At 40.5% G+C, this 258955-nt stretch overlaps 2 protein-coding genes across 7 annotated transcripts; one reads left to right on the forward strand and one right to left on the reverse strand.

Moving 5' to 3' along the window:
- The first annotated feature begins 19778 nt into the window (after positions 1-19778).
- On the forward strand, positions 19779-55131 carry acd (ACD shelterin complex subunit and telomerase recruitment factor). Of its 5 annotated transcripts, XR_012101885.1 has the most exons (14): positions 19779-19959; positions 20710-20834; positions 22008-22098; positions 25951-26030; positions 26116-26160; positions 27211-27254; positions 31886-32067; positions 34098-34176; positions 37589-37669; positions 41928-42008; positions 43122-44128; positions 47563-47642; positions 50169-50365; positions 54491-55131. XR_012101885.1 is itself a non-coding variant. In XM_073069919.1 (13 exons), the coding sequence occupies exons 1-13, from the start codon at positions 19852-19854 to the stop codon at positions 54555-54557; spliced, it is 2070 nt and encodes a 689-aa protein (XP_072926020.1). In that variant the 5' UTR covers positions 19779-19851; the 3' UTR covers positions 54558-55131. The 5 variants fall into 5 exon arrangements, 4 of the variants coding, with proteins under 4 accessions (XP_072926020.1, XP_072926022.1, XP_072926021.1 ...); XM_073069919.1 differs by lacking the exon at positions 50169-50365; XM_073069921.1 differs by lacking the exon at positions 50169-50365 and having other exon boundaries at positions 43146-44128.
- A 9196-nt stretch (positions 55132-64327) lies between these two features.
- carmil2 (capping protein regulator and myosin 1 linker 2) lies at positions 64328-215532 on the reverse strand. Of its 2 annotated transcripts, XM_073069923.1 has the most exons (39): positions 215465-215532; positions 206089-206180; positions 195587-195637; positions 190060-190119; positions 169382-169503; positions 166110-166207; positions 162229-162299; positions 160833-160906; positions 154029-154104; positions 151716-151804; positions 149671-149765; positions 147381-147467; positions 143687-143796; positions 141108-141185; positions 128714-128790; positions 126613-126717; positions 123952-124021; positions 122416-122497; positions 122238-122334; positions 122075-122129; positions 120514-120686; positions 116321-116389; positions 114992-115085; positions 114774-114872; positions 114031-114159; positions 110028-110141; positions 106532-106707; positions 105389-105476; positions 104687-104818; positions 101761-101827; positions 96712-96971; positions 92884-92981; positions 85845-85919; positions 84636-85002; positions 74973-75089; positions 71941-71977; positions 70803-70898; positions 67727-67993; positions 64328-65966 (listed from the first exon to the last, which is right to left on the reverse strand). In XM_073069923.1, the coding sequence occupies exons 1-39, from the start codon at positions 215502-215504 to the stop codon at positions 65890-65892; spliced, it is 4164 nt and encodes a 1387-aa protein (XP_072926024.1). In that variant the 5' UTR covers positions 215505-215532; the 3' UTR covers positions 64328-65889. The 2 variants fall into 2 exon arrangements, with proteins under 2 accessions (XP_072926024.1, XP_072926025.1); XM_073069924.1 differs by lacking the exons at positions 190060-190119; positions 195587-195637; positions 206089-206180; positions 215465-215532 and adding an exon at positions 188603-188784.
- Between the last annotated feature and the right edge of the window lie 43423 nt (positions 215533-258955).

Here is a 258955-nt window from a genome sequence, read left to right on the forward strand (position 1 = left end):
AGGGGGGGAGAGAGGGGGAGGGGGGGAGAGAGAGGGGGGAGAGTGGGGGAGAGAGAGGGGGAGAGAGGGGGAGAGAGGGGAGAGAGAGAGAGGGGGAGAGAGGGGGAGAGAGGTGAGAGGAAGGGAGGAGAGAGAGTGGGAGAGAGAGAGGGTGGGAGAGAGAGGGGGGAAGGAGAGAGGGTGGGAGAGGGGTGGGGGAGAGAGGGGGAGAGGAGGGGGAGAGGGGGTGAGAGAGGGGGGAGAGAGGGGGAGAGAGAGGGGGAGAGAGGGGAGAGAGATGAGGGGGTGAGAGGGGGGAGAGAGAGAAGGGAGAGAGAGAGGGGGAGAGAGAGAGGAAAGAGAGGGGGAGAGAGAGGGGGAGAGGAGAGGGGGAGAGAGGGGGAGAGAGAGGGGGAGAGAGGGGGGAGAGAGAGGGGGGGAGAGAGAGGGGGAGAGGGGGAGAGAGAGAGGGGGAGAGGAGAGAGAGGGGGAGAGAGGGGGGAGAGAGGGGGAGAGAGAGGGGAGGGAGAGAGAGGGTGGGGGAGAGACAGAGGAGAGAGAGGGGGGGAGAGGGGGGAGAGAGAGGGGGGAGAGAGGGGGAGAGGGGGGAGAGAGAGGGGGAGAGGGGAGAGAGAGGGGGAGACAGGGGGGAGAGAGAGAGAGAGGGGGAGGAGAGAGAGGGTGGGAGAGAGAGGGGGGAGAGAGAGAGGGTGGGAGAGAGGGTGGGGGAGAGAGGGGGAGAGAGAGGGAGAGTGAGAGGGGGGAGAGAGAGGGGGAGAGAGAGGGGGAGAGAGAGAGGGGAGAGAGAGGGGGAGAGAGGGGGAGAGAGAGAGGGGGAGAGAGAGGGGGAAGAGAGGAGGAGAGAGAGGGGAGAGAGAGGGGAGAGAGAGGGGGGAGAGGGGAGGGGGAGAGAGAGAAAGGGAGAGAGGGAAAGAGGGGGGTGAGGGAGAGAGAGAGTGGGAGGGGGGAGAGAGAGAAAGGGAGAGAGGGAAAGAGGGGGGTGAGGAGAGAGAGAGTGGGAGGGGGAGAGAGGGAAAGAGGAGAGGGGCAGAGAGGGGGGAGAGAGAGGGGGAGGAGAGGGGGGGAGAGAGAGGGGGGAGAGGGGGGAGAGAGGGGGAGAGAGGGGGAGAGAGGGGGGAGAGAGAGAGGGGGGAGAGAGAGGGGGGAGAGAGGGGGGAGAGGGGGGGAGAGAGGGGGGAGAGAGGGGAGAGAGAGGGAGAGAGAGAGGGGGAGAGAGGGGGGAGAGAGGGGGAGAGAGAGGGGAGAGAGAGGGGGAGAGAGAGAGGGGAGAGAGGGGGAGAGAAAGGGAAGAGAGAGGGGGGAGAGAGAGGGGGGAGAGAGAGGGGGAGAGAGGGGGGGAGAGGGGGAGGAGAGGGGAGAGAGAGGGGAGAGAGAGGGGAGAGAGAGGGGAGAGAGAGGGGAGAGAGAGGGGAGAGAGAGGGGGGAGAGAGGGGGGAGAGAGAGGGGGAGAGAGAGAGGGGGGAGAGGAGGGGAGAGAGAGGGGAGAGAGAGAGGGTGGGAGAGAGGAGGGGAGAGAGTGAGGGGGAGAGAGGGGGGAGAGGGAGAGAGATGGGATAGAGAGGTTGGGAGAGACAGAGGGTGGGAGAGAGTGGGGGAGAGAGAGGGGGGAGAGGGGGGAGAGAGAGAGGGGGAGAGAGAGAGAGGGTGGGAGAGAGAGAGGGTGGGAGAGAGAGAGAGGGTGGGAGAGAGGGTGGGGGAGAGAGGGGGAGAGAGAGGGGTAGAGAGGGGGAGAGAGAGAGGGGGAGAGAGAGGGGAGAGAGAGGGTGAGAGAGAGGGGAGAGAGAGGGGAGAGAGAGGGGAGAGAGAGGGGGGGAGAGAGAGAGAGTGGGAGAGAGAGAGGGTGAGAGAGGGGGGAGAGAGGGGGAGAGAGAGAGGGGGAGAGAGAGAGGGGGAGAGAGGGGAGAGAGAGGGGGAGGTGGTCCGTGAACCGGAATGCGGATTTCACTGACTGGACCATGACACGGACCTTTTGCCATCTCTAGTTCAGCAGTCTGGTCCATCTTGTGTATCAAGAAGCCCTCAGGCCTTACCGACATATCAAGATGTCTAGAGTGAACCATAGTTCTGTGAAATACAGAACGCAGCAAATTCTCAACTATTTTCAATGCAGTAATCTTCTCCTGAAATCCTCAGTCTTGTTCTCCAGTGTCTGTACATTTGCTAACAAGATGCTGGGTGGAGGAAGTTTCATTCCCCTGCATTTCCGTCTAGCTTGGACTCCTCCCTCTCTTATGGCAATGGTGATGTATCTTCATCTGCTTAAAGCTGAAGGTACATTGCCATTGCCTGCATGCCTGAAAGTGAAGACTGCCAAGCCCTTCAGAAGTTTGTTAAGTCGGTTCATAAGTACATTACTTAAAGGGAAATTACAGGCTGCAGATTGCAGTAAGAGTAGTTCAGAAGTGGTACATTTACAAGTTTTGTAAGCTGTCCACAACACATCGCCATGGTTCATCAATGCCATCTTTCCTCATTGAAACCCATCATATCGTGGTCAACATGGTTTTCTGTAGGGAAAATCCTGTCTCATAAATCTGACTGAATTTTTTTGGGAAGGTAAAAATGATCATATCTGTGGTTTACATGCAAGGCTTTAGACAACTCTTGAATGGTTGGTCCATAAGGATGGGGGCATGTGGGATACCAAGGACCATAATCAAACTGGATCCAAAAAAGGTTTGGTGATAGGAGGCAGAAAGTAGTGTCAAGGGTGTTTTCCTGGATGGAAATCTCTAACCAGCGACATGGTGCTGGGACCGTGACTGTTTGTCACATTTATAAATGACTTGGATGAGGATGTAGCTGAACTGATTAGTAACTTTGCTGATGACGTAAAATTTGGTGGGGTGAAAATTAGCATAGAAAGATGTGAAAGGATACAGAGCAACCTAGACCAGATGCGAAGTTAGGTGGAGCAGTTAGAATTTAATACAGACAGGTGTGAGATAATGCATTCTGGGATATACTAACGGGACACAGACAGTAAAAGGCAGGGACCTCAGTAGCATTGACGTCAACGTGGTTGGCAATTTACAGCTGGACTAACCAGGGAGTTGCGTGGGAAATGCTTCTGTGGGGCAAATACTTATTTATTGAGGTCTCTCTCCTGCAGAGCTCAATAAAAGCATGCTTGTTTCCCAAGTGACCAATAACAGTAATTCCCATGAGCATGGAGAGTGAAAACATTTGCTGTACGGTATATCTGACCCAGAAAACATGTTAGATACAAAGCATGACTCAGAAAGAACCCAGTGGAATTTCCAGAGCGATGTGAAATAATCTGGCAGGGCTGCTATTGCATTTTGCTCCAGCAAACATTTATATTTAATTGTTTAATTCCTTAATTAAGCAATGTTTCATGATAGAATTTCTATGCCACAGTAATTTTAGAATAATTAACATTAAAATAGTCTTTAAATATTCAGGTATGTTTGCAAGGATCATAAACATATACTTCAAATAAATTAGGATCCAAAGTATTCAGCTTGCAAATATTCTGCTGAAATGTGTATAAATACTCACAATCAAAGGTGGGAGTTTCCAGAGAAATGCTTGAAATGCTTTGATTCATTGTGAAGGGAATTCAGGAACAGGCTTCACGTGGAATGTGGGTGTAACATCAGTTCAAGCCCATCAGGCTTCCCGCAAAGCCTCAGGTCAGGACGAACAATAATTTTACTCACCATACAGGTTAGTTTCAATGAAAGCTCAAATAAGTCATTTATGAAAAATACCCCAAAATCTGCAGCTCACAAGTCCTGGAAAATTAAAGTGAGTTTAGAAAAGCTTTCCCTTACTGTAAGAAACTTTGCCATCACTACTTCCAAGCAGTATTGGATTTTTGCCCAGGTGTCTTGCAGCTAACTACAAGATTGGCTTTGATAATAACCCTCCCACAATGGGCAGGAGGGGATAGCCATGAATGTAGTTATAAATTAAAAATGTGACGTGCATGTTCCTATCAGTGGGAACAACGTTAGCACACTTAACAGTAGAATAGGGAGTCTGCTTTATATCTAATTGTTGCCATGTGGAAAAGGGAGGTATGAGTTGATGTTTCTAGAAGGGGCTCTGTATGCACCCCCCAAGCCCCTAATGGAATCCTTCACCTCCTACTTTACTAGCTACTGCCAGTTTCCCCTTCTTCACCCCACCTGCCTGAACTGGTGATCTTGACCCAATCCAAACAAACTGTTGAAACTTCCCTCCTGAGAGGGCATATGTTGATACCCAACCTGAGTGCAACTATAGTAGTTTACCTCAACTACCATGCCATCCTCTTCTCCCCATAACCCTTAACGCCCTTACCAATCAAGAACCTATCATCTCAGCGTCTATAGCTCTCTATGCCAAAAAAAATTCCATAGATTAATTACCTTCTGGTTGAAGAAATTCCACCCCAGCTCAGTTTTAAAGGACTGTTCCTTTATTCTGAGGCAAGGGACCCATCATTAATCCCTGTGGAACATCACCAGTCACAGGCATCTAATTGAAAAAGCAGTCCTCTACTATCACCTCTGTCTCTCTAATGCCAAGCCACTTTTGGATCCAATTTTCCAAGTTTCTCTGAATCCCGTGAGCCTTAAATTTTTGGACCAGTATCCCATGTGTGACCTTGTTGATGGCCTACTACATCTACTGTCTGGCCATTATTAATATGCCTTGATATCTCCTCAAAAACTTCAATCAGATCAATTGGACAGGATCTTCCCTTGACCACGTTGGCTATCTCTGATCAGTCTGTGTCTTTCTAGGTTTTCATTAATCCTGTGTCTCATAATTTTTTACATTCCCCACGACCGATGTTAGGCTCACAGCTCTGTAATTGTCAGATTCTCATAACTGCCTTATTGAAAGTGGCTTCCTCCAGTCACTTGGTGACCAATGAAGATTTTAAAAATGTCAGCTGGAGCAATCTCCTCTCTTGTGTCCCATTATAGTCCCGGATAAATCCCACCCAGTCCTTGGGATTTATTCACCTTTGAACTCACCAAAGCACTGAGTATCTCCTCTTTGCTTATGGATTACTTTATTTCTGTTCTTAACCAACAAGTCCACAACAGTCGAATCCCAATGCACTCTAGTGTCAACCAAGCATGTGTCAGTTTTACTTGCTGCAATGCTGTAGCTCACCGCCAATAAATTTTGGGTGAATGTAACCTACAAGATATATGGAAAATTGTTCACTCTGCGCCGCCTTTAGTTGAGAGCCAAGATCATCCCATCTTTAGTCATTGAACTGAATTAACTACACAGATGAGAGCAAACTACAAATGATCATTAATTCATTCCCTGGAACATACACAAAAAAGAGCCTTCATTCAAAATCTTCAAAAGGAAGTGCCTCTATCAATCTGCCCAACATTGAACAGCACAGCAACGCTGGTAGTAAACATTCGCAATGAAACTCTGGAACATTTGAATGGCCTCCCCACCCTACCAGATTGGACACTGGTTGCATATTCTGTCTAAACCAAACCTATTGCTACAGATTCCCCAGATTTATAGACAAGGTAAATGAACATCTTCTCACAGGGCATCCATAGGCCAGGTTGATTGCATACCTGATATCTGGCTCTTGAAACAGGACTGCTAGTCTGAGCTTCTTCCTGGCAGGGGATTCTACTAGGTGGGGAGAAGAAGAGGTTGATGGATGTTATTAAAGATTTGATGAAAAGGTACAACATTCCCTAATGCCTGGCAATTCCTGGCATATGACTGTTCAAAATGAAAAAGGAACATATTGGAATGCACTGAGAAACCTGAGTCCTTGCATTGGGAGCACAGGGAACTTCATGCCGAGGAGCCGAGGAGCCGTTTAAGCAGCCGAGGAGATGCACCACCTCTCTAATCAACCCACCTGCTGCCTCATTGTGCAGCGTCTCACCAGCCATGACAGAACCTATAGAATGGACGAGGAAGCAAATCATCCTTGCTCCTGAAAGACAATCAGAGAAGTTGCTGTTTTCCAAATTTGAATGGAAGGTTACAAGATCATTCAGCTTCCTAGTTCTATGATTGCCACCTGGTGGCATATTGCTGCTATAAAGGCTATTTAAAATGCACCTACCCGCAACAACATTGCATCTTTTTAACATCAAATTATTTATCACGTTCATGAGATTTAAATATTGTTGGCAAAAACAATACTTACTGCACATCCCATACCTGGTGACATGCTACTTTTTCTTTAACTTCAGCGGGACTCCGCAGTGCTGATAGCGAGAGTTCAAGAGGTGATGAAGGTGATTATTTCTAGCACAACGTGTGAACTGGAGGAGGATCTATAGGTACTGCTGTTCCCAAATACTTGACACCTTTGTCTTTCCAGCTTGTCAAGGCTGCAGATATGAGAGTTGCTGTTAATGAAACCTTGACAAGTTACTGCAGTACATCTTGTAGATACAAAACCAATTTGTGACAACAAGCTGCTACAGCATTTGGCAAACACTCGGTTATTTCAGTAACGCTAGGTGAGAGTTTGCTGGGCCACTGGAAATAAATTCCTCCTTCTTTGAAATAGTGTTGTGAGATTGTACATTCACTGAGAGAGCAGATGGGCCCTCAGTACATGCTGCAATCTCTGAATAAATGTTTAAAGTAATGCACAGAAATAATCACCTGTTTAATATTTAAGATGGTGTTGGGGGGCCCATCAATTAACTACTTTGACTAAGATGGTTTGAATTTCCTGTGATTGGGCCAATCATTGCAAAATTTTCAAGGCTAATGTAGTCTTACATTTGCATAATGTCCGGGAGAGTTACATTGAGCAAAGAAATGTGATAGTTTAAAAAAACTAATGTAATGAGGTGTGAAGTTATATTAGCACTGTTTAAATAAAATGTGATACGAAATGAAAAAGAATTGCTTCTAGCAGTAAAACTCGCTGACGCTGCTTTATAACCAGCAGAAGCAGAGAGCTGACTTAACTCTGTATGACATTAATTTCAGAAGGGAACAAGAAGGGAAATTACTGGAAACAGTGGATCAGACTGCATCTATGGTAAGAGAAACAGAGTCAACATTTAAAAGTTCAAAGTAAATTTATTATCAAAGTACATAAATGTCACCATATACAACCCTGAGATCCATTTCCTTGTGGGCATTCTCTATAAATCCAGTAACAATTATAAAATTAATGAACAACAGCAACAACAGGGTGGACAACCAGAGGGCAAAATACAACAAACTGTGCAAATACTAAAAGAAAGAAAATCAATAAATAAAATAAGTAAGCAATAAGTATCGAGAACATGAAATGAAGAGTCCTTGAAAGTGAGTCCATAGGTTGTGGGAACAGTTCTGTGATGGGGCGGGTGAAGTTGAGTAAAGTTATCCCCTCTGGTTCAGGAACCTGATGGGTGAGGGGTAAAAACTGTTCCTGGACTTAGTGGTGAGTTCTGAGGCTCCTGTACCTGTGGGTCCCTGATGATGGGTGCTGCTTTCTTGTAACAACATTCAGTGCAGATGTGCTCAATGGTGGGGAAGACTTGATCTGTAATGGACTGGGTCTATTCACTATTTACTGCAGTATTTTCCATTCAAGGGCATTGGCGTTTCCATACCAGACCGTGATGCAGCCAGTCAATACACTCTCCACCACCCATCTATAGAAGTTTGTTGAAGTTTTAGATGTCATACTGAATCTTCACAAACTCCTCAGGAAGTAGAGGCGCTGCTGTGCTTTTTGCGTATTTGCACTTAAGTGGTGGGCACAGGACCGCTACTCCAAAGTAATAACACCGAGGAATTAGAAGTTGCCGACCCTCTCCACCTCTGATTCCCCTGATGAGGACTGGCTCTTGGACCTCCTGAAGTCAATCATCAGCTCCTTGGTCTTATTGACATTGACTAAAAGGCTGTTGTTGTGGCACCACTCAGCCAAATTTTCAATCTAAATGCTGAAATGTTTAACTATGACAGTGGTGTCATGAACATGCCATTGGAGCTGTGCTTAGCCACACAATCTAAAGTGAGTCTACAGTGTAAACTGAATAGAGCACGGGGCTAAGCACACAGTCTTGTGGTACACCTGTGCTGATGGAGACTGTGCAGGAGATGTTGCCATTCCAAACTAATGGAGTCTACCAGCGAGGAAATCAAGGAACTAATTTCACAAGGAGGTATTGAAGCCAAGGTCTTAAAGCTCATTGATTAGTTTTGAGGGGATGATAGCGTTGAATGTCAAGATGTAATTAATAAAGAGTATCCTTGCTGTCCAGATGTTTCAGGGTTGAGTGAAGAGCCAATGAACTGGCATCTGCTATGGACCTGTTGTGCCAGCAGGCAAATTGGAGCGATCCAATCACTTCTCAAGCAGGTGTTGGTAGGTTTCATCATCAACCTCTCAAACCACTTCATCTAATTGTTACTGGACTATAGTCATTGAGGCAGGTTACCACGTTCTTCTTAGGCACCGGTCTACTTGAAGCCTGCTTTCAGACTGCCAAAGTAGATCTCTGTGAGCACTCCAGTTAATGGATCAGAACGGGCCAGAGATTCTTGTACAATACTTCTATCAGAGATATTGCTGAGGATTCCTAAAGAGTTTGCCTGCACCCTTTATTGATTGCAAGGTGCCCCAGACTAGATCCCAAATTACGTACCCTGAATAAATCTTGCAAACCTTCTCATCTGAAATAGCATGTAAGTGAATGAAAGCTTGTAAAGCTGAATTGAACGGTGGGGGTGGGGATGATTCTATCAGATAAAACTAGGGATAAGCTGCAAAAAAGGTTATCTGGTCATTGAGTGAATGGGAGCAATTAAAGGATGAGATTCAGGCAAAAGAATATGAACAAAAGAATGTGGGAGTTGTGAAATTTGCCAGGTTTGTTCTGTTCACATATGATAAATATATTTTTATACATAGACTTGGCTTTATATCACTTCTTTATATTGAAGAACAGTATTCCCTACATTTTATGCTCTACTCATATAATATGCAATGCTGATGACTTTTAAAGATACAATATAATTTGCTTTGAGTTTATATTTTTTTGTATCCATGTCAATATATTTAACTTGTACCCCATTTATAGCACACCATGTCAGTTGCCAAGAACAATGAAATTAGGGCAATTATAATTTTCTGTTTGTCTCTCAAAACATTTTATAGAAGAACATGTATTGCAAGAAGAATGGCAGTTATCTCTCAACAGCTGGTAACAATTTAAGGCCCTATTAAAAACACAAACTAAAAGAAATACAAATCATGAAAAATCCTCAAAATGCCGAATATTGACACTCATTTGTGCTTCATTAATTCCACGCTAAAATGTACATCTGATGTAATTAATGAAGGGATTTTTTTTTGCAAGAGTATTGCAGGTTTCCAATTACACTGCAGAAGGTAAAAAAAATTCTATAGCACTGTCCTCCACACAATTACTTTTTTACATTTACTAAGATGTCATAAATATCTAATTTGTTTTGTGATGAATATCAATGTTTAACACTAAAAATAAGTGGCTGGTATCTAAGTTAACGTTAATGAGTGACTATAATCTTTTTAAAATTAAGCTTCTAATTTTTCCTCTACCCTTCAATTTCTAACTATTTTCTCCTTTACACATTCAAGCTACATAAATTGCTGGTCTACTGGCTGACCTTTGTTGACACTGTACTCTAATCTGCCTCTTTGATATCTGAAAGCATATTTATTTTCTCTCCCTCCTTGTATAAGCTAACCTCTTATCTTCTTGGCACTCCAGAAAAATCAAAGCCTGAAAACACAATAAGACACAAACCAGACCTTACATATGGCTAATAAAAAAATAATTTTAGCTGGAACTCAAGATTGTGGAAGAAAAGGCATATTATTGACATGGTTAGATAAGTTAGGCAGAGAAGACAAAGAAGTGTCTACTGTCAAACAAGAGAAATTCTGCAGATGCTGGAAATCCAAGCAACACACACAAAATGCTGGTGGAACGCAGCAGGCCAGGCAGCATCTATGGAAAAGAGTACAGTCGGCATTTCGGGCCGAGACCCTTCAGCAGGACCGTGTCTAATGGTATGTTCTTGTGCCAGAAGGAATCAACCATTGTTCTATAGGAATGTGTGCTACCCTCATTTCTATATCAAACATTGTACTTTACTTCTTCCCAATTGCCCTTCAAAAGATGATGGGACAACGCCTTCTTAGACTGTCCACAAGGTGCTGAAGCAGAGCATTCGAGAATTTAAATCCAGTAATGATAAAATATAGTGAGATAATTGCAAATGATAATGTAAAATTTAGAAGAAATGTTGGAGGTGGTATAGTTTCCATATACAGCTTGATATTACAGAATCAGATTATTATCAATGAGATATGATGTAAAATTTGCTGCTTTGTGGCAGCAGTACAGGACAGAAACATAAAATTACTATAAATTATAACTGAAAACAGGAAATAATGAAGTAGTATTCATCGATTCATGGACCGTTCAGAAATCTGATGGTGGAGGCGAAGAAGCTGTTTCTGAGTTACTGAATGCGGGTCTTCAGGCTCCCATATCTCCACTCTGATGGTAGTAATGAGAAGAGCTGGCAGATTTGAGATGTTTTCAAAAGAAGCCTTCACGATTCTCTAGATTGCATCTTGTAAAAGGTATAACGTGCTTTTGATGGAAGGAATGAATTCATAAAATAAGATTGCACTCTTGCTGGGGCCTTAAACTTAGATAATGTCAAGCTTTTTTGGTGTTGTTGACCCACATGCATCCAGGCATTACAACACTCTCTAATCTTTTGCTCTGCAAATGGTGATGGAAAATATTTTGAAGAACAGGAAAGAAATCAATTGCCATGGAATACCATCACTGACCTACTCTTGTAGGTACAGCGTTCCTCTGGCTGAAATAAAATTAAGAAAGTGCTTTTAGATAGCATCAATGGAGCGAGAAATAGAGTTAACAATAACCTCTCCACTGAATATCTTCCTGAATATATCCAGCATTTTCTGCTTTGAATTCAGATATTCAGAAAACCAGGATTTATGATTTTCAGATTTCAACTTATCTGTTTATATAGTTAAAATTCTAGCCAGTGGTGGCTCCAAGGATATGACAGCAGCAGATTCAATGATTGTAATGCCAGCATGTACTGAGGGCTCCATTGGTTATATTATGAAGTAATTACATTTCTATGCTCTGGTATGCAGGAATTAAGCTGAAATTTGCTTGACAACATTTAGGATTTGGAAGTTTTTTTCTGTTTTTTTAGAAAAACTTGGGTTAAAGTGAAATTAACGAAGTAGTAACTGAATGTTCAGAAAACATGGAAAGAAATCATCTGATTATGAAAAGAATGGTTAGAATTACACAAAAGACACCAGATGTTTGCTTTAAGTCTCATAAATATTTGAGGTTATGAGCCAAGAATGCTAAAGACATGGAGGTAAATTGGATAGAATCAAGATGCAAATGCACATGGTCCCATTGAACAATAAACTAGGGTGATAGGCTATAGAGTCTATTACTGTTCCTATGTCCCAACTGAGAAAATACTTCCAAAAATTCCCATATACCAAAAAGGGTTGATTATCTCCTCACTCCAGAGCTGATGGTCACTTCAGGTGAGAAAAGAGCAAATGGAAAATTGGTGGAAACACAAAAGATTCTGCAGATTTTGGAAATCCAGAGCAACACACACAAAATGTTGGAGGAACTCAGCAGGTCAGGCGGCATCCATGGAGATGAATAAGTAGTCGACGTTTCGGGCTGAGACCTTCATCAAGTCCGGAAAGGAAGGGGGAAGACACCTGTATAAAAAGGTGAGAGGATGGGGAAGGAGGACAAGCTGGAAAGTGATGGGCAAAGCAAGGCGGGTGAGAAAGGTAAAGGGCTGGAGAAGAAGGAATCTGATCGGAGAAGAGAGTGGACCATGGGAGAAAGGGAAGAAGGAGGTGTATGCTGCCTGTCTGTTGGCCTCTTTACCAATTCATGATCTTGTACTGCACAAAACTCATCAATCAGAACTGAACACGATGTGGTGAAATTAATGACTGTTGTTAATTGAGTGTAGGAGGCAGCTTGTAAAATAGTTTACTGTATAAACACAAGAGATTCTGCAGATGCTGGAAAACTTGAACAACATGCTCAAAATACTGGAGGAATTCAGCAAGTCAGGCAGCATCAATTGAGGAGCTGATAAAAAGTTTCAGCCCAAAATGTTGACTGTTTACTCCTATCCATAGATGCTGCCTGACCCACTGAGTTCCTCAAGTACTTTGAGCGAGTTGTAAAATAGGTTGATATTTTTGTTTTGCTTTTTGTGAATAGGGAGGGTTATAAATGCAGGATGAGGAATCTTAATCTCTGCTGTATAACCTTCAGTCATTTGGAAAGAGAGAGAACTAGCTATATAGAAGTATAAAGAAAGATTAAATAAGCAGAATGATAAAAAAGTACAGAGGAATGATATACTGGACAAAGTAGAGAAAGTAATCAGAATCAGGTTTAGTATCACCAGCATATGTCATGAAATTTGTTAACTTTGTGGCAGCAGTACAATGTAATACATGATAAATATAGAAAAAACTGTGAATTACAGTAAGCGAGGACCTCCTTCGGTCAGAGTTGACCATGGTTATTGCATCCTAGCTGTCTAGGTATGCAGGCCTGGACAGTACAAAATGGAGAGCAAGTTGTTGCCCATGTAGCAAGCTCCCCCTCTCCATGCATCTGATGAACTTAAAGTAACGGCAGAGAGCGATACAGTTTGGTACCAGCAGCATTGCAGGAGTTGCCAGTCAGCATTGAACTCAATGTATGTCTGCTTTAGGGACTCCAGCTCTGGACTTTTCCCTCCGGGTTTACTCTCGAAGCCTTCCCCATGAGTGGGTATAGCCGCAAGGCAGCAGAGGTTTGAGATCAGAGTTTTCCTTCTCCTGGATAAGCTGCCAACCACAGCTGACGAGCCCCATCTGCCCAAAGCGACTGGTTTTAAGGTGCCAGTAGCCCACCTTTGCTCCTTCTCCTGTCAGTAGAAACAGTTCCACCAGGTTTAGTAGTTAAGCCACACATGAAGGCCAGGAGCTGGACCTGGTTGACAGAGGCTATTTGAGGTGAACACCATTGGGAGCATTAAATAGGTAATGGGGACTTGTCCCCATTACCTCCCCTGGCTATAAACTTAAGGATCCTTCTATTATTACTGTAAGCATTCATATGTAAAGTAAATAGTTAAGTGAAACAAGTAGTGCAAGAACAGAAGTAGAAAGTAGTGAGTTAGTGTCCATGGGTTCAATGTCTATTTAGAAATTGGATGGCAGAGGGGGGGAAGCTGTTTCTGAATTGCTGAGTGTGCACCTTCGGGCTTCTGTACCTCCTTCCTGACAGTAATAATGTGAAAAGGGCATGTCCTGAGTGGTGGGGGTCCTTAATGACGGACACAACCTTCCTGAGCCACTGCTCCTTGAAGATGTCTTGGATATGCCCTCTCGTTGCCATCTGAAATAAAGTAAATGACTGGCAATAAGGACAGTGCAAGTGTGTAGAGAGGTTTGGAAAGAATGAGTGTAAGGCAATAAGTATATGACAAACACAGTCTGATTATCAGATTTGTGCAACAGTATTTTTATACAATTTAACTCTTTAACATTGGGATACACTGGCTACCCTGCACTGGTGAGGACATGGAGTTAGAAGTCATGGAATATAAAGCATAATGTATGAGAAAATGTCACTTAAGATTAACATGTGGAATTCACAAAGACAGGAGTACAAGAGGGAATGCATAAACATGTACAGCGCATATGTTAGATCCTCTAGAGATGTCCTGAACACTAAATTTTGCTTATTTATGCCTCAGACCATATCATTCTTGCTTCTGAATTTGAGGCAGTGAGTTCAAGTCCTAGTTTACAGATTTGAACACAGCAATTGAACACTGCAATCAGGCCCTGCAGTGTGGACCTGAAATATATTCACTATGGGAAGAGCTATCATTTAGACAAGGTATTAAGATGAAATTCAGTCTGCTCTCTCAGATTTAGATAAGAGATGACCTGGTTTTATTATGAAGATGAGAGGTGTTTACTGACCTTGAGAAATATTTACTCTTTAATATATTTCAGAATAACATCATTTGGACATCATCGTAGTGCTAATCTCAGGAGAGTGCTGACAGTGGATTGTGGAACTGTCATACACGTTGCGGAACTGCCTGCATTGATGTGAGATGCTATGGACATCCAGACATTTTGAAAGATACCATATAAAAACAAGATTGTTTTATTTAAATCTTGAAGTCCGTTCCAATAATGCTGGAGTAACACTTCCTGACATCAGTCATGAACCTGCGTTTTAGGGAAAGGTATCTTGCGTCGTTTCAGGTGAATTAGTTGTTAGGATTTATATTCCAATTAATCATAATATATCTTAATAAGATCCTTTCTTGGTTAAACTTTGGCTAGGCTGACAAATCTAAGTCTTTTGAGCCTTTCCTCACAATTCACTTCTACGATAGGATTGATTTCCTGACTCTTGGCACTGCTTCCTAGCCACACATTAGATAGAAGAGTGATAAACAACAAGTTTCTACTTACTGTTTATTTACTTACAGTACCATTTGTCCACTCAGAAGCACACAATTGACAGAATGAAAACAGTAATAAAAGGAAAATACAAAACATTAGAGCAATGATATTTAATTAGAGAAGCTGCAAAATGAGATCATAAAGACTACCAGTGCAACACTGATCCATTGTCACGACTTTAAGGATTGTTCACCATATTCATTTACATGTGTTAAGAATTTGCTATGGTGTGTTGGTGTGACATTCAATAAAAAACAATATTCAACAATTATAAGAATAAAGAATAATATAAAAATAAACTGGGGGGGTTAATGAACGGATATGGAGTAAAATATGCCATAAATACATAAATAACAGCATGTATTTACAATGTAAACAGCGTTATAAAAGGGATGAGGCTTTGAGTTTAAAGAGGTCAAAGATATAAACTGTTGCATGTACTGAGAGCTAACGAGTAAATATTAAGACCTAAAAATTGGGGTGCTGGTTATTACATTACTATCAGTTAAGCTGACTGAAAATTGCTAATTTCCAGAATGGAATACGATTTTAACCACTTCCAAATTACCACACTCTGGAAATCAAATTAAACATTTCTGGTTACGATTTCCCCCTCCACATGTGTTTTAGCATACTATACAGAGTCTGCTGAAAGAAGGAATGGACTTTAGTGAAAAGAAGATTTGGTGAAGAAGAGTCAGATACGATTCAGTTAAGAAAGGGGTTGCAAGGCAAGTTTAGAAAGTGGAAGCTAATGGAAACCATTATGATCGTATTTGCAGTAAGTGTCTCGTGGCTGGAGGAACTTTAGCACAGATTGCTGCATTCAAAAATTCAGTGGCGGTGTGAGTCAGGGGAGGAGAAAGTTACCTGGATATTTTATTCTTGGAAGCAGTTATACCCATCAGATTTATTAACTGATCAATCAAATAGGATAAGAGGGCATAATTGGAGTCGAAAGATCCAAAAGCAGTGGTCCAAAGGGTTGGATATGAGTTGGATATGACTAAGAAAGGAGATCTGATAAAGGACTATGTGTAGATCGGATCCAAACTAAAAAGCAGCACTATTACCGTAGTTATGTGGAAATTGGCATGAAATCAATTAGATGAGCCGAATGCATGATTCAAAGAGTGATGTTGGAAAATCAGTTTCAATTTGCAAAGCCCTAGTACGCTGCTTGACAACATAACTTTTTTTTCTTTGAAAGAGGGAACTGTTCTGTTGGGTTGGGATACACCTTAATGAGGCTGGGACTATTGAATAAATAGGAAGTAGATAGGACTTTAAACCATATAGTTCAGGGGATAATTAAAAAATAAAAAAGTTAAAAAGAAGAGCGAGGCAATAGTCCAGGATAGCAAACGGGCAGTGATAATGATAGGTGAAAAGAGAAAACGCTGGAACCATTCAGCATGTCTGGAACCACCTGTGAAAAGAGAAACAGAGTTGACGATCCTTTGTCAGAAAAGCAGGTAAAAAGATAAAAAAAATTGAAGGCTATTTAAATGCACCCAGAAAAAAGAATGACGAATTCATGGCAAGGCAAATAAATAGCTATGATAGTAGTAGCCTTTACAGAAACATAGCTGCAAAGAGACAAAGAACTGAGAGTTTAATGCCCACAATTTAACTTTTAAAAGAAACAGGCTAAATTGAAGAGAAGAAAAGGTAGGCCTAATAATAAAGGACAATGGAGATGAAGGATATTAGCTTGGGAAATCAAGAAGTCTGGAGCCAAGTTAAACCAAGACTCAGAAAATATTGGTGGGTGATGTCTGAAGGTTCCTAAACAATAGGGGCAATATAGCATAAATTAGGAAATTAGAGATGAACGTAACAAGGGTACTAATTAATTAATCATGTGAATTTATCTTATGCATAGATTGGAAAGGCCAAATTAATAACAACAGTGTGGATAATGTGTCAAAGCAGTTACTTTCTAAATCAGTATGATTAGAAGCCAATGAAGGGACAGTCCATTTAAAATCTAGTATGGTGCAATAAAACAGGGTTAATAAATAATCTGGTGTTAAGGGGTCTTTAGAGAAGAGTGACCAAACTACAACAGAATTTTACATGAAGAATGAACGTGATTTTCTTCAATATGAAAGCGAGCTTTTAAATGGATTTAATCCAAACCTGGAGCTGTGATCTTAGTGTTGTTATGTTAGGTTAGGAAATTACATTAAAATTCCCACTGATAAACATGCAAAAACTCCTTAAGTTTCCTATTTGTTTCTTATACCTACTGTGGACCTCTTTCTTCTTCTTAACCAGAGCCTCAATATCTCTCGAAAACCAAGGTTCCCTAAACCTATTAGCCTACTGTGACAGGAACATACAAACTCCATACTTTTGAAAGCCTCCCACTTATCAAGCATGCCTTCACCATAAAAGAACCTGTCCCAATCCACACTTGCCAGATCCTTTCTGGTACCATCAAAATTGGCCTTTCTCCAATTTAGAATCCCAACCTGAGGACCAGACATATCTTTCTCCATAATTACCTATTATGATCACTAGAACCAAAGTGATCTCCTACACACATGTGCCCTGTGGTCCAGTATCACACTTGCTCTAGTTGAGACATCTATATATTGATTAAGGAAACTTTCTTGAACACATTTGACAAACTCTGTCCCATCCAGCCCTTTTACAGTATGGGAGTCCCAGTCAAAATGTAGAAAGTTAAAAGCACCTGCTATCACAACCTAAAGTTTCACGCAACAGTCTGCAATCTCTTTACAAATTTGCTCCTCTAAACCCTGCTGAATATTGGGGGGGGGGGGGGTTCATTATATAATCCTAATAACATGGCCATCCCTTTATCATTTCTCAGTTCCACTCATATAGTCTTAATAGATGAGCTCTCCAATCTGACCTGTCCCAGCACTGCCATGGCCTTTTCCTTGACTAGTACCACCACCCCATCCCCTTTATTCCTTCATGCTCTAGCAGCTCAATAGCAGGCATATCAAGACCCTGCTGCCCCCCTCACTGGACCCCCTACAGTTTGCGTACCATCCCTACTGCTCAACAGAGAACACCATTGCCATCACCCTCCACCTGGCCCTAACCCACTGGACAAAAAAGACACATACGTTCGAATACTGTTCATAGACTTCAGTTCAGCATTCAACACAATCATCCCTCAGAAACTGATTGGAAAGCTGAGCCTACTGGGCCTGAACAGCTCCCTCTGCAACTGGATCCTAGACTTCCTGACTGGGAGATCTCAGTCAGTCCGGATCGGGAGCAGCATCTCCAACACCATCACACTGAGCACGGGGGCTCCCCAGGGCTGTGTGCTCAGTCCACTGCTGTTCACTCTGCTGACCCATGACTGTGCTGCAACACACAGCTTGAACCACATCATCAAGTTCACCGATAACACCACCGTGGTGAGTCTCATCAGCAAAAACGACGAGTCAGCTTACAGAGAGGAGGTGCAGCGGCTAACGTACTGGTGCGTTACTGAGCCAACAACCTGTCTCTGAATGTAAACAAAACAAAAGAGATGGTTGTTGACTTCAGGAGGGCATGGAGCAACCACTCCCCACTGAACATCGACGGCTCTTTGGTAGAGATCATTAAGCGCACCAAATTTCTTGGTGTTCACCTGGCAGAGAATCTCACCTGGTCCCTCAACACTAGCTCCATAGCAAAGAAAGCCCAGCAGCGTCTCTACTTTTTGCAAAGGCTGAGGAAAGTCCATCTCCCTCCCCGCCCCCCATCCTCATCACATTCTAGAGGTTGTATTGAGAGCATCCTGAGCAGCTGCATCACTGCCTGGTTTGGAAATTGCACCATCTCGGATCGCAAGACCCTGCAGCAGATAGTGTGGTCAGCTGAGAAGATCATCGGGGTCTCTCTTCCCGCCATTACAGACACTTACACTACACGCTGCATCCACAAAGCAAACAGCATTATGAAGGACCCCACGCACCCCTCATACAAACACTTCTCCCTCCTGCAGTTTGTGAAATGGCACCGAAGCATTCAGGCTGTCACGACCAGACTATGTTTCTTCCCCCAGGCTATCAGACTCCTCAATATCCAGAGCCTGGACTGAAACCTTACTGCCCTATTGTCCTGTTTATTATTTATTGTAATGCCTGCACTGTTTTGTGCACTTTATGCAGTCCTGGGTATGTCTGTAGTCTTGTGTAGTTTTTTTCTGTGTTGTTTTTTTACGTGGTTCAGTCTAGTTTTTGTACTGTGTCATGTTTAACACCATGGTCCTGAAAAACGCTGTCTCATTTTTACTATGTACTGTACCAGCAGCTATGGTCGAAATGACAATACAAGTGACTTGACTTGAGCTGCAAGCCCTGCCCCTCCTGCAACCAGGTTTCACTAATGGCTGCAATATCACTGTAGTCAGGGATAATTCCACAGTCAATACGATTCTAAATGCTGACTGCAGCTGTGCTGGAATCTGGATCAATAAATGAACAGCTCAGTGAACTCTACAAATCAAGAAGCATCTGATGCAGCATCTCCACCTAAAATATCCTTTTGCTGCTTGGCCTACTGAGTTCTTTTAGACAACAGTGCTTGGTTTGATAAATTTGGATGCATTGGTTAAATTATTGAAGCAGTATTCCAGCTGCCCAAGTGTAAACCTCACCATCACAGCTGTGAAATTTAAATCTAGTTAAAATTTGCAAAGAGGAAATCAGGCACTAGTAAAGGTGACCACAAAATTACTGGTTTGTAGTAGAAACCGATCTACTTTAATAATGTGCTTCAGGGAAGGAAATCTGTCACTCTTGTCTAAATGTTACCCCAGAACCATCAATGTTATGAACTCTTAACACCCTCAGAAATGGCATGCCTCTGAGTTCAAGGGCAACTCAGGACGGATAATAATGCCTTGCCAGTCAATCTCATTTCTGATAAATAATTTTCAAAAACCTTCTCTCGCGTCAACATTGAGGTCAATACATTGAAAATGTTTTTAGAAACCCTGCAGATCCTTGAAATCTGAATTAGAATAGAAAATGCCTGAAACTCTCATTGGGCATCTTCTCACTTATTTTCTCTTTTCAAAGATGTTGTCAGACCCCGTGAACTTGTTACTAGGCTTAAGTTATCCGGACTCCTTTATATTCGGTGGAACCTGACAGGTGAAATACAATAAAACTCGACTGCAAGTTCGTTTTACTGACCTGCAAAATCTATCCGCCAGTCAGTAACACGCATGCGCACTAATCTCGGCCGGCGAGGAGTGTTGCGCATGTGCAGTGGAAGTGGGGCCTGGTGGCGCGGAAGACCGGCTTGCGGCTCGGTTTCTGTGGAGACGATGCATTTGGTTGAGTATGACATCTCACAGAGAGCATGTCCGCAGGCCTTGGATTGCGGAGCTGCTGCTCGAACAGAGGTCAGGCTGGAGTTGCTGTAAATCGGCCCCGGTTCAAGTCTCAGAGGTAAAGCAGCCAAGACTTGCAAGGGGAACCCACTTCGTGGCCTCAGTTTCTAACAGGCAACTGCAGCAGATCCCTCGCCCGTTAACAAGATGTGTTTAAAATCATTGGAATTTCACGTAAATTCTGCCAAGCAAGATTAGCAGAACGGACTGGACCGCATTAGATTGAAGCTTATGTATTGTTACGTGGGACTTGACGATCCTTTTGGATTGGTTTAATGAAACTGATAGAAAGTTGTTGAGAAATCGACTTCTCGTCCAAAAATTGCTAGTTTGCTAATGACGATGTGATTTTTTTTAGAGTATTTGTTTAAATCTAGCAGAGTTTAGTTTATCCCACATTTGGCACACCTAATTCCTGCATGCATTCGTGGGTTTAGCAACGTTCCTGTGAGCGAACAGTGCTTGAGATATTAAGCAATCAAGACTTGTGCAGAATATAGAGATTTATTGATTTTAGTCATAAATTGTGGCAAAAAGATAAAAGACATGCTACATTTTAAAACGTATCTTATTGTTTTTTATTGAAGGATTAAATAATTGGGTGTGATTCCGTTTTGAGATGTAGTGCTCGTTATACATGTATGGAAATTTTGCTTGTCTCAATCATTTATTTGACAATTTGGCTCTTGTTTGGAGAGCAAGATGAGTTAAGGTTGTTTGAGAAAATAACACTGCCCTTTAAAAATGTCAGTTTGGTTATCGCAATGTGAACTTTACCAAAATGCTTATATAAGGAGTTCCTTTACAGCTTATTCCACTTGAGAACTGGATTAAAGAAGCTGGATATGAATCTGCTGTTGTTGTCTATATATCAGATTTAAAGTACAGAATTAAGGCTGTGCTGACAGAAGAAGCGGGATATAACCTTCAGCAGTAAGTAAAAGTGAAAAAATCTAATTTGTATATAGTAATTGCATTTTTGGTAATCCTAGAAAGAGCAAATCCTTAGCCCATGGCCATACAGAAACACCTAGGGACAAACCTAATTATCATCTTGATAGAATGTATCTGAAATATTAGAGAGTTATTTCAATTTCTATATAAAATTGTAAGTTAAAGTAACACTTGATTGAAATACCATATTCAAGGCAACAATTAACAATGGTTATCAACCAAGAAGCAGAAGAATTTTTTTCTATTTAAAAAAAAAAGGAAATAATAAAAAGCACTTAGTTGACATCAGTATTACTTTCAGTGATAACATGTCCATTAATGAAATGTCTTTTTATATGAATTTGGAATATTCCTTCAATGGAACTTATGGATGTAACATTTTTGCCACTTTTATGACTGGTAAATAAAAATGATCCAAGAGGTAATTGTGTAATCTGGCTTCAGAACACAAGTGCTTTAATTAGATTCATCATCTAATGTTGCACCTGGGCAAGGATGTGCAATTGGGAATACTGTATTTTGAACGTGATGAATCAAGGCCTCTTCTGCTTTTCGGATGACTGTTAAAAATATTAACATGATGCTTTGACAGTCCTTTGATATTCTATCAATCAATGTCAGAGTAAATATCAGTTATTTTTGTGTGGATGTCATATCTATGGGTGATTTTGAATCAGGACAGTCTGCAGATAATGAACACTGAGTTGAACTATACTTTTGATTTTGTGTTTTAAATTCTGTGTTTTTGCTTTTTTTTGGTTGAAGTTTGTGCTTTTTCCGTTGTGTTTTGACGTTTGATATTTTTCTTTGGGATGCTTCCATGGTTCTTTGTTTTGTGACTGTGGGGAAGCTGGATTTCAGGGTTGTTTACTGCATACTTTGAATCTTGAATAATTGCTACATGTAAAGTGGTTCATGATGTTAAGGTGTTTTCAGATGTTTGAGTGATGTGATAAAGGCATGTAATGAAAATTATCTGATTTAATTGTGTAAGCTTTTTTTAAAAAAAGTTGTCCTATAATTCAGATACATTAGTTTACAAATTAATGGGGATTTTTATTGTGGACTGTTTAGCCAAAACTGCAGTAATTGAATATACCTTTAGAGAAAGTTTGTAGATCAGCTTCTCTTATTTCTATTTTTAATTTTTAGGGAAGAGGAGAACTATACACTCAGTCAACTCAAAAGCAAAGTTATTATTTTGAAAAAATTCAATATTCAGGTCAGATTGGAGCTGGAATTGGTAAGTGTTTAGAGTTATAGAACACTACAGCACAGAAATAGGCCTTCTGGCCATCTAATTTGTGCCAAACCATTAATGTGCCTGGTCCCATTGATCTGTACCTGGACCATAGCCCTCCATACACCTCCCATCCATGTATTCCCAGATCCTTAGTGCCCTACCACTCACTGAGGAAGACCTACTCTGGTTGGTCCTCCAAAAATACAACATATTCCACTTGTCTGCTTTAAATTCCATTTAAATTCCATTCCAGTTTGGTCTAGATCCAACTGCAAGCTTTGATAGTCTTCTTTGGTAAACACTACAGCCCTCAGTCTTGGTATCATCCATAAATATGCTAATCTAGTTTACCACATTATCATCCAAATCTTTGATATAGACGACAAAAAAACAACGGATCCTACACTGATCCCTGTGGCATGTCACTCGGCACAAGCCTCCAGTCAGAAAGGCAACCTCCTACAACCACTCTCTGGCTTCTTTCGTGAAGCCAATGTCTAATCCAATTTACTACATTACCTTGAACGCCAAGTGAGTGAATCTTCTTGACCAGCCTCTCGTGCAGGACTTTTGTCAAAGACCTTGTTAAAATCCATGTAAGTAACAATCTCACCCTTGTCTTCATCAACTTTCCTGGTAACTTCTTCAAAAAACTGGTGAGATAGGACTTGCCACACACAAAGCCATGCTGATCAGTCCCTGTATATCCAAGTATTTGTATATCTGGTCCCTTAGAGTACCTACCAATAACTTTCCCTTGACTGATGTCAGGCTCACTGGCCTATATTAAACAAAACAACAACATTAGCTATCCTTCAACCCTTGCACACCTCATCTGTGGCTAGGATGTTTTAGGGTCCCTGCAATTTCTGCACTTGGTTCCCACAAGGTCCATAGGATCCATGACTGACTTAATTTCCACACATTAATAGACTGATGCAAAAAATCCATTTAAGATCTCCTCCATCTCTTTCAGCTCCATGTGTAGATTAACACTCTGATCTTCCAGCAGATCAGTTTTGTCCCTTGCTATCCTTTGCTCTTAATTTATCTGTAGAAGTCCTCAGGATTCTACTTCACCTTGTCTGCTAGAACACCCTCATGGTTTCTTCTAACCCTTCTGATTTCCTCCCTAAGTGTTATTGTACATTTCTTGTATTCCTGATTTGTTCCTGCCTGCTGATACTCGCTATGCACCTCCTTTTTCTTAACCAGGGCCTCAATATCTCTTGAAAACGAAGGTTCCATAAACCTGTTATCCTTGCCTTTTTTATTCTGATAGCATACAAACTCAGTGCACTCAAGATATCACCTTTGCAGATCTCCCATTTACCAAGTACACCTTTGCTTGAAAAAGATCTACCCTAATCCATATTTGCCAGATCCTTTCTGCTATCATCAAAATTGGCCTTTCTCCGATTTGGAATCTCAACCCGAGGACCAGACCTATCCTTTTCCATAGTTACCTTGAAACTAATGGCATCATGATCACTAGATGTAATGTGTTCCCCTACACAAACTTTTTCACCTGCCTTGTCTCCTTCCCTAATAGGAGATCTAGAATCACACTCTAGTTCGGACTTCTATATACTGATTAAGGAAACTTTCCAGAGCACATTTGACAAACTCCCATCCAGCTCTTTTATAATATAGGAGTCCCAGTTAATATGTGGAAAGTTAAAATCACCCACTATCACAACCTTGTGTTTCTTGCAACGGTCTGTGATCTTTATACAAATTTACTCCTCTGAATCCTATGGATTGTTGGGTGGTCTATAATATAATCCCATTAACATGGTAGTATTTTTAATATTCCTCACTTCTACCCATAATGCCTCACTAGTATGTCATGACTGAGCAATGCCTTGACATGTTTCTTGACTAGTAACGCCGCTCTTTAGCCTTTAGTCCTTCCTACTCTATCACACGTAGAGCAACAGAACCTTGCAACATTGAGCTGTCGGTCCTGCCCTTCCTGCAAGCAAGTGGTAGTAATGGTTCAATGTCACAATTCTCGTGCTGATCCATGCCTTAAGCTCATCTGCCTTTCCTACAATACTCTTTACATTGAAATATACACAGCTCAGAACATTAGTCCCTAATCGTTGAAAATGTGTCAGTAATGTTTTAGCATTGCTACTGTAGTAAAAGTAAAATGATATCGGCGTGTTTGAAACTTGACAAAGGTTTTGTTTCATTGTGTGCATGTAATGATAGTTAAAGAAAAATAAATGTAAAGTAAATGAAAATAAGTCAAGCAATGTTTCTGGAAGTCATTGCAGAAAATGGTTAAGCCATACAGTAATATTGGGACCTCTAATAACAGCAATCACATGTTCAAGATGCCATTGATACAATAAATGCCCCCAAAATGATAAGATGCAAAGTACAAACAAAATTAATAGGCCATACTATCCTTGATACTTATTTTGCTGTTAAGAACTTCCATTACAAAATTAACTGCATTCCAAAGCTAGGCATCTCTCCTTGAATATAATTAATAATTTATGCGAGAGACTTCCGAAGTTTTACAGCTCTCTGAAAGAAGGAATTCCTTTTCATCTTGTTGTCAAGTGGTGGAGCCTTTTTTTCTCAGTTGTCACTTGGATTATAAAGCTCTGATAATCGGCTATCCAATTGATTAGAAATTCCAATAATTTCACATCTGTCGTCTAGCGCTCCCCTTAAACTTTGTGTTCACCAAAATAATAATTATACAACATAGGGTCTAAAAATTTAATTAAAAGTCTGTTGGTATATTAATTGTAGTAATATTCATTAGGCCAGGATATCTGCTAGTTTAATACCACCAAAGTACCAAGGATGCCAAATTACTGGATTTTTAATGTAATTCATCAATTCCTTGCCATGGGAAATATCTTTAGAGTCTACTGTCTTTTCTTCATAGAATCCTGTTTTCATAAACTAGTCTTGTATTATTCTAATTCCTAAAGTGGTACCAGCCGATTTGACTCTGTCCTTCTGAATGAGACAGTTCTCTCACTCCAGGAATCAACCTAGTAAGCCTTTGCTGTATTGACTTATGGTAATTATATCCTTTAAAATATGGAGACCAAATCTGCAAACTGTCGCCATGTGTGGCCTACCATAAGTTCTGTGAAGTTTTAGCAGAATTTCCTTAGTTTTGCACTCAATCTCCTTCATGTTCAGGATCTGTATTCTATTTACTATTTTAATTATTTGACATAACCTACTGATATTCTGATTGTTATATAAACTTTGACAGAACAGAGAGTTTAATAAAGGAGGTGCTGCAGATGTTATCTATATAGAACATAGAACAGTACAGGCCCTTCAACCTTCTCACACCTACCATTCTATGTTTTTAAAAAAAATAAAAGCTGCCTCTAACATCTCCCCCTATACTTTCCTCCCAACACCTTAAAGGTATGCCCTCCTTGTATGTATTAGCCATTTCTGCCCTGGGAAAATGTCTCTGGCTAATCCAATAGATCTAAGACATAAGGGTTTAAGAACTAACAGGAATATCTGCCTTAAATGAACTGGTAACCATAGTTGTTTAGTGTTCAAGGGTGCTAAAGTCATCACAGATTGAAAGGCTTAGCACTGTGATATATCTAATGAAGGATCCAGATGTAAGGTCTTGACCTAAAATGCCAACTGTTCATTTCTTTTTCACAGATGCTGTCCTGACCGAGTTCCTCCAGTAGTTGTTTTTTGCTCCAGATTCTAGCATCTGCAGTCTCTTGTGTCATCGTGCTTTATCTGTTATCTTCATGATTATCAAAGGGATCCAGGGATTGCACTACCATTAATGTCAGTACAGTCTTTTGCAACAGTTGTTATTGTTTATTCTCTTTTCATTTTCAGAAAGATTGTGAATTCTATCTTGTTGTTCAAGATTTGAAAATTCTACCAGGAGACATGGGTTTCTATGATGTATGCTCCTGGTAGGAAGCATTTTATGTCCTAAATTTAATTGATTTTAGTATTGTTTTTGCTGAATAGCTAAAATTACAATCCTCTTTATTTCAGTAACAAGGATCTTGCTGTGCAGAAGAAGTTGAGAGAACTCTGGGAGTAGGTGCACATTATTTTTTAAACTTGTGAGCTTTCATTTTTTTTAAAAGTTGAAAAATTAGCAGAACCATTTATTGCTTTGAGTTGCTGAGATTAGTTCCATGCCCTCTGGGATGAGTGACATCTAAGTTTTCTTTGGAATTCTTTCCCCCCAATTGTCCAAATTTTTTTCTTGCCTTCAAAAGGTTGCTCACAAATTTACTCTGACCTGCTCTTAAATCTCCAGTCTTTATTGAAGGACATTGAAAGTATGTTTGTACTTTTTTTTTTAAAAGCCACCTTGACCATTTTGTCCTATTAATATGGTACATAGTGTGTTACCATCAGTATGATTCCCATTTTTTTTTCAAAGGGCCAGGCTGGACTGAATAAATGAGTCATACATTGGAACATTGTGAAAAGATACAGAACCTTTTATCACTGGAATTGATCGATGGCACTATGTAATTGAAATATATTGATTGTTATTCGATTGCCTCACTTTTGGCAATCCTCTAAGGAGAGAATTAATGTTTTACTGTGAGCATAGATTATGCTTTTACAATCTTAGCATTTTTATTCTTTTATCTCCTTTGTATTTTATTTTCCTGATTTGGGGCAAAGATGAACTGATTTTAATGTCCTAGTAAGGAGATATGGTCCAGGGGCACAGCATACTGATGTGCAGTGTATCTTGCAACATTTGGCACCATATTTTTAAATGTGGTAACATACGTGCAAGATGTACAGATACATGTTGCAGGCTGTTACTTGAGACTGAGATTTCTATTTTTGAGTTGATTATCAAAATTAAGGGATAAACAGTCCCTGAGCATTCCTGCGTCATGTCTGTTGATCTTTTATTAAATGCGATTGGCAATTGTCCTTGAAGTTGGAAGAACCCTGAATAGCAGAAATGTAAGGCTACTGATTTAGGGCTACTAATATTGTTAAATTCTGCCCATTCTATTTCTGATATCGAATATAGTGTGTCTTTATTTTCATATAAAATAATTTAAAGAAATTAAGATTATGGATGAATCGTAACTTAATGTTCTTGTAATTTTACAGAAGTTATTTAAATAGCATGATAACCCATGAGAAGACATTTTCTGGTAAACTTTCTCTTGATTTTTACTCTTGTATGTGCTACTGTGATCTTTGTAAATTTTAAAATATGTCGCTAATATTAAAATGTGTCAATAACAACAAAAATGCTAGTGTCAAAATCTACATTAAGTAGTGATTAGCTTAATCATTGAACCTAGAAATTATGATCTCAATTCCTTCATTACTGGTTCAAAATTGCAGACTTTTCTCATGGTTGGTTTGCCTTCACTGCCGAAGTTACATGGCTTCAATGAGAGCTTCCCAGAAAAATCATAGGTGGGCATTTGAAGCTGACGAAGCTAGTGATCATGTTGTCTCATAAAATAATTAAATAGAACATGTAAATTGTTAAAAAATCATCATAGATGTGCATTTAGTGCTGAAAGAAAGTCTGGTTCTTAACTGAGAACTAAGCAAGTAAATTGCATCTTGTAACTGATTCTAAAACAACTTTGCCAGAAATCTTGTAGTAGGCCACAAGCACCCTTATTGCCAGCAAAAATATATAATAGCTTGACAATATAATTTTGTTTTGCAATGTCATGATGTATTCTGTATAGCCCATGAGCCCTGTTAATATCATATGGTTCATAGAGTAAGGCATTTGTCAAGGTCCCTCATTGTTGGTTCATCCAGAAGGTTAAGATACGTGGTAACTTTATCATTTGGATACAAGATTGGTTTGAAGATAGAGAGTAGCGGTAGGTGGGAGTAATTCTGGATGGAGGTCTTAGACAGTGTGTTTCACAGGGATCCATACTTGAACATATGTTGCTTATAACTTCATATATATATGTAGGTAAGTTTGCAGATGCTACAAAGATTATGGGTGGTGTGGATGGTGTAGAAGATTGTCAAAGGTACAGCAGGATATAGCTCAATTGCGGATATGGTTGGAGAAATGGCAGAAGGAGTTTAATCCAGACAAGTGTGGGCTGTTGTATTTTGGAAGGTCAAATGTAAAGAGTGCACAGTTAATGACAAGGCCCAACGTACGTTAATGTACAGAAGCAACTTGGGATCCAAGTCCATAGCTCACTGAAAGTGGTTGCACAAGTTGATAGGGTGATAACAAAGCCATTAGGCATTCTTGCTTTTACTAGTTGAGGCATTGAGTTCAAGAGCGAGGAAGTTTTATAAACAATGGTTAGGATGCATCTGGAGGATTTCATTCAATTATGGTCCCTCCCTATTCGAGGAAGGATGTGGAGGCATTGGAGAGGGTGCTGAAGAGGTTTACTAGGACACTGCCTGGATTAAAGAAGCTAAAGGAAAATCTGATAAAAATGTATAAGATGACAAGAGCATAGATAGGCAGCTGATATATTTTCCCCAGGGACGAGATTGTTTAATACTGGAGAGCATCCATTTGAGGTGAGAAGGTATGTTCATATTTGCCACCAACTTTGTGGTGTGTTCTTATTCAACTTTTCTGGATTCATTGATATGGCTCTACTGCCATGAGCACAAATAGATACAGGTGGCCCCCGTTTTTCGAACGTTTGCTTTATGACAGCTCGCTGTTACGAAAGACCTACATTAGTACCCGTTTTTGCTAACCAAAGAGGATTTTCGCTTTTATGAAAAAAAGACGCCCGCTTTACATGTGTATTTACCGCGAGGGACACTGCCATGACCGTGAAGCCTTGTGCAGGCAGTTGTGTGCACATGCGTGTATGTGCAAAGGCATGTATGTATGTATGCGTGTACGTGCTGATTTTTTTTCTCCTAATTGATTTTGGCTTGCTGTCTTCCCAAATTTTGACACCGTACATACAATATTTCTACTACTGTATATAGGCTGTATATTTATATAATTCCTGCTTTTACTATATGTTTGTGTTATTTTAGATTTTATGTGTTATTTGGTTTGATTTGGTAGGTTATTTTTTGGGTCTGGGAACGCTCAATTTTTCCCATATAAATTAATGGTAATTGATTTTTCGCTTTACGACATTTCAGCTTACAAACGGTTTCATAGGAACACTCTACCTTTGGATAACAGGGGAAACCTGTAAGGTTTTTTCTGAACCACCCACGGGAAGACATTCTATTAAACAATGGTTGGAACAGCTTCAGGGAGCAGGGCCACCAACGAATCTGCAGACAATTTAAAAGCAGGCAAAGCCACACCTCAAGTCATAACTGACTGGTTTAATGTGACATGTGGGTCAAAAGGGCAGTATTATGATTGTCATGGAGATTTTCACATCTAGGTCATTTGGGAAAATCGGGTTGGAAATAGATCTCAAGAGAGTGGGTTTGTTGAATGCCGACAAGATGGCTTTTTAGAGCAGTTTGTTGTTGAACCTACTAGGGGATCAGCTATACTGAATTGGGTGTTACATAGTGAACCGTAAGTGATTGGGGAGTTTAAGGTAAAAGAACCCAATGATCACAATATGATTAAGTTCAACTTGAAATTTGATAAGGAGGAAGTAAATACTGACATAGCAGTATTTCAGTAGAGTAAAGGAAACTACAGTAGTATGAGAGAGGAGTTTGCCAAATAAATTGGCAGGGATGACAGAGAGCAGCAATAACATGAGCTTATAGGAAAAATGAGGAAGGTGCGGAATAGAAGTATTCTAAAAACAAAGCAATACTCAAATGGCAATATAGTACAACCGTGGTGGACAAGGGAAGTCAAAGCTGATGTAAAAGCAAAAGAGGGCAAACAACAAAGCAAAAATTAGTGGGAAGATGGGATTGGGAAGCTTAAAACCCTATATAGGGCAACTAAAAGAATCATTGGGAGGGAAAAGATGAAATATGAAAGCAAGCTAGCAAACAATAGCAAAGTGGATAGTAAAAGCTTTTTCAAGTATGTAAAGATAAATGAGAGATGAGAGTGGATTATAGGACTATTAGAAAATGAGGTTGGAGAAATAACAGGGGCCAAGGAGATGGCAGATGAACTACATGACAAGGTTTCATCAGTCTTCACTGTGGAGGACACTAGCAGTGTGCCAGATTTGAAAGGTGTGAGGGAAGAGAAAAGAGTGCAGTTACTATTACAGGGGAGAAGGTGCTGAAAGACCTTCACGATGTACAAGGGTACATAAATTACCTGGGCCAAATGAACTGCTCCCTAGGGTTCTGAAAGGTAGCATTAGAGATTGTGATGGCATTAGTAATGATCTTTCAAAAATCATTGGACTCTGGCATTGTGCCAGAGGACTGGAAAATTGGAAATGTCACTCGACTCTTTAAGAAAGGAGGAAGACAGCAGAAAGGAAATTATAGACCAGTTAGCCTGACCTCAGGGGAATATGTTAGAGTCGATTATTGAGGATGAGGTTATGGAGTACTTGGTGATGCAGGACAAGATAAGTCAGCATGGTTTCCTTAAGGGAAAATCTTGCCTGACAAACCTGTTGGAATTCTTTGAGATTACACTTAGGATTGATAACGGGGATGCAGTGGATGTTGTTTATTTGGACTTTCAGAAGGCCTTTGACAAGGTGCCACACATGAGGCTGCTTATCAAGTTAAGAGCCCATGGCATTACAGGAAAGTTACTGGCATGGTTAGAGCATTGGCTGATCGGTAGAAGGTAGCAAGTAGGAATAAAAGGATCCTTTTCTGGTTGACTGCCAGTGACTAGTGGTGTTCCACATGGTTTGGTGTTAGGACCACTCCTTTTTACACTATACATCAATGATATAGATGATGGAATAGATAACTTTGTTGCCAAGTTTTTAGGTGATGTTGGTGGAGGGGCAAGTAGTGTTGAGGAAACGAGAGTGGCAAATGAAATGCAGTGTTGGGAAATGCATGGTCATGCACTTGGTGGTAGAAATAAATGTGCAGAGTATTTTCTAAGTGGGGAGAAAACCCAAAAATCTGAGATTCAAAAGGACTTGGAAGTCCTTGTGCAGAACACCCTAAAAGCTAACTTGCAGATAGAGTCAGTGGTGAGAAAGACAAATGCAATGTTAACATTAATTTCAAGAGGTCTAAACTACAAGAGCAAGGATGTGTCACTGAGGCTTTATAAGGCACTGGTGAGGCCTCACCTTGAGTATTGTCAACAGTGTTGGGCTCCTCATCTAAGAAAAGATGTGCTGGCATTGGAGAGGGTTCAGAGGAGGTTTACAATGAAGACTCTGGGAATGAAAAGGTTATCTTACAAGGAATGTTGATAACTGTGGGTCTGTACTCACTGGAATTTAGAAGGATGGGGGGGGGGGGATCTCATTGAAAACTTTTGAAAGGCCTAGACAGAGTAGATGTGGAAAAGATGTTTCCCATGATGGGGAAGTCTAGGACAGGAGGGCACAGCCTCAGGATAGAGGGGCATCCATTTAAAACTGAAATGTGGAGAAATTTCTTTAGCCAGAGGGTAGTGAATTTATAGAATTTATTACCACAGGCAGCTGTAGAGGCCAGGTCATTGGGTGTATTTAAGGCAGAGCTTGATCTGTTCTTGATTAGACTCAGCATCAAAGGTTACGGGGAGAAGGCTGGGGAGTGGGGCTGAGGGGGGGGGAAAAAGGATCAACTATGATTGAATGGCGGAGCAGGCTCGATGGTCCAAATGGCCTAATGCTGCTCCTATGTGTTAAGGTCTTACAGAAATTCTTCATTTTATTGGTAAACAATGACAAAATTAATCTTTGTTTTAAATTTTTAGATCTTGGTTTATCAAATATGATTAATGCAGCAGAGGAAGATGAAATTAGAGTGTTGAAACATGCTGCTGAACTTTGCCTTGATCCAGATGTTGATTCCAAAGCTTCAACATCCACAGCACCTTTTTTGTTACCATCACTGAATCAACCTTCAGGTTGGAAAGCTATGAGAAGGCAAAATAAGGTACAGTGGTTTTAATTGTTTTCTCAGGTATTCGTAGTTATTGCTGTTTGTACTGTGTGAGGAGGATTAGAGTTCATTATGCTTGCAGTAAGTTGTAAAACTTATAACCTTCATGGTTTATCTGAGTTGATAAAAGTGCACATTTTTCTAGAACTCTTACAATGGGGTGTTCAAGTGAGATCCATGTTGTATTTCACATCTTCATGCTGCACCACAGTCATATTCCAAAAACATGTCAACTTCGAAACATACCCAGACGATACTCAGTGAGTCGGCTGCCCACTGTCACAATCTAGAGCATGTATAGACCTTTGTTTAATGGTTCAAATGATTTTACAATTGGGCAAAGCTTGTAGAAAACTTCTAGCTACACCAAGCAGAACTGGCATTTTCCCACATTAGTGGCAGAAATAGAAAGGTTTATGCACATGTGACATAGGAGCAGAATTAGAGCATTCAGCTCATCAAGTCTGTTCTGCCGTTTCATCACAGCTGATTTATTATCTCTCTCGACCCCATTCTTCTACTTTTATTTCTGTAACCATTGACGCCCTTACTAATCAAGAAACTATCAACATTTGCTTTAAATATCCCCATTAACTTGGTCTTTACAGCCAAATGTGGCAATGAATTCCACAGATTCATACCTTCTGGCTAAAGTAATTCCTCCTCATTTCTGTTCTAAAGGGAATTCCTTCTAATTTGAAGTTGTGCCCTCTGGTTCTAGTCTTCCTCGCTATGGGAATGTCCTTTCCACGTGTACTTCAGCAAGTACAAGCCCAGAGCCATCAAATGCTCCTCAGACGGTAACCCTTTCATTCTCATGAACAACTGGCATCTTTTCTGATGCCAGCACATCCTTCCTGAGATGAGGGGTCCAAAACTGCTCACAATACCCCAAATGCTGTATAAAAGCCTTATAAAGCCTCAGCATTTCATCCCTGCTTTTATATTCTAGTCCCCTTGAAATGAATGCTAACATTGCATTTGCCTTCCTTACTACCAACTTGACTTGCAAGTTAACCTTTAGCGAATCCTGCACGAGGACTCCCAAATTCTTTTGCATTTCTGATTTATGATTTTCCTCCCTGTTCCGAAAACAGTATACACCTTTATTCCTTCTACCAAAATGTTTGACCATATCCTTCACTACATTACATTCCATCTGCCATTTATTTGTCCATTCTCCTAATCTGTCTAAGTCCTCTGCAGACTCCCCATTTCTTCAACACTACCTTTCTCTCAAACTATCTGTATTGTCCACAATCATGGCCACAGTGACATCAATTCCATCATACAAATCATTGACATTGTGAAAAGAAGCTGTCCCAACACTGACCTTTGCGGAACACCATTAATCACCTACAGCCAACCAGGAAAGGCCTCCTGACAGTTAGCCAATTGTTTATTCATGCTAGTAACTTTCCTGTAATTCTGTGAGTTCTCATCTTGTTTAGCAGCCCCATGTGTGACACCTTGCCAAAGACCTAGTACATTCCAATCTTGGTGTTCTCTCTGAATATTCACAACTATTCTTGGCTTTTGGAAACGTCATGAGATATTACAGATATTAGATTGAGACTCTTCTGTAGGTTTCTATGTAAGTCTAATATCATTATCTATTCACTTGATACATTGATCTATTATTTCTGAAAGATTTTTAACAATCTCTCAGAAACAAATAATAGATTTGCTATTTGATCAGACTGACACGTTGCTCAATGAATTACTTATATATGTTTGCTCATTATTAATTGTTGCAAACTGCTTGATTATCTCCCCAGTATGATGTTGGTAGAGCCACCTAACAGATGGGTGCGTTTTAAGTTATAGCACATTTAGAATGCCAGATCATCATTAAAACTGGGCATTATTGCAAATGAATTAAATCAGAGAAATGTTTATGGATGGTGCTATATATAATCAGTTTGTGGGGGGGAATGTTGAATATTTGATGATAAAATATCAATGTTGAAAGCTTTCTAGTAAAGAAAAAATTGATCATTTTAATTTTTGCTGTTTTTTAATAGAAGGGAAAAAATTTCACTGTACCGGAAGTAATGCTAATGATTTCTTCTCAACAAGAAGAAGCCTTGAATAATATAAAAGGTGAGCATTTTGAGCAGTACCTCAGCATTCATACTTTTTCCAAGTAAACTATCAAGTCAACTTTGCCTTTTGAAATTGTTTCTTAAAATATGTTGTCTGGTGCATTCATTTCTGTTGGTGTGTTTTATTGCTCAGTTGCAAACAAATACAGTGGATTCCAGTTAATTGGGATATATCGGGACATGTACATTTTTGACCCAATTAAGCAGTTGCCCCAGTTAGCTGAAGGTTCATGGAAATAGTTAAAATGGTACAGAAAAAGACAAACTACCATTTAACTGAGTAACAAATTATGTCTTTAAATTAAAGTATAGAACAAATTGGAGTACTTCCAACTGGTGGTTGTCTGTGGTATCCGATGATGACAGGAAACTGGTGTGGGAGAGTTCTTAAAGTGTAAAGCCATTGCCCTGGACCATTCCACTCTCCAGAAGTTGGAAGTCTGGGTCCAGTGGGGTGAGTAGATGTCACAATTTGGGTCTTCACTGGTTGTGCTGGATAACCATGACTTCTGTGCCTTGTCATACAGACAGACATGCTTTATTGATCCCGAGGGGAAATTGGGTTTCGTTACAGTCGCACCAACCAAGAATAGTGTAGAAATATAGCAATATAAAACAATAAATAATTAAATAATACGTAGTAAATTATTCCAAGTGGAAATAAGTCCAGGACCAGCCTATTGGCTCAGGGTGTCTGACACTCCGAGGGAGGAGTTGTAAAGTTTGATGGCCACAGGCAGGAATGACTTCCTATGACGCTCAGTGTTGCATCTCGGTGGAATGAGTCTCTGGCTGAACGTACTCCTGTGCCTAACCAATACATTATGGAGTGGAGGGGAGACATTGTCCAAGATGGCATGCAACTTGGACAGCATCCTCTTTTCAGACACCACCATCAGAGAGTCCAGTTCCACCCTCACAACATCACTGGCCTTACGAATGAGTTTGTTGATTCTGTTGGTGTCTGCTACCCTCAGCCTGCTGCCTCAGCACACAACAGCAAACATGATAGCACTGGCCACCACAGACTCATAGAACATCCTCAGCATCGTGCCGCAGATGTTGGAGGACCTCAGTCCCCTCAGGAAGTAGAGACGGCTCTGACCCTTCTTGTAGACAGCCTCAGTGTTCTTTGACCAGTCCAGTTTATTGTCAATTCGTATCCCCAGGTATTTGTAATCCTCCACCATGTCCACATTGACCCTTTGGATGGAAACAGGGGTCACCGGTGCCTTAGCCCTCCTCAGGTCCACCACCAGCTCCTTAGTCTGTTTCACATTAAGCTGCAGATGATTCTGCTCACACCATGTGACAAAGTTTCCCACTGTAGCCCTGTACTCCGCCTCATCTCCCTTGCTGATGCATCCAACTATGGCAGAGTCATCAGAAAACTTCTGAAGATGGCAAGACTCTGTGCAGTAGTTGAAGTCCGAGGTGTAGCTGTTGAAGAGAAAGGGAGACAGGACAGTCCCCTGTCGAGCCCCAGTGCTGCTGACCACTCTGTCTGACACACAGTGTTGCAAGCTCACGTACTGTGGTCTGCCAGTCAGGTAATCAATAATCCATGACACCAGGGAAGCATCCACCTGCATCACTGTCAGCTTCTCACACAGCAGAGCAGGGTGGATGGTGTTGAACGCACTGGAGAAGTCAAAAAACATGACCCTCACAGTGCTCGCCGGCTTGTCTAGGTGGGTGTAGACACGGTTCAGCAGGTAGACGATGGCATCCTCAACTCCTAGTTGGGGCTGGTAGACGAACTGGGGGGGGGGGGGGGTCTAAGTGTGGCCTAACCATAGGCCAGAGCTGCTCTAGAACAAGTCTTTCCAGGGTCTTCATGATGTGGGAGGTCAATGTCACCAGTCTGTAGTCATTGGAGCCACTGGGGCGCGGCATCTTCGGTACAGGGACAAGGCAGGACGTCTTCAACAGCACAGGAACCCTCTGGAGACTCAGGCTCAGGTTGAAGACATGGTGAAGTACTCCACATAGCTGGGGGGCACAGGTTTTGAGCACCCTGGGGCTGACACCATCCAGGCCTGCAGCCTTGCTTGGGTGGAGACGTTTCAGCTGTCTTCTCACCTGTTCAGCTGTGAAGCCCACCGTAGTGGTTTCCGGTGGGGGAGGGGTGTAGTCATGAGAGCATGGTGCCCTTTGCTCTCCACGTAGCGTTGCACAACCACCTTCCTACCTTCTTGGCTGTTGGATCTCACTGTAGATCTCATCCACCCAGTCCACCAGAGCTGACTTCTCATGTGAGGACAAATATGTCTTTGTCTCACCGGGGTATGAGATCCACTGGCTATCCTTGCCTGGTTTAGCCTGTCTGCCTGAGCGGCATACTGGGTTGTGGCTGCTGTCGCATGTAAGCAGCTGCTTGAAGACACAGGTGTTGGTTGAGCGTATGCTGGGGGCCAAAGGTAGGATTCAAGATGGGGGTTGATACCTTCAAATTCTTCAAGTGCTTCTAACTAGTTGAAGTAGTGAAATTGTTTCCTTTTCACTCCCAGACATTTCTGGCATTTCCAAGTCTGAATTCTTGAAACTGCAGTGGACAAAACAATTCTGAATTGTCTTATTGCTTATTTCTTGCCAGCTATCAGTGACAGAAATCACTGCTTTTTGTACATAAACGCATGCAACTGATATTATCTCAAAACTGTTTGCTGTAATCATGGTATAGTGTCTATCACCCACACGATGTGCATATGACTGACACTAGTTAGAAAATGTTTGGCAACAGTCTCTTACCCAAAATAGGTGGCATATTAAAGAGAATCTGGCAGTTTTCTCAATTTGTTTTTGTTCTTTAAGAGTTGTCCCAAATATGCAGCTGCTCCAATTAACCGATAGTCCAATTAACAAGAAACAACTGTATTGCAGTAGTTGCAATTTTATGTTGGTTTTGTTTTAAGCCGTTATTGCAGATTGGGTACAAATAGGGGGAAAGGGAGAAGGTAATTGTTTGGGAGATGTGATTTTTATTTGAATAAAGTGATTAAGCTACTGGACTATTGTCCTGTTTGTAATTTATTTTAAATGTTCAAAGATATCGTCCATATAAGTCTTTATAGTGAAAGAAATGATTGAAGAGTAAAAATACAAATAAAAAGTCCATGCATTTATTCAGATTACTGCTGAACATTAAAAGAAAGCAACAAGTGTTACTTCAGTGCATCTCCAAATTTTCAGGTTTTAATTTAATAAAAATTGTTTGGATAATATTTCATAACTACATCCACATTAATTAGATAATTTTGGACTGAGATTGCTTGTTTTGAAACTCCTTTCAATTTTTATGCTATCAGACTCCAAGCCTCTCCTTTGTCTTTATTTTGTAAATTTAAATAAATAGGAAAGCAGAAATAATTCTGTTGTAAGTTATTGGAAAACATTTTTTTCTTCATTAGAATGGAAGGATGATTTTGTATGCACTGAAGATCCAGAATCTGGGCATAATGACTACACAGATGTGTCCATGGGTATTACAGGTATGTTTAAACATAATAAGACTTTAGAAAATTAAGTTGAGGCATTATTTATAAGAATGTGGATTCACTTTCAGGAATTTGTGGTTCATGCTCTATTATTTACTTTTTATTGTTTGCATGATTTGGTTGAGTTATAGAAAAGTAGAGCACAGATACAGACCATTCTGCCATCAAGTCTATGCCAAACAATTTAAACTGCATAGTCCATTCAGTCTGTACCCGGACCATTGCTACTATCCAAACTTCTCTTACACCTTGAAATCAAGCTCTCATGCACCACTTGCATTGGCAGCTTGTTCTACACTGTCATGACCCTCTAAGTGAAGAAGTTTCCCCTCATTTCCCCTTAAACTTTTCATCTTTCTCCCTTGGCCAATAATCTCTAATTGTAGTCCCACCCAACCTCAGTGGAAAAAGTCTGCTTGCATTCCCCCTATCTGTACCCCTCCATAATTTTGTATACCTGTATCAAATCTCCCATCAATCTTCTATGTTCCAAGGAATAAAGTTCTAACCTATTCAATCGTTCCTTATTACTCAGGTCCTCCAGTCCTGGTAGCATGCTTCTAAATTTTCTTTGTACTCTTTCAACCTTACTTACATCTTTCCTGTAGGTACGTGATCAAAACTGCACATAATACTCCAAATTAGGCCTCACCAACGTCTTATATAACTTCAAAATTCTTCCCATCTCTTGTACTTTGACTTATGAAGGCCTATGTGCCAAGAGCTTTCTTTACGACCTATCTACCTGTGCGACCACTTTCAATGAATTATGGACCTATAATCCCTGTGTTCTACCACACTCCTCAATGCCCTACCATTCACTTTGTAAGACCTAACCTTGTTGGGTCCTACCAGAGTGCAACACCTCACACTCATCTGCATTAAATTCCATCTGCTATTTTTCCAGCTGGTCCAGATCCCGCTGCAAGCTTTAATATAGTTACTGTCCACTATGCTCCAAATCTTGGTGTCATCCACAAATTTGCTGATAATCACATTATCATCCAAATCATCAATATAAATAACAAATAGCAACAGAGCCAACTCTGATTCCTGTGGCACTCTGCTAGTCACAGGCCTCCAGTCAGAGAGGCAACCATTTACTACCACCCATTGGCTTCTCCCCAAAACCAATATCTAATCCAGTTTACTAGCTCATTTCAAATGGTAAGCAGCTGAACCTTCCTGATCAACCTCCCATGTGGGACCTTATCAAAAATGCCTATATAAAAGTCTATATAAACAACATACAGTGCCTTGACTTCATCAACTTTCCTGGTAACTTCGTTGAGAAACTCTAAGTTTGGTTAGATATGACTTCCATGCACAAAACCATGCTGACTATCCCTAATTAGTCCCTGTCTATCCAAATACTCATATATCTGGTTCCTTGGAATACTTTCCAATAACTTTCCCACTGTTGATGTCAGGCTTACCATCCTATAATTTCCTGGTTTATTTATAGAGCCTTTCTTAAATAGCAGAACAACATTAGCAATCCTCCAGTCCTCCGGTACCTTACCTGTTGCTAAGAATTATTTAAATATCTCTGCTAAGGCCTCCCATGGAGTCTGAGGGAACACCTTGTCAGACCCTGAGGATTTCCCCACCCTAATTTGCTTCATGACAGTAAACATCTCCTCTTCTGTAATCTGTGTAGGCTCCATGACCTTGCTGTGGCTTCGCCTCATTCCTATAGACTCTGTGTCTGTCTCCTGAGTAAAGACAGATGCAAAAAATCCATTTAAGATCAACCCCATCCCTTTTGGCTCCATACGTAGATTACCATTCTGGTCTTCTAGAGGACCAATTTTGTTCTTTGCAATCCTTTTGCTCTTAACATACAGTGTCTATAGAAACATTCAGGGTTCTCCTTTACCTTGTCAGCTAGGGCATCTTTTGCATTTCTTGTACTCCTCAAGTACCTTGTTTGTTCCTACTTGTTTACACTTGTTTTGCACCTTTTTCTTAACCAGGATCTCAATATTTCATGAAAACAAAGATTCCCTAAACCTGTTATCTTTACCTTTTATTCTGACAGGCAGATGCAAGCTTTGTGCTCTCAAAATTTCATTTTTGAAGGCCTCCCACTTACCAAGTACGCCTTTGCCAGAAAACAGCCTGCCCCATTCTACATTTACCAGATCCTTTCTACTACCATCAAAATTGGCTTTTCTTCGATACAGAATTTCAACCCACAGACCAGACCTATCCTTTTCCATATTTACTTTGAAACTAATGGCATTATGATCACTAGATGCTAAGTGTTCCCCTACACAATCTTCTGTCACCTGTCCTGTCTTGTTCCCTAATAGCAGATCAAGTATCACATACTCTTGTTGGGACTTTTATGCACTGATTAAGGAAACTTTGCTGAACACATTTAGCAGACTATCCCATCTAGTCCTTTTACAGTAGGGGAGTACCAGGTAATAGATGGAAAGTTAAAATCACCTACTATAACAACCTTGTGTTTCTTGCAACAGTCTGCAATCTCTCAACAAATTTGTTCCTCTATGTTCTGTGGACAGACAGGTGGTATATAATACAGCCCCATTAATGTGCTCATACCTTTCTTGTTCCTCAGTTCCACCCATAAAGCCTGTCCAGATGAGTTCTAAGCACTGCTATGACATTTTCCCTAACTGGTAATGCCACTTCTCCCCTTTTAATCCCTCCTGATCTGGTGCATCTAAAACAATGGAACCCCAAAATATTGAGTTGCCAGTCCTGCCCCTCCTGCAACCAAGTCTCAGTAATGGCTACAATGTCATAATTCCATGTGTTGATCCATGCCCTGAGTTCATCTGCCTTTCCTACAATACCTCTAGCATTGAAATATATGCAGCTCAGAACATTAGTCACACCATGCTCAAACTTTTGATTCCTGACTTTGAGGACTCAACTTCTCCATTATCTGTTCTGGCACTCTGGTTCCCATCACCCTGTAACTCTAGTTTAAACTGCAATCCCCCACCTCCCCATTAGGATATTAGTCCCCTTCCAGCTTAGGTGCAAGCCATTTCTTCTGTACAGATCTCACCTTTTGTGGAAGAGAGTCCAGTGCACGGGTAGCAATCCTGAAATCACAACCCTGGAGATCCTGTTCTTTAACTGAGAACCTAACTGGCTGAACTCACTTTGCAGAACTTTGTCCCTCTTTCTACCCATGTCTTTGGTACCAATGTGGACCATGATGCCTGGCTACTTGCTCTCCCACTTAAGAATGCTGAGGACTCGATCTGAGATATCCCAGATCCTGGCACCTGGGGGCAACACACCATCTGGGAATCTCCTTCACAGAACCTCCTTTCTGTTTCCCTAACTAATGAATCCCCTATCACTACAGCTCGCCTGTTCTCCCCTCTGAGTCACAGAGTCAGACTCAGTGCCTGAGACCTTACTGCTGTGGCTTTCTTTTGCCAGGTCATTCCCTCACAGCAGTATCCAAAGTGGTAGACCTGTTGTTGAGGGGAATGGCCACAGGGCTACTCTACACTGGTTGTTCAATCCCATTCTGAATCGTTATTGTCACCCAGTCTCCTGTGTCCTGCACCTTTGGTGTAACTACCTGTATATTTGTCCTATCTGTCACTGCCTCAGCCTCCTGAATGATCTGGAGTTCATGCATTTCCAGCTCCAATTCCTTAACACAGATTATTAAAAGCTGCAGATGAATGCACTTTTTGCAGGTAAAATTGTCAGGGCCACTGGAGGTCTCCCTGCCTTCCCACATCCCACAAGAGGAGCTTTCAGCTATTCTGCGTGACATCACTACTGTTCTAACTGCAAATATAAGGAAGGAACTAATAAACTGAAGGAAAAAAATCTGCCTGCAGCTTTTTCGCTTTCTCTCACTCAAGCCTCTTCTCGCTGCAGCTTCAAAGAAAAAAGTCTCAAATAACCACTCTAATACTGTCCACTCGAGCAAAAGCCACTCCAACTCTTCTTGCACATAGGATGTTTGTGGATCTTGCTTATGTTTTTTTTTGTAGATTCTATTGTGTTTCTTTGTTTTGTAGCTGCCTGCAAGAAGATTAATTTCAAATTTGTATGTGGTATACTTTGAATTATGGAGGTTGGGCAGAAATGAAACATTTTGATTTCTACATGAACACATTGGTTCCAAGTGTTTCTAATGATTTCTCCTGAGTCCAGTTTTTCAAGGTTCCATCTCTCCCTCACAAGCTATTTATTATAGTTTAAATTAACATCATAAAACATAAATACAATTGGTTGTACTGTATTACAGTAGAGCAGGAGGTTCCATCTTCACAGAATCCTTGGAATGCAGTATCCCCTATGTGCCTTGGTGGAATTCCATCTTCAGGAGGTGAGTAATACGTTGATTGGTCAAACACTTCCAGATTTGAGATGCAAGTTCAAAAAAAAAGAATTACTTATTTACTCCAGCTACCTCTACAGCAAAATCAGATTTAAATATTTTCTTATGCTGAGCAGGGGGCATTTAGGAAGGATCTGCAAAGAGCAGTGTGAAATCCTATAGGCTATCAGTTAGTTGCAAATATCACTTGTTTCTGCAGATGTTCTCGTTTTGGATTTAACTAGAGAGTTTAAATGTTGGAGAAGATCCAACATTTAGCAAGTAGGCTTTCTGAATCAGGATTGTTATGTTACGACCTCTTGTAGAAGGATGTTTTTACAGCATTAGATAAGTTTCATAGTAGCTTACTGGTATTTGCAGGTATTGGAGAATATTTATAGATTTGGTGGCTTCATCAATGAGTGTGAATGTGCAAAGAACAACAGGAAATATCTTTGTATTTTATAATGAAGAAGTTAGCAAATTCAGTCCTTGGTCTTTTTAGTTAGATCTTATGAATTTGTCGATCGTATTCAGTGCAGGCTCTCTGATAGATTTCTGAAGTTGCGAAGTAAATGTGATTGTGATTTTATCTTCCTTTCAGTCATGTAATGTGCAGTGTCATTAAGAGGCATATTTGCAAATGATTACACATATTTTCAAAGCACTTGTAAGTGACAGTCATCCTTTAGGGCACCGCACACGGGAGCAAATGTAATTTTCAAGTGAAATGGGATCAGAAGACAGGAGAAGGTGCATCATAAAGTAGGAATTCAATTCTAGACACAATTTTGAAGTCATATTCTATCTGCAGCTTGTATTTTGTTTATAAATCTCTTTTGTGTTGCTTTGAAATAGAAACTGCCAATTGCACGGCAGGCAAGATCCTAATTTATCTCTTATTTATAGGATTTGTTGCATGAACAGATTGTTATTGTGTTGATATTAAGAATGGCAATAATTTGTCATGCTTTAATCATACCCATCTCCATTGATGGCAATATAGCTTCCATTATAAGTTATAACAATGAAGAAAGTTGATATGAAAGATATGAGATTAGTGTTTTAATGTGTGAATTGAATCAAGTAGCACAATTAATGGAGCTGATTATTTAATTTCAGAAACTTGTATTTCATGTACTTCAGAACCTTGTAAGAAGCACAATGGCAGATGTCGTGTCCTTTGCTCTACGTTCGTTGATGCTCCTGGTTGTAGTGGTCTAGCTGTTGAACTTCAGCTTCCAGACAACAGTACACAAGATGAGCCAGATAAATCAGTAGAGTTGTATACAGAGGAGTCCCAACATTCAGAAGGCCATTGTAATAAAGGTTCATTACTCTCACCAGCCACATCATCAGATAATGAAAGAGACAGAATATATGTGACAGAACCTATAAAGACCAACAGAGTGAAATCTATTAAGTCCAGTCTGGCTGCCAGTGACCGTTTGTTTAAAAGCCTGTCTCCTTTATCAAGTACAGTTGTTAATTCCAATGGCTTGAATTGTGTGGGCTCAGCAAATAACTTAGCTCCTATGTCACTAGTTAAAAATGATGGCCAATGTAGACCGATCATGGCTTTGTACAATCATGCAGCAGAAACTCAAAACAGTGTACCGGAAATAGAAGAAACACAGTTAAAAGATATCAGAGACAAGGAATGTTATGAGAGGCCAAGAGCTGCGAAAAGAAAATGGCAGTCTGGGAGCACAGAAGATCAACTGGACAGGAGCTGTGTTGATCAAGGCACTTTCTCGATGCAGACGAGGGCTGAAATTGAGGATGGGGACTCCATGAACTTGAGTAGCAATGAGACATTCATTGATGCAGATCATTATGAAGAAATAGCTGATGATTATCAGATGAACAACATTACTGGCCAGAAAAAGGAAAAAGGTAGAATGAATAAAATATTTAAAGATACTGATTTGAATAATTTGCCACGAAGCAACAAGAAAGCATTGTCAACAAAGTATCATCAATTAGACTTTGTTTCCAAGAGACCATCAGAAGTTCATAATTGTAAAGGGCAGGGATCAGTAGTAACTGCAATTGGCCAGCACACAGAGGATGAATGGGTGCATGCTTTGCAACAACATAATGCTAACCAAAGCAAAGATGAACCTCAGGTAAGTTCTCTCAAAAATGATAAAGAGAAACAAATCAGTTTTTACAGAATTTATTTGGTTCTTTGAATTCCAATGTAATGCTCCAAGTTCTCATTTAAAATGCTTCTGAGTTGTGTAATGGGTTTTACTATAAAGTGCCAGAATTTGCTGATCACATCCACAAATTGGCACCAGCTGGATTGCAGGGTTATAGGTGTTGGAGTTGTAGCTATTTTCTGTGCATTGAACCTTTTGTATAATGTAATCTGGTTCACATTGATTATATGCACATACTTGTTATAACTTCTCTATAAAGGTGCCACTTTAAAAATAAGGCAGCCAGGAATATAAGAAAAATTGATGTTTCTGTACCCTATGTATCTTAGAGTGCTATCTTGTAACAGTTTGGTATTTCTGTCAAATGTCTGTATTTGAGGTAATTACAAAGTTTGGAGAGTTTAGAATGGGTTTATGATGAATTTAGCAAATTACGCAAAGTAAGGCTGGATCCTAGATGTTGCATTAAATTACATATTCATGTATGTAGGGAAGCTGTAAGCAACAACCCACAAAATTTCTGGTTGTAATCAGTTATTGAAAGCATTTTGTGTTTTTTTTTAAAAAAAGAGGATAATGATACAAGTGATTCATAGTATTATCGATCAATTATAAATGCCAACAAATCAAATTAGTAATGGAAGCAATGTGCGAATAAATTTAAAATGCGTGAGAAGATTTGGTTTCTGCCTATATTTCTGATGTGGGGTAAGAACATAATAAATGGTGTTCAAATTTTGCACTTTGAGTGGAACGAAGCATTGATGATTTCTTTGTAAAGGCCAATGACACAAATGTCTGCTCAGATATAGAATTGAAAACATGATCTAAACTTCACCTGAATGCGGCCAATTTGGGCATACACCAACTGGTCACAATTCGTTGTCATCCAACCTGACTATCACCATAAAGGTCTCAAATGTGGTTATCTGCTATCACAAAAAAAAATGCCAAATATAAGACAGAAACCAAATACAAAGTAATTCATTCTGACATGGATGAAGTACTGACATGACCTAACCTGATTATTTTATTAAAACATACAGTATACTCAATATGGTGTGAACTTCGCACATGTAATTGCTTCTTGTTGGGCATGGGTCAGGTAGCCAGGCTTTGCAATTACGTAAAACCATAATACATAGGAGTAGATTAGGCTATTCAGCCTGTCAAGTTTGCTCTGCCATGGCTGATCATTTCCTTCTCAACCCCAATCTCCTGGCCTTTTCCCTCTAACCTTTCACACCCTGACTAATCAAGAGCCTATCAACCTCTGCCTCAAATGCACTCTGACCTGGCCCAAAACTGCTCTCAGTACTCCAAGTGAGGCCTCACTAGTGCATTAAATAGCCTTAGCATTACATCCTTGCTTTTATATTCAATTCCCTTTGAAATGAATGCTAATGTTGTATTCGCCTTTCTCACCACCGATTCATCCTGCAAATTAAGCTTTAGGGAATCTTGCAAGAGGACTGAAAAGTCCCTTTGCATCTCAAATCTTTTAATGTTCTCCCTGTTTAGAAAATAGTCTATGCTTTTATTCGTTTTGTCCATTCTTCTAATCTGTCTAAGTACTTCTGGAGCCTGTCTGCTTCCTCAACACTACCTGCCCCTCCACCTATCTTCATATCATCCACAAGTTGTCCACAAAACCAAGAATTTTATCATCCAAATTGTTGACAATGTAAAAAGGAGTGGTCCCAACACGAACCTCTGTTGAATACCACTAGTCACCAGCAGCCAATCTGAAAAGGATCCCTTTATTCCCACTCTTTGCCTTCCACTAATCAGCCAATGCTCTATCCATGCTATTATACTGTAATTCTTTGGGCTGCTATTCTGCAGCCTTATATGCAGCACTTTGTCAAAGGACTTCTGAAAATCCAAGAATGCAACATCAACCAATTCTCCTTTTTCTATCCTGTTTGTTATTTTTTTCAAAGAATTCTGACAGATCTGTCAGGCAAAATTTCTCCTTAGGAAACCATGCTGACTTTTGCCTATTTTGCCGTGTGCCTGCAAGTACCCTGAAATCACATCCTTAACAATCGACTCCAACATCTTCACAACTACTGAGATCAGGCGAACTGGCCGATTAATTTCCTTTCTTCTGCCTCCCTCCCTCCATTGAAGAGTGACATTTGCAATTTTCCAGTCCTCTGGAACCATTGTCAGAATCTGTTGATTCTTGAGAAATCATTACAAATGCCTCCACGTTCCCTTCAGCTACCTCTTTTATATCCGTGGGGTATAGTCCATCAGGTCCAGACAACTTGGCCTATCTTCAGACCTTTCAATTTCCCAAGCACTACTTTCCTAGTAAAAGCAACTGCATTCACTTCTGCCCTCTGATACTCTAGAACTTTCACCATATTACTAAAGGCTTCCACAGTGAAAACCAGTGCAAAATATTTATTCAGTATGCCTGCCATTTCCTTGTCCCCATTACTCTCTCTCCAGTGTCATTTGCCAGTGGTCCGCTATCTGCTCTTGCCTCTCTTTTACTTTATATAGCTGAAAAAACTTCTGGTATCATTTTTGTTATTATTGGCTAGCTTACCTTCGTATTTTATCTTTTCCCCCTTGTGGTTTTTTTTAGTTGTTTTCTGTTGGTTTTTAAAAATGTCCCAATCCTCTAACTTCCAACTAATCTTTGCTCTATTATATGCCCTTTCTTTTGCTTTTATCTTAGCCATGGTTGTGTCATTCTGCCTCATCCTCTTTGGGATGAATCTATCCTGTGTCTTCTGAATTCTCCCAGAAACTTTAGCTATTGCTGCTCTGCCATCATCCCTGCTAGTATCCCCTTCCAATCAACTTTGGCCAGCTCCTCTATCATACCACCTTAATTACCTTTACTCCACTGTAACACTGATACTCTGGCTTTAGTTTCTCCCTCTTAAACTACAGGCTGAATTCTATCTTCTGATCACTGCTTTGATGTTACTCATCCCAGTTACTCAAGTAACTTTGATGTTCCAGCAAATAATAAGTGCAGTCATCTTAAAGTAAATTAAGCTCCCACAGATAACCAGTTCAGAGTGTCCTGTAACAAGGTAGACAACTGCCATGGATGGTCCCATTTCAGTCAAAGATTCTTAAAAAGACATAATGCTGCTGTTGAGGTCTATTAGCTTTTAGTTAATGTGGAAAAAGTTAGGACATTTAATATTGATGTTGCACTATTGTTGGGGACAAAAAACTTCATCAAACATGTACTGAAGTATTAAGTTTTGTTTAGTAATAATTTATTAGCCAATTCTTTCCATTGCTGCTGAGTGTGCCAAAATGTTGGATAAATAGGCATGCTTGTAAATAAAACACCTTACAGCAGACATTTTGGTAAGGCTTTGGGTTTCTTGAATGATACAAATCAAGTTTCTTTCTAATTTTTGCAGAGACATCCTGATGGAAGCAGATTTTTATACAGCTATCCAGCACCTACTGCTGAGCTAATCGCTCAAGTGAACTCTATAAGGTCTGTTCACTGTAAACATGTCCTTTTAAAAAATGTCTTGCTCTTTCTCAATAAGTGTTTCCACAAATACTGTCAATGTTGGAGCCAAGAAGATTTGCAGCACAAAAACAACCTTTTGGCCCATGAATCTGTGCTAACATTTAATTGTAACATTAATCCCACATTTTTTTAAATCAAATTACCCGTATTCTACCACTCACCTACAAAAAGGAAATTTATAAAGGCCAATTAATCTACTGATCTTTAGGGTGTGAGAGGAAACTCAAATGGCCATAGAGATAATGTGCAAATTCCACACAGATAGCATCCAAGGTCAGGATTGGACATGGGTCTCTCACACTGAGACAATGGCTCTTTTAAGCACAATCCTCTACTGTCTGTAAAAGTCTATGGGTTAACCCAATTGCATGTGTTAGCATGCAATTAGCAGCTTCATGACCAATCATTTAACTTCTGTCAAATCACCTCTTAAAAGGTTATTGCACCTCTTTTTGAGTATTTTAACTAATTACAAGTCAGAACGTGATAGTGTTTTTTTTTATAGCATAACAGTGCTCACTGACCTAACCCTAACTCCCATCTCTTTATTTGGTCTTTAAATCAAATGTTCATCCAAAAACTATTTAATGTGAATTTTCTGCATTTACTCTCCTTTTAGATTCAGATCAACATTATCTTCTTTCAACACTGTAAGATTGTGGTTATCCTCAACTAACACCACTCTAATCCTTGACCCATTATTTACATCAAACCTCTTGAGCTCCTTGTTGCCTAAAATAAATAGTCATCAAAGTTATGCTCTGTCCTTAACCCATGTTTTTCCAAGAGACTGCTTATTGTGTTTGAATTTTTCCTAGTATAGACATGGAGCATACTGGCTTGTAACTCAACTCTAGTGCTTTCTCCCTCTTAAGTTGAAGAATGCAGTACAACAGAGTGATCTAGGAATAATGGTGCATAGTTCCCAGAAGGTGGAATCTCATGTGGATAGGGTGGTAAAGAAAGCTTTTGGTATGTTGGCCTTTATAAATCAGAGCATTGAGTATAGGAGTTGGGATGTAATGTTAAAATTGTACAAGGCATTGGTAAGGTTGAATTTGGAGTATTGTGTACAGTTCTGGTCACCGAATTATAGGAAAGATGTCAACAAAATAGAGAGAGTACAGAGAAGATTTACTAGAATGTTACCTGGGTTTCAGTACCTAAGTTACAGGGAAAGATTGAACAAGTTAGGTCTTTATTCTTTGGAGCATAGAAGGTTGAGGAGGGACTTGATAGAGGTATTTAAAATTATGAGGGGGATAGATAGAGTTGACGTGGATAGACTTTTTCCATTGAGAGTAGGGGAGATTCAAACAAGAGGACATGAGTTGAGACTTGGGGGCAAAAGTTTAAGGGTAACATGAGGGGGAATTTCTTTACTCAGAGTGGTAGCTGTGTGGAATGAGCTTCCAGTAGAAGTAGTAGAGGCAGGTTCAGTGTTGTCATTTAAAGCAAAATTGGATAGGTATATGGACAGGAAAGGAATGGAGGGTTATGGGCTGAGTGCAGGTCAGTAGGACTAGGTGAGATTAAGCGTTTGGCATGGACTAGAAGGGCCGAGATGGCCTGTTTCCGTGCTGTAATTGTTATATGGTTATAAGTACATGTTAGCAAGTTTCCTGCCTTCTAACTCCATGCTTTTATTGAAAGTGGATTAAAAATAGTGATCAGACCCAATATTATTTCCTTTCATATATCTCTTCCAGTGACACTCCAAGGTATTCTTGGAGGTAATAATTCATCTCTTTCAAAAATTCAAAAGCCCCTAATGTTTCCTATTCCATGTTTTTCCTGATCGTCTCTGGCATGTTTCCTTTTTCTTTTTGAAGCCAGCAAAATGCCTTTTGCATACACTCTGGTATTCTACCTCCACACATAGGTTACCAGTTTGGCCTTTAATAGGTTTACTCTTTTGTTAGAATTCTTCATGTTCTTTTCAATTCCTTGTGTTCTTTTTGTTCAAAGAAAAACTTTAGGTTTTCTATATCTTTCTTGCTAATACTTTTCCAATATCTTCCTATTTTCCTTCATAATTTCACCCCATCAGGAAAGGATGCTATTTTGGAAGGATCCTTTTTTTCACTACATGTATAATCCATGCTTCTGCTCAGTATGCTAACAAAAGCTGTATTATTTTGGAGGGACTTGCCAGGTTAGGTAGCTAAATGAAGGGTCTTGACTCGAAGCATTGACTCTCAATTTCCCTCTGTAGATACTGCCTGACTTGCCGTGTTGCTTCAGATTCCAGCATCTGCAGTCTCTTTTGTCTCCATTTTGTTACTCCACTGTGAAGCCTCTTCACGGTGTGCCCACTTTGAAGAAGTGTTCTTCTCTCTTCGACTGGAAGTCTGTGAGACCCTTTGTCTCTGCTTCCTCTATGATTTCTGCTTCTATCCTGTCCTTTGACCACACTCTCACCTAGGCTCACTAAGTCCAGATGAAGCATCTCAACCCATAAGGCTAACTGTCCTTTTCCTTATATAGATGGTGCCGGACCTGCTGAGTTACACCAGCATTTGTGTGTTGCTCTATATTCCCAAGCACCTGCAGTCTCTTGTGTCTGAATTTCTTTGGTGCTGTTCAAGTTTGGCAAAATATTCAAGTGCTGCTGAATTTTGTTCAGGAGGAACAAGAATGATTGGAAGATTCACTAAGCTACAATTTTAAGGAAGATTCAAAAAGTAAGAAAGAAAATAAGCTGGTGTGAGATCCAAGAGGGTTAGAGCATTAATGTTACAGTTAGACTATCAATGGTGAATAGAGAAATGATGATAAAGCCAATGCTGGAAAAAAGCAGTATGTACTCAGTGATGTGCAATTTGGATAAAGACCAGAAATCTGATATAGTAGGCTCAGGTTGTGATGCAAGTTATTGTAATATCTGGGAATGTGGGCAAGCTTGAGGTAACAATGCAAGTTGATACATCCTGGGTGAGGATATGAAGAACAGTGGAGGTGTAATTTTTGAGACTAATGAAATAACAGACAAAAGCTTTGATTTTACAAGGAAATTGAAGAAATGTGAAAGCAACGATTTCAAATGTATGGTATAAACAGCCAATTTCAACAATGATCTGGATGGGAGAAGAGAAATTGAGCTTGAGGCAAAAGCTGAAAGCATAAGACATAGGAACAGAATTAAGCTATTGGGCTCATCAAGTCTGTTCCATCATTCCATCAAATCTGATTTATTTTCCTTCTCAACCTAATTCTCCCCATAACTTTTGATGCTTTACTAACCGAGAATCCATCAACCTCTACAATGAACATACTTATTGACTTGGCCTCCACAGCCGTCTGACTTTCACAGATTCACCACCCTTTACCTTAAGAAACTCCTCCTCATCTCTGTTCTGAAAGGACATACTTGTGTCCTTTTGTTTGAGACTCTCCCACTATGGGAAACATGCTCGTCACATCCATTCTATCTAAGCATTTCAATATTTGGTAGGTTTCATTGAGATCCAACCCCAACCCCGCAACCCCCTCCCCCCTCATCCTTCCAAATTCTAGCGAGTAAAGACACAAAACCATCGAATGCTCCTCATACATAAACATTGGCTCGATGGGAGAAGTCAGAGAGAGGTAGTGGAGGATTGCTTCTCTGAGTGGAGGCCTGTGACTAGTGGTGTACCACAGGGATCAGTGCTAGGTCCATTGTAATTTGTCATCTGTATCAATGATCTGGATGATAATGTGGTAAATTGAATCAGCAAATTTGCTGATGATACAAAGATTGGAGGTGTAGTGGACAGTAGGAAGGTTTTCAAAGCTTGCAGAGGGATTTGGACCAGCTGGAAAAATGGGCTGAAAAATGGCAGATGGAGTTTAATGCAGGCAAGTGTCAGGTATTGCATTTTGGAAGGACGTACAAGGTAAATGGTAGGGCACTGAGGAGTGCAGTAGAACAGAGGGATCTAGGAATACAGATACATAATTCCCTAAAAGTGGTGTCACAGATAGAGAGGGTTGTGAAGAGAGCTTTTGGTACATTGGCTTTCATGAATCAAAGTATTGAGTATAAGAAACAAAAAACACAAAATGCTGGCAGAACTCAGCAGGCCAGCCAGCATCTATGGGAGGAGGTAATAACGAGTTGGAATGTTATGGTGAGGTTGTATAAGACATTGGTGAGGCCGAATTTGGAGTATTGTGAGAAGTTTTGGTCACCGAATTACAGGAAGGATATTAATATGGTTGAAAGAGTGTAGAAAAAGTTTACAAGAATGTTGCCAGGACTTGAGAAACTGAGTTACAGAGAAAGATTGAATAGGTTAGGACTTTATTCCCTGGAGCATAGAAGAATGAGGGGAGATTTGATAGAGGTATATAAAATTATGATGGGTATAGATAGAGTGAATGCAAGCAGGCTTTTTCCACTGAGGCTAGGGGAGAAAAAAACCAGAGGACAAGGGTGAAGGGGGAAAAGTTTAAAGGGAACATGGGGGGGGGGGGGGGGGGAGGCTTCTTCACACAGAGTGGTGAGAGTGTGGAATGAGCTGCCAGATGAAGTGGTAAATGCAGGCTCACTTTAACATTTAAGAAAAACTTGGACAGGTACATGGATGAGAGGTATATGGTCCAGGTGCAGGTCAGTGGGACTAGGCAGAAAAATGGTTTAGCACTGCCAAGAAAGGCCAAAAGGCCTGTTTCTGTGCTGTAATGTTCTATGGTTCTATAAACCCTATCATTCTTGTAAACTTTCTCTGGACCCTTTCCAATGGCAATTCATCCTTAGATCTGCAGTTCAAAGCTGCTCACAGTATTTTAAATGTGGTCTGGCCAATGCCTTATAAATCCTCTGTATTACATCCTTGCTTTTATATTCTAGTCCTGAAATGAATGCTAACATTGCATTTACCTGCCTTACTACTTACTACCAATTCAAGCTACAAGTTAACATTTAGATAATCCTACACTCAGATTCCCAATTCCCTTTGCGCCTCCAATTTCTGAATTTACTCCCCATTTAGAAAAATAGTTTACCCCCATTCCTTCTACCAAAGTGCATGATTATACACTTGCATTCACTGTATTCCATCTGCTACTTTGCCCATTCTCCTGATCTGTTCAGGTTCTTCTGCAGATTCCCTGCTTTAACACTACCTCTCCTTCCACCGATCTTTGTGTCATTCGCAAACTTGGCCACAAAGCCATCAATTCCGTTATCCAGATTATTAACAGATAACTTAAAAAGTAGCAGACCCTGTGGGTCACTACTAATCACAACCAACCAACCAAAAAATGTTCCTTTTATTCCCACTGTTTGCCTTCTGCCAATCATCCACTCTTCTGTTCATGTAAGTATCTTTCCTGCGATACCATGGGCTTTTATCCTGTTAAGCAGCCTCGTGTGGCACTTTGTCAAAGGCCTTCTGAAAATCCAAGTAGGCAACGTCTACTGACTCATCTTTGTCCATCCTGCTTGTCATTTCCTCAAAGAATTCCAACAGATTTATCGGGCAAGATTTTTTCCTAAGGAAACTATAGTGACTTCGGCTTATTTTATTGTGTCCCTTCAAGTACCCTGAAACCTCATCCTTAATAATGGACTCCAACATCTTCCCAACCACTCAGGTCAAGCCTTCCTCCGTCTTAGAGTGGATGACATTTGTGATTTTCCAGTTCTCTGGAACCATTCCAGAGAATCTAGTGATTCTTAAAAAATCACTACTGTTGCCTCCACAATCTTTTCAGCTACCTCTTAAATTACTCCGGGATGTCATCCATCTGGTGCAGGTGACTGATGTACCTTCAGCTTCCCAAGCACCTTTTCCTTAGTAATAGCAACTGCACTCACTCTGTCCCCTGATACTCTTGAATTTTGGGATACTGCTAGGGTTTTCCACGGTGAAGACTGATGCAATTCACTTACTCAGTTTGTCTGCCCCTTCTTTGTTCCCCCTTACTACCTCTCTAGTGTCATTTTTCAGTGGTCTGATGTCCATTTTTGCCTCTCTTTTACTTTTATGCATCTGAAAATAACTTCTTATGTTCAGTTATTATTGGCTGGCTTACCTTTGTATGCATCGTTTCACTCTGTTTCTCTTTTAGTTGCCTGCTGTTAGTTCTTAAAAACTTCCCAATCCTCCAGCTTCCCACTATTTTTTTGTTATATTGTATTGCTTCTCTTTTGCTTTACTGCTGTCTTTGACTTCCCTTGTCAGCCATAGCTACCTCATTCTCCTTTTAGAATGCTGCTGCTTTGGGATGAACTGATCTTGTATCTTCTGAAATACTTCCAGAAACTCCTGCCATTGCTACTTTGCCGTCATTCCTGCTAGTGCCCCCTTCCAACTATCTTTGGCCAGCTCCTCTCATGCTTCTGTAGTTACTGTTATTTAGCTGTAATACTGATTTTTGCCTTCTCTCAAACTGCAGGGTGAATTCTATCAAATGATGATCACTGCCTTGATTAGCTCCCTAATCAAATCTGGTTCATTACACATCTAGGTCTTTTCCCTAGCAGGATTGGCATTGTCTAGTAGGGGTTAGCTGTATTCAGGAATCTAATGAATGGTAGTAACACAGCCAGGTAGAAAAAATGATAGGTTATAGTAAATGTAATGAATTGACCTGAGAGTAGTTTGCAAAGTGTTGCCACACTCCAGTGTCATAGTAGCAGAGGTCTTAAGCACTGTGGCAGAAGCAGCAGCACATACCATGTATCATGCAGAGAAATAAGATGGGACTGTCAGTGCAGGGGAAGAAATCACCAGATGAGCATCGGATGTGATGTTTGAGGGAATATATTTTTTTTTAAAAAGTTATGGCATAAAGCTAATAACTTTCTTCATATTTTTCAGGGTTTCAAGTGATCTACTGAAATGGGCAGTTTCATATCTCTCTGGACCAAGTTTGAAACAAGATTGACTTCTGCTCAGTGCTGACATAATTAACTGGTGCTTGAATTTTTTCCAGGCATTTATTAAATTTGAATGCCATTTTCCTTTGATTTCAATGATGGTTCATATTACAAGTGTGTTATTCTGTTAATTCTGTAAAATCCCTGAATGTTGTTTGTAGAAACTTTCATGTGGAAGTAATAAAATCAACATTGGAAGAGTGGAAAAACAGGTATTACGCTACTTTCATGGGCTGTTCTTGGCAATTTCTACTGTTGACTTAGATCAGTTTTGCCTTTGGACAAACCTGGAAGAACCTGGAAGACCTGAAGAACTGGAAAGAGATCAAAGAAATTTCTTGCTCTTGCCAAAAAGTGTGATTAAATTTCTGAGGGAAATTTTGTGGCATGTTCATATTTGGCCATTATAGAGGTCTATTACTATTGTAATGAAGGGATTATAATTGACTTTACTGTTTCTGTTTTTGTCTTGATGTCATCAGCTTAACTCCAAATTCAGAGCTGTACTTTTGGTATGTGCAACTTTTGGAGAGAAGCCATTATTGTTTGTTAATAAATAAAAGTAATATTTTTCTTTCAGTATTTAATTTTAAGAAGCTAAATTTGTTGTCAAGTGAGAGTTTGTGTTGAAACATGATATACATTTATTCACAATCATGCTTACTAAATCCAAATATCCCAGTGGTGTAGTTTTTTTTGGATTGAAAATGATCAAAAATAAATCTCAGAGGTAAAGGTATTTTGGAGTCTTACAAAGGGAATACAAAAGTTGGAAGAGGCCAGATTATAGAAGGACTTTAAAATTGGTAAGAATTTTAAAACCATTGTGTTGCTTGAAAAAAGGTTTCTTCTTAAGGCCGTTACCCGGAACTCTTAAAACCACATTTGAGTATATACAACATTATCACTTTTTCATCAGATGAGCTAACATTTGTAGTGAGAGAAATGGGGTGAATATTCAAGGCTAACTGAAAATAATTATGGTTTAAAAACTTTTTATGTATGTATCTAGCTGGGTAATAGTGAGTATCAATTGGTGATTGAATCAGTTCTACCTGGGATACCAGTTACACTTTCAGTCAATACTGTTTTTAAAAAATTTTTATTTAAAGATACAGCATGGTAACAGGCCCTCTGGCCCAATGAGCCCGTGCCACCCATTTACACCCATGTGACCTGGAGAAAGCCCATGTGGTCATGGGGAGAACATACAAGCTCCTTCCAGACAGTGGCAGGAAACGAACCTGGGTTGCTGGTGCTATAAAGCATTGTGCTAACCACTATGCTACTATGCCACTCTTACAATTTGTTTTCTTCTAATCTGTATTGGTTAATAGCCAACCATCCATATATAATTAGAAAGGTGATTTGGCATTAATACAGACTATTTTATTCTTCCTGGTATTCTGCTGGTGAAGTCACTTTACTAAGTAAGACAAGTTCAGAGGTGGTTCATTAGAATGATTCCAGGAATGAAAGGGTTAAATATAAGGATCATTTGATAGCTCTGGGCCTTTACTTGGAGTTTAAAATAATGGGTGTGGGGGGGGGTCACTTTGAAATTATTAAATTTTGAAAGGTCTGGATAGAGTGGATGTGGAAAAGATGTTTCTTATAATGGGAGTGTTCAGGACAAGAGGGCACAACCTCAGAATAAAGGGACGCCCATTTAGAACATAGATGAGGAAGAATTTCTTCAGCCAGAGGATGGTGAATCTGTGGAATTCATTGCTGCAGACAGCTGTGGAGGCCAAGCCATTGGGTATATAAAGCGAAGGTTGATAGGTTCTTGATTAGTAAGAGCCTGTAAGGTTATGGGGAAAAGGCAGGTGAATGGAGTTGAGAGGGATAGTAAACCATGATCAAATTGTGGAGAAGACTTGATGGCCCAAATGACCTTGTTCTGCTACTATAATCTTACGGCATGGACTCAGTGGGCCAGAGCGCCTGTTTCCATGCTGTATGGCTGACTATTTGTTGACTGGTCAGTAAATTAAAATTCTCACTGACCTCTCACGTGGATTTGCAATTCAATAGTATTGAGCTGTTAGAACCAGTGAACAGCACTGGCAGACGCAGCAATTTTAAACTGATGCTTTCATATAAAACAAAAGCTGTAAATGCAATTATATTAAGTCTTATCTTTTTAGAATGTCTGTACTTTAATAGTAAGTTTAACTGGTTTCTATTAACTACATTTCAGAAGATATTTCAATAAACTTTGTATGTACAGTGAAAAAAGTACTTGATGTTCAAATTGGTACTGCCACTCAAGGACATTTTCCTTTGTGTCCACAGGCCAAACTGATTAATTCCTCAGTAACTGTAGTTCAAAACTTCAATCAGCAAAAGAAAAATCATTACTGACTCAAGTTATTATTTCTGGTGTAATAGGTTTCTTTTGTGAAGGCTTTGTTACGCCTATACATCTTCACTGGGGCTATTTCCAGTTCGCTACCCCAAGATGACAATGCAGCGCAAAATTTGCAATACAGGTAAAAAGGAATACTTACTCCAGAAATTCATTGCAGAGAATGGTAATTGGTATGGTACATAACTTTTCTAATATCATTATATCCTGGGAATGTAGAAAAAGAATCATGGAATTGCGGTAGCACGTCAGGCCATTCGACCCACTGAGACAGTGCCAGCTTCTATTAGAGCTATTTGGTCAGTCCTGTTCCCTTGCTCTTTCCATCAGCCCTGCATATTATTCTTTTTGCCAGTGTGTATCTCTGCACATTGTGTTATCTTTTACTTGGCTAAGCAATTTAGGCAGCCCTTCAATGTTATCTTGCTATCTTTCTCATTATTTGCCTTCGTTCCAAGCTTTGCATCAGCTACTAAGTTAGAAATGCTAACTTGCGTATTCATTGCTGAATCACAATGTGCACAAGAGAAAGCTTGACACCCAGAGCGTATGCTGCTATTTCCAATATGAAAAGCAAGAGTTTCCCACTGATTCCTATGCCTTGAACCTGGGATGTCTGGACTGTCTTACGCAGAGAGGTTAGAGAGACTGGGCTTGTACACGCTGGAATTAAGGAGATTGAGAGGGGATCTGATTGAAACATATAAGATTATTAAGGGATTGGACAAGATAGAGGCAGGGAATATGTTCCAGATGCTGGGAGAGTTCAGTACCAGAGGGCATGGTTTGAGAATAAGGGGTAGGTCATTTAGGATAGAGTTAAGGAAAAACTTCTCCCAGAGAGTTGTGGGGGTGTGGAATGCACTGCCTCAGAAGGCAGTGGAGGCCAATTCTCTGGATGCTTTCAAGAAGGAGCTAGATAGGTATCTTATGGATAGGGGAATCAAGGGATATGGGGACAAGGCAGGAACTGGGTATTGATAGTAGATGATCAGCCATGATCTCAAAATAGCGGTGCAGGCTCGAAGGGCCGAATGGTCTACTTCTGCACCTATTGTCTATTGTTTATGATTTTCTGGTTTTAAGTTTAGAGCCTTTTTTAAGCAATGGAACAACATTGGCTATCCTCCAATCCTCTGGTACCTTTCCTGTTGCCAAGGATGTTTTAAATATCTCTGCGAGGGCCTCAGCAACTTCTGCACTTTCCTCCCGTAGGGTCTGAGCGAACACCTTGTCGGGGATTTATCCACCCTTATTTGCCTCAGGTCAGCAAACACCCCCTCCTCTGTAATCTGCACAGGGTCCATAAATTGTTGCAGCTTTGCCTCACTTCTATTGACTCTATTATCTATTTCCCAAATAAATACAGATGCAAAACATGCACTTATGATCTCCCCTATCTGTTTTGACTCCACGCATGGATTGCCATTGTGGTCTTACAGAGGACCAATTTTGTCCCTAGCAATCCTTTTGCTCGTAACATGCCTGTAGAATCCCTTAGGATTCCCCTTCACCTTTTCTGGTAGAGCAACTTGTGCCTTCTCTTAGCCTTCCTGATTTCTTATTTTAAGTGTTCTCTTACATTTCTTGTACTCCATAAGCACACCATTTGTTCCTACTTGTCTCTACTTGTTCTCCTTTTTTCTCTTGACCAGATATTTTCAGTATCTCTTGAAAACCCCAGGTTCCCTACATTTGTTATCTTTGCTTTTTATTTTGACAGGCACAAGTTTTATAATCTTAAAATTTCGTTTTTGAAAGACTCCCATTTTCCAAGTACAGTACACCGTTGCCAGAAAACAGCCTGTTCCACTCCACACTTGTTAGGTCGTTTCTGATACCATCAAAATTGGCTTTTCTCCAATTTAGAATCTCAACCAGTGGACCAGTTCTATCTCTGCATAGTTTTTCGTGAAGCATTGCAGTTCATTCTGGATGGGATTGCTTTGCCTCAATGTTTTGAAGCACCATATTATCAGAGATTTGGGGAAATTATTGCTTTTTGAAATTGTCTAAAAAAAAATCCAAACATTATTCTCCAGTTCAATCACTGTTTCAGAATCTTGGTTATCCTTTTGCAACATTGGTAGGCACCTTTTATTATGGTTATTTTTAATGTTTGGTGCTTGCTAGTTAGACCAAGATTTATAACAAGGCAAGAATCTACATAGAAATCACCACCCTGATTCATTTGCAGAGATGTTTGTATTAAAAATGGATCGTTTGTATAACCAAGACAGTGAAAATGATGTATAATACCCTCTGGTTTCATATCTAATGTACAACAGCTCTACAACTGAAATGCTGATTTTGGTTACAAAGGAATAAGACCTTAATCATAAAATAAGGGAAATGATACATTTGTAAGCAACATGGTTCACATTTTGGATTGTGGTGTCCTTTGTGGGAAGATACTGCTTCACTCTCACCAGTGAGATCAAGTAAACTTAAAGTATGAGTACATTGACATTCATAATTTAAAATCATTTTATATTCTTTACAAGCATGTTTGAATCAATAATGTAGAGCTGCTGTAATCACACTAGAAGTTAGAAGTATCTGTGATCCTCCATCTTACGATCCTATAAACAGGTGATTAGAACCAGGAAATTTATAAGACCATAAGATACAGGATCAGAATTAGGCCATTTGGCTCAGCGAGTCTTGCTCTGTCATTTCATCATGGCTGATCCATTTCTTTGCCCCTCTCCTGCCTTCTCCCCATGTCCCATTGTGTCCTGACCATACCTCAGCCTTAAATATACGCAAGGCCTTGGCCTTCACATATCCCTGTGGAAATAGATATGACAGATTCACCACTCTTTGGCTAAAGAAATTCCCCCTCATCTGCATTCTAAAAGGACACCCACCATAGGAAACAGCCTTTCCATATATACTCTTTCAGGGTCCTCCAACATTTGATAGGTTTCACTGAGGACACCTCTCATTCTTCTGAATTAAATTTGTTTAATTGTCATTATGTAATACATGAGTATTCATGAATACAGCCAAATGAGACATCCAGTGAATACAGGACCAGAGCCATCCATCACTTTTCATATGACAAGCCATTCAATCCTGGAATCATTTTTGTGAGCCTCCTTTGAACTCTCTCTAGCATCAGTACATCCTTTCTAAGATAATGGGCCCAAAACTGTTCACAATACTCCAAGTGAGGTTTTACTGCTGCTTTATAAGACCTCAGCATTACATTCTTGCTTTTATATTCTAGTCCTCTTGAAATGAATGCTAGCGTTGCATTTGCCATCCTCAACACTAACTCAACCTGCAAATTAATCTTTATGGAATCCTGTTCAAATATTTATGGAATCCAAGTGTCTTTATACCCTCAGAGTTTTGAATTTGCTCTCCATTTAGAAAATAGTCTACCCTTTTATTTCTTCTACTAAAGTGCATGACCATATGCTTCCCGATAATGTACTGTATTCCATCTGCCACTTCTTTGCCTATTCTGGTAATCTGTCTGTCCTTCTGTAGCCTCTCTACTTCCTCAAAACTACCTGCACTTCTACTTACCTTAGTATCAATTACGTCATCCATTGACATAGTATGTAAAAGTAAGTGGTTCCAACACAGACCCCTGTGGGACACCACTAGTCTCTGGTAGCCAACCAGAAAAGACGCCTTTTATTCCCACTCTTGCCTCCTGCCGATTAGCCCCTTCCAGTATCTTTCCTGTAATGCCACAGGCTCTTGTGTGGCTCCTTGTCAATGACCTTCTGAAAATCCAAGTACACAGCATCCACCGATTCTCCTTTTTCTATCCTGCTTGTTACTTCAAAGAATTCCAACAGACTTGCAGGCAAGATTTTCCCTTGAAGAACCCCATATTGACTACAGGATATTTACCATGTGCCTCCAAGTACCCCAAAACCACATCATTAACAATTGACTCCAACATCTTCCCAAACTCTGAGGCCAGACTCACTGGCCTATAATTTCCTTACTTCTGCCTCTCTCCATTCTTGGAGAGCGGAGTGACATTTGCAATTTTCCAGTCTTCCAGAACCATTCCAGAATCTAATACCTTCACAATCTCATCAGCACTTCTTTCAGAACACCATCTGGTCCAAGTTTCCCAAAAACCTTCTCCCTAGTAATGACCATGACACTCTGGAACTTCCACCACACTGCTAGTGTCTTCCACAGTGAAGGGTGATGCAAAATACTTATTCAGTTCGTCCACAATTTCCTTGTCCTCCATTACTACCTCTTAAGCATCATTCACCAGTGGTCTGATATCCACTCTTGCCTCTCTCTTACACTTTATTATCTGAAAAAACTTTTAGTTGGCTAAGTTACTTTTGTATTCCATCTTTTCCTTTTTTAATGACTTTTTAAAGTTGTCTTCTGTTGGGTTTTTAAAAGCTTCCCCATCCTCTAACTTCCCACCAAGTTTGCTCTATTATATGCCCTCTCTTTGGCTTTAACTTCTCTTATGCCATCTTGCCTTTAGAATAACTCTTCCTCTTTGGGATATGTACTATTACAGTATTTCTCCACCGTAATACTGATACATCTGACTTTAGCTTTTCCTTCTCAAATTTCAGGTTGAATTTGATCATATTATGATCACTTATCACTAAGAGTTCTTTTACCTTGAGCCTTCAAATCAATTCTGGTTCATAGAAACATAGAAAACCTACAGCACAGTACAGGCCCTTTGGCCCACAAAGTTGTGCCGAACACGTCTCTACCTCAGAAATTACTAGGCTTACCTATAGCCCTCTATTTTACTGAGCTCCATGTGCCTATCTAAAAGCCTCTTAAAAGACCCTATCGTATCTGCCTCCACTACTGTTGCTGGCAGCCCATTCCATGCACTCACCACTCTCTGAGTAAAAAACTTACCCCTGACATCTCCTCTGTACCTACTTCCCAGCACCTTAAACCTGTGTCCTCTTGTGGCAACCGTTTCAGCCCTGGGAAAAAGCCTCTGACTATTCACATAATCAATGCCTTTCATCATCTTGTACACCTCTATCAGGTCACTTCTCACTCTCCTTCGCTCCAAGGAGAAAAGGCCGAGTTCACTCAACCTATTCTCATAAGGTATGCTCCCTAATCCAGGCAACATCCTTTCTATGGCTTCCAAATCTTTCCTGTAGTGAGGCGACCAGAACTGAGCACAGTAGTCCAAGTCGGGTCTGACCGGGGTCCTATATAGCTGCAACATTACCTCTCGGCTCCTAAATTCAATTCCACGGTTGATGAAGCCCAATATACCATACGCCACCTTAACCACAGAGTCAACCTGCACAGCTGCTTTGAGCGTCCTATGGACTCGGACCCCAAGATCCCTCTGATCCTCCACACTGCCAAGAGTCTTACCATTAATACTATATTCTGCCATCATATTTGACCTACCAAAATGAACCACTTCACACTTATCTGGGTTGAACTTCATCTGCCACTTCTCAGCCCAGTTTTGCATACCATCAATGTACTGCTGTAACCTATGACAGCCCTCCACACTATCCACAACACCTCCAACCTTTGTGTCATCAGCAAACTTACTAACCCATCCCTCCACTTCCTCATCCAGGTCACTTATAAAAATCATGAAGAGTAAGGGTCCCAGAACATGCACAACATCCAATCCAGAATAGCTGGCCCTCTGGTGGGCTTAACCACAAGCTGCTTTAAAAAGCCATCACATAGGTATACTAGAAATCGTTTCTCTTGGGATCCAGCACTAACTGATCTTTCCAATCTCACTGCATATTGAAATTGCCCATGTCTATTGTAAATTACCCTTTTGGCATGCATTTTCTATCTCCCATTGTAATTTTGTAAACCACATCCTTACTATTGCTTGGGAATCTGTAAATAACTCCTATCATGGTTTTTTTACCCTGCAGTTCCTAAGCTTTACCTACAATGATTCAACACCTTCTGACCCTATGTCACCTCTTTCTAATGATTTTTTTTTAACCAACAGAGCCACATCACCCCCTCTGCCTACCTGCCTATCCTTTTGATACAATGTGTATCCTTGGACATTAAGTTTCCAATTATCTTTCAGATTTGATTCAGTGCCAATATATGCTAATCTGTAGCTGTGCTACAAGTTCATCTGCCTTATTCCGTATACTGTGTCCGTTCAAATATAACTTAAGTCTTCATATTCATCTTTTCAATTTTGTCCACCTTTGTATTGCAACTCATCCTGTCGACTGCAATTTTGCCCTATCATCTGCCTCTGCTTGCTAGGAGTCTCACTACATGTTGCCACCAATTGTAAACCAACTATCTCACCTTCAGCACTATCACTCCAGTTTCCATGTCTCTGCCAAATTAGTTTATACCCTCTCGAACAACCCTGGCAAACCTTTTGGACCCACTCAGGTTCAGGTGTAACCCATCCCTTTTGTTCAGGTTGTACCTTTTCCCAGAATCGATCCCAATGATCCATAAATCTGAACCCCTGCCCCCTGCCCCCTGCACCAGATCCTCAGTCATGCATTCACCTGCCAAATCATCCTATTCGTACCTCTACTGGCACATGGCACGGGCAGCAATCCAGAGATTGGAGGTCCTGTTTTTCATTTTTCTACCCAACTCCCTAAAATCTGTCTTCAGGACCTCCTCACTGTCTACCTATGCCAATATGATTAAGAGGTATTGGAAGTATTGTGAAATCACTGGACTCGAGGAAAAGAAGTTCAAATGGAAAGAACAACATCTGTGCTTCAAGACTAAACTGAAATAAAGTGTGTAATTAGGAATTCCTTTTAGTGGATCTGCATAAGTAAGTAGAAGTGGGTTGATGGAGGACTGTGACTTAAAGGCTTTAGATTTAGATGAATCATCTCCTGTGCTCATGAAAATAGCAATGTAATTGTAGTCCAGGGGAATTTGAACGTTATCAGGTTTCTAATGTAGCAATATACCATGTTCTTTTTGTATGTACCTCAAGTAGATCTTGAATAGGGAGAAATCCATGTGACAAAAATCACCAGTGCCATTTAGCACCGCCTTTTAGAAAAAAAAATCTGATCCTGTTTTTCCATTGCAAGAAATGCATGTGTCTTATTAATAATGTATATTTCAGACATGTCTTTTTAGAACTCAAGAAATAGATTAGGAATAGGCCATTCAGCTCCTTGTGTCAATCGGCAAGTTAATGGCTGATCACTCCTCTGCATTAATCCCATATCTCTCAATTCTTTTAAAAACAACAAATCCTTCTGAAAATTATAACCTTAGAATTGCAAGGATTCTGTACTTCCTGGCTGAAGAAATTACACACTGTTTCCAACCCAAACTGGCTGATTGGGTATTTTGGAGACAGTATTCCTTGTATACAACAGACAGGGCAAATGTCATCCCTGCCTCCATCCTGTCAAGCCCAATAAGAATGTTGTATGTTTCAACATGTCATCCTGATTTTCATTGTTTTATTTATTCAACATATAAACAATATCTTAAGATGTCTGGAATATTATCAATGTGTGATTTCACATCAGTAACTTAAAGAATGAATTTACATAACATTTTCAGAATATCAAAATGTCACAAGGTAGTTTAAAGGAATGTAATCAAACAAAATTTAACAAGTGAGCCACAAGCCATTTCACAGTCCATTTAACCCTCCTCCTTGCATTTAAGAAAAAAAATGGTCATGCACATCCATGTATGTTGAACACTTCCTTCTTTTCTTGGTCTGCTTTATATTAGGTACTCTTAAAACAAGTCAGTAAACACAGAGATGTGAGTATCCACTTTTCTCATCTGTAGAGCTACCCAAACTATAAACTGAGGAGTGTCATGATGAAACAGTAGTTCATCTCATCATTGTTCCTGCATTCATTCTGTGGGATTGAAAGCAGACAAGATGAAATGTAAACAAGCTGCGAATGGAAATGATGCCATTTGTTTTTCCCTTCATTTGGGGCCTGAATGTGGGTGGTGCTGTTTGAGCCAACATTAATGTGCCTACTCCTAGGAACTGCAGTCTATTTCCAAATCATAATGGTGTTTCTGTGTGCCTGCTGCAGTTGTCCTTGTAGATTATAAAAGTTGCTGATTCAGGAGGTCACTGAGGTTGCTGCAGCACTTGTGGCAGATATGCACTACAGTCATGTGGAGGCACTGGAGGATAGGATACTGATAACAAAGTTTCATACTGGAATGGTGTCAAATTTCTTGTATGTCATTGGAGCACAAGAGGAGTGTTCTATTGCATCCATAATTTGTGCATCATGGATTGTAGATCTCTACAGGATAACTACTTTTTTCTGTTAACATGTTCCCTTTGGTTAATGGTTATGGGGAGGTGGTCAGAATTTTAATGTCTGCCTGCCACTTGATCAACCCCAGTGTGCATGCCTTGCTACTTGTATAGCTGCTCCTTTAACTCCAGTTAAGAGCACTTCAGGCCATTTCTGGAACTTTTGCTGGAGTGTGATCCTAGCAGAACTAGATTATTAATATCTGTTATTTTGTTTAAGAGAAAGCTATTGGCACTAGTTACCTGAGTAGCATTTAATCCAGGCAAATTATACAATGGTGGTGGGAACTGTAATTGAATAGCTGGTTCTCAAACACAGATTCTGCAGTAAAGTTAAGATATTGAATGGGTTCTGGCAATGCCCACAGCTGTTTGATAACACATGGAATGAATGCTGGCTTTTGTGATTTTAGGGACCTCAAGAGGTTAAGATAAATCATCATCTTGACACTTTGAGCTGAAGATGATCCTATGCTTTAGTCAATCATATCTACAAATGTGAATTGTGTATTTTAAATCCACATTTCGTACAAATTGTATCAAAAATATACAGCTGTCAAATGAAAATTTTCTACTGAAATTCTTTTTAACAGATGTTTTGGGTAGACAAACTGGACTGGCTTCTCCCTGGTGCAGCCCATTTTCATTTCAGTGTTTTACTGATAAATGTACACGTCGATTTTAGTCCATCAACAATGATCATGGAGATTTTCCTCTAAAACTGATGGCTTATTCCCTCCGCATCTGTTGATTTCTGAGTTAACTGTCCTGCAGTATGGCTTTCATTTTTATCTGGGAAACCAAAGGACACAAGTTAATAATGAAGTAGACTTTTCACCAGCATCTTATCAGCTGCTAATTAACTCTTTAGAACAAAGAACATAGAACAGTACAGCACAGGAACAGGCCTTCTGGCCTACAATGTTGTGCCAAACCAGCAAAAAGTGAATTAAAAAAGCCCAAAAGCTAATCCCTCCTACCTACACAATGTCCATATCCCTCCATCTTCCTCATATTTATGCTTCTATCTTCTTAAAAGCCTCTAATGTATTTGCCTCTACCACTGTACCAGGCAGTGCACTCCCGGCATCCACCACTCCCTTGAATTAAAAAAACCTACCCCTCGCAACCCCTTTGAACCTACCCTATCTCAACACTTGCCTCCTGCTATTAGACATTTCAGCCCTGGGAAACATGCTCCATGTCTACTCTGTCTATGCCTCTCATAATTTTATAAACCTCTATCAGATCTCTCCTAAACCCCTGCCACTCCAGACAAAACAACCCAAGTTTCTCCAAGTTTGGCAGAGGAAGGATGAGAAGTGATAACTTCAGTTTTGTGAAGGGTAGACAATGTGTGATGAATCGGAGTGGTTTTTTTGAAGGGATACAAAAAATGGGAATTTTTATGGACTGTCACTAATATGCATTTAAGGAATTTATTTGATTAGATCTCACATCAAGAATTGAAACAAACTGAATCTCATAAATTTGAAGGCTAATTATTAACCTGGATTGGAAGCTGATCAAACAGGAAACAGAATGGATAATTGGTAAGTGCTCAAATTGGAAAGATGCAACTCATGATGGAGGAGCTAGAACTCTTCACAATATTCATAAATCACTTGGGATTTCCAATCGTACAAATCTGCTCTGCATTGTAGGTAGTGTAGATGAAAGCATCAAGTTACAAAGGAATCCTAATAGATTGAACAACTTGCCAAAATTGTGACAAATGGAATTCAGCGTAGACAAAAGTCAGCTTATTGTTTGGACAAACAAAGGAAACAGAACACATTCTCAGCTATGAAAGCCCACAAGTTCAAAAAGAACCAGTGGTAGTGGGTTCATGAACAGTTTATTAAAATGTTTGGGAAAATAAGAGTAATGCAATGCTGATACTAGAGTACCATGTGGGTTCTGTTTGGAAAAATTCTGGAGTAGTGTGAGCACTATGGGGGAATAAAGCCTATGGAAGGATCTGTTAACGTTGGAAGGAATACAGTGTACAGTACTTACAGCTGCACATTGAAAGGTAAATTGAATAACTATTTAAAGAACTCAGAAATTCGAGAGGTGGTTTAATTGAGCGTAAGGGAACAGAGCAGAAGTAGGCCACTCAGCCCCTCAAATGACCAAAGAGATCATTGATCTCTGCTGGCTCAACTGGTCTGGTCCCCTCTACTTTCTAGGATGAAAATTCCAAAGATTATTACCCTTTGAGCAAATAAATTTCCATGAACTTCAGTTTTAAATGACTAGTCTCTTATTTTTTAGCTATGTCCCATTGTTTCTGATTTTCTACTAGTGAAATTATCTCAACAACTACCCTCTCAAGCCCCCTTACATGCATAAATGATTAGAGTGTGAAAAGTTAGGTATAGTTAGGGATAGATATGGAAATTATTTTTGATAATTGGTGAATCTTGGATTTACGTACGGTTTAAAAAAATCAAGACAGTCACATCATGAAAATACTGACTGACGATAAATCATTACTCTTCAATGTTATTGGTGATATGGAACTATAAAGTTTTGATGGTCAGCTGTACCTCCAGATTTTGATGTTACACAAATTTCAGGGCTGCGAGCTTCATTGAGAGTTAAACTGCTTTGTGATGCAATGAGCTTTCTGGGAAGTGGAACAGGATTTACATTCTGTTCTGTATTACGTTTTTGCAGGGGTTTTGTTCGAGGAGGAGGGAGCAGAATTTTCTGGTTCCTTCCTGATGTAATTTCTTGTTTTTGAGTTGTTTCTTCACCACCAAAATCTGCATTCTTGGCTTCTGAGGATAGTTGTCCTTCAAAATTCCCTTTGTCTGAAAAGATAAATGAAAATACTTTCTTAAACATTATTTAGACATCTTGATTCTGGTTTAATCTCTTCCATTAAATCTGCAAAACTTTATTAAGAATCATTTATATTTTAAATTTGCTGTCTTCCCTTCCCTTTCCTGTGGGACTGTTCATGGTTTACTGCGTCGCACTGAAGTGTCACTGCTGATGCATGAACCTAGACAGTAATGGTGCTCACTTTAAGGGAGGCTCTGAGGAAGTTCCACATAGAAGTTGGGAGCATGACAGGCTGATTTTTATTTTGCCCCATTGAAAGATGCTCATGGAAACATGCAACACACACAAAATGTTGGTGGAACGCAGCAGGCCAGGCAGCATCTATAGGAAGAAGTACTGTCGACATTTTGGGCTGAGAGCCTTCATCAGGACTAACTGAAAGAAGAGATAGTAAGAGATTTGAAAGTGGGAGGGGGAGGGGGAGGGGGAGATCCGAAATGATAGGAGAAGACAGGAAGGGGAGGGATGAATCCAAGAGCTGGAAAGTTGATTGGCAAAAGGGATACAGAGCTGGAGAAGGGAAGGGAAAGGATCATGGGGCAGGAGGCCTAGGGAGAAAGAAAGGGGGAGGGGAGCACCAGAGGGAGATGGAGAGTAGGCAAGGAGTGATTGTGAGAGGGGCAGTCCCACTTTCAAATCTCTTACCATCTTTTCTTTCAGTTATTCCTGACGAAGGGTCTCGGCCCAAAGTATCGACTGTACTTCTTTCTATAGATGCTTCCTGGCCTGCAGCATTTTGTGTGTGTTGCTTGAATTTCCAGCATCTGCAGATTTCCTCATGTTTGCGTCATGTAAACATGGTTGTGAACATGAGGAACTAGAGGAAAAGTACTCTTAAAAGTACAATTGATCCTAGTCATTTAAGACTTCCACATTATGCACTTAACACACTCTTAACATCCAAATGCCAAGAGTGGTGATTTGTCCAATAGCAAATGCTACAGATGCAGGAAGGTAGAAACAAAATGACTGTTGGAAACAGTCAGCAGCTCGAGCAGCAACTGTGCCAAGATGGAATAAGATCTCTACAAGTACATAGAGTCTGAATTGTTTCTAACCTTCCTATGGGTCCATGGCTATTTTCAGCACGTAAGAATGGAGTATGATATTTTAGTCAGGAGAATAAGGACATTACATGCTGTATGAAAAAAATACCCTAATTATATAAACAGGTTAAGGGTTCCAAGACTACCAGTAAACCAATCACTAAGCGTACCAAAGAAGTTTAAAAAGCTATAAAATAAAGCAAATCCTAGCATTTATTTCTAGGTGGATAGAATTTTAAAGCAGGAATTTCTGCTGAACTTAGACCATATTTGATGTACTGTGTACACTTAGGAATGTCATATTATTCAGTCTTTGAAGATTCACTAGAATGATTAGCAGAATTGAAGGAATCTGGCTATTGGAAAATATGAAAGGAGAACATTTCTTTATACTTGGACATAGGCTCATTGTATTAGACATAATAATGCAGGGGGCCCCAGCCTTGTGTCACAGACTCCTTGCTTAATGGTATTGGTCCATGGTATTAAAAAAAGGTCAGGAACCTCTATTAATGTGATCTTAAAGGGCTCCTTGCAGCATTAAACTGTTATTTTCTTGACATTTATTAGGATGTTTCAATTTGATTCTAATAGGAGAAAAATATAGTATCATTAACTGGAAGATTTGTGTCTGGAGTTACTGTTGGGAGTTAAGGCAGGAAAGGAAAAGCAGCTCAGTGTGGCTTCTATTTTGGTGTAAGGTGAGTCTACCGCCCTAGTAGTGCGTATGTACAAAGCTACGCAGCGAGTTAAACACCTCAAAAATCGCCCAAAATGAAGCTTTCTTCAGGGTTTTAATAAGATCTTACTTGTGAAACTGCAGAAAATTAAGTAAATGACATATTAAATTCAATACAGAATCACCTGAATATACTAATACACCTATTATTCTCACAATTAGTGTTAACCAATGAAATACACACATGTAATACTCCATATCTATTTCAATGATACCTTAATAACAATAAGCAATAAACAAAGTACATTTTCAAAATATGTCTACTAAATGTTTACTGATATTAACTGAAGCTTAAGACTCACAAATGTTGCTGTTTCAAGGGCATATAAAGAGATGGAGATGGATGGCTTTTCACCATGCACTTTAAATTAAACCCAAGTTAGCCGAGCAGGAAATGATATAAAAAAGCAGCTTATGTACAGGAGGTGATATGCATACAAATTAACTGCGCCCCCTTGAGGTCAGAACAGTAAGTGGCAATGTAAACTCTACTTGCAACACAGTGCCTGTGTTTATTCACGGCTCCGCCTCAGTATGCACCACACAGATTGTACTGAATTGCCAGATATAAAGCAGTCAAGGTACTAAAGTTGATACTAATGCCTTTAAGCTACTAAAATCAGAGAGTCAGCCATAATTCCCATTCCTATCTGCAATTTGCTATTACACATGGATGAAAAGTCAAACTTATCTTCGAACTGGACCTTACTGTCTCCTCAAAACAGTCACTAGAATAATTTACCACAAGATTTGATGTAGTTCCTATCATTTAATCAACTTAATGGTTGAATTTGGTCATGAAAGCCCCATTAACCAACAGAATCCTGAAGCTTATTGTAAGTACATACATGAAGGTTGATTTTGAATGTGGTATGTAATGGCCAATACCATGGAATGATGACTTAGTAAGAAATATGCTGAAGGGTTAATAGAAAAATAGACTTACTTCCGTTGTGGATATTTCATAAGGGAGAAGAAATATATTTTTACCTGCTTTTTGACTTGCACAGGACTTGGCTATATTGGCTTGCACAACACGTTTAAGAGACTGAGGTGGAGGCTGTGGTTTGTTTTCTCCAGCTATTCCTTCAAATCAAACACAACTAACTGCATTAAAGTTATAACTTGCATTAGTAATAGAACGTTTCACAAATTGTTTCAAGGTTCTTCATAAGCCTTAAACAAAAATTTGACACTGAGTCACATAGCCATATTAGTTCTGATGCTTGTAGACTTAAAGGGGTAGAGAAGCAGGGGGTTTGGTGAAGTGATTCCAGAGTTCAGGGGCTGGAGAGGTCTGATAATGTCACGAAGATGGAGAGAGTCACCGTCATGCCAAAGGGTACCAAATGTAAAGTTCATGAGGATGTAAACTATTTTGCTTGGTTCTGTACAGTTCGGCTCAATTTTGGACAGATGATAAGGGTAGGAATGGATTTGTTGCACAGGGATCACAATTTAATGAGCTGTGAAGATGAAACTAAAGCTGACCAGCAGCCAACAGTTCCACATTTGGCCGTCAGCCCTTAATGTGCGTAGATGTCTTCACCATACTCCCATTGTGATATCTCTGTCCTTGTTTTCAATGAGGCTCCATGCAGTCTCAAGGAGCTACATCTCAACTGTACATCTATGGTCCAAGGTGCTAAAGTATAAAAGGAAGGGATTGAGTGTAATTCACATCTGGGCTCTTGTTAAATGTTCAAGTTAATAAAACTGCCAACTCTGTGAAAAAAGGCTTCTACAGATTAAGCAACAGTTTTTTATTTGCTAAAGTATGTAGGCGCCGAGCTGAAGTTGAACAACATCCTGGTGAATGAGGGTTTTTTTTCCTAGGTGGGTCAGGAAGGAGTGGAGGGCTGAGGCTATGCTATCATCAGTGGACTGGTTTGAGTAGTAGGTGAACTGGAAACTGGGATTAAAATATCCATTACTAGCTGCTCAAAGTATCTCATGATGTTGAAGTCATTGCCACAGGGCGGTAATTGCTTAGGACCGTTACTGTTGCTCTCTTGGGCACCAGAATGATGGAGGCTGCTTTGGGCAGATTGCTGGGGCAGATTGCTGTTTCAGAGAGATATTAAACATGTGAAAGATATTAAACATGTGAAAGATTTCTCTGTCTTACCTTTAAAGTTGGTTAATTCTAACTCCGATTTTATACTCTATAGAAGATGGGGAAAAAATGGAAGAATAAATTACTACATAGCATGCAAGTGCCTACTGTTCATACAGAATTCCATTTGCCTCAGGTCCTAAACATTTTCTGGAAGTTTCAAGTGGAAAATTGACTTTAGTCTCATTTTAATGTTTTTTTTTTCAGATTATTTTCCAGCTTTTTCTGTATCCTGCAACTTCCATGCCAAAATTAACTATTTTCTCCTAGGCTCCTGTTTACATAATTCTGGAACTAGATTTGGTGAATCTGATGAATTGCACATTTTTGCAGTTCACCTGACAATTTCGATTCCTACAGGTTTCAACTTCTCCTGTATTAGTAGTGTCGAAAGCAATATTACCACTTTTGTAGAGGGACCAAGCAAAAGTAGCATCATCTTCAGGCTTACAAGCATGTCTGGTAGTACTTAAAGTGTCCTTAGGATTGTATAATCAGTGAATTATTGTGGAAAAATTAAAACTAAAAGTAGAGCATATAAAATGGCAAGGATCTGTGAGAGATCAGAGGATGAAGAATTTTACAAGAAACTAAATAGTTATAAGGAGCGAACATTGCAACGTGACATCAAAACTAACAGCAAGGGCTTCCATTAATACATACAAGGAAGAGGGTAGTTAGGCTAAGTGTGGAACCATTAGAGATCAAGAATGGGGAATCAATAACAGGAAATCATGAAAAGGACAGGCAAATTAAATCGATACCTTAAAATTTTCTTCGCTGCAGAGGATACTGTTAATACTCCAAAGCTATCTATTGGGATAATTTCAAATGTTATGGTGAATTTAATAATTGCTATCATGAGGAACGGGATAATGAAAAGCAAACTGAAGGGGTCAAAAAGCAGACAAGTTGCCAGGAGGTTCATGGTATTGAGAGGATTTGTGTGAAGATTGGTTATTGATAGAAGACTGGCATTTGTAATAAATGGGTCTTTTCCAGCCTGGAAGAATGTAACAAGTGAAGTGCCCCAAGAATCAGTGGTTGTCTCTCAATTATTTATAATTTATAAACATGACCTGGAGGAGAATATAGAGTACCCAAGTTTTGGACAAGGACTAATTGAGTGGGTGAGGAAAACATGGCAAATGGAGCTTAATGTGGGAATGTAAGTGTGTACTTAGTTAAGAAAAATCTAATGGTAGACTCTGTTCTTAATGAAGAAAGATTGTGGATGAGTGAAGTACAGAGAAAGTTAGATGTTCTTGTGAATGAATCACAGAAAGTTAGCAGGAAGTGCAGCAAGTGGTTATAAACAGGTAAGTGACACATTGCCTTTATTTCAAGGGGGTTGGAGTTCAGTCATGGGGAGGTTTTATTTCCATTGAACAGAGTACTATTCATTGCTAAACAGCACAGAGACAGCCACTTCAGCCCAACATGTCCAGGTCAACCAGGATGCCCAGTCTCAGCTAGTCTCATTTGCCTGTGTTTAGTCTAAATCCTCCTTATCTACGCAATACCCAAAAGCCTTTTAAATGTAATTGCACTCCCCTCTACCACTTCCTGTGGCAGCTTATCCCATACACCTAGCACCCTCTTGGGCCTGTTTTAAATCTTCTCCCTCTCACTTTAAACCTGTCTCCTCTCAGACTCCCCTACCCTATAGTAAAGGCTGGATATTCACCTTATCTATGCTCCCCTTGATTTTATACATCTCTGTAAGATCACCCCTTAGCCTCGTATACCCCAGGGAAAAACAACCTCTCCGTACAAATCAAACCCTCCAGACTTGGTAAACTTAGACTTATAACTTCTTCAGCTATGAGGCCACCCTCAGGGTGGAGGAACAACGCCTCAGAATTCCGTCTGGGTTGCCTCCAACCTTCTGGCATGAACATCAATTTTTCCCCTCCAGTAATTTTTTCCCCCCTCTCCTTCCCTCTTCTGTTCCCCACTTTGGCCTTTTATGTCTTCTCTCCCACCAGTCGTCTCTCCCTGGGTCCTCTCCTTCTTCCATTTCTCCCCCGGTCCACTCCCCTCTCCTATCAGATTTCTTTGTCTCCAGTCCTTTACCCTTCCCACCCACCTGACTAGTGGGAAGCAAGATAAGGAGGAAGTCATTTAAAACCAAGGTACATAGGGATTTGTAACTGTGACTACCAGGAATTCTCTACCCTGAAGAGGTATGGAGCACCGAACACTGGGGTTGTTCAAAGACTAAGTGGATAAATGTTTGATAAGTCTGGGTGTTGAGGTCTATGGTGTGCTGACGCAGAAGAGATGAGGCCTGGGGAACATCATACTGAATGCTGGAGCAGGCTCGAGATGCTTGTGACTTACTCCTGCTATTTTCTTATTGGGGGAACAGACCAAGGCTAATATTGTTCAATCAATCCAATTACTCAAAAGGGACATGAAATGGCCTTTGATTAGATCAATAGGGGACTATTAGCTGCTTATGGCAATGGTTCAAATGACCACAGGGAGGTGATATTCAGGAAGAATAATTTTCTAGCCAATAATAATTTGTATGTGGATATTAATCTGTAGTTCAGCCTGTGAGGGGCAGGCAACAGAAACCACAAATACACATAAACATTTCAACTTTTCTAACATGTTTTGTGTTATGCAATCGCTTAGGTCCATCGAGGAAGAGGCCTTTGAAACTGTTCCTCCTCGTGCTAATTTTACAGGCAAAATGCAATACACAACATCAATATCATGGCCCAAATCTAGTGCCCTAAAGGTGCTTCACAAACACAGGCAAGTTTAGACTATTTTTAGGCATTAAAAATCATTACCCAGTACAGTTATTTCCTTCTGCAGCCTCTTGTGAAGTCAATGGCTACTTAACTACCCTTTCAGGCAACTGGAGGGTCTCAGCAAAGTGGGCCAGTATGTAAAATAACTCATTAGTTGTACTGAAAATTCTATTAGCCTGGATTGGACACCTTTTGGTTGCCTGCCAAGTTTCAAAGAGTCTAAAGAATAAAGCGAGCTCAGACACTCTTAGCGAGTTTTTAAAAGCTACTTTCTCTTACCAGATTCATCTGGGGGTCGGAGGGCATTTTCTTCAGATGGTCTATACCTAGTGCCTGGTGCATGTGCTCCTCAGATCTGAACAGCAGCTTTCCATCACTGAGATCTGAATTAAATTCCTGTGTGTTGACAGAAATGTTCGAGTTAAATGACAGTTCAAACAAATCTCTGACAGTAATTCATCAGTTTATTATTGGTAAGCTGTAAACTGTACATGGCAAATATAACATGCAACATCTGTTTAATAATATCGAATATCCTTCCTCTTCTATACTCCCTTAGCTCAGTGGTGAAGGATTCATGGTTGCAAGAACTTTACCTAAAATGTATAAGATAACGGATTCATATATTAAGATAAAAGATAACGGATTCATATATTAATGCTAAAGGTTGGAGGTTCAATCCTGTTTTATTGCAGGATTCTGACTTTGTTAACTTTATTAAACAGCAAATTGATTTGTTTTTCTCAACAAATTCTACAGCAGAGATCTCTAGTGGAATTTTATGGGATACTTTTAAAGCATATATTCGTGGACAGATTATTTCATATTCTGCTGGAGTTAGGAAACGAACTAATTCTAAAATATTAACACTAGTTGATAAAATCAAAGCAATTGACAAGATTTATTCAATGACCCCTAGCAAAGAACTTTATAAAGAAAGAGTGGAACTTCAAATGGAGCATAGCTTACTATTATCCTCCTCGATTGAAAGTCAGTTAATTGAATCAAAAGCCCAATTCTATATATATGGAGATAAGTCTGGTAAATTACTAGCTAACCAATTGAAAATTGTTTCGGATAAACGACAGATTACTAGGATTCATAAACAAGATGGTACTTTGACGATCGATCACAAAGAGATAAATAAAGCCTTTCAAGATCTTTATAATTCCTTATATCAATCAGAACGTACTAAGGACTCTTCTATAATAAATGAATTTTTAAGGAAATTGAATATTCCAAAAGTAACTGTTGAGGATAGTGTATTTTTGGATACACCTATTACGGAGTCTGAAATAGAAAAGGCTATTTCTTCAATGAATTCGGGTAAAGCTTCTGGTCCAGATGGTTTCTCTACAGAATTTTTTAAATCTTTTTCTTCCATACTTTCTCCTTGGCTTTGTAAAATTTTTAAAGATGCATTAAGTATAGGCAAATTACCACAATCTTTTTATGAAGCTTCTATTTCTTTAATTCTTAAAAAAGATAAAGACCCTACTGAATGCGCATCCTATCGGCCTATATCCTTGTTGAATACGGATTTTAAGATTTTTAGTAAAATTTTGGCTATTAGATTAGAAAATATATTACCTCGAATTATTTCTGAAGATCAGACTGGATTTATTAAAAATCGCTATTCACCTTTTAACATTAGAAAATTAATTAATATTATTTATACCTCTTCATCTAAAATACCAGAATGTGTCATTTCTTTAGATGCCGAAAAAGCATTTGATAGAGTCAAAATGGCCATATTTATTTAATACAATGCAACATTTTAATTTTAGTTTAAAATTTATATCATGGATTAAATTAATATACCATAAACCCTTAGCTTCGGTTTTTACCAATAATCAAAGATCCCCTTTTTTTCAGCTATTTCGTGGTACAAGGCAAGGTTGTCCTTTAAGTCCTTTACTATTTGACATTGCTTTAGAACCCTTGGCTATAGCTATTCGTGAATCACCCAATATTCTCGGTATTACCCATGGGGAGAGGACGTATAAGGTATCATTATATGCGGATGATTTGTTATTATATATATCTGACCCTGAAAGATCTATTCCTGCTATTTCTTCTTTGCTCGCTCAATTTAGTAACTTTTCTGGTTATAAATTGAATTTTAATAAGAGTGAACTATTTCCATTAAATATGCATGTTCCAATTTATAATCATTTACCATATAGAATTGTTACAGATTATTTTACTTATTTAGGTATTAAAATTACTAAAAAACATAAAGATTTATTTAAAATTAATTTTTTACCTTTAATTGACCAAATTAAGCAACTTGCTATTAGGTGGTCTCCACTATCTTTGTCATTGGTAGGCAGAGTTAATGCTATTAAGATGATGATACTACCTAAATTTTTATATTTATTTCAAGCATTACCAATTTTTATTCCTAAATCTTTTTTTGATATGGTTGACTCTAAAATATCTTTTTATTTGTGGCAGAACAAAAATCCTAGACTAGGCAAAAAATATTTACAGAAGCCTAAGAAGGAGGGCGGCTTGGCTCTACCAAACTTAAGATTTTACTATTGGGCAGTTAATATACGGTATTTAATATTCTGGACACAAGAATCGACTACAGCTGCTTGCCCACAATGGGTAAATTTGGAATGTAAATCTGTGCAAGATTTTTCACTGATCTCAATCTTAGGATCTTCACTTCCTTTTTCCTTATTCAAAATGAATAAACAGGTAACTAATCCCATAGTCAAGTATACATTACGAATTTGGTTTCAATTTCGTAAATTTTTTGGCTTGAATAAGTTTATGCTGTCATGTCCTATAATATCTAACTACTTCTTTCGGCCTTCATCTATAGATCAAGCTTTTCTTTTATGGAAAACAAAAGGTATAACATGTTTTTGTGAACTGTTTTTGGATGATAACATTATGTCCTTTGAACAGCTATCTAATAAATATAATTTACCTAAAACCCATTTTTTTAGATATTTGCAAGTCAGAAATTTTTTGTATAATGAATTAAAGTCTTTTTCGAAAGAATGTCCATTGGACATTACAGAAAGAATTTTAGCCCTCAATCCTTGTCAAAAGGGTGTAGTAGCTATCATTTATAATATGATTATGAGTGTACAGCCAGATGTATCAGAAAAAATTAAGAAGGAATGGCAAGAAGAATTGCATTGAGCAATATCTACTGAGCAATGGGAAAATTTTTTATCATTGGTAAATTCGTCCTCTATTTGTGCTAAACATGCCCTAATACAATTTAAGGTTGTACATAGAGCTCACATGTCTAAAGATAAACTTGCTCGATTTTATTCTTATGTTAATTCAACCTGTGACAGATGTCATTCTGATGTTGCTTCATTGACTCATATGTTCTGGTCTTGTCCTTGTTTACAAAATTATTGGAAAGATATTTTTAATATTACTTCAAGAGTTTTAAATATCAATTTCCAACCGCATCCTTTTACTGCAATTTTCAGTTTACCAATGATAGATAATAATCGTCTATCCGCTTCATCTCAACGAATGATTGCGTTTGTTACATTAATGGCTAGAAGATCTATTTTACTGAATTGGAAAGAAATTAACCCTCCAACTGTATTTCAGTGGTTTTCTCAAACTATCTCTTGTTTGAGTTTAGAAAAAATTAGAAGCGTGGTTTTTGATTCTTCAGTTAAATTTGAGGAAACTTGGAGACCATTTATTCAACATTTTCATATGAGTTAAATGGTCTGATCCTAAACCTTACTGTTATTATCCTTAATTATTTGGATGGAGGTTCGGAGTTATCGGCACTACTGTATGTATTTAACATTATGCAATGGCCCATGTTGGTTAGTTTTTTTAAAAAGTTTTTAAAAGTTTTTTGGGGTTTTTTTTTTCTCTTTTTTGATTCTTTTACATTAATACTATGAGTTTGGGAGGCCTTATATATTGATTATTATATATCTGATTGTCTATTTAAACTATTAGTTATGTACTCTCAAATGTTTTGTATTCATATTTCACTTATGTTTCTTAAAATTAATAAAAAGATTTAAAAAGAAAGAAAATGTTAACCACTAGACCAGGATCTCATCTTAAAATACCTATGACACTTTCCAGCTTGGCTTGAAAGGTAATCTTGTTCTCTTGTGACCACAGCCTAGCAAGTATATTCTATAGTCCACTGTATCTACCTGTATTTGTTACTTTCAGGGAATTATGACATGGAGAATGTTTCTTTATGCTTGGCTGTTATTGTGACCCCTAGTTGTCCGTCCCAAAAGCGTTGGGTTGTCTTACTGGGAAGCCAGTCTGCATTTCAGGTTCACCCTGCTCTAACCCGCACACAGTCTTATCTTTTGCAGCCATGCACTCTAAAGTTTTGCTGGAGATGCCTCCATGATCCTCTGGAAAACCAGAACCTATTGTAAATGGAGACCACCTCATGGGGTATAGAGATTATGGTCCTGCCCCCAGACTGCTCTGATGTCTCAATAACATCATGCCATCAAAGCTTTTTCCACCATTTCTACATAGTTCTGATTGTATAAAATAATACATTAAATTAAAAGCATGTGAAATTTAAATCTAATTGTACTTTGGTTCATCAAAAATATCACCCTTTTACTGAAGACAGGCAATGTTATAAACACAAAATGCTGGAGGAACCAAGCAAGACAGCCTGCGTCTATGGAGCGGAATAAACAATCAATATTTAGGGACAAAACCCTTCATCAGGACTGGAAAGGAAAGGGACAGAAGGCAGAGTACGAAAGGTAGAGAAGGGACTGACATAAAACTGAGGGTAAGGTCAGGCAGGCAGGCAGTGCATCTGGCCCCTTGCCTCAGTATGTTAGGAAATGCTCTTGGATGGTTAAGTGAGAGGTCAAATGCTTACGGATAGTCACTTTCTTTTCCCCTTATTACTAATTTCCTAACTGCAATCTATATCATCCTACAACAAAAAACATATTATATCAAAGGATTCAGCTCTCTGCTTTACAGATTAACACTACAAGTAATTTAGAAACATAGAAAACCTACAGCATAACACAGGCCCTTCGGCCCACTAAGTTATGCCGAACATGTCCCTACCTTAGAAATTACTAGGCTTACCTATAGTCCTCTATTTTACTAAGCTCCATGTACCTATCTAAAACCCTCTTAAAAGACCCTATCGTATCTGCCTCCACCACTGTTGCTGGCAGCCCATTCCACGCACTCACCACTCTCTGAGTAAAAAACTTACCCCTGACATCTCCTCTGTACCTACTCCCCAGCACCTTAAACCTGTGTCCTCTTGTGGCAACCATTTCAGTCCTGGGAAAAAGCCTCTGACTATCCACATGATCAATGCCTTTCATCATCTTGTACACCTCTATCAGGTCACCACTCATCCTCCTTCGCTCCAAGGAGAAAAGGCCGAGTTCACTCAACCTTTTCTCATAAGGCATGCTCCCCAATCCAGGCAACATCCTTGTAAATCTCCTCTGCACCCTTTCTATGGCTTCCACATCCTTCCTGTAGTGAGGCGACCAGAACTGAGCACAGTACTCCCAAGTGAGGTCTGACCAGGGTCCTAAATAGCTGCAACATAACCTCTTGGCTCCTAAATTCAATTCCACGATTGATGAAGGCCAATACACTACACCTTCTTAACCACAGAGTCAACCTGCGCAGCTGCTTTGAGCGTCCTATGGACTCGGAACCCAAGATCCCTCTGATCCTCCACACTGCCAAGAGTCTTACCATTAATACTATATTCTGCCATCATATTTGACCTACCAAAATGAACTACTTCACACTTATCTGGGTTGAACTTCATCTGCCACTTCTCAGCCTAGTTTTGCATCCCATCAATGTACTGCTGTAACCTATGACAGCCCTCCACGCTATCCACAACACTTCCAACCTTTGTGTCATCAGCAAACTTACTAACCCATCCCTCCACTTCCTCATCCAGGTCATTTATAAAAATTATGAAGATCAAGGGTCCCAGAACAGATCCCTGAGGCACTCCACTGGTGACAGACCTCAATGCAGAATATGACCCCTCTACATCCACTCTTTGCCTCCTGTGGGCAAGCCAGTTCTGGATCCACAAAGCAATGTCCCCTTGGATCCCATGCCTCCTTACTTTCTCAATAAGCCTTGCATTGGGTACCTTATCAAATGCCTTGCTGAAATCCATATACACTACATCTACTGCTCTTCCTTCAATGTGTTTAGTCACATCCTCAAAAAATTCAATCAGGCTCATAAGGCACGACCTGCCCTTGACAAAGTAATGCTGACTACTCCTAATCATATTATACCTCTCCAAATGTTCATAAATCCTGCCTCTCAGGATCTTCTCCATCAAATTACCAACCACTGAGGGAAGACTCACTGGTCTATAATTTCCTGGGCTATCTCTACTCCCTTTCTTGAATAAAGGAACGACATCCGCAACCCTCCAATCCTCCAGAACCTCTCCTGTCCACATCGATGATGCAAAGATCATCGCCAGAGGCTCAGCAATCTCCTCCCTCGCCTCCCACAGCAGCCTGGGGTACATCTCGTCTGGTCCCAACGACTTATCCAACTTGATGCTCTCCAAAAGCTCCAACACATCCACTTTCTTAATGTCTACATGCTCAAGCTTTTCAGTCTGCTGCAAGTCATCACTGCAATCAGTAAGATCCTTTTCCATAGTGAATACTGAAGTAAGATATTCATTAAGTACCTCTGCTATTTCCTCCAGTTCCATACACACTTTCCCACTGTCACACTTCATAGGTCCTATTCTTTTATGTCTTATCCTCTTTCTCTTCGCATACTTGTAGAATGCCTTGGGGTTTTCCTTAATTCTGCCCATCAAGGCCTTCTCATGGCCCCTTCTGGCTCTCCTAATTTCCTTCTTAAGCTCCTTTCTAGTAGCCTTATTTGCTAACAACAAAAACACATAATTTTTTGGATTTAGATCCAATTTGCCATTTTCCTGCCTGTTTCTCCTGAAATATTTCTATGGTGGAAGCCATCAGCAATTGTCTAGCTATAAATCTAAACAGGCTGTATCACATGCACTACCCATATCTACATTGTTGGTTTTCTCTTCAAATACATCAATCCTCAGCAAATATCCCCTTCCTGTTGTTATGCCCGCAGCCCCCCTCCTTTGTGCGAATTGCAAGAGCACTATTGGGTTGGGTCAGGGGACCCAGGAAATGAGAGAGAGATGTGCAAAATGCCTCGTTCCCCGGCGATGTCAAGTCACGAGACATGGCCATTGTCTCTTAGAGACACATTTGTAGATTGAGATCCTATGCTACGTGAGAGCCCTCGGGCAAAGTGGGCTGGGTGAAGGGGAGAGATTGCATCATCCCCCAACCTGATTGACATCTACGACCCTGCAAGTCAGGATAAAAAGAGGGACTGTAGGAACGGCCCCTCAGATGCACCAGAAGACACGCTAGCGATCCCGGAATAGCGGGAAGCCATTTGAAGGAAGCCACGTGCGTTCAGTTCCCTTGCCTGGGAACTGGTGGCTGATACCACAGAAAAAGACTTTGAACTAACAACGGGGAACCAACTCCCCCCGACTCAACGGATTGGCCTCATAAAAGACCCGGGCAAGTTTAAAACCGTCTCTCTTAAACCCAAAGAGTTGCATCTTGAATGACAGTGACTTTTATTTTTCCATCGGACAATACAGTATCCCCTAGACAAACGATAGAGCTATTTCTTATTGATGATTATTACTATACCCGCGCTTTTAGATTGAGTATTGACGACGTATATTATCTGAATGTTTGTATTAATCTTATTTTTGTGCCCCTTTATAAATAAAGACTTTTAAAAAATAGTACCATCAGACTTCAATGGACCTCTCTATCTTTGCTGGTAAGTGACCCAGTTACGGGGTACGTAACACTGTGACAAATCCATGCTGACTATTCTTGCAAACCTTTCTAATGGATGACCATTACTTTTAACCAGGATAGTTCTAATAAAATGTAATTAAAATCTCAGTAAGATTTAAGATTGAGGTAAGATCCCCAAATAAACCAGAGAAGCTTACTGTATAAGCACATAATTACTCAGACTGCGGTTCTCTTCCTACAAAACAACACAACATTAACAAAGCAACATGGGGCCCAAAGCTAGACCTAAAACTTGAAATAGGGAAATGGTCTGGTCCATCGTGGTATCTTTCTTTTGCTTCTTTTAATAGTCAGCCATACATTTTACACAGGTCTGGCAATTTCAGATGCACTAAACCCCTCAATAGTTCATGTTTCTTTTTGTACCTAACACTTGAAAAGAGTGTTTACATTATTTTCCTTCCTTTGTGAGGACAGATGCAAAGTATTCATAAAGAAACATAACCACACCTTCTCTCTCCACAAACCTACTATCTCAAATTGATCCTTCTATCTCCTTGGGTCTCTTGCAATTTGCATACTTATAAAATATCATTGCCTTCTCTGACTTCACTTCCTTAATTCCATTTCCGCTTTCCTCTTACACTTCCTACAACATTCAGCCCTCAGAAGCTTCCTTTTTCGTGCCTTTACCATTGGAAAGATTTTAAATATTGAGGAGGGGCAAAATATGAAGTTCAATGCTCTCCACACTCATGCATTGAATGCCACCTTTTTAGGAGCTATTTCCAATCTACTCCACGGGACATCACACCTCATCTGAGGAAACTAGTCTTTATTCTTAACTCATCCACCAAAATACTCTTCCACCACTCTGCTTTAGATGCCAACGCTGTCCAGAACTGATCTTTAAACCAGTTTCTCACCCCACCTGTAGGACCTGGGCAGTCCGACTGCACACAGAGCAGGTACTGTCAGACCCTTGCTAGCCTGGATGCAGTTCCTGGCCCCATGCTTTTGACCTCGCCCTTGCAAACCACTCTCTGTGGAGCAAGTTTACTCTGGTCACAGAACAACAGAACACAGGCAAGGCAGGGGTCCATGTTAGATTCCCTGTATTGCACTACCATCAGCAAAGCAGCTCACATGTAACGTGATGAGGCCACATTCAGGTTGGAGGATCAATGCCTTGTATCCTGTCTGGGTAGCCTCCAACCTGATGGCATGACCATCGATTTCTCCAACTTCTGGTAATTGACCCCCCCCCCCCCAACTTCACCATTCCCACTTTCCTCTCTTACCTCATCTCCTTACATACCAAACACCTCCCTCTGGTACTCCACCCCCTTCCTCTTCTTCCATGGTCTTCTACCCTCTTCTATCAGATTCCCCTTCTCCAGCCCTTTATCTCTTTCACCTATCAGCTTTCCAGCTCTTTACTTCATCCCTAACCCTCTCCCAGTTTCACTTGTTACCTACCACCTTGTACTTCTTCCTCCCCTTTCCCCACCTTCTTGCTCTGACATCTCAACATTCTTTCCAGCCCTGATGAAGGGTCTCGGCCCAAAACGTCGACTGTTTACTCTTCTCCACAGATGCTGCCCCTGGCTTGCTGAGATCCTTGGATTTCCAGCATCTGCAAATTTTATCCTGTTTGCATATCTAACCTCATGCACAATTCTCCGAGTTTTCATTACTGAGAACATTAATGCGTTTTCATTACTGAGAACGCATTGCGTGCACTATACAAGGGACCAGAATGCTAATTTCAAAAGCATTTCTTAACTGTGCTGAACTACAGAGGCTAGGACTGAGCCACGTTGGCTAGCATATTAACCAGCGAAGGATGCAAGTATTTGAAGTCAAAATACAGAGAAATTAAAATCAATGATTGATTACCTTGGCTTGTCCGCACAAAAAATACCATCAGAAAATGCTGGAAGTATTCATTAGGATTTAAGGAGGGAAACCCTCCGTTAGACTTAGACAATTAAAAAAAAAAAAAATCATATTTCCAGCACTTGTGTTTAAAATGTGCTCTCATGCATACGATATGATGTCTGCTCTGCAGTAAAATGTGAAAACTCTGGTTTAATTGCATCTTGCCACATACCAAAGGATGAACTGATAAATTACTGCTGTTCCCAGGCAGCAGAATTAATGAGTGCGCTTTGACCCCTCGTGATGATGGTTCCCGTCTGCGAAAATCCTCTTCCTCGTTTTGTTCAGCACTGCCCTCCTGTGGTTTAGCCTGGCTAGGTGTCTCATCCGATTTACAGTGCAGTTTCAGGAAATCCAAGGATGAAATCTTCTTGCTTTTCTGCTGGTTTTCCTCTGGATCGCTCCCTGCCTTTTGCATTTTATTGATCTTTCCTTTCTTGAAGACGAACAGGTCACTGAATTTGGTACATCTCTTCTTAGTTTTTGAAAGGATTGATGTTGAGGTGCTTGTTTCCTCTTGCTTCGCAGGCTGGGATTTCCTGTACACATCAGACAAGGAAAACAAGTCAGATCACAGTGGTACTGGCCCGTGAGATAAACACAAGGTTCAATATATCAGCTGATGAGGCTCCTCACACTAAGCGTTTGAAATTATAGTTCGTAATAGCTCTCTTAACAGATCTAGATTCGGTTTGATATGCATGGTCCAATTTTCTGACATAAATAGTACAAACAATCCAGGCTATGATGGAAAATACCTGAATGTATTATCGTCTCTATTGAGAATAGCAAGAATTGCAGTTGCTTGAATGCAGATTACAGGAATTCATGAAGATGACTTGTTGCAAACTGCAACATAACATTTTATGGACATAATCTTGTCTAATTACATTACACTGGCTTAAGGTATTGGTGATTATTAACACTGTCTGTTTCTGCAGCGCAATATTTGAATGTTCAGTCGCTTTAGCTAAATTTGATTATGTTGCAAAAAATATTATTATAAATATGATAATTGTTTTGACTTATTAAAGGAAATAATAATGTGGGCTTTTGTTGTTACTTGATAATTGATACACACTTCAACAACTGCAAATTCTGTTGGGGCTGCCAGCTATGTTTAGGGGGTCTATGGAAATCAGCATAAGTGGCACTCCATGAAGAATTCACTGCTGGGGATAATTTAAAATTACCTCACTCATTGCTAAATCTGGAAAGCACCATACATTTGGAGACGAACTGATTCTGCCAGCAGTAAGGGAGATTCTAAGTACAGTTATGCATAAGTCACCAGACCAAATAATTAAAGTGATTCCATGCAGCAACAGCTCTATTCAAAGATGAATGGATGATATGTCTGAGAACTGAGCAACATACTTACGACAACACAATTTGGTCTGCACTTGGATGAGTCAACTTTGCCAGGGAACGGGTCTTCGCTCCTTGGTTATGTTCACTTCATAAAAGATGAAAATATGGTTCAAAAGTTGTTATTTGCAAGGGGACTAGAAACAGATATGAAAGAGGAGTCAATATTTCAGGTCATTGAGCAATTTTTCAAAGAGAAGGACATCCTGCTCACCAACATTCTTGCTCAAGCAACAGATGGGGGCACCGTCAATGACAGGACACCATGGTAAGGTTATTACTTTCTTGAAAGAGGCTGTATCTAACATTTACCATTAAGTGTGTAATTCACAGATAACAACTTGGTGCAAAAAATCTTAGTGATTGGCTTTACAAATCGGTAAATACTGTTATCACAGTGGTAAATAAAATCAAGTGTTGTGTCCTCAATCACAAGCTTAGTACTGAGAATGATGAACGGTTTGAACACTTGCTCTTGCATGCAGAAGGCAGATGGCCCGCAAAAGGAAACTGCCTGAGACACTTGTATGCGCTTTTGAAACTGTGGTAAAATTCTTTGAAGATTTGAATGCTTTTTTCAGTAAGCAGACCAATTAGACACTTCATTGCTTATTTGTCAGAATTATTCACAAAGTTTATTGAAATTAATGCTTAAGAACATTGGAACAGAAGAAATAGGAGCAGGAGTAGGCTGACTGGCCCACTGAACCTGCTCCACCATTCAATAAGATCACGGCTGATCTGCCATGGACTCATCTCCACCCACCTGCCTTTTCCCCATAACCCTTAATTCCCCTACTATGTAAAAATCTATCCAGCCTTGTCTTAAATATATTTACTGAGGTAGGAGTACTGATGCTGCTTCTTTGGGCAGAGAATTCCACAAATTCACCATGCTCTGGGAAAAGCAGTTCCTCCTCATCTCTGTGCTAAATTTACTCCTCTGAATCTTGAGGCTACGTCCCCTAGTTCTACACTTACCTACCAGTAGAAACAACTTTTCTTCCCTTATTTTATCTATCCTTTTCTTAATTTTATATGTTTCTATAAGATCTCCTCTCATCCTTCTGAATTCCAGTGAGTACAGTCCCAGGCAACTCGGTCTCTCCTCATACTCTAACACTTTCATTTCTGGAATCAACCTGGTGAACCTCTTCTGCACTGCCTCCAAAGCCAGTATATCCTTTTTCAAGTAAGGAGGCCAGAACTGTACACAATACTCTGGATGCAGCCTCACCAGTACCCAATACTGTTGCAGCATAACCTCCCTGCTCTTAAATTCAATCCCTTTAGCAATGAAGGCCAACATTCCATTTGCCTTCTTGATAGCCTGTGCACCTGCAAACCAACCTTCTGCGATTCATGCACAAACACTCCCAAGTCCCTCTGCACAGCAGCATGCTAGTCTTTTACCATTTAAATAATAATCTGATCTTCCATGTTTCTTACCAAAATTGATGACCTCCCATTTACCAACATTGTATTCCATCTGTCAGCCCCTTGCCCACTCACTTAACCTATCTATAACTCTCTGCAAACATTCCATATCCTCTGCACAATTTGCTTTTCCACTCAATTTAGTGTCATCAGTAAACTTAGATACACTACACTCGATCCCTTCTTCCAGTTAATGTATATTGTGAGCAGTTGTGGGCCCAGCACCGACCCCTGCGGCACACCACTCACCAGTGATTGCCAATCAGAGTACAACCATGTATCCCAACTCTCTGCATTCTAGTGGTTAACCAATCCTCTATCCAAGCTCATACATCACCCCCAACTCTATGCATCCTTATCTTAAAGTCTTTTATGTGAAACCTTATCAAAAGCCTTCTGGAAATCCAAGTAAATAATGTTCATCTGTTCCCCTCTATCCACTGCACTTGTAATGAAGTGATGTGCATCTTATCCAAATCAAATCAGTCATCTCCACGTTCCTGTCCAAGTTTACCCTATTTAAGTGCAACATTGGCACTGTGACTTTCTCCAATTTCTGAGCCTCTCTGAGTTGGAAGAGAAAGAATGAATACCAGATGCTGATCTTCAAGTATACTGTGGGTGAGCTGCATAAAGATAAGTCAGAGAGATTTCAGGATCTTCTCTCGTTCCAAATTCCAGATTGGGAAATAAATCCATTCCTGTGCACTTGTAGCAAGATCAGTTCTGCCTCCATCCATCCTGTTAATTCCTCATTACAAAATAACTGAGCTGAAGCCAAGGTTCAAAACAATCATCTCAAGACTTTTGGTTGCAGAAGGAAATCTATGAACGCTACTGAGGTAAGAGGTCAAGTTGTTCTTCATTGTCTTTCCAACATCATATATAGTGGAGCACGGTTTCAATGCAGTCACCCAATTTCTTTCAAAGGCCTGAAACAGACTGGAAATTACTGAACGTGGGGGTCTGAGGTTCCTGAGTGACATTCAGCCTGGTGTTGAGAAGACGGTATCACTGCACAAGCCCATCCACCTCATTGAAAGGTGAAAAAGTAGTGAAAAGTTGGACTACTGATGTGTGTCCCAAAATTGTTTATGAAAATGTTTATGGTAATTAGATAAAGAAATTATTTTTTGTAGATTTGAATAATTTTTGCAATTATTTGTCACAGCTTTGGATTTGCAGTTCCTATTTTCTTTCACTGTAAATCAAAATTATTATAGTTTTTTATGTAATGGCTGGAAAGGGAAGTTGAGGAGATTGGTGATGTGGTCTTGGGGGCAGTTTGGAAACCACTGCTTTACAGTCTGTCAAAACCAAGTTGCTTGATGAGATAACAGAGCTAAAGATGGTAGTGTAATTGACATGCAACCTGATGTTGCAAAGACATTTAATAAAGTGGTGTGTAATAGAATGGTCTGCATTATTGAAGCTTGAGGGATCAGTTGGCCAAGGCTGTAGGGATCTGGGTTAACAAGCAGGGCTTGACACTTGATTTGATAATGGTGTCCACCAGGGGTCAGTGTTGCGCAGTGTTACGCGATGTTTCAATACCCAGTATTTAGGGACGCAACTATGCAGAGTAGTAGACAACCTGGAGGAGTATAGTAATCAGTTAGAAGGACAAAGGCAGATTGACAAGATGGTCAGGAGAAGATTAAGATTAAAATAAGATAAAATAAGAGTTTATTTGTCACATGTAACACAAAACATACTGTGAAATGTGTCATTTGGCTCACAACTAACACAGTCTGAGGATTGTGTTTGTTGGAAAACGAGAGAGGTCTACGCCAATGAAATATATTGTAAAACATTGTGGTGAAATTTACTCTGACATTAACATGAGGAGAAGCATTAAAGCGAAGTGTGGTAACCGGACCTGTACACAATACTCTGCGCAGTCTAACCAAAGTTTTGTGTGTTTGCAACAAGACATCCAAACTCAGTCTATGAAAGGAAGTTTACCAAATGGCATTTTCATTCCATATCCACCCGTGTAGCCACTTAGAAGAATCTATTAGACTTGCCCACAAAGGTCTCTGCACATTAGTGCTCCTAAAGCACCTGCCATTTAAGACAGGGTGTCAGTCCAGACAAGTGCCGATTTCTTTCATTCTCCGCGATGGTCATCTCTACAGCACTGAGGTGATGAAGACTGCCTCAGCTGCTGTGTGCCATGCCCATTAAAATGGTGAACTGATAAGTGAGGCCTTGGGCCTACCCCGGGTTTCGAATCTGAAGCCTCAATTTAATGCTGTTGTTCGCTTCAATTGTTTGCATGATTTATTTTTTCTTCTTTCTTGCCCATTGGTTGTTGGTCTTTTATTTTTTCTTTAATTAGGTTCTTACAGGTTTTTTGCTTTGTGAGCAAGCAAGTCCAAGCTTGTCTGGAAGTGATTGTTCGCTGATTATAGTGACGAGGGAGGTTGAAACTTCCAGACAGATGCGGAAGTTTGGAGATGGTTGGGTGCTTCAGTGCTCTGCAGTCTCCAAGAGGATTCTGGGAGACAGAGGCCGAGTGCGTGAACCTCGTAGTGGGCAGGCTGCGGGACAATGTTTGCCTCCATTTTGCCAATTGTTCATCAGTTAAAGTGTCGATGTGAGTGTCCTTTGATCACTGAGGATGGCTCTGCTGTGCTACCAGAGAGAGGAGAGCCTGCCGCTGTGCCCGGAGAATGTTACCCAGGTTTCTGTATTTTGGATGTGGACTTGGACTATAAACTCTTTTTTTCAGTCTTATAGTTTTTTATATTCTGTATTTTTCGCTCCATTGTTTTTTGTTTTTGTTTGTATGAGGAAGGGGATTTGTGGGTCGATGTGCCTGTTCCGTTTTGTTCTTTTTGAGTGGGAGGAGGGGGATTTGGGGGTTGATGTGTCTGTTCTGTTTTTGTTCATTTTTTTGCAGGGAGGGGGATTTGGGGGTCGATGATCGTGCTGCCTTTCTTTTCTAATCTTGCTTTCATGGCTACCTGGGGAAGAATTTCAAAGTTGTATACTTCGATACTAAATGAGCCTCTGAACCTTTGAAGTGACAGAAGTCTATGATAAATGGGCCAGGACATTTTTGCTTCTGGTAGAGACAAGATTAGAAGGAAACAATAAAGTTTAGGCTCTGTTCATAGAAAACTAATATGGTTATATTGGGTTTTTCCATTATATGTTTATTGGTTATCTGTCCTTGGCCTCAGGCAAGTAAACAGACTAGTTATATAGAAACATAGAAAACCTTTGCTGTTAGTGTTTACATTCTGTTGCAGAGTCTGCATTCTTGAGGCAGATATTAGCATTATTGGAATTGGTTTTTATAATGTTTTAATAAGGCTTTAAATATTTAGCAAGACTGAAATTGTAGTTTCACTCACATTTTAACTCGTATTTTTCACAATACGTGGTGTTTGTTAGAATCCACGTACTGGTGGCAAAGTGATAACAGTACTTAATGGTTATCACCTTTTCATTTTCTATTGGCTAAATGTTAAATATGCTTTGTCTGTGTATCTTTAATTGGCCCTTTGCTCATGTCAGGAATGTGGCCTTAGCTTGTTATGGAAGTACCAGTCTCTGCAAAAATCACCATCTTGCCTTTGTTCTTAGTTCTTTCTTTGTCTTTTCCTGAGGTTCTTTCCTTTAGTTTCACATGCTCTGTGTCTGCTTCTTAGTTTAAACTCTCAATAAACAATGGTGAAGTAACAGGCTTTCACTCACTCTTGGACTCCTAAAAGAACCTGTGGATCGAAAGATCACCAGATCCTGCAGTATTAATCAATCTCTGTATCAGATTCACAACTCTCTTCTCTTCCCCTCCTAAAGCCTACAGCCCTTTTTTTCAGGTGCAGGAGCAGCAGCGTCCATTTTGTGCCAAACAAAACCTGCAGAAAAAAGTATTGTATTCACAGTTCATAATATAATATATCAAAGAGAGCAACTCCAAAATAGTGGCTTGCTTGAACATCCCTGGTGAGTACACGTGTACCATTCAGAGCCTCGTTATTGTTCTGGGTGTGGATACTCAGGGTAGAAATGTCATAAAAATCAGCCTTCCGCAGAGGCAACACAGTATGCTACCAACATAAATTGACATAAACTTAACTTAGCATAAATTATACGTACATTACACAGAAAATTATACATAGTTGAGGGGACAGAAAAGAAATGTAGTTCAAGAACCTGAAGGCATGGTCTTCGTCCCATTAACTTACACTCCCCTACATTCTTCCTACAAAGGGGCGCACGGTGGCGTAGTGGTGGGCACACGGTGGCGTAATGGTTTGCACAATGCTTTACAGTGCTGGCGACCCGGGTTCAATCCCGCTGTAAGAGTCTCTGCCTTTCTCCCTGTGACCACGTGGGTTTCCTCTGGGTGCTCTGGTTTCCTCCCACAGTTCAAAGACGTACCGGTTGGTAGGTTAACTGGTCTTTGTAAATTGTCCTGTGATTAGGCTAGTATTAAATCGGGGGATTGCTGTGTGAAGTGGGTCTATTCCATGCTGTATCTCGATAAATAAATAAGCTAACCCCATGGGAAGACCAGGCCTCACCTTTCAGTACTTCCAAACTCAACATCAAGTTAAATAATTCAAGATCATAACCATTGGCTACACTTCCTTTTAATGATAACGAAGTTATGTTGGATGGTGCTATATCCATTTACACATTTTCCAGGCCCATCTTTTGTTTACTTGCCCTTTTACTTTCTACATTTGATTTGTGTCATTTTCCACCTCACCACAGGCTTCCCTTCTCGTCCTTCTTTCACCTCCCACCCTTTCCTGCCTTCAGCTGCTTGAAATCGATCTAAAACCTTAATTCTTTCCAGAGATGCTGGCCGACTATCTGAATATTACTTGGAGTTTATATTTTCATTTCATGAAAGTATCATTTGAATTATTTTGTTTTGATTTCAGGATTTATGTTTAATCTTTATAAGTCTTTTGTTAGGCCCCAGATAGGGCACTACGATAAATTTTAACACTATGCTTTAAGGATTCCCAGTTTTAGAAAGAGTCGAAAGGAGGATCATTGATAAGTGGAGCAATGGGTGACAATATAGCAGAAGGACAAGTAGAGATGTGGATCTGGTGCTTTCCCAGCATTTTTGACGAATAAACTCTTCACGGACTTCTAGCCGGGTACAGGTATCGGTCTCAGACTGACGATTTGATGACAAACTCTGCCACCTTCATCAGGGATGATGCCTGAGCACATCTAGTCCAGTGGTATTTATACCACCATCATCTGTTCCTCCTAATTGGTTCATCTTCATCCAATCGGTTTCCACTGTCCCACTTTGTTTACCAGTGAATTACCTTGTTTACAAGGTGGAGCAGCAGAAACCAGATTGGATGAGGACTGGGCAGACATTGAGCAAGGAACATTTGCAGCACACGTGCCAGGTAATTGTCAGCCATTGAGAGAAAGCTCAACCACTTCTCTGCAGCCTTCTTGCACTGGGACCGCAGCAATGAGCAGTAGCTGGCCAGCTGTGTCATAAGCGTGAACACCAGTGCAAGGCAGAAACTGGATAGCGAGCTTGGCCACCATTTACATACTGCAAGTCAGAAAACTTGTCATTCAGCTGCATGTCAAATTACCCAAAGGTTCAGCACACACAGTACCTGGTTTCCTCGCATACTGTCTTATTCCTGAAGAATTCTTCCAGTCCATCATCCAGCTTGGTTGCGTTCTCTCCCTTTTCCTGGTCTACAGATTTCACCTGTGCCGTGTACAAACAGGACTCATTGAGCGCACAACCCAGCATCGTTCTCGAAGCCCTACCTCAGAAAGAGCCAATTTTAAATCTGATTGATAAACTCCTATTACAATTAAAGGACTGTGGAACGACTTATGATAAGAGTTAATGTAGTATGCAGCACACACAGTTAACGTTGAGGTTATTAGTAAAGGTCCATACCCCTCAGTCCAATATGATGGCCTTTTTTTCAAGTGTTGGGAATGATTGGGAAAAAATGAATCAAAGGCAACTCCATAATGGAACCATGGAAGTAGATAAATTTTTGTTCTGTCAGTATTAAGCTAACAATCCCATTTTAAACTTTAAAGTCTGGAATGTGAGATGTGGGAGGTAAAATCAAGCAATACGAACATGGTTTTCAGCCTGTTTAGAAGATAGCTGGACACGTCTCCTTGATCCACAACATCAGGAGATGGACTGTATGTGAAATATTTCTTGCCTTGGTTCAGTATTGTGATCTTCTCATGTACCCATGAGGAATGGATGTGAAATCTACAGCTATACCCAATGACACAGGAAAATAGAAGTGGTCATCAGATTCTACAAACCTGTCCCACTGTATCATGTGATCATGGCTGACCTATGCTGACCTTCCATCCACTCTCTTCTTCGATCCATCAAATATTTATCTACCTTGGCTCTAATGACTGAGTTTCCACCACTAGCCAGAGCAGAAGATTCCAGAGATTCAGCATCCTCTGTGAGAAGAAATTTCTGTATTCCTCAGTTTTAAATGACCCACGTCTTAACTTGCAGTTACTCACTGTGTCCCACGTGCACCAACACAAAACCTTCTCCCAATGTAGGCCCAAACTATTTAATCTCTCTTGGCAGGACAACCTACAAACTTTGAGGCTGAATTAGAAACTGATGTTGATATGAAGTTGTTGGTGATGTGTTTTCGGAAAATATTTGATACCCCACTCTCCACCATGCTTCCTTTCTCTGTGGCCCTTTCATCTGAAAGCCATCACCTACCTCTTACCCCTCAAGCTTTTGGGGGAGGGGAAGGAGAAGAAACAGCAGAGACACCTAGAATAATATCACCACCCTCACTCTCTGATTGTTGAGGGTAGGGGGTTTTTTTATGGTGGGGGATGTCTAAATAATCAAAAATTTACCTCTCTGTATTGTCCGAAAGCTCTGGATGGCTCTTAACGTGAGTTGGCAACAGCACATGATGGATGTCGAGCTCTATGATGACCTACTGATGCTCACTACTAAAATTGAGAAGACTGCAACTAGTGGGGCACTGTCTACGCCACCCTGAGCTACCTGCCAGCCTAGTCATCACATGGGAGCCCAAGCGTGGGAGGATGAACCCTGGGTGCCCTCCCAAGACTATGGTCAACACGCTCCTAGAAGATAGCGGCGTGGCTAATGTAGATGAACTGAACACACTGATGAGGGAGAGGGAGGAATGGAGAGTCTGTCATCGTGCCTGACGCCGGCCCCCTAGGCCTGAGTCGACGTAGTAGTAGTAGTATTGTCAAGATCTTCTCTACAAAACTCAGACACTAAAGCTCGTGCCCAGTCTTGCCGAAGGGTCTCTGCCCGAAACGTTGACTGTACTTTTTTCCACAGATGCTGCCTGGCCTGCTGAGTTCCTCCTGCATTTTGTGTGTGTTGCTTGGATTTCCAGCATCTGCAGATTCTCTCTTGTTTGCCTATTTCTATTGCTGCAAGTTTCACTTTTCCTCTGCCATGTATACATTAGTGTCCTGATGTTGAGACAAACACTTAGTGCAGACTCTGTCATGGCGAGAGACTAGAACAAGAAAACATGCCCTGGTTTGCTCTGCTCTGGCTGGAAACTCCGTGTGTTCCAGACCCAGACAGACTCTGGTATTATGGTCTGGAAGGGAAACAGTATTGATGATATTACTTTTGACATTATGACACCCAAGGGACAGCTTTTCGACCCATTGTTCTGACTTTCCTTTACCACGCTAAACAACCAAGTTCCCTCCAATGAAGAAAGGAATGCAAAAAAAGCAATGTTTTCCTCTCTGCTATGTGTCTGGGAACTCAAATTATTCCAGGGATATTGCAAAAAAAGAAATAATTTCTTAGTTTTCAGCACCCAACACCATCTAATATAACAGTACTCTGCTGTTAAAAGTGTAGATATTATTTTAAGAAAATGCCACCAAGACTACCACTGGTTCATGATCCGATTCAAAACTCTATTTATCATTAAATCTAATACTTTTCTGGCAACTGGACTATTCTATTATTAAAGGCATTTTATCAAATTAGCAGAAAGAATTAATTCCTAATCTTGTGATTGCACAGTGTATCAGGATAGCAATTTGTTAAACTAAGACTGCGCACGAGAATACTTATATCGACCATGATGAAATACAACAAATATTTATCAGCTCAGTTATTAGTGAGACAAAATCAGTACCTATTGGATTTTAATTTTTCCCCCACTGCACTCATCACAATTAGCCAAATACTCTATAATTTGAGGTCTTCTTCATTTACTTCAGTGAATGCCTGCGGGAAAATTTAAATATATCCAGCGGACACTAAAATACGTGGTTTAAGCACAGCAGTTTGCTGGTTCCTGGCAGTTTGTGACTGCTGTGGTGATTTTGCAATGACATTTCATGACCTTTTTCAAGGGGAGAAGCAGCAGGAACTACTCACACTCACACACAACGTTCCTTTGTGCTCTCCTGTCAGTGGACAGCACACGTTAAAGGATTATCCCAGAATTATTTGGAAAATCCAGAAAATCACTGAGAACTCTCCTTTGGTAAGCTCCGTAGTCTTCAACGAGACACAAGAAATTCTGTAGGTGCTGGAGATCTTACTCAATTCTCACTAAGTGCAGCGGAAACTCAGCAGGTCGGGCAGCATCTCCGAAGGGAAATAAACTGTTGATGTTTCAGGCCAAGAGACTTCACCAAGACCGGAACGGAAGGGAGCAGAAGCCAGAACATGAAGGAGGTGAAAGGTTAGGCCTGGTGAGAGTGAAGAGGGTGGGTGGGGGGGGGGGAGAGGAATGATAGGAAGCTGGGAGGTGATAGATGGAAGAGATAAAGGGCTGAACAAGGAGGAATCTGATAGGAGAGGACAATGGATCATGGAATAAAGGGAGGGAAGTGGGGAACCACAGAGAGACGGACAGCTCATGAGAGTGAGGGAGGGGAAGAGAAGAGGTAAGGTAAGAAAGCCACTAGAATGAATGAAAGCAGAAGTGGGGTGGTGGTGGAACTGAGGGGAGTGTTACTGAAAATTTGAGAAATCGACATTCATGCCATCAGGTTGGAAACTACTCAGATAGAATATGAAGTGTTGCTCCTCCAGCCTACGCTTGGCCTCATTGTGGGGGGGGATGGGGGGGCTGTCGGCAGACATATCAGTAGGGGAATAGGAAGTGGAATTGAAATGGTTGGCTGCTCGGAAATCCTGTCTGCTGTGGCGAATGGAGACGCAAGTTTATCCTAAGATTAGGAAACAGTATGAGTGCTGCAGCCTCATCCTTTGTCATGACAGGGTTCTGAATGCACGCCTCATTTTACAATAGGAGAGGAGCAAGAGGAAGAGGCAGGAATTTACTGGCAGCCATTGAGTTCTTTCTGTTAGAGGAGATCAGGTATAAATAAATTACTGGCAAGAAGTTTAGTGGATTGGTTGAATAACCTTTTGCTATGTTGTTAATTGGTCTCTGGGTACTTACTGAAGGCTTGGAAGGAGGCAGCTTCCTGGTGCGGTTTGGTCTCGGTCTCTCCCGGGTGCGGTGCTGCAGTCTCATCCCCTGTGTTGGCAGATCGGCCAGGCTGTCTGTGAAAGCATTCTCAGTACTGGTGCTGTTTACAGCACTTGTTTCTGTGGAGGCTGGGCGTGACTTGGCAGAATACACACCGACTGTCAGTAGCTCTGTCGGGGTTGCAGCAGGTTCTTCTTCCGCCAGCCTCTCTACCTCTATGTCTGAGATGCCTGAGGAAGAGAAAATAATTACTTCAGTGGTGAACAAGTAGCTCTTTGTCCTGTTTTAATCATCTTCCCTTCTCCAGATGCTCACTTTCTTTGGGCCGGGGTCCCCATGGTGCCATTTGTAATTGCGTGTTCCATCCAGCCACCCTCATGGTAACCAGGGTAGGAGATGGCTTTGGATGGTGTAGGCTTCTTGAAATGCGGTCAGGAAAACCTTTTTCTTAAATCAATATGTGGCATGTCAAGCAACACTAAACTCAATCTTAGTGAATGATGGTTTATCTTGGCTGCCCATCTTAAGTAAAAGTATAACATTTGCCTGCCTCTAGAATCAGAGCCTCACCTACGGCTAATGGTGATGCAAATACCTCTCTCTGTTTCTTCCGTTGTTTTCCCGCAAGGTCTGGGCATGTACTTGATGAGGCTTTAGGGATTTATTTACCTTAAGACCAGGAGCCCTCCTCCTTGGTAATTTGCATATGGTCCAAGACGTTGCAACTCATTTGCCTGAAAAATATCACCCATCTCTGGGTGCCACACAGAGACACCCAAGCCAATCCTTAAGGGAACCTATTCTCTCTCTACCCACATTTTAATATACCTGGAGGATCTCTTGGGAGTGTCCTCAACTTTTCCTGCCAGATCCATCTTGCCCTCTTGATTTCCCAAGGGCAAGTACTCCTCTGCTTCTTAGACTTTGAGGAGTTTGCTTGATCATGACTGCTGAATGAAAGCCTCCATTTTCCTGACCAGGGTCTCAATATTTTTGTCAACTGAAATTCCCTGAACTTTCCAGCCTTTCCCTTCACCGTAAAGGGAATCTGTTGCCCCTGAACTCCTGATATCTCACTCTTAAAAGCATTCCAACTTGCCTGCAAACAGTCTCACCCAATCAACCTTTTCAAGTTCCTTCCTAGTACCTCCAAACTTGGCCCTGCTCCAATTGAAGACCTTAACTTATGGACCATTTCCATCTTCCTCTATATCTACTATAAAACCAATGGCCACAGTCAGAAGTCTTTCCCCACTAACACCTCAGTCACTTGCTCTACCTCGTGCTTGATTGCACGTGGCATCAAAAGTTACGGAGTGGGGTTAAGGACGGGGAAAAGGGATCAGCCATGATTGAATGGTGGAGCAGACTCGATGAGCCAAATGGTCGAATTCTGCTCCTATACCTTATGGTCTTATTCCCTCAGAGAAGGTCCAGTGTTGCACCCTGTCTAGTAGGACCTCTATAATATTGATTAAGGAAATTTTCTTGGATATATTTAATAAATTCCACCTAGTTCAAACCCCTTGCATTATGAGTGACCCAGTTAATATTAATAAAGTTAATATCTCTCATAAATACCATTGGTCTTTCAGCTATCTGCAATACCCCTACATATCTGCTCTTCCAATTCCCACTGACTTTGGGGTGGGGGTGGGAGAGGTGTCCTATAATACAGTTCATTTACTTCTTGTTTCTAAGTTCTATCCATATAACTGGACTGGACCCAGGAATACTCTTTCCAAGGACTGTTGCTCTGTTCTCCCTCATCAAAAAGGCAACCCCATTCCCCTCCTCTTACCTGCCCCTCTGTAACACCTATAGTATCACTACCCCAGTATACTGAATTGTGAGTCCAACCCTTCTCTCAGGAAGGTTTCTGTTATGGCTATAACATCCCAGTTCCCTGAGCTAATCTGTGGTTGTTCACCTTGCCTGTTAAGCACTTGCATTGAAATAAATGCAGTTTAAACCACTGGACTTCTCTCTCTCTGTTTGTCATGCTCCTGGGTGTCCTGACGACGAAAGTTGCATTCGCTGACCACAGTTAAGTGGACCAAATTTCTCAAATTCTGCTTCTTTTCTGCTCAGGGACTCGCTTCCCTGCCAAGCAGCTCTAGCAAATCTTCCTCCCAGGATAACGGCCCCAGAGAAAACGTGCAACAGCCAAGAGGACAATTTGACTCATTGGTTGATAACGTTACCCAGCAGCAGGTCTGTCGCCCTGTGGCTCATAGCTCTTCAAATCCACATCCGACTACTTTAAACGTGCTGAAGATTTCTGCTTGCACCTCCAACGAGTTCCAGACCTCTACCACTCTCGAGATGATATTTCGTTTCCTGATCTCACTTCTACCAATGACTTTAAATCTGCGCTTTTTGATTTCCCCCCCTCTCTGCTAGAAGGAATTGGTCCTTCCTTTTTACTCCATCTAGGTTCCTCATAGTTTTAAGTATCTTAGTTAAGTCTTGTCTCAATTTCCTGTTTAAAAGAAAACAAGCCCAACTTATCCAAACTTTCCTTATTGGTAAAATTGCCATTACTGGTATTAAGCGCCTCCTTTAGAATCACTGATAATGAGAATTACATAGAATACTAGAGCATTTTTCAGTCAATAATGTTGTTTGTTATATTAAATCTAAAGTGACTAATGGAGGAAAGCACTTTATTGACATGTCCTGCAACCTATAAGGAGCTATGGATGACCACCAACTTTCCTCATTTCCCCCACATCACTCAATATTATGCTATTTATTACACATTGCAAAGATCTAGAAACAGTATTTTGAACCTTGGGGAATATCATTGGTGAAAATCTTCAAAAGGCAAAACATCTACCAACCATCCACCTATGTTTCCAGCCACTCTGCCATTTGTGGATTTAACTTGCAACTCTCCTGTAGATCCCATGGGCCTTTCCTACATTGGCCAGTCTATCTCATGACGTCTTGTCAAAAGCTGTGTGGAAAAAACTGTGCACAAAGGCACTGCGCTAATGTACGTTCCTAGAGCACTTTTTGAGGAGGTAAATCAATTGGGTTGGTCAGATATGCTCTTCCTTTTTGATCCCTCAGAGCAGATTCCTATCATTTTCTCCTGATCAAAGTTTAATTGACCCGTAGTTTCTTGGTTTATCATTTCAGCCTACAGCCTACAACTCTACAGCATTAGTAGCCCTTCAACTCTCTGCACCATTGAAGTGAATCAGGATGTAATATTGCATGGAATAAAAATAATAAAAACATAAATGTTAAGGGAATAAAAATGGATAACTTACCAGACCTTAAATGAAATTTATTTCAAGCTGTTATAAGAAGCAAGGGTACAAATTATGGAGACTCTTACTGCAACTTCACAAATCTCCTCTGGCTACTTTCAAAATTTGTCTCCTTCCTCTCTTTTGTGAAGACAGTCACTGTGTGAAGGCAATGAGTCTTTTCCTCAGCGTACACGAGTGCAGAAGGAGCAGCCGCTGGCCATTCTCACTGACCCACTGAATAAATGATCGAGCCTGCTCATTGCTCTGGGCTTTGCTCAGCTCAGCCCAGCTCCCCCAGTTGTTACGGCTTGGGTGGGGGAGTAGGGGTGTGTAGTGGTGAGGGGCAAAGAGAAGGCATGCAGATATTTATCTGGCAGGATATGCCTGCATTAGTCAGTAAATCTGTCTCCATCCTTTCCACCGGTCTCGGTCTCCCAAATGCCTGTTCACATGTCGTGTCCATAATTCGGCCTTGTTATCTGAGGAGGTTTGTAGTCAAAGATTTTAACCACTTCCTCTGCCTCAACAGATCGGTCAACTTCTTGACCTTTAACAAACCCTCCTCTTGATTTTCATATGCTTCTGGTTTTCTTTGCTACTGAATATACCACTTGACAAATTTTTTTCATCACACCCTTTGCTTTCCTAGTTTCTTTTTTCACCTCTGATGCATTTCTAGAGTTTGTGCAGCACTAAAGTTCATGGTATTTGATGCACGCTTCTTTTTTTATAACAGAAAATAATGGAAACACTCAAAAAGCAGGCAGAATCTATGAAGAGAGAATTATTTCAGCAGAATTGCCAAGGCGTTTGACCTGAAACACTAACTATTTCGCTGCCTGGCCTGCTGAGAGTTTCCAACATTTCTCCTTTACTTCAGGTTTACAACATCTGCAGCTTCTGATTTTCACAAGCTGCACTTTTTTCCCACTATTCTCCCTTCTCCTAATTTCTATCCACTTATTTATGTGGGGCTGTAAGATTTGATGTTCTCTCCCTTATTATTGTAGGAGTTTGTTTACATTAAAACTTTTTCTTAAGTGCTTTCTGAGACCAATTTACATTGAGGTATATGAGGTATATGTTTCCACTTAATTATTGCTAAATTAATTCTCAGCTTGGTCAAATTGGTCTCACTACTACTTAGAATCTTTACATCAATTTATCTTTGTCCTTTTCCATAACAAAGTTAAGCCTAACTAAATTTTGCTCAGAATCACGTTTAAATGTTCTCCCACTGATTCCTCCTCCACTTATTCAGTGCCATTCACTGCAGGTAAACCTTGAACTACAAACTTTGTACATGGTCCGACTCTCCATCTTGTTGGGCTTGTGTAATACTGGCAAAAATAGATTTCCTGACTGCAGATTTGGAACCCTGTGCCCTCTATACCATTCACATGGATTGTGTCCCAGTTAATGTCAGTACCACTGAACTGCCCTTTGTGGTTGTCCTAAGGCTTTTGTAAATTATTTACAAATTTGGACAAGGGTTTCAACAGCACAAGGTGAAGGAGGTAAAGAAGGGCCATACTACAGAGATGGTGGCATCTGTGTAAATAGAAGGTCACCTATGGCAGCAAAGTTGTAAACAGCACAATTCAATTACAGACTTCAACCATGAGGAAGGATTGGGCTCAGAGTTTACACCAAAGAGTTCTCCTTGAACTGTATTGCAAACAGTGACTAATTTCTCACTAGGAAATGAAAAATATCATCAAATCTCTATTTTTCAACAAATATTATCATTATGACTTACTTTTCAAAAGTGTAGTTGGCCTGTTTCTATTAGCGTGTATCGTCTTCCTACGAAGTAGAGAGAGACTCTATAGAAAAGACATTACATTTGTTAATTTTCATATTCATTTTCTTTATTTATTTTTGGAATCTAAGCATCATGAGTAAGACCAACATTTAGTGCCTGATGCTAAAACCTTTGAGAGGGAGTGGCGAGCTTGAAACATTGTCATATGTTTGGAGAGGATGCTTCCACAAGAGCTGGTACAGGAGGGGTTCCAGGATTTAGATGCAGTGATAATGCAACACCTGTAACTTATTTCCACATCAGGATTTTGGAGGGGCATGTTCAGGTAGCCATTACTGCTCATGTCCTTCCTGATGTATCTGGGATCTACGGAGAGAAATGCTGGGTGATCTGCACTATATTTTATCGACAGCTGGATCCAGATTTAATAATGTACAATTAAAATCTGCACATGCTTCCCTGTAATTTTGATACAGTGAATATTCTGATCAGAACACAATACCAGGGACTGATACTGAATTAAAACCGGCTTAAATACATCCAAATTCAGATCAAGTGTAATTGACCTGGTAACTTATTTTTACCAACTTGCTTCACATTTGCCCTCTGAGAAGTGTAGTATCAATTTAAAGCCTCATGTTAGCAGTCTTTGTAGGATGATATCAAAATTACCCCAAAGCTTTGTGATAAAGCTGTATTTATTTCTACATTGAATTGATTTAATTCATAAACACATGGAAAAGAAGCACCCCTGTTTCAAACAGCCCTGGAGTTTGTGGTCCTTTAATTCTACCAGGTCACTTAAGCAAGCAAGAGATAAGGGTACAGGATGGAATTTCGGAGACAAAGACGCTGTTCTTGGATTATGGTGTTTAATTCTGGTCAACTCATTATAGGAAGGATGTGGAAGCTTTAGAGAGGGTGCAGAGGCAATTTACCAGGAAGCCATCCAGATTAGAGAGCCTGGCTGATGAGGATACGTTGAACTAACTAAGGCTTTTTGGAGAGGAGGATGTAAGGTGACTTGATGGAGGTGTACAGGATGATAAGAGCATAGGTAGATTGGATAGCCAGAGTGTAATTGGCTAATACAAGGAGGTGTAACCTTGAGGTAATTGGATAGGGGGAATGTCAGAGTAAGGTTTTTTTTTACACTAAGTGGTGCTTACATAGAATGCACTGGGGGTGGTGGTAGAGGCAGATACATTAGGGATGTTGAAGAAACTCTTACATGGATGACAGAAAAATGAAGAGCTCTGAAGGAGTGATAGGTAGGTTGATTTTAAAGACGATTATAAAGTCAGTAGAACATATTGGGCAGAAGGACCATTACTATGTTGTGATGTTCGATGTTCTTAAATATTCATCGCCCCAACATTTGAAATCCAAGAAAAACTTCAGTGTGCATACAAAGAGAGAATAGGGTTACCCTAGGGTTTAACTGATGGTGTCTGATTGATTACAGGACATGTAGTATACACAATGACAATCCTGCGATGCTTGTCCAAGGCAGGGAAAGGTTTGAATATGTTCATCATTCAGACTGACACGCACGAGGCTGACAATGAGAAACCTACAGAAGGAAAGACTGAAACTCCACTGAGTTGAAAGCAGGGATGAAAGCTTGATCTGGGCCATGGCTATATTACTGGAAGAGCAGTCCTGAGAGCTGGAATAACAATCTGGAAGAACGTGTGCAGATTCCAACATAGATGGAAGAGGAATTTGAATTCAGACAATTAATATATCTAATGATGCATTGGCAACCATCAGGCTTCTGTATTGTCATAAAAATATTGGATTCACTTTTCTTTTCGGGGAAGGATACTTGTTCTTACCCATATTTATCAATTATGGTATTGTCTGCACTGTTGTAACTATAACTATGTGGTTTTGTGTAGGTCTTGTAGCTTTAGTTTTTGGTTTGTTGGGTGGTAGAGTTGGTGTCCTGACTTGGTGTGTCTGGGTATTCTAGTTTTGTCTGGTGGGTTTGGAGCTCCTTTCCGGGGAACGCACTAAGATGGTGGCACGATATTAATACGCAGCAGCCTCTCCAGACTCTGGATTTGGGGATTGCCAAACATTATGTGGATTTTCTGGTGTAGTCTGTTTTGTCGTGTGCTTTTGTGATATCATTCTGGAAGAACGTTGTTTCATTTTCCAACTGCATTGCAGTTGTGGTTCCTAAATGACAATAAACTGAAATACAATTCAATTCAATTCAATATTGACATATCTGTGACTGCAAATCATAGCCTTATAATAAATTCACAAATCCACACAAAAATGATCTAACAAGTCACTCAGTTAAATGACAATTAGAGATGGTCAATAAATGCTAGTCTGGCTTGTGGCCTTCGTACTCTATATATATGAAAAGAAAGCAATATTGCTCATGAACCAAACTCTATGCAAACTATTACAATGAAGAATATTTGTCTAGTAAGTCAACCTCAATAAGGATCCCATAATCTTTGATGAGTCTTGGAAGAAAAGCACAATGCAAGCATCCCAGGTTATGAATACCCAATTTATGGACACTTATACATTAAAAAATCCCATAATATTACTAATAACAAAGATCTGATGTATACACAAACATTTGTACCAACAAATGGCAGAACTAGTTCCCCCGTCTCTCCCTCCATTTTTAGTAATTGTATTTTTTTTCTAAACAGCCTGATGTGCTTTTCATGCCATTTGTTACAAAACAATGGAGGAATGGTTACAATACCGAGTTATTTTTGTGTATTTTCTGAATAATGACAAAATTGACTTAAGACGTCTGTAAACGTAGAGCCCATCCATTACCCAGCGTGGCTGGTATTCAAGTGAAACTGTTTCCCAATCTGACTGTCACAGATCATCGCCATGTGACAAGACTCTCAAATCCACCCTAAAATGCTCTAACAAGTACTACCTCAATTGGAGCCAAGACGTCAGGGATATTCAATGAAACATTAGTTCTGTTGCTGATGCCTTCTTCCTCCAAAGTTTCTACACTTGAAACATTTGCGTCTGTTTCACATAGTGGCTTTGTTGCATAACATGCCTAAATGGAGAAGATTTAGAAAGGGTAAATGGATTGTCCAAAATTAAAGATACTTCTAATTACAAATTCAGACTTAAAGAGGTATTACATAACAGGATGAATGATTTATTAATAAGCACACGATTGTTTCTAGATCCAACAATTAATTATGATTTCCATTGTTCATTGGATTCCACTGCTGAAGCCAGTACCACGTATACTGGAGTTGTTTAATGCTTTCTAGTAAAAGCTATGCAAAATTTTTAGGTGTGAGTTTATCTGGCGTTTTATTGTTTATATCTGCCACCCATTATACATTGGAAAATCAAATTACAATGGCTATAAATAGATTCCTGATGTAATTTTCCCTGTTTGCTACCATATAAATCTATTAAAAAAAGCTAAAGTGAGTCAAAACCCTTCGTAAAACAGATTATCATACACAGAATAATACCTGGCCGCCAGTGAAGTAACATGATTAACAGAAAAGGGAACATCCAAGTATGGAGCATTTTGGGGCAAGTAGAAAGAGTTCCGGAACCTTATGTAATTAGTATAAATTAATAAATTACTTGATTAGCAAACACTCACAAGCTTCTGTTGAGCAATTGCGAGGTCCTTCAGAACATGGTCCACAATTTGACTGACCAAGGCAGTAGTGACGTGGAGCTTCACTTCGCTGTGACAACGTGGAACAAAGACCATTTATTGGTTATCATCTTAATACTCGCAGAAAATTCTGAAAATATGCAGTTTGACATTTCTACTCCCGATTCTCCTTTTTGGGCTAATTGTAATTAAACAGGAAGGCATCCTGGAAAATTGCTGGTGAAATTTAACAGAAAAGGCAAGATCTATAGAGAGAGAGTTCAAGCTGATGGCCTTTCATCAGAATTTGAATCACACTTGATCAAATATTTATTCTCATTCTCTCTCTCTCTCTCTCTCTCTCTCTCTCTCTCTCTCTCTCTCTCTCTCGTTCTTTCTTTCTTTCTTTCTTTCTTTCTCCTCCTCCCCCCCTCCTTCCCTCCTGCCTGACCTACTGAGCATTTCAGGGATTTTTTGTTTTTACTTCAAATTTTACAGCATTTACTGTTGATTGCTTTTCAATAGAATGAAGTAGTTCGCCCTGTGTTAATAACATCCATTGCATTCAGAAGGCAAAGACTCTCAACGTTAGTTTAACATGTGACCCAAAGGGGAAGGGAGGGGTAAGAATTATTATTATAAATGAAGGAACTTCCTTCACGTCAACTCTGTCACTTCAATTTGTTAATCTGTTAATATGATCCATTACCAAAACATAAAGCTCAACCAACAGTTTTGCTTTAATTTCTGATGTAATGCTCATGTATAACTTATCTCTTGGAATTGATTATAGCCTGATTCTCATTAAACAAGGACAAATAGAACTAAGCTCAGAGACATTTAGTTATTAAAAGAAAAAAGAAAATTAAGGGGAACTCACTAATAACTACCAAAGAGGAAAGTCACATGGCCAATTCCAGATCCTCTTACTCATAATGCTTTCTCATCTTCTGATGTTGATAAAGAGATGACGCTTATCTCCAAAACTTAAAAAGAAAATGAGCAATGACATGCTAAATTCATGGTTTTTTTTAAAAAAATGGGCATTGGGGGTAGTTCTATGAAAGTCCCTTCAATTTTTCTTCCTTAGCAAAATCTAGTTAATAAAGCCTTATGTTGTATTCCTGGGTAAAGGAATATGCAGACCTGAGCTTGTTCATGATCCCTAATCCTGTTTGATCAATAATCATGCTCCTTGCAAAATTCTTGGGGTTGAATATTTTGTCAGATACGGTGTTGATGAGCTGTTCCTTCATGTTGACCTTCTGTAGAAGAGTGGGGCAGAGGATACCGGTGGATTTCAGCAGCGACTGAATGATTGTCTAAGGAAAATGGAGAAAAATATTTTGAATAGTTTTCATTTTGATATAATGATTTTAATAAATGATGGCTTTTATGTTTGCATTCACTGAACTTTCCAGATCAGGATACTTCACAAAATTAAAAAGTTGCCCACATTGAGGCAAACTGCTGAGTAGTACAGTTTACAGAGCAGGATCAAAGGAATCAAGGTCAGTTTAAGGCAGATGAATCAGTTAGCAGAAATACACATTGAGTTTAATAATATCAGTTCTTGTCTCTATAAATACCAGTCATAATCTACAATATCTGACAACATTCTTACCAAAACATTGTGAGAATGCTGTCACAGCTGCAAACCTATCCATTATCTTTTCTCAGAACAAGAGATAATGGAATAATATTAGATCCAGTATAACATTGCAAGCCTTGTCACAATCTCTTCCTACAATTGTTACTGAGGGGAGATTCTCTGCTTTCCAGCCCCAATCAGACCCCCACTGCCCGTGGCCAATCTTAAAACCAGCTTTGGTTGGCTTTTCAATAGAATTAAGTAGTCCGCCCTGTAGTCCATTGCATTCAGAAGGCAAAGACTCTCAAAGTTAGTCTAACATGTGACCCAAATCAATGGGGGTGAAGGGGAAGGGAGGGGTAAGAATTATTATTATTAATGAAGGAATTCCTTCACATCAAACAGTTCATAAAGTCTCCTGCAATTAGGCAGGCAGGCTGAAATTGTCATCATCAACAATAGGTGCCAAGGCAATTCTTTGCTTTCAATACAGAGAAAATCAGTGAAACACAGAAAGCTCCAGCGTAAAATGGTGCTTCTGAATACGGGCAACAGCTTACCGACGGTTCATAAAGGAAGAAATAGAACTAAATACTTCATTAGCAACACTTCTGTGGAAAATTATAGTAAATGATCACTGCGAACAATGAATAGATGAGTGAAGGTGAGGCTGACTCGAGGGCCGCGGCAAGCAGGCGCGATGCAAAGTTGGCGCGAGGTCGAGGCATGTCCGAGGAGAGAGGTCGAGACCCGTTTTGGAGCTCATCCATCTAAACTGAGAGCGAGGGTTGATCAATGCAAGCGCCGGGTTGACTTGGAAAGATTGGGTACGAGCCAACATGTGGCAGTGTAGTCCAGGCCCAGAGCATTCCAGTACAACAGGCCCTAGGTCTTAGAGTGAGGAACGATGGGGTGTTTGGACAACGTAAACGCCGGGAGAGATGGATTGAAAAGGCTGGGTGTTGGGACCGGTGGCGAGGGTCTGCTTGCCGCTCTGTGATATTTGCTCGGTTTTTTGCTGCACTGAGGCTGGGGCTATGGGCCTGCTCCGGCTGCTCCAGGCATCGTGTCTATGGACTCACTTTTGTTCTGAATGCTATTGCTTGCTTTTATTGTTTGCATGATTTATTTCTTTTCTCCCTCTTTCTCTGCACACTGGGTATTTTCAGTCTTTTTGTAAAATGGGTTCTTTCAGGTTTCTTGTTTTGTGGCTGCCTGTCAGGAGATGAATCTCAAGGTTGTATAATTTATGCATATTTTGATAATAAACGTACTTTGAACTTTGAAGCCAAATGCAAGATGGGAGAGAAATATTAAAGGAGAAACTACCGAGGATGTGGTACCTTTACTAAGAGGGAGAACTGATTATAACGGTCTGAGACAAGAGAAGATCTGCAGATGCTGGAAATCCCAGCAACAAACACAAAAAGCTGGAGGAACTCAGCAGGCCAGGCAGCATCCATGGAAAAAAGTACAGTCGACGTTTCAAGCTGAGACCCTTCATGGTGAAACGTCAACTGTTTACTCTTTTCCACAGATGCTGCCTGGGCTTCTGAGTTCTTCCAGTATTTTGTGTGTGTTACAATGGTCAGAGAGTTCTGATTCTGCCCAGAAGTGGCAGGCTAATATGCTCAGAGTTATATACAGTCACATGGTCAAAAAGGTCATACAGCTCACACGGTACATGCTGGCAATCAGCTACCTATTTACACACACACTACATTAATCCCGTTATATTCTCTCTCATTCCCATCCTCCCTCTTGCACTCTACGAGCAATTTATAATGGTCAATTAATCTACCAACACTGTAGGGATAGAGAAAGAAACCAGAACACCTGAGGACTCCACATGGTCACAGACGGAATGTGCAAAGACAGGATTGAACCCCTGGTTGCTGCAACTGTGCAGCTATACCAGCAGCACCATTGTGTCATCCCAGATGTAACATCTTACTGGAGTCATGAAACCTCATTCAAGAAAGGTGTTGGCATTCTACATTCAACTAATTTGCAAATACAAGCCTCTTCTGTACAATTCTGATTCTTGTTTTCAAATTCTTCCACAGCCTTACTCCTATGTTTGTAGTCCCTTCAGTCACACAAGATTTCTTTGGTTCTCAAGTCTCTTTGCTGGTGGAGGAAGGGGGTTCGTTGCTTTGCTGCTGCTTGTGTGTGGGAGGGGGCAGCTGAGGGGGCTTTGGAGTTCTAACATTCAACTGTCATTCATTGTTTGGGGCACTCCCCTGTTTTTGTGGATGTTTGCGAATATAACGAATTTCAGGATATATATTGTATACATTTCTCTGACATTAAACGTACCTTTGAAACATCAGTACTAGTGAGTCTGGTGCAGGACTTGTTGCTTTAGTTGTTGAGCACAGTTAAGATAGGGGTTGGTAGATTTTTGGATATTAGGGGATATGATGTTCGTGTTGGAAAGCAGAGCTGAGATAAAGGCTCAGCAATGAACTTTATTGAATTGTTAAGCAGCTGAGAGAAGCCAAATGGCCACCTTCTGTTCCATTTTCTAACTTCTACACTTGAGATAACTACACAGATTAGAAACAAATGATCCAGTTTTAAGGCAACTCCCCGTATTTTCAGAAATACTGTTGGGTTTTTAGATCCTTTGCTATAGGGAAACAAGCACATACATTATACTCCTGGCTTCGAGAATCTCTAGCTGGTTCATTGTTTACTGGCATTGGTGTGCTGATACTTTGAAACATGAGCTCCATCTGTTGTCCAAGTTTTCTTTCTGACTTGGGAGCCCTGTCAACCAGCATATGGAAGCCCTAGAAGAAATCTGCAGTAGCAGAGCTGAAATATCTGAAAGATTGAAAGGAAAACCTAGGATTACAGGAATGAAACAGTAAAATGAGAGGAGGGATGGGCCGGGCACCTATTGGTATGTTTCTCATATTCTCTAACATCATAGAATTGGAAGAATAAGGAGGTACATATCTTGATATCAGCCATTCTCAGCATTCTGTACGTCAAGGTTTCTGTTTGGATCTGCATGTGTGCAGAGGATGTATAAATATTTCTTACCTCGATTTCCTCAGTTACAGCTTTTGAGACTTCCTCAGCAGCTGATTCCAGCTTTCCCTGTACTGTCTTTATGAATGGTGGTGTGTTACCCATTTGATACAAGGCTGGTAAAAGCTGGAACACAAGTATGAAATGGAAAGAGAGAAACAAAGAGAAATTCAAGGTGATAAATAAAAATGCTTGCAACAGTAATCATTAAGAACAAATTTAAAGCTTAACTTTTAAGGTCTCACTTAACTACTCAATCTCTCATTTCATCAATTTGGCTCAGAGAGTTAGGGATGTTGAGGTATGGAGTGATAGGGGTGTTGAGGTATGGAGAGATAGGGATGTTGAGGTATGGAGTGATAGGGATGTTGAGGTATGGAGTGATAGGGATGTTGAGGTATGGAGAGATAGGGGTGTTGAGGTATGGAGAGATAGGGATGTTGAGGTATGGAGAGAGGGATGTTGAGGTATGGAGTGATAGGGGTGTTGAGGTATGGAGAGATAGGGGTGTTGAGGTATGGAGAGATAGGGATGTTGAGGTATGGAGATAGGGGTGTTGAGGTATGGAGAGATAGGGATGTTGAGGTATGGAGAGAGGGATGTTGAGGTATGGAGTGATAGGGATGTTGAGGTATGGAGAGTTAGGGATGTTGAGGTATGGAGAGATAGGGGTGTTGAGGTATGGAGAGATAGGGATGTTGAGGTATGGAGAGAGGGATGTTGAGGTATGGAGTGATAGGGATGTTGAGGTATGGAGAGATAGGGATGTTGAGGTATGGAGAGATAGGGATGTTGAGGTATGGAGAGAGGGATGTTGAGGTATGGAGTGATAGGGATGTTGAGGTATGGAGAGAGGGATGTTGAGGTATGGAGTGATAGGGATGTTGAGGTATGGAGAGATAGGGGTGTTGAGGTATGGAGAGATAGGGATGTTGAGGTATGGAGAGAGGGATGTTGAGGTATGGAGTGATAGGGATGTTGAGGTATGGAGAGATAGGGGTGTTGAGGTATGGAGAGATAGGGATGTTGAGGTATGGAGAGAGGGATGTTGAGGTATGGAGTGATAGGGATGTTGAGGTATGGAGAGTTAGGGATGTTGAGGTATGGAGAGATAGGGGTGTTGAGGTATGGAGTGATAGGGATGTTGAGGTATGGAGAGATAGGGGTGTTGAGGTATGGAGTGATAGGGATGTTGAGGTATGGAGAGAGGGATGTTGAGGTATGGAGTGATAGGGATGTTGAGGTATGGAGAGATAGGGGTGTTGAGGTATGGAGAGATAGGGATGTTGAGGTATGGAGAGAGGGGTGTTGAGGTATGGAGTGATAGGGATGTTGAGGTATGGAGAGATAGGGGTGTTGAGGTATGGAGAGATAGGGATGTTGAGGTATGGAGATAGGGGTGTTGAGGTATGGAGAGATAGGGATGTTGAGGTATGGAGAGAGGGATGTTGAGGTATGGAGTGATAGGGATGTTGAGGTATGGAGAGTTAGGGATGTTGAGGTATGGAGAGATAGGGGTGTTGAGGTATGGAGAGATAGGGATGTTGAGGTATGGAGAGAGGGATGTTGAGGTATGGAGTGATAGGGATGTTGAGGTATGGAGAGATAGGGATGTTGAGGTATGGAGAGATAGGGATGTTGAGGTATGGAGAGAGGGATGTTGAGGTATGGAGTGATAGGGATGTTGAGGTATGGAGAGAGGGATGTTGAGGTATGGAGTGATAGGGATGTTGAGGTATGGAGAGATAGGGGTGTTGAGGTATGGAGAGATAGGGATGTTGAGGTATGGAGAGATAGGGGTGTTGAGGTATGGAGAGATAGGGATGTTGAGGTATGGAGAGAGGGATGTTGAGGTATGGAGTGATAGGGATGTTGAGGTATGGAGAGTTAGGGATGTTGAGGTATGGAGAGATAGGGGTGTTGAGGTATGGAGTGATAGGGATGTTGAGGTATGGAGAGATAGGGGTGTTGAGGTATGGAGTGATAGGGATGTTGAGGTATGGAGAGAGGGATGTTGAGGTATGGATTGATAGGGATGTTGAGGTATGGAGAGATAGGGGTGTTGAGGTATGGAGAGATAGGGATGTTGAGGTATGGAGAGAGGGATGTTGAGGTATGGAGTGATAGGGATGTTGAGGTATGGAGAGATAGGGGTGTTGAGGTATGGAGAGATAGGGATGTTGAGGTATGGAGAGAGGGATGTTGAGGTATGGAGTGATAGGGATGTTGAGGTATGGAGAGTTAGGGATGTTGAGGTATGGAGAGATAGGGGTGTTGAGGTATGGAGTGATAGGGATGTTGAGGTATGGAGAGATAGGGGTGTTGAGGTATGGAGTGATAGGGATGTTGAGGTATGGAGAGATGGGGTGTTGAGGTATGGAGAGATAGGGATGTTGAGGTATGGAGAGAGGGATGTTGAGGTATGGAGTGATAGGGATGTTGAGGTATGGAGAGATAGGGGTGTTGAGGTATGGAGAGATAGGGATGTTGAGGTATGGAGAGAGGGATGTTGAGGTATGGAGTGATAGGGATGTTGAGGTATGGAGAGTTAGGGATGTTGAGGTATGGAGAGATAGGGGTGTTGAGGTATGGAGAGATAGGGATGTTGAGGTATGGAGAGAGGGATGTTGAGGTATGGAGTGATAGGGATGTTGAGGTATGGAGAGTTAGGGATGTTGAGGTATGGAGAGATAGGGATGTTGAGGTATGGAGAGAGGGATGTTGAGGTATGGAGTGATAGGGATGTTGAGGTATGGAGTGACAGGGATGTTGAGGTATGGAGTGATAATGTTCACAGGAGTAGCAAGTTCCAGCAACAGGATTGAACTTTAAGACCACAATTAAAGGCAAGGACCTGGTTTCTTTTCAATTTGTTCATTAGTTAGGACATGCAGATGGAAAAGGATGAAAACACATCACTTATATTCCAGTCACCTGGTCCATTGTGTTTTGAATGCCAGAAGACTACCTTCCTACTGTCCCAACAGGTTGACTAAATAGTCATCTTTGAAATGAACTCGTTTCACAAACCAGGATCAGCAAATACTTTAACTGTTATCACAATGAAGGCACAACAGCACCTCTACTTTTTTAGAAATGTGCATAGATACGGCATGTCACGAAAAAACTTTGACAAACTTCTATAGTTGCACAGTGGGGAGATTCCTAGCCAGTTGTGTCATGGCCTAGTGTGAGAAAAGAACAATGCACAGGAATGGAAAAGGCTACATAGAGTGGTGGATAGATCCCAGTCCATCACAGACAAAGATCTCCCCACAACTGAGTACCACATGGTGCGCTGTCACAAGAAACAGCGTTGGTCATCAAAGACTCCCCTCTGTGCTGGCCATGACCTCTTCCTGCTGCTACCATTGGACAGGAGGTACAGAAGCCTTGTCCTACACCACCAGGTTTAGGAACAGTTATTACCCTGCTACCATCACGCTCCTGAACCGGCGTGAACTTCAACCACTACTCTGAACAGATTCTATGACCTGCAGACTCACTTTCAAGGATTCTTTACAACTCATGTCTTACTGTTATTGTTTTAAACTTGCAAAGTTTGTCTTCTTTTGCACTTTGGTTGTTTGTCAATCCTTGTCTATTTATGTATAGGTTTTTGTAAATTTTTATTGTATTTCTTTTTCCTGTAAACGCCTCCAAGAAAATTAATCTCAACAGTAACATTGAGATTAATTTTGATCATCTTTGATAATAAATTTGCTTTGAACTTTGAATCTAGTTTTGATCAATAAGATGCTTATTATGATTAGCAAAAAATCATAATACAATGAAAAATGTTTCAAGCATTTTTTAAAATTCAAGATGTGTTCTTCTCCAAATATTGGTAATCATGATAATTCAAACACACTACCCAGTATACTTTGCAAAGATTATTACTTAAACCATGTCAATGTATACTCCAATGGGTCTTCATTTCAGCACAATGGTGCAGTAAAATATACTTGCAGGTATCTAATAATTTGAAAAGACATCAGTCTTTCCAGGGACTCACTGTGGTTAATGTCTTGGCATCCTTAATGATTTCTTCAGCAAATATTATATCTTCTTGCTTTTCTTTTTCAGAACCATTATTAATAATGTGCAAATATTCTTGCACCTTTTCACACATACCGTCCACCATCTGTAAAAACAAGAAAGCAGGTTATTTTGGATTTGATGCATTGCTTGACAATAGATATTACCTTCTATGTCCTTACTTGCTGCTATTGGTCAGTACTTATTACTGTAACTTTTTATGCCAACATTTCCCATTCAACTTTACATTCTTCACAATGTAGTTGCAGGTTCTATGTAGCTGTTCTCTAACCCCTAATGAAATCTAAATGTAAAAGAATCTTCATATTCAGGAACTCAATTATTAAATTATTAGCATTAATATAAATTTAAGAAAAATAAATGCACGAATTCAGTTTCAGTCCTGACGAAGGGTCTTGGCCCGAAATGTCGTCAGCACTTCTCCCTATAGATGCTGCCTGGCCTGCTGTGTTCCACCAGCATTTTGTGTGTGTTCAGTTTTAACTTCACTTTACCATAAGTTTTGCAATTTTACCTTTGATCCCATAGATATAGTTTGACAATGCAATGTTAAAATTATCCCTAGTATTAAGATTTTTCTATTAGTTTTGCAAAGGAAAACAACTCAGTAGCTTTCTCCAAACCTGCTTACTGCTAACCATTGTCAAAAGTAACGATAAATGCAGGTTTTTCCCCATTAGGATTGAAAGATCTTCTTACTTGTTGTGTGGAACTTGTTACAATTCTTTCCTGTAGTCGAAAAGCCTGCTCTGGAGAAACTTTCTTCATCTGATTGTTTCGAAGGAGGTAAGATTGCACCTGGAAATGAAGAATTGGCTATTAAAGCCTTGTACACTTCCAAGCCAGTGTGCACGCTCATTGCTTTAACAATTCCTTTCTGCAGTGCTGTGTGGAACATATTCAGCAATGATCCTTACCTTCTGCAGAGCCTCCTCGGTTCTCTCTGCGTTGTTACGACAAGCCTGGGATACATCACTCATCGGCAAAGGCATTGACCTCAGAGTATAATTCCTAAAAACAACCACAATTATTACACATATGACTGATTGATCTGCATTAAAAATCACAAAATAATAACTAAAATAGTGAAAGAATGAACAAGGACAAAGTTATTTCAGAAACTGGAACTATAATTTTTGGTCTTGTTTCTTTTATCAACATTTTTCATTGTCATCATCAAATGCCTGTTACACCGCTGGTACTTAGGGTAGCAATATCAACACTTACTGGATGCAAGAGCTCAGAATTTTCTTACGCTAGTTTTTAATGAATCCTTTTTTAAAAATTTTACTTGGTTTAGTATTTATGACTAAATCCAATGCTTTTCTATACCCCAGACTCTCATTGATTGCTTTCAAAACAGAGGTTGATAGATTTCTAGAAAGTAGAGGAATCAAAGATCGTGGGAATTGGGCAGAATAATGGTACGAAAGATGCAGCCGCTTTCATACTTAAATTTCCTTACCACAGACAAGATCTTGTTGAAAGGTGGATGAGTCTTGAGAGAGCCAATGGCCTATTCTACTCTTATTCCTCACATTTTTATGTTGAATGCTACAATGGGATGGTTAATGCTGCCCAAATTACCTAAGGTGAGTGCAGAAGGAAAATCTCACAGCCTTGGGCCAGGCATCCAGACTCAGTCACGACTAACCCTGGCATGCTGCGGAGTTTTGCCTTGTCAAAATTTTAATAGATTTTATGAGTTTTACATGCCTCAGATATCTACAAGTATTTAACCATTATTAAAATGCACAATTTTAAAAAGTGGTTTAGAAATGAAATAGCAGTCAGAAGACATTAAAAAAAAATACTTAACTTCCCTTTAATTCCCAAATTGGAGACCTGGAACCCCCAGTAAAAGCAGTGTCTCGGAATCGGCAGTAAGTCAATTGTCAAGTCTGCTGGTGCAGGACATGCGGGGCAATTGCCCAGTGCACTGTTGGAGAATTCCAGCCAGACTGAATGAGTAAAACAGCAGAGGGGGTGTGTCCAGCATTATCTGTCACTCAGTAAGTTCTGGTATGCATGCAAGGTTGAGCACAAGTCCTGAAGTTCTTTGCACAACAGCATGTGACTCAGTTCGAAGGGCCGAGGGTGGTAAATTCCTTCAAAAGTGCGGGTTCTGGTATATTGGATTGGGCTTAATGTGAATCTTTAACACACAAAAATAAAACTGCAGACTTTTATTACAGAGTTACATTTCACAGGAAGTCAATATTAGCTGTATATTATATCACAATTACCTCTCTAGAGCCCTTGCAACATCCAGGAATCCCACTGCTGTTGTATTATTCCTGTCCCAGATCACAGTTCTGTCATTACAAAATCATAATTGTCATTAACTGTTCTACATCCGCAAGCAACTTTTACATCACAAATGTGATGGAAAATTGTCAACTGTGTCACAGATAGACATTATTTACACTATACCACATGATAATTGCTTATAAAATATCTTTTTGTATCATCACTCATTTTACAACGACATACACATTATTGCATCAAAGTTTAACAAAACAGTCATAGTTTCATATGGCACAAACACATCTCCTTGGTTCCACTATACCCATGACACCATTTGAACATATCAACACTAATCGCATTTACTCACATTAGGTCCATAGCCTTCTACCCTTTAGTGCCTCAAGTACTCTCTTTAAATGTTGTGAGAACATCTGCCCCCACCATTTTTACAGGCTGCACAATCCAAACTGTCATTGCCATCTGTGTTAAAATTTCCCCCTCAGACCCCTCTCACCTTAAACCTATGCTTCCTAGTCTTAGACACCCTCACTGCCTGCAAGTAAATCAAGATAACATTTTTAGAATTTACATTCCCCCTTAGAACCTTCTTGAAATCTAACATATTCATGGACAGGAAGTGCCCCAGAAGGTCATTTAACCAAACTAAGTGTGTTCATGTCCACCGCACTGGAACCACACCTTATGTGTTCTGTAAACTACTGAGTGGGGACGCCAAGAATTTTCATTGTAAGCAACGACAGCTATAGCCCAATTTTACTTTCATCTGTGAAACTAACATAGACAAAAAAGTACTCTTTATACCAATAGAAGGCACCTCAAGTGGTGAAATTTGGATCAAGTTAGTTTTGGCTCAGTTGACTGCACTCTTGTCTGGGTCACTGCTTCACTGAGCTCCCGGTGAGTATTAAACACTGTAGTGCTGGGAGTCACTTAGAACTTTCTCTCAGCCAGATGCAAGAGGTGAGAAGCCACCAGTTCAAAGAGGAGCTTATCTCCACATAGCCACACTCTGTCCCTCAGCATTACTAAAAATAGGTCACGCAGCACTGCTTACGAGAGCTTGCTGCCCCTAAACCAAACAGCAGTAACACCTCAGAACGGATTTGCTGAAATGTGCTTTGGGCCACCATGTGAAAGATGCCATACAAACACATAAATTATGTGAAGGAGTCACAACTTGCCCCGTCAACATCATGCTGAACTGATTGTAATCCCTGCTTCCCTGTGATAACCTTTCACCCTCTTGCTTACCAACTTTCTGTCTTAAAAATACACAAAGCCTGTAGCTACAGCTTTTTTTTGAGGAAGAGGGTTTTGTTGACACACAACCTCAGAAAAGTATTGGCAACCCTTTACTGTTAAATAATAACCCCCGATTTCAGAATATCACACAAAAACAAAACACAATCTCCACCCTCTCTTTTTTCTTTGATAATCATTGATACAAACACCATCGATAGAATTGGATGTTGATAAAAGACTACTTCTCTGAGCAGATGCTCCTGCACAATGGGTCTCTAACACAACCCCTGATGTCCACTTGCTAACATTAATAGATGAAAATCAGATGCTTTGAGTGCGTGAATTCCTGGAATTGGAACGTCTCCAAATAACAATTTTCATTTGTTCTCAACTTAGTCTGATCAATCCTGAGCACATTTGCCCCAAACTAAGAAAAATAGAACCAGAAGTTCCATTTGGATGCCTTGGTAAGGTAGTGGTCAGCGCAATGTTATCACAGCTCTGGACTTTGGAATTTGGAGTTCAATCTGGCGTCCTCTGTAAGGAGCTTGTATTTTCTCCCCATGGAGTTTACTCTGGATGATCCGGTTTCCTCCCACGGTCCAAACACGTACCAGTGAATAGGTTGATTGGTTATTGTAAATTGTCCCGTGATTAGGTTAGGGTTAAACTCTGGGTTCTTGAGGGTTACAGTGCAGTGCAGCTCAAAGGGTCAGAACGGCCTATTCTGCAATGCATCTCTAAATAAATCAAATATTTAAGATGAAATGTCGTCAACCTGAAATGTTAGCCTTGTTTCTCCTTCCACAAGTACTGCTGACTGATGAGTATTTCCAGCTTTTTCTGCATTTACAACTCATACCGACTCAGAGATGGAAATGTTACAAAACAAAGTTGACATTAGTGTCAAAACCCAAGCCCTGTTATGAGTGCTGTTTAAGGGCTTTAATTAGAATGAAAATAGGAAGTGAAAATATCAGGATTTCAGGAAGCTAACACGAGGAAATGCGTAAGGGGTGAAAGTAAGGGCAATGAAGACAGAGTAAATGTACACCCTGGACAACTTACGCAACTGGATCCTCAGTTTCCTCATTTGCAAACCCCAATCAGTTCAGATTAGCAACAACATTTCCCTCACAATCCCCATCAGCACAAGGCTGTGTGCTTAGCCCCCTGCTCTACTCACTTTACACTTATGACTGTGTGGCTAAGAACAGCTCCAATGTCATATTTAAGCTTTCTGAAAACATCACTGCTGTGGCCGAATCAAAGGTGGTAACAAATCAGCATATAGGAGGGAGGTTGAAAATCTGGCTGAGCGGTGCCACAACAACAACCTCTCACTCAATGTCAACTAGACCAAGGAGCAGATTATTGACTACAGGAGGAGGAAACCGAAGGTCCATCAGCTATCAGGCGATCAAAGATGGAGAGAGTCAGCAACTTTGAATTCCTTGCTGATATCATTTTAGAGGACCTATCCTGGGCCCAGCGTGCAAGTGCGATTAGGAAGAAAGCACGACAACATCTCTCCTTCCTTAGAAGTTTGTGAAGATTCGGCATGACATCAAATACTTGACAAACCTCTATAGATGTGTGGTGGAGAGTATATTGACTGGTTGCAACACAGCCTGTTACAGAAAAACCAATGCTCTTGAATGGAAAATCCTACAAAAAGTAGTAGATATGGCCCAGTCCATCACGGATAAAGCTGTTCCTACCATTTAACATATCGACACAGAGTGATGTCGCAGTAAAGCAATATCCATCATCAGGGGCCCTCACCATCCTGGTCATACTCTCTTCTCGTGGCTGCCATCAGAAAGAATGTACAGGAACCTCAGGACTCACACCACCAGGGCGAGAAACAGTTATTACCCTACAACCACCAGGTTCTTGAACCAGTGGGGGATAACTTCACTTGTCCCATCACAAAAATGATGAAATCACAGAACAAGAATCTTCAGACCTGGATTATTAATCTGGATGAGTCTAAATTCCACAATGACTGGTCCATAATTTGATTTAAACAACCACTGACTCAGTACAAGCTAAATTAAGGGTAGATAATACAGGCTGGATCTGTCATTTAGGTCTGCACTCCAGAGATGAACAATTGAAAAGAACGTCATCTTTTTCTAAGTATGTAGTAGTAATTGTGTTGATAATTGTAAAGTTAATAAGGAGGATCAATTTTAGTTACTGGGAAATTACTTAACCAATGTACTTTTGACATTTTGAATACACCTTTCCTGTTGGTTCTGTACAATTTTCATATTTCAGCACTGGTAATCAGCATTACACGTTCTATAAAATAAGCATCATTAACTGCATTCTGAAGCAGTACCAGTCATGGTCTCTGGAGAAGTTGTACTTGACTCTGTATGTTCATCATAAAAGTGGGGCATTTTATTGGAATCATGTTACTTGCTGCGTCAGCACTGTGAAGATTCAAGTAGTTTTACACTGTTGTAACACAATCCAGTCCTCCCGAGTTTATGATTGCCCGACTTATGGAGAATCTATGTACACGAACAAGCGTTTCCGGGAAACAAGCTGGAATCATCCACTGCTGCGGGATTGCAGGCATTTCCTGCAGGGTGGGGAAAGAGCAACCCCCCCACCCCACACGCTCCTTCAGCATCACAGCTGAGCTGAGCAGGACTGGGAGCACAGAGCAGGTTGATTCAGTCATTCTGTGAGGCGTGCTGGCACCTGCTCACTCTCCTGTCACGGCTATTTCCATAATCCTCTCCCACACACCACCTTGTTCGCGTTACAGGCAGTTCTCAGGAACAGAACAGTGTCCTAATCTGGGATGACCTGTAAAGTGTAGAACTATTTTCTGCCCAACTTTGCTCACAGTCCATGTGACATAAACTCTCGGTGACAGAGGGCTAATTCATATTGCATGTATAATCACACATACTCAAGAGTTGTATTAATCTGCAAAGCTTTGGCCAGCATCTTCGCTCCAATGTCTCCCATGGCATTTCCACTGATATCAACCTTTTTCAGGCAGGTGTTGCTGCCCAGAGCATTAATGAGAACATTTGCTCCAGATTTTAATCGTGAATCTGCAACCGACAGTGACTGGAGAGGCTGAAAAGAAAAGAAAAACTTTCTAAAATTATTTCCTTATAAAATGCACTTTGACCACACTTTTGCCCTTGTTACTTCTTTGCTTTCTTGCCCATTTATGTAATTAACAGCTAAAAGGGGAAACAAATGGCTGAATCGAAGGCTTTGATCTGTGCTGCACTGTGACAACTAGGGAAAGGGACCAGGCTTTCTTTGTTACAAATCCGTTGAAATGCATCAACAGCCAACACACTCTGAGGGTGCGCTACATTGGCAGCCATGTTTCAGGCGCACACCCAGAACTGACTCATCCTACCCCGCACATCTTTGGAATGAGAGCACCCAGAGGAAACCCGTGTGGGAAGAATGTCCAAGTTCCTTACAGACAGCACCAGGAACTGAACTGAAGGCGTTGCGCTAATCATTATGCTACTGTGCTGATCTCAAACTTTTAAGAGCCTGCTGCCCATGGAGTCCTGCTGGCAGGGATTGAGCGCTCACTCTCTCCGGAGTTTCTGAGAAGCAACCCCTGCCCTGCGCCTCTAAGCACTTGTAAATGAGGACACCGAGCGCTCTGCATCTCTGTACCAGCCAAGTCAACTCATGCTATTGTCTTCACTAAACTGCTCTTAAAATTGATCCCCAAGCTTTCAGAATCTAAAAGAAAACCTGAAGCCATATGTGAATTGACGAAGCAGAATGCCATTTGGGGTTCCCCAATTCCCATGCCTCCCCCTCCTCCAAGCAATTTCGTTGCTGGGAGATATTGTGAATATGCAACTAGAAGCTTTCATAAAGGATCCTGAAAATATACCAGAGTACTTCTCCTTTTTGTAACGTTAAGCAATTTAAATCCAGTAAATAGGAAAGCATTTAACAGCTTGAAAACTAGTTGAAACACTGAAAGTAATATCTGTTTCCCTTTTATGTTTTTGCTATAAAAAAATTTGCTCCCTTTTGTCTCTGCACTCTTCCTATCGGCCATCTTTTATAGAGATAGGCCATTCCCGTGTTATAGCCGCCTGTCTTATTGACATACAAATATGTTCCTTTCATGTTGTTATTAAAATGCTTCATTAAAACTGTTCATATTACATATTCCTTTAATTTAATCAGGGTGGTGTTGGCGTGAAACAATGGCAAGTAAATGATATGGATTACAAGAGAAAATGTATGTTTCTAACTTACAAAGTTAATTGCCTTACAGACATCTCTGAGAAACAGAACCCTTGCCTAAACTTGGAGACCACCTGTACTTGCTTTTTACCGAAGTTTCAAACTTCCAGTAGTGATAAAGGATCAGCTAACTTTGTCATCAATTTTTCCCCCACCAGAGTGCCTTGATTCGAAATGTTTTAATTTGATTTGCTTTTATGATCGGATAAAATAGCTGAAGGCGATACACTTACACATTCTTCATCCTGGATAAGCTGAACAATCCTGTGAAGAACGTCTGCCAAAGCTCTGAAAATATTAATCCAAACATATGCAGTTAATTCAAGTCCATCTAAAATACGAGCAGTAAGTGTTCTTTTTAGAAAAACGTCAGCATGTGACAAATCCTATATTTACTTTGATTTTATACTGAAATTTTTCCCAAGTGCTACGTGTCGGATGGATTTGCTTCTCCCAATAGATAAGACCAATGTTACCATGTCAGAGTCAAACCCTGCGAAGGAGAAGAAACATGAAGTGAACACCATCAACTTGCTCTGAGTCGGTCAAATTTTTTCTGCAGGAAGTCACCTACCGTTGTCTGATAAATCTAGACTGCTGATAGCACTGGCGTCAATAATATGATCCTGGATCACCTGAGCACCTGCTGATCTCAGCTGAACAAGACAACAAAGAGAAGAGGTTTGCTTTAATAGGCATTCTGGGCTGCACTTCCTTTCGTGGTTTGTGCCTGAAGTGTTGAAAGCCAAAGACCCACCCAGGCTGGTTAAAGGTGACAGCAATAGTTAGGCATTATCCAGTGAAGGGTCTCTGCCTGACACATCAACTATACTCTTTTCCATAGATGCTGCCTGGCCTGCTGAGTTCCTCCAGCATTTTATGTGTGTTGCTTGGATTTTCAGCATCTGCAGGTTTTCTGGTGTTCGTGTTAGACATTATTTAATCGCATTGAGTGAAACAAACTTATAGATGATTCCTTTTCAATGGTCACACATAAATCTGTGCACTGAAAGCTCCTGAGGGCTGAGCACGAGGAATTACTGGGTTGTACACCGCAGAAAGTAGGCCCTTCAGCCCATCATCCCTATGTCACCCACGTACACGTTTAGACTGCCAGACGGAGAAGCAGAATTGGGCCACTTAGCCCAACTCTGCTCCGCCATTCAAACATGAATGACTTATTATCCCCCCTCTGCTTATTCTTCCACCTTCTCCCCATAATCTTTGATACCTTTCATTTGTTAACCCTTTCATCCCCCAGAATAGTTCTTGCAAACCTCCACTGGACCCTTTCGGTCTGCCAGCATTTTCTTCTCCAATTATTTTTACATTCTACCTTATCAATCACTGTCATAATTTTATACATAGTACCTCCATCAAAGTCACCCCCCTCCATCCTCTGCTCCAAGGAAAACAATCTTAGCCACTCGCCAATCTGACATCCAGCTCCAGCCGGATGTATCTAACCACTCAGATAGCAGCCAGCCCAGAGAAGTGGATGAGAAGGAGGCTGAGGACAATAATGACTCACATTCTGTATTTTCACCCTTGGGTGCCCCCAGCAAGTAAACAGGGCTGTCTTATTTGAGTAATAGCATATCTTGATGCAAGGAACTTGCACAACAGGGAACTCTACAAGCATTATTTACCAAGCTCAGAGGCCTACTGTAATATGGTGGCAGGTTGCACAGGAGAAAATGACGTTAAATTATTTTGCTTTACTATAAATAGGAGGCTGCCTATGTTGATGAAACTGCACTTCTGTTATTTCATAGCTGAGCACTTTTTCAATTTGCTTTTGCTGATCATTAATAATGCAGAAATTCAAGTTCTTCTCTTGTTTTTTTGGAAAGCTGGCTTCTATATTCTTCTACTTCCTTCAGATTTAACAACATTACCAATTTAGAGTTGCTGCTTTCATGCACATGACTTTCTTTTTGACCTTGATGTTTTGAAACAAAAGTTATGAACCCAGGACAAGTAATGAATGTGTTGGAAAAATCTTAAGTGTCAAAATATAGAAAAGCGCCATTATTTTGTTTTTCTTTAACACACAAAATGTCGCGTAGGTGCCCTCTAGGGAGTGACGCATCGCGTTCCTGCCCATTACCTCACAGTTACTAAGGTCCAAGTGCACATCGCAGATGTGGGTGTTGCAGGCGAGGCCTTGAAGAATGGCTCTGTGGAGTATAAAGATAAAAACTATCAGCAAAGCCAATTGCCATTCTGAGCACTAAACGAGGAAAGCGTACGTCATCTCAAGAACTTGATGATTGTGCTTAGCAATAAAACTGGGATTTCCAAAACTGACTTCACATTAGTTCTGAAGAAGGATCTCAGTGTTTATTCATTTCCACAGATGCTGCCTGACCTGCTGAGTTCCCCTGGCATTTTATGTGCAGTGCTCTAGATTTCCAGCATGTGCAGAATGTTTCGTGTTTTCACGTTCACAGTTTTTTTTTGACTTTCTCAGGGCGACAGGCCAGACTGTCCGACCTGTCTCTGGTTTTCATGTCTACTGAGACGGTAGGGCCTGCTACATAGCAAACCAGCTTCCTGACTAACCATCTGACAGCAAGGCTGAATTCATGCTGTGCAGCCATTTTGGAATCTCACTGTCTTTGCTTCCACAGGCACCTCCGCTTCACCTCCCCACCCTTCCGTGCCTCCAACCACAGCAGAGGCGCCCCTCAGGGCTGTGTCCGAAGCCCTCTCCTTCACTCTCTGTACACCCATGACTGTGTCACCACCCACAGCTCCAATCTGCTAATTAGATTTGCTGGAGACACTACACAGATTGGGCAATAATGAGGCAGCCTACAGAGAGGAAGTCATCACCCTGACACAGTGGTGTCAAGAGAACAACCTCTCCCTCAATGTCACAGAAACTGAGGAGCTGGTTGTGGACTACAGGGGGAATGGAGACAGGCTAACCACTATTGACATCAGTTGGTCTGGGGCTGAGAGGGTGAACAGCTTTAAAGTCCTCAGCATAGACATAACCGAGGATCTCACATGGTCTGTATATACTAGCTGTGTGGTGAAAAAGGCACAACAGCGCCTCTTTCACCTCAGACGGTTGAAGAAGTTTGGTATGGGCCCCCAAATTCTAAGAACTTTCTTCAAGGGCACAATTGAGAGCATCCTGACTGGCTGCGTCACTGCCTGGTACAGGAACTGAACCTCTCTTAATCCCAGGACTCTGCAGAGAGTGGTGCTGACAGCCCAGCGCATCTGTAGATGTGAACTTCCCACTATTCGGGGGATTTACAAAGAGAGGTGTGTAAAAAGGGTCTGAAGGATCATTGGGGACCTGAGTCACCCCAACAACAAACTGTTCCAGCTGCTACCATCTGAGAAACGGTACCGCAGCATAAAATCCAGGACCAACAGGCTCTGGGACAGCTTCCTCCACTAGGCCATCAGACTGATGAATTCATGCTGAATACATTTATATTTCTATATTATATTGAATATCCTGTTGTACATACTATTTATTGCACATTTGGATGGAGATGTAACGTAAAGATTTTTACTCCTCATGTATTTGAAGGATGTAAGAAATGAAGTCAATTCAATTCAGATTTTCTTTTCAAACCCTACTATGCGGGAGATGCACAGTGCAAGTGCATCCTGATTTACATCACAAATGTTTTTCCTTTACATGATCTTCAAAATCTATTTGCCGTAACTCAGCCTGCACTACCACGAATTTCACTTCATCTTTTTTAACAAATCAGCCAGAGTAACTTCCTTTTATTCTTTATGTATCACTCAAAATATGCTTCGATGTGTCTGCATCAAAGCACAAAGGCTGGACTCTAATGGACACTGTTAAAAGATGATCTGTGAAGTCTAAAAATGACTAGAAGTGACACAGCCTGCGGCTTGTGCATCTTTTAACTGTGTTCTCTGCAGGGTCTCAAGTGGAATGGGATCTGAAGCCATGGTCCACCCGTAGGCATTAAAACCACCACTAGTTATCAACTGAGTTCTTGAGAGGACAGACTATAGTTAGTAAATTTTCTGTTAATTGCTACTTCAGACTGCAAAAATGCTTTCTGACTAGAGAAACCCTGGAGTTTTCTCAGTGCAAATTAATTTTCAAAATGTAATGGTATTCAAACCACTTTTATCAGCCTGCACGCTCACCCGCTACTTACTGATCGGCCATCAAAATCAGTTACATCATCTGAGCTTTAAATCGTTGAATGACTGTAGACCTACATGCTGAAAACTAGACTGCTTTGAATAGAACCAGACACTGAAAAATAGAGTACAAACAGTGTTTGAAAATATTACGCCACTTTATCAGGATGAGTAACATCCCTGGACCTACAGTACATACAAAGGCAATTTACGATGGCAAAACATCTCACCTTTGGGATTGTTGAAGGAAAGTGAAGCTCCCAGAGGTAATTCACAGGGGGAATGTGCAATTTCAGAGGTCAAGATTAAACCTAGGTCACTTGAACTCTGAACAAGCTGTGCAGTTAGGCTGCTTGACAGATCTGGGTTTTACTAAAGAGTCTCCAATCACTGCTCCATTGATTTCCAAAGTCTTCCTGAACTGAAATTTTTGCAGGTTTGCTCTGTATGTTCTGAAGTTCCTCTGCAGAGGTCACCCATTGGTCTGCTTGGGAATATCATCTTAAAGTGTTGTCAACACAGGCATGGAGTCATTATAAAACAAAATCAATGCCTGTCTTTGGAATGATCTGGACATTTATTACAAGTTCATAGTTAAATGCTTGACTGGTCTATCATTTACCTTACTGCTTCTAGTGGTAGCTTAATACCAGACAGAGTGATGCACTTCAAGGATAAACAGGTGCTGAAGAACTGTTTCATCGAAGAAGGGATTTCCTTTACTTTTCTGCAAGAGATGACATTGCACGGATCAATAACCAGAAAGCTCTGCATGAATGTTCAAAATGTCTGCCAGAGGCAATGGTCAGGACACTAAAACTGCTGAACTGCCTAATGAAAATGAAGCTTGCACCAAAACAGCAGGCTGGGCAAAATGTCGGCTTTATGACTAGAAGGCTAACTGAAAATCAGAAGCTGGAAATTCTAACCGGCGCTTAACTGAAAGGAGGACATGACTGATGGCATTTTATTTGCAGTCAGATTCATCACCAAAACGATTTTACTGAATACATGTCAATGACTCACAGAACACCCACTCAGTCTTTCACTATTCGTGTGAGTTTGTTCCTCTTCCTTCACAAAATCATAAGACATAGGAACAGAATTAGGCCATTCGGCCTAACAAGTCTGCTCTGCCACTTCATCATGGCTAATATATTATCCCTCTCAACACCATTCTCCTGCCTCTTTCCCATAACCTTTGATGCCCTTACTAATCAAGAACTTATCAACCCCCATTTTCGAGATGCTCAATGGCTTGGCTTTCACAGCGATCTGTGGCAATGAATTCTACAGACTCGCCAACTTCTGGCTAAAGAAATTCCTCCTCGTCTAATAGATATCCTATTCTGAGGCTGTGGCCTCTGGTCCTAGACTCCCCCATTTACTGTCACATTTCTCTGTCTGTCCGATGAAACGCCTCCAGTTGACTATTAACCTCTGAGTTAATAAACATCAGATTCACCATTTCGAGCTTCCAGATTTAAAAAAAAATGTATTCATCGCTTTCTGTTGATCTTTAGCAACATGCCAGAGATGAAAGTGGAAATATATACTGATGAGCACAGCTGAAGAGGAGATGGATTGTATTATTGGGAAAAGAACACAATGGAGAAGAAAAATGCAGGGTCCATGCCTGAATTACCAGTTAGATTTGTCCTGGTCTTGCTACGGGAGGAAGTGCAGTGTGCAATACAAGTCTTGTAAGATGGTCTTGTGTTTTATTTGTTCTTGCAATCTGAATGTTGCTGCCTACAAGCCATTGTGGCCTGGTGTGAGAAGTTAGTTCAGTGCAGACATCCATAGCATATGGGAGCTAGGGCTTTACTCTTTGGAGAGAAGGAGGATGAGAGGAGACATGATAGAGGTGTACAAGATATAAGAGGAATAGATAGAGTGGACAGCCAGCGCCTCTTCCCCAGGGCACCACTGCTCAGTACAAGAGGACATGGCTTTAAGGTAAGGGGAGGGAAGTTCAAGGGGGATATTAGAGGAAGGTTTTTCACTCAGAGAGTGGTTGGTGTGTGGAATGCACTGCCTGAGTCAGTGGTGGAGGCAGATACACTGGTGAAGTTTAAGAGACTACTAGACAGGTATATGGAGGAATTTAAGGTGGGGAGTTATATGGAAGGCAGGGTTTAAGGGTTAGCACAACATTGTGGGCTGAAGGGCCTGTACTGTGCTGCACTGTTCTATGTTCTATATGAACCATCCTGAGATTTAGAAGGTTCAAACTGCAGACCCTTTGGATGTCACTTCAGTTTTACAGCTGCTGTTTCACGGGCAGCGCTAATGATTATTTTTTTTTATTTTTAGCTAATGTGTGATCCAGCTTTCAAAGCAGCAAATTCAGCTGGTTTATGGAGTCACTCAGGGCACAGGCAACTCAAATAATTTGGGATTTCTGCTTCTCTCTATAAATTAGCCTGATTCAAATGCTAACAGAGAAATCCACCAATAAGCAAAAAGGAGGCATTGAATCACAACTGTCTGATTTCTCAGCTGATCTCACAGGACAATTCTGATGGGAATCAATATGTATCTCTTTGTCACTAAAACTAATTACCTGGACATTACAATATTATCGTTGTTGGAGTTTGTCCTGCATGAATTGGCTGCCATTCTTTCGACAACACCAACCATCAATGTGGTAAAACATTTTGAGACATCCAGACACTGTGAAAGGCACAAGAGCTCAGTTCTCTTCAATTCATTGGACTTACTTGTGTGAAATAACATTCCGGTTGAGAATCAGAGAGGTCAGATATGTACAACACCCTTGATTCAGAGCTCCAAAAAGCTACAGTGGAGAAAAGAGAAAATCAGCTGTGGAACACCAGAGTATAATCTACAACCTGTAAAAACTGATCATTAATAAACATTCTTTATGTAAGCTCAGCATATGATGGAATCGCTCTCACTATTCCTCATTAATTGAACTTGGCTAAGAACTTCATTATAGGGCACACCACATTGCAATGTGCATTAAAATCAGCATTCCAGGGTGCATCAGCGGTACAAAAGCTTGACAAGTACATCTTTACCTGCATATGGATTTTTGAAGGTATATACTGAAATCTTTTATCAAGCAACTCCTGCTCACTAATCTGCTTGTCAGGTCCCACTTTGGATTTCGTTAGGACTTCTTTGGACCTGACTTGATCCAAGCCGGGCTTCAAAAGTGGAACAAAGAGCTACATTCCAAGACAAGGTGTTTTGGCTGTGGTTGTGAGAGGAATATTGTCCCGCTAAGATATCACAGCAAGAGTTCTTCAGGCAGTATCCTAGACAACCATTATCAACTCCTTTAACAATGACCTTCCTTTCATTACAAGGTCTGTAGTGGGAAAGATTGCTAAAGATTGTACAATTGTTAAAGACATTTAGCAAGATTTCACCAATGAAATCAATCTATGCTTGCATGCAGCAAGACCAACACAACATTCCATCATGACTGATAAAGAGAAGGGAACTTTGGAACTATCACAGTGCTGGGCAATGACAGTCTCCACTCAATGGCATTACCATTCCCAAATTCCCCACCATCAATATCCATTACTATTCCCAAATTCACCACTGTCAATATCCATTACCATTCCCAAATTCCCTTCTGTCAATATCCTGAATTTTCACAATACTATTCCCAAATTCACCACCGTCAATATCCTGGATTATCACATTACCATTCCCAAATTCCGCACCGTCAATATCCATTACCATTCCCAAATTCCCCACCATCAATATCCATTACCATTCCCAAATTCTCCACTATCAATATCCATTACCATTCCCAAATTCCCCACCATCAATAATCTGGATTACCACTGGCCAGAAACTCAGCACACCCAGCTGCTGTGGCTACAGGAGCATATTAGAAGCTAGACCCCTTGCAACAAGAAACTCATCTCCAGACACACTAAAACCTTTCCACTCTGTACATGCTGCTAGCCCAGAACATGATGGAAAACTTTTCATCTATTTGGATGAGTGCACAGACTCCATCCAATACACAGCATATTTGACTGATACCTCAAACATCACATTAAGCATTCACTTCCTACCGATGTTTATCGTGTAAAAATAATTTACAGTTCATTGCCTAGGCTACCCTGGCTGCAGCTGCCAAACCTGAGTGTCTGCCACAAGGAGAAGCATTGCACCATCACTTGCAGGTTTCCTTGCCCATTACACATCATCCCAAATGGGGAATATGTCACAATTTTTTCATCTATGCTGGGTGTAAATCCTGGAACATCTTCCATGGGACTACCTTCACAAGAATGGCTTCAGAAGCTCAACATGGCAACTTTCTCTCTCTCTCTCTCTCTCTCTATCCCATTGGATGATGATGGTTCCTTTCAGTCAGTCAGTGGGGTTTGATCTGTGCGTCCTGCAGTGGCTGTACAGGGCGATCCTTGACAGGCACTGCTTGCCACGTACTTGGCAGGTGAGGCCTGGAGGGGCAGCAGGGGCAGAAGCTCTGTTGTGGCACTTCCTGTGCCTTTCCTCTGTTGCCTCTATGAGCTTGTTCTCAGCAGCGTCCACACCTTTTCTGATGGCGTCCCTCCACTGTGAGCGATCTTGAGCCTGATCCTCCCATGTTGATGGGGCAATGTCAGCTTTCTTGAGGTTCCTGTGCAGAACATCCTTGTACCGATGTAGAGATTGAATCAAGAACCAGAAAAGCCTGCTTTACCTTTGATCAGCTGGCAACTTACATGTATGATCTCAAGATAATTGGGATGGAATAGAAGCTGGTGCAGCCAGTGACATGTGCAGTCCAAGACCTGAATTCATTAAAATATTTTGGATCAAGGTACCAGTGAAGCTCATCCTTCTGCCTCTCAATGACCCTCAACAAAGATGTGAGGGAGAAGGAGAGAATCTGGGTTGAAACTTGCTCCAGGATGTTTCTTATGACTTTAGAACTGCATTTTGAATTACTTTTAATGCTTTCATAAAAGAAGTGAGAACTTTAGCAGCAAAGTGATTACTGTGTGTTATATAGAATTGATATTGTTTCTTAAATTCCTCTCTCTTTAATGTCTCCTTTTTTCCTTTTCAAGGTGGCTGGGGTTCTGTTGAGGTCCTGACCTGCAAGTGGCCTCTATTGCATTTTTTTTATGGCAGGTAAGTTCCTGTTCCCGGAGCTTTTCTCCCAACATTCTCCAGGCGCGACTTGGAAGATGGCAGCTCTGGGGTACGACCCTGCGCACGACCGATTCCAGGCCGGCGTTGCCAATGGAGGCGTCGCGGGAGACGGAAGGCAGGATTTCGCTGTGGCGCATGTGTGGACGGAGTTCTCCGTAGTCGAGCGGTCACACTCTGTCTCTTGTTCTCTCAACGGTGGGAGAATTCGGTGCTGACCTTTGAGTCGGGAAATCTCGGAGTAAAAAGCGACGCAGCAGGCCGTAATATTGCAGTAGCCACTGTCAGTCTCCCCTTTCGCTGTGAAAACGGGTGATAGCTCTCTGTCCCTTGTTAGTGAGAGAGACAGAGCCTGTGGCATGAAGAACTGTCGGGTAAACATTAGCTTTTGTTGATTGTAGGTCATGGTCTCTGTGAGGAGCGTGGTGGGTGCTGACACATTTGCTGAAATGGGTTGGGGGTTGATGCATGGGGGAGGGGTGGAGGGGGCTTTGAGGTTCTAATTTTCTCTGTTGTTCATTCATTTGGGGTTCCTCTGTTTCTCGTGGATGTCTGCGAAGACAAGTACTTCAGGTTGCTTCTTGTATACGTTCTCTGATAATAAATGGAAGCTTTTGAAACCGTTTGGCTGGTTTTATTGCAAGTTCTTGCAGTTCTCACCACAAAGCCCAGGAGGTGCAACCTTCACAATCAGGTCTTCAAAGGACCTACGCCACAATGCAAGCAACTTGCCTCCGGGGTGGGGGGGGGGGGTAGGAGCTTCGGTGATAGGGAGGAGAAGTGAGAGCATTCCCAGAACATCAGAGCGATGTGTACAGGGCAGTAGAATGATGCCTGTAGGAAGCATGAAAGGGGGAGGGGACACAGGGATCCCCAGGCCACTGGGAGATCGCAATGGGGACGTAAACGCCTGCACTTTGGGCGAAGCCTGAAGTGCAGGGAAATGCTCAAATCTATTCTTGTGGATGGACGAAAGATAACCCCATACTCTTCTTGAGCATAGGGTTTGGGCAGTCTCCACCATCAGCAGCGAGCAGCAAACTACGAGAAGTGACAGAGATTAGTGGATCAGTCTGGGCTGATCCTGAAGCTGGAGAGATGGGGGTGGTCCTGACTAATGTTCCTGGGCAAAGCTGTGATGCACCATCAATAACTCTCTGAGACGTGAGGTGAGATATCGGCTTTTATTGACTGGAAGAAAGAACAAGCAGCAATTGACCACCATGTTACATCCTGGAGACTGAGGGCCGGGCTCAGGCCCCAATCGCCTTTATACCGGGGTCAGTGGATGGAGCCACAGGAGCAGTCAGCAGGGGGGCGTGTCCAGACAGGTGTATGTAGTTCACCACAAGCTGTCAACGTATGTGTCTACTTGCAGTCACGGAAAGTCATCCACCAGCGTGAGGACGAACAGTGCACTTCAAATGATTCTCCTTTCAATTGCAGAGGAAACTGGGTTAACGAAACCTGGTTGTCGTATAAATAGTAAGAACCATCATTTCTCCAACCACTGAGGTTAGCAGCTCACAAACACATGAATTTTGTTTGTTGCTTTACCAGAAACATCATCACCCTGAGGCTAGTTTTAAGTGTAGGAAATAAGCAAATCTCTCTGAAAAACAAAAGAGATAAAGGTCCCAACAGGTGCTTTAACAAAATTCCTGTACTCAGGGTCAAGAATATATTCAACTACTCAGTTTGATTTTAGTATAGAGTTGCGTTAACAAATTTCAAACCATTTGTTCCCTTACCTAACCTAAGAACCGAAGAAAGCAGGCAGACATTCAACCAGATGAACTGTGCAAGACAGTATTGTTTGTGGCAAGTGTGAATACAGACTCATCTCAAAAGTGAACTTCCAGTTTCTGTTTGGATATCAGGGAAGAGCTGCATCTCCTTTCTCTCAGTTGGGTTCCACAAAGTGGCTAACTTCCCAACCTTCAGGTTAAAGAAAAGTGATGTCCAAAGGACTGGAGAGGTAGAGGAGGGAAGGAGAGTCTTACACAAAGACAGAAAAGAATAAAGTATTTTATCACATTAATGCAATTAAGAATATTTTTATTTCCTTTGCCTCAGTATTGTTAAAAAGGATCATCTTTAGGAGAAACACATTGATATTGCTTACACCGGAAAAATATGAGAATAGGTTGGGTGAACATAACCTTTTCTCCTTGGAGCGATGGAGGATGATAGGTGACCTAATAGAGGTGTACAGGATAACGAGAGGCTTTTCCACAGAGCTGAAATGGCTAGCACGAGAGGGCATAGTTTTCAGGTGCTTGGAAGTAGGTACAGAGGAGATGTCGGGGTAAGTTTTTTACGCAGAGTGGTGAGTGCATGGAATGGGCTGCCGGCGACGGTGGTGGAGGCAGAAACGATAGGGTCTTTTAAAAGTCTCCTGGATGGCTACATGGAGCTTAGAAAAATAGAGGGCTATGGGTAAAGCCTAGGTAGTTCTAAGGTAGGGACATGTTCGGCACAGCTTTGTGGGCTGAAGGGCCTGTATTGTGCAGTAGGTTTTCTATGTTTCTACGTTGTGGAGAGATTTTGAAATGGACAGGTGACCTTGGACAAATTTGGAGGTGGGGGAGTCTGCTCCTTAATCAACTCCTTGTTTGATTAAGATAGTGCCAATGTACATTGGTGATTCTCTGCGAGATGTAGAAAATTGTTGCTTTCCTCTTAAATATATTTGGGTTTGAATGACTTTTGTTTCAATCTGAAGAATGTAAATTTCCTTTTAACAATGGACTACAAAATTACATCAATGATCTTCAGATCCTACAATCGACAATTCAATGCGAAACAGTTAAGCGCGGCTCCTTTAAAAGGACAGTGCCATGGTCGGGTGGAATTTAAACCAGGCTGAAGTGCGGGGGGATGAGGCCTCCTCTACCCAGAATCTTGTTAGCAAATGTGCAGTCGCTGGAAAATAGATTTGACGATCTCAGGGCAAGGCTGCTGTATCAAAGACAGATCTGAATTGACTGTTGCCTCGAGACTTGGATAGCAGTGAACACGCTGGGTGCAACAGTCAGGCCAGAAGGTTCTACGATTTTCAGAATGGATCAAACCGTGAACTCTGTTAAGGAAAAGGGTGATGGTGTGTGCTTTTTAGTCACATCTCTTTGGTGTTGGTGTGTGCTTTTTAGTCACATCTCTTTGGTGTTTGGACATGGGGGTATGTTGATCTCTTGCTCTCCTGACTTAGAACACTTGACGATCAAACATAGACTGTTCTATTTGCCTCAGGAGTTCTCCCCTGTGATCCTGACCGCAGTTTACATACACCAGCGGCTAGTTACAAACAAGCACTCGTGAAACTGCATGATGCTGTCTGTAAACAAGAAACGGCCCATCCCAAAGCATTTTGAATTTTAGTTGGCAACTTTAACAAGGCTAGTTTGAAGAACAATTACCACCAGCACGTAACCTGTTGCACCAGAGGTCCCAACACATTAGACCACTGCCTCACTACCATAAGGAATGTCTATTGTTCGTTTCAAGCCACATTTTGGCAAGTCGGATCATTTGGCTGTACTCCTACTACCTGCGTAAAGACAGAGCTGAAAGAGCAAGGCTCCAGAGAGCAAGACAACCAGAGGTGGTTGCTGGAAGCAGAGGAACGGTTACAGGAGTGCCTTGAGTCAATGGACTGGGCCGTGTTCAAACACTCATCTGAGGGTCTGAATGACTACACCACGGTTGTAACAGACTTTATTAAAGCAGCTGTAGAGGAGCTTGTTCCCATAAAATTGTTCAGGATGTCCCCCAGTCAGAAGCCTTGAATGAACCATGAAATACGGAATTCGCTGAGGCCCAGATCAGAGGCGTTCAAGTCTGGAGATCAAGAATGCTACAAGAGGTGCAGATATGATCTCTGGAAAGCCAGCTCAGGAGTAAAGTAGACTGGAATCAATGAGGAATGCTTAATAGCAGTGACAGGTTTGAATGCCATAACCTCCGACAAAGTTAAATCTTATGACATGGAGTCAACTGAACTTCGCTTCCAGATGAGTTCAATGCCTTCTACGCTTGCTTTGACCACCCGAACAGAGAGGGACCATCCCTCACCCCCTTGCCTCCCGATGATTCTTTGATCTCAGTATCGGCTGCCTTCAAGCGACTGAATCCAAGGAAAGTATCCAGTCTAAAAGGAATACCTGGCTGAGTTCTGAATACGCAAGTTGAACAACAGGCTCGTGTATTCAGAGATATCTGCAACCTCTTCCTTTGGCAGGGTGTGGTACCCATCTGCTTCAAGCAGGTTTCAATCATACCGGTGCACAAGAAGAGCGTAGTAACCAACCTCGATGACCATCGCCCAGTGGCACTTACATCCACAGGGTTACACTGTTTTGAGAGGCTGGTGTTGAAACATATCAACTCCTGCCTGAGCAGCAACTGGGATCTGCTCCAATTTGCCCCACAGGTCCACAGCAGATGCCATCTCATTGGCTCTTCACACAACCCTGGAACATCTGGACAGCAAAGGTGCAGACATCAGGATGCTCTTTATCAGCACTTAATACCACCATCCCCTCAAAACTAATCAGTAAACTCCAAGATCTGGAACTCAATACCCCCTTGTGCAATTGGACCCTGGATTTCCTCACTTGCAGACCCCAGTCAGTTCAGATCTGCAAAAGCACCTCCTCCACAATTGCCAACAGCACAAGTGCACCCCTGCTCTGCTTGCTTTACACCTATGACTGCGTGGCTAAGCTCAGCTCCAATACCATAAACAGACAGACAGACATACTTCATTGATCCCGAGGGAAATTGGGCTTCGTTACAGTTGCACCAACCAAGAATAGAGTAGAAATATAGCACAATAAAACCAGAAATAATTAAATAATAATAAGTTAATCATGCCAAGTGGAAATAAGTCCAGGACCAGCTTATTGGCTCAGGGTGTCTGACACTCCGAGGGAGGAGTTGTAAAGTTTGATGGCCACAGGCAGGAATGACTTCCTATGACACTCAGTGTTGCATCTTGGTGGAATGAGTCTCTGGCTGAATGTACTCCTGTGCCTAACCAGTACATTATGGAGTGGATGGGTGACATTGTCCAACATGGCATACAACTTGGACAGCATCCTCTTTTCAGACACCACCGTCAGAGAGTCCAGTTCCACCCCCACAACGTCACTGGCCTTACGAATGAGTTTGTTGATTCTGTTGGTGTCTGTTACCCTCAGCCTGCTGCCCCAGCACACAACAGCAAACATGATAGCACTGGCCTCCACAGTCTCGTAGAACATCCTCAGCATCGTCCAACAGATGTTAAAGGACCTCAGTCTCCTCAGGAAGTAGAGACGGCTCTGACCCTTCTTCTAGACAGACTCTGTATTCTTTGACCAGTCCAGTTTATTGTCAATTCGTATCCCCAGGTATTTATAATCCTCCATTATGTCCACACTGACCCCTTGGATGGAAACAGGGGTCACCGGTGCCTTGGCCCTCCTCAGGTCCACCACCAGCTCCTTAGTCTTTTTCACATTAAGCTGCAGATGATTCTGCTCACACCATGTGACAAAGTTTCCCACCATAGCCCTGTACTCCGCCTCATCTCCCTTGCTGATGCATCCAACTATGGCAGAGTCATCAGAAAACTTCTGAAGATGGCAAGACTCTGTGCAGTAGTTGAAGTCCGAGGTGTAGATGGTGAAGAGAAAGGGAGACAGGACAGTCCCCTGTGGAGCCCCGGTGTTGCTGACCACTCTGTCTGACACACAGTGTTGCAAGCACACGTACTGTGGTCTGCCAGTCAGGTAATCAATAATCCATGACACCAGGGAAGCATCCACCTGCATCACTGTCAGCTTCTCACACAGCAGAGCAGGGCGGATGGTGTTGAACGGACTGGAGAAGTAAAAAAACATGACCCTCACAGTGCTCGCCAGCTTGTCCAGGTGGGTGTAGACACGGTTCAGCAGGTAGACGATGGCATCCTCAACTCCTAATCGGGGCTGGTAGGCGAACTGGAGGGGGAAACGAGCCGTATCAAAGGTGGTGATGATTCAGCTTACAGGAGTGGCGTCACCTCTCACTCTGTCAATAAGACCATGGAACTGACCGTGGACTTCAGGAGATGGAAACCAGAGGCCCGCGTGCCAATACTCATTGTAGGATCAGATGTGGAGAAGGTCAGTAACTTTAAATTCCTGGGTGTCACTATCTCAGAGGACCTCTCTTGGACCTATCATAAGAATTGAAAATACACTTGGACAAAGATGTTAACTGTCCTATGCTATCATCAGTGGGATCATCAGTTGATCCCACCTGTCTTCAGGAGTTTCGGCCCGCTTATGATCAAGACTCCCTCGAGTCTTTAGCAGTGTTAAAGCACCACCTCCCACTGGTGAGCTTAAAAATGTGGCATCTGCCTCTATCAGAGTTGTTGGTCGCTTCCTTCCAACAGATAGTCTACTCTTCAGGTATCTACGCAGCTACTGAAGAGTTTACAAAAGATGGACACCCTGTCCAACTATCTGCCCCTCTGGACATACTTGGTCCACACCCATGATGATCCTGCCTCTGCTGCCTCAGCTACAGCCCTGCTGGTTGACTTGATCTCTCTTCTAGTGAAGCCAAAGTCACGCAGCCACTTCTGGAAAGTGAACGCAATAAAGCCATGGCAACCTACTTCGAATGGATAGCATGAGACCTTCCACCCTCTGTCTCTGCACTCTGATCTTAATTCTGCATACTTGGTTAACTTGCGCTCATGGGCTTCATCGATGTTGTCTTCCCAGGGGACTGAGATCACCAATAACCACTTCTATTCCGGTGTCAGACCAGACGATTATATCTAGACTCAATGTGGTGAAAGCTATTTGCTCCGGGAAACTGCCTTTCCCATCCAGGTTGGCCTTGACACACCAATCACTGGCTGAAGAAAGTAATTGCAAAGAAAGCCTCTACTTCCTCAAAAGTCTACGGAGATCCAGCATGTCATCAAAAACCTTGACAAACTTCTACAGATGTGTGATGTAAAGGTGTATTGACTGGCTGCAATTCAGCCTGGTATGGGAACACCAACGCCATTGAGCAGAAAACCCTACAAATGGTGGAGGATTCAACCCAGTACATCCCAACCATTGAGCACATCTACATGAAACATTGCTGTAGAAAAGCAGCATCCATCATCAAAGATTCTCACCCCCAAGCCATGCTCCTTTCTCGCTGCTGCCATCAGGTAGAAGGTAGAAAAGCCTCCAGGTTCAAGAACAGTTACTATCCCTCAACCATCAGGCTCTTGAACAAAGTGGAAAACTACACCCATTCTATTTCTGGTGCTCCCACAACCAATGATCTCATTTTAAGGACTCGTTATTCTGTTATTTCATGCTGTCGTTATTTATCGCTATTTATTTATATTTGCACAGTTCATTGTTCATTGATCCTGCTTACAGTTACTGTTCTGTAGATTTGGAAAGTTTGCCAGCAGGAAAAAGAATCTCAGAGTTTTTATGTGGTGACACATAAGTACTCTGATAATAAATTTTACTTTGAACTTCTGTGGTGCTCAGGTGAGACAGTTATGGCAAGCTTCCGTGCACCCAGCATGGAATGTCTATTGGTGAAATGTCACCCATGCTACTTGCCATGGGAGTTCACTTTAGATATCCTAATGGCAGTCTACATTCCACTAAAGACAGACGCAAAGCTTGCACTGAACAAACTATACTCTGTGATCAACAACCTTGAAACAGGATACCCAGGGACCTTTTTCATCATTGCTGGTGACTTCAACCAGGTCAACTTCAAGAGTGTGTTATCAAAATGCCCTGCACACATCTCCTATCTCAACTGTCCAAAACACCCTCAACCATTGATGTACAACCATCAGAGACCCCTACCAAGCCATCCCTCGTCCACACTTTGGTAAATTAGATCACCAGGCTGTGCTCCTATTCCCTGCACACAAACTGGAGGAGCCAGTATCGAAAGCGTTGGTCTGAGGAAACAAAGGAAACTCTACTTGACTGTGTTGAGTCGATAGACTGGTCCACGTTCAAAGACTCAGCCGCCGGTCCAGGTGAGTATGACACTGCCATCACAGACGTTATCAGCAAAAGTCCATTGAGGACTGCGTAGCAACGAAGCAATCCAGGTATTTCCAAACCGGAAACCATGAACGAACTGGGAGAGCTACCTGCTTCTGTGGTCTAGGTTTGCAGCATTTAGATCAGGTGACCCTGACCTTTATAAGACATCAAGATATGACCTATATATGGCTGCATAATCAAGCCCCAGTTCTACGCCCTGTATATTCAAGGGTGTGTGGCCAGATTCGGCTTTAACTCCATCTACAAGTTTGCAGATGATTCCATCACAAATAATGATGAGTCAGATAGACTGATGAGTCAGGAAGGAGATAGAGATTCTTAACGTGTTGTCATGGCAACAATTTTGCCTGAATGTCAACGAAACAAAAGAGAAGATTAGAGATAGGTTTCATTTGCCACGTTTACATCGGAACCTACAGCAAAATGCATTACGTTCCTCAAATCAGATCAGCGAGTATTGTGCTAGGCAGCCTGTAACAGTCACCACACTTCCGGCACCAGCAGAGCATGCCTACAGCTCACCAATCCTAACGGTACGTCTTTGGAGTGAGAGCAAAACAGCACCTGGAGAAAAGCCAGATAGTTACAGGGAGAATATACAAACTCTTTACGGACACTGGCGGGAAGTGAACCCCGATCGGTAATCGCTGACACTGTAAAGCGACGTGCCAACTGCTTCCGTACCGTAGCGAGCTGGTCATTGACGTCAGAAAAGGGGGGTGGTGCACACGCTCATATCAGTGGCGTTGAGATGGAGAGGGTTGAGAGCCTCAGGTTCCTAGGTGTGAATATCACCAATAGCCTGTCCTGGCCCAACCACGTTGAAGTCATGGCCAAGAAATTTCATTAACACCTCTACTTCCTCAAGAAGCTAAAGAAATTCAGCATGTCCCCATCAACTCCCATCAATTTTTAATCGATGCACCATAGAAAGCCCTCCAAGAGGACCACAGCCTTGTCGTGGTTTGAGGGTTCGCATGCCACAATCACCCAGAGAGGTACGTTGGCTGGAATCAGGGCTTTATGCTTTGGCTCTTGGTAGGGTTACCCGTGCCAAACAGGTCAAAGGGTAGAGGCCAGACTAAGAGTGGTCCACTAGTCCTCAGTTCAGGGCCAACACTCCCGACTGGTCAATCAAAGCTGTTATGGAAATAGCAATGAAGAGACCTTCTGCATCTGTGTGCGATGCAACTCCGGAGTCTCCACCTGGGGCTTGCATGACTGACAGTAAACCGAGAGGAAGTTACCGACGCGATGAAGGGAGCCGTGAATGCCAGCAGTGTCAGAGGTCCTTCATTGCTGCCGTAAACGCCAGCGGCGTAACGGGCAAAAGAAGACGACCACGCTGTCTGGATGCATAGCAGCTTGGTACAGCAACTGTGTCTGCACATGACTGCAAGAGGCGTTGCATCACAGGAACAAGCCTTCTCCCTGTGGGCTCTGTCTATACTTTTTGCTGCCTCAGTAAAGCAAAGACTCCACTCACCTCAGCCATTCTTTCTTTGCCCCTCTGCCGTCGGGCAGAAGCTACAAAAACCTGAAATGACGTACCTGCAAGCTCAAGAGCAGCTTCTATTCCACTGTTATCAGCCTCTTGTACGACAATATGGACTATTTCCCTCACTATCCACCTTGTTATGATCTTCCTGTTTATTGTTTGCAAGTTGCCTTTACACTTTATTCTGCACAGTTATTTTTTTATTCTAGCTCAATGCACTGTGAAATGATTGATCTGTATAAACAGGATACAAGACAAGCTTTTCACTCTGTCTTGGTACATGGGACAAAAGCAAACCAATACCAATGAAACATGACTGAGTCTAAAATTACAGTCGTACTCTTTCTGGGAAAATAGGAATCACATCAGAGACTGCACCGAGGGAGTTGTACTTACAGAGTCGAGGGCACAGTCAGTGCCAGCCAGGTCCAGGTGAACCAGTGCATTTGGACGAGCAAGGAATGCATAAAAACTCTGACAAAGAAAGAAAGCAAAAATCAACTTTTGCATGAAATGCTAAAGAAATAATCAGTTCCCTGAATCTTTAAATATAAAACAATATTCTCTTCTTCAGTTACTTCTATTTTGCTTAAAAGCAGATGAAAACTGCTCTTGGATACGGCTGGTCACCTGATCAGAAGATTCAAGTTTATCTATCACGAGGACATCGAAACGTGCAGTGAAATGTGTCGTTTGTGTTAACAACCAACACAGCTGAGGGTGTGCTGGGGTCAGCCAACGAGTATCACCACACATGTCTGACACCAAGGTCACCTCGACACAATTTCAAAGCTGGGAACAATAGTGGAACACCTGGTGCGAAATTAAATGCCCCTACTACTCAAAGCAACAGTTGAGGCATCGAGAAGGCCAGCATTAACTGCTTCCCAGTGGAAGGGAAGTAACTGTGAGTTGGTTGTGTAAATATATATTGGTTCTGAGTCCTCCTGCTTGTCGGTTTATTCCCCTCACTGCCTCCACAGGAGACTTCTTTTAAAATAAAGAATTCCACATGATTAAATGAAAATAACAAACTGAACGTTGACATGCAAGTTCAGCATGATGGCTTGATTATGTTGTATGTCACTCTGCAATCTGTTAACCAACTGAGAAAAGCTGACCACCAGCTCTCAAGTTATACCTCACAAGCTGCTGTCCAATTATGTGCATGCTGCCCTCATCCAGACTACTTCCTGTTGTTAACCGACTGTATCTGAATGGTCCTTGCACAGCTACAGGATTGGTTCAGCTTGCATTTGGAAAGGAAATGTGCGGGGCCTTTGGGCAGGTTGTATCTGAGAAAACAGCTCATCTATCCTACCTGTAAAATTCATGAGCAACCGAATCGGTTTACGCAGCATAAAAAGTGGCAAATTATCCCAGCTGTTGATAAATCTTAAGGCAGCAGAGTGGAGTGATGATGGCACTAAACGACGACTCCTCTGCTTGCATCTTCAGGAACAGCTCTATTTCCATCTTTAATATCTCTGTCTTTCCTTTGCGGGTTCTTTTGAAGACCCTGACCTGGATTTACATGCTGACTACGGTTCTTTGCGGGGATGGGACACGCTCCCGGGGTTTCATAACTGGCCGTTGTTGTTCGGCACGCCAAGGGCTCGGCCTAAGAGTCCGGCTTGGATTTGGAAGCCTAGGATCTCAGGGCTCTGGAGACGGGTGGATCTAGGGTCAGTGTCACAGCAGCAGACCCGTGGGTCGTGGGGGGAGTCGGAATATCTGCAGCTGTGTGCCCAGACCTTTGGGCACAGAGCTCGAAAAAAGGGATGTGACAGACTTTCAACATCGTAAACCAGTGAGTTGTTTGTTATGTGTCCCCTCTCACTGTGAGAGAGAAAACCTGCGGTATGTCGAATTACCAGGTGATACGCAAAGTCTTTGGGGGTAACTGCAAGTCTGTGTCTTTGCTCACACTTGAGCGTATGGTGGTGGGTGCCGATGCTTTTTTTGCCAGTGGGGGGTGTTGTTGCTTGCTGCCACTTATACGCAGGTGAGGGGAGCTGGGGGGGGGGGACTTTGGGGTTCTAACATTTGACTGTCGTTCATTTTTTGGGGCACTTCTCTGTTTTCGTGGATGTTTTGCGAAGAAAAAGCATTTCAGGATGTATATTGTATACATTTCTCTGACATTTGAAACGTTTGACTTGACAATTTGTAATTCCATTTAAAAATCTGGACTTGCTACAGTTTTCAGAATGGAAAGCATCCTCCGACTTCCTGCAATTGAAAATGTTAAAACTCTACTTTTTTTCAAATCCAAAAGGAAACGGATAATTTTTTTAAAATCTACAGAATCTAGTAAAAACAGACTTGCTTAAAAAAAAAGTTAGTTACCGAAAGAGCAATGCCCAGCACAAAGTAGTTTGTGTTTTAATTTGTATTATTATCCCTATCCTTTTAAAGCCAATTCCTTCTGGGAAATGACAAAAATATCTGCAGTCTGTGGGACTGTGGTGCAGTTATTACCACTGGGGTCATTTTGAAGCCAATGAAATTAATATTCAGTGAGATAATATTAAGTTTTGTCTATTTTCACTGCTGCACAGTAGGCACTTTCCCCTATCAACTTTTAAACAGATAACTAAAATGAGCATGGAAGTGTGATGTTGCTTTGCAAACTTCATCACTTTTACTAAAAAGAAGCAGCTCTAACGTATGAAAATCAAAAACAGGGAGTGGATCTAAAAATATCTGTTGAGCAGTAAGATGCCTAGGCCATAACAAAAGCTTTGTATAAAATTGATTGTGAAGGTTTCAGCTGTATTTTTAACTGTATCCTTTCCAAACACTTAACTGACACATTCAGAACCAAATATATTATTAATGGTGAGATGGACCACCACACATTCTTAGATCCAATGCTGTGAATGTCCAATAAGAATAGTTAAAAACAAATTAGATCTTCAGAAATCAAAATGATGTATTCCTTCCAAAATATGAAAATACTTTCACCTACTTACACAATTGTCTTCAACAGCTAAGATCCCAGGATTCCCAGAAAGATCCAGGTGAACGAGAGAGGATGTAAAAGTTTCATTAGCAACTAACGACTGAGCCAAAGAGTTAAGACCTGTAAAGGCAATGGTGAAAGGTAAAAGGTAGTGTCTAAATATCTGGACCATTGTCCTTGAGGTCTTAATCTTCATTCACAGTATTTCTGTCGAGGCAGCACTGGCAGGAGGGAGCAAGTGAACCAGAAAGAGCACAGATGGGCAAAAATGACCACTTGACCCATTTCTTTTGGATTTTCCCAATTCTCTACCAAAGACTACAGAGGATAATGGAAAATATAACATTGGAGTCTCCAGATGGGAGAACACGATTCCTGGCCAAATCACCAGTGGATGGGAGCAGAAAATAAAGTGAAGATATTCTGAAGTTATTAACATTTTAACTGCTAAGTTTAGAATCAAACATCAGGCTGATTAACAACCTCTCTTTGGTAACTAGGAGATTCTCTCGAGATTTCTGATACTCTTTTCTGATACAATTTTTGTACATCCATCTTACTAGTGTTTGCTAAACACAAGAGGTTCTCCAGATGTTGGAAATCTGGAGCAACAAACACACACACACACAATGCTAAAGGGACTGAACAGGTCGAGCAACATCTATGGAGGGAATAAACAGTTGACGCTTCAGGCTGAGACCCCTTCATAGACGCTGATTGATTTGCCGAGTTCCCTTTGCTCACTGTATTTCACTTTGCACTTTTATCTGTTGGTAAACTAGGTGATTCATTCTGTAAATCGTCGGCCAATCTTACGGTCTTTTACAAGGCAGCAGCTCTGTTCTTGATTAGCAAGAGATGAGCATCACTGCAGGTACCGTCACTAATGCACTGAGTGAGTGATCTGGGTTCAGTCCTGACCTCAGGCTTGCATACTCTCCTGTCAGCCCTGTGCTTCCGTTTCCCGTCACATGCCAATGATGTTTCAGCTGCTGGTTTAATTGGCCAATGTAAGTTTCTCATAGTGTGTACAGTGATGCTAGAAAGTTTGTGAACCCTGTAGAATTTTCTCTATTTCTGCATAATTATGACCCAAAATGTGATCAGATCTTCACATAAATCCTTAAACTAGATAAAGAGAACCCAATTGAATACATTTCACAAAAACATTGTATTTGTTCATTTATTTATTGAGAAAATGATCCAATATTACATGTATTTGTTGGAAAAAGTATGTGAAACTTTGCTTTTCTGTAGGATTTCTATAGGATTAAGGTCAGGACTTTGACTCGGCCATTCCAAACACAAATTTTCTTCTTTTTAATCCATTCTGTTGTTGACTTACTCTTGTCCTTCTGATCATTGTCTTGTTGCATTATCTAACTTCTATTAAGCTTCAGATGATGGACTGCTACCCTGACGTTCTCCTGTCAAATGTCTTGATACAATTCTGAATTCACTGTTCCCTCAACGATTGTAAGCTGTCCAGGCCCTGAGGCAGCAAAACAGCTTCAAATCACGATGATCCTTCCACCATGCTTCACAGTTGGGATGAGGTTTTGGTGTTGGTGTACAATGCCCTTTTCTCCCCAAACATAGCAATGTGCAATTCTGCCAAGAAGATCAACTTTTGTCTCATCATATATAGAGGCTAGGGGAGAAAAAAAACAGAGGACATGGGTTAAGGGTGAAGGGGGAAAAGTTTAAAGGGAACATTGGGAGGGGGGCTTCTCCACACAGAGAGTGGTGGGAGTATGGAATGAGCTGCCAGATGAAGTTGTAAATGCGGGCTCACTTTTAACACTTCAGAAAAACTTGGACAGGTACGTGGATGAGAGGTGTATGGAGGGATATGGGCCAGGTGCAGGTCAGTGAGACTGGGCAGAAAAGTGGTTCAGCACAGCCAAGAAGGGCCAAAAGGCCTGTTTCTGTGATGTAATGTTCTATGGTTCTATGGACAGGGACTTCAGCAAGTTCTAGAGATTTCTGCAGGTCTTTGCTGTTAACCCTTGGGTTCTTTTTCACCTCCTTCAGCATTGCATGTTGTGCTCTTGGTGTGATCTTTGCAGGATGCCCAGTCCTAGGGAGAGTAGCAACAGTACCGAATTTCCTCCATTTGTGGACAATTTCTCTTAATGTGGACTGATGAACACTCAGGTCTTTAGAAAAGCTTTTGTAGCCTTTTCCAGCTTCATGCATCTCTACAATTCTTCTTCTGAGGTCCTCTGAAAGTTGTTTTGATCAAGGCATGGTGCTCATCAACAGAACTGTCTTGAGAAGAGCTGGCTCTGTCAGTATATGACTTTGTGTGTCTTTTTCATAGGGCAGGGCACCTCCGATCTCATCTCATTGATCGGAACACCCAACTCCAAATAGTTTTTGTAGAAGGCATTAACCCAGAGGTTCACATACTTTTTCCAACAACTGTATGTAATATTGGATCATTTTTTTCCAAACTGATGCACCATCAATAACTCTCGGAGACGGGAGGCAAACGATAGGCTTTTATTAGCTGCAAGAGATCATGATTAGCAGCCAGAGCCCACCACACAACATCCTGGAGACTGAGGGAGGAGCAGTGCCTCCAACCGCCTTTATACAGGGGTCTGTGGGAGGGGCCACAGGAGCAGTCAGCGGGGGGGTGTGTCCAGACAGGTATATGTAGTTCACCACACAAATAAATAAATTAAATACTTTTTTTGTGTTACTTATTTAATTGGGTTCTCTTTATCTAGTTTTAGGACTTACGTGAAGACCGATCACACTTTAGGACATATTTATTCAGAAATAGAGAAAATTCTACAGGGTTCACAAACTTTCTAGCAACACTGTAGGTGACTGATAAAACTTAAGAGGAATTGCTGACAATGAGAAGACAATAAAAATAGGATTAAATAGGTGTATGTGGATAGCTGATGGTTGGTGTGGACTCAATGGGACAAAGGGGCCACTTCTGTGCTGTATTTTGCTATAACTCAATATGATGGTCAGATATTACAGCTGCTATTCATTTTGCACAGATATATATTGCCTTATAAAACATTTAAATATGTACATCCAGCTGTAAAACATAAACCAGAATGGGCATTAAACATCAATTAACTATTTATTACTGTTTATTAATTACAACAAAAATGTCAGGTTGTAAATGGATTAATTGATTTCTCATGCCACTTTTAACGATACAAGCGGTTGTGCAGTAAATTTAAAACTGCGTAACTGCGCGTAACATCAAAAGTGGCGCAGTAAAATTGCTGGGCAATATTCCTTTTAACGGCACCAAGGTTCTGAAGAGGTTTTTTGTAACATTTGAAAAGATTCTTTTCGGGTGCTGTTCCATAGTCACAACAGAAAGGTCAAAATGTGGCAGTTCGGAACCGAAACACCATAGGCTATTGCTGCCTTGTTGTGTGGTAATATGAAGCTAGTGTTATCTTTCTTTTATCCAAATTTACAGAAGGTGACCTCAGTGCACGTGAAATACAGTAGCTTGAATAATAATCTTTTTAACCAATTACAATGCATAAAAACCAGAATAAATTTGAGGTTGCCTATAATTTCTTTGTCACAAATATATCCTGTAATACAATGTACCTTTGTGATTTGTGGACCAGAGGTATATATATTGGGCTGATTATTGTTTTCAAATGATTGGCCTTCTAAGGTTGCAGCAGCTGAAACTTGGTTACTTGGCGCAGGCTTACCTTTTGCCGCTAGCGAAGTTCTGGAGAAGTTGATGGACTTCAGACCTTTGGCTAGCTTTTCAAACTGTTGGCTGAGTGCTGATACCCCTGTTGGAAGGCAGGTATTGCCACATGGCTGATTACTTCACCTTTGTCTTTACATGTTCACTGACTTGTCATATTGGCCTCCCCCGTTTATCATACCATCCCTGTACAAGGCAATCACCAGACCTCTCACACAAGACACTTACTCCATTTTATTTCATTCCCTCGTTGTAAGCCCTCAGGATAACTGTTCACATTACTTCAGCAACCTGCACTGCTACTAAAGCACATTACATTTACAATAGCTAATATGCATTTTCAATAAGTTGAGAAAAGTTCAGTTGTGTTAATTACTTTTGTATTAATGTACCCCAAGCTTTTTTCAAGGCATATCATCAATTGCCTGCTTTTGAAAACCGTTTACCACATTAATAACATCAAAACCTAGGCAAACACTGCAATGGCTATTGAATTTAAATGTCTTAAGTCACAATGGTGCAATCAGAACAGCAACGTCACCCTTCAATTCCCAGGGAGATGTCAAGGCTGTTAAAGTAAGTAATGTTCATTAGGATCATTCTTTTAAAAAGTGTTAGTTTTTTCATTAATGTCTGAAATAAACATTCCAAGATATAGAAAAACAATATTAATCCCCCCAACATACCCGGGACTTTGGTGGCGGTGGATTTACTAAACCCATGGATTTTATTCCTATTAATAGCCCAACACACTTCCAGTTCACTCTTTTTATAAACCACACCCCTCCCCATGTTACACGATGTTCTAATAAACTTTCAGTACAGGATCCTTTTGTTCAAAGTGAACATGAGATGAATTGGAAGGGAGAAAAGCAAACATCACTCAGTGAGCAGAAGCCCAACCATTAGGAATGGGTAGTGAATCATCAGAGTTTTATTACAGTCATTTCTGATGCTATTTGACCACGTTGAAGATTTTGTATGAAATAATGAAGACAGTCACACGGATGAATATACGACTTCACCCTTGACAGAAAGATAGGCAAGTGATTATTTAATCTACTTTCCCACCCCAGCCTTAGAATGAAAATGACTAGATGGGTTTAGCTTAATTATCCTGTAGCCATATATTCCATAAAATGCATTGAATGTTTTATTAAAATCTACCAAAACACTGTGAAAGAGTATTTCTGAAGGCTTATTGCTGTGAACTGTTGTCAGAACAGTAGGTAGTTTGAATGGTTTCAGCATGGACTAGATGGGCCAAATGGCTTGTGGCTGTGACTCTAGAGCACAAACTGTTACACACTTTAGTTTTGATCACACTTTAGTAGGTTTCCAACGTACCAGCAATGATTCAAAGAGCCAAGTAAAGAATCACAGATATACAGATAGGAAAATTAAACAACGCGGTCTAGACATTCTCCGAATCTGTGATGAACAGAGGTTAGGGTGAGTGGCTTGAGCCAACTTTCTGCAATGCTCCCAGGCTGCCAAATTCTATCATGCACAAGGCCTAGACTGTGAGGGAGGGGAAGATGGCAGAGAGAGGAACAAAACAGATAGAATCAGGCCTAGGTACACTTGAAGTGGAAAAGGGAAGAGGTCAGTAAGTACTAGGAGCAACAGTGAGAGGGGGCAGGGAGTGGTCAGCCATACACAAGACAGGGGGCACTGGGGCAGAACTGTAGGAGGGATTCGAGTTGAGGAACATCAAGGAAATCCTTTGAAAGGGGATTTACGACAGACATCTCAGCCCCACAAAAGTGGAAAGGGTAAATTTGGTTTATACTTTGTACTGTAGCTCCTGTGTCACAGTTTAGAATATGTTCTGTGGGAGGATTACATGAATTTTATAGTCACTTGGAAGCTCACAGTTGGAACAGAATTGCTAATTCACAAATAGAGGCATTGAAATCCCATCCAAAAGACATCAATTCATGCCTTGTGATAGCTTCTTAGTCAGAGTTAGAACTCAACAATTGGTAGTAAAATTTCACTGTGCTCAGCTAAAATGTTCAAAAGGGACTGCATCTTATCAATTTGGAAGAAAAAGATAATGTCTAAGAAGGATATTAGGAGAAATATCCTTTCGCTTGACACCCCTAAAATCACATTTGTGGAGTTTGCTTGTCTCCCCACTGGACAAAGAAGATATGATGGTTTTCAGCAGGATTTGCAACGACCTCAAAATGAAAAAAACAAATCAATGCTGTAATTGTTCTGTAACTACTTAAGTAGTGAAGACTAAATCAATAAACTTGAACTAAACAATATCTGATGTTTACCTTTGTCCTCCAGTTGATTGTTGGATAGGTTTATTGTGTGAAGAGCTGGATTCACATTCTCTTCTAAAGCCTGTGCTATTTTCTGTGCGGTATCACTGAAAGAGACGTACACTTCAATGATGGACACACTGATTAAAATTTTAATACACGGCCAACATAAAAATCCCGTTTCTATAATACTGGCCAATATGGTTCCTTTTGTCTTTGGATAGAATTATGTCACTGCATCAAAACAAAGGAAAAGGACCCATTCGCAGGTGTGTTGGATGATATAACATTAAATTCTATGAAAGTAAACAGAGAGTGATTCGGGGTGTGCACAGTAGGAGATCCTTCTTATAAGTGGAATCACTAACTCCATTTCATGCTCCATGTCATTAGATTTGCTTCAACAGATATGATCATTTTATAATAAAGTTATTAATCTCAGCTATATGCACAATGTAGCTCTAAATGGTTCGGTGAAGACTTAATATTCTATACAGTAGTGCACAAGCTTTCTTTAATCATTTAATAAAGATGATTTTCTTCTTGCAAAGTAATAAATTCACAAAGACATTATTCATTTACCCCTTATGTACAAGTCATCAAACAAAAAACAAATACATTTAGTACCGTGTGAACAGAAATAAGTTAAACCTGTCAACAAATTAGTTATTAATTTCCAAGAGAATACTACTCCTTCAGGTACTTAGTCTGGTAGTCTGAACTGAGAGTATATTAGAATTCAGGACTGAGTGTCGAACACTGTGTGACAAGTTCCATGTCCTGCAGTTGTCTGTCTTATTACAATTTAAAAGAATTCCTTCCAATAACAATCTTATGAATGGCATTGGTGACGCATGCTACTGTTTGATTTGCAGTCAATATTAAAGGAATTCGCACAACTAAACCTTTCATTCAGTTTAAAGAGAAAACTGCAGATGCTGGAAATCCAAGCAACACACACAAAGTGCTGGAGGAACTCAGAAGGCCAGGTAGGACCTATGGGAAAGAATACAGTCAACGTTTTGGGCAGAGACCCTGGCCTGCTGAATTCCTCCAGCATTTTGTGAGTGTTGCTAGCAAAAATAATAATGTATTTCCTTTACATTAACATTTTCATCATCTCCCTTAAAAGTCCATTAATTTTAGCAATTATAAGTTCAACAAAAGCAACAGCGACATCATTATTGGTTCTTCTAGCTAAAAGGTGGGGCATATGAAATATTATTCATATTTCTTAATATAGGTTTTTCCCAAATTTACCCTAACGGAATTCCCAAATCATTATCCAGAATGTTGAGATATGGAATAAAATTCACTCACAGAACTTGCGAAGAAAAATAAATAAACAAATAACTAATAGATAAATAAATAAATAAATAAATGGGTGGATGAATGAATGAAAGAATAAATAAATAATTTTCTTTTACAACTAGTATTTCTTGGTGTATACACAGATGATACAGCTTTGCATTATGCAGAATTGTGATATGGACCGTCTCCTAGGAATGAAACCCCCTTCCCCAGTGATGTAATGCTCACCCGTATATTGAGTCTACACTGAATCTCAAAGCAAACGTTCCCCCAGTTATTTCCTGCACTCATCCTATCTCACATGCCTTTCAACTCTCCTCTTGTCACCCAGCTACAAAAGGGATAACAGAACCTACCAGACAGCACATCTTTGGGAAGCTGAACACATTTGGAGCACCCGAGGGAAATGAGCAAATTCCACAGAGACAGCAGTGGAGGTGCTTTGTCTCTTTATAAAAATAAACTATGATTTCCATCCAAAGTGTGTATTTGTATCTGCACAATGAGTCTTTCCGAGTTTCTGGTTCAGCTGTGATATCCTGTCCTGCTACAAATTATAACTCTGCTGACGGAGAACCTGCCAATTACTAATAGGTTAACTGCTGCCTGGGTTCAAGGATAATTCCTCAAAGCCATGAAACCAGCACCCCAGGGAGAAAGTCGCTTGATTACAGGAGGGAGAGAGAAAGCGCATTACTGAACATTAACAATAACAGAAATGGCTTCAAGATCACTTGTCTACTTACAACTTAATTCCAGCATTTTCTAAAACCAGCTCCTCTAGTTTGGTGGACAAACTGATTACATACAAGATCTGTTCTATCACATCAGGGCTCTGTCAATGACAAGAAAAACAATAATATAAAGCATATATATTTACTGTTATGTGCTAGTACACAAATTACTTGTGAGCCTGGCCAATTCCATTCCCCCCACTTACTGTCAGCTTCAGAATCAGGACCAGGTTTGATATCACCAGCACATGTCATGAAATTTGTTAACTAATTGTTGATTGACCTGAATTGTACAAAAATGTAATGATAAAGCTGGGACAGCATCTCCCATAGAATGCCAAATCTCTTTCTGCTACAAAAAGTGGAGCTAAAGGAGAATAATACAGGTACTCTGAGCCAGAAATTAGAATTACATTGGGGAAGAAGCTTGAGAAATTCTGCAGATGAAGGAAAGAAATAATAGTTTAGGGATAACAAAATGTGAAGAACAACAGCCTGAGAGGAATTAGATTCTGTACATTAATCTATTTCCAGCTTCAGATGAGATAAGCCTATTTATCACTTCAATTTAAAGGGTTTTAAAAATATTATCAGTAGACTGTGGGATACACAACTATTTGAATGGAAAATCAATCTCATAATCAAATTACTTCTCTTACTCAACAACTAGTGATTAAAAAATATTCCAAGTGCCATTTAATATTCATGACTATGTTAAGGAGTGTGGATTTTTCACACATTTCCTTATACACCAAGGAAACACCAGACCCAATTAATTCCTTCTTCATATCCTTCATGCAGTTTTCCTTCACACTACACCAACCAAATTAAAAGTTCCAGCTTCAGGATCTTTAATAACCAGAAATTATTTCCTCATTTGGACAGCACATCCAAACCCCTTAAATTGCAGTTTGGCTGCTCGATAGTGCAATTTTACTAGATCCATAAAGCAAAATGTATAGGAAATAAAATCTGTGTGAAACACTGAGAGTTTGGCTCAGGAGGACAGTAAAATAAAAACGTCTATTAACATGGTGTAGTAAAGGTACTAAAGGAACTATCATTCATTTTCTGCCAGTCAAGTCTGTTATCAAACTGGAGTTCTTGACAAATCACAGCGTATTATAAAATAGTTTATAACAAACTCTGAGATTAGACTACAAAAATCCCTGTTTTAACCAACACTTCAAAGTTCTATTTTTTTCCAATTCTGCTATACTTATCAACCAACATCTTAAATTACACTCTAGTTAGACTACTTTTAAAAAAAAGAAATCTAAATTAATCAATACCGCCAGTTTTCAATTTACCCCGTTAATAACATCTCAGGTTTACCCTGCTGTATAATTGCAAGTATAGCTTCCAATAATCACCTTTTAAATGAAAACCCATTTCAAAAATCACTACAGTGGACAGTTAGTCTATTCCATCTGTCAGTGTCTAACACTAAATTCATTAATAATTGACTGTTAATTGCTAACCAACTTGCGACACAAGTTTAAAAATGCTTTTTGTTGAAACAATTCAATTCATATCCAAGTTATACAAGATTTACCACTGGATTTGTGCTCTTGCCAAATACCATTTTAACATACTTACGTAGTTATACTGCTTGCTGTCTAATCACCAGGTCAGTCATGGAAAAGTTTTATACAAATCCAAGTACGGTGCCCTTTAATAGTTGGAGCAATATTCAGCCATGTGCGCAAATTGATTGTCAGTAAGGAATTTGGACAGACACCAATCAGTCCTTCATGTGAATCAATCAATCATCATTGACGTTTCATGATTACCTAGTTAGGCTGAGAATTAAATACCAATCCACAGTTGGAAGCCTTTTACCATTTCCAAAGATTTCTAGAGCAACAGTTCTCTAAAGAATACTCCAGTTATACATACTCACTTTCCCAAGCAGAAACATTTGTGCAAATGGCAAAATTATAATTACTCTGATAAAATTAGATACTAGAGCAACAGAATTATTATGCCAGCTAGGACCATCAGGCTACTAGAAGGACTCTTCCCCCAACTTACCCTCACCACTACTCTTCAGATGACGGTAAATGTTTATTAATATTATGAATCATCACTTTATATAATATCTCAACCAATTATCAGAATATTACTGCAGTAAATATTGGGAATATTTACTGGAATCACAAAGGAATCATTTGGAACACAGTAGTTCAGCTGAAGATAATCTGAATTTAAAGTTGATTATTAACGTGATTATAAAGCCTTCCACATTCTCTGGCAATCCTACCCAGAGTATCTGCCAGACCGAATCTTGGCATCATATTTCTAAGTTGATCCAGATTAACTTACCAGTCGCAAATCCTTGGAGAAAAGTTTTGTAAACCATTGATTGAATGCCAAGGCTGCCACACTCAATGAGATATCTCTGTTTGAAAGAACATATACAGTCAGTGGTCACTTTATTAGGCACATCTGCTTGTGTAATCAACCAATCATGTGGCAGCAACTCAGTGCATAAAAGCATGCAGGCATGGTCAAGAGGTTCAGTTGTTGTTCAGACCAGACATCAGAATAGGGAGGAAATGTGGTCCAAGTGACTTTGACTTGAATGATTGTTGGTGCTAGACAGGTTGGTTTGCGTATCTCAGAAACTGCTGGTCTCCTGGGGCTTTTGCACGCAACAGCCTCTGGAGTTTACAGAGAATGGTGCAAGACTTTAAAAACTGGTGCAGAGTGCAGCAGTTCTGTGGGCAGAAACGCCTTGTTAACGAGTGAGGTGAGAGGAGAATGGCCAGACTGGTTCAAGTTGGCAGGAAGGTGACAGTAAGTGAAATAGTCACATGTAACAGCGAGGAGCATCTCTGTGCACACAACACAGAGGTGGATGGGCTACGGCAGCAGAAGGTCACCCAGTGGCTGCTTTATACCTAATTGTACCTGGTAAAGTAGTCACAGGGCATATACTATAAATGGTTGATTAAGACAGTAAATATTACACAGAACAGTTTGTAAAGTGTAAATCATTTCAAAGGGTTCTCACAGCACCCCCCTGCCTGCTCTCCACAGTGCATCACATCCCCTCCCCACCCCTTCCCAACACTCAATCCCTTTGGGGACCTGGATAATATGAAGCTTTACACTACACAAACGAGAGAAAATGCAACCATGACTCACTGTCTAGACAAACAAATAATGAATAACATAGAAGGGTTGCCAGCACCAGTGAAACTAACATTAGCAGAAGTACATTCAGAAACAAATAGGAGAAAAATCATTACGAGCTGTTTCCGAAGACGCAAGCAAAGGAGTCGCCGTTTCGTGCGAAGCGATGATGGCGCTAAACAGCGACTCCTTTGCTTGCGTCTTCGGAAACAGCTCTATTTCTATATTTCACATCTCTTTTTCCCTTTTCAAGGTTCTTTTGAAGACCCTGACCCGGAGTTACACTCTGACTTCAGTTCTCTGCGGGATTGGTATCCACTCTCAGGGTCTCGTAACCGGCCATTTTTTGATATCCCAAGCACATGGCCTGGAAAACTTCCTTGCCTCCAGGGTGCCAGATTTTTGTGGCTCTGGAGATGGGCTGATTCTAGGCTGGTGCCCCTGACCGAGGCGTCACAGGAGAACACGGAACATTGGGAGCAGTGGTTTAGCTGCTGTGGGCTGTGTCCGGAGATCTGCACCTTTCTGCGGGCTGAATCTCTGGGCGCAGAGCTCCAATAAGCGACGCAACAGACTTTTAACATCGTAAATCAGTGAGTTATTTGTTATGTCTCCATGTTTCCCCTCTTGCTGTGAAATGGGGACACCTGTTTTTCCCTTATTAGGGAGAGAGAGAGAGAGAGAGCCTGTGGTATGTCAGATTACCAGGTGAACGAGTAGTCTTTGGGGTACTGCAAGTCTGTGTCTTTACCGATGCTTTGCTGCACACTCCAGTGCTCGGTGGAGGGCACCGATGCTTTTTTGCTCATTGGGGGTGGGTTGCTGTCTTTCTGCTGCTTGTGTGTGGGAGGGAGGGGGCTTTGGGGTTCTAACATTTAACTGTCATTCATTCTTTGGGGCACTCCTCTGCTTTCATGGAAGTTTGTGAAGAAAAAGAATTTCAGGATATATATTGTATACATTTATAGACAATAGACAATAGGTGCAGAAGTAGACCATTCGGCCCTTCGAGCCTGCACCGCCATTCTGAGATCATGGCTGATCATCTACTATCAATACCCGGTTCCTGCCTTGTCCCCATATCCCTTGATTCCCCTATCCATAAGATACCTATCTAGCTCCTTCTTGAAAGCATCCAGAGAATTGGCCTCCACTGCCTTCTGAGGCAGTGCATTCCACACCCCCACAACTCTCTGGGAGAAGAAGTTTTTCCTTAACTCTGTCCTAAATGACCTACCCCTTATTCTCAAACCATGCCCTCTGGTACTGGACTCTCCCAGCATCTGGAACATATTTCCTGCCTCTATCTTGTCCAATCCCTTAATAATCTTATATGTTTCAATCAGATCCCCTCTCAATCTCCTTAATTCCAGCGTGTACAAGCCCAGTCTCTCTAACCTCTCTGCGTAAGACAGTCCGGACATCCCAGGAATTAACCTCGTGAATCTACGCTGCACTTCCTCTACAGCCAGGATGTCCTTCCTTAACCCTGGAGACCAAAACTGTACACAATACTCCAGGTGTGGTCTCACCAGGGCCCTGTACAAATGCAAAAGGATTTCCTTGCTTTTGTACTCAATTCCCTTTGTAATAAAGACCAACATTCCATTAGCCTTCTTCACTGCCTGCTGCACTTGCTCATTCACCTTCAGTGACTGATGAACAAGGACTCCTAGATCTCTTTGTATTTCTCCCTTACCTAACTCTACACCGCTCAGATAATAATCTGCCTTCCTGTTCTTACTCCCAAAGTGGATAACCTCACACTTATTCACATTAAACGTCATCTGCCAAGTATCTGCCCACTCACCCAGCCTATCCAAGTAACCCTGAATTCTCCTAACATCCTCATCACATGTCACACTGCCACCCAGCTTAGTATCATCAGCAAACTTGCTGATGTTATTCTCAATGCCTTCATCTAAATCGTTGATGTAAATTGTAAACAGCTGTGGTCCCAATACCGAGCCCTGTGGCACCCCACTAGTCACCACCTGCCATTCCGAAAAACACCCATTCACCGCTACCCTTTGCTTTCTATCTGCCAACCAGTTTTCTATCCATGTCAATATCTTCCCCCCAATGCCATGAACTCTGATTTTACCCACCAATCTCCTATGTGGGACCTTATCAAATGCCTTCTGAAAATCGAGGTACACTACATCCACTGGATCTCCCTTGTCTAACTTCCTGGTTACATCCTCAAAAAACTCCAATAGATTAGTCAAGCATGATTTGCCCTTGGTAAATCCATGCTGGCTCGGCCCAATCCTATCACTGCTATGTAGATATGCCACTATTTCATCTTTAATAATGGACTCTAGCATCTTCCCCACTACTGATGTTAGGCTGACAGGATGATAGTTCTCTGTTTTCTCCCTCCCTCCTTTCTTAAAAAGTGGGATAACATTAGCCATTCTCCAATCCTCAGGAACTGATCCTGAATCTAAGGAACATTGGAAAATGATTACCCATGAATCCGCAATTTCCAGAGCCACCTCCTTTAGTACCCTAGGATGCAGACCATCTGGACCTGGGGATTTATTAGCCTTCAGTCCCATCAGTCTACTAATCACTGTTTCCTTCCTAATGTCAATCTGTTTCACTTCCTCTGTTACCCTATGTCCTTGGCCCATCCATACATTTGGGAGATTGCTTGTTTCTTCCCTAGTGAAGACAGATCTAAAGTACTTATTAAATTCTTCTGCCATTTCTCTGTTTCCCATAACAATTTCACCCAATTCATTCTTCAAGGGCCCAACATTGTTCTTAACTATCTTCTTTCTCTTCACGTACCTAAAAAAGCTTTTGCCATCCTCCTTTATATTCCTGGCTAGCTTGCGTTCGTACCTCATTTTTTCTCCCCGTATTGCCTTTTTAGTTAAGTTCTGTTGTTCCTTAAAAATTTCCCAATCATCTGTCTTCCCACTCACCTTAGCTCTGTCATACTTCTTTTTTTTTTAATGCTATGCAATCTCTGACTTTCTTTGTCAACCACTGTGGCCCCTTTCCCCCCTTTGAATCCTTCCTTCTCCGGGGGATGAACTGATCTTGCACCTTGTGCATTATTCCCAAGAATACCTGCCATTGCTGTTCCACTGTCTTTTCTGCTAGGATATCCGTCCATTTAACTTTGGCCAGCTCCTCCCTCATGGCTCCATAGTCTCCTTTGTTCAACTGCAACACTGACACCTCCGATCTGCCCTTATCCTTCTCAAATTGCAGATAAAAACTTATCATATTATGATCACTACCTCCTAATGGCTCCTTTACTTCAAGATCGCTTATCAAATCCTGTTCATTACACAACACTAAATCCAGAATAGCCTTGTCCCTGGTCGGCTCTCGTACAAGCTGTTCCAAGAATGCATCCATACCATAGGCACTCTACAAACTCCCTATCCTGGGGTCCAGCACCAACCTGATTCTTCTAGTTCACCTGCATGTTGAAATCCCTCATAACTACTGCGACATTACCTTTGCCACATGCCAATGTTAACTCCCTATTCAACTTGCACCCAATATCCATGCTACTGTTTGGAGGCCTGTAGACAACACCCATTAGGGTCTTTTTGCCCTTACTGTTCCTCAGTTCTACCCACACAGACTCTACTTCTCCTGATCCTATGTTCCCCCTTGCAAAGGACTGAATCTCATTCCTCACCAACAGGGCCACCCCACCCCCTCTGCCCACATTTCTGTCCCCACAATAGCACGTATACCCTTGTACATTCATTTCCCAGGTCTGATCTCCCTGCAGCCATGTCTCCGTTATCCCAACAACATCATAGTTACCCATTCGCACCTGAGCTTCGAGCTCATCCGCCTTATTTCTGACACTTCGTGCATTCAGATATAGAATTTTTAGCCCATTTCTCCCCTCTCTGTTTGAATCGCTGCCTATTGTGCTTAACCCAGCTCCCCGAACTCCCATCGGGCTATACGCCCCTAGAATTTTGTTGTCCTTCCTAAATTTACTTATTCTTTCAACACATTTAACTCCATGTTCCGTCAGACCATCCTTCTGTACATGTGTCCTCCTTATCACTTGTTCCGCCTCACCTTTCTCTACTACACACTTAATATTCAGAACCGTGTAGTCCCCACCTGTCCTTTATTCTTCATCTCGCTATCCTCTCTCACATTCTGGTTCCCTGCCCCCTGCAAATTTAGTTTAAACACCCCCCCCCCCCCCCCCCCGCCGAGCAGCACTAGCAAACTTTCCTGCAAGAATGTTAGTACCGCTCCAGTTCAGGTGTAAACCGACCCGTCGGAACAGATCCCACCTTCCCTGGAACAAAGCCCAATTATCTACAAACCTGAAGCCCTCCCTCCTGCATCATCCTCTCAGCCACGTATTCATCTTTATAATCCTCCTGTTCTTTGCCTCATTCGCACGTGGCACAGGTAGCAATCCTGAGATTGTTACCCTGGAGGTCCTGCTCTTCAGCTTCACACCTAACTCCCTGAACTCCCTACTCAGGACCCCCTCACTCATCCTACCCACGTCATTGGTCCCTACATGGACCACAACATCTGGATTCTTGCCCTCCCTCTCAAGAATAACCTGCACCCAATCTGAGATGTCCCAGACCCCGGCACCAGGGAGGCAACATACCATCCGAGACTCCCGATCTTCCCTACAAAATCTCCTATCTGCCCCTCTGACTATAGAATCCCCTATCACTACTGCTCTCTTCTCTTCCCTCCTCCCCTTCCTAGTCGAGGGTCCAACCTCAGTGCCAGAGACAGGACCACTGCAACTTGTTCCTGGTAGGTCATCCCCACCAACTGTATCCAAAACGGTATACTTATTGTTGATGGGAACGGCCACAGGGGTGCTCTGCTCTCTCTGTCTGCTCCCCCTGCCTCTCTTGACTGTCACCCATTTGCCTACCTCCTGTCCTTTCGGTGTGACTACCTCCTGATAACTCTTATCTATCTTTGTCTCTGCCTCCCTTCATTTAATTTCTCTGACATTAAATGAACCTGTTGAAACCTATTGATTCAAATAACTGCAAGCTAATGGAAAACACATTTGCACACGTTTCACATCCGCTAATACCTAATATTCTCCTGTACCACAGTTACACTTCCTTCCATCTTCAGCTTCTCTAACTATGGATTAAGGATTTTTTAGACAAAGATTAGATAAAGATAAAGATAGCCTTGTTTGTCACATGTTCATCGGAACATACAGTGAATGCGTTGTTTGCGTCAAATCAAATCAGTGAGGGTTGTGCTGGGTGGACAAGTGTCTCCACATTTCCAGCACAGCATGCCCACAGATTACTAACCCTAACCTGTACACCTTTGGAGTGTGAGAGGAAACTAGAGCACTCGGAGGAAACCCACACAGTCACAGTGAGAGCACACAAACTCCTTAGAGATGGCGGCAGGAATAGAAACCTGATCACGTTCGAAGATGCTGTAAGGTTTTACGGCAACTGATCGGCTATCGTCCTGCATTTCTGTGGTGCCCCATCCCACGCTCACCGGCCTCCACAACACAGAGCCGTGCTCAGTGTGGCAGTTAAGGTCAATGGTCCAGAATATTATCAGGGCCTATATCAACCTCTGCTTTGTCTTGGTGCTACGGTAGCTCAGCAGTTAGCGCCGTGTTATTACAGCTCGGGGTGTTGGAGTTCAGAGTTCAATTCGGGTGTCCTCCGTAAGAACACTTGTACGTTTTTCCGGGTGAGCATGGAATTCCTCCAGGTGCCCTGGTTTCCTCCAATAGTCCAAAGACATACTGATGAGCAGGTTAATTGGAGATTGTAAATCATCCTGTGATTAGGCAAGGGTTAAATCGGTGGGTTGCTGGGCGGCGTGGCTCAGTGACTGGAATGGCCTGTTCCACCCTGTTTCTCTAAAATTTTAAAAAAAGGTCTAAGTCCTACTCTTTTATTGATTTAGCCTAGGTGTATCTCAACAGAGAACCTTAGCTTTAGTTCAACTCGATGAACCGTATTAAGACTTGGCTTATTTCACCTTGAATCCAAGTGGCTGAAGTCTAGAAGGTTAAATTCCTTGGTGTTCTGACTATGGTAGATGGTGTCTACATCCTGGGAAGAGAAAACAAGAGTCTCAGTGCAAGGCTACATTCCAAGTGCATCACAAAAAGTTGTCACAGACAGCAGACTAATTGTACAAGAGGGCTCGTTTTCTCAAAGCCAAGCAGTGGGTTCTTAGGCCTGAGAGATCAACTTGGAAACTTAAGGTGTTACCAGTTCTTAGGCCAGCTGTGTCAAAGTTCCCATTAACAGAGCACCAACCGGATCATTTTATTCAGATAAAATGATCAGAATTAGTTTGCATGGAATTTTAAAGGCAAGTCATAATTCCATTTTTTGAAAAAAGGTAAATAAGGATTCTCGTCAAAGCGTTACTTCTCTGGACTTTAGGAAGAGGCTGCTGAGCGTATGAGCCTGAAGTGGCGGTAAACTCACAAGGCATTTAAAAAGTACGGTTGGAATTACATAAACTAAAAGTTATGGACTAAGTGCCCTTACGGCTGGTTACACTTTTTCAGACAGTTTCAACTTAATTGTTTTCCTCAGTGTCATACATTTCTCTGTTTTTATAACCACTGATCCTCAGAATTGTTCCCAGTAATTTTTGCTTACTACTAACTTTATACTGAAAGACCAACAGTGACTTGGTCTCATTCTCTTTTTTTTATTCAATGTTACATTGTTGGCTGTCCTCCCACTCTATGGTTATTGTTGTGACAGAATGAATGAATGAATGATGTTTATTGTCATTATACATAGATACAATGAGACTCTGTTTGGCTTCCTCTCAGGCAATGGTCCAAAAAATAAACCTTCACTATTTACCCCCTCACTTCTATTAGCTTTTCAAGGTAATTCCAGTTAATTGTCAATTTCAGGGACAAAATTGTTTCTGCACCTTCTGAATTAGGTAACAACATTTTTTTCAGTCAAATATTTTCCAATGTTTAGCACCTTTCTTACTACAGACTGTGTACTACAAGGGCGTGTATGCTGATTTGCCTAGTTCCTGTTGCTATAAACACGGAGGGGGTTGTCATATGTGTTACTATTATTAATGCTTTGTTTCCACACCCATGTGCCAGAATTTACTGCCTCACAATTCCCCACCATATAACCTCGTGATTTTCTCTATGAAGTAACTGTAGCTGGAGACACAGGAAAGACTGCAGATGCTGGACATCTGGAGCTACAAAAAAATCCTGGAGCAACTCAGCAGGTCAGGGTCTCAATCTACAATATCATCTATTCATTTCCCTTCATAAATGCTGCCTGATTTCCGGGGGATGGGGGGGGGGTGTCTCTGTGTGTGTGTCTGTGCACATCTGAAGTAACTGTTAATTTTGTAAGCACTGTACTCAATGTAGACATACCCACTGGATCTCTTCTTTGAAGAGAAATCCATTGTAATCACACAATGCAGCGTACATCTCTGAGTAGCCACCTGAAAATAAATTAGAAATAAAAGGCTTGTAGACTAATTTTTAAAGTGCTACATTAAAGTCTTGGTTTAAATTAAAAATGATTTGTGGTTATTTCTCCCAAAATACACTCATTCATAAAATACACAGTAATACGATTAGGGCGCAGGGTATTTTCCACATTCACTGTACCAAGCAATTCACTAATATGAAGTGTCAAAGTCATAAATTCTTCATTCCCAAACATCTCATCACTGAGACTCTGCGAGATTGTTACATAGCCCAGTCCCAATGTAATCCTTCTCCACAGAGCTTTAGAAATGACAGCAGCAAGATTTAGTGTGTCCCTCAGCACATACTCCAGTTTCTTAGAATGTATCTGTCACCAAAGTACTGGCAGCTCTTGGCACTGGAAGACCAACGTAATCTTCTAGCAGTAGTCCATGTCTTTACTGGTATCTCTCTCTGGACCAGCCAGTAGAGCACAGAGACCCATGTAATGCAACTGTTCAGGATGAACCTCGGCAAAGATGACTGCATCCCTTTCCGGACCTTCTTGACAGACACATTTCATTAGGAGCTCGATGGATTATTCATCCACACCACAGTCACCTCAAAAACAGAGACAATGGGATTGCGACTCTGCCAATTCACCAAGGACCTGGTGGGGAGGATCCTTTTCATTACAAGCCAAGTGAGGTCTCGATGCTTGTTTGAGAGTTCTGGTAATGAGGCATCAGGCGCGTCGGCCCATCATGTCCATGATCATAAAGCATCTATCTATACTCATCCCATCCACCGGCACTTGTTTGGAGCCTTCTGTGCCTCCGTCAGCCACTCAGACAGTACACTTTATATTCCAGCCACCTGGGTGAAAGTGCTCTCCTTCAGATCCCCTCTAAATCCCATACTTCCCTCTTTATTCCCTCTTAATTTTGGATTCCTCTTCAATGAGAAAGGCTTCCTCCTGTCTATGCTTTCAGGTACCAGCCTATCCAGTCTCTCCTTATAATTGTGATACTTCATCCCAGACAATATCCCTGTAAACCTCTTCATTAGAGGGGTACAGTATGCCAGTGGAGGTCTAACAGGTGTTTTTTTAAAGTTGGACCATAACCTCGATGCTTCTACATTCCATCCTTGATGAAGTGAAATGTTCGGTATGAGCTTTCACCACTCCACCTGCTTGTGCTGTCACTTTATGGGGTTCGTGGGCTTGTGTACCAAAGACCCCCGATCCTCACTGGCTGATGAATCAGCAGATAGGAAGGAGATTGAAAATCTGGCTGAGTGGTGCCACATCAACACCCTCTCACTCAAGCTAAGCAAGATCAAGCAGCTGATTGTTGACTTCAGGAGGAGGGAACCAGAGGTTCTTGAGCCAGTCCTCATTGGGGATGAGAGGTGGAGAGGGTCAGCAACTTTAAATTCCTCTTTTCAGAGGATCTATCCTGGGCCCAGCACAAAAATGCAATTACAAAGTGCCTTAGGAGTTTGTGAAGACACAGCATGACATCTCTAACTTTGACTAACTTCTATAGAAGTGTCGTGAAGAGCATATTGACTGGCTGCATAACAGCCTGGTCTGCAAACCAAATGCTCTTGAATGGAAAATCCTACAAAACGTAATGGATGGAGCCTAGTCCATCACGGGTAAAGCCCTCCCCACCATTGAGCACATCTACACGGACTGTTGTTGCAGGAAAGCAGCATCCATCATCAAGGACCCCACCACACAGGACATGCTCTCTCCTCACTGCTGTCATCGGGAAGAAGGTTCAGGAGTTTCAGGACTCACACCACCAGGTTCAGGAACAGTTTTTACCCCTCCACCATCTGGCTCTTGAACTAGAGGGGATAATTTCACTCAACTTCACTCATCCCATCACTGAAGTATTCCCACAACTTATGAACTCTTCATTTAATGTTCTCGATATACATTGCTTATTTATTTAATTATTATTATTCTTTCTTTTTATATTTGCAATTTGTTATCTTTTGCACACTGGCTGCCCACCCTGTTGATGTGGTCTTTCATTGATTCTACTATGGTTATTGGATTTATTGAGTACGCCCACAAGAAAATGAATCTCAGGCTTGTATATACTGTACTGTATGTGCATATATGTACTTTGATAATAATATACTTCAAAATTTGAAGACCACCTCCATTCCTCAATACTCACTAGTATCCTAGCATTCAGAGTACATGTCCTACCTTCACCAGCTCTCCAAACTGCATCGCTTTCTATTTCTCTGGATTAAATTCCATTGGCCCTATTATCAATTGATCAATATTATTCTGTAATCTACAACTATCCTCCTATCTACACCACCATGAACAGGCTACATCAACCACATTGCCCTTATCGCATAGTTTATTAGCTTTTCAAAAAAAATAAACAATTCTCTCAGACTGACTTTGACAATCTGCTTGGCGAATCACCTCACAAGATTCACCATCTCCTTCTAGAAGGTCCACAGGATATTCCACAAAGAAACTAGCTGATTAATTAGGGGTCAAAGGTGATTTTGCAAGGAAACTTCCCTACGGGAGTGGGTGAGGATACTGTACTATGGTCTAATCAAACGGAATGCTCCAAGACAAAAAGCCAGGCCCATTCTTTGCAACATTGAAGAGAGATTGTGTTTGAGTAGTCATGCTCAAGGCACATCTTGACAGAGCCACACATCAGGATGAGGACTACTTTGGATATACTTCCCCCTCTAGAAACGTGTACATCACATCCCTACAGATCCATGACTCATTTTAAATCTGCTGATGGATTGGCAGATGGCTTTGTTGGCCGTCATAGTGCAGCTGCCACGTGCCACATACAGTGAGACCGCCTTATCTATCTTTGACAGACTGCACCACTCTTACATTCCCAGCCTCTGCCTCACTGTGGCCATTCGCCCCTGCTGCGTACCCCAAGCTCTTACAAACTAGGTTCCTAGTAACTTCAGGTAGTCGGACATGAGAGTGAGGGGAGCAAAGAATTGGTTGAATGAGTTGTCAAGGAGCACGACTTTGGTTTTGCACCAAACATCTATAGATCCCAAGGCCGTCTCAAAGTGGTTGTGGACATTCAGTCTGCACATTGACGTAGGATCTGAGTAGACGACCGAGATGCCATCTATGTGCATGTTTCTCCAAACTGCCGATCTGGATAATCCTTACAACAGGTCAATTAGTATTGGTCATCTGAGATGCTGCCTGACTGTTTGATACTAGCATTTACTGTTTTCATTTCATATTTCTGGCAACTGCAGTTTAAAAAAAAACCTTCTCTATGGCAGTTGTTGGGGGCAAAGTTACAATGCAGGCTCCAGCTCCTCACACGTGATGTGGCACTTGCTGATTTCAACAAGGATGACAGGAGCAATACCCAGCAGAGGGAAGGCACTGAAGCGAGCAGAAGTTTCTCTCCGTTCCATTAAATGAAAGACTGGGGCCTACAAGCACTTTAATATACCTAAAAAGCAAAAAAAGATAATCCTTCTTCCAATGAGGTCAGCTTTTACTATCAGAGTAACTTACAGTGCCCTAACATAAACAAGGGAACACCTGCCCATGCTGTAAATGCTAACATGGGAGCTACAGTACGATCAGAGGCAAACTAGGCTGAAACTGGCCATCGTGAGCAAGAGGCAAATCTAATGCAGTCAGGTCTCATTTAGTGTGCTGCTTGGTACCAAAAGATTTTGAAAGCACTTGAGGTATCATAATATAAAATGCAAATTTTTGAACTAATTTAAGAGGCTCAATCAACTGGGCCAAGAGAAGAAATATCAGCGCAGTTGGCTCCACAGTAGGGTGAACCATTACGTACCACATGGTCCCAGGTTAGAGCCAGTCTCTTCCTCCATTGCCAGTGTGATTCCTTTGATCCTTTCATGTAACTCAGGAGAATTCTTCTTGAGTAACTTCCTACGAAAGTGAATGCAAGATAAATGGGCTCACCTTCACAATTGACCTTAGAGATCAACCTTGCAATTGATTATCCTGAATGTATTCTTCAGTCTGATGTCATACATCAATCAATACAAAAAGTGATTACAACGTCATGATTTTCTTAAGCATTTCCGATGTTCCACCACACTGTGAGAACAATTTAAACCTTCAGACCACAGACCCTTAATTAATTAGTGTTGTCTGCGGAGATCGTAAAGGTGGACCCACTCTTACTTAGAGTGTCATATTGGGATGTCATTAAATTCAAGACCAGCAGAAGTTTACAAATTATTCTACAACTGGTATGATCTATTGCTTGGGAGAATAGAGTGAAGGCAAGGATGAATCTGACAGAGGACTCAGTGATTTGTGATCATACTGCAGGCTTCATAATAGCCATCGGGAGTGATGCACCATCAATAACTCACGCTGAGACTTAGGAAACGAGATATCGGCTTTTATTGACTGGAAGAATAAACAGCACTACATCCTGGGGAAAATGAGGGAGAGCAGCAGCCCACAGTCGCCTTTATACAGGGGTCTGTGGGAGGAGCCACAGGAGCAGTCAGCAGGGTCTGTGGGAGGAGCCACAGGAGCAGTCAGCGGGGGTCTGTGGGAGGAGTCACAGGAGCAGTCAGCAGGGGTCTGTGGGAGGAGCCACAGGAGCAGTCAGCAGGGGGTCTGTGGGAGGAGCCACAGGAGCAGTCAGCAGGGGTCTGTGGGAGGAGCCACAGGAGCAGTCAGCGGGGGTCTGTGGGAGGAGCCACAGGAGCAGTCAGCGGGGGTCTGTGGGAGGAGCCACAGGAGCAGTCAGCGGGGGTCTGTGGGAGGAGCCACAGGAGCAGTCAGCAGGGGCAGTCAGCAGGGGGTCTGTGGGAGGAGCCACAGGACCAGTCAGCAGGGTCTGTGGGAGGAGCCACAGGAGCAGTCAGACAGGTATATCTAGTTCACCACAGGGAGATAGAGAAGATAGGTAGATAGATTATTAAAAGCAACATGGCTGTCACAGTGGGTGACTCTATGACTGGCAAGAGGCTCAGATGGTGATTGGCAGATGGTGCATCCAAAAGGGTTTCTTGAAACAGTATGTGGAATATTCAACCAGAGGAGGGACCGAGTGAAGCAAACAGCAGACAACGAAGGAGGTTGTGAATTAAATCAAAAGGTAAAGGAAATACACATAAAGTTTAGGAAGCTAAAATCAGACAGAGCCCTTGAGGAATACAGAGAAAGCAGGGGGGAAAGGATCTCAAGCAGGAGATTAGGAGGGCCAGAAGATGAGAAGTGGAAAGATTCAGGGAGATGTGATGTCAAGTTTCTAAAGAAAATACATTGAGTGGGAAGTGACTGGAATGGGCTGTCAGGAGTTATGGTGTTTAAGAGGCTTTCAGATGAATATACAGGAAATGAAGGGATATGATATGTGTAGGCAGAAGAGATTTAGTTTAATTTGGCACAGTCATTGTGGGCTGAAGAGCCTGTTCTGGTGCTAGACTGTTCTATGTTCTAATTTATGTGTTTATTTCTTTATTTACCTGGCAATACAACACGGAGTAGGCCCTTCTGCCCTTCGAGCCATGCCACCCCAGCAACCTCAGACAAACCCAATTAACCCTAACCTAATCACGGGATGATTTACAATGACCAAATAGCCTACCTGTAACGTCTTTGGTTTGAGGGAGGAAACCAGAGCACCCAGAGAAAACCCACGTATTCCACAGGGAGGACGTACAGAGACTCTTTACAGAATGCCACCAGAATTGAAGCCCGAACTCTGAAACGTCCTGAGCTGTCATAGTGTCATGCTAACCGCTACTCTGGCACCTTAGCGTCCCCATTAACTCTTTCACCAATTCAACTGATATCAATCACACTCGAATGGATACACAGAGTAAAAATGCCTTTAGCTGCAGTTAAAACAAGTCTAAGCTCACTGATTCATTTCCTTCTGCGGGCTTTGGTATCCATTACAACAAGCACAGGAATTCAGGTTACTAACACTGATAATTCTAGGTGCCTGCTTCTCATCTGTCTAGTCAGACCCCAGGATTTACAGGAGAGATAGCATCTGGTGGGCACCAAAAGCGAGAGTATATGTAATAGGTTCATATATTACTTAATTCACCTTTTTTTCAAAGTCTCTTTTGATATTCTGTTGAAACTGGACAATGGTTAAGTTCTTTAGTGTCAGTATCATCGCAGTACAAAGGTTTGTTTCTTTGTTGACTACTTCAGGAAAAACAACCTTCATGGTCAATTCAAATGACATACCTGGTGTTCATCCTCCTCTTTAATACACATGTAAACAACAAGCTGAGTGGCAACATCGGGTAATATTAATAGATTCAACTAAAAGCAGCAACCAGTGTTCTGAGAATGAGCAATAGCCATCAGCTGCCCAAAACAGACAGATATTTCTGAAAGGACAGAGAAGGGTTGTAGCTGAGGAAGGTGCCAAATTAAAATCAAAACAAAGTCAGAGTATTCCATGCAAGCTTAGTTAATTTTCACCACTGTAGACTCTTATTGAAGAGTACAGTTTGGATAACAACATAATCATTTTCAATGTAAACAGAGGTCAGATAAAGAACTGCAAACATGAGAATTTAATTTCAAGAGGTGTCGACGACGATTTATAAACATAAATCGGACACACGAGACTCTGCAGAAGTTTGATATCCAGAGCAGCAAACACAAGATGCTGGAGGAACTCAGCAGGTCAGGGAGCATCGATGGAGAGGAACGAGTAGTCCATGCTTCAGGCCAAGACCTTTCATCGGGACTGAAAAAGGAAGGAGGAAGGAGTCGGAATAAGAAGATGCTGGTGGGCAGGAAGGAGTTGCAGGTCCTGTTTGAAAATGACTGAGATATTGGTTTAATGTGAGGTATTGGTTTAATGTAATGCCACACAAGCACCACCCACTCTACAACCAGAGAATGGGATGATAGATCACCTCATAAATGGCCCCGTTACTTCCTAAATTGACTGACTGTCTTTCCTCCAGCAATACCCTGTTTTCATTAACTTCCATCCTGTTGCTTCAGCATGGGACCCTCAACACCAACTGGTCATAACCACCAATGTACGTTCAGTTAGTTAAGGCCATGAACACAGACAAAAACAGAAGTATCGATTGGCTGCCTGCCCACCTGGGTGATGAGTCTGGAAAAATTTTTTTGAGCGATGCAGTGACATGGGTAACTACTTGTTCGAGATCTTCAAACGACATAAGTTTCAGAGTGTATGAACTTTTCTCCGTTTCTATGACAACCTGCAAAAACAAAAGGAAGTTCACTTAATTTCACTTTAATTTCTAATCAGATTACCAGTACCCTTTGAAGAAACTTCATTCTGGGATTTCAAAGCACAAGACACAGGACACTGCTGGAATAGATGACACATCAGGATTCTGATTTATGTACCGATTAGCCTCAGGGTACATCAGTGCTCAGATGGCAAATTATCAACAATGATATCTAAAGTGTCATCAAGTAACTTTGTCTAAATAATTATCCATAGTTTCTCCTCTTTCTTGGTGGCAGTGGACTAGAAATTCCTCATCTTTGAAAATAAATGTTGAAACAGCGCTGCACAGGAGACCCCATCTCATTTTCGTCATTACATTCATTGTACAAGGTTTTATTCACATAGTGAAGAGATTCTGCATACTTATTTTTTATTTTAATAGAATAAATACAGAATAATTTGTGATTATGGAATGAAAGGGAATTTTTAATGAAATGCTTTAATATTGTTTAATAATCAAATATTCTAACACCATCGAACAGAGTAGAGACAGATTCAGAAACATCTATGCAGGCTTCTGAACTGGCACGGACAACTTCAGTCACCACTACTCTGAACCGATTCTGCACCCTACAGACACACTTTCAAGGACTCCTTACAGCTCCTGTTTTCAATGTTTCTCTGCACAGTTAGTCTCTTTACACATTGGTTGTTTGTCAGTCTTTGTTTTTATCATTAGTTTTTCATGAAATTCCATTGTATTCGTTTTTTCCCTGTAAATGCCTGCGAGAACATGACTCTTAAGGTATTGCATGGTAACAAATATGTACTTTTATAATAAATTTACTTGGACTTTGCTGAGGGGATCTTTGAGGGAGATGGCAAAGTACCTGAAGAAATCTTTCTCCGACCTTGTGCTTTGTGCTTGGGATGGAAATAACAATTATGTTTATTGGTACATTCATACAGACTAATTTTAATCTATTTTTAGTCATTTTAGCCTATTAGAACAAATTGCTTGGGCCCTTGTTGTGTTTTGTAACTCAAAATCTTTAAACTAATTAAGAACAAGACAATGGACTAGGGAAGCAAGTCTACCTTTGATTTTACTTTAAGCGAGGTGTGCACATATAATGTGACGTCATCACGACATGTGCAACTCACTCACAGTATTTTTACATACAACCCATAATTAATTATTTAAATGAACAAGAATGCTTAATTAAGCAATATATTTACCCAGTATTACTCAAATACTACTGAAATATTAAACACACAACTCTCCTCCCTGCTTAGCTATAAACTCCAACTCAATAGAGAATGCATTTCAACTATATACACAGTATACTATATAATACAACTACTTCACAGACACCCACGGTATAGTAAATTTTAAATTGTCCCATTCAGGCCTTAAGATTTAATCGCTGTGAATAATTTCTTATTCTTGTGGGTTAATGTCTTTCCTGACTGGGGGTGGGGAAGTCACTCTGTTTGGCAGGTGAGGCTTGTGGCTGTGAAATAATCAGGTTCTGGGTCTCCTCCGTGGTGGTTGTAGGAGTCGAGTCTGGGACTGCAGGAAGTGGTTATGACAGTGGTGGCCACCTTTCTTAACAGTTGACTCTGTTCTCCTCGACTGATTGATGTGTCATCTTCAGCTGACATCAGAAGCTCCAGTGTGTAGGTCCACTTCTGTCCTGAATCTTTCCAAGGATCACCTCTTTTGATCACCTCTGTAGTCCCTCGCCAGGACTGTTTGTCCAGTGGCAGAACATCAAACCTCCTTGCTTGAGGAGCAATTAATTTTTCCTGCATACTCCTTCTGAGATTGGCTTTGAGGAGATTCAAGCGTGAACTCAGTTATGCTGTTGAGTTCACTGATGTTGAGTTCAGTTATGCTGTTGAGTTCACTGATGTTGAGTTCAGTTATGCTGTTGAGTTCACTGATGTTGAGTTCAGTTATGCTGTTGAGTTCACTGAGCATAACTGGTGAGTTCCTGATGGTGGATTGCAATATGCAAGGAAGAAATTGGTGGCCTTCCAATTTGTATTGGTGTGGTGTGTTCTGCTGATGCTGGACAAACCTTTCTGACAAGCTATCGGTAGCTGAGTGGTCCAGTGCAGATGTAATCTGTCTTATTCCATTCATTTTCAGGAACAACCGAAATTGTTCCATTAATAACTGTGTCCATTGTCACTGACTAGTGTTCTAGATCACCAGTCCTTGCACACAGGTTTCTCAATACGTCAACAGTATGCAAGGCGGATCTTTTCTGAATTTAAATAAGACATAATATCACATAGCCATTGAAGATGTGTAGGAGGGGTAGACTCCTTCCATTTAAGCGAGATTGCTCTTCTTGCTAAAAGGGAGGTAAAAACTAAAACCTGTAGGTTATGAGTATTTAAAGTTATATCTTCATTTGCAATAATACCAAACAAGGCAGTAAGGGAATTTGGGTCAAATTGGACCCTAAAAAGTTGTGAGAAGGTATGAAATACTTCCCGCCAAAACTTTTCAATTGTAGGGCAAAACCAAAACATATGAATTAAAGAGGCATCAGCAGAGTTGCATTTATTACAAAGTGGAGAAACATTCGGGTAAAAACTGGACAGCTTCTGTTTAGAAATGTAAGCTCTATGAACCACTTTAAATTGTAGAACAGAATGACAAGCACAGAAAGATGATTTATTAACCCGTTTAAGAATTTTATTCCATCTATCATCAGAAATCTGACAATTTAGGTCATCCTCCCAAGTTTTTTTTATTTTATCTAAAAAGTCTTGTCTAGAATCAATCAACAAGTTATAGATACCGGTAATAGAACCATTAACAAAAGGTTTTAAATTTAAAAGATCATCCAGTAAATTTTTATCAGGACCTATAGGAAAAGTAGCTAATTGGAAACGTAGAAAATCTCTAATTTGAAGGTATCTGTAAAAATGTGTTTTTGGGAGTGCAAATTTATTTGACAATTGGTCAAATGAAGCAAGAGATCCTGAGATAAACAGGTCCCAAAAACACTTAATACCTAGATCCGCTGCTCAGTCTTAAATTCAAAACAATCTTTTTATGATATTTGGAGACCTTTCCTAAATTACTTTTCCAATTTATAAAGTTTAACAGTGCACAGACTTTTATGTATATTTTTATCTTCTCTTCTTAAATGAATGTCTTTTTTTTTCTAATTATCCATTGTCATCCATCAGCTTTTTTCTTTGGTAGTTGGTAGGGGGTTGACTTTTTTTATATAAAAAATTTCTTTTATGATGTATGACTTACCTTTAAATTTTTGATTACAGAGTGGTATACCTTTATGTGTTATGCTATAACATTTTGATCAATTTTATCACAATATATGAATGTACACAAGTTATGTTGAGATGTATCTATGTGTTGCACTCTGTAAATCTTGTTTTTTTTCTTCTGAATAAACATATTGTAAAAAGAAAAGAACAGTATGCAAGGCTGTAGTGGAGGCCATTGGGAGCACTTATAGCTGCATCTACTACGACCAAAAAATTTGTGCCCATGAATGGTCTGGCAAAATCCACATGAATCCTCTGCCGGGGCAGTGCAGGCCATTCCCAGGAATGGAGATATGTTGCTGGGTACTTTGGCGTCCTGAATGGTGCAGGGCAAGACGTTTGATCTGCTAATCTACCAGGCCACCAGACGAAACTTGAAGTCAACACTTTCTTCTTGAGCGCACCCTAGACGACTGGCAGGTAGCTCCTCCAGCGCTTTGGCTCTCAGCCTGGATGGTACAGCAACTCTCAATCTCCAAATAAGAAAACCTCCATCAAGGGTAAGTCTATTCTAACGCTGGTAAAACTGGGGGAACTGGGAATTCTGGTGCACATGCCAGCCATTTTGGGTAGCTATGTAGAGTTCAGATGGTGTGGGGTATTTTCCAGTTCCTCTTTAGATAATCTCTGCCGTAATAGGAGACTTTCAATTTGCATCAGGTAGAATACGTCAAGAGGAGTGTCCTCTTTTGTAAATGTTTCTGGCATTTCCTTTTCTAAAGATAAACAGAACAATCCATCAGCATTTCCATGATTAAATATCCTCTTGTATTCAACCTTGAAACTGTGTCCTCTGAGAAACAGAGCCCACTTCTGTATTTGTGCTGCTGCTGCTAGTGGATTGAAGATGGACACCAGTGTTTTGATGATCAGTAATGAGGGTAGACTCTCTACCATACAAGTACTAGTTGAAACATTTTACACCCCAAACCAGACCCCAGGCTTCTCTGTCAAACTGTGCATGACTTTTCTCTGCAGCAGTAAGGGAATTTGATGCAAAGGCTGTGGGGTGTTAATTTCCATCACTCAGAACATGCGACATGACTGCTCCCATACAATAAGGTGAGGCGTCACAAGGAAGCTTCACTGGACGAAGTGAGTACAGTGCCTGACGTCCTTTCCCTTTTGGAAAGCCACCTTGTGCTGCTCTGTCCATTGCCATTTCTTCCCGATCTGTAATAATGAGTTCAAGAGGTGGAGCAGTGTAACCATGTTTGGCAGGGACCTGTTATAGTAATTGACAACTCCTAAAAAGCACGTTCACCGCTGCTTGAATTGTCTCTTCACACTTGCGTAATCCTTATGTGTCAATGGCGTGACCACAGTTTAGTGGTGCTCGGTTTTTTTAAAAAATCACACTTGTTGCATTGAGCTCTGAGCCCATAATCTTCTAAACTTTTTAACAGTGTCTTGAGATTTTGGGGAAGTTCCGTGTCATCCTTACCGGTAACAATAAGGTAACACTGAGTGCCTGGGCAGCCTTGCAGCACCTGGTCCATAGCTTTCTTCCAGAGTGCAGGTGCAGATATTACTCCAAAAAGAAGCCTATTATAGCGATAAAGCCCTTTGTGTGTGTTCATGGGAGAAACACTTTGGACTCTTCTTCCATCTCCAGCTGTAGGTAGGCCTCATCCAAGTACACATTGCTGGAGTTTTCCTCCAGAAATGTTTGCAAAGATATCCTCTATCCTGGGCAGAGGGTATTGATATAGTTTCAGCGCTGGTGATCTTAAAATCACTGATCCTGGCAGCCCCATTCTTCCTGGCTACTGACACCACAGGTATTGCCCGAATGCTCCACTCAACCTTTGAAACAATTGCATCAGCCTCTGGGTGATTCAGCTCTCTGGATACTTTATCATGAATGGTATAAGGAACCGGATGGGCTCCAAAGCTTGGGTGAAGCATTTCCATTTAACACCATTTTACACCTGATCTGTTTGAGTTTTCCAGTGTCAGCACTGAACACTGCTGTGACATCATCCAGTCACATCATGCTTTCAGTTGACTCTTGCAGAGGTTGTGACATGCAAATTGTGGATAGATCACCAATCAAGTTGGAACTGTCTCAGACAATAAACACCCACAATGCTGGCCCTCCTGATTTTAACACAAACAAGTCAACGTGGCTTGTTGGTTGTTGTATTTCACTCTTGCAAATGTCATTCCCACACAGATCATCTTTTCTCCAGTATATGTTCTTAGCAGGATATCTGCAGGCTTCAGTTTAGTGTCTTTGAAAAGACATTCAAACACATTTTGTGGAATGACTAACACAGATGAACCAGCATCCAATTTAATTAATTTATCATTCCCCTCTGGTGTAAGCCATATTGCTTGTCTCTTCTTAGCTTCCACATTGTAATTCTCAAGAGTACCCAGTCCTGTTTCATTCCAATCATAATCAGATTTTTAATCAACAGCATGCAGACTAGTGCTCTTTTTCAACTGCAACTTGACCTTTTTATCTTTTTCCCTTCTCTGTGCAATCCACTTATTTTTGTCTGCCTGACATGCTCTTTCTACGTGTCCTACGTTGTTGCATTTTCTGCCATTTTCGCCTTTAAACCCGCATTGGTCTGGTGTTTGTGAGCCCCTGACATAATAGTAACACAATTTGTCTGGCCAGGCTAGTTTCCATTGAACCATTACAATTTTGTTCATACTCACCTCCATTCCTGACTGAAACTTGATTGTGTCTCTGCCTGCTGTTTCCATTGATACAGCTGTTTCAACTGCTCTTCTAAATGTAACTTTTACTTCAGTTATAAGCTATTTTTCAATGTTTTCTTGAAAGACTCCACAAGCTAAACAATCTCTCAGTGCATCACTAAGTGCTTCACTGAACTGACAATGATCAGACAACTTCTTCAATTCAGCCACGTATACTGAAATGTTCTCCCTTTCTTTCTGATTTCTCTTCTGAAACTTGAAGCATTCTGCAATCAATAATGGCTTTGGTTCTAAATATTCCTGCATTACTTTCACAATATCAGCAAAGGTATTTCGGCTGGTTTGGTTGGAGCAGTTAAACTTCTAAGCAAACTGAATGCTTTTCTACCCAATTCACTCAGCAAAACTGGTAATTGTTTCTCATTGGCTATTCCATTTGCTATAAAATGCTGCTCAATTTGCTCAGTGTACAATACCCAGTTATCTCTTGTGCAAACTTGATCGTCTTTCCTTTTGCTCTCAAGAAAGGAGTCAGCATACATCAGTGATTCTCTGTGGGAAGCAGTAAACTGTAACTGTTTTCCTCTTAAATACATTCCTTTTGAACAACTTTTACTGCAATCTGCAACATGTAAATTTCCTCTTAACAGCATACTACGAAATTACATCAATGATCTTCAGATCTTACGTTCAACGGTTAAATGCGGAGCAGTTTAACATGGTGTCTTTAATGGTTAACGCCATGACCACGGCCAAAAACATGGCAGAAGAAACAGAATTCAAACCAGGCCAAAGCACAGGGGAATGAGGTCTTCTCTACTGACAATCTCAGGACAATCAGATTGGTGATCTCAGGAAAAAGCTGCTGTACCAGAGGCAGATGAAGCAGACCTCAATAGTTTTTCTGTATTGAGACTTGGTTAACTGTAAACTCGCCGGATGCAACTATCCAACCATAAGGTCTTACGATTTTCAGAATAGATAGAACCTCGAGTTCTGGTCAGGAAAAAGGCAGAGGCATATGCATTTTAGGCAGTTTTGTTGGTACATGGACATTGGGGTAATGTCAACTTCTTGTTCCTGACCTACAACAAATAACGATTAAATGTAGACCATTCTACTTACCTCAGGAGTTCTTATCTGTGATCCTGACCACAGTTGACATACCACCAGCAGCCCATTAAGAGCAAGCATTCTTAAAACTGCACAATGCAGTCTGTAAATATGAACCAGGCCTATTTGAAGAAAACTCTGCCCAGTTATCACCAGCACATAACCTGCTGCACAAGAGGTCCCAACACATTCGATCACTGCTACACTACGATAAGGAATACCTACCGTTCCTTTCTGAGACCCGATCATTTGGCTGTACTCCTGCTACCTGCATACAGACAGAGCCTAAAGAGCAAGGCTCCAGAGATCAAAATAGCTAAGTGGTGGTCAGTAGAGGCAGAGGAACGGTTACACGATTGCCCTGAGTCAGTGGACTGGCTGTGTTCAAGAACTCATCTGAGGACCTGAATAATTAAACTGGGGGTTGTAACAGACTTTATTAAAACAGCTGTGGATGAGTGTGTCCTGATAAAATTGTTCAGGATTTTCCTCAATCAGAAACCCTGAACGAACAATGAAATCTGGAGATCAAGAATGCTACAAGAGGTGCAGGTACGATCTCCAGAAAGCCAGTTCTTGGGCAAAGTGGAGATTCCAGACTCGACTGGAATCAATGATGGATGCTCAACAGCTGTGGCAGGGTTTGAGTGCCATCACCTCCTGTAAAGTTAAATCTTGTGACATAGGGGTAGCAGCTGAGCTCAATGCCTCCTATACTCACTTTGACCACCAGAACAGGGAGGAACCATCGCGCACCCCAGTGTCTCCCGATGATCCTTTGGTCACAGGCTGCCTTCAATAAAGGGAATCCAAAGAAAGCACCCAGCCCAGACAGAGTACCTGGCCACGTACTGAAGACCCGTGCTGACCAGTCGGCTGGTGTATTCACAGATATCTTCAACCTCTCACTCCGTCAGTGTGTGGTACCCACCTGCTTCAAGCAGGCTTCAATCGTACCGGTGAGCAAGAAGAGCGTGGTAAGTCTAAATGTCTATCACCCAGTGGCACCTATATCCACAGTGATGAAGTGTTTTGAGAGGCTGGTGTTGAAGCACATCAGCCCCTGTCTGTGTAGCCACTTGAATCCACTCCAGTTTGCCTATTGAAGCAACAGGTCTACAGCAGATGCTGTCTCGTTGGCTCTTCACACAACCCTGGAACATCTGGGCAGCGGAAGTGCATACATCAGGATTCACTTTATCAATTACAGCTCAGCATTGCACACCATCATCCCCTCTAAACTATTCACTAAACTCCAAGATCTGGACCTCAGTACCCCCTTGTGCAATTGGATCCTGGATTTCCTCACTTGTAGACCCAAGTCAATTTGGACTGGCAAAAGCACCTCCTCCATCAACACAGGAGCACCGCAGGGATGTAGCCCCCTGTTCTACTCGTTTTACACCTATGACTGCGTGGCTAAGTACAGCTCCAACACCATATACAAGTTTGCTGATGACACTACTGTTGTGGGCGATTAATTTGCATACAGAAGATAGATAGGTAGATAGATAGATAGATAGATACTTTATTCATCCCCATGGGGAAATTCAACTTTTTTTCCAATGTCCCATACACTTGTTGTAGCAAAACTAATTACATACAATACTTAACTCAGTAAAAAAATATGATATGCATCTAAATCACTATCTCAAAAAGCATTAATAATAGCTTTTAAAAAGTTCTTAAGTCCTGGCGGTAGAATTGTAAAGCCTAATGGCATTGGGGAGTATTAACCTCTTCATCCTGTCTGAGGAGCATTGCATCGATAGTAATCAATAGAAGGGAGATTGTAAACTTGGCTGAGTGGCGTAATAACAACAACCTCTTACTCAATATCAATTAGACCAAAGAACTGGTTGTAGACTTCAGGAGAGGGAAACCAGAGGTCCATGAGCAAGTACTCAATGGAGGATCAGAGGTGGAGGGGGTCAGTAACTTTAAATTCCTGGGTGTCACTGTCTCAGAGGACCTGACCTGGACCCATTATATAAATATAATTGCAAAGAAAGCACAACAGCGCCTCTACTTCCTCAGGAGTCTACGGAGGTTTGGCATGTCATCAAAAACCTTGGCAAACTTCTATAGACATGTGGTGGAAAGTGTGCTAACAGGCTACATTACGGCCTGGTACAGGAACACCAATGCCTTTGAGCAGAAAGTCCTACAAAAGATAGTAGATTCGGCCCAGTACAAAATGGATAAAACCCTTCCAACCACTGAGAACATCTAAATGAAACATTGCTGTAGAAAAGCAGCATCCATTATCAAAGATCCTCACCACCCAGGCCATGGTCTGTTCTCACTGCTGCCATCAGGTAGAAGGTACAGGAGCCTCAGGACTCACACCTCCAGGTTCAAGAACATTTACTACCCCTCAACAAAAGGGGATAGCTACACTCATTTAAGGACTTTGTTGTATTGTTATTTCATGCTTGTTATTTATTGCTATTTGTTTATATCTGCATTTGCACAGTTTGTTTACAGTTCCTGATGTTTACAATTCCTGTTCTATAGATTTGCTCAGTGTGCCCACAGAAGAAGAATTGCAGGGTTGCACTGTATGTACTGAAAATAAATGTTACTTTGAACTTCAAAACAAAAAGGAATGCACTTTTTATTAACTTGACTGTTTCTCACTGCACGTCAAAAGGTCTTGAGTTTTTTTTAAACTTCCTCATTTTCAACTGTTACGCTTTGTAACTCCAAAACATTAAACTAATTAAAAGAAAGGGACGGGACTGGCGATTGGAGTGCAGCTTCATTTTTACTTTAAGCGAGGCGCGCAGTATGACGTGACAGCATCGTGACTTACGCAATTCACTTATTTTTACATAGTGAATTATTTAAATGAACAAGAATACTCAAACAATACATTTACAATATTACTCAAATACTACTGAAATATTAAATACACAACAGTCCTTTTCATATGGGTACGCTGAATTGGCTCATTTTAATTTACTTTGAGCTGTGTGTGTAACTGTTATTTCTATTCCAGCCGGAACAAGTACAACAGCTAGATTCCTGAGCTGTGCAGTCATGGACTGTCCGACAGGGAAACATCAATGTGTTTTCATAGCACTGCTTCCTGGCACCATAGCACTGGATTTGTCCATTGGTGTGGCTTTTGACATGGTGAATTCTAGCAGATTACAAGGTCATCAAATGACCTAGACCAGTGCCAGAGGATCTTGGCACACAAGTCTGCTATCTTCTGTCAGGATGACAATATTTAAGCTCTCATTACTGGAACTCCGACAGTGGCCGAGCTACTCAAGTTATCGCATCAAAAAATAGCCTTGCGTTGCTGTCACATGGCTGCTCCTGAAGTTGCAGATCATCAGGTAAGAGGTGTGCCCTTATAAAAGTAAGGTTTTAGTCCACACGGTTGACAACGTGCAGAACTGCAAACGTCAATTGCTTCAAATACTTCTTATAGACTCTGATGTCACTCTCTGTGACTCTGTGCCAAAGCCGTGTTCATTCTGATTAACTTTTTCATGAACCAGTCTAGTAACTGCATTGTGACATAAGTATTCTTTGCACAGTGCAGTGTTTGAGGGTGAGGCAGTCACACAGTCTTCATCACAGATATGTTATTGACCACACTTGGGCAAGCATCTCCCTCTTGCTTCTCCTTTGAGGCCATCTAATGGCTACTTTATCTTTGAGCCCATTCCTTTTACAATGGGGGTGGGGCACACAACACAGTTACATCAATGAAGCACCCGTGGTAAAGAAGCATTAGCTGAAAAATGTAACTCGGTACTCACCAACAGTTTAGAAACCAGATAGTATTGCACCCGAGGCTCTAAAAGCATCTGAGATCTTCTGCATCTGGCTCTCCAATGATATTACATTTGGTAACTGCCCTTTTAACTAACACAGGCACAATGCTCCAGAACATTGATAAAATCATGTATCCTGTGAGTGGCCTGCACTGTTTCTTAATTTGAAATGTGATAGAATTTCTGTGGGAAGGTTCCAAAGGAACATAACAGGGTGATTTGCGTCAGTGCATATAAGTATGTCATGGACAAGGAAGTGCTGTTAAATGTTTTGACTGATTTGCATCACAGTTTTGCTGGGTTTGTCTGATGTACTCACTAAAATTGAGGCTCTCTACGTAGAATTTGAAAAGGCATAAGCAACACCAAAGAACTTCTAGCTAGTGACTTTTTGCAGCTGAATTAAACAGCTAATCATTGATCAAGCTATCCAGTATACTGATTAGCGGCACTTTGGTCACATTTGCAGGTGAGAACCTATGATTTCAGACCCATTGAGAAAAGTAGATGGGAATACATCTTCAAAACATTATTACATTTAATTTGCAACTGCAAGCTAATTTTAAAAAAAACACCTATTTGGAGCAGCAGTTGCTATTACTATATTTACATTTCTTATTGCAGTGAAAATGTTTCAAATTAAGTTGTGGCCCGTGATGTCTCAGAGAACCTTGGCAGCAAACAGGCATTTCCAGACTTTGTTGTCAATCTGCACAAAATTCAGCAATCTCATTTGCATGAGGATGGAAATGCTTTAATTGGTCTTGATGCTTTTAGATCAGAATTCTTCAAAACTGACCACTGCTATAAATGGCATGAATGACAAAAAAGAGCAGAATATTTGATTGTGGTATTCCATGAGGGTGTTTGGTGTCAAATCTAATAAAATGAACAGTGGCTGAATCATTAAATGCATTTCCAAGCAAAAATGCATACAATAGAATGCTCTTTATCAACTACAGCTCAGCATTCAATATTATCATCCCCTCAAAACTATTCGATAAGCTCCAAGACCTCCTAAGCTCCAATTTCCTCACTTGCAGAACCCAGTCAGTTTGGATTGGCAACAAGATCTCCTCCCCAATCTCCTTTAGCGGGGGTGAACCACAAGGCCGTGTGCTTAGCCCACTGCTCTACTTGCTTTATATTTACGACTGTGAGGTTAACCACAGCTCCAATACAATATTTATGTTGGCTGACAACTCCACTGTCATTGGCCAAAATAAAGTTGGTACCATATAGGAGGGAGATTGAAAATCTGGCTGAGTGGTGCCACAACAACCTCTCGCTCAGTGTCAGCCACGTCAAAGAGCTGATTATTGACTTCAGGTGGTGGAAATCAGCGGTCCATGAGCCAGTTGTCACCAGGGGATCAGAGGTGGAGTGGGCCACCAACTTCAAATTCCTTGTGTTATCATTTCAGAGGATCTGTCCTGGGCTCAGCATGTAAATGCAATTACAAAGAAAACACGACAGCACCTCTGCTTTTTTAGATGTTTGTGAAGACTCAGCATGAGATCTAAAATTTTGACAAACTTGTATTGACTGGTTGAATCATGGCCTGGCATGCAAGCACCAATGCCCTTGAATGGAAAATCTACAAAAAGTAGTGGATACTGCCCAGTCCATCATGGGTGAAGCCCCTCCCCGCCATCGACACAGGGCGCTGTTGCAGGAAAGCAGCATCCATCATGAAGGACGCCCAGCACCCAGGTCACGCTCTCTTCTCGCTGCTGCCATCAGAAAGAAGGTGCAGGATCCTCAGGATTCACACCACCAGGATCAGGAACAGCTATCAGGTTCTTGAAACAGAGGGGATAACTTTATGCAACGTCATTCACCCCATCACTGAACTGTTCCCACAGCCTATGGACTCCCTCTTTATCTCATGGTCCAGGACGTTAGTTTTTCTTTGGTATTTTCACAGTTTGTTATCTTTTGCACATTGGCTGTCTATTCATCCTGTTGGTGTGGTCTTTCCTTGATTCTATTGTGGCTCTTGGATTTATATGTATGTCCGTAAGAAAACAAATCTCCGAGTTGTACATGGTGACATATATTTACTTTGATAATAAACTTACTTTGAAGCTTGAATTTTGAAGCAATAAGTCAACCAGCTTCAGAACATAAGAGTAAACTGGTGAAGCAAACCTTTAAAATTACTTTAACAGCTCAAACACCACTTTTAGAGCAAGCAAAGAAAGGTTCATCAGTTCCATAATGTGCCATAGAGACAGACGAGTTTATTTTGATAACAGCTCTTTCATAATGGAAGATCACACATTGCATACCAGGAAATGAACTTCCAGTAAACAAAGGAAGTCCTGTTTTCTTTAAAAGAACAACCCTCTAATTCACAATTTTCTCATCATCAGACATGATGTTCTGTCACATTTTTGAAAAACAAAATAAATCAGTTTGGATCAGTGTTTTTGGGGAACAAATTGTGCTTGTGCAGTTAAGTCAGGGACAGCGCATCAAAACACGAGGGATGGGACCTTAAGTAAAATCAGTGGTTATTCAAAGCAGTATGATGTATTTTCCATTATATAAGAGTGATAACATCTTTTTACCTGATCAAGTTATTTCCTGCCATGTTTCAGATTGATACATGCATATGTTGCCATTTTATCGGTTTTGTTAGAATGTACATGTCATTTGGCTCAGAGTGACTTCTTGGATTTCCACTTTTACAATTCTTTCTATCCCTTGTAATTTTCAAGTTCAAACATTGAATGTAAAAGTTCTTTAATAGGTTTGTATTCTGCATGCATTGACACTATAAGTTTAAAGATTATAGTGTTTCTCTCCTCCCCAAGGATGATGATAATTCATTTGGAAGAGTTTCCACCATCAATGCTGACCCCATCCGCATCTCCTCATTTCCCAGCCATCGGGGTTCATGACAGCTTCTCACAGCTTTAGCACCTACCACCTACAGACCTCCGCATCCAACATATTTTCTGCAACTTCCGCCACCTTCAATGGGACGCAACCACAAAACGCATCGTTACCTCCACCCCACGTCCCACTCTCCAATCTCCGCAGGTATGCTCCCTTTATGATTCCCTTGTCTATTCATCCCTCCCCACTAATCTCCCTCCTGGCACTTATCCCTGTAAGCGGCAGAAGACATTGCCCAGTCACCTCCACTCAGGGTCCCAAACAGTCCTTCCAGGTGAGGCAATACTGTATTCGGTGCTCCCAGTGTGGCCTCCTCTACACTGGTGAGACCCGACATAGATTGTGAGACCTCTTTGCTGAACACCTCCGTTGCAGCTAGAAAATGTGGGCTGATTTCCAATGGCTAACCATTTTAATTCCTTTTCTTTTTAAATCTTTTTATTAATTTTTAAACAAACATACATAACATAAATACAGAGAGTTTGAGAGTACATAGTTAATAGTTTAAATAAACATTCAAATAGATGATAATCATTATATAATAACCTCCCAAACTCATGGTAATTGCGAACAAAAGAAGTTAAAAACAAACAAAAAAAGAGGGGAAAAAACTAACCAACATGGGCCATTGAATTATGTCAAATATATACAGTAGTGCCAATAACTCCGTACCTCCACCCAAATAATTAAGGATAATAAAAGTGAGGTTTAGGAAAAGACAATTTAACTCATGAAAATGTTGAATAAATGGTCTCCAAGTTTCTTCAAATTTGACTGAAGGATCAAAGACAACACTTCTAATTTTTTCTAAGCTCAAAGAAGAGATAGTTTGAGAAAACCACTGAAATATAGTTGGAGGATTAATTTCTTTCCAATTCAATAAAATAGATCTTCTAGCCATTAATGTAACAAATGCAATCATCCGTCTAGCTGAGGGGGATAAACGACTATTATCCACCATTGGTAAACCGAAAATTGCAGTAATAGGATGTGGTTGGAAATTGATGTTCAGAACTGTTGAGATAATACCGAAAATATCTTTCCAGTAATTTTGCAAACAAGGGCAAGATCAAAACATGTGGGTCAATGAAGCAACATCAGATGACATCTGTCACAGGTTGGATTAACATAAGAATAAAATCGAACAAGGTTATCCTTAGACATATGAGCTCTATGTACAACCTTAAATTGTATTAGGGCATGTTTAGCACAAATAGAAGAAGAATTGACTAATTGTAGAATTTTCTCCCACTGCTTAGTGGGTATAAGACAATGAAGTTCTTTTTCCCATTCCTTCTTAATTTTTTCTGATACTTCTGGCTGTATTTTCATGATCATATTATAAATGATAGCTACTAAACCCTTCTGACAAGGATTCAGAGCTAAAAAAATTTCCGTAATGTCCGATGGACATAGTTTCAGAAAAGACTGTAACTCATTATTCAAAAAATTTCTAACTTGCAAATATCTAAAAAAATGAGTTTTAGGTAAACTATATTTATTAGATAGCTGTTCAAAGGACATAAAACTATTATCTAAAAATAGATCACAAAAACATGTTATACCTTTTGTTTTCCATAAAACAAAGGCTTGATCCATAAAAGAGGGCCGAAAAAGAAAGTTAGATATTATAGGGCTTGATAAGATGAACTTATTCAAGCCAAAAAATTTATGAAATTGAAACCATATTCGCAATGTATGTTTAACTATAGGATTAGTTATTTGTTTATTCAATTTAGATAAAGAGAAAGGAAGTGAAAATCCTAAAATTGAAAACAATGAAAAGTCTTGTACAGATTTACATTCCAAATTTACCCATTGTGGGCAAGCTGCTGTAGTCGAATCTTGTGTCCAGAATATTAAATATCGTATATTAACTGCCCAATAGTAAAATCTCAAGTTTGGCAAAGCCAAACCACCCTCCTTCTTAGGCTTCTGTAAATATTTTTTGCTTAGTCTAGGATTTTTATTCTGTCACAGATAAGAAGGCATTTTGGAGTCAATAATATCAAAAAAAGATTTAGGAATAAAAATTGGTAATGCTTGAGATAAATATAAGAATTTGGGTAATACCATCATCTTAATAGCATTAATTCGACCAACCAATGACAAAGATAATGGAGACCACCTTCTAACAAGTTGCTTAATTTGGTCAATTAAAGGTAAGAAATTAACTTTAAATAAATCTTTATGTTTTTTGGTAATTTTAATACCCAAATAAGTAAAATAATCTGTGACAACTTTAAATGGTAAATGTTTATAAATTGGAACTTGCATATTTAATGGAAATAATTCGCTCTTATTAAAATTCAATTTGTAACCCAAAAAGTTACTAAACTGAGCAAGCAAGGATGAAATAGCAGGAATAGATCTCTCAGGGTTGGATATGTATAGTAACAAATTATCAGCATATAATGATAACTTATACGTCCCTTCCCCACGAGTAATACCCAAAATATTAGGTGATTCACGAATGGCTATAGCTAAAGGTTCCAAAACAATGTCAAATAGTAAAGGACTTAAAGGACAGCCTTGCCTTGTACCACGGAATAACTGAAAAAAAGGAGATCTTTGATTATTGGTAAAGACCGAAGCCAAGGGTTTATAGTATATTAATTTAATCCATGATATAAATTTCGAACTAAAATTAAAATGCTGCAATGTATTAAATAAATATGGCCATTCAACTCTATCAAATGCTTTTTCAGCATCTAAGGAAATGACACATTCTGGTATTTTGGGTGAAGGAGTATAAATAATATTAATTAATTTTCTAATGTTAAAAGATGAGTAGCGGTTTTTAATAAATCCAGTCTGATCTTCAGAAATAATTCGAGGTAATATATTTTCTAATCTAATGGCCAAAATTTTACTAAAAATCTTAGAATCCGTATTCAGCAAGGATATAGGCTGATTGGATACACATTCAGTGGGGTCTTCATCTTTTTTAAGAATTAAAGAAATAGAGGCTTCATAAAAAGATTGTGGCAATTTACCTATAGTTGACGCATCTTTAAAAATTTTACAAAGCCAAGGAGAAAGTATAGGGGAAAAGGATTTTAAAAATTCTACAGTATAACCATCCGGACCAGGAGCTTTACTGGAATTCATTGAAAAAGTAGCCTTTTTTATTTCAGTTTCCGTAATAGGTGCATCTAGGAATAGACTATCCTCTGTTGTTAATTTTGGGATATTCAATTTTCTTAAAAATTCATCTATTATAGAAGAACATTTTAATTCCTATCCCCATTCCTGTTCTGACAGGTCGGTCTTTGATGAGGCCACACTTGGGTTGGAGGAGCAACACCTCATATTCTGTCTAGGTAGTCTCCAAGCTGATGACACTAACATTGATTTTTCCAACTTCTGGTTATTTCTCCCCCTTCCCCTTCCCTCAGCTTCAACTCTGACCTCTTACCCTCTTTCTCCTTACCTGCCAATCACCTAATGCCTGTTATGCCTCCTCCTTCCCTTTCTTCCATGGCTCACTTTCCTCTCCTATCAGATTCCTTCCTTTCCAGCTTTTTACCTTTTCCACCTATCACCTCCTAGCTTCTTACTCCATCCCCCTGGCTTCACCTATCATCTTCAAGCATGTCCACCTTCCCTTCCCCTCCACCTTCTTATTCTGGCATCTCCCCCCTCCCGTTCCAGTCCTGATGAAAGGTCTCGGGCCAAAACATCGACTGTTTATTCATTTCCACAGATGCTGCCTAATCTGCTGAGTTCTTCTTGCATTTTCTGTGTGTTCCTCTAGATTTCCAGCATCTGCAGAATCTCTTGTGCTTAAAATCTAAAAAGGAATGTTTATGCATTTTTTGGAGCTAATTAAAGATTGTGTAGCTCAAATAGTTATAGTTTGAAGGTATTACCATCAATCACATAATACATTGAACAAACACTTACAAACCTTTTACACGTTGTAATTTTTTTCACCTGGCTCAGCGTCCCATGGGCAGACAAATGCTCCTTACTACTACTTTTGAAATTTGGTTTTATTGTAACTGTAACTTTGTCATTCATTGACCCCTGGATTTTGTTTTTGAAAAAAAAAACAGGTTTCTTTTCTCAATAAGAGTAGAAAAATGACTATGTTTTCAAATTGCAGAAATACAAATCAAGAGAGAATATGGAAGTAAGGGGATGGGAACTCATGGTAAGGGAGTTAAATATATTATGTTTTCATATTGGATCTAACTTGCTGTATATATTACATGATGACTAGTAAGGTTCCAAACTATATCCCCATTTATGCTGACTTTCAGCTGAAGAAACAGTAGAACAAAATTGGTCTCATATCCCTGCAGTTCGAAGAAGCTATCAAAGGGTGCTGTTATAAATCATTAACAAACAATTACACATGGAAATCATGAGAATACAATAATTTTTATCTCATAAGGTCCACAATTAAATAGCTGGCAGACTATGCCAAGATTTCAACGTAAATTATTGTCATGTTCAGCAGAGACAGAACCAGCAGTATCATTTATCATACTCAAAAACACATCATTACCTTCAAATGAAAACCAGAAAGGGACAAACATACAAGGTAAAGAAATAAATTGTCTGGAAGTAAAATCATATCTAGTACTAAACTCTAAAAGCTATAATTAATTTATAACTCTGCACTCTCGCTGAAAAATATACAATTTACTCTATCCTCCTATGAATAAGCTGACAGTAATATTAAAGGCTCTCTGTTTATGAATACTGTTTCAGTTCTATACAAGACATTTAAAAATTTCATGTATATTATTAAAATTCATTTAAAAATCACAATTTCCTCCATCTTTAGTCTCTCAAGACAAAAAAAATGTAACTTAAACTCTTGAATCAATGAGTCTTTACCATCAGTACTACAAATACTTGTTTATGGGTCTCCTCATGCAAGCTACATCATCTGGAGTCAGCTTTCCCCAGTCTCTAAAATGACAAATTCAGAGGTCATAATATTTTGCTAATGGGATAAGATCATGCACAAAACTAACTTCTATGAAATCTTCTTAAGATCCAGTTCCAATGGTAGGTTTTCATTTACTTTCTGAATTTCAGAAATGCGAAAATGCATGCAGTAGTTGAATCAACATTAGAATGTCTTCTTTGATATTCTATAGAAAAACAGTGACTATTAGTTCTTCTAGATTCTGTAGAGTCATGATTTTTGGCTTTTTTTTCAAATCAGGTTTACATCACAGCACAGTATAATTAAATATATTGTATAATCATGAAGTGTGACTGTAAACAAGATTGTAGAGCGCTTTACAAGGCCATTGATAATTGGAAATGGTGACTGAAACAATACATTAATATTTAAAGGTAAACACGGCGTCTTACCTTGTTGAAATTTTTAGACTGTTGCACTTTCGTCCATAAAGACCTACACGTTCAGATGAAGTCTATATGCATTTTCGTGTTAAACTTATTTTGACGAATCAAAGCAGAGCTTTCTTATGCAATTATTCCTAACAAGCAAAATTTCTTCCTTTATTCAGAACAGTTTTAACCATCTGTATTTACGGAATGTGGAAGCAGATAGTGATGCAAAAAGCTTCAGCTTAGTGCCTTTAAGGAAGATATGAGGAAGTACGTCAGAAGGAACTGCAACAGTTTCTTCACAAACAAGAGAAAATCTGCAAATGCTGGAAATCCAAGCAAAACTCACAAAATGCCGGAGGAACTCAGCAGGTCAGGTAGCATCAATGGAAAAGAGTGCAGTTGACATTTTGGGCCGAGACCCTTCATCAGATCAGGACAGCACTTTGAAGGTGTTGCAACAGTGTCTTGCAGCTCCTGGCGTGATCTTGCATCAATATATTCAAAATAGTCAACTCTGTTCCAGAAGATTATTGTATTTAACCTGCTGCATATCCTATATTTCATTTTAATGAGGGATCATCTTTGATAACTTCAAATTAAAGCAATAAAATACGTTCTATACCTTTAGTAATATGTAAAGAAAAACAAATTTCAGTTAAGTTTAACCATAACATCCAACAAATACCTGCTTTTGACATTTCACAACTCAGATGGAAAATATGATTTAAAATGTGACAGCAAGTTGATCATACAGAGGCCACCTAAGAGTTTTCACAAGATTTTATCTTTTTAGGACTGACAACCTATGATAACATTTTAGTGGTTTTGACACACTTTTATAGATGTGTTGTGGAGAGTATATCGACTGGTTGCATCACAGCCCAGTACGGAAACACCAGTGCCCTTGAATGGCAAATCCTACAAAAACCAGTGGATTTGACCCAGTCCATCATGGGTAAAGCCCTTCTCTCTACTGAGCACATTATTATGGGCAACATCCACCATCAGAGACCACCAGATCATTCTCTATTCTCGCTACTGCTGCCATCAGGAAAAATGTACAGGAGACCTGGGACTCACACCCCCAGGTTCAGGAACAGTTATTATCCCTCAACCATCAGGCTCTTGAACCAGTGGTGATAACTTCACTCAACTTCACTTATCTCATCACCGAACTGCTCCTGCCACCAATGGACACATTTTCAATGACTCTTCATCTCATGTTTTCGATATTTATTTATTATTTTGATTGCTTTCTCTTTTGCATTTACTGAGTCGGTTGCATTTTGCGCATTGCCAATTGTCCGCCTGCTGAGTATTGTCTTTCAGCGATTCAATTATGGTTCTTGGATTTACTGAGTATGATTTAATAATAAATTTACTTTGAACTTTATATTAAGTAATCAAATTGCTGTAGGGAAATGTTTTACTTTACAACACTCCTGTGTTAGTAAGGGGATTTTGATAGTGCTTACCTGACTGTGATCAGCAGCGTCAATGGCATTGATTTCCAAGTAGCTGAAGGAACTTTCCACCTGAGAACAAAGGCAGATAGAAGAATTGTAAGAACTGAGAGAAGGGCTGCAACGGAAAGACGAATGTTGATCGGTGAAAAGCACAAGCAATGGTCCGTCAATGGAAATCAGGAAATCTAACAGTTAATTCTGGAGCCGTGAACTTCATCCTTATCGCTTCACGTGTTTACTCTGATGGTTTCAGCCATAACTGTCATTTACATGTGCAAAAGAATACTAAGCTAATTGAAGGTGAGCTCATGGGATTATAAGAAAACTTGCCTCCCAATGTGGTATTTGTACTTAATACACACACCTAGTAGGGAAGGTACAAAAGATTTCCAAATTTTATCAAAACAGAAATTACAGCCACATATCTCAGAATTTTATTTTTATTGGAGGGAAAGCATGGGTTCAATTTGAACCATAGATTATCTTTAAAGGGGCAATGGGGTAAGTAAAGGTCCCCCATCATTGCTCTAAGTGTTTACCATTTTAATGATTAAATTTCACTTACTGTGTACTTCATTTATGAGCTGACCATGATTTTCTAGCAACCCCAAAGGGAATTAACAGTTAAATATATTTGCATATTCCTGCAGGAAGATTTCTAGCCAATAGCGTGGTATAGGTAAAATGAAAGTGTTATTCTGTCTGCCTTGCAAACATAAAACTGTTTCTGTTATTATAAAGTTAAGTTTTATTGTCTGTTATGTGGATGCATGATACAGATTTAACATAGTGCACACTGTCCCATTTATTATGAGTAGGCTTGAAAATAAAATTACAGATTTTTAATAGAAGAACTTAATAATAGATGCAGAATTGAATGCTATTTCCTACTGCTTGGCAGGAGGCAATAGCTGAGTGAAAGTCAATTGTTTGCCTGAGAAAACCAAAAAAAAATGTTTCACACTGTTTCAAAATTCTGAAGAAAGTGAGGAGTTTCTGTTAAATATGCAGAATCAAAATCATCCTTTCCAGTAAAGATTTTGATGGTAGACTAGTAATTTTAAATAATAAGTAGTGTCTGTATAACTGAAAGTACAGAGAATGAAATTTTCATTACTTGGTCCTAAAAAGACATTGCTAGGAAATAAAGATGGGTTATCATTACAACTCTTGATCTAATGTTAAATCAATGACCTGAAAATAATCAGTTTTTCTCTCCTTGTATTTCAGGATCTTTATATAATGCAGAGATATTATTAATTATCAGTGAGTGAAATTGCTTGTATTTGAAGTAGTTTAAAAATCTAAATTACTGAGTTTAAAATTGTAATGTGTCTCTTTTTCCAATCATTGACATTATAAATGTTTGGTTAAGCACTGATGTTAAGCACTTTGCCCTTCATTAATTTGTAAACACTTAACCCTGACAATTTAGGAATGTTAATACATTAAGGAAAAACTAAAATAAGAAAGATTTGGCTTCTTAGTCAAAGCAGAGGTAACGATGGAGTAGGCACAAAAACATGGTTGCCTCACCTCAGGCAGACATCAATGCTGCAGCAGCACCTTCTGAACATCAGCCCAGTGTACCAAACAGCTTGACCTGGACAGCATGGCTGAGAACTATATCTCCTGAGCTTTATTTTGCTTCATTAGGGCTGGCTACCGGAAGTCCCAGCTCCAGTATTCCAAATAGTTCTTTCTCCCAACCTTACTGTACACGAATTCCCCTCAATCGCAACCCTCTTAATTCTCCTTCTCGCTATAGGCTCACAATCACCCACTGCTGCGTGGTGGCACTATGAGACTACCAGGAAACTGAGCGCAGATCTACATAATGCTGTTGGTAATTATTCACGAGCGAACATTGATGGAGTGGCAGACCTTCCGGTTCATTATTTGCAACTAGAAACTAGAGGAGGCAACTTTGGTGGCAATGCCTCAGAGTTCTTTCCAGCTGACTATGGCCTCCATGAGGAATTATTGAAGATCTCTATCCTTGACAGAGAGGGCATGAATTATTTATTTCATGCAGGTTTGAACTGTAGACTGAATAATGCTGTAGCCCAAAAAGTACATTTTCAAAGGAAGTTGAGGATTATATTTGAATACTGGTCCATTGCACAAAGAGCTGATGGAACTGTGATGCAGATTTAAATATGATCTGCAGATAAGGAGACCAACCATATTTTTAAGAGAAGCGTTGGTTCGATACATTAAGATGTCACAAGGTCCTGTACTGCTATTTAAGCAGAGTTAAGGAGTATTTACCATTGTAAGAAAGGCAGTTATGCTTACACCAGCGAATATGACACTGAACTGGAACATGATGAGATGTGGGCCATGTTCCCATTTGGTAGAAATAAGCAGTTATGTTTATTTCCCTCCTGAAATAAAGGGAGATCAAGCTGCAGGGTAAGCAATATTAGAAATAAGCTATATATTCAGACCTCTACTCAGAAACAAATATAACCATTTTTGGTGTTACAGTTGAAATTCAGAATAATTGCCTACACAGATTGATACCAACAGAAGAGGTCAATGCATTAGAATCTATTTTTCACTTTCCATACGGCTCATTCAATGCAGGTTACAAAGGAGTCACTTTGCACCTTGTACTACACTATAGACATACCGCAGAGCTTGACAAAAACCAGCAAGTAAAGAAACCTACCTGTAAGTGTGCATGTCTGCAGTGATGAATCGTCCCGTGTGTACGTTTTCAGAGACCTTTGCTTTTACTCTTCATTGTGCTTACACCTCAGGGAACAAATCTCTTCCACTTCATGTTATTTAGTCTGGACAACAGCACATTTTAACAGGAACCTTGATGTTTATTTAGTATGCATCCTTATCCTTGATTGCATTTGGTGCTGGTGTTTATAAAAAGAAAACTGTGGGCTCTTTGAAGCATGCCCACCTGCCTGCTCAGAGCTGTGGTTTTCTACTACAGAATATTTACTGCATGCAGCATCTGCAACTCGCTGCACATGACAATATATTGTTCCAAGATTGTGTAAATTTAGAACTGTAAGGCCTTTGCTCAGTTGCTGGTATTCAAAGCTCAGGATTATTCACTTACATCGAAGCAGGATGTTGTTTCGATATTTCAGTGACTTAGCTGCAAAGAAATTGCTTATTCTTCAGAAATGATCCTTACTTGTCAGTAGGTGGATACCAAGAATTCATTTCACTACATGCTGAAGCTTCTACAAAGGGTTCATCGAGGGACCAGCCACATACCTCAGGAAATTAGTGAGCTGGGCTGTGAAACTAAAGTGCCCATCCCTTCAGCTTTCGATAGTAACAGCTTTATTACTCAAAAAAACAGGAAAGCTTCACTAACGTTATTTTTACTATTCTTTCATTTTTCTCCCCGTGAACGAACAAACCGCATAACATCAGACTTTACAATAACCTTTCTAATCCTGATGATCCTCCACCAACCAGTCTCCAAACTTCAATGATTGGTGAAAGAATTTAAAACAAAGACACCCTGCTGTTAACGATAGATGGACAACCAACAAACCTTAACATCAATTTTTTACATCCCAGAAACCTTTCCCTGCTTTCTCATCATCATCACGGTTATGATCCCTAGAGCACTTCCAAGTCTTTTCTCAGTGTTGCCCTGAAATGTCAGCCTAGATCTTGTGGAGTGGGATTTAATCACAACTGTGAGGGGAACATAACACTCACAGTAAGATGGTGGTGTGTTCGAATGCAGCGGCCTCTTGGGGCCAACCAAAAGTGATTTTTTTCTTTGTTATATGTGTTTTTTATCATCGCAAGACTATACTGGACTACAAGAACTTCAGGTACAGGAGATCTACTGCGTCAGTGAGCTGTTAAAGTAGCCAGCTAGCAGGCTGGAGGAGGAGGAGCCGGATTGACCAACCTAGAAAATTATCCCTCATGTGCCAGGGTACCGTTTATCGACTTCAGCTCAGTGTTGAACACGTGAATCCTTCAAAAGCTGGTGGGTAGACTGCTCTTGTCGAGACTCAACAGCCCTCTTTATTACTGGATCTTGGACTTCTTGATGGAAAGACTCTGTCAATCCAAGTTGGCAGCAACACCTCAAGCCCCATCACTTGAGCACTGGTGCCCCCCAGGGTTGTGGGCTCAGTCCACTGCTCTTCACACTGCTGACTCACTCCTGCACTGCCAGATCCCACTCAAACCACATCATCAAGCTTGCTGATGATACGACAGTGACTGAAATCATCAGCAGCAATACAGAGAGGAGATAGAGACGCTGTCAGACGGGGTGAGAATGCCGACAAGTCAAAAGAGACGATTGTGGCCTTCAAGAAAGCATAGATGGACCACTCTCCATTGTACATCAATGGCTCTGCCACAGAGAGAGTGAAGAGCACAAAGTTCCTGGGTGTGCACATGACACCCGAGCTAACCCGGACCCACGACACCTCGTCACTAGTCAAAATGGCACAGCAGCGTGAGGAGATTGGGGCATGCGAGGCTCCCCGCCCCCACTCGAACAACGTTCTACCGGAGCACCAGCGAGAGTGTCCTGTCTGGCTGTAGCATTGTGAGGTACGGAAGCTGCAAAGCATCACACCACAAGATCTTACAGAGAGCAGTAAAAACCACCGAGAGCATCCTCGTAGTCTCCCACCCCCTATTTGTGAGATTTACCAGAGCATGGTAGATGAAGAGCCCAAAACATTGTGGAGGACCCCTCCCACACCCCTTTGATTCACTACTGTCAGGAAGGAGGTACAGGAGCATCAGGACTAGAAGCAGCTTCTTCCCTCGGGCCGTGAGACTAATGTACACCCTGCCACCACCGAGCTCTCGTCCCTAGGATAGTGAGTCGTTAACTCTACTGTTTACCTGCGCTGCGCTTTACTACAGGCATTTTAATTATATTTTATTAACTTACTTAGAGTATAATATTTTGGTTTATGTGCTGTGTGTGAGATATAACGTGTGGGTGCATTGTGGTCAGTAAGAACATTGTTTCATTTGCTTTTATATCTGTACAGTCAGGCAACAATAAACTTCACACTGACTTTTAGAAAACTCAAATTTATCAAATACTCTTTCAGATGGTCAAATATTGAGGAAAAAATAATTATAAAGGCAACCATAAGGCAAAGTTTCGGGGTAAGGAGTAAAGAGTTAAAAGAAGATAGTAGTGGGCCAAGATGCCAGTTTCTGCGCCCCCAGTGACTCTATTTTAATTTACTTTATCCAGAGGAGAGTGAAGTGACTGCAATACACCACCTTGGCAAAGGTGCTACCTGTGTAATTTTAATATACTTCACAATCATCTGGCTGGATATTTCTCAAATGCAACGATCACTTAATAGAGGGAAAAAAATCAATAAAATATCGATCACATTTACCACACTGGATAATCGCTCACAGGCTTTGGGGCACTGTCATATTAAAGTAGATCGACTTTTAGCTAAACCGTTTAAATATTAAAATGATCAAAAGCAGTGTGAAGAGCTGCAGCATGCAAAGAATGGGAAAAGAGAGAAGACGGTAAAAAATCTCTAGAGCTTACCTTAGTAGGAATCCGGTTGGGCAATAAGAACGCCCGCCATGCTGTACAGGCCTGAAACGTGAAGAAGCATGCCAGTAAGTTACAGATCGAAAACCAGCTGCCGGAGAGACAAAATACACAAAACAGGAATGGCCAGGAAAATATCCAATGTCCCAATCAGCCTACGTAGACCCTGACCCTTTATTCCAACATAACTCTGCCTTATCACAAGTGAAATAACAAGATCTAAGCTCATGCTCCTCTCCGACTTTCTCATAAATATGAGTAGTTGATCTAAATTAATTAACCAAACTCTAATATTTTAATTACAGATGTTTTGCTATGACAAACATTTTCCATGTTGTGGTAGCCCCTCATTTTGCCCATAATCCAGCTGGGTTGTCAAAGGAGCGCAGATCCTTGTTGTTGCTCATTCAACTCATGTACTTCATATTAAGGCTGACAAAAGGGTGAACAATTAATGACATTTTAATGAATAAAACTACATAACTTTCTGCAAGCTATCAAACTCTAAACCACATTATAAAGCATACATGACTTTGTAAATCATCCTTAGTCATTTTAAGTAAGCACAAATTGCCAATAGCAAAAAAGGAAAGTGAAAGCACTAGCTTTAACCAGTATTTTAAGGGGAAGTAAAGGGAAGCTTTTAGGGCAGTAATTCCAATGCTTAGTGCATTCATGGCTGATGGGACAAAGAAAAATGAAAACACAAAATAAATCCAAGTCGGAGGAACACATGTTTTGGATGGCTGTACGAATAGAATAGATTATAGAGATTGAGTTGGGAGATCATGAAGCCATTTGAACAAGACGAGAAAAGTTATCAAGAGATTTATTCAACTTGAGGCCTTGGGTTATTTTTGGCTTTTACTCTTTAGCAGTATCCTGAAGACCCAGATCCCATCAGCAATTTTTTGCTTTCCAATATCATCACAACCAATGACAAGGACTTTGATTTTCCCAACTTAACATAATTGCCACAGACAGTGCAAAGCATACTTTCCATGTTCTACTTTTGTCCAGTACCAAGTCATTGAGTACACAAACATACACCTCCAAATCTGCAATTGGGAACTGACAGCATAGCCATGATCACCCGTACAACCATTCTGACAAAATAAAAGCACAGGCCAATCGAGCTTTAGTGTAAACTCTTCACCTATATTTCACCAGTATATTATTGTTAAGCTGCAAACATCACCCTTTCTAGCCTAGGACAAAAGAAATACTGTAGGGGTGCTTAGTTGCAAATTACACAGCTCCCTGCTGCTTTCTGCTTCATCCTGACTTGTCCAAGATATTCCCAATACAAACACAAGGCCTCATCTCTGTTTCTTATATTTCAAAATTATAAATTGCTCAATCCGGTTTCCTATAAAGCCGATTGAAGAGTTCAAGCATTTGCAGAAATTGTTCTTAACTGTATTAAATCAACGTCATTCAAAATGACAGCCTTTGATGGATGTATTATAAAACTAGCAAAACTAGTAATTTTCTCCCAGCCAACTGTAAGTAGAACCTTAATTTAATTTTCAAGTTCAATCTCCTGGAGTTTTGATTGTCTAAAAGCTGTAAGTTTGCAGATAGCAATCTTAAGGATACGATGCACTTGTCTAGCCAACAATCACCAAAAATATGATTCATAAACAATCAACTGAAATAATTCATGGAAATCATTTCCAGAAAAGTCATCCGATTAATCTCAGAAAACATCTCAAAGGGGATACAGAGAAGTTTAGTTGGAATCAGCAATATGTACTCCAATTGTTTTATCATTAACAAACCTTGAACATCTCCAACTTTGTTAAAGCTTTGTGATTAACTGTTTACTCACTGTCTAAATTAGTCAGTCAGGGTGCTGTCAATTGTGCCTCTGTAGAAAGGTCTTAGGATTTGGGGGCCCATACCAAACTTCCTCAACCGTCTGAGTTGAAAGAGGCTGTTGTGCCTTTTTCACCACACAGCCAGTGTGTACAGACCATGTGAGATCCTCGGTGATGTGGATGCCGAGGAACTTGAAGCTGTTCACCCTCTCAACGCCAGATCCATTGATGTCTATAGGGGTTAGCCCATCTCCTTTCCTCCTATATTCCACAAGCAGTCCCTTTGTTTTTGCGACATTGAGGGAGAGGTTGTTTTCTTGACACCACTGTGTCAGAAAGGTGACTCCTTCCCTGTAAGCCACCTCGTTATTGTTTGACATTAGGCCAATCAATGTAGTGTTGTCAGCAAATTTAATTAACAGCTTAGAGCTGTGGGTGGTGACACAGTCATGGGTATACAGGGAGTAAAGGAGTGGACTTAGTACACAGCCCTGAGGGGCACCTGTGTTGAGGGGCAGAGGGGTGGAGGTGAGGGAGCCCACTCTTACCACCTGCTAGCAATCTGTCAGGAAGTCCAGGATCCAGCTGTACAAGGTAGGGTCAAGACCAAGGTCTCTAAGCTTTCTGTCGAGCCTGGATGGAATTATGGTGTTGAATGTTGAACTGTAGTCCAAGGACAGCAATCTCACATAAGTAGGGCTTTCACTGGAGGCAATTAGATCTTCAGAAACAGCAAGCATTCAGCAGTCCCTTTACATTAGGATGCTTCATTTCTCAGATTGAAGAAATAACAAATTTTCTCATTAATCAGGATAATTTGGTAGAATGTTAAGTAATTGTCCAAAAGGGACTTCTCATTCCATTCTCTGGAGGTTTCTACAATGGACTATTCCAGTATATTTCCAGTAGATGAACTCAGCAGACTGTTTCAGGTCTATGACAGACATCACCTCACTAGCCCTACATTTACCTCTGGAGCATCTGGACAGTAAAGACACTAACACTACTGAGTTCAGCTCCACCTTCGTTACTATAATTCCAAGCAAACCCGTCTCCCACCTCCATTTCAACAGCTCTCTTTGCAACGGATCCTTGGCTTCCTGGCCAACAGACCACAATCAGTAAGGGTAAGAGGCAACACTTTTACCCCAGAAGTCTGCATCCTTGACTCCCCACCCCACTCCCCCCCCCCCCCCACACTCCGCTCCCGACGTACGCACGACACTTGGCCAGGTTGTGGTCTAACTCCATCTACAAGTTTGCAGATGGGGCCAGTGCAGTAGGCCGCATCTCAAACAGCATTAAACTGGAGTATAGGAAAGTGATAGAGAGCCTAGTGGTTTGCTGTCATGACAACAACCTTTCTCTCAGGGTCAGCAAAACAAAAGAGCTGGTCATTTACTTCAAGAAGAAGTGCAGATGCTCCTGCATCAAGTGGCACTGAGGTTGAGACGGTTGAAATCTACAAGCTCCTGGGAATGAAGGTCAAACCACATAGACTCCACAAGCAAGAAAGCTCAGCGGCACTTCTACTTCCTCAGGAGGCTAAGGAAATTTAACGTGTCCTCTCTGCCCATTACCAACTTTTAATCAATGCACCTTTTCCAGAAACTCTACCTGTGACCACAGATTTGGGGGCAGAGTTCAGCACATCAAGGAGTCAGCATCCCCTCCATGGACCCTATCTGCCTCAGTAAGCTAGCCACTAAAAGACTTCACCCACCCACCCTGGCCATTCTCTCCTTTGGCTTCATCCCATCCAGATGAAGATGCAAATGCTGAAAGCATGTACCAACAAAGACAGCTTCTTTCCCACTGCTATTGAAAGTGTGATAAGATAGGGTCTTGACCTCTATTTCCTTATGACCTTGCACCTTTTAGTCTATTTGCATTGCACCGTCTCGATAAATGCAACACTTCACTCTGCACTCTTTTTTAACCTTGTACTACCATGCACTGTTATAATGAATTGATCTGTATGGAAGGTGCTTTTTCCACTCTACCTCAGTACAAGTGACAATAATAAACCAATTCCGATCTAAAATTCAAGAATAAAATACTGCCTTTCAATTGTCTATTTGATCCATAATGTAGTTAGCTTAAAAAAAAATGTTCAGCCTATCATTCAAGTTGAACACGCAGAATTTTTCCCAAAATAGTCAGGCCTTCATATTTCCCTTTAACATACAAAAGCTTCCCAAGGCATTGCATAAATTATTACGATTGTTTTCCTATCTTTTAATATGCAATACCAAGACCCTGACACACAACTATAGATCTGTTTTATATAGGGTCATTCAGGAGGAGTTTCCCAGTAGCTGCATACTTCAACCACTTGGACTTTTCCCCCAGGGTGGAAATGGCTAATTCAAGGGGTGGGGGAGGTGGCATAACTTTAAGGTGATTGGGGGAAGGTATGGGGGGGGTGGTGTCAGATGTAGTTTTTTTTTACACGGAGAGTGCTAGGTGAGTGGAATGCACTGCCTGGTGTGCTGGTAGAGCAGATACATTAGGGATATTTAAGAGACTCTTAGATAGGATTAAAGAAAAATAGGATATGTAGGAGGGAAGGTTAGATTAATCTTGGAGTAGATTAAATGTCGGCGCAAATCATCGGCTGAAGGGCCTGTACTGTGCTCCACTGTTCTAGGTTCCAATCAATATATGGAGGCTCTCATTAAAAAAAGCTCGAGCATTCAGCTACAAAAATTGCAAGTAAATAGTTTAGCACATTTTCAACAAAAATCAAAATCCTGGACTATTTCCTAAAGGCATTAACACTGGTAATTTTATTCATTAATAAAAATAAAAATCTTGAAGAAAATATTTAGTGGTAGAATTTGGGGAAGTGATGTTATAAGAACAGAACAATGTTCAGTTAGGAACTTGAACTGCTCTGGAAAATGCGGGGCCTGAGAATAGTTACCAAGTTAAAGGCATTGTGGAATTCTTGCAGCTTCTGAAGGTCCGATTCCTGTTCTAATGGTTAATAGGACAGCTTAGTTACAAAGCCAACAAGTAAATAACAATCAAGAGTCTTTCGAAGGGTTTTGGCCTGAAACGTCATCTGTACTTTTTTCCATAGATACTGCCTGGCCTGCTGAGTTCCTCCAGCATTTTGTGTGTGTTGCAAGTAAATAACAATTGAGTTTAAAGTAATTCTGCACTTGTTGCCAAATGTCGTGCGGTTTTAGTAAATTTTAATGAGTTACACAAGTACAGTAGTACAATTGCTTATCTGTTTTTTTTTTTAGCTTAGAAGGCCCCTTGCAAGGAGCTTTAGAAATTGTGGTCACAGTCTTAACTTTTGTACAGTTATTTCAAATCTGGCACAGCATCTAGGTTCTGCTTAGAAAACCCAGGTATTGCAGTAACTGATATGATTGTTAATGCTTCCTGTAAAAGAAGAACAAAATCAGGGACACAAGTGCAGCTTTAACCTATGCTTTTCTCAACCTTTTGATCTTATTGAAATACGTGGAAGCTCTGCAACTACAGGAAAGCTAGGTGCCTTATTTCAAAGGTCAGGTGCTGCAATCTAAATATGAATATGCATGCAAATTAATGTAGTGGAAGTAATGCTTCATTGAGACACATTTTCAGCCAAAATAACCATTGTATATTCATTTGCTGCCATGCAACCTGATATTTGCATGCAAGAATATGTGCCACTTATTTTGAGCCATGAATATACAATATGATTAGCTCCACCTTTACTATATAAGGAAAGGTTTGAAAAGTAAGTGAAATCATAGGTTGAAGTTACACTTACACCTCCACTGTTTCAGCCACACTATCATCTCTGAATCTTATGAAATAGCAACAGATTCACTCTTTTACTGTGTGTTGCTCTTGTAATTAAAATAATACAACATGTGGACTGCATTTCCAAAGAATGACAAGATTAAGTTTACAGCAACTTTCCATTAATGTACTATAACAATGCTGCCCCTATACCAGCCTCAATACCTTTCTAATTCTCAGAAGTTATCATAGAGTGGAGCCACAAAGTAAATTGTGCTCATTACTGGTGTACTGGCATCATCGATACTGACAGTGGTTTGGGTAAGATATATATTCTTAGTCTGGTCTATTCACAACTCAGACAGATGACCTATTTATCTCTAGAGTTTGTTGGCACCAGGCCTAGCCATGCATTTATTAGGAACTACCACATTTGTAAACATCAAAAAGTCCGCTTGCCTTGCCTGAAATAAATGATTCTTCACGTGTACCAAATAATGGAAAGATAATGCCTTATTTGATTTCACTACACATTTTGAAAATGAAGCAAATGGAATCACTGAAGATTCCAACCCAGAAACAAAAAGTGACCAGGCTCGGAAGATGGCTTCTCCACTCAAAGCAACTTCGTTTCTTTTCTGGGGCCAGGAGAAGCAGGATGTAATGTTAAATCAACCTTATGGTCAGATCATCCATATTTAGTAAATATTAATAAAATTTTCAATTCCACGTTATTTTCACTGCAGGAATTAGGTGTGAAATGTATGTATGTGATTTGCAAATACGGTGGTAATCTGCACTTTTAGGAACTGAGTCTCTACATTCAGATGTCTTTATACATTCCGGTTTTTGCTCAGTATATATTTTAAAAGCACTGAAGACTGAGGATTTATATTTGGATTTCTGTACTGGCAAACTGATCTATTCAGTTAATTCAATGTCTGCTATCTAACACACCAGGTCAGTGTTGGTTGCCACATAATACTAAATTTTCCTTATGGACATCAGCTTTCAAGTTCACCCTCTCCCACGAGGTCTGAGATGGGAGCAGGATCATGACCGTTTCTTTCCTTCTCAAACTTCAGCACTTCAAATATTCTTTAAAAAAGAGGCTTTTCTTCCTAATATCAGAGCCTCACAATAAAAAAAAATTTGGCAATTCTTTAGCTACTTTGTGTATGAGCATTATCAGAACTTATTTCCTATCCATTACTTGGATTCTACTAAGCAAAATCAGAAATTCACTCAAGACACTCAATTCAATACTCCTGTCCAAAGCAGATAATGTAAATAAGTGCAAGAAACAATCTACCCTCACTCTTATTTCCATCAAAAGATCTCATAGATTCTGCACACAGACCCAAGCTGCGTAGATCACGACTCTGTGAATTTCATTTGTTTCACTGAAGGGTATAAAATGTTCACGATCATTCAGCACAAAAACTGGCTCAACACACTTAAGTCTACCAAACGCCAATCCTCTCAGCTCCCACTAGACACTACATGGGGCAAAATCCTACCCCCCCCCCCCACAAATCTTTGGGATGGCCAGAGGAGCTGGAATCCCTGAGGTCACTGGGAGAGTGTGCAAACTCTACACAGACAGAAGAGTTCAGAATTTAACCTGGATCACTGGAGCTCTGAGGCAACAGTTCTGGTGGCTCTGCCTCTGGACCACCGTAAATCCCATTTCAAAAGAGATTAAACTAGAGACAGACTTAGCGACCTATGGTAGCTCTATCATCAACATGTCAAGTCTACTCTGATCACTCAACCCTCCTCTGCTTTTCTTCTCAATCCATGTCATTCAACATTCACAAAAATCTGTCACAGCTTAAGAGGCTGAATTGAGTCAGCTGTGGCTATTAGTTCCAAAGGGAACTACCAATGTTTCGCTGTCCGTAAGCACGGGGGCCCGCTGCAAACACGTGATGAGCTGAGGGAAAGTTGCTGGCATATACATCCCTCCGTAATACCTCTGCAGTGTAGCCATGTTAGTGTAAGGATGGTGCTTAGGAGAGGGCACCTTTTCGTTTTTCTTACTTTAATGATTTTAGTTAGTTCTTGGTGTTTTAATGGTTAATTATTTACTTTAATAATTTTTAATTATTTAATTCTCATTTTTAAACATTTGCAGTGGGGTTTTTTTAAGAGTTTCCAAATGTTACAGAGTTACAAGCTTACTCATCATCGAGGCCTTTTAAGCCTGGTTGGATGCCAGTTCGGGAGGAAGGGGCGGGCAGCTCACTGGGCCCCTGCATCCAGCTCAGGACACTGGAGGTAAGTAGGGACAATTCAGGCCAATTTAATCCAGAGATTCAAACAGATTCATGATTGTCAGAAACAAAAACCCTCATCGTGTCAGTCTACCTTCTGATTACGGACCCACTTCCTGACTCTCCTGGCTGGGGAAACAACATTATGGTATCTACTCCATAAAGCAGACACAGTATTTTTAATTTGAGAAAGACGTTCTTTTTGTTCTTCTAAATCACAGACAATGCTCCATCATTATCTTGAAACATCTTCTAAATCTGAGGAAGAAATCTAGTGAGCCTCCAAGGCAAAATATATCCTTCCTTCAATAATAATACCAGAACTCTATGCATTGCTCTTAGTGTGGTCTCAACATCCAGTACAAAGGACATCAGACAACCTTTGGCAGGATATTCCAAGATATTTTGAAACAATTAAAATACTACAAATTTTTGAAAGTAACTATAATTTTTTTTTTTAATTTTAATGTTAAAGCACCGAGGAAGTTATTAAAAAATTGAAGTTTCAGATGGGTTTCGGAATTAACTTTGTTACTTGTTTTGGAGATGCTGCCTGACCTGCAGTTGAAAGATATTTGCATCTACTGTTTTTAATTTCAGATGTGCAGCAACTGCAGCCTTCTGAATTTCATTGGCTGTAGAAAGACTTTCCTCTGTACTTCATCTCTTTCGCAACATTCTTTTTGAATCTAGTTCTTTCCTGGCGTATCGGCTGAACAAACTCTCCCCGGGCTTCAAGCCAGGTACAGTTATAGATCATAACCAGCATTTTGATGACAAACTCTACCATCTTCTTCAAAGGTGACTATTTCCTGTAACAAAAATACCCAAGTTTCTGATGTGACGCATTTCTTGGAATGAAAATAAGGAACAGCCTGACAGAAAATGCATCGTGATTTCCCTTTTCTTATTTATTTTCTCTTGCCTCTCAGAAAAGATATTTAAACTGAAGGAACTGTATATAGCTGCCAATTTCAACTATCTTGTCACCTGGTTGTTGGATGATAAACCTAAACAGCCTTGTCAGATGCATGATTTAGTCATGTCCTCTTGCAAAAACTCTTAGCTAGCAACACCCTGTTTTTTATTCACTCCTTAGCCTGGGTTTCTGCGTTCATTCGATGCATTCCTATCATGTCCTGAGTGAGATCAATAAACTCAGTACAGTCCAGAGAGAATCAAAGACCTGTGGTTGAGATCTTATAGTAAATTCTCTGTTATTTGCACCTGCTTTTTTGATAAGTTCTGAATAGCTAGCAAGATGTAAATTCGTGTGCATGTTCTCAGAAAGCTAAAAACAGGAATTCACTGAAGCATTTTAAGGATTTGAAACAAATCATTTTAAGCACTATGATGAATGCAAGTGATAAGTTGAAATTATATATTTAAATTTACATTTCCCTGTAATTTACATAGAATAGCTCTGTCCAGGCTCTTCGGCCCACCCTAAGGTCACACCTCCCCCCCCCACGTTGCCCTCTATTTTTCTTTCATCCACGTGCCTATCTATGAGTTTCTTAAATGTCCTGAATGTATGAGATTTTATCACCAGCCCTGGCAGCATGTCCATGCACTCACCAGTATCTGTGTAAAAACCTACCTCCAACATCCTCCCTATACTTCCCTCCAATCACCTGAAATTATACCCTCTCATATTAGTCATTTCTTCCCTAAGAAAAAGGTGCTGGCTGTCCACACTCTCAATGTCCCTTATCACCTCATACTCCTCTACCAAGTCACCTTTCACCCACCTTCACTGCAAAGGGAAAAGCCTAGTTTACTCAATCTATCCTCATAAGACATGCTCTCTAATCTAGAAAACATCCTGGTAGATTTCCTCTGTACACTATCTAGAGCTTCTACATCTTTCCTATAATGAGGGGACTAGAAATAAACACAATACTCCAAATGTGGTCTAAGCAGAGTTTCATGGAGCTGCAACATTACCTTGCCAATGCAAAATCACCTTTTTAGCCAGTTTATCAACTTCATTGATAACATTGAGTCCAAGATCCCTCTGTTCCTCCACGCGGCAAAGAATCCTACCATTAATCCGGTAGTCCTTCTTCAGGTTCTGCCTTCCAAAGAGCATCCCTTCACGTTTTTCTGAACTGAACTCCATCTGGCACTTCTCCGACCAGGCCTGCATCCTATCAATGTCCCCTCGTAACCTATGATAATCTACTACACCATCCACAACACTACCAACCTTCATGCCGTCTGCAGACCTACTAACCGACCCATCCACTTCCTCGTCCAAGTTACTTTTACGAATCACAAACAGCAGATAGATCCTTGCAGGTCACCACTGGATGCCAGTCTCCAGGTAGAATGTGCTCCATCTACCGTTATCATGTCCACTGCTCTAACTCTTATTGTCTGCGTGCTTTTTCCAGTGGAGGCAAAAAGTGCCATCCTATCATCTACCAATGGAGATCAAAGTAAGAACACTGAAGCTGAGTTTCACCGTGTAATTGGCAAGGATCCCAGCATATTGAGGCATTATAAACAATGCCTAATTGAGTACAGGAAGACAGGAACAAAACATTGCATATTCCTTCAATGAGCTGTCACCACTTCCTTAATGATACCTTTAAAACCCAATACTCCATGATAGCAATACTTGTCAGACCATCTCAAGTAATGAAGAACATACCAATATTTTTTCTTCTGATTTACACTTCACTGTTGATTTCACTTTCTTCATAAACTCTACTTTCTTTGGCTGTAGAATCTTGGTTATATGTTCTGTAAGCAAACAAAATTCCATGAAGTGCCGCTGGAAGAGATGAAATTTCCCAATTTACAACCGAGATAATGGACCCCCTCATTTAGAAACAGGCTGTTCATATTATCGCAGACATATTGTATATAAATGGTTAAATATTGTTATTAAAGTTGCAGGATGAAGCAGAGGCGAAGACGAAGTGCTTTTTCAACTGATATGCAATAGGGACAGATTCCACTTTGATGGTTGAAAGATCAGAGGCACCCATGTACAGGAAATCACGAGCCTAGCGTAGCAGTTAGGTGCATGGTATGGTCTGATAATTGTTTATCAGTCTGGGGTGGATAGATTCAGGTTCAAAACGAGGAAACTTTTGAAATAAATGGACATATATCCCCTTTCAGAGTTATCGAGAGGAGACAACCCAACATTTGGATTCTTTGAACAGCTATATTGGATTTTTCCCAAAGGACAATAAATGCGATTGTTTCACCAGGATAAGGTAGGAAAGCTGCCACTTCAAAGCCATCCTGGCAGCAAACATGGCTGGCTGTGTTCAGATTTAAATTTATTTATCACAGTGAAATGTGTTGTTTGCGTAAACAACCAATACACTCAAAGGTGCAAGTGGCACCACATACTCCAGCTGCAATGTTCAGCAGAACCGTGCTGACATGCAGCAAGCTCTCGGTGCCAACAATGTTGTCAGGCAGAGACCCACTACTGTCTGCTGAGTTATTTTATTCTTGGCTCGTGCTGCCAAATCTGGCACACATACTTCTGTAAAAAAAAAACCCACTTCCTGCTGCCACAAGTACTTTGCATTGAATTTACCAGCATAATATTTAATGACAAAACATCGACGTATAGATAGATAGATACTTTATTCATCCCCATGGGGAAATTCAACATTTTTTCCAATGTCCCATACACTTATTGTAGCAAAACTAATTACATACAATACTTAACTCAGTAAAAATATGATATGCATCTAAAATCACCCTCTCAAAAAGCATTAATAATAGCTTTTAAAAAGTTCTTAAGTAGTTTACTTAAATACATTGAGTCCTAACCCCGGCACTTTAACCTATCTTACTCCTGGCGGTTGAATTGTAAAGCTGAATGGCATTGGGGAGTATTGATCTCTTCATCCTGTCTGAGGAGCATTGCATCGATAGTAACCTGTCGCTGAAACTGCTTCTCTGTACTTGCGTCAATTTTTGACATGCTCAAGAGAACAATATATGACTCATTCGTTCTGGGCAACAGAGATATAGCAGAAGCTGTGGACAATTACGGTCAATGTCACAGCAAAACTTCAGTTTCTTTATTAATTTGGGACTGGGATACGAGAAGCTCTCTAAACTATAGCCAAGGATGCTCGCTGGCTGTTTCAGAGGCTTCTATAGAGGAAGCATAGAAGCAGAAGTAGCCCTCACGTGACAAAAATACCTCGATATACTGCAGATACTCTAACAATACTTAAAAAGTATCTGAATAAGCATTTGAATCACTAAGGTAGATGCAGATTTGGACCAACTGCTGGTATGTAGGATTAGTTTTGATTGATCAATGTTCAGCATGGATTCAAAATGCAAATTAAATTTATTATCAAAGTATGTATAACGTTTCTGTACACTCCCTTTAGATTCTTTGGCTTGCAGGCTTTTACAGGCAAAAATAAATAAATTATATACAAGTAAGTAGGCGGGCAAAGACTGACATACAACCCAATGTGCAAAAGAAGATGAACTGTGCAAATTAAAAATTATTCTGAGAACGTGAGTTGAAAGGAGTCATGAAAGTAAGTCGGTGGTAGAATCAGTTCCCAGTAGTGGTGAGTTGAGTTATTCGCACCATTTCAAGAGCACGATGCTTGTAGACTAATAACTTTACCTGAACCTGGGCGCGTGGGACATAAGCCTTCTGTATTCCTGCCTGATGGTAGTAACATGGCCTAGATGGTGGGGGTCTTTGATGACAGATGCTGCTTTCTGTGGCTGCGTTCCATGTAAATGTACTCAATGGTGGGGAGGGCTTTGCCTGTGATGGACTGGGCTGCATCCAGAACTCTCTGTGGCCTTTCTCTTTCCTGGCCATTGCTGTTCCATAAAGGCTCGTGATGCAACATACAACTCTCCACTGTGCACCCATAGAAGTGTCAACATTTTTGATGACATGCTGAATGAATGCAAACTTCTAAGAAAGCAAAGGCGCTGCCATGGGTTTTGTGAGCCAAAGAGCTTATTTCTGTGTTACATTACTCTAGTTTCACCTAAGATGAGCATGAACCTATGTTCAACTGCAACAACTTCATTAAGTATCTCTGCTCAAACCCTGAAAAGCTATTGAAACAGTTAATTGAAACGTTCACCAGCAATTTATAATGTATGTTTATAAATGTATGTTTAACTTCTATTTTTGCACAAGGCTTGTTAATTATTTTTAAACGCTTTAGTATGACATGCTAAAAACGGAAGTTGATCAATCCTTGAAGATGCTGTCATTTTTCATTGGCGTTAATGGGATGTGCTTCCATTTTCATTCTCTGTTGCAATGTCATCTCCTCATCTCAGTGTGCTTCTGCAGAAGTACCTTATTTTGGTTATGCTGAAATGACAAACTGTATAGCTCTGCTCCATCACTCCCTGGCAATTTGCCATTATGAAGCACATACTCATTTATATTGTTGTATTAAATACTCGCTCTCTGGTGGTGTAGTGGCATCTGCACTGGATTTCGGGGCAGGTGGTCCCAGGTTCAAATCTGGCCATAATATATACATACGAGGGGTGATTGATAAGTTCGTGGCTTACGGTAGAAGGAGTCAATTTTAGAAAACCTAGCACATTTATTTTTCCTACATTTACACATTTAGTCCAGCGGTCGTGGAGGATACAGATCCCTTCTTTGTAGAAGTCGGCGTCTTGGACTTCCAGAAGTCCACAGCGGGGGTGATTGATAAGTTTGTGGCCTAAAGTAGAAGGAGATGAATTATACAGCTCTCGTTACAGGCACGTGCAGTTCAACTCTTTGAATGATTATGCAGAAAGTTTGAAGTTAATAACGACCACGACCGCTGGACTAAGTGTGTAAATGTAGGAGGGGACTATGTTGAAAAGTAAATGTGCTAGGTTTTCTACCTTAGGCCATGAGATTATCAATCACCCCTTGTACACGTATGTACACATACACAATATACACAGTATAATGCCCAAATGGCCCAGTGGAAACCACAAGCCCGCATCAAGAAATATGGCAAGAGGAAATTGAAAGCAATCCTGATGTGTGTTAACTTCTGCCAAAGCAGACTGCTGTAATCATCAGAACTGCTGTTGGAAAACGAGATCTCCAAGATCCTCAGTCAGGAAAGAAAACTGAAAATCACTGTAATCAATAGGGGCTGCAGAGTGCATGAAACTGAGTAACTTACCACCAGTGACATGTATGTAACATTGATGGAAGTTCAAAGCTCTCTTAAACTATTTGTGCTCTTGTATTCTTTGGTCAAAGCTACTTTAGTTATAATGCAGCAAATCACAGAACTCAAACACGACGTGATCTCTTATCCTTACTCTCCTTCACTTTCGTACAACCAAAGGGCCAAATTTTGCATTACTTTATCCTCATAGTCACAAGCTTGCATGATTACACCAGTGGCATTTGGCAGTGATCTGTTCTGGGACCTGCTCTATGATTTTTTTCTATAAATGACTTGGATGAGGGAATGGAAGGGTGGGTTCGTAAGCGTGCAGATGATATGAAAGCTGGTGGTGTTGTGGATAGTGTAGCAGGTTACAATGGGACATTGACGGATGCAGAACTGTGCCGAGAAATTGCAGATAGAGTTCAGTCCAGAAGAATGTGAAGTGATTCACTTTGGTTCCATAAGGTTGTTAAAGCCAGAGCAGGTAGTGGTGATAAGGTCCCAGTACCCATTAAATGGTCCCAATGGCGTGTGTCTCAACAATCTCTAACAACTACATCCAGCTCCTGGCCTTCATATTGGCTTAGCTACTAAGCCGGGCAGAACTGTTTCTACTGAAAGAACAGGTTGCTGGCACCTTAAAATCATTCACTTTTTCTTTCAGACAAGAGATTATCTACAGAAAAAAAACATCATTGTTAACTGATTTCTACAGTTCTGACATAGAAAAGAGGGTGTTTTGTTCTAAGGGTGAAGTTTCCATCAGTGCTTTTTACAGCATCCTGAGGGAATGTTCTTGTGGAGAGGCTGAGCAGCTGGGAAGGGTCTGGGAGGGAGAGCCGGGCGTAGAGATTACAGCTGAAACATGGGAAGACATCTGTGATAATCCAAAGAAAATTTCAGTTTGTAATAGAACTAAAGCATTGCAACTCAAAATTCTGCATAGAGCCCATCAGACTCCAAATCGTCTCTCGAAATTTAAGACGGCATTTCTCCAATCTGTTCTAAATGTAAAGTAAATACTGGAACTTTCACCCACTGTTTTTGGACTTGTCCCAAACTTCAGGCTTACTGGAGTGATATTTTGGGTGAAACGGAGAAGATTCTGAAGATGGAGTTTGAACTGGACCCAGTGTCTTTTCTCTTAGACTTACCCAACAGTCGTATTATTAATGCACATCAGAAAAAACTCTTTAACATCCTGACTTATTGTGCGAGGGAGAACATTTTATTTTGTTGGATATCCGATAAGGCCCCTGGACTTCTTGGTTGGCATAAATTAACCATGGAATACATTCCTTTGGACTTTTTGACATGTATGATACACTCAAAAACAAATAGTTTTCATAAAACATGGCAGCCTTTTCTGCAGTATGTAGATGTAAACCTGTCTGCTATACTAATGGGGCTTTTGTATAGGATGTTGTGGTGATGTCTATATTTTGATGGACGTGTTCTGATAGCTGATATCTGTGAGGGGAAGAAATGTAAATGTAAATGTATCTGGAAATGGAAAGTTTTGTTATGCTGAGCAAAAAAAAAAAATTAAATGAACTCATTCACTTCAGCCATTGTTGACAGCTCATCTAGGAGAAGGAAATCTTTGATCTCAAACCAATGCTGCCTTGCGGCTATACCCACTTATGGGGAAGGCTTCGGGATAAACCCCGAGGAAAATTCTGGTGCTGAAGTCCCTAAGGCAACCCAACATTGAGTCCAACGCTGACCGGCACCTCCTGCGACGCCGCTGGTGCCAAACCGTATCGGTCTCTGCTGTTCCTTTTTGTTCATCAGCTGTGGGGAGAGAGGGGAGCCAGCTGCACGGGCAACAGCTTGCCCTCCATATCGGACTGCCCTGGCTTCTGTATCTAGACAGCGAGGACACAATATCCATGGGTGACGCCGACCAGTGAAGGGCCTCCAATTGATCCACTTTGGAAGGTTGAATAGAGGGTTTGGAGGGCAGAGTACAGGGTTAATAGCAAGATTCTCAAAAGTGTGGAGGAACAGCGAGATCTTGGATTTCAAAGTTGCAATGCAAATTAATAAGGAAGTTAAGGTGGCGTAGGGGGTGTTGACCTCCATTCACTGGGGGATTGAGCTCAAGAGCCACAAGGTAATGTGCAGCTCTATAAAACTCTGGTTAGACCACATTGTGTTTTGCTCAGTTCTGGTTATTATAGGAAGGTTATGAAAACCTTGGAGAGGGTGCAGAGGAGATTTACCAGGATGATGCCTGGATTAGAGAGCATGATTTACGAACATATGTTGAGTGAGCTGAGGCTCTTCTCTTTGGAGAGAAGGGTGAGAGGTGACTAATACAGGTATACAAGATGATCATTGGTGGAAGTAAAGGCTGTCATAGAACATGGAACAGTGCAGGCACTTTGACCCATGATGATGTGACCACCTTTAATCTATGGCAACATTAATCTAACTCTTCCCTCTTACACAGCTCTCCATGTTTATTTTATCCTGTGCCTTGTTAACAGTCTCTAAAATAACCCTATGTATCTGTGTCTACCTTGAGGCCCCATGTGCCACCTAGGCACCAAGGGTTCAGACAATGACGAGACGATCTGTGTCTGCCACCACCCACGGCAGTGCGTTCCGTCCACCTCCTACATAGATCAAGTGGACAGTCAGAGACGTCTTCCCAGGACAGAAATGGCAAACACAATGGGGTGTAACTCATCTTTATGAGTTATGTAATTCATAGCCATTGCTCTTTCTTCAGCCTCCTGTACTCGTGTCCATGACAGGTAATGCACATGTGGAAGCTCCTTTGAGAGTGCAGGAAAATATCCTGCAAAGAGAATCTCGGAAACAACATCTTAGGCACTGGTTCAGTGAAGATGAACCCAACTGAGGAGGCGGTGTGGATATGCAGCAACCCACCAGAACAAGTGGGTAAGACCCTGGGCAGCACGACAGGACAAATGCCAGCTTACGGCAGCAATGAACTTCAAAGGCCCCGGAAACTAAAGGAGGCTGATTTATCAAGTAGTGTCTGAAGCACTATGCTACCCTTTAGCCAGTTCATTTAGAACATCGGGAAGTATGGGGAAGTCAAATCCAACTTGACATTTCTTTTTGCTAAGATTGGAGACCATTTGATCCAACATGGACAGGATAATTAGCTCCATCAACGACAGTGACCTCATCATTCTGCAACCTCCACTCCAAATTCAGCTTGCTAGTACATCAACTTGTGTTGTGGCACACAAGGACACATATCATCATGGTTTTGGAGGCAATGTTGACAGTGGTTCGCACAGCAGACCCGCCAGAGGGTTTGTTCCACAAAAGAACCATCCCCAGGATGACGCTATACCTGCTTATCGCAGATACATCGCTCGTATCCACGCAAATTTTACAAAGCCAGTCAGGCCAGGATGCTCAAGTTCCTAGTGATATCCTATACCTGGCCTTCTTGGTCCAGAACTGCTATCAATTGACCTCCACAGCGATCCAGCATTTTTAAAAGGAGGTCAAGATTTTTCCAACTCAAGCTGCAAATCCTGGCAATAGCACCTTAAAAATATGGAAAGTCAGGCTCTGGGGCCTAGCTCCAGGTCTTTCTTTATTGGTCAATGTTATTATTGGACGGCAATGTAACTGAGTAAATTGATAACTTTTTCTTCAGAATTTTATTAATTTTCTGTAGCAAAGTGAGTACAATCATAAATCTGAACAGAAGAAAAGTAATTATTTAGGTTATGGGAACAAAAATGATGATGTTCGCTCATGTGTGGATGTGAGGAATTAGACAGGAAAGGACAAAATCTGACTCCTTCACTTGTTGTTCTGCTGCTGGAGATACACGTGTGGCTTCAATGATGATAAAAGTTGTTGACCATACAGACAAGTACATTCCTCTGGGTTAGTCCTGGCGGAAGAGCTGCTCCAGCAGAGTTATCCCATTCTCTGTGGGCGCTTTTGGGTCATGATAGGGTAGTGACGGTGGCATCTAGTGTGCGTGCCTTCATGGATCAGGGTACAGAATGTAAATGTTAGGATGTTAAGTGCAACTTTACAAAACACTGATTAAATTTGCACAAAACAGGAAAATGTGGTTGTGCTGAAAAGAGAGTAGAGTTACCCATTTGTTGCCTGGATTAGATTTGTGGGGAGAGATTGAACAGGCTGGCTTTGCTTTTCCAGGAGTGAAGGAGGGTGAGGGATGACCAGATAATGGAACATAAAATCATAAGAGGCGTAGAAAGGTCGATTTTTTTTTTTAGCCTTCCTGGGAGTTTCAAAACAAGAGGACACAAGTTTCCAGTGTGAGTGAGGAAGAATCGTAATAGGGATTTGAGAGGCAAGTTTTCCTTTGCACAGATTAATTGATATCTGGAGCTTCCTGCCAGAGGACATGCTGGTAAAAGGTAAAAACTAGGCTCAAGAGACATTTAGACAGACAATTAAATATGGAAGAAAACAGACCTAGCATGGGTAAACAGGATTAGTGTTAAATGGGTTAGGCAAAAAGGTTGGCCAAGGGGCCCATTTCTATGCTGTACAACTGCAGTTCTATGGTAGAAGAGAACTTCTTTTGCCACGTGATAGGCAGATAAGAATCTGATGACCTGTTTGGAATAACATGACAAAATAAGCTTTGTCAAGGACAATACAGTCACGACAATCAAGTTCATGATAACTTTAGCTGAAATTACGCATGTGTCACCAACCTATCCGTTTGGACTTGGTTAGGTGCACTGAAGGAAACAGACACTATGCAACTGAATCTCTAACCCAAGATTTGGCTACATAGCCATCATTCCAAAAAAGTGGTAATATAAGCTCTGTAGATGTGTTGATAAATTTTAACTAAGTTTTATGTTGAAATATTTTATTTAAAGTTGCACAAAGAATATGCAAGGGTTAAATCGGGCCATTCAGCCTCCTGTGCCTGCTGTACCAGTCAACAAAATTACAATTGATCTTTTACCTTCCTGCATTTAATCTTAATACATTAAAGCACCTTAATATTTAAAAGACTATTGACCCATTTTCTGTCTCAGATATATTCAGGCACACTTGAGAAGTAAGTTTTAAAGATTCCCCACACTCTGGGTTACATCTTTTCCTGTAAGCTCTGCCCTGATAGACACACCTCTTATTTTAGAGCTTTAGACACCATATCCAGGGTTCATTGTTCACATTTACATGTTTCCTGTTGTTTATTATGAAAATAGTTTATTTCAATAAAACACTGAACGTTGTTCTCAATTTGGGTGTACAAACCTAACGTGCTTAACCTCTTTGTCTGACAAGCTTGCCATCCTGGTAAGTTAATGACAAAATGAATGATATCTAAATGAATAGAGTTCCTTTAAAAAAGTTGTTTTCAGTTAAAATTATATGTAAAGCATGAAATACATACAGTATATCCCAAAAAAACAATATTCAGGGTCTAAACATCACTCACACAGCAATGGGGGCAGGTAATCAATCTTAAATCAGATTTAAAAGTAGCACAAGGGCACCTTCAAACTAAATGTATCCTCATTATGCCGTAAAAAGGTAGAAGTTTAAGAGTGCTGATTCATCAAGTGAGCTTACTAAAGTATATATATATATTAAGCTTAAACCAAAGTTTTCACACTTTTAGCTAGCAAAATATTCATGAATATTCTCAATTTAAAACAAAACCAAAGAAATGCTCATTATATTTGTTTTTCAATTTGGATTTACTTTGCTCAGAGACCTAGCAGGTGTTGCTTTTGTATGTTGCAGGCTGAATCGTATGTCAGTTGCTCATATCCTTCATGCTTGCATTGTTAAAACACCCGAAAACTCAAAAACTCAACAGAAATTCGAAGGTGGTAGAGATAAAACTCTTCCTTTAGAATTAACTAAAGCCAAAATCATTACCTTGTAACTCTTCTGAAATATCTTGACTGGAGATAGCCATTTTCTAGTGACAACTTCAGTAGAGTGACTGAGAATGACAAATATCAATTAGAAGCAGCTTCACATCCTGCATTCGTAACCACACAACCCGAAAAGGAAACTGTGCTTTTTGAGAATATATTAAATCACCCAGAAATATTGGTGTGCTTCAACATTAATACTTAGCTGAACCATCATCAATCTATTCAATCAATTGTTACAGAAATCAGCTATGTGAGGTTTTATTCCTATTGTTGCTTCAGCTGTAAAAACACACATTGTTTCTGCTAATTATGGGTTCCATGCTCAGTTTTATTTCACTTGTTTGCTGGAGATGCTCCATTGGAACATCCCAAAAAGCACACAAAGCAAAACTGTAAACGTGAATTGTAAATGTAAGTATAAACAGATGCAGCCGTATACAAAAATGAGTGTTCATAAAATAACACAATGAATGGAGGCAGAAGCAAAGCTCGAATCAGAACCTGGTAGTTGAAATGACTACAAAATCTGTCATCACTCACCACCAATAACACCCCATGGGATACGCACGCGCGAGTAAGTTTGGAAATCCAGATACACTATTGTGCCACTTTCTCCAGTACAATACACAGAAATTTGTGATCTAATGAAGAATCTGTGATCTGGTGAGAACTTGGGGTATGCATCAACTACCCTTGCGAAGGAAACCTCGACGGAAAACTTTGCACTTTTTTACGTGATACATATAAAATCTTCATTATGTGCTAATTGTAACTTAACTACTTTATTGACCTAAAGTTATGATAAGTGCGTATTTCAGTTCTAACAGCACCTAAATGGATTTATCTTTAAGTGATTTATACTGGGTGGTAACAGCACAGTGGGCGGCACAATGCTTTACAGCAATCGGAATATTGGGATTCAATTTCAGCTGCTTTTTGTAAGAAGTTTGTAGGTTCTCCCCATGACTGCTTGGGTTTCCTCCAATGTGTACCAGTTTCCTCCTACAGTCCAAAAGATGCACTGGTTAGGGTTAGGAAGTTGTGGGCATATAACTACATAACTGGAAGCATGGTGACATTTGCAGGCTATCCCAGAACACCTTTGGATTGTACTCGTCTTTGATGCAAATATCACAGTTCACTGTATGTTTTGATGTATAAGTGACAAATAAAACTAACCTTTTAAATCTTTTCATATATTTGTATTTTCCACTTCCACTCTGATATCATTTGCTCCAATGCATGTTATGAATAATGCAAAGCACTGACATATTGCCTTGTTGCTTTGTTGCCAATATTCTTAGCTGTGACTGGTTGTTCAGCTAGATGACATCACAGTTGTTGGACAACAGGGAGTTTCCTACTAACAGCTGAAACCAGCAGAACAGATATCAGTAGATCAAGGGACTACAGGGCTGCAGTCATTTTAGGGAGTTTTCTTTTGAGGTTAGTTCTAGGGTGACTGAATCCAAAATCCAGTTGACAATGAACAATAGATACATGGAGTAATAATGTATGGACTCAACTAAACTGAGGTTATGATTCAGTTATAAAAATCTTTTGAGATATGACTTCGACAATAATCATATATGCAATACCTTACATTTTAGTTATATTAATCGTGTAGATTGTCCGGTACTGATTTCTTTAGAAGCTAACTCTGTTAATAAATTTTCTATTATTTCTCTTCTTAGATCTTCGCTTCCTTTAACTTTAATAAACTAACTGATAATTTAATAGTTAAATATACTCTGAGGATCTGGATACAATTTAGAAAACACTTTTGCTTATTGAGATTTTCCCTTTCAAGTCTCATTTATTCTAATTTTTTTAAACCCTCCATGACTGATTTAGTTTTTAAAGAATGGGACAGGTTGGGTATTAAATGTTTTTGGGATCTGTTTGTTGGAGGAAACCTTTTTTCATTTGAGTAATTGCCAGCTAAATATAGTTTACCCTAAACTCACTTTTTTAGATATTTACAAATCAGAGACTTTAAGATCTCAATTATGCACATTTCCTATAAGCTCAGATAAAAACTTACTAGACGTAATTTTTAGTTTGACTCCTTTTCATAATGGTTCAATATCTAATATTTATGGTATGTTACTGGAGACGAGGAATATCCCTAGACAAAATTAAGAATCTCTAGGAACAAGATTTACAGATGTCAATATCTGAGGAAACTTGGAATGGAATTTTTAAACTGGTTAATTCTTCAGCGCTATGTGCTCGTCATTCCCTCATATAATTTAAGGTGTACATAGAGCTCGTATGTCTAAGGGATAAGCTATCTCGTTGTTATTCGGATACATCTCCCTACTGTGACAGATGTAATAATGGAGAAGCTTCATTAATCCATATGTTTTGGACTTGTCCGAATCTTGAAAAATATTGGAAGGAAGTTTTTCAAACTTTGTCCTTACTTTTTAAAGTAAATTTTAAGCCTAACCTTCTGACGGCCCTATATGGTATTGTTGCAGAACAAGATATTAAGCTGAAGGCATCTGATCTACATAATTTGGCCTTTAGCTCTCTTATGGCTAGGAAGATGCCTTTGTTTAAATGGAAAGATGTTTTTCCTCCTACTCATGCTCAATGATTATGCGACGTTGTGTCATCTTTAGATTTAGAGAAGATTCGCTGTTCAATTTTTGAATCTCGTTAAGACTCTCAAACATTGTGGGGACCTTTTTTGAATTATTTTCAAAACCTTCAATTTGTTATTTAAACTCAGATGTTGGCTATTATTAACTTTTATTATATGAGAAGGTATTTTACCTTCTTTTCTCCTTAATAAACAGCTTCGGTCTTGGTAGGGGTCTTTTTTTGTAATAAATTAGTATAGTTCAATATAACTATTGATTAACTTACATGAATATGGGGTAATGAGATTATTATTATAAACAGTTATAACGTAATTGGTAGTTTTTGTTTTAATCTTCTTTGACCTTCTATATACACTTTATTGTACTCCATATTCTTCTATGTAGAAACTAATACAAATATTGGAAAAGAAAAGATGATAATCATGAAATGTGTTTAAAACTTTAACTGATAAAATGGATTTCAAATTGGTTAGTTGCAACCCTCAACAATCAATAGTGCTGCAATGTGTTAATAGAGAATTCTCATTCAAGTTCACACTAAATTATTTTTAGAAATTTTTAACCACATTGTGAATCTTTTAACCTTTACATTGTTGGTGTAAACATCCAATTTCACATAGTCATTTATTAACGTTTGCTAAGGTTTATCGTCACTTGTGTTAGATAATTTGCCCCGTTAATAAAGTCTTTAAAATAGTCCCAAGCCTGCAAAAGTAAATAGTTAAATTCATAAACCACAATACACGTATCTTTCATTCAGATAGCCAGTGCATTGTACTCCATGGAGACAGGCCAATTAGCCCAGTTTGTCCACAGCAAGCAGTGATCACCTCTCCATATTAATTCCATCTCCCAGATCCCAATCCAAAACCTTCTATGCCAAAGAGATTCAACTGCTTATCTACTGTTATGAACCCCATAACTGGGTCACTTACCAGCAAAGATAGAGAGGTCCGCTGAAGTCTGATGGTACTATTTTTAAACGTTTTTATTTATAAAGGGGCACAAAAGTAAGGTTAATACAAACATTCAGAAAATACATGTCGTCAATACTCAATCTAAAGCACGGGTATAGTAATAATCAACAATACGAAGTAGCTCTATCGTTTGTCTGGGGGTAAAACTATTGTCCGATGGAAATATCAAAGTCTCTCGAGTTCATGCAGGCTTTTAGCCTTTCGGAGACCGCTGGGGCTCACATGTTGGAGAGAGAAAATAAACTTGCCAGCCTGTTGGACTCAAATCGTTGAATCGAGAACGTGAGTTCCCCATTGTCAGTTCGGAATCCTTTTCGGGGTTATCAGCCACTCGATTCCCTAGCTAGGGGAACCAAATCACACGTGGCTCCCGAACAGCTTCCCGTCCTTACGGGAGCGATGAGCGATGGTGTCTCCGTCTGGTGCGTCGCTGGCTTACTGCCTCCTGCTGTCCCCTTTTATCGTGACTGGCAGATTTGTAGATGTCACTCAAGGTAGGGTGATATAATCCCCACCCCACATTGCCCGAGGGTGTCCATGTCCCTGATAGCTGGCACGTACTATAAAGTTGCAATTCACACAGGTGTCTCTAAGAACAATGGTCAAATCCGTTGCATTGTCTCTCATTTCCTGGGTCCAAGACCCGAATTAATAGCGATCTTGCGATTCTCCGGAAGGAGGGGGCTGGTCCCGCACCCTTCGGCCCCTCAGAGCTGTGGTACATCCATAACACCCCCTTTCTTCAAAGCGTTTTCACCAGCGGTGAAAACGAAGTGGTACAGAGTCTTACAGGATTTTAGAATCTAACACAATACACAAGCTTTCCGTTTCACTACAGAGCTATACAGTTATACATTTAATTCAGCATCTAAACAGGTAACGAGTACAGTGGCACTTCCTTTAATATTTTTTTTTCTCTTGTACCTGACTAAAGGCTGGTAGCATCAGATTTCAACTTAGCAGGCAGGTTCCAAGGGGGTTGTCTTTGTTATTCACATGCTTTGTCAAAAATCCCGTACAGCCAGTTTTCCTATTTAAAATGGCGCCCCCATTAATCATCACCTTTTTTTCGGTGAGTTTCTACGGGAGGAACTCGAGTAGTTTGGCGGGGTAAACTCCCGTCCGCCTTATTCATAGGAGTTATTGTATCAACACCAGATCCCAGACCTAATTCATTCCTACCCAATTCTTTAGTTTTAAGCAAGTTGCTATTTTTCTCTTCAGGACCCATCATGCTATTAGTTTCCAATTTAAGATCTGCAAGCAATCCTGCTTTTTCCAGACAGCCTGTCAAGTGCTGCCTGTTCACTCCAGATCCTTGAATAACAATAGCGTGTGGGGCCCCGGCAGCTCTCGACTTACTCTGTAAGCGAGCTGCCGGGTTTTAAATTTTTTCATTCGATTTGGGAACTACAAACTTTCTGTTCCCTTCAATAATAATATTTATCCCCCCATGGTCGAGTTCCACTTTAAGGTTCACCACCCCTTCATGTACAAACACCTGGGAACCCTCCCTTCCCCCAATTACCAGGGTTAACCCTGTCTTCACTGAACCCAGTCTATCTGACCCAAAAGGACGGCCGTCTCATTCAGCTGAATCAGATACCTCAGACCTTTTCTGAGCTCCGGGACTAGGTTCGGAACCATGTGCATCTCCATCCTGGACACTCTCAAACGGGACATTGACCTCTTCCAGGCTTTCAATACCTGTACCTTTTTCAAATTCCAAATTCCCTTGCTCCTCCCAGCTACTCTCTGGGAAATTCCCTTCCAGAGTAAACTCAACCCCGCGGGCTGAAACAACCTCATCTGCCAACCCGGCAGACCTCTCCAAGGTAGTGGCATCCTTTTCATCTAGGACTGCCTTCATCTCATTATCGGGAACACCTTGATAACTCTCAACTTCTTCAAACAGGGCTGCCACCCCCGACAGATCATCCATGTCCAACTCTGGACCTTTTAACAGCTTTTTCCGTTTCTCATCTTTATTTCCTACCTCTAGGACCTTTCTCTTCGCTAAGGGCAGCTCTATCTCCTCTCCCTTACCCCCTTTCACGTTACTATTCCTTGTTTTACCACCCTCTAAACCCTCGTGGCACAGGGTCGGTAAAGACGTCTCGGCCAAATCAAAACTGGCCAATTTTAAACTGCTCCCGTTCTCAGCTGCCGATCTCGACAGGCTGCGAGTGACCGCGCATGCGGTATAGCTCGGGGACGCTATGGGCGGGGCCTCAACATGCACCGGTCGGCGGGTCATAGTCATGGCTGACCAAATCCTACCCCCGGCTAAATTGTTCCCAAGGAGGACGTCCACGTCGGTTCTCGGGAATTCTGATGGCACCCCTATTTCAACTGATCCATACATCAGCTCACAATCCAAAATGACCCTACGCAAAGACACCCTTTCTGTCCCTTTTCCTATTCCTCTCAGGGCTACCTCGCCCATCTGAGGTCCGAATTGTAATACGTTACGGCTAATCAATGATAGCTCCGCCCCCGTGTCTCTCCAAATCCGTACGGGAATTGGTGGGTCCCCCTCCCTCACAGACACGGTTCCGTGTGACAGATAAATCTCAGACCCCTCGCGCTCTCTGCTTACCCGGGACCCTCTTGCCGATTTTCTGATTACCACTGCACACCCGATAGGGACCGCTGCTTTCCCTGTTTCTGGCTCCTTTCTCGGAGCAAAGCACCTAGATGCAATATGTCCCCCCTTTCCACAATTAAAACAGGTCAAGCCCGGAAATCTCTGGCCGTCTTGCCTTTCCCCCTCAACCTTACCACTAGCTCCCGGCGGGACCTCTGCCTCAGCCAGCGGACTTTCTCGGTTGTTCCCACGGTCTCTCGGGGTACTTTTATTCGAGGGAAACTTTGTCGTGTGGGTTAGGGCATATTCATCTGCGAACCTAGCAAATTCTGAGATGGACTTATTCGGCTTCTCATTCAAATACATCCGGATCTCCTCTGGAACACACCCTTTTAATTCCTCAATCAGAAATAACTCCCTGATACGCCCATAATCCCCGTCCACCTGTTCCACGGTGCACCTACGGTCCAAGAGCACACCCTTTTCATAGGCTAGCTCGGTATACGTTTGATTCCACCCTTTCCGTAAATTTCTGAACCTTTGTCTATAAGCTTCAGGTACTAGCTCGTAACTCCGGAGAATGGCCTCCTTTACTTCGGCATAATTCTCCGCTTCCCCCTCCCCGACGGCCAATGCCGCATATGCTCGTTGTGCCTTCCCCTTTAACACACTTTGTAACAACGCCACCCACTGCTCTTTGGGCCACTTCTGATTTACTGCCACCTTTTCAAAAAGCAAGAAATAACTATCAACATCCGACTCTTCGAATGGAGGTACTACCCTCAACTCCCGACTAACATTAAACCTCTCCTCTCGATCTAACCCTAGATCTCTTCGCTCTTTCCTTAACTTCTCCATCTCCAAGTCATGTTTCCTCTGTTTTTCTGTCTCCTCATACTCTCTCTCCTTCTCAGCTCTTTCTTTCTCTTTCTCAGCTCTTTCTTTCTCAGCTCTTTCTTTCCCTTTCTCAGCTGCTTCCAGCTCCTTTAGCTGGAGCTCATGAACCCGTTTCACCTCTAATTCCTTTAGTTGGAACGCCTGCTCCCTTTCTCTCTCAGCCCTTTCCTTCTCCTTCTCAGCTGCTTCCAGCTGCTTTACTTTAAATTCATGTTCCTACCTTAATTTCTCCAACTCTAACTGATCCATCCCACTCGCTAGTACCTTTTCAGGGATATTTTCCAAATCCTCAGCTGCAAACACCTTCTTCCCAATGTAATACTGAGTTATGACCCTTCGCACTTCCCGCTTTTTCATTGATGACCTCACCTCTGTGAGGTTTAACCCCTTCGCCAGATTTACCAAGTCTAATTTTGTAGCCGCCTCTAGCGCCTAGTCGGGTTTTCCATAAATTCATCCACGTCCATCTTTGCTGGTTTCCCGTCTGGCTACCCATGTACCAGATCCAAATTTTTTGACTTACAAACCCAATTCACTGACCTCCCAATTTGGTTTCAAATCTCGAGACGAGGCCCCACGTTGTTATGAACCCCATAACTGGGTCACTTACCAGCAAAGATAGAGAGGTCCACTGAAGTCTGATGGTACTATTTTTAAACGTTTTTATTTATAAAGGGGCACAAAAGTAAGGTTAATACAAACATTCAGATAATATATGTCGTCAATACTCAATCTAAAGCACGGGTATAGTAATAATCAACAATACGAAGTAGCTCTATCGTTTGTCTAGGGGTAAAACTATTGTCCGATGGAAATATCAAAGTCTCGGAAGGTCATGCAGGCTTTTAGCCGTTGAGGGACCGCTGGGGCTCACGTGTTGGAGTGAGAAAATAAACTTGCCAGCCTGTTGGACTCAAATCGTTGAATCGGGAACGTGAGTTCCCCGTTGTCAGTTCGGAATCCTTTTCGGGGTTATCAGCCACTCGATTCCCTAGCTAGGGGAACCGAATCACACGTGGCTCCCGAACAGCTTCCCGTCCTTACGGGAGCGATGAGCGATGGTGTCTCCGTCTGGTGCGTCGCTGGCTTACTGCCTCCTGCTGTCCCCTTTTATCGTGACTGGCAGATTTGTAGATGTCAATCAAGGTAGGGTGATACAATCCCCACCCCACATTGCCCGAGGGTGTCCATGTCCCTGATAGCTGGCACGTACTATAGAGTTGCAATTCACACAGGTATCCCTAAGAACAATGGTCAAATCTGTTGCATTGTCTCTCATTTCCTGGGTCCAAGACCCGAATTAATAGCGATCTTGCGATTCTCCGGAAGGAGGGGGCTGGTCCCGCACCCTTCGGCCCCTCAGAGCTGTGGTACATTCATAACACTACACACTATGCTGTCTGTGATTCAGCATCAACCACTCCCTCAGGCAGTACATTCCAGATACTTCCCACTCTTTGCATGAAGGAGGACCCTTCACATCCCCTCTAATCCTTTTACACCCTGCGCCAAAAATACGGTTTCAAGTTTTATCTGCCTCTGATGTGGGGAACATTTCCTACACTATACCCTATTTATAACCCTCGTCATTTTAAGTATCTCAATCACAGCCCCTCTTAACCTCCTACACTCCACAGAGAGCAGACCCAGCTTGTTCATAGCTGAACTGTTCCATCCTGGTAAATCTACTCCATGCTCTCATATCCTTTCTCCAGCAACATCCCAGCTGGAAACTGACCAATGTTTTCTACAATAACTTTCCAGATTCTGTATTCAGTGCTCTCATTATTGAAGGCTAGCATCCCATATGCCTTCCTGATCATGTATCACCCTATGTTGCCACCTTCAAGTCTCTATGGACTTGCACTCCAAGGTTCCTCTGTTTCTCAATATTTCCAAGACTCTAGCATTCATAATGCCTTCGTCTTGTGGAAACTATGTGGTGGTTTCTTTTGAACTTACAGTCTTTTAACATCTTTGGACTATTTTTACTGTACCCATGGTCTGTTTTTTTTAATCAATTATGGTATTATTTGCACTGTTGTAACTATATGTTGTAACTATGTGGTTTTGTGTAGGTCTTGTAGCTTTAGTTTTTGGTTTGTTGGGTGGTAGAGTTGGTCTCCTGACTTGGTGTGTCTGGGTATTCTAATTTTGTCTGGTGGGTTTGGAGCTCCTTTCCGGGGAACGTGCTAAGATGGTAGTGCAATATTAATACGCAGCAGCCTCTCCGGACTCTGGATTTGGGGATTGCCAAACGTTATGTGGATTTTCTGGTGTAGTCTGTTTTGTCGTGTGCTTTTGTGATATCATTCTGGAGGAACATTGTTTCATTTTCTAACTGCATTGCAGTTGTGGTTCCTAAATGACAATAAACCAAAATTCAATTCAATTATTAGGACTCTCAAATCACATCACCTCACTTGTGTGGAATAGACTCCTCCTCCCTTCTCTCAGTTCCGCTTTGCTAACAAGTTGGTATCTCTCTGTGGCCTTGGGCTAACTCCCACACTAGCAACAAGTTTGTCCATCATGTCATCCATGAACTCATTCATCACACCTGCCATATCCACATCCAAGTCATCCACACATTACTGCAGGGGTTCCAGCACTGATCCTGGTGGGACACAAATCCTGCTGCAACCTTCAAGATGATTCCTCACTAACCCTACTTCCATTTGACCAGCTGCATTCTCCAAGATCTACCGTAGATGTCGGATTATAAGCCGCTACTTTTTTCCCACATTTTGAACAGCTTTGAACTTTGCGGCCTTTACTACGGTGCGGCTAATGCATGATTTTTTTTCATGCCGCCAAAAACATTTTGCCTCGTAACAGTAGACCAATAAAATTGATGAGTAGTTCACAGAGGTCCAATGAAATTGTACGATAAATCAAGCGCACTTTCACAATTAAATTATTGTAAATCAGTCATTTGTACTCACCCTCATCAACATGGAAAACACTCGAAGAAAAGCATTGTGCTGCCTTTATGGCAGTTATTTAGTTTATAATATTTTCGCTTAGTAATTCATTTGTTAGTATTTTCTAGTTAAAGTTAGAAGTGTTTTAACTATATTTGTTTTCTGTACTACATCCCGGGATGCTATGACGTCACACCCGGTTTCGCTGCGTCTTGTGGGAAATACCGGTTTGCGATAAACGGGAAGGTGGGGGCGAGCAGCATTAGATCTGAGCGAACGCTGCTTTTAAGTTAAAGGCGATCAATAACTTTTCCTGGTAGGCTGCAGTATATATATTTTTTACCAGTCATTAGGAGATATTGGAATGTTGTTCAGTAAAAAAGTATACGCAACGTAATTTGTGTGTTACCGATACGTATGTATATTTAAAAGTAGCCGCGTTACAGGCACTTTTCGAAAAAAAGCATTTGCAATATGTATTTGTTTATGTTACCATATGGATTTAATTAAAAGTTAAAAAATCCTCACGTGTAATATCTTTCTGTGTAAATATCTCATATTACAACGTGGGACACCTGCGGCCGAAAATCCGGTGCGGCCTAAAATCCGGTGCGGCTTGTACAAGTACAAAATTGATTTTCTTTCTAAAATTAGAGCCAGCGGCTTTTAATCAGGTGCGCTCTGTAGTGCGAAATCTACGGTAGTGAAGCTTCTTCTGCCGATAGTCTATCTACACATCATCAGATCATGAAACGATAATAGAGGAGCAGGGTTTCCATTCTGAGGTTGTGTCCTCTTGTTCTGGATACTCCCACTGTTGGAAAATCCTCTACACGTCCACTCTAACTAAGCCTAACGGCGACTCCTTTGCTTGCATCTTTGGAAACAGCTCTATTTCTATCTTTATGCTTCCCTTTCAGGGTTTTTTTGTAGACGCTGACATGGAATCACAGGCTGACTTCAGTCCTTTGTGGGAATGGGACTCACTCTCAGGGTCTCACAACTGGCCATTATTCGATATACCAAGGACATGGCCCAGAAGCTTAGCGCACCTTCAGAGTTCCGGGATTCCGGATGCGGTGGACTTGTGGTCGGTGCCTCTGCAGGGAATCGGTGTGTCATGGCTTTGGTGAATCCTTGCAGCATCTATCAACTCCGTGACCTCTGTCTCAAAGTCCAACATCAGAACATTTTTCAGCAGGGTAAACCCTCACAGAGCAGCAGGGATTGACGGTGTACCTAGTAGGACCCTGATAACTTGTGCCAACCAACTGGTGAGAGTATTCAAGGAGATCTTAAATTTCTCACTGCTGCAGTCATAGGTTCCCACCTGCTTCAAAAGACCGACAATCATACCATATAACCATATACCAGTGCAAGAAAAGCAGGGTGAGCTGTCTCAATGACTATCACCCAATGGCATTCACATGTACTGTGATGAAGTGCTTTGAGAGGTTGGTCATGGCTAGAATCAACTCCTGCCACAGCAAGGACCTGCACCCACTGCAATTTGCCTATTGCCACAATAAGTCTACAGGAGACACAATCTCACTGGCTCTCCAGTCAGCCTTGGATCACCTGGACAATAGTAATTCCGACATCAAACTGCCATTTATTAACTACAGCTCAGCATTCAACACAATCATACCCTCAGTTCTAATCAATAAGATCTCTCTGCAACTGGATCCTTGACCTCCTCACCAGGAGACTACAGTCCGTGTGGATCAGCGATAACATCTCCTTCCCGCTGGCAATCAACATCTAGCCCACCGCAGGGATGCGTGCTTAGCCCACTGCTCGACTCTGTCTACACCCATATCTGTGTGGCTAGGCACAGTCCTAACACCATTTATAAATTTGCCGATGACGTAACTATCGTCGGCAGAATTTAAGATGGTGACAATAAGGCATACAAGATAGATCAGCTGGTTGAGGGGTGTTGCAGTGACAACCTTGCACTCAACGTCAGTAAGACCAAAAAATTGATTCTGGACTTCAAGAAGAGAAAATTGGGGGAATGCACGAGGGACCAGCGGTGGGAAGGGAGAGTGGTTTCAAGTTCCTAGGTGTCAGCATCTCTGAAAATCTATCCTAGGCCCAACATACTGATATAATTACAAAGAAGGCACAACAGCGGCTTCAATAGGAGTTTGAGGAGATCTGGTATGTCACCAATGACACTCACAAATTTCTACAGATGTACCATGGAGAGCAGTCTAACTGGCTGCATCATGGTCTGGTATGGAGGGGCCACTGCGCAGGATCAGAAAAAAATCTGCAGAAAGTTGTAAATTCAGCTCGCTCCATCATGGCACCAGTCTCTGCAGCATCCTGGGCATCTCCTGAAGGCGTTGATCATTTTTAACTGGTATGTCAATTAAATACACTGTTTGTTAAAAACAGAAATGGAAGACTTTGTCTATTTTAACATAACTAGACATCTGTAGATCTAATGTTCCTGAAAGGGTAAAGATCAGCAGAAACAAGTGTAGAGAACCCCAGAGGATCAAGGAATAGATAAAGAAAAAAAAAGGAAGATTATGTTTGGTATCAGGATTTAATGAAGGGAAAGACCCTTCAAGAGTATAAATAGTTCAACAAAAATCTAACTCTAATAAAAATAAAATTATCCTTAATACTTCGATCAAAATGCAGAAAAAAAGCATTTCCAGTTAATTTCCTTTTTAGATCTAGTAGTCGAGTTGAATACAGACCAGCCCAGGATGGATACAAGAAAGGAAATAATGCTTACCAGATTACTCTCCTGTTCTATTATAAACAGATTTTCAAAGAACACAGTTGTGAAAGAGAACTGATACCACATTGATCCAATTTGGAGAACACCTGACAAAAGTAATGCCTACTCAAAATTTGTGATAGAGCGATAAGTGAAAAGATATTTAAGTCCAAAGTGGGATTGCAACTGTCCAACAGGAGACAAAACTGCACGGTACTGACTTCTGGGTGCTGCGAAGAAGTACTGTACTATGACTAAATAATAAACTATTCTTCCAGTAGATGTATCATTGATATGTCAACGTTCCCATTCTCTTAACTGGTGAAAAGCTGGCACAGGGATACAGCTTCCTTCTGTGCAGGAAATTTCTAGGATTTGAATTTCTAAATTAGCATCAGAGTCCTTAATCGTTTTGCGAATGAATTATTGTCCGTTGCCTTGCCAACGGCTCCAAATTCTGGAATTTTATATATTCCAACAGGGCCCATGTAGTTCAACAAAGGAACCACATCAATTTTAATAATCAAGAAAATATTTACTTTAGTTGCTTATACTGTATATTGCATGTCTTTTTGAACAGCTGTTTCAATGCAACTGGAGAACAAATTAATATCATTTTAAGGACTCCACATCAAAATCACCATAATTCCAATTGGCCTCATCTCCCAACTCCTAGACCTAGGACTCTCCATCCCCCTCTGCAACTAGATCCTTGTCTTCCTGACCAACAAGCTGAAATCAACAAAGATTATCCTCAGCCCTTATATATACTCCTTGAACTCACTACTGAACTGAAAACAGTGTGGGAAAGTTCTGCTCTAACTCCATTTACAAGTTTGTAGATGACACCAGTGTAGTGGGCCAGATGGTGCATAGGAAGGAAATGGAGAGTCTGGTGATGTGGTGTCAAGTTAACAAACTTTTCCTCAATATTAGCAAAATGAAGAAGTTGGTCATTGACCTCAGGAAGCGTGGTGTCTGTATTACTGGTGCTAGGACGAAGATAGTCTGGAAGCTTTGAGCTCTGAGGTGTAAACATCACCAACAATTTGTCTTGGTTTAGCTTCTTTGAAACTACAGCCAAAAAAACACATCAGTACCTTTACTTCCTTAAAAGGCCAAGGAAATTCGGCATGTCTCCAATATGCTTATCAATCTTCATGAATGCACCAGAGAAAACATCCAATCTGGATGTAGTAGAGCTCAGTTGGGCAATTGCTCCGCTAAAGACAGAGAGTTGTGAAACCAACCTCTCCTCCACTGAATCCATTTACACTTCCTGATGACTTGAGAAAGCCGCCATCATAATCAAGAACCCCTCCCACATGTCACCTTTCTTCACCCTCTCCTATCAGGCAGAAATTACAAAAGCTTGAATTGCACAAATCAGACTTGAGGGCAGTTTCAATCCTGTTGTAATGTGATCTCCCAATCTACCTCCTCAATGCCCCTGCGCATCACTTACCTGCACTGCAGTTTCATTCTATCTTTAGGACTATATTCTGCATTTTGCTTTCTGACTACTGCACGATCTGCCTGACTGGCACACAAAAAAAAAGTTTCTCAGTACATGTGACTGTAATGAACTAATCAGAAAATATCCAAAGCATTTAATACTTTGAGTTCAACCCGAACACAATGTGCCATAATGAGATTTGTCAGGTCACCTTAAGCTAGATTCACTCTTATACATTCAGCTTAATTACGCATTTTGCTGGGTAGATAAGGGCAACTTTAAAGGAATCTATAACATTCATTCAAACTATAAACATCAGTTTCAGCTTTGCCTCCATCAACTACCAGACCGTCTTAGAACTCCAACTAATAAAGGTAAATAAATGAGGCCGAAGTTTTCTATGGAAAGTTTCCCTAAGTAGGTGATACTCAAACATATCAAACATCCCCAAATATTTGTAAATAATAACTTCCATAAATGTTCACAACAGCAGTTCGAACATTATTTTCATTAGCAACTTGGGACTCACAGCTTGGACAAGCTTCAGTTTAAAGCAGTTCTTCAATCCCAGTTGACCACATTGGAATCATCCGTTTCCTAGCCTGGATAGCATCAGGTTATTCAATATTAGGAGTTAGAACTATTGCATAGTCCATTGCATCCACACCTTCCACCATTTATTACCATATAGCTAATAAAATCTTCTGTATATCATCCAGTTTGCTGGTGTTTTGCTTCAATTCATGCACAGTAAATTTATGGTTACTTTATTTTAAGAATGCCAAATGTACTGCCTCTGCCTTTTTACTTCCTTTCCTCTTACTGCCTGTTTGTAGGCAAGCTTGGCCCCAGAGGCTATACATAATCCATCTTAGCCTGTAGATCTGTGACACCACAGAGTCACTTAGCAGTGCAAATGAACACACACAAAATTCTGGAGGAACTCAGTAGGCCAAACAACATCTATGAATAAACAACCAATGTTTCAAGCCAAGACCCTTCTTCAGGACAAAATAGCCTTTTGTATTTGAATAAAGCAGTTTAGTGGGGTAGGGAACACACACAGCCAAGTTCACTGGTTTCCAGGTGAGCATTGTGTGGTCAGGTGCTAAAGTAAACACTCATAACAGGCCAAGAATACAGTAGGAACAGAGGCAAAAAAGTAGTTCATCACGATTGAAGAAATGTTAGTTAATAGGACTGAAAATATGCTGAGATCAGAGAGGATGAATTCAACACTTAATCGAGATATCAGCGTAAGAACAGGGACGGTGGATTGATTCAAGGTGACAACAAAGAAACAATAGCAACCAGGCTTGGCACCTACTGGCAATCAAGGTTGTGTTGTGAGGCTTTGCACTTGTCAAAATTACCTACTTTAATTAATGGGGTTAAATGAAATCAACTCAATTGCAAAACTGAGGGTTGAAGGATGGGGTGGGGGTGGGCAGGAGGTGTGGTAAGGAATAGCATGAAGCAGGTGGATTTCCAGACAGCAATGCTTTACGCGCCTCATTGGCACGAGCTCACAGCTAGAGCTTTAGCGCCATCTTGTGGCTAAGCATTGCAAAATCTAATCCTGTGATGGTTTGTGTAAAAAAGATTTTAACTTGTTCATCATAATCAATCATAAACATCAATCACATGCACTCTATAGAATACAACTTTGAAACTATGTAAGCTACTGTAAAAGTGTATTATTCTTTGAATGATTTGGACAATTTTGTGCCACCATTGTTTTATCTATTTATTTATTGAGTACTGCACAGCATAGTCCCTTCGAGCTGTGCTGCCCAGCAACCCCCGATTTAACCCAGCTTAACCACAGGACAATTTCCAATGACCAGTTAACCTACCAACTTGTACATCTGTGGACTGTGGGAGGAAACCAGAGCACCCCGAGAAAACCCACACATTCACAGGGAGAACATAGAAACTCCTTAGAAAGAGTTTTTCTTTTAGATAGCGTCGAATGGAAGAGAAAACTAAATATATTCTGCCTATTTTGGACAAATGTGCCAGGGATTCTGAGACATTATAGCCCCTTTAAAGTTGCAAGTAATGTATTACGTTAACTCATATGTCCTTTCTCCCCAACTGCATTGGCCACATTGAATCACAACATAAATTCACCCTTTAAAAAAAATACCAACTTACTGTAGTTTGCCAAATTCAAGCAGATACTTCAAAAATTTAAGGCACTGGTATCTGAATTTACATAGTGGATTATGTCATGCAATGTCCTCTCAATTGTGGACGCGTGTAATAAATTGTCAAACCTTGTCATTTTTAGCTCCATGATTACCTGGAGTCAATTATAGTAAATATAGGAAAAGTAGTCACATTGCAATTTTGTTATTGATTAAATTGCAATATTCCTTATACAGTCAAAGAATGGTACATCAAAATCCCTAGCAAAAGGAAATTAGTTTTTCTTTTAGATAATATCACATGGAAGAGAAAAAAGAAGAGTAAAAGGAAGAGGAGCTCCCAGTAAGGAAGCCAAAGAAACCCCCTTACCGAGCTCTCCTCCAAGTCCAGCCACGAAAGACAGTCCTGATTATCTACACCGTAAATCCAAAATGTAATATCAAGAATATTAATTGCCCAGTAATAAAATCTAAAGTTTGGTAATGCCAAACCTTCATCTTTTTTTAATTTTTGTAATAAAGGTTTTACTCACTCTAGAACTCTTATTATTCCAGATATATGACAGTATCGTAGAATCTATTCTATCAAAGAACGTATTCGGGACAAAGGGTGGAACAGCTTGAAACATATATAGACATTTCGGTAAAATTGCCATTTTTATAGCATTTATCGACCAATTAACGACATTGTCATAGGCGACCATTTGGAAAGCGTTTGTTGTATATATTCAATTAGAGGAAGAAAATTATACTTAAATAAATCTTTAAAATTTTTAGTAATTTTAATGCCAAGATAGGCAAAATAATTTTTAGCAATATTAAAAGGTATTTGATCATAATAATCAGAATAGTTATTAATAGGAAAAATTCACTTTTATGTAAATTTAATTTATATCCAGAGAAAGTACTAAATTCAGTAAATATGGATATCATAGAGGGAATAGATTTCCTAGGGTCTGAAATGTAAACTAATAAATCATCTGTGTATAGTGAAACCTTATGTACTTTATCCCCTCTCTTAATACCCTGAACAGAATTGGAATCCTTAAGGGCGATAGCAAGTGGTTCTAAAACCAAATTAAACAATAAAGGACTAAAAGGGAAACCCTGACGGGTTCCTCTACATAATCTAAAATAAGGAGATTTTTGATTGTTAGTTATAACCACAGCCATCGGGGCTTGATAAATCAGTTTGATCCAGGAAATAAATCCTGGACCAAAATTAAGCCTCTTCAAAACCTGAAACAAATAAGGCCATTCCACCCTGTCAAAAGCTTTCTCTGCATCGAGAGAAACAATACATTCCGATTCTTTAACTGAGGGAGAATAAATAATATTTAACAGTCTTTGAATATTAAAATATGAATAGCTATTTTTAATAAATCCAGTTTGATCATTTGAGATAACAGTAGGGAAAATATTTTCAAGTCTATTGGCTAAAATCTTAGAGAGAATTTTAAAATCCACATTCAATAAGGAAATTGGTCTATAGGAGGCACATTCAGACAGATCTTTTCCTTTTTTAGGAATCAATGAAACTGATGGCTCATAAAAAGTTTTCGTAAGATTCCCAGAGGATATAGAAGCAGTGAAAGTTTGACAAAGATGTGATGTAAGCATTTCATTAAAAGTCTCATAAAATTCCACTGTACATCCAACTTCTCAAATTAATAGAACAGAGTTGTCTTAGTAAAGTGGGAATCATTCAATAAAAACGTTAAATAATAGCAGGTTAGCAGATTTTTTTAGAATGGCTAACAAAGTAGTGAAACCTATTGAGATAGAAAGGAAACATCAAGAAGTTCTTAAAACATTGTTAAAGTACATTATTGACCATAAATTTAAAGGCTACAGTTGGATAGTAGAGAAAATTAATGTCAGTTTCTACCTTCTATTTTTATACAGTAGTTTTGAGCGAATGTAATATATTACTTGCAACTTTAAAGGGGCTGTAATATCTCAGAATCCCTGGCACATTTGTACAAAATAGGCAGAATATATCTAGTTTTCTCTTCCATGTGATATTATCTAAAAGAAAAACTAATTTCCTTTTGCTAGGGATTTTGATGTACCAATCTTTGACTTTATAAGGAATATTGCAATTTAATCAATAACAAAATTGCAACGTGACTTCCCAATCCTAGGATTGGTAGACCAGATTTTAGTCCCATTGTTAGACATATATTAAAAATTCGGTTTCAGTTTCACTGATTTTTTGACTTAAGTAACTTTGTTCTCTCTGGTAATATCCATCTTAACTATTTTTTTAAACCATCAATTCTGGATAAGGACCTTTTAACATGGAAAACTAAGGGAATAAAAACTTTTTTAGATTTATTTTTAGAGGATTGTTTAATGTCTTTTTCACAGCTAGTGGATAAATATGATATATCTAATGCACAATCTTTTAGATATTTACAAGTTAGGAATTTTTTATGCAATTTGTTACTGAATTACCCATTTGCTCATTTACCAAATATGATAGATGTTATTGTTCAGCTTAAACCATTTCAAAAAGGATTGATAGCCATTATATATAAACGGCTAATGAATTTACAAATGAAGTCTAATGATCAGGTTAAACGTGCTTGGGAATTGGAACTTCAGGAGTCACTTTCAGATGATCAATGGAATAAAATTTATCATTTAGTTAACAATTCATCTATCTGCGCCCATCACTCCTTGATTCAGTTCAAGGTGGTACATATGTCAAAAGATAAATTAGCGCATGTTTTTTCTAATATAAATCCCACCTGTGATAGATGCAACACTGATGTGGCTACCTTAACTCATACGTTTTGGTCCTGTATAAAGTTAAATAATTTTTGGAGAGATGGTTTCAGAACGTTATCAAAAGTCATAGGTTTGGACCTACAACCTAATTCATTTACAGCAATCTATGGGATTACTCCAAAGGAAGCAGGAAATTTTCCAGGTTCCACTCAACGCATGATAGCTTTTTCAACTTCATTGGCTAGGAGAGCTATTTTGTTGTATTGGAAAGATCCTAATCCACCTACTGCTTTTTTCTGGTTCTCCTCCATTATGTTGTGTTTAAGTTTGGAGAAAATTAGAAGCGTTTGATACATCTTTTAAATTTGAGCAAACCTGGTGACCTTCCATTCAATGATCTAATTTTTCTTTTTTTTAAACTTTTTTTAGGTAATCTCTTTTTCCTCTCTGCGAAGTTTTAGATTTGACCAGAAGGATTTTTCCTTTTTTAAAATTATATCCTCAAAATGAACTGCCCAGTCCCCTCTTTTTTTTCTGTTTCAGGCTAGTTTAGTGGGTTCTTTTTCTTTCTCAATAATAGTAATTTTGAGTCTTTTTTTCCATGAATTGTTAAGAGGAGCTGTGGGTTTTTTTATATTAGCTCAATATTATACTATACATGATTTTGACAGGGTATGTTCTTTTCTTTGTTTGTACTTTTATTGAAATATGCATTTGAGATAACTTCTCTGACTTGTATCTATCCTTTCTTTAATTCAATAAAAAAGATTGAAAATGAAATGAGAAGCACCAAAAGAATTCCTTTATATTTTTCCATGTTCCTTGGTATCGAAAGAAGGGTCCAAGGATGTGCTGGTGCCTTGTTGAACATGCTTCTGGTGGCAGCATAGCAAGCCTACAACTTACTAACCCTGCCCTCGTACGTCTTTGGGATGTGGGAGCAAACCCATGTGGTCATGGCAAGAATGTACCAACTCCTTACAGGCAGAGGTGTCATTGAACCCGGCTGCTGTCGCGGCAACAGAATATAGCTAACAGCTATGCTACTGTGCTGCCAGTGGTAACTAACACAATTCCAATATCAAAATGATCTCAGAATCAGGTTTATTATCACCGGCATGTGACGTGAAATTTGTTAACTTAGCAGCAGCTGTTCAACGCAGTACATAATCTAGCAGAGAGAAAAGAATAATAAAATAATAAAATGTAAAATAATAATAAGTAAATCAATTATAGTATACAATTAATGAATTTTTAAAATTTATAAAAAAATTTAAACGTGCAAAAACAGAAATACTGTATCTTAAAAAAAAAGTGAGGTACTGTCCAAGGGCTCAATGTCCATTTAGGAATCAGATGGCAGAGGGGAAGAGTCTGGTCCTGAATCGCTGAGTGTGTGCCTTCAGGCTTCTGTATCTCCTACCTGATGGTAACAGTGAGAAAAGGGCATGCTCTGGGTGCTTGAGGTTCTTAATAATTGAAGCTGCCTTTCTGGGACACCACTCACTGAAGATGTCCTGGGTACTTTGTAGGCTAGTACTCAAGATGGAGCTGACCAGATTTATAACCTTCTGCAGCTTCTTTTGGTCCTGTACAGTAGCCCCTCCATTACCAGATAGTGATGCAGCCTGTCAGAATTCTCTCCACGGTACAACTATAGACGTTTTTGAGTGTATTTGGTGACATGCCAAATCTCTTCAAACTCCTAGTTGTTATAGCTGCTGTCTTGCTTTCTTTATAACTGCATTGATATGTTGGGACCAGGTTAGCTCCTCAGAGATCTTAACACCCAGGAACTCGAAAATGCTCACTCTCTCCACTTCTGATCTCTCTATGAGAGATGTGTTCCTTCGTCTTACCCTTCCTTAAGTCCACAATCAGCTCTTTCATCTTACTGACATTGAGTGCCAGGTTTTTGCTGCAGCACCACTCCACTAGTTGGCATATCTCACACCTGTACACCCTCTCATCACCTGAGATTCTTCCAAAATGGTTGTATTGTCAGCAAATTTATAGATGGTATTTGAGCTACGCCATGCCACACAGCCACACATCAGAATCAGAATCAGACTTTAATCGCCAAGTACCTATGCACATACAAGGAATTTACTTCCGGCAGATGTTGTCTCTCTGCTCATACATATATATAGAGAGTGCAGCAGTGGGCTAAGCACACACCCGAGGTGCGCCAGTGATGATCATCAGCAAGGATATGTTATCAACAATCCGCACAGATTGTGGTCTTCCAGTTAGGAAATCGATGAACCAATTGCAGAGGGAGGTACAGAGGTCCAGGTTCTGTAACTTCTTAATCAGGATTGTGGGAATGATGGTATTAAATGCAGAGCTATAGTCAATGAACAGCATCCTGACGTAGGTGTTTGTGTTGTCCAGGTTGTCTAAAGCCATGTGAAGAGCCATTGAGATTGCACCTGCTGTTGACCTATTGTGCCGATAGGCAAATTGCAATGGGTCCAGGTCCTTGCTGAGGCAGGAGTTCAGTCGTTATGACCAACTTCTCAAAGCATTTCATCACTATAGAAGTGAGTTCTACTGGGTGATAGTCATTAAGGCAACCCACATTATTATTCTTAGGCACTGGTATAATTGTTGCCTTTTTAAAGTAAGTGGGAACTTCCACCCATAGCAGTGAGAGGTTGAAAATGTCCTTGAGTACTCCCGCTAGTTGGTTGGCACAGGTTTTCAGAGCCTTACCAGGTACTCCAACAGGACCTTCCACCTTGCGAGGGTTCACTCTCTTTAAAGACAGCCTAACATCGGCTTCTGAGACGGAGATCACAGGGTCATCAGGTGCAGCAGGGATCTTCACAGCTGTAGTTGTGTTCTCCCTTGCAAAGCCGGCATGGAAGGTGTTGAGTTCATCTGGTAGTGAAGCATCGCTGCCATTCATACTATTGGGTTTCTCTTTGTAGGAAGTAATGTCTTGCAAACTTTGTCGCAGTTACATCAATTTTGCATATTTCAAAAGAGCATTAAATCTTAAACAAATGACCACATATTTTCATCATAACACACAAGACATTACATAAATATAGCCTTCTTTTAAATTAAAAGGAGCAACTGTTGTTTACATATTTTTTGTTACTTATTTTCTTTAGACAAGAGGAACCAAAGCTTGAATCTGTTAACCATAAAGGGGCCTCAGAGCTCAGTTGTAGACTCATACCACATGGAAAATGGACCTTCTAGAAAACCCATCCATGGCGATCAAATTGTCAAACTGAGCTAGTCCCATTTATCTGCATATGGTCAATATTCTTATAAACCTTTCCTATACATGTCACTATCCAAATAACTGTACCCATCTCTACCACTTCCTCTGGCAGTTTATTCAATATACTCACCACCTTCTATGTGAAAATGTTGCCATTCGGGTTCCTTTGGAATCTTTGCCCTCCACCTTTAAACCATCCAGTTTCAAATTTCCACACACCAGGAGAAAGTCTTTGTTTATTCACATAATCTACATCCCTCCTGATTTTATACACCTTGGTAAGGTCACCCCCTCAGCCTTCTACATTCCACGGGGGAAAAAATCCTAGTATGTCCCAATCACGAACATGAGAAAATTTGCAAATGCTGGATATCCAAGTAACACACACATAATGCTGGAGGAATTCAGCAGGCCAGGCAGCATCTACAGGAGATACTGCTGACGTTTCGGGCCAAGACCCTTCGTGAGGACACTGATGTGTGTGCTCCAAGTATATCCCGCCATTTATACAACCCAAGCTCCCCAGCCTGTGTATTTACATCTTTGTAAATCCTTGTTTTACACACTCCCTTCAGTTTAATTACATTGTTCCTATTGTAGGGCAACCAGAATTATACATGGTACTCCAAGCATGGCCTTCCCATCATCCTGTAGTGCTTTAACATGATACCTCAACTCTTGTACTCATTAGCACACCTGATGAAGGAACAATGTCCCTGCAAAACTTTTTCTACAATGTCCAGGGCGCTACCATTTACTGTGTCTTACTGGAGAGACAGATCCCAGCTTAATATTGGGGAATCGGAGTATAATCAGAATCCACTACTCAGTGACATTACACAGGCTTTACAATACCTGCATGTTACTTTTTCAATGATTCATGTATCAGGGTATCCAAGTTCTAAACACCAGTATCTTTCAACCTCTCATTAAAAACATTATTTTTGTTTCTACCAAGGTGGAAGATATATTTCCAGAATTTATATTTCATCAGCAGTGCCCATACCTTTTTACTCAGTCTTCTACAGTACCTATAAAAAGTATTCGCTCCCCCTTGGAAGTTCTCATATTTTATTGTTTTACAATATTGAATCAAGGTGGAATTGTTTTGGCTTTTTTTTGACACTGATCAAAAGAAAAGACTTTCATCTCAAAGTAAAAACGTATATCTACAAATTGGTCTAAATTTATTATAGTTACTGAACACAAAATAATTGATTGCGTAATTACTCACACCAGGTCAGTATTTAGCAGATGCACCTTTGGCAGAAATTACAACTTTGAGTCTGTGTGGATAGGTCTCTATCAGCTTTGCTTTTCAGGACACTGCGAATTTTCCACATTTCTCTTTACAAGACTGCTCAAGCTCTGTCAAGGAGATCATGAGTGAACAGCCCTATTCAAGTCCAGTCACAAATTCTCGATTGGATTGAGGTCAGGACTCTGACTTGGCCACTCCAGATCATTAATGTTGTGTTTAAGCCATTCCTGTGTAGCTTTGGCTTTGTACTTGGGGCCATTGTCTTGCTGGAAAACAAATCTTTTCCCAAAGTCACAGTACTCTTGCAGACTGCATCAGGTTTTCCTCCAAGATCTCCCTGTACTTTGCTACATTTTACCCTCTACCTTCACAAACCAGGGCCTGCTTCAGTAAAGCATCTCCACAGCATGATGCAACCACCACTATGCTTCATGATAGCCATGGTGCTTTTGATGTGCGGTTTTTGGCTTACGCCAAACCTTGCATTTAGGCTGATGGCCAAAAAGCTCAATTTTGGTTTCATCAGACCACAGAACCTTTACCCAGCTGCCGTCAGTCTCCACATGCCTTTTGGCAAACTAGCCAAGATTTCATGTTACATTTTCTCAACAGTGGCCTTCTGTTTGCCACTGTCATAAAACTGTGACTGGTGAAGCACCTGAGCAAGTTGTATGCTGCCACTCGTGCTTCAGCCACTGAAGATTCTAACTCCTCCAGCTGTCATACATCCCTCACTAGTCACCTTCTTGCATAGCCACTCAGTTTTTGGGGACAACCTGCTTCAAGGAGATATACAGCTGAGCCATATTCTTTCCATTTCTTGATAATTGACTTAACTGTATTCCTAGTGATATTGAGTGACCTGGAAATTTCTTCTATCTATCTCCTGACTTGTGCTTTTCAATAACTTTTTCATGGAGGTGCTTGGAGTGTTCTTTTGTCTTCACGGTATAGCTTTTGCCAGGATACTGACTCACCAGCAGTTCATCCTTCCAGGTACAGCTAGCTGTATTTTTACTACAATCAACAGAAACACCTTGACTGCTGACAGTGATCTCAATTTAACTAATTATGTGACTTCTAAAATCAATTGGCTGCACCAGTGAAGATTTGGTGTGTCATATTAAAGAGGTGAATACTTATGCAATTATTTTTTAATTTGATATTTATAATTAATTTAGATCACTTTGTCAAGACCTGTTTTCACTTTCATAGGGAAGTCTTTTCCTGTTGACCAGTGTCAAAAACTCAATTCTGATTCAATGTTGTAAAACAATAAGGATGAATTCTTTATATAGGCACTGTGTCACATGGATCCTTGTATCTTTCATGACTAACATTGTCATTCAGCCCTTCATTATCAGCAAACTGACATATTTTCATCTTAATGACACAGATCATTAACACCTTTCAAGTCCCATTTATTCTAATTTTTTTAAACCCTCCATGACTGATTTAGTTTTTAAAGAATGGGACAGGTTGGGTATTAAATGTTTTTGGGATCTGTTTGTTGGAGGAAACCTTTTTTCATTTGAGTAATTGCCAGCTAAATATAGTTTACCCAAAACTCACTTTTTTAGATATTTACAAATCAGAGACTTTAAGATCTCAATTATGCACATTTCCTATAAGCTCAGATAAAAACTTACTAGACGTAATTTTTAGTTTGACACCTTTTCATAATGGTTCAATATCTAATATTTATGGTATGTTACTGGAGACGAGGAATGTCCCTAGACAAAATTAAGAATCTCTATGAACAAGATTTACAAACGTCAATACCTGAGGAAACTTGGAATGAAATTTTTTAACTGGTTAATACTTCAGCGCTATGTGCTCGTCATTCCCTCATACAATTTAAGGTGTACATAGAGCTCGTATGACTAAGGATAAGCTATCACATTGTTATTCGGATACATCTCCCTACTGTGACAGATGTAATAATGGAGAAGCTTCATTAATCCATATGTTTTGGACTTATCCGAATCTTGAAAAATATTGGAAGGAAGTTTTTCAAACTTTTTCCTTACTTTTTAAAGTAAATTTTAAGCCTAACCTTCTGACGGCCCTATACGGTATTGTTGCAGAACAAGATATTAAGCTGAAGGCATCTGATCTACATAATTTGGCCTTTAGCTCTCTTATGGCTAGGAAGATGCCTTTGTTTAAATGGAAAGATGTTTTTCCTCCTACTCATGCTCAATGATTATGCGACGTTGTGTCATCTTTAGATTGAGAGAAGATTCGTTGTTCAATTTCTGAATCTCGTTAAGACTCTCAAACATTGTGAGGACCTTTTTTGAATTATTTTCAAAACCTTCAATTTGTTATTTAAACTCAGATGTTGGCTATTATTAATTTTTATTATATGAGAAGGTATTTTACCTTCTTTTCTCCTTAATAAACAGCTTCGGTCTTGGTAGGGGTCTTTTTTTGTAATAAATTAGTATAGTTCAATATAACTATTGATTAACTTACATGAATATGGGGTAATGAGATTATTATTATAAACAGATATAACGTAATTGGTAGTTTTTGTTTTAATCTTCTTTGACCTTCTATATACACTTTATTGTACTCCATATTCTTCTATGTAGAAACTAATACAAATATTGGAAAAGAAAAGACAATAATCATGAAATGTGTTTAAAACTTTAACTGATAAAATGGATTTCAAATTGGTTAGTTGCAACCCTCAACAATCAATAGTGCTGCAATGTGTTAATAGAGAATTCTCGTTCAAGTTCACACTAAATTATTTTTAAAAAATTTAACCACATTGTGAATCTTTTAACCTTTACATTGTTGGTGTAAACATCCAATTTCACATAGTCATTTATTAACGTTTGCTAAGGTTTATCGCCACTTGTGTTAGATAATTTGCCGCCGTTAATAAAGTCTTTAAAATAGTCCCAAGCCTGCAAAAGTAAATAGTTAAATTCATAAACCACAATACACGTATCTTTCATTCAGATAGCCAGTGCATTGTACTCCATGGAGACAGGCCAATTAGCCCAGTTTGTCCACAGCAAGCAGTGATCACCTCTCCATATTAATTCCATCTCCCAGATCCCAATCCAAAACCTTCTATGCCAAAGAGATTCAACTGCTTATCTACACACTATGCTGTCTGTGATTCAGCATCAACCACTCCCTCAGGCAGTACATTCCAGATACTTCCCACTCTTTGCATGAAGGAGGACCCTTCACATCCCCTCTAATCCTTTTACACCCTGCGCCAAAAATACGGTTTCAAGTTTTATCTGCCTCTGATGTGGGGAACATTTCCTACACTATACCCTATTTATAACCCTCGTCATTTTAAGTATCTCAATCACAGCCCCTCTTAACCTCCTACACTCCACAGAGAGCAGACCCAGCTTGTTCATAGCTGAACTGTTCCATCCTGGTAAATCTACTCCAGTGCTCTCATATCCTTTCTCCAGCAACATCCCAGCTGGAAACTGACCAATGTTTTCTACAATAACTTTCCAGATTCTGTATTCAGTGCTCTCATTATTGAAGGCTAGCATCCCATATGCCTTCCTGATCATGTATCACCCTATGTTGCCACCTTCAAGGCTCTATGGACTTGCACTCCAAGGTTCCTCTGTTTCTCAATATTTCCAAGACTCTATCATTCATAATGCCTTCGTCTTGTGGAAACTATGTGGTGGTTTCTTTCGAACTTACAGTCTTTTAACATCTTTGGACTATTTTTACTGTGCCCATGGTCTGTTTTTTTTTAATCAATTATGGTATTATTTGCACTGTTGTAACTATATGTTGTAACTATGTGGTTTTGTGTAGGTCTTGTAGCTTTAGTTTTTGGTTTGTTGGGTGGTAGAGTTGGTCTCCTGACTTGGTGTGTCTGGGTATTCTAATTTTGTCTGGTAGGTTTAGAGCCCCTTTCCGGGGAACGCGCTAAGACAGTAGCGCAATATTAATACGCAGCAGCCTCTCCGGACTCTGGATTTGGGGATTGCCAAACGTTATGTGGATTTTCTGGTGTAGTCTGTTTTGTCGTGTGCTTTTGTGATATCATTCTGGAGGAACGTTGTTTCATTTTCTAACTGCATTGCAGTTGTGGTTCCTAAATGACAATAAACCAAAATTCAATTCAATTATTAGGACTCTCAAATCGCATCACCTCACTTGTGTGGAATAGACTCCTCCTCCCTTCTCTCAGTTCCGCTTTGCTAACAAGTTGGTATCTCTCTGTGGCCTTGGGCTAACTCCCACACTAGCAACAAGTTTGTCCATCATGTCATCCATGAACTCATTCATCACACCTGCCATATCCACATCCAAGTCATCCACACATTACTGCAGGGGTTCCAGCACTGATCCTGGTGGGACACAAATCCTGCTGCAGCCTCCAAGATGATTCCTCACTAACCCTACTTCCATTTGACCAGCTGCATTCTCCAAGATCTAGTGAAGCTTCTTCTGCCGATAGTCTATCTACACATCATCAGATCATGAAACGATAATAGAGGAGCAGGGTTTCCATTCTGAGGTTGTGTCCTCTTGTTCTGGATACTCCCACTGTTGGAAAATCCTCTACACGTCCACTCTAACTAAGCCTAACGGTGACTCCTTTGCTTGCATCTTCGGAAACAGCTCTATTTCTATCTTTATGCTTCCCTTTCAGGGTTTTTTTGTAGACGCTGACATGGAATCACAGGCTGACTTCAGTCCTTTGTGGGAATGGGACTCACTCTCAGGGTCTCACAACTGGCCATTATTCGATATACCAAGGACGTGGCCCAGAAGCTTAGCGCACCTTCAGAGTTCCGGGATTCCGGATGCGGTGGACTTGTGGTCGGTGCCTCTGCAGGGAATCGGTGTGTCATGGCTTTGGTGAATCCTTGCAGCATCTATCAACTCCGTGACCTCTGTCTCAAAGTCCAACATCAGAACATTTTTCAGCAGGGTAAACCCTCACAGAGCAGCAGGGATTGACGGTGTACCTAGTAGGACCCTGATAACTTGTGCCAACCAACTGGTGAGAGTGTTCAAGGAGATCTTAAATTTCTCACTGCTGCAGTCAGAGGTTCCCACCTGCTTCAAAAGAGCGACAATCAATGCAAGAAAAGCAGGGTGAGCTGTCTCAATGACTATCACCCAATGGCATTCACATGTACTGTGATGAAGTGCTTTGAGAGGTTGGTCATGGCAAGAATCAACTCCTACCACAGCAAGGACCTGGACCCACTGCAATTTGCCTATTGCCACAATAAGTCTACAGGAGACACAATCTCACTGGCTCTCCAGTCAGCCTTGGATCACCTGGACAATAGTAATTCCGACATCAAACTGCCATTTATTAACTACAGCTCAGCATTCAACACAATCATACCCTCAGTTCTAATCAATAAGCTCTCTCTGCAACTGGATCCTTGACCTCCTCACCAGGAGACTACAGTCCGTCTGGATCAGCGATAACATCTCCTTCCCGCTGGCAATCAACATCTAGCCCACCGCAGGGATGCGTGCTTAGCCCACTGCTCGACTCTGTCTACACCCATATCTGTGTGGCTAGGCACAGTCCTAACACCATTTATAAATTTGCCGATGACGTAACTATCGTCGGCAGAATTTAAGATGGTGACAATAAGGCATACAAGATAGATCAGCTGGTTGAGGGGTGTTGCAGTGACAACCTTGCACTCAACGTCAGTAAGACCAAAAAATTGATTCTGGACTTCAAGAAGAGAAAATTGGGGGAATGCACGAGGGACCAGCGGTGGGAAGGGCGAGTGGTTTCAAGTTCCTAGGTGTCAGCATCTCTAAAAATCTATCCTAGGCCCAACATACTGATATAATTACAAAGAAGGCACAACAGCGGCTTCAATAGGAGTTTGAGGAGATCTGGTATGTCACCAATGACACTCACAAATTTCTACAGATGTACCATGGAGAGCAGTCTAACCGGCTGCAACATGGTCTGGTATGGAGGGGCCACTGCACAGGATCAGAAAAAAAACTGCAGAAAGTTGTAAATTCAGCTCGCTCCATCATGGCACCAGTCTCTGCAGCATCCTGGGCATCTCCTGAAGGCGTTGATCATTTTTAACTGGTATGTCAATTAAATACACTGTTCGTTAAAAACAGAAATGGAAGACTTTGTCTATTTTAACATAACAAGACATCTGTAGATCTAATGGTCCTGTAAGGGTAAAGATCAGCAGAAACAAGTGTAGAGAACCCCAGAGGATCAAGGAATAGATAAAGAAAAAAAAAGGAAGATTATGTTTGGTATCAGGATTTAATGAAGGGAAAGACCCTTCAAGAGTATAAATAGTTCAACAAAAATCTAACTCTAATAAAAATAAAATTATCCTTAATACTTCGATCAAAATGCAGAAAAAAAGCATTTCCAGTTAATTTCCTTTTTAGATCTAGTAGTCGAGTTGAATACAGACCAGCCCAGGATGGATACAAGAAAGGAAATAATGCTTACCAGATTACTCTCCTGTTCTATTATAAACAGATTTTCAAAGAACACAGTTGTGAAAGAGAACTGATACCACATTGATCCAATTTGGAGAACACCTGACAAAAGTAATGCCTACTCAAAATTTGTGATAGAGCGATAAGTGAAAAGATATTTAAGTCCAAAGTGGGATTGCAACTGTCCAACAGGAGACAAAACTGCACGGTACTGACTTCTGGGTGCTGCGAAGAAGTACTGTACTATGACTAACTAATAAACTATTCTTCCAGTAGATGTATCATTGATATGTCAACGTTCCCATTCTCTTAACTGGTGAAAAGCTGGCACAGGGATACAGCTTCCTTCTGTGCAGGAAATTTCTAGGATTTGAATTTCTAAATTAGCACCAGAGTCCTTAATCATTTTGCGAATGAATTATTGTCCGTTGCCTTGCCAACGGCTCCAAATTCTGGAATTTTATATATTCCAACAGGGCCCATGTAGATCAACAAAGGAACCACATCAATTTTAATAATCAAGAAAATATTTACTTTAGTTGCTTATACTGTATATTGCATGTCTTTTTGAACAGCTGTTTCAATGCAACTGGAGAACAAATTAATATCATTTTAAGGACCCCTCATCAAAATCACCATAATTCCAAACAGCCTCATCTCCCAACTCCTAGACCTAGGACTCTCCATCCCCTCTGCAACTAGATCCTTGACTTCCTGACCAACAGGCTGAAATCAACAAAGATTATCCTCAGCCCTTGTATATACTCCTTGAACTCACTACTGAACTGAAAACAATGTGGGAAAGTTCTGCTCTAACTCCATTTACAAGTTTGTAGATGACACCAGTGTAGTGGGCCAGATGGTGCATAGGAAGGAAATGGAGAGTCTGGTGAAACTTAGTTAAGTTAAGTCAAGTTAACAAACTTTTCCTCAATATTAGCAAAATGAAGAAGTTGGTCATTGACCTCAGGAAGCGTGGTGTCTGCATTACTGGTGCTAGGACGAAGATAGTCTGAAAGCTTTGAGCTCTGAGGTGTAAACATCACCAACAATTTGTCTCGGTTCAGCTTCTTTGAAACTACAGCCAAAAAAACACATCAGTACCTTTACTTCCTTAAAAGGCCAAGGAAATTCGGCATGTCTCCAATATGCTTATCAATCTTCATGAATGCACCAGAGAAAACATCCAATCTGGATGTAGTAGAACTCAGTTGGGCAATTGCTCCGCTAAAGACAGAGAGTTGTGAAACCAACCTCTCCTCCACTGAATCCATTTACACTTCCTGATGACTTGAGAAAGCAGCCATCATAATCAAGAACCCCTCCCACATGTCACCTTTCTTCACCCTCTCCTATCAGGCAGAAATTACAAAAGCTTGAATTGCACAAATCAGACTTGAGGGCAGTTTCAATCCTGTTGTAATGTGATCTCCCAATCTACCTCTTCAATGCCCCTGCGCATCACTTACCTGCACTGCAGTTTCATTCTATCTTTAGGACTATATTCTGCATTTTGCTTTCTGACTACTGCACGATCTGCCTGACTGGCACACAAAAAAAAAGTTTCTCAGTACATGTGACTGTAATGAACTAATCAGAAAATATCCAAAGCATTTAATACTTTGAGTTCAACCCGAACACAATGCGCCATAATGAGATTTGTCAGGTCACCTTAAGCTAGATTCACTCTTATACATTCAGCTTAATTACACATTTTGCTGGGTAGATAAGGGCAACTTTAAAGGAATCTATAACATTCATTCAAACTATAAACATCAGTTTCAGCTTTGCCTCCGTCAACTACCAGACCGTCTTAGAACTCCAACTAATAAAGGTAAATAAATGAGGCCGAAGTTTTCTATGGAAAGTTTCCCTAAGTAGGTGATACTCAAACATATCAAACATCCCCAAATATTTGTAAATAATAACTTCCATAAATGTTCACAACAGCAGTTCGAACATTATTTTCATGAGCAACTTGGGACTCACAGCTTGGACAAGCTTCAGTTTAAAGCAGTTCTTCAATCCCAATTGACCACATTGGAATCATCTGTTTCCTAGCCTGGATAGCATCAGGTTATTCAATATTAGGAGTTAGAACTATTGCATTGTCCATTGCATCCACACCTTCCACCATTTATTACCATATAGCTAATAAAATCTTCTGTATATCATCCAGTTTGCTGGTGTTTTGCTTCAATTCATGCACAGTAAATTTATGGTTACTTTATTTTAAGAATGCCAAATGTACTGCCTCTGCCTTTTTACTTCCTTTCCTCTTACTGCCTGTTTGTAGGCAAGCTTGGCCCCAGAGGCTATACATAATCCATCTTAGCCTGTAGATCTGTGACACCACAGAGTCACTTAGCAGTGCAAATGAACACACACAAAATTCTGGAGGAACTCAGCAGGCCAAGCAACATCTATGAATAAACAACCAATGTTTCAGGCCAAGACCCTTCTTCAGGACAAAATAGCCTTTTGTATTTGAATAAAGCGGTTTAGTGGGGTAGGGAACACACACAGCCAAGTTCACTGGTTTCCAGGTGAGCATTGTGTGGTCGGGTGCTAAAGTAAACACTCATAACAGGCCAAGAATACAGTAGGGACAGAGGCAAAAAAGTAGTTCATCACGATTGAAGAAATGTTAGTTAATAGGACTGAAAATATGCTGAGATCAGAGAGGATGAATTCAACACTTAATCGAGATATCAGCGTAAGAACAGGGACGATGGATTGATTCAAGGTGACAACAAAGAAACAATAGCAACCAGGCTTGGCACCTACTGGCAATCAAGGTTGTGTTGTGAGGCTTTGCACTTGTCAAAATTACCTACTTTAATTAATGGGGTTAAATGAAATCAACTCAATTGCAAAACTGAGGGTTGAAGGATGGGGTGGGGGTGGGCAGGAGGTGTGGTAAGGAATAGCATGAAGCAGGTGGATTTCCAGACAGCAATGCTTTACGCGCCTCATTGGCACGAGCTCACAGCTAGAGCTTTAGCGCCATCTTGTGGCTAAGCATTGCAAAATCTAATCCTGTGATGGTTTGTGTAAAAAAGATTTTAACTTGTTCATCATAATCAATCATAAACATCAATCACATGCACTCTATAGAATACAACTTTGAAACTATGTAAGCTACTGTAAAAGTGTATTATTCTTTGAATGATTTGGACAATTTTGTGTCACCATTGTTTTATCTATTTATTTATTGAGTACTGCACAGCATAGTCCCTTCGAGCTGTGCTGCCCAGCAACCCCCGATTTAACCCAGCTTAACCACAGGACAATTTCCAATGACCAGTTAACCTACCAACTTGTACATCTGTGGACTGTGGGAGGAAACCAGAGCACCCGGAGAAAACCCACACATTCACAGGGAGAACATAGAAACTCCTTAGAAAGAGTTTTTCTTTTAGATAGCGTCGAATGGAAGAGAAAACTAAATATATTCTGCCTATTTTGGACAAATGTGCCAGGGATTCTGAGACATTATAGCCCCTTTAAAGTTGCAAGTAATGTATTACGTTAACTCATATGTCCTTTCTCCCCAACTGCATTGGCAACATTGAATCACAACATAAATTCACCCTTTAAAAAAAATACCAACTTACTGTAGTTTGCCAAATTCAAGCAGATACTTCAAAAATTTAAGGCACTGGTATCTGAATTTACATAGTGGATTATGTCATGCAATGTCCTCTCAATTGTGGACGCGTGTAATAAATTGTCAAACCTTGTCATTTTTAGCTCCATGATTACCTGGAGTCAATTATAGTAAATATAGGAAAAGTAGTCACATTGCAATTTTGTTATTGATTAAATTGCAATATTCCTTATACAGTCAAAGAATGGTACATCAAAATCCCTAGCAAAAGGAAATTAGTTTTTCTTTTAGATAATATCACATGGAAGAGAAAAAAGAAGAGGAAAAGGAAGAGGAGCTCCCAGTAAGGAAGCCAAAGAAACCCCCTTACCGAGCTCTCCTCCAAGTCCAGCCACGAAAGACAGTCCTGATTATCTACACCGTAAATCGAAAATGTAATATCATGAATATTAATTGCCCAGTAATAAAATCTAAAGTTTGGTAATGCCAAGCCTTCATCTTTTTTTAATTTTTGTAATAAAGGTTTTACTCACTCTAGATCTCTTATTATTCCAGATATATGACAGTATCGTAGAATCTATTCTATCAAAGAATGTTTTCGGGACAAAGGGTGGAACAGCTTGAAACATATATAGACATTTCGGTAAAATTGCCATTTTTATAGCATTTATCGACCAATTAACGACATTGTCATAGGTGACCATTTGGAAAGAGTTTGTTGTATATATTCAATTAGAGGAAGAAAATTATACTTAAATAAACCTTTAAAATTTTTAGTAATTTTAATGCCAAAATAGGCAAAATAATTTTAGCAATATTAAAAGATCATAATAATCAGAATAGTTATTAATAGGAAAAATTCACTTTTATGTAAATTTAATTTATATCCAGAGAAAGTACTAAATTCAGTAAATATGGATATCATAGAGGGAATAGATTTCCTAGGGTCTGAAATGTAAACTAATAAATCATCTGTGTATAGTGAAACCTTATGTACTTTATCCCCTCTCTTAATACCCTGAACAGAATTGGAATCCTTAAGGGCGATAGCAAGTGGTTCTAAAACCAAATTAAACAATAAAGGACTAAAAGGGAAACCCTGACGGGTTCCTCTATATAATCTAAAATAAGGAGATTTTTGATTGTTAGTTATAACCACAGCCATCGGGGCTTGATAAATCAGTTTGATCCAGGAAATAAATCCTGGACCAAAATTAAGCTTCTTCAAAACCTGAAACAAATAAGGCCATTCCACCCTGTCAAAAGCTTTCTCTGCATCGAGAGAAACAATACATTCCGATTCTTTAACTGAGGGAGAATAAATAATATTTAACAGTCTTTGAATATTAAAATATGAATAGCTATTTTTAATAAATCCAGTTTGATCATTTGAGATAACAGTAGGGAAAATATTTTCAAGTCTATTGGCTAAAATCTTAGAGAGAATTTTAAAATCCACATTCAATAAGGAAATTGGTCTATAGGAGGCACATTCAGACAGATCTTTTCCTTTTTTAGGAATCAATGAAACTGATGGCTCATAAAAAGTTTTTGTAAGATTCCCAGAGGATATAGAAGCAGTGAAAGTTTGACAAAGATGTGATGTAAGCATTTCATTAAAAGTCTCATAAAATTCCACTGTACATCCAACTTCTCAAATTAATAGAACAGGGTTGTCTTAGTAAAGTGGGAATCATTCAATAAAAACAACGTTAAATGATAGCAGGTTAGCAGATTTTTTTAGCATGGCTAACAAAGTAGTGAAACCTATTGAGATAGAAAGGAAACATCAAGAAGTTCTTAAAATATTGTTAAAGTACATTATTGACCATAAATTTAAAGCTACAGTTGGATAGCAGAGAAAATTAATGTCAGTTTCTACCTTCTATTTTTATACAGTAGATTTGAGCAAATGTAATATATTACTTGCAACTTTAAATGGGCTGTAATATCTCAGAATTCCTGGCACATTTGTACAAAATAGGCAGAATATATCTAGTTTTCTCTTCCATGTGATATTATCTAAAAGAAAAACTAATTTCCTTTTGCTAGGGATTTTGATGTATCAATCTTTGACTTTATAAGGAATATTGCAATTTAATCAATAACAAAATTGCAAAGTGACTTCCCAATCCTAGGATTGGTAGACCAGATTTTAGTCCCATTGTTAGACATATATTAAAAATTCGGTTTCGGTTTCACTGATTTTTTGACTTAAGTAACTTTGTTCTCTCTAGTAATATCCATCTTAACTATTTTTTTAAACCATCAATTCTGGATAAGGCCTTTTTAACATGGAAAACTAAGGGAATAAAAACTTCTTTAGATTTATTTTTAGAGGATTGTTTAATGTCTTTTTCACGGCTAGTGGATAAATATGATATATCTAATGCACAATTTTTTAGATATTTACAAGTTAGGAATTTTTTATGCAATTTGTTACCGAATTACCCATTTGCTCATTTACCAAATATGATAGATGTTATTGTTCAGCTTAAACCATTTCAAAAAGGATTGATAGCCATTATATATAAACAGCTAATGAATTTACGAATGATATCTGATGATCAGGTTAAACGTGCTTGGGAATTCGAACTTCAGGAGTCACTTTCAGATGATCAATGGAATAAAATTTATCATTTAGTTAACAATTCATCTATCTGCGCCCATCACTCCTTGATTCAGTTCAAGGTAGTACACATATGTCAAAAGATAAATTAGCGCATGTTTTTTCTAATATAAATCCCACCTGTGATAGATGCAACACTGATGCGGCTCCCTTAACTCATACGATTTGGTCCTATATAAAGTTAAATAATTTTTGGAGAGATGTTTTCAGAACATTATCAAAAGTCATAGGTTTGGACCTACAACCTAATTCATTTACAGCAATCTATGGGATTACTCCAAAGGAAGGAGGAAATTTTCCAGGTTCTGCTCAATGCATGATAGCTTTTTCAACTTCATTGGCTAGGAGAGCTATTTTGTTGTATTGGAAAGATCCTAATCCATCTACTGCTTTTTTCTGGTTCTCCTCCATTATGTCGTGTTTAAGTTTGGAGAAAATTAGAAGCGTTTGATACATCTTTTAAATTTGAGCAAACCTGGTGACCTTCCATTCAATGATCTAATTTTTCTTTTTTTAAAAGTTTTTTTAGGTAATCTCTTTTTCCTCTCTGCGAAGTTTTAGATTTGACCAGAAGGATTTTTCCTTTTTTTTAAATTATATCCTCAAAATGAACTGCCCGGTCCCCTCTTTTTTTTTGTTTTAGGTTAGTTTAGTGGGTTCTTTTTCTTTCTCAATAATAGTAATTTTGAGTCTTTTTTTCCATGAATTGTTAAGAGGAGCTGTGGTTTTTTTTTTATATTAGCTCAATATTATACTATACATGATTTTGACAGGGTATGTTCTTTTCTTTGTTTGTACTTTTATTGAAATATGTATTTGAGATAACTTCTCTGACTTGTATCTATCCTTTCTTTAATTCAATAAAAAAAGATTGAAAATCAAATGAGAAGCACCAAAAGAATTCCTTTACATTTTTCCATGTTCCTTGGTATCGAAAGAAGGGTCCAAGGATGTGCTGGTGCCTTGTTGAACATGCTTCTGGTGGCAGCATAGCAAGCCTACAACTTACTCACCCTGCCCTCGTACGTCTTTGGGATGTGGGAGCAAACCCATGTGGTCATGGCAAGAATGTATAAACTCCTTACAGGCAGAGGTGTCATTGAACCCGGCTGCTGTCGCGGCAACAGAATATAGCTAACAGCTATGCTACTGTGCTGCCAGTGGTAACTAACACAATTCCAATATCAAAATGATCTCAGAATCAGGTTTATTATCACCAGCATGTGACGTGAAATTTGTTAACTTAGCAGCAGCTGTTCAATGCAATACATAATCTAGCAGAGAGAAAAGAATAATAAAATAATAAAATGTAAAATAATAATAAGAAAACAATTATAGTATACAATTAATGAATTTTTAAAATTTATAAAAAAATTTAAACGTGCAAAAACAGAAATACTGTATCTTAAAAAAAAAGTGAGGTACTGTCCAAGGGCTCAATGTCCATTTAGGAATCAGATGGCAGAGGGGAAGAGTCTGGTCCTGAATCGCTGAGTGTGTGCCTTCAGGCTTCTGTATCTCCTACCTGATGGTAACAGTGAGAAAAGGGCATGCTCTGGGTGCTTGAGGTTCTTAATAATTGAAGCTGCCTTTCTGGGACACCACTCACTGAAGATGTCCTGGGTACTTTGTAGGCTAGTACTCAAGATGGAGCTGACCAGATTTATAACCTTCTGCAGCTTCTTTTGGTCCTGTACAGTAGCCCCTCCATTACCAGATAGTGATGCAGCCTGTCAGAATTCTCTCCACGGTACAACTATAGACGTTTTTGAGTGTATTTGGTGACATGCCAAATCTCTTCAAACTCCTAGTTGTTATAGCTGCTGTCTTGCTTTCTTTATAACTGCATTGATATGTTGGGACCAGGTTAGCTCCTCAGAGATCTTAACACCCAGGAACTCGAAAATGCTCACTCTCTCCACTTCTGATCTCTCTATGAGAGATGTGTTCCTTCGTCTTACCCTTCCTTAAGTCCACAATCAGCTCTTTCATCTTACTGACATTGAGTGCCAGGTTTTTGCTGCAGCACCACTCCACTAGTTGGCATATCTCACACCTGTACACCCTCTCATCACCTGAGATTCTTCCAACAATGGTTGTATTGTCAGCAAATTTATAGATGGTATTTGAGCTACGCCATGCCACACAGCCACATATATATAGAGAGTGCAGCAGTGGGCTAAGCACACACCCGAGGTGTGCCAGTGATGATCATCAGCAAGGACATGTTATCAACAATCCGCACAGATTGTGGTCTTCCAGTTAGGAAATCGATGAACCAATTGCAGAGGGAGGTACAGAGGTCCAGGTTCTGTAACTTCTTAATCAGGATTGTGGGAATGATGGTATTAAATGCAGAGCTATAGTCAATGAACAGCATCCTGACGTAGGTGTTTGTGTTGTCCAGGTTGTCTAAAGCCATGTGAAGAGCTATTGAGATTGTGCCTGCTGTTGACCTATTGTGCCGATAGGCAAATTGCAATGGGTCCAGGTCCTTGCTGAGGCAGGAGTTCAGTCGTTATGACCAACTTCTCAAAGCATTTCATCACTATAGAAGTGAGTTCTACTGGGTGATAGTCATTAAGGCAACCCACATTATTATTCTTAGGCACTGGTATAATTGTTGCCTTTTTAAAGTAAGTGGGAACTTCCACCCATAGCAGTGCGAGGTTGAAAATGTCCTTGAGTACTCCCGCTAGTTGGTTGGCACAGGTTTTCAGAGCCTTACCAGGTACTCCAACAGGACCTTCCGCCTTGCGAGGGTTCACTCTCTTTAAAGACAGCCTAACATCGGCTTCTGAGACGGAGATCACAGGGTCATCAGGTGCAGCAGGGATCTTCACAGCTGTAGTTGTGTTCTCCCTTGCAAAGCCGGCATGGAAGGTGTTGAGTTCATCTGGTAGTGAAGCATCGCTGCCATTCATGCTATTGGGTTTCTCTTTGTAGGAAGTAATGTCTTGCAAACTTTGTCAGAGTTACATCAATTTTGCATATTTCAAAAGAGCATTAAATCTTAAACAAATGACCACATATTTTCATCATAACACACGACATTACATAAATATAGCCTTCTTTTAAATTAAAAGGAGCAACTGTTGTTTACATATTTTTTGTTACTTATTTTCTTTAGTCAAGAGGAACCAAAGCTTGAATCTGTTAACCATAAAGGGACCTCAGAGCTCAGTTGTAGACTGAAAATGGACCTTCTAGAAAACCCATCCATGGCGATCAAATTGTCAAACTGAGCTAGTCCCATTTATCTGCATATGGTCAATATTCTTATAAACCTTTCCTATACATGTCACTATCCAAATAACTGTACCCATCTCTACCACTTCCTCTGGCAGTTTATTCAATATACTCACCACCTTCTATGTGAAAATGTTGCCATTCGGGTTCCTTTGGAATCTTTGCCCTCTACCTTTAAACCATCCAGTTTCAAATTTCCACACACCAGGAAAAAGTCTTTGTTTATTCACATAATCTACATCCCTCCTGATTTTATACACCTTGGTAAGGTCACCCCCTCAGCCTTCTACATTCCACGGGGGAAAAAATCCTAGTATGTCCCAATCACGAACATGAGAAAATTTGCAAATGCTGGATATCCAAGTAACACACACATAATGCTGGAGGAATTCAGCAGGCCAGGCAGCATCTACAGGAGATACTGCTGACGTTTTGGGCCAAGACCCTTCGTGAGGACACTGATGTGTGTGCTCCGAGTATATCCCGCCATTTATACAACCCAAGCTCCCCAGCCTGTGTATTTACATCTTTGCAAATCCATGTTTTACACACTCCCTTCAGTTTAATTACATTGTTCCTATTGTAGGGCAACCAGAATTATACATGGTACTCCAAGCATGGCCTTCCCATCATCCTGTAGTGCTTTAACATGATACCTCAACTCTTGTACTCATTAGCACACCTGATGAAGGAACAATGTCCCTGCAAAACTTTTTCTACAATGTCCAGGGTGCTACCATTTACTGTGTCTTACTGGAGAGAGAGATCCCAGCTTAATATTGGGGAATCGGAGTATAATCAGAATCCACTACTCAGTGACATTACACAGGCTTTACAATACCTGCATGTTACTTTTTCAGTGATTCATGTACCAGGGTATCCAAGTTCTAAACACCAGTATCTTTCAACCTCTCATTAAAAACATTATTTTTGTTTCTACCAAGGTGGAAGATACATTTCCAGAATTTATATTTCATCAGCAGTGCCCATACCTTTTTACTCAGTCTTCTACAGTACCTATAAAAAGTATTCGCTCCCCCTTGGAAGTTCTCATATTTTATTGTTTTACAATATTGAATCAAGGTGGAATTGTTTTGGCTTTTTTTTGACACTGATCAAAAGAAGACTTTCATCTCAAAGTAAAAACATATATCTACAAATTGGTCTAAATTTATTATAGTTACTGAACACAAAATAATTGATTGCATAATTACTCACACCAAGTCAGTATTTAGCAGATGCACCTTTGGCAGAAATTACAACTTTGAGTCTGTGTGGATAGGTCTCTATCAGCTTTGCTTTTCAGGACACTGCGAATTTTCCACATTTCTCTTTACAAGACTGCTCAAGCTCTGTCAAGGAGATCATGAGTGAACAGCCCTATTCAAGTCCAGTCACAAATTCTCGATTGGATTGAGGTCAGGACTCTGACTTGGCCACTCCAGATCATTAATGTTGTGTTTAAGCCATTCCTGTGTAGCTTTGGCTTTGTACTTGGGGCCATTGTCTTGTTGGAAAACAAATCTTCTCCCAGTCACAGTACTCTTGCAGACTGCATCAGGTTTTCCTCCAAGATCTCCCTGTACTTTGCTACATTTTACCCTCTACCTTCACAAGCCAAGGCCTGCTTCAGTAATGCATCTCCACAGCATGATGCAACCACCACTATGCTTCATGATAGTGATGGTGCTTTTGATGTGTGGTTTTTGGCTTACGCCAAACCTTGCATTTAGGCTGATGGCCAAAAAGCTCAATTTTGGTTTCATCAGACCACAGAACCTTTACCCAGCTGCCGTCAGTCTCCACATGCCTTTTGGCAAACTAGCCAAGATTTCATGTTACTTTTTCTCAACAGTGGCCTTCTGTTTGCCACTGTCATAAAACTGTGACTGGTGAAGCACCTGAGCAACAGTTGTATGCTGTCACTCGTGCTTCAGCCACTGAAGATCCTAACTCCTCCAGCTGTCATACATTGCATAGCCACTCAGTTTTTGGGGACAACCTGCTTTAAGGAGATATACAGCTGTGCCATATTCTTTCCATTTCTTGATAATTGACTTAACTGTATTCCTAGGGATATTGAGTGACCTGGAAAATTCTTCTATCTATCTCCTGACTTGTGCTTTTCAATAACTTTTTCATGGAGGTGCTTGGAGTGTTCTTTTGTCTTCATGGTATAGCTTTTGCCAGGATACTGACTCAACGCAGTTAGTCCTTCCAGGTACAGCTAGCTGTATTTTTACTACAATCAACAGAAACACCTTGACTGCTGACAGTGATCTCAATTTAACTAATTATGTGACTTCTAAAATCAATTGGCTGCACCAGTGAAGATTTGGTGTGTCATATTAAAGAGGTGAATACTTATGCAATTATTTTTTAATTTGATATTTATAATTAATTTAGATCACTTTGTCAAGACCTGTTTTCACTTTCATAGGGAAGTCTTTTCCTGTTGACCAGTGTCAAAAAATCAATTCTGATTCAATGTTGTAAAACAATAAGGATGAATTCTTTATATAGGCACTGTGTCACATGGATCCTTGTATCTTTCATGACTAACATTGTCATTCAGCCCTTCATTATCAGCAAACTGACATTTTCATCTTAATGATACAGATCATTAACACCTGAAAGATCTGTAGGTTTGTCAAACATGTCCTTCATTTCATTAATCCATGCTGGTTCTGCTCCGTTGTTCCTGTCCTACTACCACTTCCTTGAAAAGTTTACGGCAGTTTTCCTCCAACTTATGATCTGTACTAAAGATTGAAATGACTACTTACTTCCAAATACAAATATAAACCAAATATATAAAAACGTAAATCTAGTTTATTTCCAGATGAGATTTTCCATTTTTGTGTTTTTTTTAAACCAAGCTCTTCAATATTTTAAAATTGCACAGGCAAGAACTGGTGCATACAACTTCAGAATTTCATTTATGTGTAATAACAGTACAAATTGAAATCTTGACATCAGACAGGGTTAGTGCTTGTTTATGAACAAGGGTCAAAGAAAACAAATTTTAATATTAGTAATTCCAACCTGCTCCTCCCTTGAGGTTTTGCACATTTGAAATCTAAATTATCCTTTTGCGTGTTATAAAGAGTGTTTGAAAAATTAATCCCATTTATAAATTATTATTTTCCTGACTAACATTGGAAGAAAATGTTACATCACTTTACTGGCCATATCATGAATGTTTTGATGAAATGCCATCCCAGATGGTTGAAGATTCATTTTCTCTTAAAAGCTGCAAGCAACAACATAGCTGTTGGACTTTTGAACTGGTACAATAAAAAAGATTTTCATCATATTTATCTTTCACAACTTAATCCTTTTCAGTATGTAGAGTTGGTTATTGCAAATTCAGTACCAACTTGTAGATTTTGATGCACTTCCAAACCACAATCCTTTAACTGCATGTTCTTGAAAACTAGACACGCACATCTTCCATAATGAATCCAGAAGTATACCCCACAATACTTCCATAACATACTGTTCAAACACTTGGTCATGTTGCTGAAATAATAACAATGTATCCATGGACAACTGATCATACAAAACATAGATAAATCTCACCTTCAGATCTGAGGATTTAAATAACATGTCATAAAATCTGTCACCAACAGATTAAAAATATTTGGATCACGGTTGCTCTCCAGAGATGGAGGAAATATCATGTCCTTACTTGATCTCGAATGTATGTGGCTTCAGATCTCATCTAGTCAGCTATTAACTGCCCTTTAAAATGCCCAAGCTACTAAGCTATAAAAATGCCCAACTGATACGATAAATAAAAACTTCCTAGTGGCAGTGGGAAAGGACTGCAGCAGTTTTAAGGTAACAAAGCAGCACCACACTCTGACAATTAATGAAGGGCAAAAAAATCTACACTTCAATAACTAATTAAAAATTAATCACATTCTCAATATACACCAGGATGTAATGCATTATATACAAAATTAGTCTCTTCTTG

The sequence above is a fragment of the Hemitrygon akajei genome, chromosome 17, assembly GCF_048418815.1.
Source record: "Hemitrygon akajei chromosome 17, sHemAka1.3, whole genome shotgun sequence".
Lineage (NCBI taxonomy): Eukaryota > Metazoa > Chordata > Chondrichthyes > Myliobatiformes > Dasyatidae > Hemitrygon > Hemitrygon akajei.

Coding starts and splice junctions, on each gene's coding strand:
- acd (XM_073069919.1), top strand. CDS start 19,852: ATGACATCTCACAGAGAGCATGTCCGCAGGCCTTGGATTGCGGAGCTG. Junction 27,255..31,885: donor CCATGAGAAGACATTTTCTG/GTAAACTTTCTC, acceptor TTAAATTTTTAG/ATCTTGGTTTATCAAATATG. Junction 37,670..41,927: donor TGTGTCCATGGGTATTACAG/GTATGTTTAAAC, acceptor ACTGTATTACAG/TAGAGCAGGAGGTTCCATCT.
- carmil2 (XM_073069923.1), bottom strand. CDS start 215,504: ATGGCTATCTCCAGTCAAGATATTTCAGAAGAGTTACAAG. Junction 122,498..123,951: donor TGGACCTTAGTAACTGTGAG/GTAATGGGCAGG, acceptor TGTCTTGTTCAG/CTGAGATCAGCAGGTGCTCA. Junction 114,160..114,773: donor TAACAAGTTCCACACAACAA/GTAAGAAGATCT, acceptor TTGTTTTTACAG/ATGGTGGACGGTATGTGTGA.